General features: G+C 44.3%; 2 protein-coding genes across 2 annotated transcripts; both read left to right on the forward strand.

Annotated features, from left to right (window-relative positions):
• Positions 1–44,832: 44,832 nt before the first annotated feature.
• LOC143770435 (sialic acid-binding Ig-like lectin 13) lies at positions 44,833–180,805 on the forward strand. Its single transcript, XM_077260057.1, has 11 exons — positions 44,833–44,914; positions 99,453–99,574; positions 100,369–100,710; positions 106,608–106,901; positions 123,165–123,194; positions 133,801–134,046; positions 147,021–147,062; positions 164,851–165,102; positions 167,105–167,207; positions 170,376–170,466; positions 180,047–180,805. Exons 2-11 carry the CDS (start codon positions 99,511–99,513, stop codon positions 180,221–180,223), a joined length of 1,641 nt encoding a protein of 546 aa, XP_077116172.1. The 5' UTR covers positions 44,833–44,914; positions 99,453–99,510; the 3' UTR covers positions 180,224–180,805.
• A 41,096-nt stretch (positions 180,806–221,901) lies between these two features.
• Positions 221,902–265,134, forward strand: LOC143770436 (sialic acid-binding Ig-like lectin 13). Its single transcript, XM_077260058.1, has 11 exons — positions 221,902–222,087; positions 226,082–226,203; positions 227,982–228,323; positions 230,358–230,651; positions 232,332–232,361; positions 237,111–237,356; positions 240,206–240,247; positions 251,322–251,573; positions 261,405–261,507; positions 262,211–262,301; positions 263,357–265,134. Exons 2-11 carry the CDS (start codon positions 226,140–226,142, stop codon positions 263,531–263,533), a joined length of 1,641 nt encoding a protein of 546 aa, XP_077116173.1. The 5' UTR covers positions 221,902–222,087; positions 226,082–226,139; the 3' UTR covers positions 263,534–265,134.
• The last annotated feature ends 23,224 nt before the right edge of the window (positions 265,135–288,358 follow it).

The following is a 288,358-nucleotide window of genomic DNA, read 5'->3' on the forward strand; positions in this document are numbered from 1 at the left end:
ATATTCATTGGTCGCGGCCTCTGTCTATCATGGAAATCTAAGTCGCTGATTGGTCATGGCAAAACGCCCACGACCATTGCCACGACCAATCAGCGACGCGCACAGTCCGGAAGAAAATGGCCGCTCCTTACTCCCCGCACTCAGTGCCCGGCGACCGCATACATCCCTCTGGTCACCGCTCACACAGGGTTAATGCCGGCGGTAACGGACCGCATTATGCCACGGGTAACCAAGTTTTTACTATTGACGCAGCCTATGCAGCGTCAATAGGAAAAACATCTAATGTTAAAAATAATAAAAAAAATAAAAAATCATTACATACTCACGTTCCACTGCCTTTCCCGCTCCTCTCGATGCTCCGGCCGGTCCATGCAAGCGGCAAGTTTCGGTGGCAATGATGGTCTGGGAGAAGGACCTGCCGTGACGTCACGGTCATGTGACCGCGATACGGTCATGTGCCCGCGACGTCATCACAGGTCCTGTGTGAAAAGGACCTGCCATGATTTCACGGTCACGTGACCGCGACGTCATCACACCCTGGGACCGGAAGCAGCCACCTGCACCCTACACAGGTGACAGAACTACAACGCGCCTGCGGAAGGTGAGTATATGTTTATTTTATTTTTTTAACCTGTGACATACGTGGCTGGGCAATATACTACGTGACTGCCCAATATACTACGTGGCTGGGCAATATACTATGTGGCTCTGTGCTCTATACTACGTCACTGGGCAATATACTACGTGGCTCTGTGCTGTATACTACGTCACTAGGCAATAGACTACGTCGCTTGGCAATATGCTATGTGGCTGGCCAACATACTATGTCACTGGGCAATATACTACGTGGATGGGCAATATACTACGTGGCTGGGCAATATACTACATGGCTGTGCAATATACTACGTGGCTGGGCAATATACTATGTGGCTGGGCAATATACTACATGGCTGGGCAATATACTACGTGGCTGGGTAATATACTACGTGGACATACATATTCTAAAATACCCGATGCGTTGGAATCGGGCCACCATCTAGTGTATGTATAATAGGTTCCATGTGAGATGCATGTCCCTAATGCATCAGCCCACAGGCTGTGCCCGTGGGCAGAGGGGACAAGATATCCCCCTTCTTACCTCCCCCACCTTTGTAATTCCCACAGTAAATATCGGCAGGCTCCGGCCACCTGCGGCTATTGTAATGTATGTCTGGCCTGCCACTTTTCAATTGGCCTGCCCGCTGTATCTGTGTGATATATTCTGTGTCCTGTGAGTAAAGTGTTGCCACACTGGAAATACGTGGAGAAGCAATAATCTTTTATATGCGCCCATGTAACCAAGCAATTCCAGCCAGCGTCCTTCATTCAGACTCCAGCCAAAGCAGAGTGGACCTCCTGAAACACGAGGTGGTACTGAAAAAGGCACTCCAGCACGGTAGACCCCGTTACACCCATCCACTACAGAATACAATAGAATCTTGTCTCACTCACTTACAAAGTTCTCTGTTATGAACTGGTGGCTTAGGAGCAGCATGAGACGTGCTCTGGAGGAGGTGGTACCTGTACTGACCGCAGACCCTGAACTTAACACAACAACTAGAAGTAGCCGTGGGATGTACCTAACACGGCCTAGACACCTCGACACAGCCGGAGGACTAGATACCCCTAAAGATAGAAACAGGAAAGCTATCTTGCCTCAGAGGAAATCCCCAAAGGATAGACAGCCCCCCACAAATATTGACTGTGAGAGGAGAGGGAAATAACATACACAGAATGAAACCAGGATTTAGCAAAGGAGGCCACTTCTAGCTAAATAGAAAAGACAGGACAGAGTACTATGCGGTCAGTATTAAAATACTAGAAAATATCCACCACAGAGAATACAAAATCTCCACACCTAACCAAAGGCATGGAGGGTAAATCTGCTTCTCCAGAGCTTCCAGGTTGACTGAATAAATCCACACTGACAAAGCTGGACAAGAAAAAACATAGAAATGCACAGAACTATAAAGTCCACAGTATGTGGACTGCAAAAACAAAGCCAGCACTTATCTTTGATGATTTGGACAGAATAGCAGGAGAATCCAGGAGAGATGTGAATCCACCAAGAAACAATGGACAACTGGCACTATCTATAGGATCTAGCCAGACTAAATAGCCCAGTCAGAATTGGTAATAAGTGGAAGCACCTGATGACTACTAAAATCCAAAGGAGCAGCAGTACCACTTATAACCACCGGAGGGAGCCCAAGAGCAGAATTCACAACAGTTCTCCTCCCATAATGCAGCACTGCTATAATTCTCCTCCCTTATCTTTGTTTGCCACCCTATTCATCCTCTCCACAGTGCTGCTCAGCCCTACATCTCCTCATCTCTGTCTATCACCTTTCCTGTCCTCTCCACAGTGCTGCACCACCCTACATCTCCTCATCATCTCTGTCATCTGCGATTATGCAGCGTCAATAGGAAAAACATCTAATGTTAAAAATAATTAAAAAAAATAAAAAATCATTACATACTCACGTTCCGCCGCCTTTCCCGCTCCTCGCGATGCTCCGGCCGGTCCATGCAAGCAGCAAGTTCCGGTGGCAAGGATGGTCTGGGAGAAGGACCTGCCATAACGTCACAGTCATGTGACCGCGACATCATCACAAGTCCTGCGTGCCTGCGCGAGCAGGACCTGCCGTGACGTCACGGTCATATGACCGCGATACGGTCATGTGCCCACGACGTCATCACAGGTCCTGCGCGAAAAGGACCTGCCATGATTTCACGGTCACGTGACCACGACATCATCACACCCTGGGACCGGAAGCAGCCACCTGCACCCTACACAGGTGACAGAACTACAACGCGCCTGCGGAAGGTGAGTATATGTTTATTTATTTTTTTTAACCTGTGACATACGTGGCTGGGCAATATACTACGTGACTGCCCAATATACTACGTGGCTGGGCAATATACTATGTGGCTCTGTGCTGTATACTACGTCACTGGGCAATATACTACGTCGCTGTGCAATATACTACGTGGCTCTGTGCTGTATACTACGTCACTGGGAAATGTACTACTTCGCTAGGCAATATACTACGTCGCTTGGCAATATACTATGTGGCTGACCAACATACTACGTCACTGGGCAATATACTACGTGGCTGGGCAATATACTATGTGGCTGTGCAATATACTACGTGGCTGGGCAATATACTACGTGGCTGGGCAATATACTACGTGGCTGGGTAATATACTACGTGGACATACATATTCTAGAATACCCGATGCGTTGGAATCGGGCCACCATCTAGTGTATGTATAATAGGTTCCATGTGAGATGCATGTCCCTAATGCATCAGCCCACAGGCTGCGCCCCTGGGCAGAGGGGACAAGATATCCCCCTTCTTACCTCCCCCACCTTTGTAATTCCCACAGTAAATATCGGCAGGCTCCGGCCACCTGCGGCTATTGTAATGTATGTCTGGCCTGCCACTTTTCAATTGGCCTGCCCGCTCTACCTGTGTGATATATTCTGTGTCCTGTAAGTAAAGTGTTGTCACACTGGAAATACGTGGAGAAGCAGTAATCTTTTATATGCGCCCATGTAACCAAGCAATTCCAGCCAGCATCCTTCATTCAGACTCCAGCCAAAGCAGAGTGGACGTCCTGAAACACGAGGTGGTACTGAAAAAGGCACTCCAGCACGGTAGACCCCGTTACACCCATCCACTACAGAATACAATAGAATCTTGTCTCACTCACTTACAAAGTTCTCCTCCCATAATGCAGCACTGCTATAATTCTCCTCCCTTATCTTTGTTTGCCACCCTATTCATCCTCTCCACAGTGCTGCACAGCCCTACATCTCCTCATCTCTGTCTATCACCTGTCCTCACCTCTGTCTATCACCACCCTACATCTCCACCTCATCTCTATCACCTTTCCTGTCCTCTCCACAGTGCTGCACCACCCTACATCTCCTCATCATCTCTGTCATCTGCGATTATGCTGAAGCGCAGGCGCCACCGCCGGCACCCGCCTTCAAAAGGGTTTTTTTTTCAATGGGTACATATAATATTCATTATGCAAACTAGGGGACAGGTCAGAGGGATCAGTGACCTCTCTGCAGGCTGCATTATGAATAGCTAATCCAAGCACTGCATGAAGACCCCCCCACAGGTCAACCAGGGGCACAAGCATATCATTAACTCAAAACTGAAAATAAAGATTAAACAAGAACCACAAGACAGATTTCATCACTGGGTATCATTGTAATCAGTATAATGGCGCCAACCTGACACTGTCTGTAGTTACTGTGCACAATCCTGCTGACAGGTTCCCTTAATCCTCCTTTCCCTAGGTACTCCTCCTTCTCTCCCCTTTGTCAATCGTTTCACTGACTTCCAATTCCCGAGCCAATCCAATTTAAACTAATATCAATGGCCAAAAGACTGTCCATAATCTGTAGTCAAACATACATCACCAAGCTAATCTCCTGAACGTCCCCATACTGTATGTATTCTCTGATGCTCACAAAACCTCCTTCTCTTCTCCAAACTCATAAGTTCTTCACACAATCGTGTTGAAGACTTCTCCCAAGCATCCCCTTTCATCTGCAATTCCGAACCCAACACATCAGATTGTCTCCCACATTCGGACCCTTCAGAAGGAATCTGAAGACTCTTGTGGTCACGAAAGCTTACAGCCTGCAATGACCCTGCTGCCACCTCTCCAGCACCAGAGCTGCTGAAAACCCCCCAATCTATTGTCTCATTCTCATTACCCTGTAGACTATAAGCTCCCAAGTGGCAGTGTTCTTTCCCATCTGTAGCAGTCTGTCACTGTTAGTTTGTTTATTGTAATTTATATTTGTGGAGCGCCCCCACCGCCGCAGGGCCGAGGGGCACCCGGTACCGGGCCTCTGAGTCTCTGTTCTGGGGTTGTCACAGTGGCTAGACCCGGTCCGTGGCCCTGCTGAGGGCGTCCAGTGAAAGGTGGCGCGTGGTGGCGATGTCGTAGTGGTGCGGTGCAGGTCGCCATGAATAACGAGGACACCAGGTTGCAGTCTCTTTACCTCTTTACTGAAGGCTTCGAGTTAGCCAATCCAGAGCACTGTTAACCGGGCTGTCTGAGACCGACCGGTCCAAAGGCACATTAGGAGTTCCCCTTGACAGGTGAGAATCAGCGTCTACCTGCTAGCGCCTATGTATTGTAGTCCTTCCCTGCTGAACACCCCGGGATAGTCCTCAACTGATTCTGTCTGCCTCTGATGTTCGTTCTCTCGCTGTCCCCCAGATGATATGGCTAGGACGCACCCGTATGACGGGGTAGGCCTGGAGTTCTTCCGGGACCCTAGAGTCGCCCCTCTCCCACAGCTGCCTCCGTTGTCTGCTTAGGTGTTTTAGTGAGACAGCCAACCTATAATTGGCTGTCCTGCCGTGGTTTGAAGTATTGCTTAAAGTCTCTTACTTTCTCTGCGTTCTGGCCACCGACTGTTTGCGCCTCAGAAGGATGTTGCCTCAATCTTTCAGCACGACTCCTTCTGGTCCTATTGCCTCCTTGCTGTATTCCCGTTGCTCACTTGTGGTGTTGTTCTCTTAGGAGTCTGCCAGGATCCCATCCCTGACAGGTCCTCTCTCCAGCTCTTCCCAGTTACTTCTCCCTGTCTTGTTGTCCAACCCCCAGTTTTACCAGAGTGTGAGGAGTGGCCTACTAGATAGAACCACCCCCCCGGTGGCCGGAGTGTGAAGTGTAGTGTGTGATACCTGGTCAGGTGAACTCCCTTAGTGCAATCGGACGCAACATCACTCCCCTTAGCGGCAGAGCGACGTTACTGCAACGACCAGGACTCTGGGGCGCTGCACTCCCCCCCCGGTTAAATCCAGTACTCCCGGACAGGGAAAATAAGAACAACCATACATGTCAACAGAAAACACACAACATTTTGAAACATCATAAACAATTAACATGACAGTGCTTCCCTTTATGGGAAGTGGGGACTCTTGAACGTTGCAAAAGTTAGGTCATGCACAGTTTATGACTCTCAGTTCAGTGGTTGAAGCAGCAGGGACCCCGGGTAAACAAAGGGGTCCCCTTTTAGAAGTTTTTGGAGCAATTCACTGTCCATTACTCCATTGTCCATTTTAAAACCTGCAACAAAAATATGCACACAAACAATTGTTGGCTAAATAGCAGCCCCCACTAATACCTCCAAGTTTTGTAGCGGAGGGGAGTTTGATTCTGAGTGCTGCGCGTAGACCTTCGCAGCGCAGGGGTTGCTACTGGCCTAACAGGGCCCACTATTCTTGCTACCGCTGGTGTAATGCACTGCCTTCTAGCTACACTTCTAGTGAGTCTGGGTAGCACTGGCAAGCTGGAGCTCTCAGGGCTGCTGCTGCCAGCAACAGTGGGTACGGCAGGCTCGCCGATAACAGAGGGAGGATTTGCCAGTTCAACGGTCGGCACGGCAACTTCAGGTAGGGCTTGTTGAGGTTGTGGGGCCGGATGATCTGGTACCACCATTGTTTCTGGTGGGTTCGGCTGGTGGAACGTTAGAACAGGTACCACGATGGCCTGATTTATCTGAGTCCAGGACTGGGGAAAATCACCAAGGACAGTGTGGATCATCTTCTCCTTTTCTACAGGTGGGGAGGTTCCTGGATCCATTTCCCTCGCTCTCAGCTTATCAGGGCAGGCCTTAAGGTGGTCCCTGGATATCACCGTCGAGGTATCCCCTCCATCCTTGCTGATGAGGCAAACCTTCGTGTTGTCAAAATCGGATGGCAGGACGGTGTACGGTTCCGCTTCCCATTGGTCGTCGAGTTTGTGTAGCCTCCTCTTTCGTTTGAGTACGTGCTCACCAGGTGGCAAAGGAATTGCAGGGGCATGCTGGTTGTAGTCCCTTTCCTGTTTTTGCCTGGCCTGAGCAAGGCTTCTTTCCACGCACTCTTGTACCTTGCGGTACCTTTGCTGCCTCTCGGCATCCCAATCGGCATCCGGCGACGTATCTTTGGGGGTTAGGACCCCCATGTCCAGATCAATGGGTAACTGGCTAGACCTTCCTCACATCAGGTACGCTGGAGTGCAGTTGGTGGAATTTACTGGGATGTGATTATATATATCCACCAAGTCAGGCAACTTCGTTGGCCACAGGCTCCGTTCCTCTACGGGCAAGGTCTTTAGTAAGTCGATCACCACCTGGTTCATCTTTTCGCACATCCCATTGGTTTGGGGATGGTATGGTGTGGTTCTGATCTTCTTACACCCGTACAGTTGGCAGAACTCTTGGAACACTTCAGCTTCGAATGCTGGTCCCTGATCGGTCAGTACCTTCTCCGGGTAGCCATGGGGCCTACAAAAGTACTGCTGGAAAGCCTTGGTGGCCGTCCTGGCCGTTAGATCCTTGACAGGCACGACCACCAAAAATCTGGAGTAGTGATCCACGATGGTAAGAGCGTAGACATAGCCTGACCGGCTAGGTGTCAGCTTCACATGGTCCAGCGCGACCAGTTCGAGCGGCCGCCTGGTGATGATAGGCTGCAAGGGAGCCCGTTGGCTGCCACGGTCCCTCCTGCGTAGGCTACATGGACCGCACTCTCGACACCACTTCTCAATGGCTCCCTTCATGCCGATCCAATAGAACCTCCCTCGGAGTAGCCTCTCTAGCTTCTTCCATCCGAAGTGTCTGGCTCCATCGTGGTAGGCTCCCAGAACCATGGGCGCATCTCGCCTTGGTACTACTATCTGCCATACCAATTCGTGAGTATGTGGGTCGATGCTTCTCCGGCACAGCTTGCCATCATGGATAAACAGTTTGCTTCTCCCCTTCCACAGCTGTTGGGTCTCCTGTGGATCATCTGGGCTGGGATGCAACCCTGCCTGCATCAAGAGCTCCTTCACCCGACGGACCGCGGGGTCACCATCCTGGGTTTCCGCCCATCCATGATAGGGCAGGGGATTCAGCGTGGCATCCGGTTGGTTCTTGTGCCTGTTCTTCACATGATGGGAGTTCTGAGTGGCTTTGGGGCGATGGAATGCAGGAAGCTCCACCTCTTCAAGTGCCTCTGAGTCTTCCCCCGTTTCTGGCAAATTGGGCATTCGAGACAAGGCATCGGCATTTGCATTCTTGTGTCCTGCCCGGTACTTGATGGTGAAGTCGTAGTTGGACAGCCGGGCCATCCACCGCTGTTCCAAGGCCCCGAGTTTGGCGGTATCCAGATGCGTTAGCGGATTATTATCCGTGAAGACGGTGAATTTCGCTGAGGCCAGGTAGTGTTTGAACCTCTCTGTCACTGCCCAGACGATGGCAAGGAATTCCAGCTTAAAGGAACTGTAGTTGTCAGGGTTCCTTTCCGTGGGACGAAGTTTCCTGCTGGCGTAAGCGATTACCCTCTCCTTGCCTTTCTGGACCTGGGACAGCACGGCTCCCAATCCTACATTGCTGGCATCCGTGTACAGCACAAACGGTTGGTCGTATTCGGGATAGGCCAGTACCTCTTCTCCCATCAGCGCCGACTTTAAGCAAGTGAAGGATCCCTCCAGCCCCTCGTTCCAATCAAATGGGGTGTTCCTCCCCTTGGTCTTCTTTGATTGGCCCACCAACAGGTTTTGCAAGGGCGTGGCCTTCTTGGTGAAGTCCTTAATGAACCTCCGGTAATAGCCTACCAGCCCGAGGAACTGCCGGACTTCGTAGAGGTTGCTGGGCTTTGGCCAGTCCTGGATCACCGTGACCTTGTCGGGGTCTGGGGCCACTCCTTCAGCGCTCACCACATGGCCCAGGTACTGCACTTTTGGTTTCAGCAGATGACATTTGGACGGTTTCACCTTTAAGCCAAAGTTGGACAGGGCTTCAAACACCTCAGCCAGGTGCTTCAGATGGTCTTCGTAGATCTTAGAGAAGACAATGACATCATCCAAATACAGCAGTACGGTTTCAAAGTTCTTGTGCCCCAGGCAGCACTCCATCATCCTCTGGAATGTCCCTGGGGCATTGCACAATCCGAAGGGCATGTAGTTAAATTCGCAGAGACCCATCGGTGTCGTGAAGGCCATCTTCTCTTTGTCTGCCTCCACCACGGGAACCTGCCAGTACCCACTGGTGAGATCTAAGGTAGAGAAGTAGTTAGCAGATTTTAAAGCAGCCAGAGACTCCTCTATCCTGGGCAGTGGGTATGCATCCTTATGTGTAATGCGATTCAACTGCCTGTAATCAACACACATTCTCATTGTACCATCCTTCTTTTTGACAAGGACTAATGGAGCTGCCCAGGGGCTACAACTGTCTCTCACCACCCCAGCCTCCCTCATTTCTCGCAACATGTCCTTGGCACACTGGTAATGAGCTGGGGGTACAGGGCGATATCTGTTGTAAACACTGTGTGAGTTCTCCGTTTACTGTTGTGAACACTGTGTGAGTTCTCCGTTTTTTGTCTCCCTCTAGTAGCCTTTTTGTTATACTGCAGCTTGTGGCTGGAATCAGCAGTCTCGTCACTTGTTTGTCAGGTTTGCTATTTAAGCTCACCTGAACCATTATTCCTTGCCTGCTGTCGGTGTATTCAGTGTTTTTCTGAACTCTCCTGGCTTCACTAGTTCCTGCCTCGTCTAGAGAAGCTAAGTTTTCCTGCTAGTTTTTTGCTCATCTTAGATTTAAGATGTTCCTCTGTATATGATGAGTTTTTGTCCAGCTTGCAATATGTGATTCTCTGTTTGCTGGTAGCTCTGGGATTGCAGTGTTGCTCCCCCCGCATCGTTAGTTGGTGCGGGGGTTCTTGCAATCTCTGCGTGGATATTTTTAGGGTTTTCTACTGACTGCACAGACTCTTGCTATCCTCTGTGTATCTAGTGATTAGCGGGCCTCCTTTGCTGAATCTAATTTCATCTCTGCGTTTTGTATTTTCTCCTGAACTCACCGTTATTATTTGTGGGGGGCTTATATATCTTTGGGGGTTACTTCTCTGAGGCAAGTGAGGCTTTTGCTCTCTCTTTAGGGGTAGTCAGTTTCTCAGGCCGTGAAGAGACGTCTAGGCATTTAGGTAACGTTCCACGGCTACTTATAGTGTGTGCGGTTAGGATCAGGTTTGCGGTCAGTCCAGTTCCCACAACCCAGAGCTGGTCCTATATTTTACTTAGCTGGTCAGTTCAGTGATCCTATGCCACTAAGGATCATAACAGATATCTCTCTTTTATGGGTCGGTGATCTCCCGTGGGGATATGATGTTGGATCCCTTTCACCTGTCCAAAATCTAAGGGGTGTTTGCTGAATACCTGCTCGTACTCGTGAACCACCCTGTAGGCCCCCTGTTTCTGATGGGATGGGGTAGAGTCAGTGCCCACATGCAATTCCCGACACCAATCTTTCGAGTGTCCTGCAGAACCGTTGTTCTCCGCCACGCTTGACAGGACCAAGGTTTCAGGTGTCTGTATCACACTATTATTGACAGCGAACAGTTTGGCGAGCGTGGCATACTTGGTTAGGTGAACCTCTTCCTCCCAACAATTGAGGACACGTACGGGCACCCTCCCCTGGCAGACGTCGACCACCCCCCGGGCTGTCAGGATAGTAGGCCTATTGTCTGAATATACGGGTTCTACCAAGGCCTGGTAGTCCTTACCCCTGAGGCCTATGGCTGCCCGACACCATATTAACATTTCACTCCTGGGGGGTATCGCAATGGGGTTTGAATCACTCACAGTGACACGACCAATCTCACCACCAGTCAGCTCTACCTGCTGTCTCTGCATCAGAGCTCTGATTTCTTTTTGCAGGGCGCGTTGTTCACTGTGGCCAGCGGTTTCTGCTACCTGTTGCAACAAAACAATAACTTCTGCAAGACAATTTTCTATAACATTAGTACCGATAGTCATCATGGGATTACATTCTCGGCGATCAATATCAGCAATCACAATCCCTTGGGCTCTCAATTCCACCCGCCCCACCTTGATGGTGACCTCTTTATACCCTACTTGTGGCAACGGCTAACCATTACTGGCTATTATGGTGAAATCATCATCAGGGCCACGAGTAATATCGGTGTCCTCCCAATACCGTTAATAAAGCACGTAAGGCATAGTCATCACCTGAGAACCGGTGTCCAGCAAAGCGTTCATGGGGATACCGTCAACCACTACAGGAAGAACTGGTCGCCCTCCAATGTATTTGGCTCTCCAATGCTGCGGGCCTGACCGTCCTACTCCTGGGGGTTGGCCCTTTGCCCCAGGGGTTGCTCGTTTAAAGGACAGTACCTTGCAAGGTGGCCCACCTGATGACAGCGGCGGCAGATGGGTCGTCCGTCCCGATGGAAGCGATCGTCGTCCCGGCCTCTGGTCGGCGGAGTCCTCCTCTGTCGCATCCAAGGGACATCCTCTGGTCTGGAGGCCAGCTGGTGTTGTGAACTCTGTTTTCGGGCTCCCTCTTGTGGTCACAGGTGGTATTGTGTGAGTTTTGTTTTTGGGCTCCCCCTGGTGGCTTTGTTTGTTATCTTGCGGGTCTGTGGCTGGATCAGCTGCCTCGTTATTCACTAGGGAGGTTCCTATTTAGCTCTGCTTCACCTCCACTTGTTGCCGGCTGTCGATGTATTCAGTGCTATTCTGATTACTCCTGACTATCTTCGTTTTCTGTCTCTTCATGAGAAGCTAAGTTCTGTTTGATTATTTTTTTGCTCATCTGTCTGCAATATGATTTCTGTGTATGATGAGTTTAGTCCAGCTTGCTAATATGTGATTTCTTGCGGTTGGTAAGCTCTGGGGTACGGAGTTGCTTCCCCCGCACCGTTAGTTGGTACGGGGGCTCGAGCAATCTCTGCGTGGATATTTTGAATAGGGTTTTTCATTGACCGCACAGTTCCCTTCCTATTTTTTGCTATCTAGTGTTAGCGGGCCTCATTTGCTAAATCTATTTCATCTCTGCGTTTGTGCCTTCCCCTTAACTCACCGTTAATATTTGTGGGGGGCTTTTCTATATCTTTGGGGTCATTTCTCTGAGGCAAGTGAGGACTTACTTTCTCTCTAGGAATAGTCAGTTTCTCAGGCCGTGACGAGACGTCTAGGATTTCCAGGTAACGTTCCACGGCTACCTATAGTTGTGTGTGGATAGGATCAGGTTGCGGTCAATTCAGTTACCACTTCCCCAGAGCTAGTCTTCGGTTGAGTTTCTTAGCTAGTCAGATTTGCGATCCTTGCCACTAGGATCATAACAAGCTGGATCTTCTCCTTGGGGGCCTCCTGTAGGGACTGCACCGTCCGGGCCAGGGCAGCAACGCTCTTGGTCAGCTCCTGCATCTGGAGGCGGAGTCCTGCAGGGGAGTCGTCCTCTAGGCTCTGGGCATCGGCCTCGGCGGCGACTGGGGCATCCGACGCCACCTCCTGGTGGTATGTGAGAGCGGGACACCTGGGAGGCGCTGCACGGCTGGACTGTCGCTCCTGCAATGCCTGGATAGCTTTATCCTTGAATTGCGCAAAAGTCAGGTCTGGATTTTGCATGGCCAGGAAGTGCAATTGGCCCCGTTGGTGACTGCACAGGAGCCCCTCAATGAACCGCTCCTTCAGGAGTTTATCCTCATCCTGCATGCTGTCGGGGTCACTCTGCTTAATGGCCCGCAGTGCCTCCTGGAAATTAAGGGCATAGTCCCGTAAGCTATCCTGCGGTCTCTGTTTGCATCCATAGAAAGTCAGTTTAATTTCTGTAGCAGTGTGGGTATTGAAGGTGGCTTTAAGCTTTGCAAAAACCTGCTGTGCAGTTCCCTTATCCGCGGCGGGCCAGGACTTCACTTCTCTCAGAGCCGCCTCGAAGAGTTGGCCGATTATCATATGAACCTTCTGAGGCTCTGTCAGGGGATAGAATTCGAGCAGGCTGCAGATTCCTTCTTTAAAATCAGTTAATGTATGCGATTCCCCGGAGTATCGCGGGAGCCAGACTGCTCCGGGCAGGTACGGCATAGAGAAGGGCATTATGGCCTTTGTGGTAGCGGCAGTGTCTGACTGGCTGATGGGGGCAGCGGGCTCCGCGGCCACCGGTGGTGGTATTAGGGCCGGGGCTACGTCCGCTATGGGGACCGGAGCTGCCTCTGCGTTCACGGCTGCGACCGCCGCCTCCGCTTCCCCTGACTCAGACATGGCTGGCCCTTCCTCCCACTAACTTGCTGGAGGTCGAAGTTCCTCTTCCGGGGATGGCGCTTTACCGCGCTTTCTCGTTCCAAGCTTCTTTTTGACCGGTTCCGCCCACGAAGCTAAGGCTCCTCCCTCCGTGCGCGGCGATGGCGAATTGTGGCGGGAACTCTTGGCGCGATAACAATGCACAGTCTTTTGTTATGACCCCAATGGCAGAGGGTCTCAAAAGTACATACCAAGTCTGCAAACACAAAAAAACAGCTCATAGGGCAGTGGTAACTGGGCTGACCATATATCTAATCCTAGCACCACAAATAGCAGCAGCCGGGGAACGTGCCTACGTTGGTTCTAGACGTCTCGCGCCAGCCGGAGAACTAACTAACCCTAGAAGGGAAAAGATAGACCTTTCTTGCCTCCAGAGAAAAGATCCCAAAAGTTGGATACAAGCCCCCAACAAATAATAACGGTGAGGTAAGGAGAAAAGACAAACGTAAGAATGAACTAGATATTTAGCAAAGAGAGGCCCACTGACTAATAGCAGAATATAGTAAGATGACTTATACGGTCAGCAAAAACCCTATCAAAATTTCCATGCTGGATATTCAAGAACCCCCGAACCGTCTAACGGCCCGGGGGGAGAACACCAGCCCCCTAGAGCTTCCAGCAAAATCAGGAATCACATTTAGTACAAGCTGGACAAAAAATAAGAGCAAAGCAAATAGCCAAAAAACAAAGAAGCAGGACTTAGCTTAATTTTGCAAGATCCAGGACCAGCAGACAGGAGCAAACAGAAAGGAACTGATTACAACGATGCCAGGCACTGGACTGAGAATCCAGGAAGTTTATATAGCAACACCCCTGGACTAACGACCCAGGTGGGTGCCAAACTGAGGAAAGACAATCCCAGAGTCATATCACTAGTGACCACAAGAGGGAGCCAAAAAGGTCTAATTCACAACAGTACCCCCCCTTTAAGGAGGGGTCACCGAACCCTCACCAAGACCACCAGGGCGATCAGGATGAGCAGCGTGAAAGGCACGAACTAAATCGGCCGCATGCACATCAGAGGCAACCACCCAGGAATTATCCTCCTGACCATAGCCCTTCCACTTGACCAGATACTGAAGCCTCCGCCTGGAGAGACGAGAATCCAAGATCTTCTCCACCACGCACTCCAACTCGCCCTCAACCAACACCGGAGCAGGAGGCTCAACAGAAGGAACCACAGGTACAACGTACCGCCGCAACAAAGAGCTATGGAACACGTTGTGAATGGCAAACGACACCGGAAGATCCAAGCGAAAGGACACAGGATTAAGGATTTCCAATATCTTGTAAGGACCGATGAAGCGAGGCTTAAAGGGAACCTGTCAATACGTTTTTGGAAGATGGGATAAAAATAGCGTTAAATAGGGGCAGAGGTGGGCGTTACATTAGTGTGTTTGTTATGCGTTTATTACCCACCTAAGTTGCCGAAATACCTTTGCAAAGTCTCCGTTTTCGCCTGTCAATCAGGCTGGTCTGGTCAAAAGGGCGTCTTGTCTTCCCCCAGATTTTGCGTAGTTTTCTGTTGGTGGCGTAGTGGTGTGCGCATGCCCAAGGTCCCGAATCCTCTGCCAGGGGATTTAAAAGAGCGCGCTGTTCGTTATTTCATTGGTGATCGGTGGGCGCGGCCATCTTCCTTTGGCCGCGCGTGCGCAGAAGCGGCGCTCTGCTGGCCGCGGCTTCAGGAAAATGGCCGCCGCGATATCAATCTGCGCACGCGCGGCCAAAGGAAGATGGCCGCGCCCACCGATCACCAATGAAATAACGAACAGCGCGCTCTTTTAAATCCCCTGGCAGAGGATTCGGGACCTTGGGCATGCGCACACCACTACGCCACCAACGGAAAACTACGCAAAATCTGGGGGAAGACAAAACGCCCTTTTGACCAGACCAGCCTGATTGACAGGCGAAAACGGAGACTTTGCAAAGGTATTTTGGCAACTTAGGTGGGTAATAAACGCATAACAAACACACTAATGTAACGCCCACCTCTGCCCCTATTTAACGCTATTTTTATCCCATCTTCCAAAAACGTGGTGACAGGTTCCCTTTAAATTTAGGAGAGGAGACCTTCATAGGAACAAATCGAGAAGACAGCCATACCAAATCCCCAACACGAAGTCGGGGACCCACACCGCGGCGGCGGTTGGCAAAACGCTGAGCCTTCTCCTGTGGCAACTTCAAGTTGTCCACCACATGATTCCAGATCTGCTGCAACCTATCCACCACGGAATCCACCCCAGGACAGTCAGAAGGCTCCACATGTCCCGAGGAAAAACGAGGATGGAAACCAGAGTTGCAAAAAAAAGGCGATACCAAGGTAGCGGAAGTAGCCCGATTATTAAGGGCAAACTCAACCAACGGCAAGAAGGTCACCCAATCATCCTGATCTGCAGAAACAAAACACCTCAAATAAGCCTCCAGAGTCCGATTAGTTCGCTCCGTTTGTCCATTAGTCTGAGGATGAAAGGCAGACGAAAACGACAAATCAATGCCCATCTTAGCACAAAAGGATCGCCAGAACCTGGAAACAAACTGGGATCCTCTGTCAGACACGATATTCTCAGGAATGCCGTGTAAACGAACCACATTCTGAAAGAACAAGGGAACCAGATCGGAAGAGGAAGGCAGTTTAGGCAAAGATACCAAATGGACCATCTTGGAAAAGCGATCACATACCACCCAGATGACAGACATTCCTTGAGACACCGGAAGATCTGAAATGAAATCCATGGAAATGTGTGTCCAAGGCCTCTTCGGGACAGGCAAGGGCAAGAGCAAGCCGCTGGCACGAGAACAGCAAGGCTTAGCCCGAGCACAAGTCCCACAGGACTGCACAAATGACCGCACATCCCGTGACAAGGAAGGCCACCAAAAGGACCTAGCCACCAGATCTCTGGTGCCAAAAATTCCCGGATGCCCTGCCAACACCGAGGAATGAACCTCGGAAATGACTCTGCTGGTCCACTTATCAGGAACAAACAGTCTGTCAGGTGGACAAGAGTCAGGTCTACCAGCCTGAAATCTCTGTCAACACACGTCGCAAATCCGGAGAAATGGCTGACAAGATTACTCCCTCTTTAAGAATACCAACTGGTTCTGCGACTCCAGGAGAGTCAGGCACAAAGTTCCTTGAAAGAGCATCAGCCTTCACATTCTTTAAACCTGGTAAATACGAGACCACAAAGTCAAAACGGGAGAAAAACAATGACCAACGGGCCTGTCTAGGATTCAGGCGTTTAGCAGACTCGAGATACATCAGATTCTTGTGATCAGTCAAGACCACCACACGATGCTTAGCACCCTCGAGCCAATGACGCCACTCCTCAAATGCCCACTTCATGGCCAGCAACTCCCGATTGCCAACATCATAATTCCGCTCAGCAGGCGAAAACTTCCTAGAGAAGAAAGCACATGGTCTCATTACAGAGCAACCAGGGCCTCTCTGCGACAAAACGGCCCCTGCCCCAATCTCAGAAGCATCCACTTCAACCTGAAAGGGAAGTGAGACATCAGGCTGGCACAAAACAGGCGCTTCAACTCTTGAAAAGCTTCCACGGCTGCAGGAGCCCAGTTAGCAACATCAGAACCTTTCTTGGTCATATCCGTCAAAGGTTTAACAACGCTAGAAAAATTAGCGATAAAACGACGGTAGAAGTTAGCAAAACCCAAGAACTTCTGAAGACTCTTAACTGACGTGGGTTGAGTCCAATCATGAATAGCTCGGACCTTGACTGGGTCCATCTCCACCGCAGAAGGGGAAAAAATAAAACCCAAAAAGGGAACCTTCTGTACTCCAAAGAGACACTTTGAGCCCTTAACAAACAAAGCATTCTCACGCAAAACCTGAAACACCCTCCTGACCTGCTCTACATGCGAGTCCCAATCATCAGAAAAAAACAGAATATCATCCAGATAAACAATCATAAATTTATCCAGATACTTCCGGAAAATATCATGCATAAAGGACTGAAACACTGAAGGAGCATTAGAGAGCCCGAAAGGCATCACCAAGTACTCAAAATGACCTTCGGGCGTATTAAATGCAGTTTTCCATTCATCTCCTTGCTTAATGCGCACAAGGTTGTACGCACCACGAAGATCTATCTTGGTGAACCACTTGGCACCTTTAATCCGGGCAAACAAGTCCGACAACAGAGGCAAAGGATACTGAAATTTAACAGTGATTTTATTCAGAAGCCGATAGTCAATACAAGGTCTCAAAGATCCGTCCTTCTTGGCCACAAAAAAGAATCCCGCACCAAGAGGGGAACAGGATGGACGGATATGCCCCTTCTCCAGAGATTCCTTGATATACGAACGCATTGCGGTATGCTCAGGTACAGACAGATTAAATAATCTTCCCTTAGGAAATTTACTACCTGGAATCAAATCTATAGCGCAGTCACAGTCCCTATGAGGAGGAAGAGCACTGGAGCTGGACTCGCTGAATACATCCTGGTAATCAGACAAATACTCAGGAACTTCCGAAGGAGTAGAGGAAGCAATAGACACCGGCGGAGAATCATCATGAATTCCCTGACAGCCCCAACTTGACACAGACATTGCCTTCCAATCCAAGACTGGATTATGGGTCTGTAACCATGGCAGACCCAAAACGACCAAATCATGCATTTTATGCAGAACAAGAAAACGAATCACCTCCCGATGTTCAGGAGTCATGCACATGGTTACCTGTGTCCAAAACTGCGGTTTATTTTCCGCCAATGGCGTAGCATCAATACCTCTAAGAGGGATAGGATTTACCAACGGCTCAAGAACAAAACCACAGCGCTTGGCAAACGACAGATCCATAAGACTCAGGGCAGCACCTGAATCCACAAACGCCATAACAGGGTAGGAGGACAATGAGCAAATTAAAGTCATAGACAAAATAAATTTAGGTTGCAAATTACCAATGGCGACAGGACTAACAACCCTAGTTAGGCGTTTAGAGCATGCTGATATAACATGTGTAGAATCACCACAGTAAAAACACAACCCATTCTGACGTCTATGATTTTTCCGTTCATTTCTAGTCTGAATTCTACCACATTGCATTAAATCAGGTGTTTGTTCAGACAACACCACCAGAGGATTCGCGGCTTTGCGCTCCCGCAAACGCCGGTCAATTTGAATAGCCAGCGCCATGGAATCATTCAGACCTGTAGGAATGGAGAAACCCACCATCACATTCTTAATGGCTTCAGAATGGACATTTCTGAAATTTGCGGCCAGAGCACACTCATTCCACTGAGTAAGCACGGACCATTTCCGAAATTTTTGGAAATACACTTCAGCTTCATCCTGCCCCTGAGAAATAGCCAACAAGGCTTTTTCTGCCTGAATTTCAAGATTGGGTTCCTCGTAAAGCAATCCGAGCGCCAGAAAAAACGCATCAATATTTGCCAATGCCGGATCTCCTGGCGCTAGCGAGAAGGCCCAATCCTGAGGGTCGCCCCGTAAGAAAGAGATAACAATTTTTACTTGCTGAGCTGAATCTCCAGATGAACGGGGTCTCAGAGATAGAAACAATTTACAATTATTCCAGAAATTCCTAAACTTAAATCGGTCTCCAGAGAACAGCTCAGGAATAGGTATTTTAGGTTCAGACATTGGACTACTGGTAACAAAATCTTGTATACCCTGCACACGAGCAGCAAGCTGATCCACACTTGTAATCAAAGTCTGGACATTCATGTCTGCAGCAAGCACAAGCCACTCAGAGGTAAAGGGGAGGAAAAAAGAGAGGAAAGAAAAAAAAAACAACTCAGACTTTCCTTTCTTGTAATCCCACTTCTGCAATGCATTAAACATTCAACCTTGGCCTGGCATACTGTTATGACCCCAATGGCAGAGGGTCTCAAAAGTACATACCAAGTCTGCAAACACAAAAAAACAGCTCATAGGGCAGTGGTAACTGGGCTGACCATATATTTAATCCTAGCACCACAAATAGCAGCAGCCGGGGAACGTGCCTACGTTGGTTCTAGACGTCTCGCGCCAGCCGGAGAACTAACTAACCCTAGAAGGGAAAAGATAGACCTTTCTTGCCTCCAGAGAAAAGATCCCAAAAGTTGGATACAAGCCCCCAACAAATAATAACGGTGAGGTAAGGAGAAAAGACAAACGTAAGAATGAACTAGATATTTAGCAAAGAGAGGCCCACTGACTAATAGCAGAATATAGTAAGATGACTTATACGGTCAGCAAAAACCCTATCAAAATTTCCACGCTGGATATTCAAGAACCCCCGAACTGTCTAACGGCCCGGGGGGAGAACACCAGCCCCCTAGAGCTTCCAGCAAAATCAGGAATCACATTTAGTACAAGCTGGACAAAAAATAAGAGCAAAGCAAATAGCCAAAAAACAAAGAAGCAGGACTTAGCTTAATTTTGCAAGATCCAGGACCAGCAGACAGGAGCAAACAGAAAGGAACTGATTACAACGATGCCAGGCACTGGACTGAGAATCCAGGAAGTTTATATAGCAACACCCCTGGACTAACGACCCAGGTGGGTGCCGAACTGAGGAAAGACAATCCCAGAGTCATATCACTAGTGACCACAAGAGGGAGCCAAAAAGGTCTAATTCACAACAGTCTTTGCAATAAGTCACAGTCCAAGCACAACAAATCACAGTTCCAAGGCACACATGACCTGATTCTTCAGGCTTAAGTAGATCCTGTTCGTGACGCCAAGTTGGAGCGCCCCCACTGCCGCAGGGCCGAGGGGCACCCGGTACCGGGCCTCTGAGTCTCTGTTCTGGGGTTGTCACGGTGGCTAGACCCGGTCCGTGGCCCTGCTGAGGGCGTCCAGTGAAAGGTGGCGCGTGGTGGCGATGTCTTAGTGGTGCGGTGCAGGTCGCCGTGAATAACGAGGACACCAGGTTGCAGTCTCTTTACCTCTTTACTGAAGGCTTCGAGTTAGCCAATCCAGAGCACTGTTTTCTTATTTAATGGGTCCTTCTACCTGCAGCTCCAAGGAACCGCGATGGGCACGGCCTGTGCGCCTGCTTACGCTAATTTGTTCCTGGGGCTGTGGGAGAAGGACCTGTTCTCGTCAGATCAGGGTTCATCAATGGAGCGGGTCATTTTTTGGACCCGTTACATTGATGACATTTTCCTGATCTGGCGGGGTACCCCTTCTGAGTTACAGACCTTTTTTTCTGTTTTGAACGTTAATGATTTAAATATCCATTTAACTTATAAATTTGATTTTAATTCTATTGATTTTCTAGATGTCACTGTGAGGAGGGGTAGGGATGGTATTCTTATCGCCGATGCCTTCCGTAAGGATACAGCGGTCAATTCTGTACTGCATGCTACATCTTCCCACCCACCCCATGTGATTAATTCTGTTCCTGTAGGCCAGTTCCTCCGAATTAGGAGGATATGCTCGTCTAATGAAGATTTCGAGGTACAGGCCCGGGAAATGACGGACCGCTTCGTGGAAAGAGGCTATAGTAGGAGATGTCTAAAAAGAGCTTACAATAGAGCTAGGAACACTGGGAGACACCAACTTCTCTACTCATCTGTTACAAAGGTTGAAAGTTCACAGGTAAGATTGGTCACACAATATCACTCTCAATGGAGACACATGCTCGATGTGGTCTCTAAATATTGGCCAATTCTTTTGGCGGACCCTGTCTTAAAGCAATACTTACCATCCAAACCGTCTATTACGGCCCGTAGGTCCCAGAATTTGGGTGACCACCTAGTTAGGAGCTATTTAGCTCCTTGTCCACCTCCTTCATTATTTTCTTCATGTCCGCCCCCTCGGATTAATTCGTGGGGCTGCCAACCATGTGGTAGATGTGTGGCGTGCCCCAATATTGTCTCGGCTCGTGATTTTTCTTCTTCAGACGGCCGCTCCTTCACTATTACACAAACAATTACTTGTACAACCACAATGGTGGTGTACCATGCCTCGTGCCCGTGCAATAAAATATACGTGGGCCTCACCACACAAGCTCTTAAAGTGAGGACAAGGGAGCATGTTCGAGACATTTTAGCTGCGGCCAAAGAGGAAAACATTGAGGCCTTAAAAACCATCCCGCGCCATTTTAGAAAATTTCACTCCTGTGACCCCTCGGGTTTTGTTGTAAAGGGTATAGACCGCATTGTTACCAGCCTCCGTGGGGGCAATCTGAGTCGTCTATTGGCACAAAAAGAAGCTTTTTGGATTTGGAAACTCCGCACTGTCCATCCACAGGGTCTGAATGAGGTCCTAAGTTTTGTTCCATTTTTGCAAACCCCTTGATTCATTTTGATTGTTTTTATTGGTATCTTATCATCTAGTGTCTTTTTTATTTTAATATGTTTTTTCTTTTCTTTTTAATTAACTTTTTAGTCTCCTCACTAACACCAGCCCTAAATCTAGTGTTGGAGGAAATTATTGTATTCAGCCACTTGAATGGATTCACCATGGACTCACTTTGTATCGTTGTTACTGTGTATTTTAATTTATTGTGTTGTTCTGTTTCACAGCCCTTCCTCGCGGTTTGTTATTAATTGTTTCGTTCATGCACTTTTATGTGTATATTTGATATATTCCATATTTATGATTCATTCATCATGGTTTGCATATTTATACTATCACCTGTATTTTGATGTATGTACGATTATTTATTCTGCAATATATGCACTGCACTTTTTCTTCATCATCGGAGTTTGTGTATCAGTATGATCACACCTTCTATATATTGTATGTAGTATTTTTCTAATGTTTATAGCACAACACTTTATTTAACTTACCATGGTCACTACCGGCCTATCGCTGTTGTGCGCATGTGCGCTGTCTCCTGGCAACTGGACGCAGGCGATGGCGTCCCCTTTCCGGCTTGCTTTTCCTGGGCGCGGGTCTCCGCTCACGTGGTCTCATGCTGGCGGGGCTTCGTGTCTGGGCTGGCATGTCCGCTGACGCCCTCGCTTGCCTCTACATCCGGTGACTCGGCGTTCACATGCGCCACGGTAACACAGCGATACTGCTAGCTGAATCCCTCTGATTGGGCATGGTTCTCTATTTAAAGACTCTGGTTCTCCTAGGATGCCATCCCCCGGAAGAAGGCTTAAGCGCCGAAACGCCCGTTGGGGACGGTGGCACCTCAGGGCTCCAGAGTACTTTCAGGTATATCACTATTAGCACTCAGTCACTTTATTGTCTTGTCTGCTCATTATTTGCAAGGGTGGTGTACAGCCCCTCTGCTTTCTACTTGCTGTTCATGCTTTTTTGCACATCTGCTGGTATATTACTCTTGAGCATGCATTTTGTATCTTTAATACATACCTGATTGTTACACTGTTCTTGCCTGTGGTGCCATCTACTATTGGTTGACCGTGTCACATCCCTCTTACACGTTGTTGTATTCCTTTTGTTTTTAATATTTCAATAAACTTTTGTAATTTTACTGGTATTTATGGTGCTTTCCTTTTGTATGATTTCTCATTATCATTGGCACTTTACCTTTACTTATGCACCATTCCTTCTGTGGTTGTGGGTGCAGGCCTTGTTTATTTTGATTTACCCGTATGACGGGGTAGGCCTGGAGTTCTTCCGGGACCCTAGAGTCGCCCCTCTCGCACAGCTGCCTCCGTTGTCTGCTTAGGTGTTTTAGTGAGACAGCCAACCTATAATTGGCTGTCCTGCCGTGGTTTGAAGTATTGCTTAAAGTCTCTTACTTTCTCGGCGTTCCAGCCACCGACTGTTTGCGCCTCAGAAGGATGTTGCCTCAATCTTTCAGCACGACTCCTTCTGGTCCTATTGCCTCTTTGCTGTATTCCCGTTGCTCACTTGTGGTGTTGTTCTCTTAGGAGTCTGCCAGGATCCCATCCCTGACAGGTCCTCTCTCCAGCTCTTCCCAGTTACTTCTCCCTGTCTTGTTGTCCAACCCCCAGTTTTACCAGAGTGTGAGGAGTGGCCTACTAGATAGAACCACCCCCCCTGGTGGCCGGAGTGTGAAGTGTAGTGTGTGATACCTGGTCAGGTGAACTCCCTTAGTGCAATCGGACGCAACATCACTCCCCTTAGCGGCAGAGCGACGTTACTGCAACGACCAGGACTCTGGGGCGCTGCATTTGCATTTATGGAATCAATAGTGCTTTAAAATAAATACCAATACTAACAAAAATAATAATTATATTAATAATAATTGTCTACAGAGTGTTTTCTTTCATCTGTGACATTTTTGTTCAATGGCCATATCGATCTTTCAGTCCTTAGCAAGTTCTATCACTTTTTGAGTTTGCTTTTTCCAAAAACAATTTTAGAACCATTACACTTGTATATTGTGAACATGCTCAGGGGAATTCAATACTTTACTGTAGAAATTTTGGAGGTTCCAGAAATCTTACATTTATCCTTCACATGATGGCTTAATACTTTGCCTGAAATCCTCTTTAAAGGTCGACAGTCGGAAAATCTTTTACTCTGGTGGAATCGACCTGTAAATAAGAATCTGAAAAATATTGGTCATATGTCTTTTCTTCATTCATCATGCTGGTAACATTGTCACCTTCCAATGTGTAATGTAACACAGATGTCCAACCAAAACTCCATGTAGATGAGGTGTAACTATGATATGAAGTCAAAAAGCATTTCAGCCTCATATACACATCCAATCAAATGCTGATTTATCAGTAATGGTGAATCGGACTGGCCATGCAAAAGTATTGCTGGATTTGTCTTTGAAAGTGAATGGTGTAATGCCTTATTTCTCCTGTGGTGACAATGTGGGAAGGCATCACTTCATACTTGCTGCCAGATCTCGGATGATTTCTGAAGGTCTCAAATGCGGGATACCTTTGGATGGACTATCTTAGTAAACAATCCAGTGAAGCTGTCATGCCTCAATAAAGATTTGTCTAAAGTTGGGGGAAAAGGACAATTTCACAGATTATCCCATCTATGTAAGGGGGCCTTCCGACGTTCCTCCAACAGATGACGTTGGATGAGATAAGGGTCAGACATTGTGAAGTCACACACCCAATCCTTTTGTTCCCTCAGTAGATCAGCCGCAACCAGAGATGTCCATCATACATTAGATGGAAGTCGACCAAAGCTGCTGATTTTTGGCGGGATCGGTCATCTATATGACGAATATAGGGTCTCATGATTCATCGTGTCGGACTCGGGGAAAAGACAGATCAGGCAAATACAGTGACTGACCCTTTTGTTTTCAGGGGAGGCCAGAGGTATCCAACATCGACTTTTTCACCTCACCCCATTGGAAATGCATAAATGTTTGACAGAGACAATCGGTCATATCTATGAGGGACTCAGGAGAGCTGTCTGACAAATGTTCTACTGACAACTATCTCATGTGTATGTCCAGCTTTATTCCATGTTCCCCATAGAGAACACGTGTATGGGTATATTTATTTGCATAGCACTACGCAATGTATTGAGGAATGGATGATAATTGCTATTTGTGAGTTCTTCCAGTACAATCAATGTGGTTACAGTATCAAGTTCATGAGTTGGATTTATTTGCATCTTCTGCAATATTATCATTGACCAAAAGTCAATTCCTCTTTTGTTATCAGTGATGACAAATCAGAGTTTCCGTGCACAAAAAGGGGAACGAAGATTAAAGGGATTAAGCTGGTATCAAATATCACATTGTATATTTGGATTGTATTAATGTGATCAGCAATGGTCAATAGGTATGTAACTACAGTACCATAGTGTAGGCTTCTAGTTACAGGGACTTTGTTATTATAGAGTACTTATCACCAATATGGGGCTTCCAATTTTTTTTTCTTCTTAAAGAGTGGGCATCCCCAGACTGGTGATTTTTCTAAATATCATGTAATAGCAAAAGCGTTCAAAAGCATCTATAATGCCACCCAAATGGGCCAAACTTTCTAGCAAAAGTTTAGCTAGAAATTCAGGTTGTGGGATTCTGGCAAGTAGAGGGTGATCCCTCCACCCATCATAATTGCTCTTGCGGTAAAAGAGTGAAATCTTGAACTTTCACTGCAAGAGCAACCGCAGAAGATTGTGGAACCCAGAACTTTCCGGCAAAACTTTTTCCCTATGTGACCCTGAGTAGGTCGCGCACTGGACTCATAAGCCCACAATCATTAGGGATTTGTATTGATGAATTCCAAGTTTAAACTAAATCTTTTCCAAGATAAGAACAATAAAATTGGAGTTTTGTGGATGTAATCCACGCTGCCGAATAAAACGTAGGAACAGATATATTAAAAAATGAATAATAATGGTTTTATTCAATGTGTTTCAAAGTTCATATGAATTCTTCCTCATGACATAGCTACAAGTATCATGGATGTCCCTAGAAGTAATGGGAGACTTGGAGAAACAGAGAGCAGGATTTGGAGAAGAAATGAAGAAGAGTGATTGAGAGATTTAACGAAGACAGATCCTGGGAAAGGATGCCTAGCAGTACGGCCTTGAGTTTATATAACTCCTAAAGGTAGCGGGCCTAGACAAAACAGAGTACACTAGACAAAGAGAGTGCCCGGGCGGGAGTTCCAGAGCGTCAGTAGAAGAGGGGAAAGAAGACGTGGAGCCGCTGGCTGAGTAAAGGACTCTTGCTAGCTGAACTGTAGTGTTGAGCTGGATTGTGGTGTAGTAGTGAGGAATAGTGAAGATAGAAAACAAGAAAAGAGAGAGAAGAGAAAGGGATTCAATTTGTGTGAGGGAAATGTTATGAATTATGAAGGAGACCTTTGAGAAGATATGTACCCACTATCTACTGTATATAACCTCACCAAGTTAATGTTCAATAAAAAGTTTGTTTTGAACTGATGGTCTCCCACATTGAACTGTCAAACATCTGGTCCTAGTCAACCAGCAACATCGGACATCCTCACAGCACACGTTCACGCACCCAACCGGGAGCCATTCTTCATGTAATGTGCCAGGGCGTAAGAGACGAGAACCTCACCCACGGCTTCTGCCCCTTGCCAAGTTACACTTCCACCTATTTTCCTGCCAGTATGGTGTCTTATTGTGAATGGGTCACAATAATGGGAGAATATTCTGTCCGGTGTCCATAGGTTTCAGTGTTTTTAATGAGTGGATGTTTTATGTTTTGTATGGTCTACTTTATCATGTATTAATAAAGATGGTTTTCTAAAGATATGAGATGTGCGCTAAGAGTTTTTGATGTGTTACTTTTTCTCTTAATATCCTTAGGTTTTTTGTTTACCCATCAGTATCTCTCTGAATTTATTCAACAGTGCCAATTTTCTTCTTTTCAGTAAAGCATAGTTTTACTAACCACCCTCTGAGACCCATCCACTGACTAAACACCTTTTCCCCCCACATTTTACATGAGTTCTTGATGCCTACTGCCAAGTGTTCTGCCATTCACCGTATCCCAATCAATTCCTATCTGTTATGCTCCCGCTTGCCTCGCCGCATGTTTCTCATACTTACCACGCTGTGGCGTCCTGGCGCGTCCCTGCTCGTTCCTGGCCTTCTGCTCTTCTCGCGCGCCTGACTTCTGGTCCTCCTCGGGTGCGCGCGCACTGGGTTCGGTGGCACACGCGCACATTCATCTCGCTGATCCCGGCCACTCTCTCTGGTACACTCTGTGCTCTGGAGGACGTCCACCAGGAAGGTATTCTGCTGCCCTCCTTATCAGGCCGCCTCTTCCTCCAGGCGATGCCTGATTGTCATTTGTGTTTTCATTTGACTCTGGCTCCACATCGTCTTGTCGCTCCGTCCTCAGTCTGCTCTTATTAGCTGCCTTATTTACCTGCAGTCCTTTGTGTCTTTTCCTCGCCTCCTTCTCACCTGTTTTCCCTTTCGTTTTCCTTTTAGTTCCTGCCTACCTGTGTCTCCTGTTTGGTTTCTTACAGCCTTGCCTTCGTCGTGTCAACCAGTCTGCATCTCATATCTCTTCTGCCAGGTTCCCAGTGTCTCCTGTTACTCTCTGCTCCATGTCCCCTCCATTCCATCCTGCCTGCATCTCGTACCTCTCCCAGTGTCAGATACTCCTGCCATCCTCACCATTTATATAATCATCTCTGTCCCGCTGGCCTTCCCAGTGCTCTTTCTGATTATACCTGCATCTCCGCCCTGTCCATATTTCTGTGCTCCTGCCGTGATACTCTCTCTTCTGCACCTTTCCTTTAGGTACTAGCTGCCGCGGTAGTAGTCTCCCTTGAGCCTGCCCCGAATGCTCCCTGAATAGGGGGTGGTCCACTGGGTCCACTTGCCCTAGGAGGGTTCGCTGTTGCGGTTTAGCGGGTCCACCTTTTGGAGTTCCACCAGCGTTCTCACACCATCTTAGTGCCATTTCTAATAATGCCATCTGCTATGAAACTATATGGTGCCCTCCAACAATACCAGCCTTAGTTTCTTCCCGGCAATGCCTGCTATTGTGCCTAACATCAACAACGCTAGCCTCACTATCCATATGACAGTGACATCCATAGTGCTGTTCAACAAGATTGTGCAATAGGGTTTTATCTGGATAACAATGGCGGTCATAGAAGCATTTACGCCTGCCTGGTTAATTTGTATGAGACACAACACTAGATTGGCATAGAAGTTAAGAATCCAAACTGCTGCAGTGTCCCAGATGGGAAGTTCCAACGTGATGACAGATTGTTAGTAGAAGATGAGAATACTGCCTTGCTGGTGTAGACAGGATTAATAATTCAAACAACCATGCAGTTTACTTTCACCGCATTTCAAAGTATTCCAACTCCTTCTTCAGGAGTTCTTCTTCTTGAAGGACAAGCTGAATTTCTTCTAAACATGTTGAAAATAATTCCACATTGCTTCTATACATGGTTGTTTGAATTCTCCATCAGGTCTACACTACAGATGAGTGAAACTGAACTTCAAAGTTTGGGGTTCATAGTGGACAGTTAGTGTCCGGTCTTAAACACCAAACACAGACTTCTCCAGGGAAGTCCGTGAAAAGAGAATTTTCAAGCTCAAAAGTTTGGGTCCCTATTGTTTCAAATGGTGCTTGAGTTCTGATTCAAGTTCAGGTACAGTTTAGGTGCTCGAACCAAACTCTGGAATACATTTTGGGTTGGGTACCAGAATCCGAACTTCCATGGGGCCACTCATCCGTATTCTACTCCAGTAGTGCAGCATACTGGTCTTCCACTAACAATGATCCATAGTGCCGTAGTGCATTCAACAGTGCCACCCGACAGTGCCGGACATACATTTCCCCCTGATGCCAAGCACAGTTATACTTCACAATCACAAAATAAATTCTCTATAAATTGTAGAAGTTGACAAAATCGCCCTGTGGGACTGCTATGCTGGATATAGACATCACATCTCTGTTACTAAGAAAGTGAAATGACGATATCACAGCTGATCTTCCCCCAAACAGGTGCCGGCAGCCAAATAGTGAAAAAAACAGGCTTCCAAAAAAAAGAGGAACTAGAAGATAAACCATCTAAGAAAAGAATCATAAAAAACTGACATCAACAGAAAAGAGCAAAAATCAAGCTTCTATCAGCACGCGGATTGTCAGAATCATATTAGTCATGTATGTGTTCCTAAAAGTAAATCTCGCACAAATGCATAGCTATAGGATATGATATTACTTGCTGAAAGGAGATGCAGAAAAATCTTTGTTACATAATGCTGCCAATAAGGTGTCATTCTTTTATTCTGTGGGAGAGTTACACTGATATTTGTTACTGAAAATCGACAGCCACAAATAAGTGAAATAAATGACTTTAAAAAAGTGGTCAGTGAATTTCCTCTACCTATGACGGTCATGTTGTAGCACTCAAGAAAAACGGAGAGTAGTAACACGCCAGAAACTCAGTGAGTTTTCTCTCTTTGGACGAAGCAGTGCATTATAGCATGGATTAAGATCTTTTCTACTGAAATGCATCTTTTGTGCAAGAATATAACTACTATAATACTGCCCCTAGGTACAAGAATATAACTATAACACTGCCCCTATGTACAAGAATATAACTACTATAATACTGCTCCTATGTATAAGAATATAACTACTATAATACTGCCCCCTATGTGCAAGAATATAACTACTATAATACTGCTCTTATGTAAAAGAATATACCTACTATATTACTGCCCCTATTTATAAGAATATTCCTACTACAATACTGCCGTATTGTATATATTCTAGGTATATTCTATGTACAAGAATATACCTACTATAATACTACCCCTATGTACAAGAATATAACTACTATAATACTGCCCCTGTGTACAATAATATACTGTACCTACTATAATACAGCCCCTATGTACAGGAATATAACTACTTTAATACTGCCCCTGTGTACAAGAATATACTTACTATAATACTATTCCTATATACAAGAATATAACTACTATAATACTGCCCCTATGTACAAGAATATAACTACTATAATACTGCTCTTATGTACAAGAATGTAACTACTATAATACTGCACCTATATACAAGAGTATATCTACTATAATACTGCCCCTATGTACAAGAAAATAAGTACTATAATGCTGCCCCCCATGTACAAGAATAGAACTACTATAATACTGCTCCTATGTACAAGAATATAGCTACTATAATGCTGCCCCCATGTACAAGAATATAACTACTATAACACTGCCCCTATGTACAAGAATATAGCTACTATAATACTGCCCCCATGTACAAGAATATAACTACTATAATACTGCCCCTATGTACAAGAATATAACTACTATAGTACTGCCCCTATGTACAAGAATATAACTACAATAATACTGCTCCCTATGTACAAGAATATAACTACTATAATACTGCCCCTATGTACAATTATATAACTACTATAATACTCCTCCTATGTATAAGAATATAACTACTATAATACTGCCCCCTATGTACAAGAATATAACTACAATAATACTGCTCCCTATGTACAAGAATATAACTACTATAATACTGCCCCTATGTACAATTATATAACTACTATAATACTCCTCCTATGTATAAGAATATAACTACTATAATACTGCCCCCTATGTACAAGAATATGACTACTATAATACTGCCCCTATGTACAAGAATATAACTACTATAATACTGCCCCTATGTACAAGAATATAACTACAATAATACTGCCCCTATGTACAAGAATATAACCACTATAATACTGTCCCTAGGTACAAAAATATAGCTACTATAATACTGCCCCTATGTACAAGAATGTAACTACTATAATATTGCTCCTATGTACAAGAATATAACTACTATAATACTGCCCCTATGTACAAGAATATAACTACTATAATACTGCCCCTATGTACAGGAATATAACTACTATAATACTGCCCCTATGTACAAGAATGTAACTATTATAATACTGTCCCTATGTACAAAAATATAGCTACTATAATACTGCCCCTATGTACAAGAATGTAACTACTATAATATTGCGCCTATGTACAAGAATATAACTACTATAATACTGCCCCTATATACAAGAATATAATTACTATAATACTGCCCCTATGAACAAGAATATACCTACTATAATACTACCCCTATGTACAATAATATACTGTACCTACTATAATACAGCCCCTATGTACAAGAATATAACTACTATAATACTGCCCCTATGTACAAGAATATACCTACTATAATATTGCCCCCATGTAAAGGAATATACCTACTATATTACTGCCCCTATGTATAAGAATATACCTACTACAATGCTGCCACTATGTACAAGAATATACCTACTATAATACTACTCCTATGTACAAGAATATACCTACTATAATACTGCCACTATGTACAAGAATATACCTACTATAATACTACCCCTATGTTCAAGAATATAACTACTATCATACTGCTCCTATATACAAGAATATAACTACTATAATACTGCCCCTATGTACAAGAATATAACTACTATAATAATGCTCTTATGTAAAAGAATATACCTACTATATTACTGCCCCTATTTATAAGAATATACCTACTACAATACTGCCATATTGTATATATTCTAGGTATATTCTATGTACAAGAATATACCTACTATAATACTACCCCTATGGACAAGAATATAACTACTATAATACTGCCCGTGTGTATAATAATATACTGTAGCTACTATAATACAGCCCCTATGTACAGGAATATAACTACTTTAATACTGCCTCTATGTACAAGAATATACCTACTATAATACTACTCCTATGTACAAGAATATAACTACTATCATACTGCTCCTCTATACAATAATATAACTACTATAATACTGCCCCTATGTACAAGAATATAACTACTATAATACTGCTCTTATGTACAAGAATGTAACTACTATAATACTGCACCTGTTATGGAGCTGGTGGTTAGGTGCACCCGGAATGACCTGATGGTTAAACACAGAATCGGGACGAGCTCTGGGGAAATGGGAACTCTGCTGACCGCAAATCCTACTCCTATCAACACACACTAGAAATAGCTGTGGAGCGTGCCTGACTCTCCCTAGACGCCTCTTCACAGTCTAAGAGCTAACTACCCCTAAAGAAAGGAAACAAAGCCTCACTTGCCTCAGAGAAATTCCCCACAGGTAAAGGCAGCCCCCCACAAGTATTGACTGTGAGTTAAGAGGAAATCACAAACACAGGATGAAATAGGTTTTAGCAAAGGAGGCCAGTCTAACTAAACAGATTGAGGATAGAAAAGGGATCTTTGCGGTCAACACAAAAAACTACAAAAAACCACACAGAGTGTGCGAAAAATACCCCCGCACCGACTCACGGTGCAGTGGTGCCACTCTGCACCCCCAGAGCTTCCAGCTAGCAAAACAATATCATGATAGCAAGCTGGAATAGAAAATAGCAAATACAAAATGAACAGCAAGTGAATTAGAAGGACTTAGGTTCTGCTGGAGCAGACAGGTCATCTGCAAGATCCAAGAGAGGACTGAACCAATACTAGAACAACGACAGCTGGCAAGGACTAACGATCTGAGTGGAGTTAAATAGAGCAGCCAGTAGCCACAAACGAGGACAGCTGAGAAGGAACCTTAAGCACTAGTAGCTCCACTCACAGCCACCAGAGGGAGTCCGCAGACAGAACTCATGGAAGTACCATTCATGACCACAGGAGGGAGTTCGAGAACGAAGTTCACAACAGTACCCCCCCCTTGAGGAGGTGTCACCGAACCCTCACCAGAGCCCCCAGGCCGATCAGGACGAGCCAAATGAAAGGCACGAACTAAATCAGCAGCATGGACATCAGAGGCAACAACCCAGGAATTATCCTCCTGACCATAGCCCTTCCATTTGACCAGGTACTGAAGTTTCCGTCTCGAAATACGAGAATCCAAAATCTTTTCCACCACATACTCCAACTCCCCCTCGACCAACACCGGAGCAGGAGGATCCACGGAGGGAACCATAGGCGCCACATATCTCCGCAGCAACGACCTATGGAACACATTATGGATGGCAAAAGAAGCTGGAAGAGCCAAACGAAATGACACAGGGTTAAGAATTTCAGAAATCTTATAAGGACCAATGAAACGAGGCTTAAACTTAGGAGAAGAAACCTTCATCGGAACATAACGAGACGACAACCAAACCAAATCCCCAACACGAAGTCGGGGACCAGCACGGCGACGGCGGTTAGCGAAACGTTGAGCCTTCTCTTGGGACAAGGTCAAATTGTCCACCACATGAGTCCAAATTTGTTGCAACCTGTCCACTACAGAATCCACACCAGGACAGTCCGAAGGCTCAACCTGCCCTGAAGAAAAACGAGGATGAAAACCAGAATTACAAAAAAAAAGGTGAAACCAAAGTAGCCGAACTGGCCCGATTATTAAGGGCGAACTCAGCCAATGGCAAGAAGGTCACCCAATCATCCTGATCCGCAGAAACAAAGCATCTCAGATATGTTTCCAAAGTCTGATTGGTTCGTTCGGTTTGGCCATTTGTCTGAGGATGGAAAGCCGAAGAAAAAGACAAATCAATGCCCATCTTAGCACAAAAGGACCGCCAAAACCTCAAAACAAACTGTGAACCTCTGTCCGACACGATGTTCTCCGGAACGCCATGCAAACGAACCACATGCTGGAAAAATAATGGAACCAAATCAGAGGAGGAAGGCAACTTAGGCAAGGGTACCAAATGGACCATTTTAGAGAAGCGATCGCAGACCACCCAAATGACCGACATCCTTTGAGAAACAGGGAGATCAGAAATAAAATCCATGGAAACATGCGTCCAAGGCCTTTTCAGGACCGGCAAGGGCAAAAGCAACCCACTGGCACGAGAACAGCAGGGCTTAGCCCGAGCACAGGTCCCACATGACTGCACAAAAGAACGCACATCCCGCGACAAGGAAGGCCACCAGAAGGACCTAGCCACCAAATCTCTGGTACCAAAAATCCCAGGATGACCAGCCAACACCGAACAATGAACCTCAGAGATAACTCTATTAGTCCATCTATCAGGAACAAACAGTTTCTCTGCTGGACAACGGTCAGGTCTATCAGCCTGGAACTCCTGCAGCACCCGCCGCAAATCAGGGGAGATGGCAGATAAAATTACCCCCTCTTTGAGAGCCAGCCGGCTCAGGAACTCCAGGAGAATCAGGCACAAAACTCCTTGAAAGGGCATCAGCCTTCACATTCTTAGAACCCGGAAGGTACGAAACCACAAAATCGAAACGGGAGAAAAACAGCGACCATCGAGCCTGTCTAGGATTCAACCGCTTGGCAGACTCGAGATAAGTCAGATTCTTGTGATCCGTCAAGACCACCACGCGGTGCTTGGCTCCCTCAAGCCAATGTCGCCACTCCTCAAATGCCCACTTCATAGCCAACAACTCCCAATTGCCAACATCATAATTACACTCAGCAGGTGAAAACTTTCTAGAAAAGAAAGCACATGGCTTCATCACAGAGCCATTAGAACTTCTTTGAGACAAAACAGCCCCTGCTCCAATTTCAGAAGCATCAACCTCGACCTGAAAAGGGAGCGAAACATCTGGCTGACACAACACAGGAGCCGAAGAGAAACGACGTTTCAACTCCTGAAAAGCCTCAACGGCCGCAGAGGACCAATTCACTACATCAGCACCCTTCTTGGTCAAATCAGTCAACGGTTTAACAACACTAGAAAAATTAGCGATGAAGCGACGGTAAAAATTGGCAAAGCCCAGAAATTTCTGAAGGCTCTTCACAGATGTAGGCCAAGTCCAATCATAAATAGCCTGGACTTTAACACGATCCATCTCTATAGTAGAAGGGGAAAAAATGAAGCCCAAAAAGGAAACCTTCTGAACTCCAAAGAGACATTTAGATCCCTTCACAAACAAGGAATTAGCACGAAGGACCTGGAACACTATTCTGACCTGCTTCACATGGGACTCCCAATCATCCAAAAAGACCAAAATATCATCCAAATATACGATCATGAATCTATCCAGATACTCTTTGAAGATGTCATGCATAAAGGACTGAAACACAGAGGGAGCATTAGAAAGGCCGAATGGCATCACCAGATACTCAAAATGGCCCTCGGTCGTATTAAATGCTGTTTTCCATTCATCACCCTGTTTAATATGCACGAGATTATACGCCCCTCGAAGGTCTATCTTGGTGAACCAACTAGCCCCCTTAATCCGAGCAAATAAATCAGACAGTAGCAGCAAAGGGTACTGAAATTTGACCGTGATTTTATTAAGAAGGCGGTAATCTATACAAGGTCTCAGAGAACCACCCTTCTTGGCCACAAAAAAGAACCCTGCTCCCAATGGTGACGACGACGGGCGAATATGCCCTTTCTCCAAGGACTCCTTTATATAACTCCGCATAGCGGCGTGTTCTGGCACAGACAAATTGAAAAGTCGTCCCTTAGGGAACTTGCTACCAGGAATCAAATTAATAGCACAATCACAATCCCTATGAGGAGGTAGGGCACTAGATTTGGGCTCATCAAATACATCCTGGTAATCTGACAAAAACTCAGGGACTTCAGAAGGAGTGGAGGAAGAAATTGACAACAATGGAACATCCCCATGTACCCCTTGACAACCCCAACTGGACACCGACATTGATTTCCAATCCAATACTGGATTATGGACCTGCAGCCATGGCAAACCCAACACGACCACATCATGCAAATTATGCAACACCAAAAAGCGAATATCCTCCTGATGCGCAGGAGCCATGCACATGGTCAACTGGGTCCAGTACTGAGGCTTATTCTTGGCCAAAGGCGTAGCATCAATTCCCCTCAAAGGAATGGGATGCTGCAAGGGCTCCAAGAAAAAACCACAGCGCCTGGCAAACTCTAAGTCCATCAAATTCAGGGCAGCGCCTGAATCCACAAATGCCATAACAGAATAGGATGACAAAGAGCAAATCAGAGTAACGGACAAAAGAAATTTAGGCTGTACAGTACCAATGGTGACGGACCTAGCGAACCGCTTAGTGCGCTTAGGACAATCAGAGATAGCATGAGTGGAGTCACCACAGTAAAAACACAGCCCTTTCTGACGTCTGTGTTCTTGCCGTTCAGCTCTGGTCAAAGTCCTATCACATTGCATAGGTTCAGGCCTCTGCTCAGAGGATACCACCAAATGGTGCACAGTTTTGCGCTCATGTAAACGCCGATCGATTTGTATGGCCAAGGACATTGATTCATTCAGACCAGCAGGCGTGGGGAACCCCACCATAACATCCTTAAGGGCTTCAGAAAGACCCTTTCTGAAAATTTCTGCCAGGGCACACTCATTCCACTGAGTAAGCACAGACCACTTTCTGAACTTCGGGCAATATATCTCCGCATCATCCTGACCATGACACAAAGCCAGCAAAATTTTCTCTGCCTGATCCACAGAATTAGGTTCATCATAAAGCAATCCCAGCGCCAGAAAAAACGCATCTACATTACACAATGCAGGATCTCCTGGTGCCAGGGCGAATGACCAGTCTTGAGGGTCGCCCCGCAACAAAGAAATAATGATTCTTACTTGCTGAATAGGTTCACCAGAAGAGCGGGATTTCAGAGCAAGAAACAGTTTACAATTGTTTTTGAAATTCAGAAATTTAGATCTATCCCCAGAAAACAAATCAGGAATTGGAATTTTAGGCTCCAACATAGGATTCTGAACTACATAATCTTGAATATTTTGTACCCTTGCAGTGAGTTGATCCACACTAGAGGACAGACCTTGAATGTCCATATCTACACCTGAGTCCAGAACCACCCAGAGTTTAAGGGGAAAAGAAAGACAAAACACACTACAGAAAAAAAAAAAATGGTCTCAGAACTTCTCTTTTCCCTCTATTGAGATGCATTAACACTTTGTGGGCCAACTGTACTGTTATGGAGCTGGTGGTTAGGTGCACCCGGAATGACCTGATGGTTAAACACAGAATCGGGACGAGCTCTGGGGAAATGGGAACTCTGCTGACCGCAAATCCTACTCCTATCAACACACACTAGAAATAGCCGTGGAGCGTGCCTGACTCTCCCTAGACGCCTCTTCACAGCCTAAGAGCTAACTACCCCTAAAGAAAGGAAACAAAGCCTCACTTGCCTCAGAGAAATTCCCCAAAGGTAAAGGCAGCCCCCCACAAGTATTGACTGTGAGTTAAGAGGAAATCACAAACACAGGATGAAATAGGTTTTAGCAAAGGAGGCCAGTCTAACTAAACAGATTGAGGATAGAAAAGGGATATTTGCGGTCAACACAAAAAACTACAAAAAACCACACAGAGTGTGCGAAAAATACCCCCGCACCGACTCACGGTGCAGTGGTGCCACTCTGCACCCCCAGAGCTTCCAGCTAGCAAAACAATATCATGATAGCAAGCTGGAATAGAAAATAGCAAATACAAAATGAACAGCAAGTGAATTAGAAGGACTTAGCTTCTGCTGGAGCAGACAGGTCATCTGCAAGATCCAAGAGAGGACTGAACCAATACTAGAACAACGACAGCTGGCAAGGACTAACGATCTGAGTGGAGTTAAATAGAGCAGCCAGTAGCCACAAACGAGAACAGCTGAGAAGGAACCTTAAGCACTAGTAGCTCCACTCACAGCCACCAGAGGGAGTCCGCAGACAGAACTCGCCGAAGTTTCATTCATGACCACAGGAGGGAGTTCGAGAACGGAGTTCACAACATGCACCTATATACAAGAATATATCTACTATAATACTGCCCCTATGTACAAGAATATAAGTACTATAATGCTGCCCCCATGTACAAGAATATAACTACTATAATACTGCTCCTATGTACAAGAATATAACTACTATAATGCTGCCCCCATGTACAAGAATATAACTACTATAACACTGCCCCTATGTTCAAGAATATAGCTACTTTAATACTGCCTCTATGGACAAGAATATACATACTATAATACTACTCCTATGTAAAAGAATATAACTACTATCATACTGCTCCTCTATACAAGAATATAACTACTATAATACTGCCCCTATGTACAAGAATATAACTGCTATAGTACTGACCCTATGTACAAGAATATAACTACAATAATACTGCCCCCTATGTGCAAGAATTTAACTACTATAATACTGCCGCTATGTACAAGAATATAACTACTATAGTACTGCCTCGTATGTAAAAGAATATAACTACTATAATACTGCCTCCTATGTACAAGAATATAACTACTATAATACTTCTCCTATGTACAAGAATATAACTATAATAATACTGCCTCGTATCGTATCTACAAGAATATAACTACTATAATGCTGCTCCTATGTACAAGAATATAACTACTATAATACTGCCCCTATGTACAAGAATATAACTACTATAATACTGCCCCTATGTACAGGAACATAACTACTATAATACTGCCCCTATGTACGAGAATGCAACTACTATAATACTGCCCTTATGTACAAGAATATAACTACTATAATGCTGCCCCTATGTACAGGAATATAACTACTATAATACTGCCCCTATGTACAAGAATGCAACTACTATAATACTGTCCCTATGTACAAAAATATAGCTACTATAATACTGCCCCTATGTACAAGAATGTAACTACTATAATATTGCTCCTATGTACAAGAATATAACTACTATAATACTGCCCCTATGTACAAGAATATAACTACTATAATACTGCCCCTATGAACAAGAATATACCTACTATAATACTACCCCTACGTGCAATAATATACTGTACCTACTATAATACAGCTCCTAAGTACAAGAATATAACTACTATAATACTGCCCCTATGTACAAGAATGAAACTACTATAATATTGCTCCTATGTACAAGAATATAACTACTATAATACTGTCCCTATGTACAAAAATATAGCTACTATAATACTGCCCCTATGTACAAGAATGTAACTACTATAATATTGCTCCTATGTACAAGAATGTAACTACTATAATACTGCCCCTATGTACAAGAATATAACTACTATAATACTGCCCCTATGTACAAGAATATAACCACTATAATACTGTCCCTATGTACAAAAATATAGCTACTATAATACCGCCCCTATGTACAAGAATGAAACTACTATAATATTGCTCCTATGTACAAGAATATAACTACTATAATACTGCCCCTATGTACAAGAATATAACTACTATAATACTGCCCCTATGTACAGGAATATAACTACTATAATACTGCCCCTATGTACAAGAATGTAACTACTATAATACTGTCCCTATGTACAAAAATATAGCTACTATAATACTGCCCCTATGTACAAGAATGTAACTACTATAATATTGCTCCTATGTACAAGAATATAACTACTATAATACTGCCCCTATGTACAAGAATATAACTACTATAATACTGCCCCTATGAACAAGAATATACCTACTATAATACTACCCCTATGTGCAATAATATACTGTACCTACTATAATACAGCCCCTAAGTACAAGAATATACCTACTATAATACTACCCCTATGTACAAGAATATAACTACTATAATACTGCCCCTATGTACAAGAATATACCTACAGTAATATTGCCCCTATGTAAAGGAATATACCTACTATATTACTGCCCCTATGTATAAGAATATACCTACTACAATACTGCCACTGTGTACAAGAATATACCTACTATAATACTACCCCTATGTACAAGAATATAACTACTATAATACTGCCCCTATGTACAAGAATATACCTACTATAATATTGCCCCTATGTAAAGGAATATACCTACTATATTACTGCCCCTATGTATAAGAATATACCTACTACAATACTGCCACTATGTACAAGAATATACCTACTCTAATACTACCCCTATGTACAAGAATATAACTACTATAATACTGCCCCTATGTACAATAATATACTGTACCTACTATAATACTGCCCCTATGTACAAGAATATAACTACCATAATACTGCCCCATGTACAAGAATATACCTACTATAATACTGCCCCTATGCACAAGAATAAAACTACTATAATACTACCCCTATGTACAAGAATATAACTACTATAATACTGTCCCTATGTACAATAATATACTGCACCTACTATAATACAGCCCCTATTTACTAGAGTATAACTACTATAATGCTGCCCCTATGCTAAAGAATATACCTACTATAATACTGCTCTTATGTAAAAGAATATACCTACTGTATTACTGCCCCTATTTATAAGAATATTCCTACTACAATACTGCCGTATTGTATATATTCTAGGTATATTCTATGTAGAAGAATATACCTACTATAATACTACCCCTATGTACAAGAATATAACTACTATAATACTGCCCCTGTGTACAATAATATACTGTACCTACTATAATACAGCCCCTATGTACAGGAATATAACTACTTTAATACTGCCCCTATGTACAAGAATATACGTACAATATTACTACTCCTATGTACAAGAATATAACTACTATATTACTGCCCCTATTTATAAGAATATACCTACTACAATACTGCCGTATTGTATATATTCTAGGTATATTCTATGTACAAGAATATACCTACTATAATACTACTCCTATGTACAAGAATATAACTAATATCATACTGCTCCTATATACAAGAATATAACTAATATAATACTGCCCCTATGTACAAGAATATAACTAATATAATACTGCTCTTATGTACAAGAATGTAACTACTATAATACTGCACCTATATACAAGAGTATATCTACTATAATACTGTCCCTATGTACAAGAATATAAGTACTATAATGCTGCCCCCATGTACAAGAATATAACTACTATAATACTGCCCCTATGTACAAGAATATAACTGCAATAATACTGCTCCCTATGTACAAGAACATAACTACTATAATACTGCCCCTGTGTACAATTATATAACTACTATAACACTCCTCCTATGTATAAGACTATAACTACTATAATACTGCCCCCTATGTACAAGAATATAGCTATTATAATACTGCCCCTATGTACAAGAATATAACTACTATAATACTGCCCCTATGTACAAGAATATAACTACTATAATACTGCCCCTATGTATAAGAATATAACCACTATAATACTGTCCCTATGTACAAGAATGTAACTACTATAATATTGCTCCTATGTACAAGAATATAACCACTACAATACTGTCCTTATGTACAAAAATATAGCTACTATAATACTGCCCCTATGTACAAGAGTGTAACTACTATAATACTGCCCCTATGTACAAGAATATAACTACTATAATACTGCCCCTATGTACAGGAATATAACTACTATAATACTGCCCCTATGTACAAGACTGTAACTACTATATTACTGTCACTATGTACAAAAATATAGCTACTATAATACTGCCCCTATGTACAAGAATGTAACTACTATAATATTGCTCCTATGTACAGGAATATAACTACTATAATGCTGCCCCTATGTACAAGAATATAACTACAATAATACTGCCCCTATGAACAAGAATATACCTACTATAATACTACCCCTATGTAAAATAATATACTGTACCTACTATAATACAGCCCCTATGTACAAGAATGTAACTACTATAATACTGCCCCTATGTACAAGAATATACCTACTATATTACTGCCCCTATGTATAATAATATACCTACTACAATACTGCCACTATGTACTAGAATATACCTACTAAAATACTACCCCTATGTACAAGAATATACCTACTATAATACTGCCCCTATGTACAAGAATAAAACTACTATAATACTACCCCTATGTACAAGAATATAACTACTAAAATACAGCCCCTATGTACAAGAATATATCTACTATAATACTGCCCCTATGTTCAAGAATATACCTACTATAATACTGCTCCTATGTACAAGAATATAACTACTATCATACTGCTCCTATATACAAGAATATAACTACTATAATACTGCCCCTATGTACAAGAATATAACTACTATAATACTGCTCTTATGTAAAAGAATATACCTACTATATTACTGCCCCTATTTATAAGAATATAACTACTACAATACTGCCGTATTGTATATATTCTAGGTATATTCTATGTACAAGAATATACCTACTATAATACTACTCCTATGTACAAGAATATAACTAATATCATACTGCTCCTATATACAAGAATATAACTAATATAATACTGCCCCTATGTACAAGAATATAACTAATATAATACTGCTCTTATGTACAAGAATGTAACTACTATAATACTGCACCTATATACAAGAGTATATCTACTATAATACTGTCCCTATGTGCAAGAATATAAGTACTATAATGCTGCCCCCAATGTACAAGAATAGAACTACTATAATACTGCTCCTATGTACAAGAATATAACTACTATAATGCTGCCCCCATGTACAAGAATAGAACTACTATAATACTGCTCCTATGTACAAGAATATAACTACTATAATACTGCCCCCTATGTACAAGAATATAGCTACTATAATACTGCCCCTATGTACAAGAATATAACTACTATAATACTGCCCCTATGTATAAGAATATAACCACTATAATACTGTCCCTATGTACAAGAATGTAACTACTATAATATTGCTCCTATGTACAAGAATATAACCACTATAATACTGACCCTATGTACAAAAATATAGCTACTATAATACTGCCCCTATGTACAAGAGTGTAACTACTATAATACTGCCCCTATGTACAAGAATATAACTACTATAATACTGCCCCTATGTACAGGAATATAACTACTATAATACTGCCCCTATGTACAAGACTGTAACTACTATATTACTGTCACTATGTACAAAAATATAGCTACTATAATACTGCCCCTATGTACAAGAATGTAACTACTATAATATTGCTCCTATGTACAGGAATATAACTACTATAATGCTGCCCCTATGTACAAGAATATAACTACAATAATACTGCCCCTATGAACAAGAATATACCTACTATAATACTACCCCTATGTAAAATAATATACTGTACCTACTATAATACAGCCCCTATGTACAAGAATGTAACTACTATAATACTGCCCCTATGTACAAGAATATACCTACTATATTACTGCCCCTATATATAATAATATACCTACTACAATACTGCCACTATGTACTAGAATATACCTACTAAAATACTACCCCTATGTACAAGAATATACCTACTATAATACTGCCCCTATGTACAAGAATAAAACTACTATAATACTTCCCCTATGTACAAGAATATAACTACTAAAATACAGCCCCTATGTACAAGAATATATCTACTATAATACTGCCCCTATGTTCAAGAATATACCTACTATAATACTGCTCCTATGTGCAAGAATATAACTACTATCATACTGCTCCTATATACAAGAATATAACTACTATAATACTGCCCCTATGTACAAGAATATAACTACTATAATACTGCTCTTATGTAAAAGAATATACCTACTATATTACTGCCCCTATTTATAAGAATATAACTACTACAATACTGCCGTATTGTATATATTCTAGGTATATTCTATGTACAAGAATATACCTACTAAAATACTACCCTATGTACAAGAATATAACTACTATAATACTGCCCGTGTGTACAATAATATACTGTATCTACTATAATACAGCCCCTATGTACAGGAATATAACTACTTTAATACTGCCTCTATGTACAAGAATATAACTACTATAATACTGCTCTTATGTTCAAGAATGTAACTACTATAATACTGCACCTATATAGAAGAATATATCTACTATAATACTGCCGCTATGTACAAGAATATAAGTACTATAATGCTGCCCCCATGTACAAGAATAGAACTACTATAATACTGCTCCTATGTAAAAGAATATAACTACTATAATGCTGCCCCCATGTACAAGAATATAACTACTATAACACTGCCCCTATGTACAAGAATATAGCTACTTTAATGATGCCTCTATGTACAAGAATATACCTATTATAATACTACTCCTATGTACAAGAATATAACTACTATCATACTGCTCCTCTATACAAGAATATAACTACTATAATACTGCCCCTATGTACAAGCATCTAACTACTATAGTACTGCCCCTATGTCCAAGAATATAACTACAATAATACTGCTCCCTATGTACAAGAATATAACTACTATAGTACTGCCCCTATGTACAATTATATAACTACTATAATACTCCTCCTATGTATAAGAATATAACTACTATAATACTGCCCCCTATGTACAAGAATATAACTACTATAATACTGCCCCTATGTACAAGAATATAACTACTATAATACTGCCCCTATGTACAAGAATGTAACTACTATAATGCTGCCCCCTATGCACAAGAATATAACTACTATAATACTGCCCCTATGTACAAGAATATAACTACTATCATACTGCTCCTCTATACAAGAATATAACTACTATAATACTGCCCCTATGTACAAGAATATAACTACTATAGTACTGCCCCTATGTACAAGAATATAACTACAATAATACTGCTCCCTATGTACAAGAATATAACTACCATAATACTGCCCCTATGTACAATTATATAACTACTATAATACTCCTCCTATGTATAAGAATATAACTACTATAATACTGCCCCCTATGTACAAGAATATAACTACTATAATACTGCCCCTATGTACAAGAATATAACTACTATAATACTGCCCCTATGTACATGAATGTAACTACTGTAATGCTGCCCCCTATGTACAAGAATATAACTACTATAATACTACCCCTATGTACAAGAATATAACTACTATAATGCTGCCCCCTATGTACAAGAATATAACTACTATAATACTGCCCCTATGTACAAGAATATAACTACTATAATACTGCTCCTATGTACAAGAATATAACTACTATAATACTGCTCCCTACGTACAAGAATATAACTACTATAATACTGTTCCCTATGTACAAGAATATAACTACTATAATACTGCCCTTATGTACAAGAATATAACTACTATAATACTGCTCCTATGTACAAGAATATAACTACTATAATACTGCCCCCTATGTACAGGAATATAGCAACTATAATACTGCCCCTATGTACAAGAATATAACTGCTATAATACTGATCTTTTGTGATAGGATGATGATGGGCCATCAGTGAAAATACTGACATGCAATCTTATATGATGAGCATCACACTTAGACTTGGAACTTCTGCTTTTATATATCAGCAGGTACTGTCAGGTCATAATGTAATCAGGCAAAAATAAAACTTTTTACAGTGTTACTGAGAGCACAAGGAGGAAGCATATCGATACATGGATGTAAATGGATTGTAAGATTCCGAAGAAACACAGGTAACGAGATCTGGGTATTGGATGGTATTTATTGTGTACTGTGCTCAGTAACTTTCGATTTACTGCACTGACTCATGCTCTGTATTACATTAAATTTAGTATTTACTATTTTTATGATATACAGGTGCTTTTCACTAAATTAGAATATCATCAAAAAGTTAATTTATTTCAGTTCTAAAGCACAAAAAGTGAATCTCATATATTATATAGAGTCATTACAGAGTGATCTGTTTCATGTTTATTTCTGTTAATGTTGATGATTATGGCTTACAGCCAATGAAAACCCAAAAGTCATTATCTCAGTAAATTAAAATACTTTATAACACCAGCTTGAAAAATGATTTTAAAATCAGAAATGTTGGCCTTCTAAAATGTATGTTCAGTAAATGCCCTCAATACTTGGTCGGGGCTCCTTTTGTATCAATTACTGCATCAATGCAGCGTGGCATGGAGGTGATCAGCCTGTGGCACTGCTGAGGTGTTATGGAAGCCCAGGTTGCTTTGATAGCAGCTTTCAGCTCATTAGCATTGTTGGGTCTGGTGTCTCTCATCTTCCTCTTGACAATGCTCCATAGATTCTCTATGGGGTTATGGTCAGACGAGTTTGCTGCCAATCAAGCACAGTGATACTGTTGTTTGTAAACCAGGTATTGGTACTTTTGGCAGTGTGGACAGGGGCCAAGTCCTGCTGGAGAATGGCATTTCCATCTCCAAAAAGCTTGCCGGCAGAGGGAAGCATTTAGTGCTCTAAAATCTCCTGGTAGACGGCTGTGCTGACTTTGGTCTTGATAAAACACAGTGGACCTACACCAGCAGATGACATGGCTCCCCAAACCATCACTGATTGTGGAGACTTCACACCAGACCTCCAGCAGCTTGGATTGTGTGCCTCTCCACTCTTCCTCCAGACTCTGGACCTTGATTTCCAAATGAAATGCAAAATTTAATTTAATCTGAAAACAACACCTTGGACCACTGACAACAGTCCAGTTCTTTTTCTCCTTGGCCCAGGTAAGACGCTCCTGGCATTGTCTATTGGTCATGAGTGGCTGACACAAGGAATGTTACACTTGAAGCCCATGTCCTGGATACGTCTGTGTGTGGCGGCTCTTGAATCAATGACTCCAGCAGCAGTCCGCTCCTTGTGAATTTCCCCCCAATTTTTAAATGGACTTTTCGTAACAATCCTTACTATGCTGCGGTTATCCCGGTTGCTTGTGCACGTTTTTCTACCACACTTTTTCCTTCCACGTAACTTTCCATTAATATTCTTGGATACAGCACTCTGTGAACAGCCAGCTTCTTTAACAATGACCTTTTGTGTCTTCCCCTCTTTGTGGAGTGTGTCAATGACTGCCTTCTGGACCTCTGTCAGTCAGCAGTCTTCCCCATGATTGTGGAGCCTACTGAAACAGACTAAGGGACCTTTATAAATGCTTAGGAAGCCTTTGCAGGTGTTTTTTTGTTAATTATTCTAATTTATTGAGATAATGACTTTTGGGTTTTCATTGGCTGTAAGCCATAATCATCAACATTAACAGAAATAAACATGTGAAATAGATCACTCTGTGTGTAATGACTCTATATAATATATGAGTTTCACTTTTTGTATTGAAGAACTGAAATAAATTAACTTTTTGATGATATTCTAATTTTGTGAGAGGCATCCTTATTTTTTTTTTAAACATTTTATGTGTCACCTGCTTTAGAAATGGACTTTTCATGTTTTTTTTTGCCTCACCTGTTTTTCTTTATCAAGTTACCAGTCTCTGCACAACCCATAACAGTCTTTTGAGGACTTTATTTAATATTAGAAGTTGAAATTGAGGGTTCCTCACTGCAATACCTTACAGTACAACTGCATTATTACATGAAGATGAGGGAAGTTTTGATCATTGAGTTCCTGGTTCTGGGAATTCCACCAATTGCTAACACAAAGGGGCAAAAGTTCTCAACTGAGCACTACTCTCAGCTGAGACTGATGATATTACATAAAATTTCTGTTGAGCCCACCTCCAGTCTTTTTGGGTCAAACTTTTTTGAATACAGTTCATTACTAGTGTTGAGCGATACCTTCCGATATCGGAAAGTATCGGTATCGGAAAGTATCGGCCGTTACCGTCAAAGTATCGGATCTAATCCGATACCGATACCCGATCCCAATGCAAGTCAATGGGACGAAAATATCGGAATTAAAATAAACCCTTTCTTTCCTTGTAGGTTCATTCTACATGAAGGAAAACAACTAAGAATAATGTAGGATGTATTGGGGGAGGTGGCGGAGACATTAAAGGCACAGAGGTTTAGCCCAAACAAATAGAATAGCAGGTTTTTTTGTTTTTTTTTATGACGGTCGGCGTTAGAAAGATTTTGACTATTTTTATTTTTTTATTTTGTCAGATATTGATGTTTCACTACTTCCACGTCCTTCACCTTCTTTTTTACTTCTCCCACACTTTCTTCTTCATTATCCTCATCATCAGCTTCTTTGACATCAACTATCTTCACCTTATTCATCTTCTTCTACCTCTAATTTTTTTTTTTTACATTGTTCATATTCTTTTTATTTAACTATTATCTTTTTCATATTCAACTTCTTCATCATATTCTTATTTGTGACAGGCATTCCCGTAGTTGTTATCTATAAAAGTTTGAAGATTACACCTTCCGTTCTGCCTGTCACAAAAGAGTTACATTTGTCCGCGTTCAGTTTGGCCTGCAGCATCAGGCTTTATCCAGGGGCACCACGAAGAGGAACGGACTCACCCCCATACACTGCTTAGTCTTCTTCTGCTTATAATTTAGATAATATCTTTTGCTCTGATATTTAGTCTTATGCTTAATGTTCTTCTGCTCTTTGTTCTGCAGCCTCTTGTTCTTCTGCTTCTCGGTCTCCCATGTCGTCGTCGTCTCCAGGGTCGTCGTCTCCGGGGTCGTCGTCATCGGGGTCGTCGTCATCGGGGTCGTCTTCAGGGTCATCGTCTCCAGGGTCGTCGTCATCTCGGTGGTTGTCGTCTCTGGTGTCGTCATCATCTTAGGGGTGGTCTTCCGGGTCATCGTCTTTAGGGTCTTGAACTTGGAAATGTAGCAGAAGGTACAAGAAGGCTGAGAAAATGCAGAGAAACAGCTGATGGATCTGGAACTCGGATGGCTACCCGAAGGTCCAAGAGCCAATGGAACTACCGTGGACCAGCTGACGTTACTGGAACTCGGTTACTAAGCAGGAGGTACCCGTGCCTGAAAGCACTACCAAGGACCACCTGACGTTGGTGGAACTCGGATACCCAGAGGGAGGCACCTAAGCCAAAGGCTCTGCCCGGAACCAGCTGACGGTACTGGAACCAGGATGGGGAGCAGAAGGTACAAGAGCAAAAGACACTGCCGAGAACCAGCTGACGGTACTGGAACCCGGATGGGTAGCCGAAGGTCCAAGAGCCAATGGAACTACCGAGGACCAGCTGACGTTACTGGAACCCGGTTACTAAGCAGGAGGTACCCGTGCCTGAAAGCACTACCAAGGACCACCTGACGTTGGTGGAACTCGGATACCCAGAGGGAGGCACCTAAGCCAAAGGCTCTGCCCGGAACCAGCTGACGGTACTGGAACCAGGATGGGGAGCAGAAGGTACAAGAGCAAAAGACACTGCCGAGAACCAGCTGACGGTACTGGAACCCGGATGGGTAGTCGAAGGTCCAAGAGCCAATGGAACTACCGAGGACCAGCTGACGTTACTGGAACCCAGTTACTAAGCAGGAGGTACCCGTGCCTGAAAGCACTACCAAGGACCACCTGACATTGGTGGAACTCGGATACCCAGAGGGAGGCACCTAAGCCAAAGGCTCTGCCCGGAACCAGCTGACGGTACTGGAACCAGGATGGGGACCTATTCAAGCTTGTCTTCCTAGAGCCCCAACTGGCGGTGTTAGAGCCCAGGGTCAGCAGAAGGAGGAGCAGGGGGAGGGGAGTGTAGGCCGAAGCCTGCACTGGCGGCAGCTTTCGGTCTGTTGTGCCTGCGTGGCGGTCGCAGGACACGTTGCCGGCTACACAGCAGGGGAACAGCTGGCGGTGCTGAACCCCACTGACACATTGGCGAGGTGTTTGGCTCTGTGCAGCCAGCACTTCCGGACAGCAACTAGCGGTGTTGGAGCCCGGGCTCTGCCGGTGGAGCAGAGTGTAGGCCGAAGCCTAATTGAACCGATTTCAAAGGTAACCTTTAACCCCCCCTCAGGGGTTACAAACTAGAAGAGCCACAGCTTATGCAGCAGTAGTGCCGCACAAGTCAAAGGTTGCTCTTTTAATTTTTCTCCTTGCACACGCCGAATGAAACACGTATAACATTTAGCCCTTTATACAGTCAAACTGTGTTGGAGGCGCGAGTTCCCTTCGTAATGAGACGCAGCACAGATGTCAAGAATCCCACCTTGGTGCTGGGTGCAGCCTCCTGAGCGTTGTTATTTGCTGTACAGGAGTCTGCGCTGTCGTGTTATCCCTTGGCCTTGCGCTGTTAGCGCTGCCCATCTTCTGACATCATTTAATGTCGGCCGTTGCGGTTCGCGATGACCATGAATCCCAGCCCCGCAGTGTCTTAACATTGTTAAAACACTGCGGGGCTGGGATTCATGGCCTGGCGCAGTACATATGTTCGCCTCTCGCACTCGGGTCCTTACACCCGCTTCAGACTGTGCGGCGTCAGCTGATCCCTTATCGCATGCCACGGACATGAAGCCGCATAGTCTGAAGAAGGCGGAAGGAGATGAGGGACAGGCGAAGAAATGCACCGATCAAGCCCATCAATAACACCCTCGCAGTCCAAATAAATAAGACACCGAGGGGCGTTGTGTGGGTCAGGGCGGCCGCAGAGGCGCAGGCAGCCAAACAATGATGCCAGAAGACGGGCAGCGCTACCAAGGGGGTTGCAGCGTCTCATTACAAAGGAAAGTCACACCACCGGGACGGTTAAATGGTCACACAGAGGACACATTTCAGACGTGTTTTCAGTTCCACATGTGCGAGGAGAATACGTTTATGAGCCACCTTGCACACATGCAGCATTACCGCTGTACGAGGTGGCTGTAAAACGTACAAACGCCTGGGGGAGGGGGGACAGGTTCCCTTCAATTTCAGTTCTTGTGTCTGCGTGGCTTTTGCAGGAAACGATGCCGGCCACACAGCAGGGGAACAGCTGGCGGTGCTGGACCCCACTGACACATTGGCTGGTGTTTTTCTCTGTGCAGCTAGCAGTACCGGGCCCCAACTGGCGGTGTTAGAGCCCAGGGTCAGCAGGAGGAGGAGCAGGAGGAGGAGCAGGGGGAGGGGAGTGTAGGCCGAAGCCTGCACTGGCGGCAGCTTTGGGTCTGTTGTGCCTGCGTGGCGGTCGCAGGACACGTTGCCGGCTACACAGCAGGGGAACAGCTGCGGTGCTGAACCCCACTGACACTTTGGCTGGTGTTTTTCTCTGTGCAGCTAGCAGTACCGGGCCCCAACTGGCGGTGTTGGAGCCCGGGCTCTGCAGGGGGAGCAGAGTGTAGGCCGAAGCCTAATTGAACCAATTTTAAAGTAAACCTTTAACCCCCCCTCAGGGGTTACAAACTAGAAGAGCCACCACAGCTTATGCAGCAGTAGTGCCGCACAAGTCAAAGGTTGCTCTTTTAATTTTTCTCCTTGCACACGCTGAATGAAACACGTATAACATTTAGCCCTTTATACAGTCAAACTGTGTTGGAGGCGCGAGTTCCCTTCGTAATGAGACGCAGCACAGATGTCAAGAATCCCACCTTGGTGCTGGGTGCAGCCTCCTGAGCGTTGTTATTTGCTGTACAGGAGTCTGTGCTGTCGTGTTATCCCCTGGCCTAGCGCTGTTAGCGCTGCCCATCTTCCGACATCATGTAATGTCGGCCGTTGCGGTTCGCGATGACCATGAATCCCAGCCCCGCAGTGTCTTAACATTGTTAAAACACTGTGGGTCTGGGATTCATGGCCTGGCGCAGCACATATGTTCGCCTCTCACACTCGGGTCCTTACACCCGCTTCAGACTGTGCGGCGTCAGCTGATCCCTTATCGCATGCCACGGCCATGAAGCCGCACAGTCTGAAGAAGGCGGAAGGAGATGAGTGACAACAGGCGAAGATATGCACTGCTCATGCCCATCAATCACACCCTCGCAGTCCAAATAAATAAGACACCGAGGGGCGTTGTGTGGGTCAGGGCGGCCGCAGAGGCGCAGGCAGCCAAACAATGAGGCCAGAAGACGGGCAGCGCTACCAAGGGGGTTGCAGCGTGTCATTACAAAGGAAAGTCACACCACCGGGACGGTTAAATGGTCACACAGAGGACACATTTCAGACGTGTTTTCAGTTCCACATGTGCGAGGAGAATACGTTTATGAGCCACCTTGCACACATGCAGCATTACCGCTGTACGAGGTGGCTGTAAAACGTACAAACGCCTGGGGGAGGGGGGACAGGTTCCCTTCAATTTCAGTTCTTGTGTCTGCGTGGCTTTTGCAGGACACGATGCCGGCTACACAGCAGGGGAACAGCTGGCGGTGCTGGACCCCACTGACACATTGGCTGGTGTTTTTCTCTGTGCAGCTAGCAGTACCGGGCCCCAACTGGCGGTGTTAGAGCCCAGGGTCAGCAGGAGGAGGAGCAGGAGGAGGAGCAGGGGGAGGGGAGTGTAGGCCGAAGCCTGCACTGGCGGCAGCTTTGGGTCTGTTGTGCCTGCGTGGCGGTCGCAGGACACGTTGCCGGCTACACAGCAGGGGAACAGCTGGCGGTGCTGGACCCCACTGACACATTGGCTGGTGTTTTTCTCTGTGCAGCTAGCAGTACCGGGCCCCAACTGGCGGTGTTAGAGCCCAGGGTCAGCAGGAGGAGGAGATGGAGCAGAGTGTAGGCCGAAGCCTGCACTGGCGGCAGCTTTGGGTCTGTTGTGCCTGCGTGGCGGTCGCAGGACACGTTGCCGGCTGCACAGCAGGGGAACAGCTGGCGGTGCTGAACCCCACTGACACATTGGCTGGTGTTTTTCTCTGTGCAGCTAGCAGTACCGGGCCCCAACTGGCGGTGTTGGAGCCCAGGGTCAGCAGGGGGAGCAGAGTGTAGGCCGAAGCCTAATTGAACCAATTTCAAAGGTAACCTTTAACCCCCCCTCAGGTGTTACAAAGTAGAAGAGCCACAGCTTATGCAGCAGTAATGCTGCACAAGTCAAAGGTTGCTCTATTAATTTTGCTCCTTGCACACGCTGAAAGGAACACGTATAACATTTAGGCCCTTACACAGTCAAACTGATTTTGAGGCGTGAGTTCCCTTCGTAAAGAGACGCAGTACAGCTGGCAAAAATGCCACCTTGGTGCTTGGCGCGGCCTCCTGAGCATCTTTATTTGCTGCACAGGAGTCTGCGCTGTCGTGTTATCCCTTGGCCTTGCGCTGTTAGCGCTGCCCATCCTCTGACATCATGTAATGTCGGCCGTTGCGGTTTGCGATGACCATGAATCCCAGCCCCGCAGTGTCTTAACATTGTTAAAACACTGCGGGGCTGGGATTCATGGCCTGGTGCAGTACATATGTTCGCCTCTCGCTTGGGTTCTTACACCTGCTTCAGACTATGCGGCGTCAGCTGATCCCTTATCGCATGCCACGGCCATGAAGCCGCACAGTCCGAAGAAGGCGGAAGGAGATGAGGGACAGGCGAAGAAATGCACCGATCAAGCCCATCAATCACACCCTCGCAGTCCCAATAAATAAGACACCGAGGGGCGTTGTGTGGGGCAAGGCGGCGGCAGAGGCGCAGCCAGCCAAACAATGAGGCCAGAAGACGGGCAGCGCTACCAAGGAGCTTGTTGCGTGTCAATACAAAGGAAAATCACACCTGAGGGACGTTTTAATGGTCTCAGAGGACTCATTTTAGACGTGTTCAGTTCCCCATGGGCAAGGAGAATAAGTTTCCGAGCCACCTTGCACACATGCAGTATTACTGCTGTACAAGGTGGCTGTAAAACATAGAAACACCTGGGGGAGGGGGGACAGGTTCCCTTCAATTTCAGTTCTTGTGTCTGCGTGGCTTTTGCAGGACACGATGCCGGCTACACAGCAGGGGAACAGCTGGCGGTGCTGGACCCCACTGACACATTGGCTGGTGTTTTTCTCTGTGCAGCTAGCAGTACCGGGCCCCAACTGGCGGTGTTAGAGCCCAGGGTCAGCAGGAGGAGGAGATGGAGCAGAGTGTAGGCCGAAGCCTGCACTGGCGGCAGCTTTGGGTCTGTTGTGCCTGCGTGGCGGTCGCAGGACACGTTGCCGGCTGCACAGCAGGGGAACAGCTGGCGGTGCTGAACCCCACTGACACATTGGCTGGTGTTTTTCTCTGTGCAGCTAGCAGTACCGGGCCCCAACTGGCGGTGTTGGAGCCCAGGGTCAGCAGGAGGAGGAGAGGGAGCAGAGTGTAGGCCAAAGCCTACACTGGAGCAAGTTGAAAGGGAAACTTTAACCCCCCCCCAGGCGTTTGTAGCTGAAAGAGCCATCGTGTACAGCACTAATGCTGGAAAAGGTAAACTTAGCTCTTTTAATTATGGTCCTTGCACATGCTGAACCTAACACTTATGAAAAGTGTCCTGTTGTGAATTTGGATTCTGGGCTCCCCCGGTGGCTACTGGTGGAATTGAACTTGTGACATCATCTTCCCTGTTCACCTGTTCTGATTAGATCTGGGTGTCGCTATATAATCTGGCTTCTCTGTTAGATGCTTGCCGGTCAACAATGTTATCAGAAGCCTCTCTGTGCTTGTTCCTGCTCCCAGACATCTACTAGATAAGTTGGACATTCGTCCATGTTTTGTTTTTGTATTTTGGTTCCAGTTCACAGCTGCAGTTTCGTTACTGTGTCTGGAAAGCTCTTGTTGATCAGGAATTGCCACTCTGGTATTATGAGTTAATGCCAGAGTCCTAAAGTAATTTCTGGATGTGTTTTGTTAGGGTTTTCTACTGACCATGAAAGTATGCTTTCTGTCTTCTGCTATCTAGAAAGCGGACCTCAAATTTGCTAAAACTATTTTCCTGCTGCGTTTGTTGTTTCATCTCATATCACCGCCAATATATGTGGGGGGCTTCTGTCTCCTTTTTGGGCATTTCTCTAGAGGTGAGTCAGGTCTTATATTTCCCTCTGCTAGCATTATTTAGTTCTCCGGCCGGCGCTGGGCATATAGGGATAAAAGTAGGACATGCTACCTGGCTACTTCTAGATGATGCGGTAGGTTTAGTTCATGGTCAGTACAGTTACATCTTCCAAGAGCTTGTTCCTATTGAGGCTTATGCTAGTTCTCTGGCCATGGAGATCATGACAGTTTGACCGGCCCACTAAAGGGTTAAAATCCTTGGCTGAGAAAGGAGAGAAATAAGAAGTCTGCTGAAAATTTTTTTTTTTTTTTTTTCTCTAGTAGTTAGTGTGCTCTTAATTGGATCACTTGCCAGTCTGTCTATGCTGCAGTCTTTCTTTTTTTTCTCTCTCCTTCTAATCTTTGAATGGCTCTATGTTCACCTGTCTATAATGGATCTACAGAGTGTAACTGCAGGTTTGAATAATCTCGCCACGAAAGTACAAAGTTTGCAAGATTTTGTTGTTCATGCTCCGGTATCAGAGCCGAGAATTCCTTTGCCGGAATTCTTCTCAGGGAATAGATCTAGCTTTCAGAATTTTAGAAATAATTGTAAGTTATTTTTGTCCCTGAAATCTCGTTCTGCTGGAGACCCTGCACAGCAGGTCAGGATTGTGATTTCCTTGCTCCGCGGCGACCCTCAAGATTGGGCTTTTGCATTGGCACCAGGGGATCCTGCGTTGCGCAATGTGGATGCGTTTTTTCTGGCCTTGGGCTTGCTGTATGAGGAACCTCATTTGGAACTTCAGGCAGAAAAAACTTTGATGTCCCTATCGCAGGGGCAAGATGAAGCTGAAATTTACTGCCAAAAATTCCGTAAATGGTCTGTGCTTACTCAGTGGAATGAGTGTGCTTTGGCGGCTACTTTCAGAGAGGGTCTTTCTGATGCCATTAAGGATGTTATGGTGGGGTTCCCTGTGCCTGCAAGTCTGAATGAGTCCATGACAATGGCCATTCAGATCGATAGGCGTCTGCGGGAGCGCAAACCAGTGCACCATCTGGCGGTGTCCACTGAGAAGACGCCAGAAAACATGCAGTGTGATAGAATTCTGTCCAGAAGCGAGCGGCAGAATTTTAGACGGAAAAATGGGTTGTGTTTCTATTGTGGGGATTCTACTCATGTTATATCAGCATGCTTTAAGCGTACTAAAAAGCTTGATAAATCCGTTCCCATTGGCACTTTACAGTCTAAATTTATTTTGTCTGTGACCCTGATTTGCTCTTTGTCATCTATTACTACGGACGCCTATATCGACTCTGGCGCCGCTTTGAGTCTTATGGATTGGTCCTTTGCCAATCGTTGTGGGTATGATTTAGAGCCTTTGGAGACTCTTATTCCTCTGAAGGGGATTGACTCCACCCCATTGGCTAATAATAAACCACAATACTGGACACAAGTGACTATGTGTATTAATCCGGATCACCAGGAGACTATTCGTTTTCTGGTGCTGTATAATCTACATGATGATTTGGTGCTGGGATTGCCATGGCTGCAGTCTCACAACCCAGTCCTTGACTGGAGAGCTATGTCTGTGTTGAGCTGGGGATGTAAGGGGGCTCATGGGGATGTACCTGTGGTTTCCATTTCATCATCTATTCCCTCTGAAATCCCTGAGTTCCTGTCTGATTATCGTGACGTCTTTGAAGAACCCAAGCTGGGTTCACTACCTCCGCACCGTGAGTGCGATTGTGCTATAGATTTAATTCCGGGTAGTAAATACCCAAAGGGTCGTTTATTTAATCTGTCTGTGCCTGAACATACTGCTATGCGAGAATATATAAAGGAGTCCTTGGAAAAGGGACATATTCGTCCATCGTCATCTCCCTTAGGAGCCGGTTTTTTCTTTGTGTCAAAAAAAGACGGCTCTTTGAGACCATGTATTGATTATCGGCTTTTGAATAAAATCACGGTTAAATATCAATACCCATTGCCGTTGCTGACTGATTTGTTTGCTCGCATAAAGGGGGCCAAGTGGTTCTCTAAGATTGATCTCCGTGGGGCGTATAATTTGGTGCGGATCAGGCAGGGGGATGAGTGGAAAACCGCATTTAATACGCCCGAGGGCCACTTTGAGTATTTGGTGATGCCTTTTGGTCTTTCTAATGCCCCTTCAGTCTTCCAGTCCTTTATGCATGATATTTTCCGCGATTTTTTGGATAAATTTATGATAGTGTATCTGGATGATATTCTGATTTTTTCGGATGATTGGGACTCTCATGTCCGGCAAGTTAAGAGGGTTTTTCAGGTTTTGCGGTCTAATTCTCTGTGTGTCAAGGGTTCTAAGTGCGTTTTTGGGGTTCAGAGAATTTCCTTTTTGGGATATATTTTTTCTCCCTCTTCCATTGAGATGGATCCTGTCAAGGTTCAAGCTATTTGTGATTGGACGCAGCCCTCTTCTCTTAAAAGTCTTCAGAAATTTTTGGGCTTTGCCAACTTTTATCGTCGATTTATTTCTGGTTTTTCGGATGTCGTTAAGCCATTGACCGATTTGACTAGACAGGGTGCTGATGTTGCTAATTGGTCCCCTGATGCTGTGGAGGCCTTTCAGGAGCTTAAGCGCCGTTTTTCTTCTGCCCCTGTGTTGCGTCAGCCTGATGTGACTCTTCCTTTTCAGGTTGAGGTCGACGCTTCTGAGATCGGGGCTGGGGCAGTGTTGTCGCAGAAAAGTTCTGACTGCGCCGTGATGAGGCCTTGTGCCTTCTTTTCCCGTAAATTTTCGCCCGCTGAGCGGAATTATGATGTTGGGAATCGGGAGCTTTTGGCTATGAAGTGGGCGTTTGAGGAGTGGCGCCATTGGCTCGAGGGGGCCAGACATCAGGTGGTGGTATTGACTGACCACAAAAACTTGATCTATCTTGAGACCGCCAGGCGCCTGAATCCTAGACAGGCGCGCTGGTCATTATTTTTCTCTCGGTTTAATTTTGTGGTATCGTACCTACCGGGTTCTAAGAATGTTAAGGCGGATGCCCTTTCTAGGAGTTTTGAGCCTGATTCACCCGGTAACTCTGACCCCACAGGTATTCTTAAGGAGGGAGTTATCTTGTCAGCCGTTTCTCCAGACCTGCGGCGGGCCTTGCAGGAGTTTCAGGCGGATAGACCGGATCGTTGTCCGCCTGATAGGTTGTTTGTTCCTGATGATTGGACCAGTAGAGTCATCTCTGAGGTACATTCTTCTGCATTGGCAGGTCATCCTGGAATTTTTGGTACCAGGGATTTGGTGGCAAGATCCTTCTGGTGGCCTTCCCTGTCACGAGATGTGCGAGGCTTTGTGCAGTCTTGTGACGTTTGTGCTCGGGCCAAGCCTTGTTGTTCTCGGGCTAGTGGATTATTGTTGCCCTTGCCTATTCCTAAGAGGCCTTGGACACACATCTCGATGGATTTTATTTCAGATCTGCCTGTTTCTCAGAAGATGTCTGTCATCTGGGTGGTGTGTGACCGTTTTTCTAAGATGGTCCATTTGGTTCCCCTGCCCAAATTGCCTTCTTCTTCCGAGTTGGTGCCCCTGTTTTTTCAAAATGTTGTTCGTTTGCATGGTATTCCTGAGAATATCGTTTCTGACAGAGGAACCCAATTTGTGTCTAGATTTTGGCGGGCATTCTGTGCTAGGATGGGCATAGATTTGTCTTTTTCGTCTGCTTTTCACCCTCAGACTAATGGCCAGACCGAGCGGACTAATCAGACCCTGGAGACATATCTGAGGTGTTTTGTGTCTGCTGACCAGGATGATTGGGTTGCTTTTTTGCCATTGGCGGAGTTCGCCCTCAATAATCGGGCCAGCTCTGCCACTTTGGTGTCCCCGTTTTTCTGTAATTCGGGGTTCCACCCTCGATTTTCCTCCGGTCAGATGGAATCCTCGGATTGTCCTGGAGTGGATGCGGTGGTGGAGAGATTGCATCATATCTGGGGGCAGGTGATGGACAATTTAAAGCTGTCCCAGGAGAAGACTCAGCTTTTTGCCAACCGTCACCGTCGTGTTGGTCCTCGGCTTTGTGTTGGAGATTTGGTGTGGTTGTCTTCTCGTTTTGTCCCTATGAGGGTCTCATCTCCTAAGTTTAAGCCTCGGTTCATCGGTCCGTATAAAATATTGGAGATTCTTAACCCTGTTTCCTTCCGTTTGGACCTCCCTGCATCCTTTTCTATTCATAACGTTTTTCATCGGTCGTTATTGCGCAGGTATGAGGCACCGGTTGTGCCTTCCGTTGAGCCTCCTGCTCCGGTGTTGGTTGAGGGTGAGTTGGAGTACGTTGTGGACAAAATCCTAGACTCCCGTGTTTCCAGACGGAGACTCCAGTATCTGGTCAAGTGGAAGGGATACGGCCAGGAGGATAATTCTTGGGTCACTGCATCTGATGTTCATGCCTCTGATCTGGTTCGTGCCTTTCATAGGGCCCATCCTGATCGCCCTGGTGGTTCTGGTGAGGGTTCGGTGCCCCCTCCTTGAGGGGGGGGTACTGTTGTGAATTTGGATTCTGGGCTCCCCCGGTGGCTACTGGTGGAATTGAACTTGTGACATCATCTTCCCTGTTCACCTGTTCTGATTAGATCTGGGTGTCGCTATATAATCTGGCTTCTCTGTTAGATGCTTGCCGGTCAACAATGTTATCAGAAGCCTCTCTGTGCTTGTTCCTGCTCCCAGACATCTACTAGATAAGTTGGACATTCGTCCATGTTTTGTTTTTGTATTTTGGTTCCAGTTCACAGCTGCAGTTTCGTTACTGTGTCTGGAAAGCTCTTGTTGATCAGGAATTGCCACTCTGGTATTATGAGTTAATGCCAGAGTCCTAAAGTAATTTCTGGATGTGTTTTGTTAGGGTTTTCTACTGACCATGAAAGTATGCTTTCTGTCTTCTGCTATCTAGAAAGCGGACCTCAAATTTGCTAAAACTATTTTCCTGCTGCGTTTGTTGTTTCATCTCATATCACCGCCAATATATGTGGGGGGCTTCTGTCTCCTTTTTGGGCATTTCTCTAGAGGTGAGTCAGGTCTTATATTTCCCTCTGCTAGCATTATTTAGTTCTCCGGCCGGCGCTGGGCATATAGGGATAAAAGTAGGACATGCTACCTGGCTACTTCTAGATGATGCGGTAGGTTTAGTTCATGGTCAGTACAGTTACATCTTCCAAGAGCTTGTTCCTATTGAGGCTTATGCTAGTTCTCTGGCCATGGAGATCATGACAGTGTCCCCTCCTACCGTGATACCGTCCGGTAGGTGGAACTTTCCTTTGTGATGTGACGCAGCACAGCCGTCATTCTTACCCCCTTGGCGCCGTGCGCCGCCTCCTCAGCGTTGTTTGAATCAGTCCCGGAGCCTGCGCTGTTAGGTTAGCCCTTGGCCATGCACACATTTTGCGCTGCCCGTCTTCTGACATCATTTGGTGTCAGGCTGGCTGCGCCTGTGCGGCCGCGCTGGCCGAGATCCCGCCTCGTACTGTCTTCTGATTTAATCCCACTGGGGGCCTGAGATCTGTGGCCATGCGCAGTGCATATCCTCGCCTCTCACTCCCCTCCCTACGGCTTCTTCAGACTGTGCGGTGTCACGGCCGTGGCATGCTATTAGGGACCAGCTGACACCGCACAGTTGGAAGAAGCCGTAGGGAGATGAGTGAGAGGTGGAGGTTCAGATATGCACTGCGCATGTCCATGGATCTCAGGCCCCCAGTGGGATGAAATCAGAAGACAGTACGAGGCGGGATCTCGGCCAGCGCGGCCGCACAGGCGCAGCCAGCCTGACACCAAATGATGTCAGAAGACGGGCAGCGCAAAATGTGTGCATGGCCAAGGGCTAACCTAACAGCGCAGGCTCCGGGACTGATTCAAACAACGCTGAGGAGGCGGCGCACGGCGCCAAGGGGGTAAGAATGACGGCTGTGCTGCGTCACATCACAAAGGAAAGTTCCACCTACCGGACGGTATCACGGTAGGAGGGGACACTTTTCATAAGTGTTAGGTTCAGCATGTGCAAGGAGCACCACGAAAAGAGGCACTTTTTCCCTTTGCATCATTACTGCTGCACAAGGTGGCTCCTTCAGTAACAAACGCCTGGGGGGGGGACAGGTTCCCTTAAATTTAACTTGTTGTGCCTGCGTGGCGGTCGCAGTACACGTTGCCGTATACACAGCAGGGGAACAGCTGACGTTACTGAACCCCACTAACACATTGGCGAGGTGTTTGTCTCTGTGCGGACAGCACTTCTGGACGGCAACTAGCGGTGTTGGAGCCCAGGGACAGGTGGAGGAGGAGGAGGTGGAGGAGGTAGGAGGGATTGCAACACACACAGCAGGGGAACAGCTGACGTTACTGAACCCCAATAACAGAGGAGGGACTGTCGGGACTGCGCGTACAGCACTACCAGGCAACAACTAGCGGTGTTGGAGCCCAGGGACAGGTGGAGGAGGAGGAGGTGGAGGAGGTAGGAGGGATTGCCACACGCACAGCAGGGGAACAGCTGACGTTACTGAACCCCAATAACAGAGGAGGGACTGTCGGGACTGCGCGTACAACACTACCAGGCAACAACTAGCGGTGTTGGAGCCCAGGGACAGGTGGAGGAGGAGGAGGTGGAGGAGGTAGGAGGGATTGCCACACACACAGCAGGGGAACAGCTGACGTTACTGAACCCCAATAACAGAGGAGGGACTGTCGGGACTGCGCGTACAGCACTACCAGGCAACAACTAGCGGTGTTGGAGCCCAGGGACAGGTGGAGGAGGAGGAGGTGGAGGAGGTAGGAGGGATTGCCACACACACAGCAGGGGAACAGCTGACGTTACTGAACCCCAATAACAGAGGAGGGACTGTCGGGACTGCGCGTACAGCACTACCAGGCAACAACTAGCGGTGTTGGAGCCCAGGGACAGGTGGAGGAGGAGGAGGTGGAGGAGGTAGGAGGGATTGCCACACACACAGCAGGGGAACAGCTGACGTTACTGAACCCCAATAACAGAGGAGGGACTGTCGGGACTGCGCGTACAGCACTACCAGGCAACAACTAGCGGTGTTGGAGCCCAGGGACAGGTGGAGGAGGAGGAGGTGGAGGAGGTAGGAGGGATTGCCACACACACAGCAGGGGAACAGCTGACATTACTGAACCCCAATAACAGAGGAGGGACTGTCGGGACTGCGCGTACAGCACTACCAGGCAACAACTAGCGGTGTTGGAGCCCAGGGACAGGTGGAGGAGGAGGAGGTGGAGGAGGTAGGAGGGATTGCCACACACACAGCAGGGGAACAGCTGACGTTACTGAACCCCAATAACAGAGGAGGGTGTTGTGAATTTGGTTTCTGGGCTCCCCCGGTGGTTACTGGTGGTACTGAACTTGTGTGCTTCATCTCCTCTGTTCACCTGTTTCCATCAGGATGTGGGAGTTTCTATTTAGCCTTGCTCCTCAGTCATTTCTATGCCGGCCAACAATGTTACCAGAAGCCTTTCTGTTGCATGTTCCTGCTCCTAGACTACTATCAGCTAAGTTGGACTTGTAGTCCTAAGATTGTTTTGCATTTTTGTTCCAGTTCTCTGTTTTTGAATATTTCTGAGGCTGGAAGCTCTTGTGAGCTGAAATTGCCACTCTGGTGTCATGAGTTGATATTAGAGTCTTAAAGTAATTTCAGGATGGTGTTTTGAAAGGGTTTTCAGCTACTCTGAAGTTCCCTTTTCTGTCTTCCTACTATCTAGTAAGCGGACCTCAATTTGCTAAACCTATCTTCATACTTCGTATGTCATTTTCCTCTAAAATCACCGACAATATATGTGGGGGCTACTGTCTGCCTTTTGGGGAAAATTTCTCTAGAGGTAAGCCAGGTCTGTATTTTCCTCTGCTAGGGTCAGTCAGTCCTCCGGCTGGCGCTGGGCGTCTAGGGATAAAACGTAGGCACGCTACCCGGCCACTGTTAGTTGTGCGGTAGGTTTAGCTCACAGTCAGCTCGAGTTCCCATCTTCCAAGAGCTAGTCCTTTTGTATGCTTTACTACGGTCTCTTGCCATTGAGAACCATGACAGTTTGGCCGGCCAAGAGTTAAAATAATTGGCAGAAGAAAGGAGAGAAAAGAAGTCTGCAGAGAATTTTTTTTTTTTTTCTGAGTTTGCTCATTAGTTGATTCACTTGCATCTCTGCTTACTGCAGCCTTCGTCTCTCTCTCCTTCTAATCCTTGAATGGTTCTGATTTCACCTGATTAAAATGGATCCTCAGAGTTTAGCTACTGGTTTGGATAATCTCGCTATGAAGGTTCAAAGTTTACAGGATTTTGTAATTCATGCTCCTATATCTGAACCTAGAATTCCTTTACCTGAATTTTTCTCCAGGGATAGATCTCGCTTCCAGAATTTCAAACATAATTGTAAATTATTTTTGTCTCTGAGATCTCGCTCCGCTGGAGATCCTGCACAGCAGGTCAGGATTGTAATTTCCTTGCTCCGGGGCGACCCTCAGGATTGGGCATTTGCTTTGGCACCAGGGGATCCTGCGTTGCTCAATGTGGATGCGTTTTTCCTGGCTTTGGGGTTGCTTTATGAGGAACCTCATTTAGAGATTCAGGCTGAAAAAGCCTTGATGGCCCTGTCTCAAGGGCAAGATGAGGTTGAAATATACTGCCAAAAATTTCGTAAGTGGTCTGTGCTTACTCAGTGGAATGAGTGCGCCCTGGCGGCGAATTTCAGAGAGGGTCTCTCTGATGCCATTAAAGATGTTATGGTGGGGTTCCCTGTGCCTACAGGTCTGAATGAGTCCATGACAATGGCTATTCAGATTGATCAGCGTTTGCGGGAGCGCAAACCTGTGCACCATTTGGCGGTGTCTACTGTGAAGGCGCCAGAGATTATGCAATGTGATAGAATTCTGTCCAGAAGCGAACGACAGAATTTTAGGCGAAAAAATGGGTTATGCTTCTATTGTGGTGATTCAACTCATGTTATATCAGCATGCTCTAAACGTACTAAGAAGGTTGATAAGTCTGTTTCAATTGGCACTTTACAGTCTAAGTTTATTCTATCTGTGACCCTGATTTGCTCTTTATCGTCTATTACCGCGGACGCCTATGTCGACTCTGGCGCCGCTTTGAGTCTTATGGATTGGTCCTTTGCCAAACGCTGTGGGTTTAATTTAGAGCCTTTGGAAGTTCCTATACCTCTGAAGGGTATTGACTCCACGCCATTGGCTAGTAATAAACCACAATACTGGACACAAGTAACTATGCTTATTAATCCGGATCACCAGGAGATTATTCGCTTCCTTGTGTTGTATAATCTACATGATGTGTTGGTGCTTGGATTGCCATGGCTGCAATCTCATAACCCAGTCCTCGACTGGAAAGCAATGTCTGTGTTAAGCTGGGGATGTCAGGGGACTCATGGGGACGTACCTTTGGTTTCCATTTCGTCATCTATTCCCTCTGAGATTCCGGAATTTTTATCTGATTATCGTGACGTTTTTGAGGAGCCTAAACTTGGTTCACTACCTCCGCACAGAGATTGCGATTGTACTATAGATCTGATTCCGGGCAGTAAGTTTCCAAAGGGTCGTTTATTTAATCTATCTGTGCCTGAACATGCTGCTATGCGGGAATATATTAAGGAGTCCTTGGAAAAGGGACATATTCGTCCTTCGTCATCTCCCTTAGGAGCCGGTTTTTTCTTTGTATCTAAAAAAGATGGCTCTTTGAGGCCGTGTATTGATTATCGGCTTTTGAATAAAATCACGGTTAAATATCAGTATCCTTTGCCACTGCTTACTGATTTGTTTGCTCGAATAAAGGGGGCCAAGTGGTTCTCTAAGATTGATCTTCGTGGGGCGTATAATTTAGTGCGAATTAAGCAGGGGGATGAGTGGAAAACCGCATTTAATACGCCTGAGGGCCATTTTGAGTATTTAGTAATACCTTTTGGTCTTTCAAATGCCCCTTCAGTCTTTCAGTCTTTTATGCATGACATTTTCCGTGAATATTTGGATAAATTTATGATTGTGTATCTGGATGATATTTTGATTTTTTCGGATGACTGGGACTCTCATGTCCAACAGGTCAGGAGGGTTTTTCAGGTTTTGCGCTCTAATTCCTTGTGTGTAAAGGGTTCTAAGTGTGTTTTTGGGGTTCAAAAGATTTCGTTTTTGGGGTACATTTTTTCCCCCTCTTCCATTGAGATGGACCCTGTCAAGGTTCAGGCTATTTGTGATTGGACGCAACCCTCTTCTCTTAAGAGCCTTCAGAAGTTTTTGGGCTTTGCTAATTTTTATCGTCGATTTATAACTGGTTTTTCTGATGTTGCTAAGCCGTTGACTGATTTGACTAAGAAGGGTGCTGATGTTGCTGATTGGTCCCCTGCTGCTGTGGAGGCCTTTCGGGAGCTTAAGCGCTGCTTTTCTTCCGCCCCTGTATTGCGTCAGCCTGATGTTACTCTTCCTTTTCAGGTTGAGGTCGACGCTTCAGAAATCGGAGCTGGGGCGGTTTTGTCGCAGAAAAGTTCCGACTGCTCCGTGATGAGACCTTGCGCGTTCTTTTCTCGTAAATTTTCGCCCGCTGAGCGAAATTATGATATTGGTAATCGGGAGCTCTTGGCTATGAAGTGGGATTTTGAGGAGTGGCGTCATTGGCTTGAGGGGGCTAGACATCAGGTGGTGGTATTGACCGACCACAAGAATTTGATTTATCTTGAGTCTGCCAGGCGCCTGAATCCTAGACAGGCGCGCTGGTCGTTATTTTTCTCTCGGTTTAATTTTGTGGTTTCTTACCTACCGGGTTCTAAAAATGTGAAGGCGGATGCCCTTTCTAGGAGTTTTGAGCCTGATTCCCCTGGTAATTCTGAACCTACAGGTATCCTTAAGGATGGAGTGATATTATTTGCTGTTTCCCCAGACTTGCGACGGGTCTTGCAGGAGTTTCAGGCGGATAGACCTGATCGTTGCCCGCCTGGTAGACTGTTTGTTCCGGATGATTGGACCAGTAGAGTCATCTCGGAGGTCCATTCTTCTGCGTTAGCTGGTCATCCTGGAATCTTTGGTACCAGGGATTTGGTGGCTAGGTCCTTCTGGTGGCCTTCCCTGTCGCGAGATGTGCGAGGTTTTGTGCAGTCTTGTGATGTTTGTGCTCGGGCCAAGCCTTGTTGTTCTCGGGCTAGTGGATTGTTGTTATCTTTGCCTATTCCGAAGAGGCCTTGGACTCACATCTCCATGGATTTTATTTCTGATCTCCCTGTTTCTCAGAAGATGTCTGTCATCTGGGTGGTGTGTGACCGTTTCTCTAAGATGGTCCATTTGGTCCCCTTGCCTAAATTGCCTTCCTCATCCGAGCTGGTTCCTCTGTTTTTTCAAAATGTGGTTCGCTTGCATGGTATTCCGGAGAATATCGTTCCTGACAGGGGAACCCAATTCGTGTCTAGATTTTGGCGAGCGTTCTGGGCTAGGATGGGCATTGATTTGTCTTTTTCGTCTGCTTTCCATCCTCAGACTAATGGCCAGACCGAGCGAACTAATCAGACCTTGGAGACTTATTTGAGGTGTTTTGTGTCTGCGGATCAGGATGATTGGGTTGCCTTTTTGCCCTTGGCGGAGTTTGCCCTCAATAACCGGGCTAGTTCTGCCACCTTGGTTTCTCCTTTCTTCTGTAATTCGGGGTTTCATCCTCGTTTCTCTTCCGGTCAGGTGGAGTCTTCGGATTGTCCTGGAGTGGATGCTGTGGTGGAGAGGTTGCATCAGATTTGGGGGCATGTGGTGGACAATTTGAAGTTGTCCCAGGAGAAGACTCAGCAGTTTGCCAACCGCCGTCGTCGTGCTGGTCCTCGTCTTTGTGTTGGGGACTTGGTGTGGTTGTCTTCTCGTTTTGTCCCTATGAAGGTTTCTTCTCCTAAGTTTAAGCCTCGGTTCATCGGCCCGTACAAGATATTGGAGATTCTTAACCCTGTGTCCTTTCATTTGGACCTCCCTGCATCTTTTTCTATTCATAATGTCTTCCATCGGTCATTGTTGCGCAGGTATGAGGTACCGGTTGTGCCTTCCGTTGAGCCTCCTGCTCCGGTGTTGGTTGAGGGTGAGTTGGAGTACGTTGTCGAGAAGATCTTGGACTCCCGTGTTTCCAGACGGAGACTTCAGTATTTGGTCAAGTGGAAGGGCTACGGTCAGGAGGATAATTCTTGGGTGACAGCCTCTGATGTTCATGCCTCCGATTTGGTCCGTGCCTTTCATAGGGCTCATCCTGATCGCCCTGGTGGTTCTGGTGAGGGTTCGGTGCCCCCTCCTTGAGGAGGGGGTACTGTTGTGAATTTGGTTTCTGGGCTCCCCCGGTGGTTACTGGTGGTACTGAACTTGTGTGCTTCATCTCCTCTGTTCACCTGTTTCCATCAGGATGTGGGAGTTTCTATTTAGCCTTGCTCCTCAGTCATTTCTATGCCGGCCAACAATGTTACCAGAAGCCTTTCTGTTGCATGTTCCTGCTCCTAGACTACTATCAGCTAAGTTGGACTTGTAGTCCTAAGATTGTTTTGCATTTTTGTTCCAGTTCTCTGTTTTTGAATATTTCTGAGGCTGGAAGCTCTTGTGAGCTGAAATTGCCACTCTGGTGTCATGAGTTGATATTAGAGTCTTAAAGTAATTTCAGGATGGTGTTTTGAAAGGGTTTTCAGCTACTGTGAAGTTCCCTTTTCTGTCTTCCTACTATCTAGTAAGCGGACCTCAATTTGCTAAACCTATCTTCATACTTCGTATGTCATTTTCCTCTAAAATCACCGACAATATATGTGGGGGCTACTGTCTGCCTTTTGGGGAAAATTTCTCTAGAGGTAAGCCAGGTCTGTATTTTCCTCTGCTAGGGTCAGTCAGTCCTCCGGCTGGCGCTGGGCGTCTAGGGATAAAACGTAGGCACGCTACCCGGCCACTGTTAGTTGTGCGGTAGGTTTAGCTCACAGTCAGCTCGAGTTCCCATCTTCCAAGAGCTAGTCCTTTTGTATGCTTTACTACGGTCTCTTGCCATTGAGAACCATGACAGGAGGGACTGTCGGGACTGCGTGTACAGCACTACCAGGCAACAACTAGCGGTGTTGGAGCCCAGGGACAGGTGGAGGAGGAGGAGGTGGAGGAGGTAGGAGGGATTGCCACACACACAGCAGGGGAACAGCTGACGTTACTGAACCCCAATAACAGAGGAGGGACTGTTGACTGTGCGTACAGCACTACCAGGCAACAACTAGCGGTGTTGGAGCCCAGGGACAGGTGGAGGAGGAGGAGGTGGAGGAGGTAGGAGGGATTGCCACACACACAGCAGGGGAACAGCTGACGTTACTAAACCCCAATAACAGATGAGGGACTGTCGGGACTGCGCGTACAGCACTACCAGGCAACAACTAGCGGTGTTGGAGCCCAGGGACAGGTGGAGGAGGAGGAGGTGGAGGAGGTAGGAGGGATTGCCACACACACAGCAGGGGAACAGCTGACGTTACTGAACCCCAATAACAGAGGAGGGACTGTCGGGACTGCGCGTACAGCACTACCAGGCAACAACTAGCGGTGTTGGAGCCCAGGGACAGGTGGAGGAGGAGGAGGTGGAGGAGGTAGGAGGGATTGCCACACACACAGCAGGGGAACAGCTGACGTTACTGAACCCCAATAACAGAGGAGGGACTGTCGGGACTGCGCGTACAGCACTACCAGGCAACAACTAGCGGTGTTGGAGCCCAGGGACAGGTGGAGGAGGAGGAGGTGGAGGAGGTAGGAGGGATTGCCACACACACAGCAGGGGAACAGCTGACGTTACTGAACCCCAATAACAGAGGAGGGACTGTCGGGACTGCGCGTACAGCACTACCAGGCAACAACTAGCGGTGTTGGAGCCCAGGGACAGGTGGAGGAGGAGGAGGTGGAGGAGGTAGGAGGGATTGCCACACACACAGCAGGGGAACAGCTGACGTTACTGAACCCCAATAACAGAGGAGGGACTGTCGGGACTGCGCGTACAGCACTACCAGGCAACAACTAGCGGTGTTGGAGCCCAGGGACAGGTGGAGGAGGAGGAGGTGGAGGAGGTAGGAGGGATTGCCACACACACAGCAGGGGAACAGCTGACGTTACTGAACCCCAATAACAGAGGAGGGACTGTCGGGACTGCGCGTACAGCACTACCAGGCAACAACTAGCGGTGTTGGAGCCCAGGGACAGGTGGAGGAGGAGGAGGTGGAGGAGGTAGGAGGGATTGCCACACACACAGCAGGGGAACAGCTGACGTTACTGAACCCCAATAACAGAGGAGGGACTGTCGGGACTGCGCGTACAGCACTACCAGGCAACAACTAGCGGTGTTGGAGCCCAGGGACAGGTGGAGGAGGAGGAGGTGGAGGAGGTAGGAGGGATTGCCACACACACAGCAGGGGAACAGCTGACGTTACTGAACCCCAATAACAGAGGAGGGACTGTCGGGACTGCGCGTACAGCACTACCAGGCAACAACTAGCGATGTTGGAGCCCAGGGACAGGTGGAGGAGGAGGAGGTGGAGGAGGTAGGAGGGATTGCCACACACACAGCAGGGGAACAGCTGACGTTACTGAACCCCAATAACAGAGGAGGGACTGTTGACTGTGCGTACAGCACTACCAGGCAACAACTAGCGGTGTTGGAGCCCAGGGACAGGAGGAGAAGCAGAGGAACACAATGTAGGCCGAAGCCTGATTGGAGAAAGTCGAAAGGGAACCTTTAACCCCCCCCCAAGGCGTTTGTAGCTGAAAGCCAGCTTGTGCAGCAAAAAAGATGCAAAAGGAAAAGGTGGCTCTTTTCATGATGCTCCTTGCAAACACAGAACTAAACACTTATAAAATGTGTCCCCTGATACCGTGTGACCGTCCCGGAGGTGGGACTTTTCTTTGTAATATGACGCAGCACAGCCGTCATTCCTACCCCCTTGGCGCCGTGCCCCGGCTCCTCAGCGTTGTTTGATTCCGTCCCGGAGCCTGCGCTGTTATGTTATCCCTTGGCCAGGCACACTTAGCGCTGCCCATCTTCTGACATCATTTGGTGTCAGGCTGGCTGCGCCTGTGCGGCCGCGCTGGCCGAGAGCCCGCCTCGCAGTGTCGTCTAATGTAATCCCACCGCGGGCCTGGGATCCGTGGCCATGCGCAGTGCATATCCTCGCCTCTCACTCCCCTCCCTACGGCTTCTTAAGACTGTGCGGTGTCACGGCATGCTATTAGGGACCAGCTGACACCGCACAGTCTGAAGAAGCCGTAGGGAGATGAGTGAGAGGTGGAGGTTCAGATATGCACTGCGCATGTCCATGGATCTCAGGCCCCCAGTGGGATGAAATCAGAAGACACTGCGAGGCGGGCTCTCGGCCAGCGCGGCCGCACAGGCGCAGCCATCCTGACACCAAATGATGTCAGAAGACGGGCAGCGCTAAGTGTGCCTGGCCAAGGGATAACATAACAGCGCAGGCTCCGGGACGGAATCAAACAACGCTGAGGAGCCGGGGCACGGCGCCAAGGGGGTAGGAATGACGGCTGTGCTGCGTCATATTACGAAGGAAAGTCCCACCTCCGGGACGGTCACACGGTATCAGGGGACACATTTTATAAGTGTTAAGTTCTGCGTGTGCAAGGAGCTAAACAAAAATAGCTACCTTTTCCTTGTGCAGCATTACTGCTGTACAAGGTGGCTCTTTCAGTAACAAACGCCTTGGGGGGGGGGACAGGTTCCCTTACATTTCAGTTGTTGTGTCAGCGTGGCGGTCGCAGGACACATTGCCGGCTACACAGCTGGGGATCAGCTGACGTTACTGAAACCCAATAACACTGGGTCGTATGTTTTGACTGTGCAGACGGCACTTCTGAGCCTCAACTGGCGGTGTTGGAGCCCAGGAATTTAAGTTCGGGTGGTAGAAAGATGAACACAACAGGAGACCTGGATACTGTAGACAGTCACCTAATTATTTAATCAGGAAGAGGAGTGGCAAATTCCTGCGAGATCCAGGCCTTGTTCATTTTCAGGAAAGTAAGCCGGTCAACGTTATCAGAGGATAGTCGCATGCGACGGTCAGTTAGTACACCACCTGCAGCACTAAAGACACGTTCCGATAATACACTGGCCGCAGGGCAAGACAGCACCTCCAATGCATACTGGCTTAGCTCTGGCCATTAGTGTTGAGCATTCCGATACCGCAAGTATCGGGTATCGGCCGATACTAGCGGTATCGGAATTCCGATACCGGGATTCCGATACTTGGCGCGTATCGGATACCGGAATCGGAAGTTCAATGATTCAAAATTCAGAAATTCAGCCAATGAGAAAGATTCCAAGTGTGGGCACATCCTGTTTAGCATGGAGGGCATGAAACTACTGGCAAGGCTGTGATTGGCTGCTGAAATGATGTCATGATGCAGTTTAAAAGTCGCTGGCGCCATTTTGCGATCACTCTGCTGTGAATTCAGTTAGTGACAGGACGCTGTTTGCTGACTGAGGGACAGTTTAGAGATAGCGATTTGCTTCTTTGTGCTTTCCAAAGGCTAATTTAGCAACCGCTGTGTTCACCTACTATTCACCTTCCTTTTGCCTTGTAGCGCTGTTTTCACAGCGATCTGCAAGGTCTCTCTGTGTGTGTGTGTGAGTGCAGCCCACTCTCTAGTCTGAGTGCAGCCACATAGGCCATCCATAGCTGGTTGTATTCAGTTCAGGGAGGGTGGTTCATTGCCTCATACTGTCCTTTTTTTTTTTTTTTTTGAAGTAGTGCAGGCTGCTGCACATTTTTTCCAAAAATTCCTATTAGTGTCTTTCCACCCGTCTCCAGCTAATTTGTGGAAAAACACTACATAGGATAAAGTAGAGGAGGGTTTTTGGGCCTTGCAGCGCCGTTTACGGCTGTCTGCACGGTCTCCGTGTGACTGCAGCTCGCCCTGTAATCTGTGAGCAGCTATAGCCTGGTTGTCTCCAGCTCAGGGTTTTTCACTGCGTCATACCGCCAAATCAATTTTCTTTTTTTTCAAAGTAGTGTAGTCTGCTGCTAATTTATTTTAAAAAATCCTATTAGTGTCTTTCCACCCGTCTCCAGCTAATTTGTGGAAAAACACTACATAGGATAAAGTAGAGGAGGGTTTTTGGGCCTTGCAGCGCCGTTTACGGCTGTCTGCACGGTCTCCGTGTGACTGCAGCTCGCCCTGTAGTCTGTGAGCAGCCGTAGCCTGGTTGTCTGCAGCTCAGTGTTTTTCACTGCGTCATACCGCCAAATCAATTTTCTTTTTTTTCAAAGTAGTGTAGTCTGCTGCTAATTTATTTTAAAAAATCCTATTAGTGTCTTTCCACCCGTCTCCAGCTAATTTGTGGAAAAACACTACATAGGATAAAGTAGAGGAGGGTTTTTGGGCCTTGCAGCGCCGTTTACGGCTGTCTGCACGGTCTCCGTGTGATTGCAGCTCTATCCGTTGTCAGTTCAGCCCCCAAAAAATAAATAAATAATAAAGTTCACCAAACACACCAGTTACACACCACTTTACATTTGTGTAGGCCACATTAGCTCATATTCAAGTCTAGTCCACACTTTAGAAAATTAGTGTGTCTTATACCTGTTAGGAGGAGTTGCTCAGGAATAAGCACACAAAGCCGTTAGTACTTTTCTGCTTATCTTTATCAGTCAATCAAGATGAAGAAGGCAGTGAGTAAGGCACGTGGGCGTGGGCGTGGGCGCGGAGCAGGGAGGGGACGTGGGGATTCTGTGCCTGCTGCCGGCACCGGTGAGTCATCAGCACCCACTTTCACAAGGGAACAGTCGTTCATGCGCAGCTTTGTCGCCGAGCGCCGTACACCGCTGCTGCGTGAAGACCAAATTGAAGCCGTTGTGGGATGGATGGCAGCTAATGCATCAACTTCCATTAGTGCCACATCCTCTCAGACACAGAGCACTGGAGAGCAGCCATCTGTCTCTTCACCACCTGCAAAATTGCCCAGGCAGACAGAGATCCCAGGACAGGAGCAGTCTCTACTTCTGTTCTCTGAATCATCTCTTGGCTTGGAAACAGGGGGCCAGCCAAGCAGCATTGGAGAAATGGAAGAAGAGGCAGGGTGCAGTGATGCCCAACAGCTTTTTCTGTCTTCCTCTGAAGAGGCGGGTGGGCCAGTGGCTCCGGTCACCACCTCGCAGGCCGCATCAGCTGATGATGACACTCAGGTGCCACTTACTGGTGCGTGCTCTGCTGCTGAGACTACCCAGGAGGAGCAGTTGGGGGCAGAGGGTAGTGTAGATGATGAGGTCCTTGACCCATCTTGGCGTCAGGGACAGGAAGGTGGTGGGAGCAGCTCTGAGGAAGAGATTCCCCGTACGGCCCAAAGAGGGAGAGGGAGGGGGAAGACTGCGGATCCTGCAGCCTCCGCTTTGGCACCCGTAAGGAGCATGTCTCTTCCAAAAGTCAAAAGGGGGGCTCCCAAGACTTGCAGTGCCTGGTCCTTTTTTGACACAGTTGCAGATGACATTTGCTATGTCAGATGCAAGGTGTGTCATCAAAAAATCAAAAGAGGTCAAAAAGTCGCCAACCTCAATACCTCCAACATGTGGAAACATGTGCGCAACAGGCACCCGGCGGAGTTAGACAAACACACTGAAGAGCTAGGCCAACCAACAGCGGCAGCTACCACCTCTTCAGCTCGTGTTGCCTCTTCCTCTAGCTCACACGCAGCTGGTTCGGCTTCCTCCCAGGATCGCCGTGGAAGAACCTCTGGCCCTGTTGTCCAGAGACCCGCTGTCATTCCACCCGCAGCACCACTTTCCCAGTCAACCACACACTCCCAGCCCAGTCTACAGCCATCGGTAGTACAGGCATGGGAGAAAAGGCGGCCTTTCTCGTCAAACCACCCACGAGCACAGGCTCTGACTGCAGGCATTGCCAAACTTCTGTCACTGGAAATGCTGTCATTCAGGCTGGTGGAGACTGACAGCTTCCGTGACTTGATGTCATTGGCAGTCCCACAGTACAGTGTGCCCAGCCGCTTTTACTTCAGCAGGCAAGCCGTCCCTGCCCTGCACAAGCATGTGGAGGGACACATAAAACACGCGCTACTGAACGCCGTCAGTAGCAAGGTCCACCTCACCACCGATGCGTGGACCAGTCAACATGGACAGGGGCGATACCTTTCCCTCACTGCCCATTGGGTTAATGACGTGTCCTGCCCACTCCAAGGATTGCAGGAATCCATTCTGTACGCATTGACTCCTCCTCTTACACCAGTTCCTCAGAATCATCGCTGCAGGAGCCGTCACAGTCCACCTCCACATGGACCCGTGATGAACGTGTACCTGTTACGACTGACATGAGCACAGCCGTGGCCAAACGTCAACAGGCCGTCTTGAAATTAATTTTTTTGGGGAATCGTAGCCACACAGCGCAGGAGCTCTGGAATGCCATCAAGCAGGAGAGCGATGTGTGGTTTGAGCCAGCGAATCTCCAGCCAGGCATGGTAGTGTGTGATAATGGCCGAAATCTGGTGGCAGCCCTGGGCCTCGGCAACCTCACTCACATCCCATGTCTGGCACATGTGCTCAATTTGGTCGTGCAGAGTTTTTTGAGGGACTATCCGGATCTTGATGCACTGCTGCACAAGGTCCGCCTAGAGTGTGCTCACTTGCGGCGTTCCAGCACGGCAAAAGCGCGCATTGCGGCTCTGCAGCGCCGACACCGCCTGCCGGAACATCGCATCATATGTGACCTACCTACCAGGTGGAATTCCACGTTACATATGTTGGAGCGGTTGTGTGAGCAGCAGCAAGCTGTAATGGAGTACCAGCTGTATCAGGCGCAAAAAAGTCGCAGTCAGCGCCGTACAGACTTCACAACCACAGAGTGGGCCACTATGAAGGATGTCTGCGAGGTTTTGCGTCCCTTTGATTATTCCACGCGGATGGCGAGTGCAGATGATGCACTAGTCAGCATGACTGTCCCCCTTATCTGCCTGCTTGAAAAATCACTGCAAGCGCTAAGGGATGATGTTGTGGAAGAGGTGGAGGATGAGGATTCACCACTTCCATCATCTTCTGGACAGTCAGCGCCACGTGGTTCCTCACAAACGCGTAGGCAGGGGACAGTTTGTGAGGAGGATGAGGAGGAGTCAATGGAGGAGGAAGACATCCGTCCAGAGGAGGGAGTTCCCGAATTGTCCAGTACTCAGTGTGTACAGCGAGGGTGGGTGTCATGATCTCTGCAGGCAGAGATCATAGCAAGCCTATAGAGGGACAAGCTCTCGGAAGATGGAACTATACTGACCATGAACTAAGCCTGCCGCGCAACTAGAAATAGCCAGGTAGCATTTCCTATTTATCGCTAGATGCCCAGCTCTGGCCTAAGACCTAAATAGCTAGCAGAGGGAAATATAAGACCTGGCTCACCTCTAGAGAAATATTCCAAAGAAGACAGTAGCCCCCCACATATAATGACGGTGAGTTCAGATGAAACAACAAACGCAGCAGGAAAATAGTCTTAGCAAATTTGAGGTCCGCTTACTAGATAGCAGAAGACAGATAGTATACTTTCATGGTCAGCAGAAAAACACTAACAAAACACCATCCAGAGATTACCTTAAACTCTGGCATTAACTCATAACGCCAGAGTAGCAATCCCTGATCAACGAGAGCTTTCCAGACACAGTAACAAAACTTCAGCTGTGAACTGGAACAAATAGGCAAAACAAAACATGGACAAAAGTCCAACTTATCTAGTAGTAGTCTAGAAGCAGGAACAAGCACTGAGAGGCATCAGATAACATTGTTGACCGGCAAGAAACCACCAGAGAAATGAGCTTAAATAGCGACACCCACTACTGATGGAACCAGGTGAAACAGGAAAGAGGATGACAAGTCCAATTCCACAAGCGGCCACCGGGGGAGCCCAGAATCCAAATTCACAACAGTACCCCCCCCTCAAGGAGGGGGCACCGAACCCTCACCAGATCCACCAGGGCGACCAGGATGAGCCCTATGGAAGGCACGAACAAGATCAGAAGCATGAACATCAGATGCATTGACCCAAGAATTATCCTCCTGGCCGTAACCCTTCCAGTTGACCAGATACTGGAGTCTCCGTCTGGAAACACGAGAGTCCAAAATTTTCTCCACAACGTACTCCAACTCACCCTCAACCAACACCGGAGCAGGAGGCTCAACTGAAGGTACCACAGGTACCTCATACCTGCGCAATAACGACCGATGAAAAACGTTATGAATGGAAAAGGACGCAGGGAGGTCCAAACGGAAAGAAACAGGATTAAGAATCTCCAATATTCTATAAGGGCCGATGAACCGAGGTTTAAACTTAGGAGAAGAGACCCTCATAGGGACAAAACGAGAAGACAACCACACCAAATCTCCAACACAAAGCCGAGAACCAACACGACGATGACGGTTGGCAAAACGCTGAGTCTTCTCCTGGGACAACTTCAAATTGTCCATAACCTGCCCCCAGATGTGATGCAATCTCTCCACCACCGCATCCACTCCAGGACAATCCGAGGATTCCACCTGACCGGAGGAAAATCGAGGGTGAAACCCCGAATTACAGAAAAACGGGGACACCAAGGTGGAAGAGCTGGCCCGATTATTGAGGGCGAACTCTGCCAATGGCAAAAAAGCAACCCAATCATCCTGGTCAGCAGAGACAAAACACCTCAGATATGTCTCCAGGGTCTGATTAGTCCGCTCGGTCTGGCCATTAGTCTGAGGGTGAAAAGCAGATGAAAAAGACAAATCTATGCCCATCCTAGCACAGAATGCCCGCCAAAATCTAGACACAAATTGGGTACCTCTGTCAGAAACAATATTCTCAGGAATACCGTGCAATCGGACAACATTCTGAAAAAACAGAGGAACCAACTCAGAAGAAGAAGGCAACTTGGGCAGAGGAACCAAATGGACCATTTTAGAGAAACGGTCACAGACCACCCAGATGACAGACATCTTCTGGGAAACAGGCAGATCTGAAATAAAATCCATCGAGATGTGTGTCCAAGGCCTCTTAGGAATAGGCAAGGGCAACAGCAGTCCGCTAGCCCGAGAACTACAAGACTTGGCCCGAGCACAAACGTCACATGACTGCACAAAGACTCGCACATCTCGTGACAGGGAAGGCCACCAGAAGGATCTTGCCACCAAATCCCTGGTACCAAAAATTCCGGGATGACCTGCCAATGCAGAAGAATGTACCTCAGAGATGACTCTGCTGGTCCAATCATCCGGAACAAACAGTCTATCAGGCGGACAACGATCCGGTCTATCCGCCTGAAACTCTTGCAAGGACCGCCGCAGATCAGGAGAAACGGCCGACAAAATTACTCCCTCCCTAAGGATACCTGTGGGTTCGTCAAAGACATCTTGATAATCAGAGAGGAACTCAGGGACTTCAGAGGGAATGGACGACGAAATAGAAACCAAAGGTAAGTCCCCATGAATACCCTTACATCCCCAGCTCAACACAGACATTGCTCTCCAGTCCAAGACTGGGTTGTGAGACTGCAACCATGGCAATCCCAGTACCAAATCGTCATGTAAATTATACAGCACCAGGAAACGAATAATCTCCTGGTGATCCGGATTGATACGCATGGTTACTTGTGTCCAGTATTGTGGTTTATTATTAGCCAATGGGGTGGAGTCAATCCCCTTCAGAGGAATAAGAGTCTCCAAAGGCTCTAAATCAAAACCACAACGATTGGCAAAGGACCAATCCATAAGACTCAGAGCGGCGCCAGAGTCAACATAGGCGTCCGTGGCAATGGATGACAAAGAGCAAATCAGGGTTACAGACAAAATAAACTTAGACTGAATGGTGCCAATGGAAACAGACTTATCAAGCTTCTTTGTACGCCTAGAGCATGCTGATATAACATGAGTAGAATCCCCACAATAGAAACACAATCCATTCTTCCGTCTAAAATTCTGTCGCTCGCTCCTGGACAGAATTCTATCACACTGCATACTTTCTGGCGTCTTTTCCATAGACACCGCCAGATGGTGCACCGGTTTGCGCTCCCGCAGACGCCTATCAATCTGAATAGCCATTGTCATGGACTCATTCAGACCTGCAGGCACAGGGAACCCCACCATAACATCCTTAACGGCATCAGAGAGACCTTCTCTGAAAGTTGCCGCCAAGGCGCACTCATTCCACTGAGTAAGCACAGACCATTTACGGAATTTTTGGCAGAAAACTTCAGCTTCGTCTTGCCCCTGAGATAGTGCCATCAAAGTTTTTTCTGCCTGAAGTTCCAAATGAGGTTCCTCATAAAGCAAGCCCAAGGCCAGAAAAAACGCATCCACATCGCGTAACGCAGGATCCCCTGCTGGCAATGAGAAGGCCCAATCTTGAGGGTCACCCCTGAGCAAGGAAATCACAATCCTAACCTGCTGAGCAGGGTCTCCAGCTGAACGAGACTTCAGGGACAAATAAAGCTTACAATTATTTCGGAAATTCTGGAAGCTAGCTCTATTCCCTGTGAAGAACTCCGGCAAAGGAATTCTCGGCTCAGATACCGGAGCATGTACCACAAAATCTTGTAAATTTTGTACTTTCGTGATGAGATTATTCAAACCCGCAGTTACACTCTGGAGATCCATTATTGTCAGGTGCACACAGAGCCATACAGAGATTAGGAGGAGAGAGAGAAAAAAGACTGCAGCAAGGCAGACTGGAGGAAAAAAAAAAAAAATTCCAGCAGACTTCTTATAACTCTCCTTTCTCAACCTGGGTCTTTAACACTTTATTGTCCGGTCAAACTGTCATGATCTCTGCAGGCAGAGATCATAGCAAGCCTATAGAGGGACAAGCTCTCGGAAGATGGAACTATACTGACCATGAACTAAGCCTGCCGCGCAACTAGAAATAGCCAGGTAGCATTTCCTATTTATCGCTAGATGCCCAGCTCTGGCCTAAGACCTAAATAGCTAGCAGAGGGAAATATAAGACCTGGCTCACCTCTAGAGAAATATTCCAAAGAAGACAGTAGCCCCCCACATATAATGACGGTGAGTTCAGATGAAACAACAAACGCAGCAGGAAAATAGTCTTAGCAAATTTGAGGTCCGCTTACTAGATAGCAGAAGACAGATAGTATACTTTCATGGTCAGCAGAAAAACACTAACAAAACACCATCCAGAGATTACCTTAAACTCTGGCATTAACTCATAACGCCAGAGTAGCAATCCCTGATCAACGAGAGCTTTCCAGACACAGTAACAAAACTTCAGCTGTGAACTGGAACAAATAGGCAAAACAAAACATGGACAAAAGTCCAACTTATCTAGTAGTAGTCTAGAAGCAGGAACAAGCACTGAGAGGCATCAGATAACATTGTTGACCGGCAAGAAACCACCAGAGAAATGAGCTTAAATAGCGACACCCACTACTGATGGAACCAGGTGAAACAGGAAAGAGGATGACAAGTCCAATTCCACAAGCGGCCACCGGGGGAGCCCAGAATCCAAATTCACAACAGGTGGGGTGATGACGAGCGGGCAGAGATCACGCCTCCAGCTGGGGACAGCGTTTCTTGGGCAGTTGGCAGTCTGCAGCACATGGTGGATTACATGCTGCAGTGCCTGAGAAACGACCGCCGCATCGACCACATTCTCAACATGTCTGATTATTGGGTGTTCACCCTCCTCGATCCTCGCTACCGGGACAACGTAGAAAGCCTCATCACACCGTTGAACCGGGAGCGAAAAATGCGGGAGTACCAAGACACACTGGTCAGTTCCATCATCTTCTCCATTCCAACTGAGAGAAGTGCTGCTAGTGCATTCCAAAGCAGCTCAGTGCGTCCAGGCAGTGGTGGAGGCTCTGCACAAAGAGGGAGCAGAAGCAGTGCCTCTGCCCAAGGCAAGACCAGTATGGCCGAACTGTGGCACAGTTTTCTGTGCCCGCCACAAAAGTCTACACCATCACAGACGGCTCCAGTCAGCAGGAGGCAACGGTTCCGTCAGATGGTGACAGACTACATGTCTTGCCCTCTTGCTGTACTCCCAGACGGCTCTTCCCCTTTCAAGTTTTGGGTCTCAAAGCTGGATACATGGCCAGAGCTAAGCCAGTATGCATTGGAGGTGCTGTCTTGCCCTGCGGCCAGTGTATTATCGGAACGTGTCTTTAGTGCTGCAGGTGGTGTACTAACTGACAGTCGCATGCGACTATCCTCCGATAACGTTGACCGGCTTACTTTCCTGAAAATGAACAAGGCCTGGATCTCGCAGGAATTTGCCACTCCTCCTCCTGATTAAATAATTAGGTCACTGTATACGTTATCCAGGTCTCCTGTTGTGTTCATCTTTCTACCACCTGAACTTAAATTCCTGGGCTCCAACACCGCCAGTTGAGGCTCAGATGTGCCGTCTGCACAGTCAAAACATACGACCCAGTGTTATTGGGTTTCAGTAACGTCAGCTGATCCCCAGCTGTGTAGCCGGCAATGTGTCATGCGACCGCCACGCTGACACAACAACTGAAATGTAAGGGAATCTGTCCCCCCCCCCCCCAAGGCGTTTGTTACTGAAAGAGCCACCTTGTGCAGCAGTAATGCTGCACAAGGAAAAAGGTAGCTATTTTGGTTTTGCTCCTTGCACACGCAAAACTTAACACTTATAAAATGTGTCCACTGATACCGTAAAACCGTCCCGGAGGTGGGACTTTCCTTCGTAATATGACGCAGCACAGCCGTCATTCCTACCCCCCCGGCGCCGCGCCCCGGCTCCTCAGCGTTGTTTGATTCCGTCCCGGAGCCTGCGCTGTTATGTTATCCCGTGGCCAGGCACACTTAGCGCTGCCCGTCTTCTGGCATCATTTGGTGTCAGGCTGGCTGCGCCTGTGCGGCCACGCTGGCCGAGAGCCCGCCTCGCAGTGTCTTCTGATTTAATCCCACTGGGGGCCTGAGATCTATGGACATGCGCAGTGCATATCTGAACCTCCACCTCTCACTCATCTCCCTATGGCTTCTTCAGACTGTTCGGTGTCAGCTGGTCCCTAATAGCATGCCACGGCCGTGACACCGCACAGTCTGAAAAAGAAGCCGTAGGGAGGGGAGTGAGAGGCGAGGATATGCACTACGCATGGCCATGGATCCCAGGCCCCCAGTGGGATTACATCAGAAGACACTGCGAGGCGGGCTCTCGGCCAGCGCGGCCGCACAGGCGCAGCCAGCCTGACACCAAATGATGTCAGAAGATGGGCAGCGCTAAGTGTGCCTGGCCACGGGATAACATAACAGCGCAGGCTCCGGGACGGAATCAAACAACGCTGAGGAGCCGGGGCACGGCGGCGGGGGGGTAGTAATGATGGCTGTGCTGCGTCATATTACGAAGGAAAGTCCCACCTCCGGGACGGTTTCACGGCTTCAGGGGACACATTTTAAAAGTGTTTAGTTCTGTGTTTGCAAGGAGCATGATGAAAAGAGCCACCTTTTCCTTTTGCATCTTTTGTGCTGCACAAGCTGGCTCTTTCAGCTACAAACGCCTTGGGGGGGGGGGTTAAAGGTTCCCTTTCGACTTTCTCAGGCTTCGGCCTACATTGTGTTCCTCTGCTTTTCCACCTGCCCCTGGGCTCCAACACCGCTAGTTGCCGTCCAGAAGTGCTGTACGCACAGTCAACAGTCGCTCCTCTGTTATTGGGGTTCAGTAACGTCAGCTGTTCCCCTGCTGTGTGTGTGGCAATCCCTCCTACCTCCTCCAACCTCCTCCAACCTCCTCCTCCTCCACCTGTCCCTGGGCTCCAACACCGCCAGTTGCCATCCAGAAGTGCTGTACGCACAGTCAACAGTCCCTCCTCTGTTATTGGGGTTCAGTAACGTCAGCTGTTCCCCTGCTGTGTGTGTGGCAATCCCTCCTACCTCCTCCTACCTCCTCCAACCTCCTCCTCCTCCACCTGTCCCTGGGCTCCAACACCGCCAGTTGCCGTCCAGAAGTGCTGTACGCACAGTCAACAGTCCCTCCTCTGTTATTGGGGTTCAGTAACGTCAGCTGTTCCCCTGCTGTGTGTGTGGCAATCCCTCCTACCTCCTCCAACCTCCTCCAACCTCCTCCTCCTCCACCTGTCCCTGGGCTCCAACACCGCCAGTTGCCGTCCAGAAGTGCTGTACGCACAGTCAACAGTCCCTCCTCTGTTATTGGGGTTCAGTAACGTCAGCTGTTCCCCTGCTGTGTGTGTGGCAATCCCTCCTACCTCCTCCAACCTCCTCCTCCTCCACCTGTCCCTGGGCTCCAACACCGCCAGTTGCCGTCCAGAAGTGCTGTACGCACAGTCAACAGTCCCTCCTCTGTTATTGGGGTTCAGTAACGTCAGCTGTTCCCCTGCTGTGTGTGTGGCAATCCCTCCTACCTCCTCCAACCTCCTCCTCCTCCACCTGTCCCTGGGCTCCAACACCGCCAGTTGCCGTCCAGAAGTGCTGTACGCACAGTCAACAGTCCCTCCTCTGTTATTGGGGTTCAGTAACGTCAGCTGTTCCCCTGCTGTGTGTGTGGCAATCCCTCCTACCTCCTCCTACCTCCTCCAACCTCCTCCTCCTCCACCTGTCCCTGGGCTCCAACACCGCCAGTTGCCGTCCAGAAGTGCTGTACGCACAGTCAACAGTCCCTCCTCTGTTATTGGGGTTCAGTAACGTCAGCTGTTCCCCTGCTGTGTGTGTGGCAATCCCTCCTACCTCCTCCAACCTCCTCCTCCTCCACCTGTCCCTGGGCTCCAACACCGCCAGTTGCCGTCCAGAAGTGCTGTACGCACAGTCAACAGTCCCTCCTCTGTTATTGGGGTTCAGTAACGTCAGCTGTTCCCCTGCTGTGTGTGTGGCAATCCCTCCTACCTCCTCCTACCTCCTCCAACCTCCTCCTCCTCCACCTGTCCCTGGGCTCCAACACCGCCAGTTGCCGTCCAGAAGTGCTGTACGCACAGTCAACAGTCCCTCCTCTGTTATTGGGGTTCAGTAACGTCAGCTGTTCCCCTGCTGTGTGTGTGGCAATCCCTCCTACCTCCTCCTACCTCCTCCAACCTCCTCCTCCTCCACCTGTCCCTGGGCTCCAACACCGCCAGTTGCCGTCCAGAAGTGCTGTACGCACAGTCAACAGTCCCTCCTCTGTTATTGGGGTTCAGTAACGTCAGCTGTTCCCCTGCTGTGTGTGTGGCAATCCCTCCTACCTCCTCCAACCTCCTCCTCCTCCACCTGTCCCTGGGCTCCAACACCGCCAGTTGCCGTCCAGAAGTGCTGTACGCACAGTCAACAGTCCCTCCTCTGTTATTGGGGTTCAGTAACGTCAGCTGTTCCCCTGCTGTGTGTGTGGCAATCCCTCCTACCTCCTCCTACCTCCTCCAACCTCCTCCTCCTCCACCTGTCCCTGGGCTCCAACACCGCCAGTTGCCGTCCAGAAGTGCTGTACGCACAGTCAACAGTCCCTCCTCTGTTATTGGGGTTCAGTAACGTCAGCTGTTCCCCTGCTGTGTGTGTGGCAATCCCTCCTACCTCCTCCAACCTCCTCCTCCTCCACCTGTCCCTGGGCTCCAACACCGCCAGTTGCCGTCCAGAAGTGCTGTACGCACAGTCAACAGTCCCTCCTCTGTTATTGGGGTTCAGTAACGTCAGCTGTTCCCCTGCTGTGTGTGTGGCAATCCCTCCTACCTCCTCCAACCTCCTCCTCCTCCACCTGTCCCTGGGCTCCAACACCGCCAGTTGCCGTCCAGAAGTGCTGTACGCACAGTCAACAGTCCCTCCTCTGTTATTGGGGTTCAGTAACGTCAGCTGTTCCCCTGCTGTGTGTGTGGCAATCCCTCCTACCTCCTCCTACCTCCTCCAACCTCCTCCTCCTCCACCTGTCCCTGGGCTCCAACACCGCCAGTTGCCGTCCAGAAGTGCTGTACGCACAGTCAACAGTCCCTCCTCTGTTATTGGGGTTCAGTAACGTCAGCTGTTCCCCTGCTGTGTGTGTGGCAATCCCTCCTACCTCCTCCAACCTCCTCCTCCTCCACCTGTCCCTGGGCTCCAACACCGCCAGTTGCCGTCCAGAAGTGCTGTACGCACAGTCAACAGTCCCTCCTCTGTTATTGGGGTTCAGTAACGTCAGCTGTTCCCCTGCTGTGTGTGTGGCAATCCCTCCTACCTCCTCCAACCTCCTCCTCCTCCACCTGTCCCTGGGCTCCAACACCGCCAGTTGCCGTCCAGAAGTGCTGTACGCACAGTCAACAGTCCCTCCTCTGTTATTGGGGTTCAGTAACGTCAGCTGTTCCCCTGCTGTGTGTGTGGCAATCCCTCCTACCTCCTCCAACCTCCTCCAACCTCCTCCTCCTCCACCTGTCCCTGGGCTCCAACACCGCTAGTTGCCGTCCAGAAGTGCTGTACGCACAGAGCCAAACACCTCGCCAATGTGTTAGTGGGGTTCAGCACCGCCAGCTGTTCCCCTGCTGTGTATACGGCAACGCGTACTGCGACCGCCACGCAGACACAACAAGTTAAATGTAAGGGAACCTGACCCCCCCCCCCCCCCCCCAGGCGTTTGTTACTGAAGGAGCCACCTTGTGCAGCAGTAATGATGCAAAGGGAAAAAGTGCCTCTTTTCGTGATGCTCCTTGCACATGCTGAACCAAACACTTATGAAATGTGTCCCCACACAGCGTTAAACCGTCCGGTAGGTGGAACTTTCCTTTGTCGTGTGACGCAGCACAGCCATCATTTTTACCCCCTTGGCGCCGTGCGCCCCCTCCTCAGCGTTGTTTGAATCTGTCCCGGAGCCTGCGCTGTTAGGTTAGCCCTTGGCCATGCACACATGTTGCGCTGCCCGTCTTCTGACCTCATTTGGTGTCAGGCTGGCTGCGCCTGTGCGGGTGCTCTGGCCGAGATCCCGCCTCGCAGTGTCGTCTAATGTAATCCCAGGCCTGTGATCCGTGCCCGTGCGCAGTGCATATCCTCTCCTCTCACTCCCCTCCCTACGGCTTCTTCAGACTGTGCGATGTCAGCTGGTCCCTAATAGCATGCCACGGCCGTGACACCGCACAGTCTGAAAAAGCCGTAGGGAGGGGAGTGAGAGGAGAGGATATGCACTGCGCATGGGCACGGATCACAGGCCCGCGGTGGGATTACATTAGACGACACTGCGAGGCGGGATCTCGGCCAGCGCACCCGCACAGGCGCAGCCAGCCTGACACCAAATGAGGTCAGAAGACGGGCAGCGCAACATGTGTGCATGGCCAAGGGCTAACCTAACAGCGCAGGCTCCGGGACAGATTCAAACAACGCTGAGGAGGCGGCGCACGGCGCCAAGGGGGTAAAAATGATGGCTGTGCTGCGTCACACGACAAAGGAAAGTTCCACCTACCGGACGGTTTAACGCTGTGAGGAGACACATTTCAAAAATGTTAGGTTCCGCATGTACAAGGACCATAATTAAAAGTGCTAAGTTTACCTTTTCCAGCATTAGTGCTGTACACAATGGCTCTTTCAGCTACAAACGCCTGGGGGGGGGGGGGTTAAAGGTTTCCTTTCAACTTGCTCGAGTGCAGGCTTCGGCCTACACTCCGCTCCCCCTGCTCCTCCTGCTGACCCTGGGCTCTAACACCGCCAGTTTTTGCCCAGATGTGCTAGCTGCACAGAGAAAAACACCAGCCAATGTGTCAGTGGGGTTCAGCACCGCCAGCTGTTCCCCTGCTGTGTAGCCGGCAACGTGTCCTGCGACCGCCACGCAGACACAAGAACTGAAATTGAAGGGAACCTGTCCCCCCTCCCCCAGGTGTTTCTATGTTTTACAGCTACCTTGAACAGCAGTAATGCTGCATGTGTTCAAGGTGGCTCAGAAACTTATTCTCCTTGCCCATGTTGAAGTGAACACGTCTAAAATGTGTCCTCTGTGACCATTAAAACGTCCCTCAGGTGTGATTTGACTTTGTATTGACACACGCAACAAGCTCCTTGGTAACGCTGCCCGTCTTCTGGCATCATTGTTTGGCTGGCTGCGCCTCTGCGGCCGCCCTGACCCACACAACGCCCCTCGTTGTCTTATTTAATGGGACTGCGAGGGTGTGATTGATGGGCAGGATCAGTGCATCAGTTCGCCTGTCCCTCCTCTCCTTCCGCCTTCTTCGGACTGTGCGGCTTCATGGCCGTGGCATGCGATAAGGGATCAGATGACGCCGCACAGTCTGAAGCGGGTGTAAGGACCCGAGTGTGAGAGGCGAACATATGTGCTGCGCCAGGCCCTGAATCCCAGCCCCGCAGTGTTTTAACAATGTTAAGACACTGCGGGGCTGGGATTCATGGGCATCGCGAACCGCACCGGCCGACATTACATGATGCCAGAAGATGGGCAGCGCTAACGGCGCTAGGCCAGGGGATAACACGACAGCGCAGACTCCTGTACAGCAAATAACAACGCTCGGGAGGCTGCACCCAGCACCAAGGTGGGATTCTTGACACCTGTGCTGCGTCTCATTACAAAGGGAACTCTCGCCTCCATTACACAGTTTGACTGTATAAAGGGCTAAATGTTATACGTGTTCCATTCAGCGTGTGCAAGGAGAAAAATTACAAGAGCAACCTTTGACTTGCGCAGCACTGCTGCTGCATAAGCTGTGGCTCTTCTACTTTGTAACCCCTGAGGGGGGGTTAAAGGTGACTTTTGAAATCGGTTCAATTAGGCTTCGGCCTACACTCTGCTCCACCTACAGAGCCCGGGCTCCAACAACGCTAGTTGCTGTCCGGAAGTGCTGGCTGCACAGAGCCAAACACCTCGCCAATGTGTCAGTGGGGTCCAGCACCGCCAGCTGTTCCCCTGCTGTGTAGCCGGCAACGTGTCCTGCAAAAGCCACGCAGACACAACACACCCAAAGCTGCCGCCTGTGCAGGCTTCGGCCTACACTCCCCTCCCCCTGCTCCTCCTCCTCCTGCTCCTCCTCCTGCTGTCCCTGGGCTCTAACACACCGCCAGTTGGGGCCCAGATGTGCTAGCTGCACAGAGAAAAACACCAGCCAATGTGTCAGTGGGGTCCAGCACCGCCAGCTGTTCCCCTGCTGTGCAGCCGGCAACGTGTCCTGCAAAAGCCACGCAGACACAAGAACTGAAATTGAAGGGAACCTGTCCCCCCTCCCCCAGGCGTTTTTACGTTATCCAGCCACCTTGTACAGCGGTAATGCTGCATGTGTGCAAGGTGGCTCAGAAACGTATTCTCCTCGCACATGTGGAACTGAAAACACGTCTGAAATGTGTCCTCTGTGTGACCATTTAACCGTCCCGGTGGTGTGACTTTCCTTTGTAATGACACGCTGCAACCCCCTTGGTAGCGCTGCCCGTCTTCTGGCATCATTGTTTGGCTGGCTGCGCCTCTGCGGCCGCCCTGACCCACACAACGCCCCTCGGTGTCTTATTTATTGGGACTGCGAGGGTGTGATTGATGGGCAGGATCAGTGCATCAGTTCGCCTGTCCCTCCTCTCCTTCCGCCTTCTTCGGACTGTGCGGCTTCATGGCCGTGGCATGCGATAAGGGATCAGATGACGCCGCACAGTCTGAAGCGGGTGTAAGGACCCGAGTGTGAGAGGCGAACATATGTGCTGCGCCAGGCCCTGAATCCCAGCCCCGCAGTGTTTTAACAATGTTAAGACACTGCGGGGCTGGGATTCATGGGCATCGCGAACCGCACCGGCCGACATTACATGATGCCAGAAGATGGGCAGCGCTAACGGCGCTAGGCCAGGGGATAACACGACAGCGCAGACTCCTGTACAGCAAATAACAACGCTCGGGAGGCTGCACCCAGCACCAAGGTGGGATTCTTGACACCTGTGCTGCGTCTCATTACAAAGGGAACTCTCGCCTCCATTACACAGTTTGACTGTATAAAGGGCTAAATGTTATACGTGTTCCATTCAGCGTGTGCAAGGAGAAAAATTACAAGAGCAACCTTTGACTTGCGCAGCACTGCTGCTGCATAAGCTGTGGCTCTTCTACTTTGTAACCCCTGAGGGGGGGTTAAAGGTGACTTTTGAAATCGGTTCAATTAGGCTTCGGCCTACACTCTGCTCCACCTGCAGAGCCCGGGCTCCAACAACGCTAGTTGCTGTCCGGAAGTGCTGGCTGCACAGAGCCAAACACCTCGCCAATGTGTCAGTGGGGTCCAGCACCGCCAGCTGTTCCCCTGCTGTGTAGCCGGCAACGTGTCCTGCAAAAGCCACGCAGACACAACACACCCAAAGCTGCCGCCTGTGCAGGCTTCGGCCTACACTCCCCTCCCCCTGCTCCTCCTCCTGCTGTCCCTGGGCTCTAACACACCGCCAGTTGGGGCCCTAGGAAGACAAGCTTGAATAGATCCCCATCCGGGTTCCAGTACCGTCAGCTGGTTCTCGGCAGTGTCTTTTGCTCTTGTACCTTCTGCTCCCCATCCTGGTTCCAGTACCGTCAGCTGGTTCCGGGCAGAGCCTTTGGCTTAGGTGCCTCCCTCTGGGTATCCGAGTTCCACCAACGTCAGGTGGTCCTTGGTAGTGCTTTCAGGCACGGGTACCTCCTGCTTAGTAACCGGGTTCCAGTAACGTCAGCTGGTCCTCGGTAGTTCCATTGGCTCTTGGACCTTCGGCTACCCATCCGGGTTCCAGTACCGTCAGCTGGTTCTCGGCAGTGTCTTTTGCTCTTGTACCTTCTGCTCCCCATCCTGGTTCCAGTACCGTCAGCTGGTTCCGGGCAAAGCCTTTGGCTTAGGTGCCTCCCTCTGGGTATCCGAGTTCCACCAACGTCAGGTGGTCCTTGGTAGTGCTTTCAGGCACGGGTACCTCCTGCTTAGTAACCGGGTTCCAGTAACGTCAGCTGGTCCTCGGTAGTTCCATTGGCTCTTGGACCTTCGGGTAGCCATCCGAGTTCCAGTTCCATCAGCTGTTTCTCGGCATTTTCTCAGCCTTCTTGTACCTTCTGCTACATTTCCAAGTTCAAGACCCGAAAGACGATGACCCGGAAGACCACCCCTAAGATGATGACGACACCAGAGACGACAACCACCGAGATGACGACGACCCTGGAGACGATGACCCTGAAGACGACCCCGATGACGACGACCCCGATGACGACGACCCCGATGACGACGACCCTGGAGATGACGACCCTGGAGATGACGACGACAACCTGGAAGACCGAGAAGCAGAAGAACAAGAGGCTGCAGAACAAAGAGCAGAAGAACATTAAGCATAAGACTAAATATCAGAGCAAAAGATATTATCTAAATTATAAGCAGAAGAAGACTAAGCAGTGTATGGGGGTGAGTCCGTTCCTCCTCGTGGTGCCCCTGGATAAAGCCTGATGCTGCAGGCCAAACTGAACGCGGACAAATGTAACTGTTTTGTGACAGGCAGAACGGAAGGTGTAATCTTCAAACTTTTATAGATAACAACTACGGGAATGCCTGTCACAAATAAGAATATGATGAAGAAGTTGAATATAAAAAAGATAATAGTTAAATAAAAAGAATATGAACAATGTAAAAAAATATATATATATATACGTAGAAAAGAAGAAGATGAATAAGGTGAAGAAGTTGATGTCACAGAAGCTGATGATGAGGATAATGAAGAAGAAAGTGTGGGAGAAGTAAAAAATAGGGTGAAGGGCGTGGAAGTAGTGAAACATCAATATTTGACAAAATAAATAAAAAATTAACATAGTCAAATTCTTTCTAACGCCGAACGTCATAAAAAAATTAAAAATACTGCTATTCTATTTGATTGGGATAAACCCCTGTGCCTTTAATGTCTCCGCCACCTCCCCCAATACATCCTACATTATTCTTAGTTGTTTTCCTTCATGTAGAATTAACCTACAAGGAAAGAAAGGGTTTATTTTAATTCCGATATTTTCGTCCCATTGACTTGCATTGGGATCGGGTATCGGTATCGGATTGGATTCCGATACTGTGACGGTATCGGCCGATACTTTCCGATACCGATACTTTCCGATATCGGAAAGTATCGCTCAACACTACTGGCCATGTATCCAGCTTTGAGACCCAAAACTTGAAAGGGGAAGAGCCATCTGGGAGTACAGCAAGAGGGCAAGACATGTAGTCTGTCACCATCTGACGGAACCGTTGCCTCCTGCTGACTGGAGCCGTCTGTGATGGTGTAGACTTTTGTGGCGGGCACAGAAAACTGTGCCACAGTTGGGCCATACTGGTCTTGCCTTGGGCAGAGGCACTGCTTCTGCTCCCTCTTTGTGCAGAGCCTCCACCACTGCCTGGACGCACTGAGCTGCTTTGGAATGCACTAGCAGCACTTCTCTCACTTGGAATGGAGAAGATGATGGAATTCACCAGTGTGTCTTGGTACTCCCGCATTTTTCGCTCCCGGTTCAACAGTGTGATGAGGCTTTCTACGTTGTCCCGGTAGCGAGGATCGAGGAGGGTGAACACCCAATAATCAGACATGTTGAGAATGTGGGCGATGCGGCGGTCGTTTCTCAGGCACTGCAGCATGTAATCCACCATGTGCTGCAGACTGCCAACTGCCCAAGAAACGCTGTCCCCTGCTGGAGGCGTGATCTCTGCCCGCTCGTCATCACCCCACCCTCGCTGTACACACTGACTACTGGACAATTGTGTAACTCCCTCCTCTGGATGGATGTCTTCCTCCTCCATTGACTCCTCCTCATCCTCCTCACAAACTGTCCCCTGCCTACGCGTTTGTGAGGAACCACGTGGCCCTGACTGTCCAGAAGATGATGGAAATGCTGAATCCTCATCCTCCACCTCTTCCACAACATCATCCCTTAGCGCTTGCAGTGATTTTTCAAGCAGGCAGATAAGGGGGACAGTCATGCTGACTAGTGCATCATCTGCACTCGCCATCCGCGTGGAATAATCAAAGGGACGCAAAACCTGGCAGACGTCATTCATAGTGGCCCACTCTGTGGTTGTGAAGTCTGTACGGCGCTGAGTGCGACTTCTTTGCGCCTGAAGCAGCTGGTACTCCATTACAGCTTGCTGCTGCTCACACAACCGCTCCAACATATGTAACGTGGAATTCCACCTGGTAGGTAGGTCACATATGATGCGATCTTCCGGCAGGCGGTGTCGGCGCTGCAGAGCCGCAATGCGCGCTTTTGCCGTGCTGGAACGCCGCAAGTGAGCACACTCTAGGCGGACCTTGTGCAGCAGTGCATCAAGATCCGGATAGTCCCTCAGAAAACTCTGCACGACCAAATTGAGCACATGTGCCAGACATGGGATGTGAGTGAGGTTGCCGAGGCCCAGAGCTGCCACCAGATTTCGGCCATTATCACACACTACCATGCCTGGCTGGAGATTCGCTGGCACAAACCACACATCGCTCTCCTGCTTGATGGCATTCCAGAGCTCCTGCCCTGTGTGGCTTCGATTCCCCAAAGAAATTAATTTCAAGACGGCCTGTTGACGTTTGGCCACGGCTGTGCTCATGTCGGTCGTAACAGGTACACGTTCATCACAGGTCCATGTGGAGGTGGACTGTGACGGCTCCTGCAGCGATGATTCTGAGGAACTGGTGTAGGAGGAGGAGTCAATGCGTACAGAATGGATTCCTGCAATCCTTGGAGTGGGCAGGACACGTCCTGCGCCACTCGCACGGTCTGTACCCGGCTCAACGACATTAACCCAATGGGCAGTGAGGGAAAGGTATCGCCCCTGTCCATGGTGACTGGTCCACGCATCGGTGGTGAGGTGGACCTTGCTACTGACGGCGTTCAGTAGCGCGTGTTTTATGTGTCCCTCCACATGCTTGTGCAGGGCAGGGACGGCTTGCCTGCTGAAGTAAAAGCGGCTGGGCACATTGTACTGGGGGACTGCCAATGACATCAAGTCACGGAAGCTGTCAGTCTCCACCAGCCTGAATGACAGCATTTCCAGTGACAGAAGTTTGGCAATGCCTGCAGTCAGAGCCTGTGCTCGTGGGTGGTTTGACGAGAAAGGCCGCCTTTTCTCCCATGCCTGTACTACCGATGGCTGTAGACTGGGCTGGGAGCGTGTGGATGACTGGGAAAGTGGTGCTGCGGGTGGAATTACAGCGGGTCTCTGGACAACAGGGCCAGAGGTTCTTCCACGGCGATCCTGGGAGGAAGCCGAACCAGCTGCGTGTGAGCTGGAGGAAGAGGCAACACGAGCTGAAGAGGTGGTAGCTGCCGCTGTTGGTTGGCCTAGCTCTTCAGTGTGTTTTTCTAACAACGCCGCGTGCCTGTTGCGCACATGTTTCCACATGTTGGAGGTATTGAGGCTGCTGACATTTCGACCTCTTTTGACTTTCTGATGACACACCTTGCATTTGACATAGCAAATGTCATCTGCAACTGTGTCAAAAAAGGCCCAGGCACTGCAAGTCTTGGGAGCGCCCTTTTTGGCTTTTGGAAGAGACATGCTCCTAACGGGTGCCAAAGCGGAGGCTGCAGGATCCGCAGTCTTCCCCCTCCCTCTCCCTCTTTGGGCCGTACGGGGAATCTCTTCCTCAGAGCTGCTCCCACCACCTTCCTGTCCCTCACGCCAAGATGGGTCAAGGACCTCATCATCTACACTACCCTCTGCCCCCAACTGCTCCTCCTGGGTAGTCTCAGCAGCAGAGCACTCACCAGTAAGTGGCACCTGAGTGTCATCATCAGCGGATGCGGCCTGCGATGTGGTGACCGGAGCCACTGGCCCACCCGCCTCTTCAGAGGAAGAGAGAAAAAGCTGTTGGGCATCACTGCACCCTGCCTCTTCTTCCATTTCTCCAATGCTGCTTGGCTGGCCCCCTGTTTCCGAGCCAAGAGATTCAGAGAACAGAAGTAGAGACGGCTCCTGTCCTGGGCTCTCTGTCTGCCTGGGCAATTTGGCAGGTGGTGAAGAGACAGATGGCTGCTCTCCAGTGCTCTGTGTCTGAGAGGATGTGGCACTAATTGAAGTTGATGCATTAGCTGCCATCCATCCGACAACGGCTTCAATTTGGTCTTCACGCAGCAGCGGTGTACGGCGCTCTGCGACAAAGCTGCGCATGAATGACTGTTCCCTTGTGAAAGTGGGTGCTGATGAGTCACCGGTGCCCGCAGCGGGCACAGAATCCCCACGTCCCCTCCCTGCTCCGCGCCCACACCCACGTGCCTTACTCACTGCCTTCTTCATCTTGGGTGACTGATAAAGATAAGCAGAAAAGTACTAACGGCTTTGTGTGCTTATTCCTGAACAACTCCTCCTAACAGGTATAAGAAACACTAATTTTCTAAAGTGTGGACTAGACTTTAATATGAGCTAATGTGGCCTACAGAAATGTAAAGTGGTGTCACTGGTGTGTTTGGTGAACTTTATTATTTATTTATTTTTTGGGGGCTGAACTGACAACAGAGAGAGCTGCAGTCACACGGAGACCGTGCAGACAGCCGTAAACGGCGCTGCAAGGCCCAAAAACCCTCCTCTACGTTATCCTATGTAGTGTTTTTCCACAAGTTAGCTGGAGACGGGTGGAAAGACACTAATAGGAATTTTTTGAAAAAATGTGCAGCAGCCTGCACTACTTAAAACAAAATGAAAATTGATTTGGCGGTATGACGCAGTGAAGAACCCTGAGCTGGAGACAACCAGGCTATGGCTGCTCACAGACTACAGGGCGAGCTGCAGTCACACGGAGACCGTGCAGACAGCCGTAAACGGCGCTGCAAGGCCCAAAAACCCTCCTCTACGTTATCCTATGTAGTGTTTTTCCACAAATTAGCTGGAGACGGGTGGAAAGACACTAATAGGAATTTTTTGAAAAAATGTGCAGCAGCCTGCACTACTTAAAACAAAATGAAAATTGATTTTGCGGTATGACGCAGTGAACAACCCTGAGCTGGAGACAACCAGGCTATGGCTGCTCACAGACTACAGGGCGAGCTGCAGTCACACGGAGACCGTGCAGACAGCCGTAAACGGCGCTGCAAGGCCCAAAAACCCTCCTCTACGTTATCCTATGTAGTGTTTTTCCACAAATTAGCTGGAGACGGGTGGAAAGACACTAATAGGATTTTTTGTTAAAACTTAGCAGCAGACTACACTACTTGGAAAAAAAAAAAAAAAAGAACAGTATGAGGCAATGAACCACCCTCCCTGAACTGAATACAACCAGCAATGGATGGCCTATGTGGCTGCACTCAGACTAGAGAGTGGGCTGCACTCACACACACACACACACACACACAGACCTTGCAGATCGCTGTGAAAACAGCGCTACAAGGCAAAAGCAAGGTGAATAGTAGGTGAACACAGCGGTTGCTAAATTAGCCTTTGGAAAGCACAAAGAAGCAAATCGCTATCTCTAAACTGGCCCTCAGTCAGCAAACTGCGTCCTGTCACTAACTGAATTCACAGCAGAGTGATCGCAAAATGGCGCCAGCGACTTTTAAACTGCATCATGACATCATTTCAGCAGCCAATCACAGCCTTGCCAGTAGTTTCATGCCCTCCATGCTGAACAGGATGTGCCCACACTTGAAATCATTCTCATTGGCTGAATTTGTGCATTTTGAATCTGGGAACTTCCGATTCCGGTATCCGATACGCGGCAAGTATCGGAATCCCGGTATCGGAATTCCGATACCGCAAGTATCGGCCGATACCCGATACTTGCGGTATCGGAATGCTCAACACTATTCATTACTGATTCACTTTCCCCTATTCATGACTAGGTGCACTTTTTTATGTAAATGCGATTTTAAGTGCTTTATGCGATGCTAGAACAAGCTGTGAGGCTGGGTAGTCAAGAGGTCCAAGGTCAAAAGCCAGGAGAAATCCCAACACTTACAATCTCGGCTGGTATCAGTGAGGTTATTAGTGGTCATCTGAGGAATGTTCTGCAGTGTGAATGCACTTAGTCAAATCATCAAGATCCACTGCTGGCAGCTTCCATTGTAATCAACGACCAATGACGTCCCCAATGTCCTCGTTGGGAGACAAGTCTGGAGATGCTGTAGCCATGGGAGCACTTTTTAGCCATGCAGGCTGCTGACAATAGAACCAGTAACATGCAGTCTGGTGTCATGTTGAACAATGTCTCCTGGGACACTTTGGTCACACCACTAGTTCTAGAATTGTAACTCCAAGCTTTTACTATAATTGGAATGAAGACTAGAAGGTCCGCTACCTTACACTATGCAACTCATCACGATAATCCCAGGATTAGGTGGGATGTTCCCTCGTGTAGGTATTCCATCGGGCTTCACATCACCGTTGTCTAAAGCTATCATGGCTAAGGTCAAGATGGCAAAGGAGCCTTGAATGGAGGTCTATCTTCTTCAGCATTGAGTCCCACTTTTGTCTTAGATGCAATGATAGCCAAAGATTGGTCTGGAGACCATGTGGCCAATGCCATGAAGAGGACTTCATGAGTTTTTGATGATAAAATTGCTATTTCACAGACAATGCAAATAATTTGGAAGCAGCATTGATACTTGGCAGAAGTGAATATACTACATGTGTCTGTTCCCTTGAGGTCCATTTGCTGCCACCAATTGCCATTATGATCTCCTCGCTTAAATTAGAGCACAACTCCGGTGTTTTTTTATCAGTGATGGAGTGGCGTTTTAAATTAAAACACGCTACCCCTGGTCATACACTCTCTCTTAGGTGCCTTCAAAAGCTTTTTTAGTGCCACTCCAGTCCCACTACATCATCTTGTGAGCGTAGCTTCTGATTGGCCAGAAGTCAGAAGATACATCACAAGAGCACAATGCAAGTCTATGAGAGACACAATGGGGCTTTCACAGAGTTGCATTGAAACATGACCTTCGCGCAGCTCCATGAAACACTGGAGCTGCAGGAAGGTCATTTTTCATCAGAGACTGACTAAAGCGGGGGCTAAAATGGAAGAAACCACCATAAGGCGAGTATGAGACAGGGGACAGGACACTTACATTTAAGGCACCACTCCAGCGGTGGAGTGGTGCTTTAAGTTGGTGATTTTTGAGGTGCAATGGTACCATTTTGTATTGCATTGCAAAGGAGTACATTTCACAAACAAAGGGAGAAATAGTTTTTTCCCTGCAACCGCAGTGTATACAATTTATTCAGTAGTGGCATATATTTATGGTATGTCTTCATAAGTACAGTTAATTCAATTCTGGTATATCTTTATGTGAGAGGTTAAATTTTAACTGTTAAAATTATGCTCTTAGGTAGGGATTAGGCAGTATTCACACAGGCAATTCAGTTTGATTCAAACATGCAGTTTTTATTGCTTTCATAAAACTCCAATATGCAAATTGCCTCTTCAGAGAAAAAGAGGACTTAACTCTATAGCGCCACCTATTGGAAGTAGCGATCCTATAAGTCACAATCAACCCTTTAACGAGTCTTGCAATATGACTTAGGATAAAAGGCAAATCAGTATCTCAATTCGCAGACACGGTGTTTCGGGCTGTTGGCCCTCATCAGTGCGAAGAATGAGAACTGATTTGGCTAGGTGAGAGGCTCAGGACTGAAGTCTAAGGGTTATCGTTTCTCCTTGTGGAGAGTGACATACCAGCTCTGGCTTGTCAAGGTAGGGAGGCTTATTCGCCTTGCAATGTTCCTCTGGGAAATTAAATATGCAAATTGCCTCTTCAGAGAAAAAGAGGACTAAAGGCCCCGTCTCACTAAGCGATTTACCAACGATCACGACCAGCGATACGACCTGGCCGTGATCGTTGGTAAGTCGCTGTGTGGTCGCTGGGGAGCTGTCACACAGACCGCTCTCTCCAGCGACCAACGATCAGGGGAACGACTTCGGCATCGTTGAAACTGTCTTCAACGATGCCGAAGTCCCCCTGCAGCACCCGGGTAACCAGGGTAAACATCGGGTTACTAAGCGCAGGGCCGCGCTTAGTAACCCGATGTTTACCCTGGTTACCAAAAAAAACAAACAGTACATACTCGCCTTCTGATGTCCGTCAGGTCCCTTGCCGTCTGCTTCCTGCTCTGACTGAGCCGCCGTACACTGAGAGCAGAGCGCAGCGGTGACGTCACTGCTGTGCTCTCACTTCTCACTGTACGGCCGGCAGTCAGTGAGAGCAGGAAGCAGACGGCAAGGGACCTGACGGACATCAGATGGTGAGTATGTACTGTTTGTTTTTTTTTACATTTACGCTGGTAACCAGGGTAAACATCGGGTTACTAAGCGCGGCCCTGCGCTTAGTAACCCGATGTTTACCCTGGTTACCAGTGAAGACATCGCTGGATCCGTGTCACACACACCGATTCAGCGATGTCAGCGGGGCCTCAACGACCAAGAAAAGGTCCAGGCCATTCCGACACGACCAGCGATCTCGCAGCAGGGGCCTGATCGCTGGTACGTGTCACACATAGCGAGATCGCTATGGAGGTCGCTGTTGCGTCACAAAACTTGTGACTCAGCAGCGATCTCGCTAGCGATCTCGCTATGTGAGACGGGGTCTTTAAACTCTATAAAACTCCAAAGGATTCTAAAACAAAAACAGCCTCTTCAGCCTCATTCAGCATGCAGGTTAAGAATGCTACTATCCCAAACTGACATCGGGCATAAGAGTACGCCGATGTCAGAGTGAGTCGGCATGACAACCCAAGGTCTCCTGGAGACCTATATGGCTGACCGTGCCAGTTTGCTGTGACCAGTGGTCGGTGCTGATAGCAAGTCAGCAATTCTACTACAATTCTACTACATAGAGGCAATCTGATCATCGACTCTATGTAGCAGAGACAATCTGGTTATGGCAGCTTCTAGCCTCCTATGGAGACTATTGAAGCATGTCAAAAGTAAAAAAAATGTTTTTAAAAATATAAAAAAAATAAAAGTTCACATCACCCCCCCTTTCACCTCATTCAATATAAAACAATAAAAATAAAATCAAACCTACAAGTATTTGGCATTAAAAATATTACCAAATAGTCCTTACATATCTCAAGTTATGGCACTTCTAGATTAAATACTACCACTTGCGGACTTATATTACATTGGCCGCATGAAGAGACCCATATCAATAAATTTAAAATCAATTCTTTATTTGACACAACAAAATAAAACACATTTTTAACAAGACCAAACAAAAACAGACAAAGTGTCCAAGGAATGGATAAGAACGGTCCTGCCCTAAATATATTCTCAATATACAATCCAAATTAAATCTATATAGATCTCACCGCCCTAGATGATGTAAATTAATGATATTCCTTTGTCAATCCAAATATATTACATATAAAGGGCAATATTTTTACATCCAAAGCATCCCGGTATAGCACTATCTACCACACATGTTTCCACTGGATACCCATCTTAATGCGTTAATCTAATACTGCCTAGAGCATGTATTCTACACATTGTATAAAGCAGAGGGAAGTGTGGCTATAGCATTGCCAATTACTGAGATTACTTACAGACTAAATATACCCACAAGAGGCGGTGATATAGGGACAGAGCCGACCGATCCTTCCACGTTTGCCCCGACGCGCGTTTCGCCCGTAAGCTTCTTCCGGGGGCGTCCCCGGATTGCCAAAGGAATATCATTAATTTACATCATCTAGGGCGGTGAGATCTATATAGATTTAATTTAGATTGTATATTGAGAATATATTTAGGGCAGGACCGTTCTTATCCCTTCCTTGGACACTTTGTCTGTTTTTGTTTGGTCTTGTTAAAAATGTGTTTTATTTTGTTGTGTCAAATAAAGAATTGATTTTAAATTTATTGATATGGGTCTCTTCATGCGGCCAATGTAATATAAGTCAGCAAGTGGTAGTAGTAAGTATTTGGTATTGTCACATTCAGAATCGCCTGATCTATCAATATAATAGGACTAACCTGATCGCTAAACGGCGTAGCGAGAAAAAAGTAAAAACGCCAAAATTATGTTTCTTTGGTCGCCTTAAATAAAGAACCGTATGCACTATCTAGTGAGGGTGCTCGGGTAGGGTCCCACACCATTAACAGTAAAAATAAACCCGGCACTCAACTTAGGGTGAATTTCATAGGATTTAATAAAGAAACGTTTCGGCCTATCTGGCCTTCTTCAGTCAACGTGTAGCCTAGAAGGCTAGAAGAGAATGGGGCAATAAGTATTGCCACTGGTATAAATCCTGTAATGTCACTACAAGCGAACTTGCTGCATCCGGCTCAATAGTGTGAAGTTTGAGTAACCTTAGAAGGAGAGAGCGGTGTGTGAGCAGGTCCAGGCGACGCGGTATCCACCGCTTGAGCCGGATGCAGCAAGTTCGCTTGTAGTGACATTACAGGATTTATACCAGTGGCAATACTTATTGCCCCATTCTCTTCTAGCCTTCTAGGCTACACGTTGACTGAAGAAGGCCAGATAGGCCGAAACGTTTCTTTATTAAATCCTATGAAATTCACCCTAAGTTGAGTGCCGTCTTTGGTCGCCTTGACATTTCATTAAAATGCAATAATGGGCGATCAAAAGAATGTATCTGCACCAAAATGATATCATTAAAAACAACAGCTCGGCACGCAAAAAATAAGCCCTCAACCGACCCCAGATCATGAAAAATGGAGACGGTACGAGTATCGGAAAATGGCACAATTTTATTTTTTTTTAACAAAGTTTGGATTTTTTTTTCACCACTTAGCTAAAAAAATAATGTATACATGTTAGGTGTCTATGAACTCATAATGACCTGGAGAATCATAATGGCAGGTCAGTTTTAGCATTTAGTGAACCTAGCAAAAAAGTCAAACAAAAAACTAGTTTGGAATTGCACTTTTTTTGCAATTTCACTGCACTTGGAATTTTTATTCCTGTTTTCTATTACATGACATGGTAAAACCAATGGTGTCGTTCAAAAGAACAACTCATCCTGCAAAAAACAAGCCCTCATATGGCCATATTGATGGAAAAGTAAAAAAGTTATGGCTCTGGGAAGAATGGGGGCGAAAAATGGAAACACAAAATCGAAAAAAACTGCTGGGGTGAAGGGATTAACCCCATATCTGCAGGTTAATATTGTTTTTCTGTTGACAGGTTCCTATTAACTTAGTAAAGGACAGTATTAGATTTTTTTTGTGTGGAATTCTTTTTTTTTTTGGGGGGGGGGGGGGGTTGGAGGGTTTGGGGGTGGGTCACGTGAAGTTTAGCATCAAGCAGTAGAGAGGCTAGAATCAACGCTTCCCAAATAATCATTTGTAGTTTGTAGGTAAATCTGGCAGTAACAGTTTTCCTTCAGCGCAGTGGAAAGTATTAAATTCCCCTGCAGTGCCTCCGCAGGAGAAATGAAGCATTACATGCCGGCCAATTAAATGAATCATAATCCATGTTCCGGGTCCTCCAATGGGAAAGACACTTTTGTAGCTGTTTTCTGTTCTATTAATCCCTAAATCGACACCTTGTTACATACTTGTTTCTTTGTGTACTGACCACCCATGGGAAATATTGAACAGGGCAGATGATTGGAGGAAACCTTTGTCTTTTGGCATTGTTTTTATTCTATAATTCCTTTTTTGTATAATGAGTTACATTTCTATATTTTGTTGCAGTGACCTTGTGCTCGATGGAGCCGCAGTGAATCACAACTAAACAAGACTGGATGTCAGGATGATGTTGGTCAGTCATGTGTATTGTTGGGTTTTCACCTTCCTGCTATTACAGATATTTTCTTGTAAGTATTACATGAGCCAAGATATTATATATTGCTCCATTTATAATTCCGCTGTAGTGCCTTGTGACATACCGCTATGTGTTTTCTGTTAAAATCCCCTACAATATCTACATATGTAAATATCAAGTATCAAACAAGAAGCAACTGGATTTTGTGCCTACAACAGCTCCTAGGAAAAGCTTGAGGGTGAGGATATCAAATGGCAGGAGGAAAGGTTTTTGCAGGTTGCAGGGTAGATGAACAGTTCCCAAGTCCATTTTGGACTTTTGCGCTCATAAATCCTGACTTTCTTAGAAACTTTTTTGGGGTTGACCCATGGCAAGAATGGTACAATGTCATGGAGTTTAATTTCCCCATGATAAGACGTAGCATCTGTGGAAGTTTGGCCACAATCACCACTCATAAAGGTCTGCACATTATGCAGGGGGGTCAGTTATGTCAGGACCCCGATACCTTATGCGGCACCAAATCGAGAAAAAAATTACCTGAAAAAAAAACACAATGTGGTCAAAATAGATATGTAGATGTTCTATCCCAGTACCTCTCTGGTAGTGCCCACAACTGAAGATTACCGTAATTGCCACCTTTCGTTCTGGGTTTAGTAAATCCCATCCATTTTAGTATTTTCTTTACTTGTTTGCAAAAATTCAGGACTTTTCTGGTAAATTCAGAACTGTTGGCAACTATGGTGGACAATGTGATGTGGGGTATTAGATTTTGCCCCCAGGACCCTAATAATTAACCCCTTACCTTTATATTCTACATAGCTGATCATATATATTTTTTCTCTACAGACATTGGCTGTAATAAAGAAGATTATACCATAACTACACAGAATGTGATGGCACAAGTTGGACTCTGCGTATACATCCCATGTACATTTACCATAGACCGTAATAAAGAAATAGGCCCATCGGACAAAGGATTCTGGAAAATAAATGACCGTTCAGAAGGGATTGTGGCCTCTACTGACAACCCATCAGGACGAATGTTCTTTACTGGAAATATCTCCGATAGAGACTGTTCCCTTTTAATTAACGATGTTCTACAAAGTGATCAAAACATTCATTTTTTCAGATTTGAAGGAAAGGTTATGTTCAATTATAAAACTAATATGTCGAGCCTGACTGTAACAGGTAAATTACAGAATCCGGTTGTTAAATGATGATTCATAGGTGAATTGTTCATTGATCTGTCTCTTATGTGTATTATGAAGTCACCTATAATTAGGTTTACCGGCAGTCCTATGGAAAACCAATGATAATGGCCAACTAATAGACACATCCGAATCATTGTATCCCTTTACATAAAATGTGATGAGCCAGATTTGTAAAACTCATTTATCACCATCGTAATATAATGTAGATATCATGGAGAATATTAAAGGGAACCTGCCAGCAGGATTGTGCATAGGAAGAAATTTCCTCATCCAAGATGGCGGCGCCGGCACCTGCACAATAGCAGGTGATCAATGATAGCCGCTATTATGCAAGAACCGGCAGCACCATCTTGGAAGAGGATTTTTTTTCTCTAGCAAGATGGCACTGCCGACACCTTTGACGTAGCAGCTACAAGATCACTGATAACGGCCAGTGCTCAGGCTGCAGCGCAGGCACGACCACCACCGGCCCCTGCCTGCTGAAGGGTTTTTTTTTTTCATCAGATAAATGTAATATTAATTATGTAAACTAGGGGCAGGTCAGAGGGATCAGTGACCTGTCAGCAGGCTGCATTATAAATACCTAATCAGAGCACCACATGAAGACCCCCACAGTCTGCCCTGGAGCACGGGCATATCATTAACTCAAAACAGAAAATAAAGATCAAACAAGAACTACAAGACAGATTTCATCACCAGGTATCAGTGTAATCAGTATAACGGCTCCGACCGGACACTGTGTGTAGGTTACTGTACCCAATCCTGCTGACAGGATCCCTTTAAGAAGTTGAAGGATAATTCACTGGTCAACAGCATTTTTGGTGCCAAAGATATTTCATCGAATTTAGGGTAACTTTGGGGTGCTGATTCTGAATATGTCATCAGTTTTGCCAGATTGGCTCAAGTTTTTGAGATTTTTCGTAAAATGTGTCAAAAAAAGACGTAATTTGCTACACGCGCATTAACTTTATTGAAATAACAGTCATCATGATGATTTTTTTGCTCTCTCCACACCATTGGAACACCAAATTTGAAGCTTTTTCTTTGTCCTTTGCTCCATTTTCGTAATAATTCGATACATGCTTTGCACACTATGTCTTGGTCCCCAAGCATAACCCCAAAATAGGCAAAATACACTTTTTTTACGAAGTCTGTTATGTTTCTTCTATGTTTTGGCAGTGTGTATTCACCACAAATGTAACAGAATGAGTCTGGATCGTTAAGACAACTTCTTCTTGATGAGTTCATGCTTTTCACTGGAAAACAGACAACAACATAAAGTTAGTGCAAAAATCAAGCTATGAACAAACTTTTAGAACACTAATTAACACAAAACTATATTGAGAACTGCTCAGTTCAAGTACTAATCCAAAGAAATTAATGAGATGATGCGTCGCATTTACCAACAAGTGCTATAAATAAGATACCAAAAATCTCAAAAACTTGAGCCAATCTGGCAAAACTGATAGCATATTCAGAATCAGCACCCCAAAAATACCCCAAATTCATTAAAATATTTTGGACACCAGAAAAAAAAAAATTTTTGTTGACCTGTGATAAGCAGAGAAAGTGGCAGGACTGCATTACTGTTGTTTTGGGTCATGATCACATCTGCGTTGTTCATTTAAATTGTTGGGTTCCATTGTAGAAGCAGAACAATCAAAATGATGGTGGACACCAACAGAAGAAAAAGTTCTGTAGGCCCAATTGTTTCTTCTATTCTAAAAAACTGGCACAAAATAGAACCTCGACTGACCCCAGAATAATCAATGGGGTCCTGCTACTTCCATTTGTATCAGTTATGCAAAGTATTACATTGGCTTGTAAAATCAGTTTGTCGGTACATGTAGTAGTGGCGATTTGGGAGGTAGTAATAGTAGTAGTGAGGGTAGTGGTAGTAGGAGCAACAGCATTGGTAGTAGTTGTAGTATTTGTGCTAGTAGTAGTAGTAAAGTACACATAGTAATAGTGGTAGGTATAGGAGTAGACAGAAATGCAAGTAGTAGTGGCAATATAAGGGGTAGTAATAGTAGTAGCTGTATGAGTAACACTATTGGTAGTAGTAGATGTAGAATTGGTAGTACTAGTAGTAAAGTACACTTAGTAATAGTGGTATGTATAGTAGTAGTCATAAATGCATTTGGTAGTGACAATATAAGGGGTAGTAAGAGTAGTAGTAGTTTGGGTAGTAGATGTAGCAGTAACAGTATTGATAGTAGTAGATGTAGCATTGGTAGTACAAGTAGTAAAGTACACAGAGTAATAGTGGTAGGTATAGTAGTAGTCATAAATGCATTTGGTAGTGACAATATAGGTGGTAGTAATAGTAGTAGTCGTGGGGTTAGTAGCTGTAGGAGTAACTGTAAGGTAGTAGTAGCTGTAGTATTGGTGATAGTAGTAGTGCTAGTAGTAATAAAGTACATGTAGTAATAGTGGTAGGAATACTAGTAGTCATAAGTACATGTATTAGTGGCAATATAAGAGGTAGTAATAGGAAAGAGTTTGAGTGCAGTGCAGAAGCAATTGTAGGAGTAATGGTTGTAGTATTAGTAGAGTACAAGTAGTGGTGATAGTAGTAATAGTGGTAGTAGTAGCTGTAGTAGAGGGTACTATGTAGTTATGGATGAGTATAAGCAGCAGTGTAGTAGTTGCCGGACAGGCGGTTGGAGCAGCCATAAAATAGTTATAATAATAGAGCTGTAATACTGTAGTATTAATACTACTAGTAACATAAACATAAGGATGAATGACCTTGGGGAGATCAAAACATCCAACACTGCGGAGACACCATCACGTTTTTCTCAACGCAGTGATCCAGAACACTGCCCCCATCCCTTATGGGAAATATGCAAATGCATGTAGAAAAGCCGCGGAGACACCATCACATGTTTCTCAACGCAAGCAATGAATAGCCAGGTCTTTCACCGGGAAGGAACAACCACGGGAAGGGCAGCATCCAATAAAGGAAAACCACCTATGCCAAAACATGGTATCCATCCACAGACAGCTGTTTCGGGGTATTTGGGGAGATCAAAACATCCAACACCACGGAGACACCATCACATGTTTCTCAACGCAGTGATTCAGATCACTGCCCCCATCCCATACCATGTTTTGGCATGGGTGGTTTTCCTTTATTGGATGCTGCCCTTCCCGTGGTTGTTCCTTCCCGGTGAAAGACCTGGCTATTCATTGCTTGCATTGAGAAACATGTGATGGTTAGTGTTGAGCGATACCTTCCGATACTTGAAAGTATCGGTATCAGATTGTATCGGCCGATATCTGAAAAATATCGGATATCGCCGATACCGATACCCGATACCAATACAAGTCAATGGGACACAAGTATCGGAAGGTATCCTGGATGGTTCCCAGGGTCTGAAGGAGAGGAAACTCTCCTTCAGGCCCTGGGATCCATATTCATGTGTAAAATAAAGAATAAAAATAAAAAATAGGGATATACTCACCCTCTGACGCGCCCTGGTTGTAACCGCTGCAACCGGCAGCCTCCGTTCCTAAGAATGAGCGAGTGAAGGACCTTCGAGGACGTCGCAGCTTGTGATTGGTCGCATGAGCGGTCACATGAGCGGTCACGTGACCAATCAAAAGCCGCGACGTCATTGAAGGTCCTTGACTCCCTGCATTCTTAGGAACGGAGGCTGACGCTTGGACGGTGAGAGCCGGGGCCGCCGGAGGGGTGAGTATATCCATATTTTTTATTTTTATTCTTTATTTTTTACATGAATATGGATCCCAGGGCCTGAAGGAGAGTCTCCTCTCCTCCAGACCCTGGGAACCATACACTGGGAACTTCCGATTCCGATTTCCGATATCACAAAAATATCGGAACTCGGTATCGGAATTCCGATACCACAAATATCGTCCGATACCCGATACTTGCGGTATCGGAATGCTCAACACTAGTGATGGTGTCTCTTCGGCTTTTCTACATGCATTTGCATATTTCCCATAAGGGATGGGGGCAGTGTTCTGGATCACTGCGTTGAGAAACACGTGATGGTGTCTCCGCGGTGTTGACTGTTTTGATCTCCCCGAGGTCATTCATCCTTATGTTTATAGTCTTTTTACTAGGCACTGCTCCTAATAGCCAGTTTTCTACTCCACACTGATGAGGGGCAAATACCCCGAAACAGCTGTCTGTGGATGGATACCATGTTTTGGCATAGGCGGTTTTCCTTTATTGGATGCTGCCCTTCCCGTTGTTGTTCATTCCCGGTGAAAGACCTGGCTATTCATTGCTTGCATTGAGAAACATGTGATGGTGTCTCCGCAGCTTTTCTACTTGCATTTGCATATTTCCCATAAGGGATGGGGGCAGTGTTCTGGATCACTGCGTTGAGAAACACGTGATGGTGTCTCCACGGTGTTGGAAGTTTTGATCTCCCCGAGGTCATTCATCCTTATGCTTAGAGCCTTTTCACTAGGCACTGCTCCTAATAGCCAGTTTCCTACTCCACACTGATGAGGGGCAAATACCCTGAAACAGCTGTCTGTGGATGGATACCATGTTTTGGCATAGGTGGTTTTCCTTTATTGGATGCTGCCCTTCCTGTGGTTGTTCCTTCCCGGTGAAAGACCTGGCTATTCATTGCTTGCGTTGAAAACATGTGATGGTGTATCCGCGGCTTATCTACATACCACTGGTAACAGTCATATTTACATATCAGGCAAGGGAAATCCTCTATGTAATATCTGTTTACAGCCAGATGTACTTATGTAGTAATGGCGGTAGTTTGGCCGGGGAGAACCATTAGTATCACTAGAGTAGTTGTGGTGTTGCTGAGTTAGTAAAGTAATAGTAGTGCTAACAGTCATAGTCCGGGTGCTGCAGTATTGGTGCTAGTATTACTACCTATGGTACTAATGGAAAGAGTATAGTGCAGTTGTGCAGTTGTTGGGATGGTAGTTTGCTAGTTTCATGAGTACTAATAGTAGTAACAGCAATCATAGTACAGATGTAATAGTAAGAGTATTTCTGGTAGTAAAATAGTAGTAGTGCTACTAGTCACAGTTAGTAAGTTGTAGTCCTGTAAGGGCTCACTCACACAGCAGTTTTTATGGACTAGTCCTGTTTTCACCAATGTTATTTGTGAGGCAGTTCACGGGTACAGAATTTTTTGAGGACCGAGGTCACGGATGTCTTTCCGATCTTGATCGAAGTGCTGTCCGTTTTTCATAGACTGATCATCAGCCAATCATCTTGACATTGCCTCCAACGAACACTTTCACTAACTCTTATTAGCTAACTTAACCAGGAAGTGGTTCCTTTTTACTGGCTGTAACCCGTCCCACTGTGAGCTAGACCAAACACTAAACTCTGTCTGTCCCTGCAATCTGTTGCTGGACAGAGCTAATCTTTCACCTACATTCTAGCACACAGCTTGCACTACTAGCCAACATTAATACCATATTAACAATACTTAGATTATATCTTACTCCATTATCATTATCTCACTGCAGTTACCATCTTGTATCCTAAATCTTACTCTGTGTTCTACCTATACTTACTCTGCACTGTACGTTATGTTCACAGTACTTGTACATCAGGAGCATTACCTAAACACTATGCATTACTGCACATTATATTCTTAGAAATGCATAACATAGTTCACACTTCACATACCACAATACATGTGCAAAAACGCATGACACTATTAACTTTACACGATTCTTGTTTCAGGAGCAGGAACATGACAGTCTCTGTCACATCGTTACACTAGTACCAGTAAAGTCCGGTATCAGCAGCGCCATTTTTTGCCCCTTAGATACATTACTAGTGAGGCAGTGCTACCACTTTATTTAATGGCAAATTCCAATGACTTACGGTAACACCTTTTCTCCATTTCTTCTTAGATTTAACAGACAAACCTGAGATCTCTGTGGGGACGTTGGAGGCCAATAAAGAAGCCAATGTCACCTGTAAAAGTCCTGGTGTCTGCGCTGGGAAGGCTCCTGACTTCACATGGACCAGTCAACATGGAGTATCATCGAATTATAACAATTCTTACCCAAATCGCACCAGCATTCACTTCTCTATCTTCACCTTCACACCTGCAAGGATCGACAATGGGAAAACACTGGGGTGTAAGGTCACCTTCCCGTCTAGCAAAGCGGTCACACAAGAGACCATCACACTAAATGTCGAGTGTAAGTCTCCATACAAGGTTTTACTCCAGTGTCATCTTTGGTAACGTAAACTTACTCTAAGGCCGGGATCAAACATGCGAGAAACACAGGCCAAGTCTCACATGTTAATTTCCGGCACTGCACCTGGCATCGGGAGCGTGCGGCTGCATGTATTGCTATGCAGCCGCAAGCTCCGCTCCTGAGAGCCGGCGACAGTGCCGGGTTTTAACATGCGAGACTTGCCTGTATTTCTCGCATGTGTGATCCTGGCCTAATAAAGAGCATCAGTCCTATGTATAGTGGAAAGGGAAACACAATTCAAAATGTACTTTAATTGCACTCGGTGTTGTTAAAGGCAATGTGTCATCAGAAGAAGACAGCTTAAAACTTTCTTAAGTTCATTCCATTAAGAAAAGGGTTTTTTTTTACATTGCAACCTGTCTTATAAATTAGGAATTTTGCAGTTTGTGCAAGATCACTGTAAACAGAGAGGGAGAGGTGAGCTGTGACATCAACTATTGTGAATGGTAGATCCTGTGTTATCTACTGTATACAGAGGTGTTACCAGTCATTGTAAGAATTCTGCATTCAGGACCTGAAATTACGTTACGGCTTGCTGTGATTGGTCGCGTCGCGGTCACATGGACGGCACGCAACCAATCACAAGCCGTGACGTAATTTTAAAATGCGCGTGTTTCCTGCCTCCCGTGACGTCACGGCTTGTGATTGGTCACGTCGCCCATGTGACCGCGACGCGACCAATCACAAGCCGGAACGTAATTTTAAAATCCTCAATGCCTAGAATTCGGCATTCAGGACCTGAAAATTACGTCACGGCTTACTGTGATTGGTCGCGTCGCGGCCACATGGGCGGCACGCGACCAATCACAAGCCGTGACGTCACGGAAGGAAGGAAACACGCGCATTTTAAGCAAAGAACGCTGCCGGTTCCCTCGGTGAGGTCCAGGCTGCGTCGGAGAGGTGAGTATAGCAATATTTTTTATTTTAATTCTTTATTTTACACATTAATGTTGTTTCGATACCGATACCCAATACCACAAAAGTATCGGATCTCGGTATCGGAATTCCGATACCCGCAAGTATCGACCGATACCCGATACTTGCGGTATCGGAATGCTCAACACTAATTGTACCCATAAATAAATATTTTTATAAATCCCGCCCTATAAAACTGTCACACTAGTTAACGCCTTGGGTGAACAGTAGTGTTGAGCGATACCGTCCGATACTTGAAAGTATCGGTATCGGAAAGTATCGGCCGATACCAGCAAAGTATCGGATCTGATCCGATACCGATACCCGATACCAATACAAGTCAATGGGACTCAAGTATCGGAAGGTATTCCTGATGGTTCCCAGGGTCTGAAGGAGAGGAAACTCTCCTTCAGGCTCTGGGATCCATATTAATGTGTAAAATAAAGAATTAAAATAAAAAATATTGATATACTCACCTCTCCGACGCAGCCTGGACCTTACCGCTGTGAACCGGCAGCCTTCTTTGCTTAAAATGAGCGCGTTTAGGGCCTTCCATGACGTCACGGCTTCTGATTGGTCGCGTGCCGCTCATGTGACCGCCACACGACCAATCAGAAGCCGTGACGTCATCCCTCAGGTCCTAAATTCCTAGAAGGGAATTTAGGACCTGAGGGATGACGTCGCAGCTTGTGATTGGTCGCGTGGCGGTCACATGAGCGGCACGCGACCAATCAGAAGCCGTGACGTCATGGGAGGTGCTGAACGCGCTCATTTTAAGCAAAGCAAGCTGCCGGTTACTACCAGGGCGCGTCAGAGGGTGAGTATATCCCTATTTTTTATTTTAATTCTTTATTTTCTACATGGATATGGATCCCAGGGCCTGAAGGAGAGTTTCCTCTCTTTCAGACCCTGGGAACCATACACTGGGAACTTCCAATTCCGATTCCCGGTACCACAAAAGTATCGGATCTCGGTATCGGAATTCCGATACCGCAAGTATCGGCCGATACCCGATACTTGCGGTATCGGAATGCTCAACACTAGTGAACAGTGAACACCGTAAAAAATAAACAAAAAATGATGCATTAACACCATACCGCTGAACAAAAAGTGGAGTACAACGTGATCAAAAAGATGAATGTAAATATAAATGGTATAGCTAAAAACGTCATCTTGTCCTGCTCAAAATAAGCCACCATACAGCTCCATCAGCGGAAAAATAAAAAAAGGTTATCAATTTCAGAGGAAAGTGCTGCAAAAATAATTATTTTACTACAAAATAGTTTTCATTGTGTAAATGTGCCAAAACATAAAAAATATATAAATGGGGTATCGCTGTAATCATACTGACCCGAAGAATAAAACTGCCTTAGCAATTTTACCACACGTGGAATGGCATAAAAAGAACAACAATTTCTTGAATTGCTTGTTTTCGTTCATTCTGCCTCCCAAAAATTGTAATAGAAAGCGATCAAAAAATGTCATGTGCCCAAAAATAGTAAAAATATAAATTTAAACTCGTCCCGCAAAAACAAACTTTCAAATGACTCTGTCAGCCTAAATATGGAAAAATTACAGCTCTCAAATATGGAGATGCAAAAACTAGTTTCTGCAATAAAAAGCATCTTTTAGTGTGCAACAGCAACCAAAGAAGAAGAAAATCTATATAAGTTTGGTATTGCTTTAATCGCACCAATCCGAAGAATAAAGTCGCCTAATCACTTACACATGTAACAGTGTAAAAAATAAATATAACATAATTCTTTACCTGCTGTTGATTTGTTCATTCTGCCTCCCAAAGATCGTAGTATGGCTCGGCTCACATTTATCCTGTGTCCTGTGCTGACTGCTGACCCTGAGATTTTCATGCCAATCTCTGAAATGTGTATTTCAGACGGAGCCCCCAGCAGACAATTCTCTATAATGAGGCAGATGGAAGCACTGTGGACACTGTCTGGCCTATGATCCATCGGTGTACATCTTTTTTCATGTGCATAACAGTGCCGTTGGCACAGTTTTGTGCATCTCTAAAAGAAAGGTTAAAGCTGAACAGAGGTCAGACGAAGTGTCATGGTTCCCAATGGCAAGGGAACGTCAGAGAACTTAAATAACAGACTAGCTCTTGGGTGATGGAATCTCGAGCTGACCGTGAGCTAAACCTACCACACAACTAACAGTGGCCGGGTGACGTACCTACGTTTTATCCCTAGACGCCCAGCGCCAGCCGGAGAACTAACTAACCCTAATAGAGGAAAAAACAGACCTGGCTTACCTCTAGGGAAATTCCCCCAAAAAGGAGACAGAAGCCCCCCACATATATTGACGGTGAGTTCAGAGGAAAAGACATACGCAGTATGAAGGTAGGTTCAGCAAAGCGAGGTCCGCTTACTAGATAGTAAGAAGATACAATAGGGAACTTCACGGTCAGCTGAAAACCCTATTAAAATACCATCCAGAAATTACTTTAAGACTCATGTGTCAACTCATGACACCGGAGTGGTAATTTCGGCCCACAAGAGCTTCCAGCTACAGAAACATAACATAACTGTGAACTGGAACAAAAATGCAAACAAACTTAGGACTAAGAGTCCAACTTAGCTGATAGTAGTCTAGAAGCAGGAACATGCAACAGAAAGGCTCTGGTTACATTGATGGCCGGCACTAGAATAACTGAGCAGCAAGGCTAAATAGGATACTCCCATATCCTGATGGAAACAGGTGAACAGAGAAAGCGAAGCACACAAGTCCAGTATCACCAGTGACCACCGGGGGAGCCCAAAAACCAAATTCACAACAGTACCCCCCCCTCAAGGAGGGGGCACCGAACCCTCACAAGAACCACCAGGGCGATCAGGATGAGCCCTATGAAAGGCACGGACCAAATCAGAGGCATGAACATCAGAGGCTGTCACCCAAGAATTATCCTCCTGACCGTAGCCCTTCCACTTGACCAGATACTGAAATTTCCGTCTGGAAACACGGGAGTCCAAGATCTTCTCCACAACGTACTCCAATTCACCCTCAACCAACACCGGAGCGGGAGGCTCAACGGAAGGCACAACCGGTACCTCATACCTGCGCAATAATGACCGATGGAAGACATTATGGATAGAAAAAGATGCCGGGAGGTCCAATCGAAAGGACACAGGGTTAAGAATCTCCAAAATCTTATACGGGCCGATGAACCGAGGCTTAAACTTAGGAGAAGAAACCCTCATAGGGACAAAACGAGAAGACAACCACACCAAGTCCCCAACACGAAGACGAGGACCAACACGACGACGGCGGAGAGCAAAATGCCGAGTCTTCTCCTGGGACAACTCCAAATTGTCCACCACCTGTCCCCAAATCCGATGCAACCTATCCACCACAGTATCCACTCCAGGACAATCCGAAGACTCCACCTGACCAGAAGAAAAGCGAGGATGAAACCCCGAATTGCAAAAGAAAGGAGAAACCAAAGTGGCAGAACTAGCCCGATTATTGAGGGCAAACTCCGCCAACGGCAAAAAGGCAACCCAGTCATCCTGATCCGCAGACACAAAACACCTCAAATAAGTCTCCAAGGTCTGATTAGTTCGCTCAGTCTGGCCATTAGTCTGAGGATGGAACGCAGACGAAAAAGACAAATCAATGCCCATCCTAGCACAGAACGCCCGCCAAAATCTAGACACGAACTGGGTCCACCTGTCAGAAACGATATTCTCCGGAATACCATGCAAGCGAACCACATTTTGAAAAAACAGAGGAACCAGCTCGGAAGAGGACGGCAACTTAGGCAAGGGCACCAAATGAACCATCTTTGAAAAACGGTCGCACACCACCCAGATGACAGACATTTTCTGAGAAACAGGGAGATCAGAAATAAAATCCATAGAGATGTGAGTCCAAGGCCTCTTTGGAATAGGCAAAGATAACAACAATCCACTAGCCCGAGAACAACAAGGTTTGGCCCGAGCACAAACATCACAAGACTGCACAAAAACTCGTACATCTCGAGACAGAGAAGGCCACCAGAAGGACCTAGCCACCAAATCCCTGGTACCAAAGATCCCGGGATGACCTGCCAACGCAGAAGAATGAACCTCCGAGATGACTCTACTGGTCCAATCATCAGGAACAAACAGTCTACCAGGCGGGCAACGATCAGGTCTATCCGCCTGAAACTCCTGCAAAGCCCGTCGCAGGTCTGGGGAAACAGCAGATAATATCACCCCATCCTTAAGGATACCTGTAGGTTCAGAATCACCAGGGAAATCAGGCTCAAAACTCCTAGAAAGGGCATCCGCCTTCACATTTTTAGAACCTGGTAAGTATGAGACCACAAAATTAAACCGAGAGAAAAACAACGACCAGCGCGCCTGTCTAGGATTCAGGCGCCTGGCAGACTCAAGATAAATCAAATTCTTGTGATCGGTCAATACCACCACCTGATGTCTAGCCCCCTCAAGCCAATGACGCCACTCCTCAAAAGCCCACTTCATAGCCAAAAGCTCCCGATTACCAATATCATAATTTCGCTCGGCGGGCGAAAATTTTCGAGAAAAGAACGCACAAGGTCTCATCACGGAACAATCGGAACTTTTCTGCGACAAGACCGCCCCAGCTCCGATATCGGAAGCATCGACCTCAACCTGAAATGGAAGAGTAACATCAGGCTGACGCAACACAGGGGCGGAAGAAAAGCGGCGCTTAAGCTCCTGAAAGGCCTCCACAGCAGCAGGGGACCAATCAGCAACATCAGCACCCTTTTTGGTCAAATCAGTCAAAGGTTTAGCAACATCAGAAAAACCAGTTATAAATCGACGATAAAAATTAGCAAAGCCCAAAAATTTCTGAAGGCTCTTAAGCGAAGAAGGTTGCGTCCAATCACAAATAGCCCGAACCTTGACAGGATCCATCTCAATGGAAGAGGGGGAAAAAATGTACCCCAAAAAAGAAATCTTTTGAACCCCAAAAATACACTTAGAACCCTTCACACACAAGGAATTAGCCCGCAAAACCTGAAAAACCCTCCTGACCTGTTGGACATGAGAATCCCAGTCATCCGAAAAAATCAAAATATCATCCAGATACACGATCATGAATTTATCCAAATATTCCCGGAAAATGTCATGCATAAAGGACTGAAAGACTGAAGGGGCATTTGAAAGACCAAAAGGCATTACTAAATACTCAAAATGGCCCTCGGGCGTATTAAATGCGGTTTTCCACTCATCCCCCTGCTTAATTCGCACCAAATTATACGCCCCACGGAGATCAATCTTAGAGAACCACTTAGCCCCTTTTATTCGAGCAAACAAATCAGTCAGCAGTGGCAGAGGATACTGATATCTGACTGTAATTTTATTCAAGAGTCGATAATCAATACACGGCCTCAAAGAGCCATCTTTTTTAGATACAAAGAAAAAACCGGCTCCTAAGGGAGATGAAGAAGGACGAATATGTCCCTTTTCCAGGGACTCCTTAATATATTCTCGCATAGCAGCATGTTCAGGTACAGATAGATTAAATAAACGACCATTTGGAAATTTACTGCCCGGAATCAGATCTATGGTACAATCGCAATCTCTGTGAGGAGGTAGTGAACCAAGCTTAGGCTCCTCAAAAACATCACGATAATCAGATAAAAATTCCGGAATCTCAGAGGGAATAGATGACGAAATGGAAACCAAAGGTACGTCCCCATGAGCCCCCTGACATCCCCAGCTTAACACAGACATTGCTTTCCAGTCAAGAACTGGGTTATGAGATTGTAACCATGGCAATCCGAGCACCAAAACATCATGTAGATTGTACAACACAAGGAAGCGAATCGTCTCCTGATGGTCTGGATTCATACGCATAGTCACTTGTGTCCAGTATTGTGGTTTATTACTAGCCAATGGTGTAGAGTCAATACCCTTCAGAGGTATAGGAACTTCCAGAGGCTCTAGATCAAACCCACAGCGCCTGGCAAAGGACCAATCCATGAGACTCAAAGCGGCGCCAGAGTCGACATAGGCATCCGCGGTAATTGACGATAATGAACAAATCAAGGTCACAGACAAAATAAACTTAGACTGTAAAGTGCCAATTGAAATAGACTTATCAACCTTTTTTGTACGTTTAGAGCATGCTGATATAACATGAGTTGAATCACCACAATAGAAGCACAACCCATTTTTTCGCCTAAAATTCTGCCGTTCGCTTCTGGACAGAATTCTATCACATTGCATATTTTCTGGAGCCTTCTCAGAAGACACCGCCAAATGGTGCACAGGTTTGCGCTCCCGCAAACGCCGATCAATCTGAATAGCCATTGTCATGGACTCATTCAGACCTGTAGGTGCAGGGAACCCCACCATAACATCTTTAATGGCATCAGAGAGACCCTCTCTGAAATTCGCCGCCAGGGCGCACTCATTCCACTGAGTAAGCACAGACCATTTACGAAATTTTTGGCAGTATATTTCAGCTTCATCTTGCCCTTGAGATAGGGCCATCAAGGTTTTTTCAGCCTGAATCTCTAAATTAGGTTCATAAAGCAACCCCAAAGCCAGAAAAAACGCATCCACATTGAGCAACGCAGGATCCCCGGGTACCAATGCAAATGCCCAATCCTGAGGGTCACCCCGCAGCAAGGAAATTACTATCCTAACCTGCTGTGCGGGATCTCCAGCGGAGCGATATCTCAGGGAAAGAAATAATTTACAATTATATTTGAAATTCAGGAAACGAGATCTATCCCCGGAGAAAAATTCTGGTATAGGAATTCTAGGTTCAGATATAGGAGCATGAATAACAAAATCCTGTAAATTTTGAACCTTCGTGGCAAGATTATTCAAACCTGTAGCCAAACTCTGAGGATCCATTTTAATCAGGTGAGATCAGAGCCATTCAAGGATTAGAAGGAGAGAGAGAGGCAAAGGCTGCAATTAGAGCAGAAATGCAACTGAGTCAACTATAGAGCAAGCTCAGAAGAATGCTTTAATCGCACCAATCCGAAGAATAAAGTCGCCTAATCACTTACACATGTAACAGTGTAAAAAATAAATATAACATAATTCTTTACCTGCTGTTGATTTGTTCATTCTGCCTCCCAAAGATCGTAGTATGGCTCGGCTCACATTTATCCTGTGTCCTGTGCTGACTGCTGACCCTGAGATTTTCATGCCAATCTCTGAAATGTGTATTTCAGACGGAACCCCCAGCAGACAATTCTCTATAATGAGGCAGATGGAAGCACTGTGGACACTGTCTGGCCTATGATCCATCGGTGTACATCTTTTTTCATGTGCATAACAGTGCCGTTGGCACAGTTTTGTGCATCTATAAAAGAAAGGTTAAAGCTGAACAAAGGTCAGACGAAGTGTCATGGTTCCCAATGGCAAGGGAACGTCAGAGAACTTAAATAACAGACTAGCTCTTGGGTGATGGAATCTCGAGCTGACCGTGAGCTAAACCTACCACACAACTAACAGTGGCCGGGTGACGTACCTACGTTTTATCCCTAGACGCCCAGCGCCAGCCGGAGAACTAACTAACCCTAATAGAGGAAAAAACAGACCTGGCTTACCTCTAGGGAAATTCCCCCAAAAAGGAGACAGAAGCCCCCCACATATATTGACGGTGAGTTCAGAGGAAAAGACATACGCAGTATGAAGGTAGGTTCAGCAAAGCGAGGTCCGCTTACTAGATAGTAAGAAGATACAATAAGGAACTTCACGGTCAGCTGAAAACCCTATTAAAATACCATCCAGAAATTACTTTAAGACTCATGTGTCAACTCATGACACCGGAGTGGTAATTTCGGCCCACAAGAGCTTCCAGCTACAGAAACATAACATAACTGTGAACTGGAACAAAAATGCAAACAAACTTAGGACTAAGAGTCCAACTTAGCTGATAGTAGTCTAGAAGCAGGAACATGCAACAGAAAGGCTCTGGTTACATTGATGGCCGGCACTAGAATAACTGAGCAGCAAGGCTAAATAGGATACTCCCATATCCTGATGGAAACAGGTGAACAGAGAAAGTGAAGCACACAAGTCCAGTACCACCAGTGACCACCGGGGGAGCCCAAAAACCAAATTCACAACAACGAAGTAAGTCTGCTGCCTTATTATAGTGAATGGATCCTTTTGGTTTTTCTTCTGAATTAAGTCACTTTGAGATTTAAATGGAAACACCAATATAAGTGCTCAACATAGAGCACTGGATAAATATGATCCAAATTGCTATGTAAAAGGTTCCAAATCAATCCACAGAAAAAGCAAGTCCCCACTTAGGACCGTCATCTATCATTGGAAATATAGGGGCTTCTATGGCAGTAAAATGGCTTTGGAAAAGCACTGTGGCTCCTCACCCCCCCCAAAAAAAAGAATTCTGTGCTGCCAAATCCAGATGCCCCCTCCCATCTGAGCCCCACATTGTGTGTAGCCACATTTAGTGTCCACATGTTTGACATTTCTGTAGCATTGAGAGCCCACCTAATTTTTGGGTGCTTATATCCAGAAGCACAACCTGGGCATAACGTACTGGTCTTTACAACGTAGTGGTCACTACAATGGCAGTTTGCAATTTTCACTCACCAAATATCCACTGCTGCTTGTTTCTGGAAAACACTCATTGAAATAAAATCATCACTACATCTGTAGGTAAATTCTTAAAGGGGTATGATTTCCAAAATGGGATGAATTAAATAGGTATTCTGCTCTTCTAGCACTTAGGGACTCTGTATATGGAGTCTGCAAACTATTCTAGGGAAATTTGCGCTCCAGTAGCTAAATAGCGCTCCATCTCTCCCGAGTTTCGCTGCACAGCTAAGCATTTCTGAACAGTCACATATGGGGTATTTCCACGTGCAGGAGAAATTGTTGGATACATTTTGGTGCTATAATTTTCCCTGTCTGAAAATGTAAGATCTATGGCTAAAACAAAATTTTGGTGATCAAAAATGTAACTTTTTTTCACTGCCCATGGTATAAAATTCTGTGATGCACCCATGGCGTCAACATGATCACTGCACCCCTAGATGAATTCATTGAGAGGTGTAGCTTGTAAAATGCGGTCACTTATGGAACGTTCCACTGTTCTGACACCTCTGGGGCTGTCTCGGTAGGTCATGGCACCTGCAAACTATAAAAGTAAAATCTGCACTATAATATGGAGCTCCTTCCCTTCTGAGCTTTGCATTGTGCCTCTAAAGTATTTCCCTATTACATGTAGGGTATGGGCGCACTCAGGAAAAAATAATTTCAACAAGCAAAGGTCCATTTTTCCCTATTAGCCCTTAGAAAATGTAAAAACTTGGGCTAAAACGACATTTTAGTGGTAAAAATGTAATTTATTCTTTCTTCACCGCCCAATGGTATAAAATCTGTGAGACACGTATGGAGTCAATATGATCCCTGTACCCCTAGATTAATTCATTGGGGCATGTAGTTTGTAAAATGAGGTCACAAATGGGGAGGTTAATGCTGTTCTGGCACTTCAGGGTCTCTGCAAATGTAACATGGCACCCTCAATCCATTCCAGTAAATTCTGAACTCCAATATGTCGCTGTACTCAGGATAAATTGCACAATAAATTTTGGGCTCAATTTTATCCTGCCATTAGTGTTGAGCATTCCGATACCGCAAGTATCGGGTATCAGCCGATACTTGCGGTATCGGAATTCCGATACCGAGATCTGATACTTTTGTGGTATCGGGAATCGGTATCGGATCCATATTACTGTGTAAAATAAAGAAATAAAATGAAAAATATTGATATACTCACCTGTCCGGAGGCCCCTGGAAATCACCGCTGGTAACCGGCAGCCTTCTTTGCTTAAAATGAGCGCGTTCAGGGCCTTCCATGACGTCACGGCTTCTGATTGGTCGCGTGCCGCTCATGTGCCCGCCACGCGACCAATCACAAGCCGTGACGTCATTCTCAGGTCCTAAATTCCTAGAATTAGGAATTTAGGACCTGAGAATTACGTCACGGCTTGTGATTGGTCGCGTGGCGGTCACATGAGCGGCACGCGACCAATCAGAAGCCGTGACGTCATGGAAGGCCCTGAACGCGCTCATTTTAAGCAAAGAAGGCTGCCGGTTACCAGCGGTGATGTCCAGGGGCCTCCGGACAGGTGAGTATATCAATATTTTTTATTTTAATTCTTTATTTTACACAGTAATATGGATCCCAGGGCCTGAAGGAGAGTTTCCTCGCCTTCAGACCCTGGGAACCATTAGGATACCTTCTGATACTTGGTGTCCCATTGACTTGTATTGGTATCGGGTATCGGTATCAGCGATATCCAATACTTTTCGGGTATCGGCCGATACTATCCGATACCGATACTTTCAAGTATCGGACGGTATCGCTCAACACTACCTGCCATCCTTGTGAAAATGAAGAAAAATGGGGCTAAAATAACATATTTTCTTCATTTTCACAGATCAAAATTCTGTGAAGCACCTGGGGGTTCAAGGTGCTCCCCACTTATCTAGATACATTCATTAAGGAGTCTAGTTTCAAAAATGGGGTCAGTTGTAGGGATTTTCACTGTTTAGGCACATCAGGGCCTCTCCAAACGTTACATGACACTCGCAAATTCTGAGTTCCAAAACGTAATTCCTTCCCTTTCAAGCCCTGCTGTGCACCAAAACAGTCGTTTTCAGCCACATGTGAGGTATCGGCATACTCAAGAGAAATTGGAAAAAAATATTAGGGGTCCATTTCCTCCTGTTACTCTTGTGAAATAAAAAAATTGAACATTTTTGTGGAAAATTTTTTATTTTTTTTTGTTTTACGTCTCAATGTTATAAATTTCTATGCAGCACCTTGGAGTTCAAGGTGCTCACCACACTTTTAGATAAGTTCATTTGTTACGCACGGAGGTAGTGAACGTGTTTCGTGGACCCGCTGTGCCACAGACCATACCTACCCTGGAGGGGTGTTACTAAGCAGCTACCGTGGTGTTCTCCAGATAGCAGATGGGACGGCCACAGGGACAGGTTCAGACCGTGCCGACAAGACAGTTACAGAGATAGGTTAGACACATAAGTCTCGGGAAACAGTTCAAGTACTGCCAAACTGGTCACAGGAACAAGGGCTAACTATTCAGGACGAACGGGAAACAGGATATGGGAAACATTAACAGACTAAGGACGGGGGACTTAACAATATACAGTTGCAAACACTAAACCACCTACCAGTAACTATAGGGGGTGCTCTTGCTCAGTCACCTCCCCATTGGGGAGGATGTCTTATATACAAGCTATTGGCTCGGAGACACGTTGCACGTTCACACATCAACTAAATGCCTCCCAGCTGTTAGCTGGGGAAATTTTACCATGTTCGCACACTGCTCCTTTAAGAACAGGGGAGCGCACGCATGTGCACACTAGGCACACTGCCAGAACACAGTGCAGTCTGCAAAGAGTAGAAGGTAGAAGCAGCACGCAAGGACCACACCGGGGCTCGGGCATGGAGTAAGCCATCGTCCCCACATAGAAGGAAGAGGGGAACCATGTGGAGGTGCCGGTGGATGCTACATTCTTGATGGATCTAGTTTCCAAAGTGGGTTTACTTGTGGGAAGTTTCCACCGTTAAGGCACATATGGGTCTCTCCAAACAGAACATGGTGTCCACTAATGATTCCAGCAAATTTTGCTTTCCAGCACTGCCCTGCACCCAAACTGTAGTTTTCCACGACATATCCACATATCACCATACCTAGGAGAAATTGCACAACAAACTGTGGTGTAATTTCCCCTGTAAGGCTTGTTTCACACTTGCGTTTTGATCTGCAGCGTTTTTAAAAAAAACGCATGTGGTGAAAAAACGCATGTAAACGTGGCCAAACGCCGCGTTTTTTTGACGCATGCGTTTTTGCGGCAAAAAAAAAATCGCGGCAAAACGCGTTTGCGTTTTTGAAACGCATGCTGAGAAGTGTGTGACAGCTGCCAATCATCAAAATCAACTAGAAAACACACTATTAATATAATTAGCTAGGGTTAGGGTTAGGGTTAGGGTTAGGATCCCTAGGGTTAGGGTTAGGGGTAGCTTTTTATTAGAATGTCCTGGTCACCAGGTCACTGATAAGCCACCCCCCACCATCAAGGTGATAAAGGGATCCAAACCCTAACCCTAACCATAACCCTAACCCTAACCCTACCCCTAACCCTAACACTACCCCTAACCCTAACCATAACCTTTGGGATCCTAACCCTAACCCTAACCCTACCCCTAACCCTAACCATAACCCTTGGGATCCAAACCCTAACCCTAACCCTACCCCTAACCCTAACCCTACCCCTAACCATAACCCTAGGGATCCTAACCCTAACCCTAAGGGATAGCATCCTAACCCTAACCCTAAGGGATAGGGTTAGGATCCCTAGGGCTAGGGTTAGGGTTAGTATTCCTAGGGTTACTAGGGATCCTAACCCTAACCGTTACCCTAGGGATCCTAACCCTTACCTTAACCCTAACCCTAAGAGTTAGGATCCTAACCCTAACCCTAAGGTTTAGGGTTAGGGTTAGGATCCCTAGGGTTAGGGTTAGGGTTAGGATCCCTAGGGTTACTAGGGATCCTAACCTTAGGGTTAGGGTTAGGGTTTGGATCCCTATGGTTAGGGTTAGGGTTAGGATTTTCTTGTTTTTTTTGTGTTTCCTTGTATTTTTCTATAAAAACGCATGCGTTTTTAATGCAAACAAACGCATGTGCTTAAAAACGCATGCGTTTACATAGACAGCAATGCATTTTTTTGCCGCAAAAAAATGCATGCGTTTTTTCGCGGCAAAAAAAGCAGCTAGAAATTACTACAGGTTGCATTTCTGCAAATGAACGCACGCGTCAAAAAACGCATGCGTTGCCGAAAACGCGTCAAAACGCATGCGAAAAAACGCATGCGTTTTTAATGTTAAGTATAGGAAAAATAGGAAAAAAAACGCATGCTTTTTTTGCATTTTTTAGCGCTAAAACACAGCTTACAAAAACGCAAGTGTGAAACCAGCCTTATCCTTGTGAAAATTAAAAAAATTGTTGCTAAATTAACATTTTTCTGGCAAAATTTTGATTCTTTATTTTTACATCTCAACATTATAAACTTCTGTGAAGCACCTGGGGTTCCAAGGTGCTCACCACATATCTAGATACATTCCTTGAGGGGTATAGTTTCCAAAATGGCATCACTTGCTGGGGATGTCCACTGTTTAGGCAATTTTTTTTATATTTTCTCCCACTATAAAAGAAAAAAATTACTGATATAAAAATGGCATTAAAATGAGAACCAACATGTCATGACTAGTGTTGAGCGATACCGTCCGATACTTGAAAGTATCGGTATCGGAAAGTATCGGCCGATACCGGCAAAGTATCGGATCCAATCCGATACCGATACCCGATACCAATACAAGTCAATGGGACTCAAGTATCGGACGGTATTCCTGATGGTTCCCAGGGTCTGAAGGAGAGGAAACTCTCCTTCAGGCCCTGGGATCCATATTAATGTGTAAAAGAAAGAATTAAAATAAAAAATATTGCTATACTCACCTCTCCGACGCAGCCTGCACCTTACCGAGGGAAGCGGCAGCGTTCTTTGTTTAAAATTCGCGCTTTTCTTTCCTTACGTGAAGTCCCGGCTTGTGATTGGTCGCATGCCGCCCATGTGGCGGCGACGCAACCAATCACAGCAAGCCGTGACGTAATTTCAGTCATTCAGTATTTTAAAATTACGCTCCGGCTTTGTGATTGGTTGCGTCGCAGTCACATGGGCGACGCAACCAATCACAGCAAGCCGTGACGTAATTTCAGGTCCTTAAGGATTTTAAAATTATGTCCCGGCTTTGTGATTGGTTGCGTCGCAGTCACATGGGCGACGCAACCAATCACAAGCCGTGACGTCACGGGAGGCTGGACACGCACACATTTTAAAATGGGCGCGTGTCCAGCCTCCCGTGACGTCCCGGCTTGTGATTGGTTGCGGCGCGGTCAACCAATCACAAGCCGGGAGGCTGGACACGCGCGCATTTTAAAATGGGCGCGTGTCCAGCCTCCTGTGACGTCCCGGCTTGTGATTGGTTGCGGCGCGGTCAACCAATCACAAGCCGGGAGGCTGGACACGCGCGCATTTTAAAATGGCTTCCCGGCTTGTGATTGGTTGACCGCGCCGCAACCAATCACAAGCCGGGACGTCACGGGAGGCTGGACACGCGCCCATTTTAAAATGCGCGCGTGTCCAGCCTCCCGGCTTGTGATTGGTTGACCGCGCCGCAACCAATCACAAGCCGGGACGTCACGGGAGGCTGGACACGCGCCCATTTTAAAATGCGCGCGTGTCCAGCCTCCCGTGACGTCACGGCTTGTGATTGCTTGCGGCGCGGTCAACCAATCACAAGCCGGGAAGCCATTTTAAAATGCGCGCGTGTCCAGCCTCCCGGCTTGTGATTGGTTGACCGCGCCGCAACTAATCACAAGCCGGGACGTCACGGGAGGCTGGACACGCGCCCATTTTAAAATGCGCGCGTGTCCAGCCTCCCGTGACATCACGGCTTGTGATTGGTTGCGTCGCCCATGTGACTGCGACGCAACCAATCACAAAGCCGGGACGTAATTTTAAAATCCTTAAGGACCTGAAATTACGTCACGGCTTGCTGTGATTGGTTGCGTCGCCCATGTGACTGCGACGCAACCAATCACAAAGCCGGAGCGTAATTTTAAAATACTGAATGACCTGAAATTACGTCACGGCTTGCTGTGATTGGTTGCGTCGCCGCCACATGGGCGGCATGCGACCAATCACAAGCCGGGACTTCACGTAAGGAAAGAAAAGCGCGAATTTTAAACAAAGAACGCTGCCGCTTCCCTCGGTAAGGTGCAGGCTGCGTCGGAGAGGTGAGTATAGCAATATTTTTTATTTTAATTCTCTCTTTTACACATTTTTACATTAATGTTGTTTCGATACCGATACCCGATACCACAAAAGTATCGGATCTCGGTATCGGAATTCCGATACCCGCAAGTATCGGCCGATACCCGATACTTGCGGTATCGGAATGCTCAACACTAGTCATGACTCATGACAAAAAGAGACAATAATTATTTGAATAAGCAAATGACAAAAATATGTAGATGTCTTAAAAAATATTGGGATAAGAAAAAGTTAAATGTTTCTGGTTATGCATGATGGAAAATATTCATTAATCAACTGGTGAAACAATAGGCGATACTATTTTTTTTAACAATGTGTAATGATGTAAACGATAATTTTTTTTCCAATCTTACAAAAATATTTTCATGTTTTTCAATTGCAGACCCTCCCAATGTGACCATCACCACTAAAGGTAACAACATTTTACACTAATATACAGTATGTGGTCATATCAAGATCAATAGTAATTTGTGTGTGTTGTAGAGGGGATATTTTATCCTATATGTTCCATCCTAGAACGGCCTTCCTCTGTATTCCAGGTGGATAGTTTATGTATAAAATGAACTTAAAAGAGGACCTTTCACCAAATTTTGTGTTTGTCCACACTCAGGTCTGCTGTGCTCCAGCACATCAACATTCTGCAATGAGTAAAGCAGACTGTTAGTCAATTCATGTCTCACATTGAGCCTGTTCTATGCTATTGTGCGGGAGTGTTCTTCTTTCTCCAGTGAGCCTGCTGCCTGCTTATGATTGGTCAGCATAAAAAAGTGGAAGAAGTACACGCCCCCAGTGAAATCTCTCTGGTAAATTGTCTACACTCAGGTCTGCTGCGCTCCAGCACATCAACATTCTGCAATGAGTAAAGCAGACTGTTAGTCAATTTATGTCTCACATTGAGCATGTTCTGTGCTATTGTAGGGGAGTGTTCTTTCTCTAGTGAGCTACTGCCTTCTTATGATTGGTTTGCATCAAAAAGATGAAGAAGTACATGCCCCCAGTGAAATCTCTCTGGTAATGCCTACTTAGACTTTAAAAAGTTACCTGTTTAAATATTAAATACCTTGATTGCTAATATCTCTGCAACCGAGAATTATAATACAAAGAAAAAAATATCTCATTCCACTTTGGTGAAAGGTTTTATTTAAACCATTGTGTACTTAAACATTTCCCCTGTAGTGCCTCCAGGGCTGCCAACTTGACTTTTTATTTTTTCTAGACAGTTTATGAAAAAAATCACAATATTTTTTATGGACACTTTGGAAAACCATAATAAATCATTATGAATATAAGTTATACATGTCTGCAACCTATAATTCTGATATAAAGACATTGTCTTCATTGTAATTATCATCACTTTACAATTCATAGTGAATATAGTCTGTATAAGTTTCTTCACATTTAACAAAATCAATATTTTTTTTACGGTTAATCTTGCACTATTATTACAGACCATTGCAGTCTTTGTTGTTATTCCTGTACGCACAGGTTTTATCTACAGTAAGATCTAATATGTAGTAACCTATTAGATCTTATTATGTAGCCTTATTATAAAGCCTGTGTGTACAGGAATAACAACAAAGACTGCAATGTAATTTAAAGTCTGTAATAATAGAGCAAGATTAACAGTAAGCGCAAGATTAAGCTTCATTATCTCATAATTATAAGCATTTGCTTCAAAGTCAGCTCTGCTATTCTGCTGGACCTTTAGTACTCATTGTTGTATCATTGTTGTCTTGGCCCATCGGAGAATCTTGAGGTATTCTGATGAGCCAATTTTACTTATATATTATTTGATATATTGTAAAATAGCATGGAATTCTTTATTTGGGTGCCTACAGTTCCTTGCCTCTAAATTCCCTAGGATTTTTATTTTCAACTTGTTTATCTAAATATATTCACTAAATACCTATAGGGGTACTTTTACTGCCATCATGTTGTGCTTTTAATAAAGTTGTATCCTTGCTTACTATTCCTTTTGGCTACTCATATCCCAAAATAAGTGGTCAAAAATTTCCAACTTTGAAAAATGAAGAAAAAAGAAATAAAAAATATATACCGTATTTTTCCGACCATAAGACGCACTTTTTTCCTCCAAATTTGGGAGGAAAGTGTGGGTGCGTCTTATGGTAGGGATGTAGCATGTGGGGAGGGGGGCAGCAGCAAGTGGGATCCCACTGTTATCCCACTTCAGGAGGCAGAAAAATGTCCCTGCTGCCTGGAATCAGTGCTGGGGAAACCACCTGGTCCCGATGATTAAGTGCAGTGAATATTCATTAGCTGCTTCCCCACCCACCTATCAGCTGAGTGGTGAGCTGGGAGCAGCAAATGAATACTTCACTTAAGCAGGGACACACATGGTTTCCTCAGTGCTGGATTCCTGCAGCAGCTGGGGAGATCTGTGTGTCCGGGGGAGGAGGAGGCAGCAGCAGCAGGGGCCAGGGGAGAGGAGATCGCTGCATACCTGCCTGGGCTGAATGCTGAGAGCTGTGCACAAGGAGGACCTGTGTGATGTCAGAAGTGGGCGTGCTGGAGCATCACATGGCAGCACAGAGCCCTCCCTCTTCTTGACATCATCACAGATCCTTCAGACTCCCCAATAGAATCTGCAGGCTTCCTCTTATAAGCTGCGCTGTGGAAAGGCAATAGGAGGGAGGGCTCTGTGTGTGCAGTCATGGGATGCTTTTACCTCACCACAGTGGCTGGCTGGCTGACACAATTAGGAGGTTAGTCTACAAAACACAATAAAGCACTCTGCCACTCCTTTGGTGAACTATAACTCCCAGCATGTCATAGGATCTGCAGGCCATGCTGGGAGTTATAGTTCTCTGTTATGAACTGGTGGTTTAGGAGCAACATGGGACGTGCTCTGGAGGAGGTGGTACCTGTACTGACCGCAGTTACTGAGCTTAACACAACACTAGAAGTAGCCGTGGGATGTTCCTGTCACTCCCTAGACACCTCGTCACAGCCGGAGGACTAACTACCCCTAAAGATAGAAACAGGAAAGCTATCTTGCCTCAGAGAAAATTCCCAAAGGAAGACAGCCCCCCACAAATATTGACTGTGAGTGGAGAGGGAAATGACATATGCAGAATGAAACCAGGATGTAGCAAAGGAGGCCAATCTAGCTAGCTAGATAGAACAGGACAGAATACTGTGCGGTCAGTATTAAAAAACTAGAAAAATCCACCACAGAGTTTACAAAAATCTCCACACCTGACTAAAGGTGTGGAGGGTAAATCTGCTTCCCAGAGCTTCCAGCTTAACTGAATAAAATCCATGCTGACAAGCTGGACTAGAAAAAACATAGAAAGTGCAGAATGATGTCCACAACAAGTGGACTGCAAAAGAACAAATCAAGGACTTATCTTTGCTGAACTGGTCAGAATATCAGGGAAATCCAAGAGAGATGTGAATCCAACCAGGAACCATTGACAACTGGCACTGGCTGAAGGATAGAGCCAGGATAAATAGCCGAGCCAGAATAGACGATCAGTGGAAGCAGCTGCTGACTGCTAAATCCAAGAAGCAGCAGTTCCACTTAAAACCACCGGAGGGAGCCCAAGAGCAGAACTCACAAAAGTGCCACTTACAACCACCGGAGGGAGCCCAAGAGCGGAATTCACAACAGTACCCCCCCCCTTGAGGAGGGGTCACCGAACCCTCACCAGAGCCCCCCAGGCCGATCAGGACGAGCCAAATGAAAGGCACGAACCAAATCGGCGGCATGGACATCGGAGGCAACAACCCAAGAATTATTCTCCTGGCCATAACCCTTCCACTTGACAAGATACTGAAGCCTCCGCCTCGAAAAACGAGAATCCAAAATTTTCTCCACCACATATTCCAACTCCCACTCAACCAACACCGGGGCAGGAGGATCAACCTAGGGAACAACGGGCACCACATATCTCCGCAACAAAGATCTATGGAAAACATTATGGATGGCAAAAGAGGCTGGAAGGGCCAAACGAAAAGACATCGGATTGATAATCTCAGAAATCTTATAAGGACCAATAAACCGAGGCTTGAACTTAGGGGAAGAAACCTTCATAGGAACATGACGAAAAGATAACCAGACTAAATCCCCCACCCGAAGCTGGGACCAACACACCGACGGTGGTTAGCAAAACGTCGAGCCTTTTCCTGAGACAACGTCAAATTGTCTACCACATGAGTCCAAATCTGCTGTAACCTGTCCACCACAGAATCCACACCAGGACAATCAGAAGGCTCAACCTGCCCCGAAGAAAAACGAGGATGAAAACCAAAATTACAAATGAAAGGCGAAACCAAAGCAGCCGAACTAGCCCGATTATTAAGGGCAAACTCGGCCAACGGCAAGAAAGCCACCCAATCACCCTGATCAGCAGACACAAAGCATCTCAAATAGGTTTCCAAGGTCTGATTAGTTCGCTCAGTTGGGCCATTTGTCTGAGGATGAAACGCCGAAGAAAAAGACAAATCAATGCCCATCCTAGCACAAAAGGCCCGCCAAAACCTAGAAACAAACTGGGAACCTCTGTCAGACACAATATTCTCTGGAATGCCATGCAAACGAACCACATGCTGAAAAAACAATGGAACCAAATCAGAGGAGGAAGGCAATTTAGGCAAAGGTACCAAATGGACCATTTTAGAGAACCGGTCACAAACCACCCAGATAACAGACATCTTCTGGGAAACAGGAAGATCCGAAATAAAATCCATGGAAATATGCGTCCAGGGCCTCTCAGGGACCGGCAAAGGCAAAAGCAACCCACTAGCGCGGGAACAGCAAGGCTTGGCCCGGGCACAAGTCCCACAGGACTGCACAAAAGAGTGCACATCCCGCGACAAAGAAGGCCACCAAAAGGACCTAGCAACCAAATGTCTGGTACCAAAAATCCCAGGATGACCAGCCAACACTGAACAATGAACCTCAGAAATTACCTTACTAGTCCATCTATCAGGAACAAACAGCTTCCCCACTGGACAGCGGTCAGGTTTATCAGCCTGAAATTCCTGAAGCACCCGCCGTAAATCAGGGGAGATGGCAGAAAGAATCACCCCTTCTTTAAGAATGCCAACCGGCTCAGGGACTCCAGGAGAATAAGGCAAAAAACTCCTAGAGAGGGCATCAGCCTTAACATTCTTAGATCCCGGAAGATACGAGACCACAAAATCAAAATGGGAGAAAAACAGGGACCATCGAGCCTGTCTAGGGTTCAGCCGCTTGGCCGACTCGAGGTAAATCAGATTCTTATGATCGGTCAAGACCACAACGCGGTGCTTGGCTCCCTCAAGCCAATGTCGCCACTCCTCAAATGCCCACTTCATAGCCAACAACTCCCGATTGCCAACGTCATAATTGCGCTCCGCAGGCGAAAACTTTCTGGAAAAAAAGGCACACGGTTTCATCAAAGAACCATCAGAATTCCTCTGAGACAAAACGGCCCCTGCCCCAATCTCAGAAGCGTCAACCTCAACCTGAAAAGGAAGAGAAACATCTGGCTGACGCAACACAGGGGCAGAAGTAAATCGGCGTTTAAGCTCCTGAAAGGCCTCAACAGCCGCAGAGGACCAATTAGTCACATCAGCGCCTTTCTTCGTCGAATCGGTCAGGGGCTTAACCACACTGGAAAAGTTGGCAATGAAACGGCGATAAAAATTAGCAAAGCCCAAAAATTTCTGAAGGCTCTTCACCGATGTGGGTTGAATCCAGTCATGAATGGCTTGGACCTTAACAGGATCCATTTCTATAGACGAGGGAGAAAAAATAAAACCCAAAAAAGAGACCTTCTGAACTCCAAATAGGCACTTAGACCCCTTCACAAATAACGCATTATCACGAAGGATCTGGAATACCATCCTGACCTGCTTCACATGAGACTCCCAATCATCGGAAAAAATCAAAATATCATCCAAATACACAATCATGAATTTATCAAGATAATTGCGGAAAATATCATGCATGAAGGACTGAAATACAGAAGGAGCATTAGAAAGCCCAAAAGGCATCACAAGGTATTCAAAATGGCCTTCGGGCATATTAAATGCAGTTTTCCATCCGTCACCCTGTTTAATACGAACAAGATTATATGCCCCTCGAAGGTCAATCTTAGTAAACCAACTAGCCCCCTTAATCCAAGCAAACAAATCAGAGAGAAAAGGTAAAGGGTATTGGAATTTGACCGTGATCTTATTAAGAAGGCGATAATCAATACAGGGTCTCAAGGAGCCATCCTTCTTGGCAACAAAAAAGAATGCTGCTCCCAATGGTGACGAAGACGGCCGAATATGCCCCTTCTCCAAAGACTCCTTGACATAACTCCGCATGGCGGCATGCTCTGGCACAGTCAGATTGAAAAGTCGGCCCTTAGGGAACTTACAGCCAGGAATCAAGTTAATAGCACAATCACAGTCCCTATGTGGAGGAAGGGAACTGGACTTCGGCTCATCAAATACATCCTGGAAATCCGACAAAAGCTCTGGGACTTCAGAAGAGGGGGAAGAGGAAATTGACATCAAAAGAACGTCACTATGTACCCATTGATAACCCCAACTAGTCACAGACATAGATTTCCAATCCAGCACCGGATTATGTTCCTGTAACCATGGAAAACCCAGTACAACAACATCATGCAAGTTATGCAACACCAGAAAACGGCAATCTTCCTGATGCGCTGGAGCCATGCACATGGTCAGCTGAGTCCAATACTGAGGTTTATTCTTGGCCAACGGTGTAGCATCAATGCCCCTCAAAGGAATAGGGCTCTGCAAAGGCTGCAAGGAAAAACCACAGCACCTGGCGAATTCCAAGTCCATTAAGTTCAGGGCAGTGCCTGAATCCACAAATGCCATGACAGAAAAGGACGATAATGAGCAAATCAGGGTCACAGATAAGAGAAATTTAGGCTGTACAGTACTGATGGTAACAGACCTAGTGACCCTCTTAGTACGCTTAGGGCAATCAGAAATAACATGAGCAGAATCACCACAGTAAAAACACAGCCTATTCTGACGTCTGAATCCCTGCCGTTCTGCTCTAGTCAAAATCCTATCACATTGCATAGGCTCAGGACTCTGCTCAGAGGACACTGCCATATGGTGCACAACTTTGCGCTCGCGCAGGCGCCGATCAATCTGAATGGCTAGAGACATAGATTCGCTCAAACCAGCAGGCATGGGGAACCCCACCATAACATCTTTAAGGGCTTCAGAAAGACCCTTTCTGAAAATTGCTGCCAGAGCATCCTCATTCCATTTAGTGAGCACAGACCATTTTCTAAATTTCTGGCAGTATAATTCTGCCGCTTCCTGACCCTGACATAGGGCCAACAAGGTTTTTTCTGCATGATCCACAGAATAAGGTTCGTCATACAATAATCCGAGCGCTTGAAAAAATGCTTCTACATTAAGCAATGCCGGATCCCCTGATTCAAGGGAGAATGCCCAGTCCTGAGGGTCACCACGCAGCAGAGAGATGACAATTTTAACCTGCTGAATGGGATCACCAGAGGAACGGGGTTTCAAAGCAAAAAACAATTTGCCGTTATTTTTAAAGTTCAAAAATTTGGATCTGTCCCCAAAAAACAAATCAGGAGTAGGAATTTTAGGCTCTAAAGCCGGAGTCTGGACAACATAATCTTGGATACTCTGTACTCTTGCAGCAAGTTGATCCAAACGAGAAAACAAACCCTGAACATCCATGCCAGCGCCAAAATCCTGAACCACCCAGAGATTAAGAGGAAAAAAAAGACAAAACAGACTGCAAAAAAAAAAAATGGCTCAGAACTTTTTCTTCCTTCTTTTGAGATGCATTTAATTCATTTTTGGCCAGTTGTACTGTTATGAACTGGTGGTTTAGGAGCAACATGGGACGTGCTCTGGAGGAGGTGGTACCTGTACTGACCGCAGTTACTGAGCTTAACACAACACTAGAAGTAGCCGTGGGATGTTCCTGTCACTCCCTAGACACCTCGTCACAGCCAGAGGACTAACTACCCCTAATGATAGAAACAGGAAAGCTATCTTGCCTCAGAGAAAATTCCCAAAGGAAGACAGCCCCCACAAATATTGACTGTGAGTGGAGAGGGAAATGACATATGCAGAATGAAACCAGGATGTAGCAAAGGAGGCCAATCTAGCTAGATAGATAGAACAGGACAGAATACTGTGCGGTCAATATTAAAAAACAAGAAAAATCCACCACAGAGTTGGTGTGGTGGGTAAATCTGCTTCCCAGAGCTTCCAGCTTAACTGAATAAATCCATGCTGACAAGCTGGACTAGAAAAAACATAGAAAGTGCAGAACGATAAGTCCACAACAAGTGGACTGCAAAAGAACAAAGCAAGGACTTATCTTTGCTGAACTGGTCAGAATATCAGGGAAATCCAAGAGAGATATGAATCCAACCAGGAACCATTGACAACTGGCACTGGCTGAAGGATAGAGCCAGGATAAATAGCCGAGCCAGAATAGACAATCAGTGGAAGCAACTGCTGACTGCTAAATCCAAGAAGCAGCAGTTCCACTTAAAACCACCGGAGGGAGCCCAAGAGCAGAACTCACAAAGTGCCACTTACAACCACCGGAGGGAGCCCAAGAGCGGAATACACAACAGTTCTCCCATGGGATTTTAAAGCAGCACTCCAGTGTTATTTTGCAGTGCTGGAGTGGTGCTTTCAATATAAGCCCTGTGCCCCCATTCTTATACTCACCCTCCAGCATCTTCATATAGTACTTCACAGACACCACACTGGTTCCGCAGCTTCCAAATTAATAACATACTATTATATATAATAACACCACATATAATAGTATGTTATTAAATATTTTACCACATTTTTTTTCTCTATTTTCCACCTCTAAAACCTGGGCGCGCCTTATAGTCCGGTGCGTCTTATAGTCCGAAAAATACGGTATATAGAAAAGCAATGGTTTTGAAGGGAATTGCAAACTGTTGAGTGCTTTGCTATCATGTCACTAGAATTTGTTAGAATCTTGCATTTTTAAACAAATTCATGTAAAGGTGTCATTATTTTTGTTAGAACTTTGTAAATGACCATCTTATTAATCAGTGTTGGACTGGTCTACTAGATGATCAAATAATGAAGATTAACTCTTTTCTTTATGAGACAAATGAGCTGATAATGGACCAGATGGCTTATTTATAGGGTTTCTTTCTTTTTTTTGATGGGAGGAGACTAGTGATGAGCGAGTGTATTCAGTACTCGAGTTTTCTGAGCATGCTCGTGTGGTCTCAGAGTATCTTGGGCGTGCTTGGAGATTATGTTTGAATCATCGCAGCTGCAAGATTTGCAGCTGCTAGACAGCCTGAATACATGTGAGGATTGTTGTGAATTCCGCTCTTGGGCTCCCTCCGGTGGTTGTAAGTGGCACTTTTGTGAGTTCTGCTCTTGGGCTCCCTCTGGTGGTATTAAGTGCTACGGCTGCTCCTTGGATTTAGCAGTCTGCAGCTGCTTCCACTGATCGTCTATTCTGGCTCGGCTATATAGCCTGGCTCTATCCTTCAGCCAGTGCCAGTTGTCAATGGTTCCTGCTTGGATTCACGTCTCTACTTGGATTTCCCTGATATTCTGACCAGTTCAGCAAAGATAAGTCCTTGCTTGTTCTTTTGCTGTCCACATATTGTGGACTTAATCGTTCTGCACATTCTATGTTTTTTCTTGTCCAGCTTGTCACTATGGATTTATTCAGTTGAGCTGGAAGCTCTGGGTAGCAGATTTACCCTCCACACCTTTAGTCAGGTGTGGAGATTTTTGTAAACTCTGTGGTGGATTATTCTAGTTTTTAATACTGACTGCACAGTATTCTGTCCTGTTCTATCTATCTAGCTAGTATTGGCCTCCTTTGCTACATCCTGGTTTCATTCTGCGTATGTCATTTCCCTCTCCACTCACAGTCAATATTTGTGGGGGCTGCCTATCCTTTGGGAATTTTCTCTGAGGCAAGATAGCTTTCCTGTTTCCATCTTTAGGGGTAGTTAGTCATCCGGCTGTGAGGAGGTGTCTAGGGAGTGACAGGAACATCCCACGGCTACTTCTAGTGTTGTGCTAAGCTCAGGAACTGCGGTTAGTACAGGTACCACCTCCTCCAGAGCTCGTCCCATGTTGCTCCTAAACCACCAGTTCATAACAGGGGATTGCCTGTTTGTTAGGTGCCCAAAATGCTCTGAGAATACCCGAACATGCTCGGAAAACCTGAGTACACTCACTCATCATTAGAGGGGACTTATTAGTCATTGGTGATGGTATGTCAATCATTTGTTCCTACAATGAAGGTGAATCTGGATGACTTTTGAAATGTGAATTTAACTATGATGAATCTGAGACAGCCAGTGAAAATTACAGATTACAGAACAATTTTTTTTTTCATGGGTAGTGTAGGGATTCAAGCTTTCTAGCAGCAGTGAGGGGTACACACAGCGGTTCTAGTGCAAAACAGTCTTAGGTATTTTATCTCTCATAAACTTCAAAAATAAAGAAAGTGGCTTTTCTTCAGCCAAAAGAAAGCATTCAATAAAATAATAAAACCTGTCATTTCTTAGGGTAGGCACCATAAAATTACACAGTTTTACTTTTCCGGTAAATCAGCACTGCAACAGCTTTAGGCATGGTCTGTCCACCATTAGAGCTTTCACTCCAGTACAACTACATCCAACACTCGTGAGCCAACTTAACTGCCTTTTTTAAGACCAGCAAGACTCGGACTGAATATTATGGGATCAACCATTCCCACCCAGGCTCTTTGGTCATTCTCTTTGGTTAATGAAGCCTCCAATTCCAGGATTTATATCACCGATGCCTGCCACCTCAGTGATCTACACCTTCTGTCCAGTACTGCTCCTTTACAGGAGCTACTAACAAAGAAGAGTCTAATAAACACATGACTAAAGGGATTTAATACTGAATCTAATTCTTGCTTTGATTTAAAATACTACATCAAAATGACTTGTGTGTTACATTCCATCACATCTTTCTCCTATTTGTGTCATTTTGTTTGTTTCTTTTAGGTGGTGTTAGAGATAATACTTTTATAGTCAAAGAAGGAGACAGCACACAGATGAACTGCACAGTGGACAGCAACCCTACAGCTGAAATTACTTGGCTTGTGGAAAATGAGAAAAAAGAAGAAAGTAATGGACAATGGCTTATCTACAATCTTACCAATATTAGTCTTAGTGATGCCGGGAAATACTTGTGTAAGGGAAAGAATAACCTTGGGAGCTTCGAAAAAGACATCAATATAATTGTTCATTGTGAGTAGACCGCAAAGACCTAAGGATAAGTAATTATCTTGACTTATTTAACTTAAGCTTAAAAAGGTTTTCTATTAATATTTTGATGAATGATCCTTTGGATTGGCAATTGGTATCAGATCTTTGGGATAAAAACTACCGGTAACTCTTGCAACAACAGGATGTAAACCGTGAACAGAGTGTAACACCTCTGCTTCAATACACTGTTTGGATGACTCTCCTGACTCCTCCTTCTAATTATAATAAATCACTCTTCTGATTTCACATTCTAATTATAATAAATGACTATGACCACACCCTCTTATAATAATAATAGATTATTCTGCTGACTCCACCCACTAGTAATAACCCTAGATGATTCTTCTGACTCCACCTTCTAACAATAATAATAGATGACTCCTCTGAATCCACCCTCTAATAATAATATATGTCTCTTCTGACTCCACCCCCTCATAAAAACACATGACTCTTATGATCAAAACTTCTAATAATAATAAATTACTCTGCTGTCTCTAGTATCTAGTAATAATATGCAACTCTGCTCTGATGACCCCACACTCTAGGAATAATATTCTGCTGACCCCAACCCTAGATAATTATAGAATATTCTGCTGACTCCTATAATAAATTACTCTGCTGACTCCACCCCTTAGGAATAATATGTTACTCTTCTAATCTCAAACTCTAATTATAGTAACTGACTCTGCTGACTCCATCCTCTAGAAGCAATATACAACTCTGCTCTGTTGACCCCACACTCTAGGAATAATATTCTGCTGACCCCAACCCTTGATAATTATAGATTATTCTGCTGACTCCACTCTATTATAATAATAAATTACTCTGCTGTTTCCACCCCTTAGGAATAATACGTTACTCTTCTAATCCCAAACTCTAATTATAATAACGGACTCTGCGGACTCCATCCTCTAGAAGCAATAGACAACTCTGCTCTGTTGACCCCACACTTTAGTAATAATAGATACATCTGATTGTATTGACTTGAAATGATACAAGATGACTCTGCTGATTCACACTCTAATTAAAATAAGACATGACACTGCTTACTTTGTCCCAGTCTATACAGTAAAGCAGAATAATGAGCTGCAGAAACAAATGTCAAGTTACATTGTTTTCTTCTTTTGCCAGCGTAAAAAATGAACAATTAAGATTTTTTTTTTAATATGAACATATAAAAAAAAAACCAGCCTGAATTAAATATTTAATTTTCTGATTCTTTATTTCTTCATCATTCATCCCTTTAAAATATATATAGGAAAGGCTCCTTGTTAAGTGGCAGACAAGGTCAGACATGAGCAAATGTGTTCGGATAAGGTGTTATAAGACTATCTTTGTTTACCCCTTTCACCATTAACCCCTTCCCGACATGCGCCGTACTAGTACTGCGCTGCCGGCACTGCATTACTGACAGCCGCAGTACTAGTACGGCGCCCCGATCACCGCGGTCTCACGCTGAGCGCCGCGGTGATCGGGTGCGGGTGTCAGCTGTATATGACAGCTGACACCCCGCAGCAATGCCCAGGCATTTAACCCCTCTGATGCCGCTGTCAATAGTGACAGCGGCATAGAGGGGGATCTGTCATGATCTCTGCAGGCAGAGATCATAGCAAGCCTATAGAGGGACAAGCTCTCGGAAGATGGAACTATACTGACCATGAACTAAGCCTGCCGCGCAACTAGAAATAGCCAGGTAGCATTTCCTATTTATCGCTAGATGCCCAGCTCTGGCCTAAGACCTAAATAGCTAGCAGAGGGAAATATAAGACCTGGCTCACCTCTAGAGAAATATTCCAAAGAAGACAGTAGCCCCCCACATATAATGACGGTGAGTTCAGATGAAACAACAAACGCAGCAGGAAAATAGTCTTAGCAAATTTGAGGTCCGCTTACTAGATAGCAGAAGACAGATAGTATACTTTCATGGTCAGCAGAAAAACACTAACAAAACACCATCCAGAGATTACCTTAAACTCTGGCATTAACTCATAACGCCAGAGTAGCAATCCCTGATCAACGAGAGCTTTCCAGACACAGTAACAAAACTTCAGCTGTGAACTGGAACAAATAGGCAAAACAAAACATGGACAAAAGTCCAACTTATCTAGTAGTAGTCTAGAAGCAGGAACAAGCACTGAGAGGCATCAGATAACATTGTTGACCGGCAAGAAACCACCAGAGAAATGAGCTTAAATAGCGACACCCACTACTGATGGAACCAGGTGAAACAGGAAAGAGGATGACAAGTCCAATTCCACAAGCGGCCACCGGGGGAGCCCAGAATCCAAATTCACAACAGTACCCCCCCCTCAAGGAGGGGGCACCGAACCCTCACCAGATCCACCAGGGCGACCAGGATGAGCCCTATGGAAGGCACGAACAAGATCAGAAGCATGAACATCAGATGCATTGACCCAAGAATTATCCTCCTGGCCGTAACCCTTCCAGTTGACCAGATACTGGAGTCTCCGTCTGGAAACACGAGAGTCCAAAATTTTCTCCACAACGTACTCCAACTCACCCTCAACCAACACCGGAGCAGGAGGCTCAACTGAAGGTACCACAGGTACCTCATACCTGCGCAATAACGACCGATGAAAAACGTTATGAATGGAAAAGGACGCAGGGAGGTCCAAACGGAAAGAAACAGGATTAAGAATCTCCAATATTCTATAAGGGCCGATGAACCGAGGTTTAAACTTAGGAGAAGAGACCCTCATAGGGACAAAACGAGAAGACAACCACACCAAATCTCCAACACAAAGCCGAGAACCAACACGACGATGACGGTTGGCAAAACGCTGAGTCTTCTCCTGGGACAACTTCAAATTGTCCATAACCTGCCCCCAAATGTGATGCAATCTCTCCACCACCGCATCCACTCCAGGACAATCCGAGGATTCCACCTGACCGGAGGAAAATCGAGGGTGAAACCCCGAATTACAGAAAAACGGGGACACCAAGGTGGAAGAGCTGGCCCGATTATTGAGGGCGAACTCTGCCAATGGCAAAAAAGCAACCCAATCATCCTGGTCAGCAGAGACAAAACACCTCAGATATGTCTCCAGGGTCTGATTAGTCCGCTCGGTCTGGCCATTAGTCTGAGGGTGAAAAGCAGATGAAAAAGACAAATCTATGCCCATCCTAGCACAGAATGCCCGCCAAAATCTAGACACAAATTGGGTACCTCTGTCAGAAACAATATTCTCAGGAATACCGTGCAATCGGACAACATTCTGAAAAAACAGAGGAACCAACTCAGAAGAAGAAGGCAACTTGGGCAGAGGAACCAAATGGACCATTTTAGAGAAACGGTCACAGACCACCCAGATGACAGACATCTTCTGGGAAACAGGCAGATCTGAAATAAAATCCATCGAGATGTGTGTCCAAGGCCTCTTAGGAATAGGCAAGGGCAACAGCAGTCCGCTAGCCCGAGAACTACAAGACTTGGCCCGAGCACAAACGTCACATGACTGCACAAAGACTCGCACATCTCGTGACAGGGAAGGCCACCAGAAGGATCTTGCCACCAAATCCCTGGTACCAAAAATTCCGGGATGACCTGCCAATGCAGAAGAATGTACCTCAGAGATGACTCTGCTGGTCCAATCATCCGGAACAAACAGTCTATCAGGCGGACAACGATCCGGTCTATCCGCCTGAAACTCTTGCAAGGACCGCCGCAGATCAGGAGAAACGGCCGACAAAATTACTCCCTCCCTAAGGATACCTGTGGGTTCAGAATTACCAGGAGAGTCCGGGTCAAAACTCCTAGAAAGGGCATCTGCCTTAACATTCTTAGAACCCGGTAGGTATGACACCACAAAATTAAAGCGAGAAAAAAATAAAGACCAGCGCGCCTGTCTAGGATTCAGGCGTCTGGCAGTCTCAAGATAAATCAAATTTTTGTGGTCAGTCAATACCACCACCTGATGCCTAGCCCCCTCGAGCCAATGGCGCCACTCCTCAAACGCCCACTTCATGGCCAAAAGCTCCCGATTCCCAACATCATAATTCCGCTCTGCGGGCGAAAATTTGCGAGAAAAGAAGGCACAAGGCCTAATGACGGAGCAGTCGGAACCTTTCTGCGACAACACTGCCCCAGCTCCGATCTCCGAAGCGTCAACCTCAACCTGAAAAGGCAGATTCACATCAGGCTGACGCAACACAGGGGCAGAGGCAAAACGGCGCTTAAGCTCCTGAAAGGCCTCTACAGCATGAGGGGACCAATTAGCAACATCAGCGCCTTGTCTGGTCAAATCAGTCAGTGGTTTAACGACATCCGAAAAACCAGCAATAAATCGGCGGTAAAAGTTGGCAAAGCCCAAAAATCTCTGAAGACCCTTAAGAGAGGAGGGCTGAGTCCAGTCACAAATAGCTTGCACCTTGACGGGATCCATCTCAATGGAAGAGGGAGAAAAAATATACCCCAAAAAGGAAATTTTCTGGACCCCAAAAACGCACTTAGACCCCTTCACACATAAAGAATTAGACCGCAGAACCTGAAAAACTCTCCTGACCTGCTGGACATGAGAGTCCCAGTCATCAGAAAAAATCAGAATATCATCCAGATATATTATCATAAATTTATCCAGAAAATCGCGGAAAATATCATGCATAAAAGACTGGAAAACTGAAGGGGCATTAGAAAGACCAAAAGGCATGACCAAATACTCAAAGTGGCCCTCGGGCGTATTAAATGCGGTCTTCCACTCATCCCCCTGCCTGATCCGCACCAAATTATACGCCCCACGAAGATCAATTTTAGAGAACCACTTAGCACCCTCTATACGAGCAAACAAATCAGTAAGCAATGGCAATGGGTATTGATACTTAACAGTGATCTTATTCAGAAGCCGATAATCAATACATGGTCTCAAAGAGCCGTCTTTTTTTGAGACAAAGAAAAACCCAGCTCCCAAGGGAGAAGAAGATGGACGAATATGTCCCTTTTCCAAAGACTCCTTTATATATTCCCGCATAGCAGCATGTTCCGGCACAGACAGATTAAACAAACGACCCTTGGGATATTTACAACCCGGTATCAAATCTATGGCACAATCGCACTCACGGTGCGGAGGTAACGACCCAAGCTTGGGTTCGTCAAAGACATCTTGATAATCAGAGAGGAACTCAGGGACTTCAGAGGGAATGGACGACGAAATAGAAACCAAAGGTAAGTCCCCATGAATACCCTTACATCCCCAGCTCAACACAGACATTGCTCTCCAGTCCAAGACTGGGTTGTGAGACTGCAACCATGGCAATCCCAGTACCAAATCGTCATGTAAATTATACAGCACCAGGAAACGAATAATCTCCTGGTGATCCGGATTGATACGCATGGTTACTTGTGTCCAGTATTGTGGTTTATTATTAGCCAATGGGGTGGAGTCAATCCCCTTCAGAGGAATAAGAGTCTCCAAAGGCTCTAAATCAAAACCACAACGATTGGCAAAGGACCAATCCATAAGACTCAGAGCGGCGCCAGAGTCAACATAGGCGTCCGTGGCAATGGATGACAAAGAGCAAATCAGGGTTACAGACAAAATAAACTTAGACTGAATGGTGCCAATGGAAACAGACTTATCAAGCTTCTTTGTACGCCTAGAGCATGCTGATATAACATGAGTAGAATCCCCACAATAGAAACACAATCCATTCTTCCGTCTAAAATTCTGTCGCTCGCTCCTGGACAGAATTCCATCACACTGTATACTTTCTGGCGTCTTTTCCATAGACACCGCCAGATGGTGCACCGGTTTGCGCTCCCGCAGACGCCTATCAATCTGAATAGCCATTGTCATGGACTCATTCAGACCTGCAGGCACAGGGAACCCCACCATAACATCCTTAACGGCATCAGAGAGACCTTCTCTGAAAGTTGCCGCCAAGGCGCACTCATTCCACTGAGTAAGCACAGACCATTTACGGAATTTTTGGCAGAAAACTTCAGCTTCGTCTTGCCCCTGAGATAGTGCCATCAAAGTTTTTTCTGCCTGAAGTTCCAAATGAGGTTCCTCATAAAGCAAGCCCAAGGCCAGAAAAAACGCATCCACATCGCGTAACGCAGGATCCCCTGCTGGCAATGAGAAGGCCCAATCTTGAGGGTCACCCCTGAGCAAGGAAATCACAATCCTAACCTGCTGAGCAGGGTCTCCAGCTGAACGAGACTTCAGGGACAAATAAAGCTTACAATTATTTCGGAAATTCTGGAAGCTAGCTCTATTCCCTGTGAAGAACTCCGGCAAAGGAATTCTCGGCTCAGATACCGGAGCATGTACCACAAAATCTTGTAAATTTTGTACTTTCGTGATGAGATTATTCAAACCCGTAGTTACACTCTGGAGATCCATTATTGTCAGGTGCACACAGAACCATACAGAGATTAGGAGGAGAGAGAGAAAAAAGACTGCAGCAAGGCAGACTGGAGGAAAAAAAAAAAAATTCCAGCAGACTTCTTATAACTCTCCTTTCTCAACCTGGGTCTTTAACACTTTATCGGCCGGTCAAACTGTCATGATCTCTGCAGGCAGAGATCATAGCAAGCCTATAGAGGGACAAGCTCTCGGAAGATGGAACTATACTGACCATGAACTAAGCCTGCCGCGCAACTAGAAATAGCCAGGTAGCATTTCCTATTTATCGCTAGATGCCCAGCTCTGGCCTAAGACCTAAATAGCTAGCAGAGGGAAATATAAGACCTGGCTCACCTCTAGAGAAATATTCCAAAGAAGACAGTAGCCCCCCACATATAATGACGGTGAGTTCAGATGAAACAACAAACGCAGCAGGAAAATAGTCTTAGCAAATTTGAGGTCCGCTTACTAGATAGCAGAAGACAGATAGTATACTTTCATGGTCAGCAGAAAAACACTAACAAAACACCATCCAGAGATTACCTTAAACTCTGGCATTAACTCATAACGCCAGAGTAGCAATCCCTGATCAACGAGAGCTTTCCAGACACAGTAACAAAACTTCAGCTGTGAACTGGAACAAATAGGCAAAACAAAACATGGACAAAAGTCCAACTTATCTAGTAGTAGTCTAGAAGCAGGAACAAGCACTGAGAGGCATCAGATAACATTGTTGACCGGCAAGAAACCACCAGAGAAATGAGCTTAAATAGCGACACCCACTACTGATGGAACCAGGTGAAACAGGAAAGAGGATGACAAGTCCAATTCCACAAGCGGCCACCGGGGGAGCCCAGAATCCAAATTCACAACAGGGATCGCGCAGGGACGGGGGCTCCCTGCGCTCTCCCACCGGAGCAGCGCGATAAGATCGCGCTGCTCCGGTGACCTGGAAGGAGTCCCCGGATCCAAGATGGCCGCGGGACTCCTTCCGGGTCATGAGATGACCCTGCTTGCCGGCGTCTGCTGAGAATTCCTCATTGCAGGCGCCGGCAAGCCTCTGCAATGTGCCTGTCAGATCGATGATCTGACAGAGTGCTGTGCACACTGTCAGATCACCGATCTGTGATGTCCCCTCCTGGGACAAAGTAAAAAAGTAAAAAAAAAATTTTTCCACATGTGTAAAAAAAAAAAAAAAAAATTCCTAAATAAAGAAAAAAAAAAAAATTCCCATAAATACATTTCTTTATCCAAATAAAAAAAAAATCACATAATAAAAGTACACATATTTAGTATTGCCGCGTCCGTAACGACCCCACCTATAAAACTATATCACTAGTTAACCCCTTCAGTGAACACCGTAAAAAAAAAAAAAAAAAAACGAGGCAAAAAACAATGCTTTATTCTCATACCGCCAAACAAAAAGTAGAATAACACGCGATCAAAAAGACGGATATAAATAAGCATGGTACCGCTGAAAACGTCATCTTGTCCCGCAAAAAAAAAGCTGCCATACAGCATCATCAGCAGAAAAATAAAAAAGTTATAGCTCTCAGAATAAAGCGATGCAAAAACAATTATTTTTTTATATAAAATAGTTTTTATTGTGTAAAAGCGCCAAAACATAAAAAAATTACATAAATGAGGTATCGCTGTAATAGAACTGACCCGAAGAATAAAACTGCTTTATCCTTTTTACCAAACGCGGAACGGTATAAACGCCCCCCCTAAAAGAATTTCAGGAATTGCTGATTTTTGTTCATTCTGCCTCCCAAAAATCAGAATAAAAAGCGATCAAAAAATGTCATGTACCCGAAAATGGTACCAATAAAAACTTCAACTCGTTCCGCAAAAAACAAGATCTCATATGACTCTGTGGACCAAAATATGGAAAAATTATAGCTCTCAAAATGTGGTGATGCAAAAACTATTTTTTGCAATAAAAAGCGTCTTTTAGTGTGTGATGGCTGCCAACCATAAAAATCCACCCAAAAAATGCTATAAAAGTAAATCAAATCCCCCTTCATCACCCCGTTAGTTACGGAAAAATAATACAATTTAAAAAAATATATTTATTTCCATTTTCCCGTTAGGCTACTTTCACACTAGCGTCGGTACGGGGCCGTCGCACTGCGTCGGCCCGACATACCGACGCATACTGTGCAAGCGCCGCACAACGGGGGCAGCGGATGCTGTTTTTCCACGCATCCGCTGCCCCATTGTGAGGTGCGGGGAGGTGGGGGCGGAGTTCCAGCCGCGCATGCGCAGTTGGAAATGGTGGACCGTCGGCACAAAAAAAGTTACATGTAACGTTTTTTGCTGCCGGCGGTCCGCCACAACACGACGCAACCGTCGCACGACGCTTGCGACGTGTGTCAATATGTCGCTAATGTTAGTCTATGGGGAAAAAACGCATCCTGCAGATGACTTTGCAGGATGCGTTTTTTCGCCAAAACGACGCATTGCGACGTATGCAAAAAAAAGCTAGTGTGAAAGTAGCGCTAGGGTTAGGACTAGGGTTAGGGTTAGGGTTGGAGTTAGGGCTAGGGTTAGGGCTGGGGTTAGGGTTGGGGTTTAGGTTTCAGTTAGAATTGGGGAGTTTTCACTGTTTAGGCACATCAGGGGCTCTCCAAACGCGACATGGCGTCCGATCTCAACACGTTTGTTTGCGTTAAAAACGCATGCGTTTTTATAGAAAAAAAAACAGAACACACACTGAAAAGTCACCCACCACCATCAAGGTGATAAAGGAATCCAAACCCTAACCCTACCCCTAAACTCACCCCTAACCGTTTAATGAACATTTTCTGACATAGTGCCACGTATTTCAGTGCCACGTATTTCAGTGCCACGATATTTCAGTGCCACGTCTTTCAGTGCCACGATATTTCAGTGCCACGTATTTCAGTGCCACGATATTTCAGTGCCACGATTTTTCAGTGCCACGATATTTCAGTGCCACGTATTTCAGTGCCACGATATTTCAGTGCCACGTATTTCAGTGCCACGTATTTCAGTGCCACGTATTTCAGTGCCACGTCTTTCAGTGCCACGATATTTCAGTGCCACGTATTTAAGTGCCACGATATTTCAGTGAAATACGTGGCACTGAAATATCGTGGCATTTACATGAAATACGTGGCAATTATATACGTGGCACTTATATACGTGGCACTTATATATGTGGCGCTTATATACGTGGCCACTGAAATATCGTGGCACTTATATACGTGGCACTTATATACGTGGCACTTATATACGTGGCCACTGAAATATCGTGGCACTTATATACGTATATACGTATATACGTATATAAACGTATTTCAGTGCCACGTATTTCAGTGCCACGTATTTCAGGTTAGGGGTAGGGTTAGGGTTTTTTGTTTTTTTCTCGTTTTCTTGTGTTTTTCTATAAAAACGCATGCGTCTAAAAAACGCATGCGTTTTACTGCGTTTACATGCATTATTTCACACAAACGTTTTTTTAAAAAACGCATGCAGATAAAAACGCAAGTGTGAAACCAGCCTTACCCTTGGGAAAATAAAAACGTGGGGGCTAAAATATAATTTTCGTGGAAAAAAATATATTTTTTATTTTCGCGGCTCTGCGTTATAAACTGTAGTGAAACACTTGGGGGTTCAAAGTTCTCACAACACATCTAGATAAGTTCCGTGGGGGGTCTAGTTTCCCATATGGGGTCACTTGTGGAGGGTTTCTACTGTTTAGGTACATCAGGGGCTCTGCAAATGCAACATGATACCTGCAGACCAATCCATCTAAGTCTGCATTTCAAACGGCGCTCCTTCCCTTCCGAGCTCTGCTGTGCGCACAAACAGTGGTTCCCCCCCATATATGGGGTATCAGCGTACTCAGGACAAATTGGACAACAACTTTTGTTGTCCAATTTCTCCTGTTACCCTTGGGAAAATAAAAACGTGGGGGCTAAAATATAATTTTCGTGGAAAAAAAAATATTTTTTATTTTCACGGCTCTGCGTTATAAACTGTAGTGAAACACTTGTTGGTTCAAAGTTCTCACAACACATCTAGATAAGTTCCATGGGGGGTCTAGTTTCCAATATGGGGTCACTTGTGGGGGGTTTCTACTGTTTAGGTACATCAGGGGCTCTGCAAATGCAACATGACACCTGCAGACCAATCCGTCTGCATTTCAAACGGCGCTCCTTCCCTTCCGAGCTCTGCCGTGCACCCAAACAGTGGTTCCCCCCAATGTATGGGGTATCAGCGTACTCAGGACAAATTGGACAATAACTTTTGTGGTCCAATTTCTCCTGTTACCTTTGGGGAAAAAAATTGCGGGCTAAAACATCATTTAGTGGAAAGAAAAAATGATTTTTTAATTTTCATAGCGCAACATTCTAAACTTTAGTGAAACAATTGGGGGTTAAAAGTGCTCACCACACATCTAGATAAGTTCCTTAGGGGGTCTTCTTTCCAAAATGGTGTCACTTGTGGGGGTTTCCACTGTTTAGGCACGTCAGGGGCTCTCCAAACACGACATGGGTTCCGATCTCAATTCCAGCCAATTTTGCATTGAAAAGTCAAATGGCACTCCTTCTCTTCCGAGCTCAGCCATGCGCCCAAACAGTGGTTTATCCCCATATATGAAGTATCAGCGTACTCAGGACAAATTGCACAACAACTTGTGGGGTCCAATTTATCCTGCTACCCTTGGGAAAATAAAAAATTTGGGGCAAAAAGATCATTTTTTGTGAAAATTAATATTAATTTTTTTTTACGGCTCTACATTATAAACTTCTGTGAAGCACTTGGAGGTTCAAAGTGCTCACCACACATTTAGATTAGTTCCTTAGAGGGTCTACTTTCCAAAATGGTGTCACTTGTGGGGGTTTCCACTGTTTAGGCACGTCAGGGGCTCTCCAAACATGACATGGGTTCCGATCTCAATTCCAGCCAATTTTGCATTGAAAAGTCAAATGGCGCTCCTTCCCTTCCGAGCTCTGCCATGCGCCCAAACAGTGGTTTATCCCCATATATGAAGTATCAGCGTACTCAGGACAAATTGAACAACAACTTTTGGGGTCCAATTTATCCTGCTACCCTTGGGAAAATAAAAAATTTGGTGCAAAAAGATCATTTTTTGTGAAAATTAATATTAATTTTTTTTTACGGCTCTACATTATAAACTTCTGTGAAGCACTTGGAGGTTCAAAGTGCTCACCACACATCTAGATTAGTTCCTTAGAGGGTCTACTTTCCAAAATGGTGTCACTTGTGGGGGTTTTCACTGTTTAGGCACGTCAGGGGCTCTCCAAACATGACATGGGTTCCGATCTCAATTCCAGCCAATTTTGCATTGAAAAGTCAAATGGCGCTCCTTCCCTTCTGAGCTCTGCCATGCGCCCAAACAGTGGTTTATCCCCATATATGAAGTATCAGCGTACTCAGGACAAATTGCACAACAACTTTTTTGGTCCAATTTATCCTGCTACCCTTGGGAAAATAAAAAATTTGGTGCAAAAAGATCATTTTTTGTGAAAATTAATATTAATTTTTTTTTACGGCTCTACATTATAAACTTCTGTGAAGCACTTGGAGGTTCAAAGTGCTCACCACACATCTAGATTAGTTCCTTAGAGGGTCTACTTTCCAAAATGGTGTCACTTGTGGGGGTTTCCACTGTTTAGGCACGTCAGGGGCTCTCCAAACATGACATGGGTTCCGATCTCAATTCCAGCCAATTTTGCATTGAAAAGTCAAATGGCGCTCCTTCCCTTCCGAGCTCTGCCATGTGCCCAATCAATAGTTTACCCCAACATGTCGAGTATCGGCGTACTCAGGACAAATTGTACAACAACTTTTTTGGTCCAATTTCTCCTGTTACCCTTGGTAAAATAAAACAAATTGGATCTGAAGTAAAAATTTTGTGAAAAAAAAGTTAAATGTTCAATTTTTTTTAAACATTCCAAAAATTCCTGTGAAGCACCTGAAGGGTTAATAAACTTTTTGAAGGTGGTTTTGAGTACCTTGAGGGGTGCAGTTTTTAGAATGGTGTCACTTTTGGGCATTTTCTGTCATATAGACCCCTCAAAGTCACTTCAAGTGTGAGGTGGTCCGTAAAAAAAATGGTTTTGCAAATTTTGTTGCAAAAATGAGAAATCGCTGGTCAACTTTTAACCCTTATAACTCCCTAAAAAAAAAAATTATGTTTCCAAAATTGTGCTGATGTAAAGCAGACATGTGGGAAATGTTGTTATTAACTGTATTATGTGATATAACTCTCTAATTTAAGGGCATAAAAACGAAAAATTTGAAAATTGCGAAATTTTCATAATTTTCGACAAATTTTTGTTTTTTTCACAAATAAATGCAAGTCATATCGAAGAAGTTTTACCACTATCATAAAGTACAATATGTCACGAGAAAACAATCTCAGAATCACCAGGATCCGTTGAAGCGTTTCAGAGTTATGACCTCATAAAGTGACAGTGGTCAGAATTGTAAAAATTGGCCGTGTCAGTTAGGTGAAAACAGGCTTCGGGGTGAAGGGGTTAATGTAACTGTATGAATCTATATTTATGAAAATATTTATAAGATGTTTTTTTTTTTCAGATCCCCCAAGAACACCTAATATAAACTGTGTAACGACTGAAGGTATAAAGATGTCTTTCCTTGTTTTATGTTGTATTTCTACCTATATACAAATAGAAAATGCAAAACACTGGGCTAGAAGTGTACACCTCTAGGCAATGCCCTACATTAGTTTTATCTTATAGATTATTTTTGTGATTGATTAGTTTCACGTTGTAGATTATATTTGTGCTGCATTTATTTATTTACTGCAGTTTTTGCGATGGAGATTATTTTTGAATTGGAGATTATTTTTGTATTCTAAAATATAATTCTATGCAGATTTTTTTTATTTTTGGTGATTTCTGTAGTTTTATTAGGCACCAAAAGTAACACTTTACTATATGATATTAACATTTATAAATTATCACATGTTAACTGCTTCATTAATTACTTGTTTTTTTTAACTGCAGATTTGCTTTTTTATATACATTTATCTTTTATATTGTGTATGTTATAGATTATTTCTGTGCTGCAGATATTTTTTTTTTACTTTTGTGCTGTAGAATATTATTTGTAAAATGAATTATTTTACATTATGTTTGCATTTTTGATTAAGCTGTAGATTATATTTGTATAATAGGTTACTTTCATATTGTAGATTGTTTTTATGTTGCAGCTTTCTTTTATGTATTGAACGAGCTTTGTGTCTATTTTTATGTTCTACAGTAGGGTTGAGCGACTTTCATTTTTTTAAGATCGAGTAGGGTTTTGGGAAACCCGATTTTGTCCAGAGTCGAGTCGAGTGCAGTCGGCCGATTATCGCTAAAAGTCGGGGATCGACCGAAACACGAAACCCAATGCAAGTCAATGGGGAAGCATAGTCGGCAGTGAGTGGAGGCCAGGAAAACACCTACAGTGCCCATTTTAATGCCAAAAACATCCATTCTTGTTTCTGAAGCTTGCCAATCGTAATTAACTTTATAATAATAGTTGGGCATAGGGAATTGGGGGTCATTTGGCAAAAGTTGTGGGGGGAGTAGGGCTGGCTCAATTTTTTCGTGGGCCCAGGAAATGCGGACTACGTCACGGCGGTGTTGCAGGGAAAGGTAAGTATTTAAACGTTGCAAGTGCTGTGATCCTGAGCAAGCAGGGGGGGGCCCACTCGTTCGCATTGGCACTGGCACAGGGCCCCTCAAAGTACGGCGGTGTGTTTGCATGGCGGGGGCGCCTCCCACCAGCAGCGACACTTTTGCGTACTCTGAGGGGCCCTGTGCCAGTGACGTCGCCAACGAGTATGCCCCCCCCACCTGATGAAGGAACCTGCACTTTCATCTGCACCTTCCTCTTTGTCCCTGTGTAAGGTGGTATAACATGCGAGAAGGGGAACCTTACTTTCAGCAGGGTCAGATTCTGGCTGTGTAGAGTACAAGGGGAATGTAGTGGTCTAGGTCAATGTACCAGCAGACTCATTTAGCAGTGGCTGGGCAATGGGCAGGATGAGGAGGAAACAGATATAGGGCCAAAGAATAAAGTAGGCTAAATGCAGTTCAAAATTGGTAACAGGACTAAACAGGCGGCATTGCTTTGTTCAGTGGAGTAGCAAACCCAAGAGCAGCAGACACTGTTTCAAGGGCCTAACCACACTAGTAGGCCAAATGCAGTTTAATATCTGATAGTATAGGGCGAAAGGCAGAATGTGGAAGCTCAGCTTTGTTCAGTTGAGGACAACACCAGGGAGGGGCAGAAGCCGTTAGTAGGCCCTAACCACCATTTTGTTTTTTCAAAACCACTTAATGAGAGCCGGAAGGTTGAAGCTCAGCTTTATTTAGTTGTGGGCAACACCAGGGAGGGGCAGAAGCCGTTAGTAGGCCCTATCCACCATTTTGTTTTTTCAAAACCACTTAATGAGAGCCGGAAGGTTGAAGCTCAGCTTTATTTAGTTGTGGGCAACACCAGGGAGGGGCAGAAGCCGTTAGTAGGCCCTAACCACCATTTTGTTTTTTCAAAACCACTTAATGAGAGCCGGAAGGTTGAAGCTCAGCTTTATTTAGTTGTGGGCAACACCAGGGAGGGGCAGAAGCCGTTAGTAGGCCCTATCCACCATTTTGTTTTTTCAAAACCACTTAATGAGAGCCGGAAGGTTGAAGCTCAGCTTTATTTAGTTGTGGGCAACACCAGGGAGGGGCAGAAGCCGTTAGTAGGCCCTATCCACCATTTTGTTTTTTCAAAACCACTTAATGAGAGCCGGAAGGTTGAAGCTCAGCTTTATTTAGTTGAGGGCAACACCAGGGAGGGGCAGAAGTCGTTAGTAGGCCCTATCCACCATTTTGTTTTTTCAAAACCACTTAATGAGAGCCGGAAGGTTGAAGCTCAGCTTTATTTAGTTGAGGGCAACACCAGGGAGGGGCAGAAGCCGTTAGTAGGCCCTATCCACCATTTTGTTTTTTCAAAACCACTTAATGAGAGCCGGAAGGTTGAAGCTCAGCTTTATTTAGTTGTGGGCAACACCAGGGAGGGGCAGAAGCCGTTAGTAGGCCCTATCCACCATTTTGTTTTTTCAAAACCACTTAATGAGAGCCGGAAGGTTGAAGCTCAGCTTTATTTAGTTGAGGGCAACACCAGGGAGGGGCAGAAGCCGTTAGTAGGCCCTATCCACCATTTTGTTTTTTCAAAACCACTTAATGAGAGCCGGAAGGTTGAAGCTCAGCTTTATTTAGTTGTGGGCAACACCAGGGAGGGGCAGAAGCCGTTAGTAGGCCCTATCCACCATTTTGTTTTTTCAAAACCACTTAATGAGAGCTGGAAGGTTGAAGCTCAGCTTTATTTAGTTGAGGGCAACACCAGGGAGGGGCAGAAGTCGTTAGTAGGCCCTATCCACCATTTTGTTTTTTCAAAACCACTTAATGAGAGCCGGAAGGTTGAAGCTCAGCTTTATTTAGTTGAGGGCAACACCAGGGAGGGGCAGAAGCCGTTAGTAGGCCCTATCCACCATTTTGTTTTTTCAAAACCACTTAATGAGAGCCGGAAGGTTGAAGCTCAGCTTTATTTAGTTGTGGGCAACACCAGGGAGGGGCAGAAGCCGTTAGTAGGCCCTATCCACCATTTTGTTTTTTCAAAACCACTTAATGAGAGCCGGAAGGTTGAAGCTCAGCTTTATTTAGTTGAGGGCAACACCAGGGAGGGGCAGAAGTCGTTAGTAGGCCCTATCCACCATTTTGTTTTTTCAAAACCACTTAATGAGAGCCGGAAGGTTGAAGCTCAGCTTTATTTAGTTGAGGGCAACACCAGGGAGGGGCAGAAGCCGTTAGTAGGCCCTATCCACCATTTTGTTTTTTCAAAACCACTTAATGAGAGCCGGAAGGTTGAAGCTCAGCTTTATTTAGTTGTGGGCAACACCAGGGAGGGGCAGAAGCCGTTAGTAGGCCCTATCCACCATTTTGTTTTTTCAAAACCACTTAATGAGAGCCGGAAGGTTGAAGCTCAGCTTTATTTAGTTGAGGGCAACACCAGGGAGGGGCAGAAGCCGTTAGTAGGCCCTATCCACCATTTTGTTTTTTCAAAACCACTTAATGAGAGCCGGAAGGTTGAAGCTCAGCTTTATTTAGTTGTGGGCAACACCAGGGAGGGGCAGAAGCCGTTAGTAGGCCCTATCCACCATTTTGTTTTTTCAAAACCACTTAATGAGAGCCGGAAGGTTGAAGCTCAGCTTTATTTAGTTGAGGGCAACACCAGGGAGGGGCAGAAGTCGTTAGTAGGCCCTATCCACCATTTTGTTTTTTCAAAACCACTTAATGAGAGCCGGAAGGTTGAAGCTCAGCTTTATTTAGTTGAGGGCAACACCAGGGAGGGGCAGAAGCCGTTAGTAGGCCCTATCCACCATTTTGTTTTTTCAAAACCACTTAATGAGAGCCGGAAGGTTGAAGCTCAGCTTTATTTAGTTGTGGGCAACACCAGGGAGGGGCAGAAGCCGTTAGTAGGCCCTATCCACCATTTTGTTTTTTCAAAACCACTTAATGAGAGCCGGAAGGTTGAAGCTCAGCTTTATTTAGTTGAGGGCAACACCAGGGAGGGGCAGAAGTCGTTAGTAGGCCCTATCCACCATTTTGTTTTTTCAAAACCACTTAATGAGAGCCGGAAGGTTGAAGCTCAGCTTTATTTAGTTGAGGGCAACACCAGGGAGGGGCAGAAGTCGTTAGTAGGCCCTATCCACCATTTTGTTTTTTCAAAACCACTTAATGAGAGCCGGAAGGTTGAAGCTCAGCTTTATTTAGTTGAGGGCAACACCAGGGAGGGGCAGAAGCCGTTAGTAGGCCCTATCCACCATTTTGTTTTTTCAAAACCACTTAATGAGAGCCGGAAGGTTGAAGCTCAGCTTTATTTAGTTGTGGGCAACACCAGGGAGGGGCAGAAGCCGTTAGTAGGCCCTATCCACCATTTTGTTTTTTCAAAACCACTTAATGAGAGCCGGAAGGTTGAAGCTCAGCTTTATTTAGTTGAGGGCAACACCAGGGAGGGGCAGAAGCCGTTAGTAGGCCCTATCCACCATTTTGTTTTTTCAAAACCACTTAATGAGAGCCGGAAGGTTGAAGCTCAGCTTTATTTAGTTGTGGGCAACACCAGGGAGGGGCAGAAGCCGTTAGTAGGCCCTATCCACCATTTTGTTTTTTCAAAACCACTTAATGAGAGCCGGAAGGTTGAAGCTCAGCTTTATTTAGTTGAGGGCAACACCAGGGAGGGGCAGAAGTCGTTAGTAGGCCCTATCCACCATTTTGTTTTTTCAAAACCACTTAATGAGAGCCGGAAGGTTGAAGCTCAGCTTTATTTAGTTGAGGGCAACACCAGGGAGGGGCAGAAGCCGTTAGTAGGCCCTATCCACCATTTTGTTTTTTCAAAACCACTTAATGAGAGCCGGAAGGTTGAAGCTCAGCTTTATTTAGTTGTGGGCAACACCAGGGAGGGGCAGAAGCCGTTAGTAGGCCCTATCCACCATTTTGTTTTTTCAAAACCACTTAATGAGAGCCGGAAGGTTGAAGCTCAGCTTTATTTAGTTGAGGGCAACACCAGGGAGGGGCAGAAGCCGTTAGTAGGCCCTATCCACCATTTTGTTTTTTCAAAACCACTTAATGAGAGCCGGAAGGTTGAAGCTCAGCTTTATTTAGTTGTGGGCAACACCAGGGAGGGGCAGAAGCCGTTAGTAGGCCCTATCCACCATTTTGTTTTTTCAAAACCACTTAATGAGAGCCGGAAGGTTGAAGCTCAGCTTTATTTAGTTGAGGGCAACACCAGGGAGGGGCAGAAGTCGTTAGTAGGCCCTATCCACCATTTTGTTTTTTCAAAACCACTTAATGAGAGCCGGAAGGTTGAAGCTCAGCTTTATTTAGTTGAGGGCAACACCAGGGAGGGGCAGAAGCCGTTAGTAGGCCCTATCCACCATTTTGTTTTTTCAAAACCACTTAATGAGAGCCGGAAGGTTGAAGCTCAGCTTTATTTAGTTGAGGGCAACACCAGGGAGGGGCAGAAGCCGTTAGTAGGCCCTATCCACCATTTTGTTTTTTCAAAACCACTTAATGAGAGCCGGAAGGTTGAAGCTCAGCTTTATTTAGTTGAGGGCAACACCAGGGAGGGGAAGAAGCCGTTAGTAGGCCCTATCCACCATTTTGTTTTTTCAAAACCACTTAATGATAGCCGGAAGGTTGAAGCTCAGCTTTATTTAGTTGAGGGCAACACCAGGGAGGGGAAGAAGCCGTTAGTAGGCCCTATCCACCATTTTGTTTTTTCAAAACCACTTAATGAGAGCCGGAAGGTTGAAGCTCAGCTTTATTTAGTTGTGGGCAACACCAGGGAGGGGCAGAAGCCGTTAGTAGGCCGTAACCAAAGTTGAAGGCCAAATGCAGTTTAATTTCTGATACTATAGGCCGAAAGCCAGAAGGTGGAAGCTCCGATTTAGACAGTGGAGGACAATTTGAATTATGGACTGCAGACATACTTAGTAGGCTGTCCTCTGTGGACCATGCATCCAACACATTAACCCATTGTGCCGTAATGGACACGTAATCTTCCGTGGCCATGCCTACAGGTCCATGCGTCTGTTGTCAGGTGCACCTTTGTACTCACAGATTGCCAGAGTGCATGGACAATGCGGTCTTCTACAAGCTGGTGGAGGGTTGGGATGGCTTTTCTCGCAAAAGAAGTGTCGACTGGTTAGCTTGTAGCGTGGTACAGCGTAGTCCATCATGGCCTTATTAATAGTAAATAAAATATATAACTAGGCTCTATGAACTTTTAAATAGGTTCCAGGGGTACACGGGCAGCATTGGTGTGGTCAGTGGAGGAGTATTGCAAGTAGGGGCCGCAGACAGGCTCACAAAGGCCTAAAATAACAAACAGTAGGCAGTCATGGCAGTTTGAAATCGGTTACATGGATACACAGGCAGGCACTCCAGGCAGCATTGTGGTCAGTGGAGGAGTATTGCAAGTAGGGGCCGCAGACAGGCTCACAAAGGCCTAAAATAACAAACAGTAGGCAGTCATGGCAGTTTGAAATCGGTTACATGGATACACAGGCAGGCACTCCAGGCAGCATTGTGGTCAGTGGAGGAGTATTGCAAGTAGGGGCCGCAGACAGGCTCACAAAGGCCTAAAATAACAAACAGTAGGCAGTCATGGCAGTTTGAAATCGGTTACATGGATACACGGGCAGGCAGCTTGGTGGTGAGTGGAGGAGTATTTAAAGTAGGGACCGCAGACAGGCTTCAAAGGCCTAACATAATAAAATGGGCTGGCTGTAGGCACTTTATAATTGGTTCCAGGGGTACACGGGCAGCAGTGGTCTGGTCAGTGGAGGACTAGTGGAAGGAGGGAGCGCAGAAAGGCTTCAAAGGCCTAAAATAACAAACAATAGGCTCATGGCAGTTTTACAGCGGTTACATGGATACACGGGCAGGCAGCTTGGTGGTGAGTGGAGGAGTATTTAAAGTATGGACCGCAGACAGGCTTCGAAGGCCTAACACAATAAAATGGGCTGGCTGTAGGCACTTTAAAATTGGTTCCAGGGGTACACGGGCAGCAGTGGTCTGGTCAGTGGAGGACTAGTGGAAGGAGGGACCGCAGAAAGGCTTCAAAGGCCTAAAATAACAAACAATAGGCTCATGGCAGTTTTACAGCGGTTACATGGATACACGGGCAGGCAGCTTGGTGGTGAGTGGAGGAGTATTTAAAGTATGGACCGCAGACAGGCTTCGAAGGCCTAACACAATAAAATGGGCTGGCTGTAGGCACTTTAAAATTGGTTCCAGGGGTACACGGGCAGCAGTGGTCTGGTCAGTGGAGGCCTAGTGGAAGGAGGGACCGCAGACAGGCTTCGAAGGCCTAACACAATAAAATGGGCTGGCTGTAGGCACTTTAAAATTGGTTCCAGGGGTACACGGGCAGCAGTGGTCTGGTCAGTGGAGGACTAGTGGAAGGAGGGAGCGCAGAAAGGCTTCAAAGGCCTAAAATAACAAACAATAGGCTCATGGCAGTTTTACAGCGGTTACATGGATACACGGGCAGGCAGCTTGGTGCTGAGTGGAGGAGTAGTGCAAGGAGTGTCTGTCCCAGTACTCCCAAAATATAAATAGATGTTAATGTCTCGCAAAACAACCAAAACAAAAAAAAAGGTGGCATACTTAGGTACAGGGGTGGGCTCATCTGCTGTGTTTCTGACATAGTAATTTGGCAGTAACTATTTAATGGTGCCAATATAGGACACAGACACAGACTACTTTAAGTTGCATCATAGATGTCTACAAATTTGTATTGTCAGTGCCAGACATTGAATGATGTCAGCGAATAGACTAAAGATTGGTGGAGCTGTGCGACATAATTTTGCACGTGGTAGAGCCCAGTTTGAGCTGGGGTAGGGGGGAACTCTCTTGAGGCCGGCGGGACCGCCCCAGGGCCACTCATGTTACAACGGTGTGTCTGACGTTGGGTGCGCACCACCACCGCCAGAGACACTACATTGTACTATGAGGGACCCAGTAGCAATGCCGTCAACCAAAAGCGAGCACACCCACCTCTTCAGACAAACAGCAGTCTCACGGGTGCTTGCGCCAAGTCGCGATACCACGGCCCCGTGTGGGGAGTTTGGCCATTTAGGGAGGTGTAAACATGTCGTATGCTGTACAATCTGCAGCAGCAAATTAGACATTAGAAAAGTAATTCACAGGCAAGAGCTTTTCATAGGAAAGCTAGGTGTCGGCCGGGCAAGGTGGGGCAAAAGATTTTGAAATCCAGTTGTGGTTCATTTTAATGAATGTTAGATCGTCAACATTTTGGGTAGCCAGACGAGTCCTTTTTTCGGTTAATATTGACCCTGCAGCACTGAATACTCTTTCTGATAGGACACTTGCTGCCGGGCAAGCAAGCTCCTGCAATGCATATTCTGCCAATTCTGGCCAGGTGTCTAATTTGGAGGCCCAGTAATCAAATGGGAATGACGGTTGAGGGAGAACATCGATAAGGGATGAAAAATAGTTAGTAACCATACTGGACAAATGTTGTCTCCTGTCACTTTCAATTGATGCAGCAGTACCTGTCCTGTCTGCGGTCATAGCAAAATCACTCCACAACCTGGTCAGAAAACCCCTCTGTCCAACGCCACTTCTGATGTGTGCACCCCTAACACTCCTAGTCTGCTGCCCCCTGGAGCTCGTGTGAGAACGATCACGTGCGCTGTGTGCTGGGAATGCCTGAAGCAAACGGTCAACAAGAGTTGATTGTTTGGTTGCTAATATTAGTTCCAAGTTCTCATGTGGCATAATATTTTGCAATTTGCCTTTATAGCGTGGATCAAGGAGGCAGGCCAACCAGTAATCGTCATCGTTCATCATTTTCGTAATGCGTGTGTCCCTTTTTAGGATACGTAAGGCATAATCCGCCATGTGGGCCAAAGTTCCAGTTGTCAAATCTCCGGTTGTGATTGGTTGAGGGGCAGTTGCAGGCAAATCTACGTCACTTGTGTCCCTCAAAAAACCAGAACCCGGCCGTGACACGCAACCAATTTCCTGTGCCCCCGTGAAAGTTTCCGCATTAAAAATATACTCATCCCCATCATCCTCCTCGTCCTCCACCTCCTCTTCGCCCGCTACCTCGTCCTGTACACTGCCCTGACCAGACAATGGCTGACTGTCATCAAGGCTTCCCTCTTCCTCTGGTGCAGACGCCTGCTCCTTTATGTGCGTCAAACTTTGCATCAGCAGACGCATTAGGGGGATGCTCATGCTTATTACGGCGTTGTCTGCACTAACCAGCCGTGTGCATTCCTCAAAACACTGAAGGACTTGACACATGTCTTGTATCTTCGACCACTGCACACCTGACAACTCCATGTCTGCCATCCTACTGCCTGCCCGTGTATCCTCCCACAAATAAATAACAGCACGCCTCTGTTCGCACAGTCTCTGAAGCATGTGCAGTGTTGAGTTCCACCTTGTTGCAACGTCTATGATTAGGCGATGCTGGGGAAGGTTCAAAGACCGCTGATAGGTCTGCATACGGCTGGCGTGTACAGGCGAACGTCGGATATGTGAGCAAAGTGCACGCACTTTGAGGAGCAGGTCGGAGAACCCAGGATAAGTTTTCAATAAGCACTGCACCACCAGGTTTAAGGTGTGAGCCAGGCAAGGAATGTGTTTCAGTTGGGAAAGGGAGATGGCAGCCATGAAATTCCTTCCGTTATCACTCACTACCTTGCCTGCCTCAAGATCTACTGTGCCCAGCCACGACTGCGTTTCTTGTTGCAAGAACTCGGACAGAACTTCCGCGGTGTGTCTGTTGTCGCCCAAACACTTCATAGCCAATACAGCCTGCTGACGCTTGGCAGTAGCTGGCCCATAATGGGACAACTGGTGTGCAACAGTGTCATCTGCCGATGGAGTGGTTGGCCGACTGCGTTCTGTGGAAGAGCTGTAGCTTCTGCAGGAGGACGAGGAGGAGGAGGAGGGGGTGCGAACGCCTACAGCCAACTGTTTCCTAGACCGTGGGCTAGGCACAACTGTCCCTAAATTGATGTCGCCTGTGGACCCTGCATCCACCACATTCACCCAGTGTGCCGTGATGGACACATAACGTCCCTGGCCATGCCTACTGGTCCATGCATCTGTAGTCAGGTGCACCTTTGTACTCACAGATTGCCTAAGTGCATGGACGATGCGCTGTTTAACATGCTGGTGCAGGGCTGGGATGGCTTTTCTGGAAAAAAAGTGTCGACTAGGTAGCTCGTATCGTGGTTCAGCGTACTCCATCAGGGCTTTAAAAGCTTCGCTTTCAACTAAACGGTAGGGCATCATCTCTAACGAGATTAGTCTAGCTATGTGGGCGTTAAAACCCTGTGTACGCGGATGCGAGGATAAGTACTTCCTTTTTCTAACCAGAGTCTCATGTAGGGTGAGCTGGACTGGAGAGCAGGAGATCGTGGAACTTTCGGGTGTGCCGGTGTACATGGCAGACTGAGAGACGGTTGGAGACGGTATTGTTTCCGCCGGTGCCCTAGATGCAATATTTCCTCCTACTAAACTGGTGATTCCCTGACCCTGACTGCTTTTGGCTGGCAAAGAAACCTGCACAGATACTGCCGGTGGTGCGGAAAATGGTGGCCTTACAGTGACGGAAGGGATGTTGCGTTGCTGACTAGCTTCATTGGCCGAGGGTGCTACAACCTTAAGGGACGTTTGGTAGTTAGTCCAGGCTTGAAAATGCATGGTGGTTAAGTGTCTATGCATGCAACTAGTATTTAGACTTTTCAGATTCTGACCTCTGCTTAAGCTAGTTGAACATTTTTGACAGATGACTTTGCGCTGATCAGTTGGATGTTGTTTAAAAAAATGCCAGACTGCACTCTTCCTAGACTCGGATCCCTTTTCAGGGATTGCAGACTGAGCTTTAACCGGATGGCCACGCTGTCCTCCAACAGGTTTTGGCTTTGACACGCGTTTTGGGCCAGATACGGGCCCGGCAGATGGAACCTGTTGCGATGTTGATGCCTGCTGCGGCCCCTCCTCCACCTCCGCTTCTGAACTACTGCCGCCTGCACCCTGTTCCCCCAATGGCTGCCAATCGGGGTCAATAACTGGGTCATCTATTACCTCCTCTTCGAGCTCGTGTGCAACTTCGTCTGTGTCACTGTGTCGGTCGGTGGTATAGCGTTCGTGGCGGGGCAACATAGTCTCATCAGGGTCTGATTGTGGATCTGTACCCTGAGAGGGCAATGTGGTGGTCTGAGTCAAAGGAGCAGCATAGTACTCTGGCTGTGGCTGTGCATCAGTGCACTCCATGTCAGAATCTACTTGTAATGGGCATGGCCTGTTAAATGTTTCACTTTCTAAGCCAGGGACGGTATGTGTAAAGAGCTCCATGGAGTGACCCGTTGTGTCGCCTGCTGCATCCTTCTCTCTTGTTGTAGTTTTTGCTGAGGAGGACAAGGAAGCGACTTGTCCCTGACCGTGAACATCCACAAGCGACGCGCTGCTTTTACATTTACCAGTTTCGGAAGAGGAGGCAAAAGAGCTAGAGGCTGAGTCTGCAATGTAAGCCAAAACTTGCTGTTGCTGCTCCGCCTTTAAAAGCGGTTTTCCTACTCCCAGAAAAGAGAGCGTTCGAGGCCTTGTGTAGCCTGACGACGAAACTGGCTCCACAACTCCAGACTTAGGTGGAATATTTTTATCCCCACGACCACCTGATGCTCCACTACCACTACCATCATTACCAGCTGACAATGAACGCCCACGACGACCTCTTGCACCAGACTTCCTCATTGTTTAAAAATCGTAACCAAACTAACTTTATTTGTTGCTGTCAAACAACTTACACGGTGAGCTATAACTTCAGTATGATTTCAATATCCCTTAACAGGTTGGTGAGACCACAAGGAAAATCAGGCACAATGTTACACACTCTGTTTTCTGTGACACCAAATCACAGAGATGACACACACGCAGGACTGTCACTCAAGCACTAATGTCAATATTAATCTCCCACCTAATTTATTTTTTTTTTTTTCTCTGTGAGACTTTAGAAACCAAATAATATTAAAAAAAAAAAAAAAAACCAAGGCTTTCTATGGCCCACTGAATGAGAGGGACAGAGGTGGCACACCCAGGAGTCAAGACTGGCACACAAGCTGAAATGGCAATATTACTCTCCCACTGTTTTTTTATGTATTTTTTTTTTATTTTCAGGGAGACTTTAGAAACCAAATAATATTAAAAAAAAAAAAAAAACCAAGGCTTTCTATGGCCCACTGAATGAGAGGGACAGAGGTGGCACACCCAGGAGTCAAGACTGGCACACAAGCTGAAATGGCAATATTACTCTCCCACTGTTTTTTTATGTATTTTTTTTTTTATTTTCAGGGAGACTTTAGAAACCAAATAATATTAAAAAAAAAAAAAAACAAGGCTTTCTATGGCCCACTGAATGAGAGGGACAGAGGTGGCACACCCAGGAGTCAAGACTGGCACACAAGCTGAAATGGCAATATTACTCTCCCACTGTTTTTTTATGTATTTTTTTTTTTATTTTCAGGGAGACTTTAGAAACCAAATAATATTTAAAAAAAAACAAAAAAACAAGGCTTTCTATGGCCCACTGAATGAGAGGGACAGAGGTGGCACACCCAGGAGTCAAGACTGGCACACAAGCTGAAATGGCAATATTACTCTCCCACTGTTTTTTTATGTATTTTTTTTTTTATTTTCAGGGAGACTTTAGAAACCAAATAATATTAAAAAAAAACAAAAAAACAAGGCTTTCTATGGCCCACTGAATGAGAGGGACAGAGGTGGCACACCCAGGAGTCAAGACTGGCACACAAGCTGAAATGGCAATATTACTCTCCCACTGTTTTTTTATGTATTTTTTTTTTTATTTTCAGGGAGACTTTAGAAACCAAATAATATTAAAAAAAAAACAAAAAAACAAGGCTTTCTATGGCCCACTGAATGAGAGGGACAGAGGTGGCACACCCAGGAGTCAAGACTGGCACACAAGCTGAAAGGGCAATATTACTCTCCCACTGTTTTTTTATGTTTTTTTTTTTTTTATTTTCAGGGAGACTTTAGAAACCAAATAATATTAAAAAAAAAACAAAAAAACAAGGCTTTCTATGGCCCACTGAATGAGAGGGACAGAGGTGGCACACCCAGGAGTCAAGACTGGCACACAAGCTGAAATGGCAATATTACTCTCCCACTGTTTTTTTATGTATTTTTTTTTTTATTTTCAGGGAGACTTTAGAAACCAAATAATATTAAAAAAAAAAAAAAACAAGGCTTTCTATGGCCCACTGAATGAGAGGGACAGAGGTGGCACACCCAGGAGTCAAGACTGGCACACAAGCTGAAATGGCAATATTACTCTCCCACTGTTTTTTTATGTATTTTTTTTTTATTTTCAGGGAGACTTTAGAAACCAAATAATATTAAAAAAAAACAAAAAAACAAGGCTTTCTATGGCCCACTGAATGAGAGGGACAGAGGTGGCACACCCAGGAGTCAAGACTGGCACACAAGCTGAAATGGCAATATTACTCTCCCACTGTTTTTTTATGTATTTTTTTTTTTATTTTCAGGGAGACTTTAGAAACCAAATAATATTAAAAAAAAAAACAAAAAAACAAGGCTTTCTATGGCCCACTGAATGAGAGGGACAGAGGTGGCACACCCAGGAGTCAAGACTGGCACACAAGCTGAAAGGGCAATATTACTCTCCCACTGTTTTTTTATGTTTTTTTTTTTTTTATTTTCAGGGAGACTTTAGAAACCAAATAATATTAAAAAAAAAAAAAAAACAAGGCTTTCTATGGCCCACTGAATGAGAGGGACAGAGGTGGCACACCCAGGAGTCAAGACTGGCACACAAGCTGAAAGGGCAATATTACTCTCCCACTGTTTTTTTAGGTATTTTTTTTGTTTCAGGGAGACTTTAGAAACCAAATAATATTTAAAAAAAATAAATAAATAAATAGGCTTTCTATAGCCCACTGAATGAGAGATAGCACACACAGCAGTGGCACACAAGCCCTGACTGAGGCCAATATTTTTCTCCCACTGATTGATGTAGTGTTTTTGTGTTGAGGTAGATTTTAGAACACAAATGAAGGAAAAAATAAATAGGCTTTCTATGGCCCACTCAGTGAGAGATGGCACACACAGGGATGGCACTGTAGCAGAAATGCCAATCTTAATCTCCCACAAAAAAAAAAAAAAAAAAACAGGGACTGTCCTACAATTACTATCTCCCCTGCAGTAATCTCAGCCAGGTATGGCAGGCAGCAATAGGAGTGGACTGATGCACAAATTAAATAAAAAGTGTGGACAAACAAAAAAGATAGCTGTGCAGAAAGGAAGGAACAAGAGGATATGTGCTTTGATAAAAGCAGTTGGTTTCCACAGTGGCGTACACACAGGAATACAGCTATCAGGGAGCCTTCTAGGGCAGCCCAATGAGCTACAGCGCTGAGGGGAAAAAAAAAAAAAAATAGCTTCCACTGTCCCTGCACACCGAAGGTGGTGTTGGACAGTGGAAATCGCTGCAGCACAAGCGGTTTGGTGGTTAGTGGACCCTGCCTAACGCTCTCCCTGCTTCTGACGAAGCGGCAGCAACCTGTCCCTAAGCTCAGATCAGCAGCAGTAAGATGGCGGTCGGCGGGAACGCCCCTTTATAGCCCCTGTGACGCCGCAGACAGCAAGCCAATCACTGCAATGCCCTTCTCTAAGATGGTGGGGACCAGGACCTATGTCATCACGCTGCCCACACTCTGCGTTCACCTTCATTGGCTGAGAAATGGCGCTTTTCGCGTCATTGAAACGCGACTTTGGCGCGAAAGTCGCGTACCGCATGGCCGACAAGCACAGGGGTCGGATCGGGTTTCATGAGACGCCGACTTAGCCAAAAGTCGGCGACTTTTGAAAATGATCGACCCGTTTCGCTCAACCCTATTCTACAGTATATTATTTTTGTGATTTTAGAACATTTTGTGCTATAATTTATTTTTTGTGCTGTAGATAATTTATTTTAGATTATTTTTGCGCTATATATTACTTTTGTGTTTTCGATTATTTTTGTGCTCAAAATTGGTTTTGTATTTTTGGTTATTTTGCGGGGGTTTAGTTTAGAGTTTCAAAGATTTTTTTTCAATTTTACTCATGCAAATTCGTTGGTTGTTTTAGATGATATGTTGTAGATTGGTTTTGTGCTATTAGTCATTTTTCTTTTGTAGGTTAGATTAGAATTTAAGATTATTTTTCTGCTGTAGATTAATATTTTATCTATCTTAATTGTGTTCTATAGTTTAATTTTTTGTGTTGATTATTTTTTTTTATTTTTCTCAGATGTAAATTTGTTTTTTGTTTTAGATATTTTTTGTGCTAGAAATGTGTTTTGTATTAAGCATTTTTTTATCTGTAGTTTTGTGTAATACTTAATTTTTCTGCTGTATATTAGTTTTATATACATATTAATATTGTACTATAGGTTAGTTTCATGGTTTAGATTATTTTTATGTTGTAGGTTAATATACTATATATCAATTTTGTGCAATAAATTCATTTTTTGTTTTAGATTTTTTCAGCCGTAAATTAGTTTTTTTTATATCAGCCATTCTTGGTCTGTAAGTTAGTTTTTTGTTAAGGTAGTTTTGTATAATACAAAATTTCTCTGCTGTAGATTATTTTTGTATACATATTAATATTGTATTATAGGTTAATTTTGTGGTTTAGATTATTTTGGCTTGTAGATTAGTTTTTGAGTTAGACAATTTTTGTGCTATAGATAAATTGTGTTGTAGAATTTTTTTATGTTGTACATTAGCTTTATAGTTAGATTATTTTTGTTTTGTAGATTACTTTTGTGATTGAGATTAGTTTTGTGCTGTAGATTAGTTTTTGCATTTTTTGACTATTTTTGTATAGCAGATTAATTTTGTGTTGTAAATCAAGTTTGATTTGTATGTATAGGATTTTACGCTGTAAACCAGAATTTGTAATTTAGACTATTTTTGTGCTGTAGATTTTGGAATTCGATTATTTTTATGCTTTAGAATATTTTTCTGGTTTACTTTTTTGTGTTGTTGGTTAATTTTTATGTTAAATTATTTTATGCTGTACATTTTTATTATATTTTAGGTATTTATTTCTCTGTAGATTTGTTTTCTGCTATAACTTATTTTTGGGATATAGAATAATTTTTGCGTTTCAGAGTATTTTAAGCAGAAGATTAATTTTGTGGAGCAATTTAGTTTTTGGATTTAGATTATTTTGTGGTTTATTTTTTGTGTTGTAGTATAGTTTTGTATTTTAAAATAATATTTGATCTGTACTTTTGTATTTTAAATTATTTTTGTGAAGTTGATAAATTTAATGTTTTAGATTAGTTTTGTAGTTATGTGCTATAGATTTTATAGATTAGTTTTGCATGTTTTGTGCCATAGATTAGTTTGTATTTAAACTATCTTTTTTGCTATAGATTAGATTTTTCATGTAGATAATTTTGTGTTGTTGATACATTTTATTAAATTATATTTTGTGCTGCAAATTTCTTTTTGGTGTTAATTACTTTTGTATTTTAAAATTTGTTGTGCTGTAGATTAGTTTAGTGCCATTGATAATTTTTATACTGTGGATTATTTTTGGGCTGTAAGTTTTTATTTTTGCTTTTCCTTCTATTTTTTATCATAATAAATGTATTTTTAACAGTGGTTGTTTAACTGTTTTATAAAAAAGATGTTTATCATTGGAAGTTTTAAAGACCATAGACTTTATTTACAAAAATTCATAAAATGCTGCTACTGAAAATTGAGTTTTGGGCTATGGTTTTTGTATAGTTATCTTTTCAATGGCTGAGATGTGTTTTGAGTCTCTCAAAGTCTTGGATCTTTGACATATTTTCTTGGTAAAATTTATTTCTGCTCATTTTATTTGTACCTCTACGTAGTAGTATGCTGCCCATGTTTAAAGGGACTCTGTCACCTGAATTTGGTGGGCTCTGTTTACGGTCCAATGGGCGGTGTTTTCTCTTCTTTCATGCACCCTTCTTTTCCCGCTGGCCACAAAATTGTCTTGAATTTGATTAGGTTTCCTCTGTAGTACATGCATGCGCAATTCAATCTCGCCTTGCGCACACACAGTATGCTTTGCCCAACTGTGGGCAAAGCCAAAAAGCATTAGTGCACATGTGCCGGCGCACTATGTCCCGGAACACAGCAAAATATTTCCGGGACATAGTGTGCCGGCGCATGTGCACTAATGCTTTTCGGCTTTGCCTGCAGTTGGGCAAAGCATACTGTGCGTGCGCAAGGCGAGATTGCATTGTGCATGCGTGTACTACAGAGGAAACCTAATCAAATTCAAGACAATATTGCGGCCAGTGGGAAAGGAAGGGGTGCATAAAAGAACAGAAAACACCGCCCATTGGACCGTAGACAGAGCCTGCCAAATTCAGGTGACAGAGTCCCTTTAAGATGGTCGTTTCAAAGGAGGAAATGATTAAGTAAGAGCATAGCTATAGGGATTTCAGAGGTAACAGTCACATCTAAGTCCTATGCTAAGGAGAAAAAATGCCTGTTTGCTACATATGAAGACATGATTGCTAAAAATGGTGGCGATCGGGTTGTTACAGTTTTTGCACTGGTTTAAAGTGATACCTTTTTTTACAGGACTAGGAATCCTAAAGATCGAATCTTCTGATAAGGTTCCTGACCTTTTGCTATATTCCAGACTTCCTCACTATTCACATACTATGTTTAACTACATATCTTATTTTTAATTAGATAACGACGAAATAGAAAAAATGTCAAAAATGACTAATTGCATTTTTCTTTATTTAATCACAGATTGTAGAATAGGTGAGGAGCACATGATATACATCATGGAAGACACCACTTTAACTTTAGCCTGCACCACAAAAAGCCTTCCGGAAGCTTCATTGACCTGGATACTGCCTGGTTCAAATAATACTAAGTATTCCGTAGCCCAAGGTCATCTCTCCTTTAACAAAGTATCTCTCAGTGATGAAGGACAGTTCACTTGTGTGGCCAGTAATATCTATGGGATGTCCAATTTCTCCATCATCATGAAGGTGACCCGTAAGTAAATAGAGAGAAATTTATGATGTCATAATACTTTGGTCCAGCTAGTTTGTTTTGTTATATTGACTACCAATATATATAATACTTCCATCTGGTCTCTTTTTGGTGGTTTTTGGCTACACTATAAACCTACAAATAGAAGAGTCGTTGTAGTAAAGCTAATTATCCTATATTATCAGTCAAAAGGAGATGTGGACCCAGTGGGTCAGCCAATGGATTTGGCATAGGAAACAAATTCAGGGTATTTCTCAATCATTACCCAAGAAGTAGTGTCAATTAGTGACATCTGATATGTCAAGAAGTTGAAGTTTCAGATTAAAAAAAGGACAGGAGTTATAGTCATGCAGATGATGGCTAGAGGCTTGCTGGGTTTTGTTGAACAGGATGACATCAGAACATGCAACATACAAGTGCAGAAAGTGAAAAACAAAACCCAGGTTGTAACTGTATCAAGCTGGAAAATATAAGGAGGAAGAAAGAAGGAGAAGACAGAAGCTGTTTCTAACCACTTCTGTCTTCTTTCCCATCCTACATAATACTCAATGAGCTCTTTGTAGTGAACAGAGTAAAGTCACTGATTACTTTGTATTTGGCGATTATTATGATTGTGGTTATATATAGATTTAACGGGGTGTTGTTAGAGATGATTGGATTGAATTGATTTGAATCAAATTTATATTTAATTTTAGGAGATTTGCTGGACCCGGCAAATGAGATTAGATTTGTACAAATTACATGGAAAAGCCCACATCTATTCTTAACAAAGAAAATGATTGCATGAGCCAGTGAAGGCTTACATGACCTCAAGGGAGGCTGTGCAGACTTCCCCGTTAAATCACATGGTATAGCGCAGCCAATCAGTAAGGACAATCATGTATCTCGAAAGCAAACCAATCAAGATCTTTCATTCTAAAGATTGGTGGAGCCATACTCCCAGTGATCAAGAATGGATGTGCCCCGTTAAATGACAAATTCAGTTTTTCTTTATCTGTATATTGATGTCTTTAAAAAAAAATCTAAAAGCTTTTATTGTTTTGCTACTATTAGAGTATTGTTATATAAGAGGAGGACAACGGGAGTATATATAGAAAAGTAACAATTTTATTGAGAAACACAATTAAAAACACACAAGGGGAGAAAGCCGCTAGGATAGCAGCGAAACGTGCGTCGGGGGTGACGCTCAGTCCAGGGATCCTCATGTGGGTAAGATTGTGCTTGTGCTCTGGGAGGTGGATTTTCTGACGCCGCATGGCTTGTTACTCTTGCTGCTCCTCCTGGCACTCTCCATGTTAGTCTCCATTGTGGATCAGGTTCTTGTATTGGTACCTTTTCTAACTTCATAGTTGCACAGACTTATATGTATTACTGCGGATATAGGGTGGTCATTGGGAACTGGGTCCACTTGGTATGATTACATGGAGTTACCGCACATCTTCTCTTTATACATTCCAATGGTTGGTTGTTAATATGGGATATAATATGGATTCCTGGTACATTCATTTGGTGTCTTTTAAATGTGTATGTTTTTAATTGTGTTTCTCAATAAAATTGTTACTTTTCTATATATACTCCCGTTGTCCTCCTCTTATATAAGTTCATATTGGGAGTTATACGTACAGGGGTGGGGACATTGTTCCTGACCACCTGTTTTATTATGAGTCTGGGTGTGGGTGGAATGCTATTAGAGTATTGTAAATATCATTAAAAATCCTCAAAATGTTTGGATAAAAGAAAATCATTATCATTTAAGGACAATTTTCTTTTTCTTAAATTTGTAATCCAATGTAAAATGATTTCCAGGATATTTGCAGGTATGATTTAAACATGGTAGGTTCTAACGTTCCTCTTTGTTCCTGAATCTTTTTATCCAACACTATCATAATGAAAGAGAAAATGATGAGACTTTAGGAAAAAAAATCAAATGTCTTACGAGTTACAATACCAAAAGCGGTCATTTCTGGAAACAATACTGTACCTAATGATTTATTTTTTTTCCCAGCTCAACCAAGAAGCGACACTGGAATAATCACTGCCATCAGCTGTGTAGTTGTCATTGTGTTTTTGCTCATTGGAGGCGTCTTAGTCGTGCACTTTTTCAGGAAGTAAGTTTCTTATAATGTTGTTTATGTAAATTTGGTGACATTGCATTAATATTGGTACCAGTCAAAATTTGTTGTTATTAAAGGAGTTATCGAGGGCTAGAAACAAAATCTGCACCACTTACGCCAGCGACCAATATGTGGTATTGCAGCCTATCCCCATCTAAGTAGATGGAGTTGAGTTAATATACTAGATTCAGCCCATGTACAAGAGTGGCGCTGTTTTAGGAAAACGTTTTCTCATCAAAACTAGTTATTCAACCTGCAAGAGGAGGCCAGTAGCAAAATTCAGAATGGGTCCACTATGCCTGCAACCTCAAACAAGTGTCTTTCGTCAAGTTTAAATCCTTCGTTCTATTTTCTGTTGCTAAATTTGAGTATATCTCGATGGCATAATTCATTCACCGGGGTTCTCAATGACACCATCATTAATTATTTTCTGCAAGTGGAAGTCACTATATGGGTACATTTCCACTGGCGAGGAAAACGGACGAGTGCAATCCGATAAAAAATCGGATTGCACTCGGACCAATGTTATTCAATAGGTGTCTTTTCATTTGCGATTTTTTTCTCGGCCGAAATCGGACTGAGAAAAAAATCGCAGCTTGCTGCGATTTGCTGCGAGTCTCGGACGAGACTCGCCAATGCAAGTCAATGGGTGCGAGAAAAAAATCGCACAGCACTCGCACCATGCGAGTTCTGTCCGATTTTTACGCACCGGTGTCCTTTGAAAAGCCGGCAATTCAGCGCGGTGTACAGTAAAATCACACTGACAGGTTAGAATAGAGTAGATATATACACATAGAATGTGTATATATACATATATATATGTCAGTGAGACACCTATATATGTATATTTATATTTAATGCAGCGCTAGATAGCATAAAAGCCGCTAATTCAATTGCCGGCTTTTGCTCTCTCCTTCACAAACCCGACATGATATGAGACATGGTTTACATACAGTAAACCATCTCATATCCCTTTTTTTTTGCATATTCCACACTACTAATGTTAGTAGTGTGTATGTGCAAAATTTGGCCGCTGTAGCTGCTCAAATAAAGGGTTAAATGGCGGAAAAAATTGGCGTGGGCTCCCGCGCAATTTTCTCCGCCAGAGTGGTAAAGCCAGTGACTGAGGGCAGATATTAATAGCCAGGAGAGGGTCCATGGTTATTGGCCCCCCCCCTGGCTACAAACATCTGCCCCCAGCCACCCCAGAAAAGGCACACCTGGAAGATGCGCCTATTCTGGCACTTGGCCACTCTCTTCCCACTCCCGTGTAGCGGTGGGATATGGGGTAATGAAGGGTTAATGCCACCTTGCTATTGTAAGGTGACATTAAGCCAGATTAATAATGGAGAGGCGTCAATTATGACACCTATCCATTATTAATCCAATTGTTTGAAAGGGTTAAAAAACACACAAACACATGATTTAAAAGTATTTTAATGAAAGAAACACAGCGGTTGTTTTAATATTTTATTGCTCTCTCAATCCATTTGCAGACCCTCGCTTGGCAAAACAATAAACACACAAGATACATACCTTCTGCTGACCCGTCACGTCCCACGAAGTAATCCATCTGAAGGGGTTAAAATAATTTACAAGCAGGAGCCCTGCAAATGCAGCTGTGTGCTCGTGCTTGTAATTCCCCGGCGAATGAAGGAAATGTAGGTCATTGACCTACATTTCCTTCAGTCGCGGTGATGCGCCCCCTGGTGGATGTCCTCATATGACCTGGAGCGTGGGAAAAAGTTCCCAGGCTGCAGTTCATGAGAACATCCAGCAGGGGCACATCACCGCAACTGAATGTAAGGACAGATCCAGCTTTCCTTTCAGCACCCGGGGATTACAGGCACGAGCGAGTGGTTTATCGCAGCTCGTGCCTGTAATATTAGTTAACCCCTTCAGATGGATTACCTCGTGGGACCTGACAGTTCATCAGAGAGGGTATGTATATTGTGCATTTATTGTTTTGCCAAGCGAGGGTGTTGCTGATGGATTGAGAGAGCAATAAAATACTAAAACAACCTGTTTGTTTCTTTCATTAAAATACTTTTAAATCATGTGTGTGTGTGTTTTTTAACCCTTTCAAACAATTGGATTAATAATGGATAGGTGTCATAATTGACGCCTCTCCATTATTAATCTGGCTTAATGTCACCTTACAATAGCAAGGTGACATTAACCCTTCATTACCCCATATCCCACCGCTACAGGGGAGTGGGAAGAGAGTGGCCAAGTGCCAGAATAGGCGCATCTTCCAGATGTGCCTTTTCTGGGGTGGCTGGGGGCAGATGTTTATAGCCAGGGGGGGCCAATAACCATGGACCCTCTCCTGCTATTAATATCTGCCCTCAGTCACTGGCTTTACCACTCTGGCGGAGAAAATTGCGCGGGAGCCCACGCCAATTTTTTCTGCCATTTAACCCTTTATTTGAGCAGCTACAGCGGCCAAATTTTGCACATACACACTACTAACATTAGTAGTGTGGAATATGCAAAAAAAAGGGGATATGAGATGGTTTACTGTATGTAAACCATGTCTCATATCATGTCGGGTTTGTGAAGGAGAAGGAAAAAGCCGGCAATTGAATTAGCGGCTTTTATGCTATCTAGCGCTGCATTAAATATAAATATACATATATAGGTGTCTCACTGACATATATATATGTATATACACACATTCTATGTGCATATATCTACTCTATTCTAACCTGTCAGTGTGATTTTACTGTACACGGCGCTGATTTGCCGGCTTTTCAAAGGACACTGGTGCGTAAAAATCGGACAGCAATACGGATGTCATACTGATGTCATACGGATGATGCGATTAAAAATCGCATTGCACTCGCATTGCACTCGCATGACACTCGCATGACAATCGCATACGTTACATCCGTTTTTTCGGTCCAGATTACGGACCGATTTGTCTCTCGGCAGTGGAAATGTACCTATGGAAGATGTTGGTGATAGATGCGAAAAGAGTAAATTGTGATCCCAAAATCAGTTTTTTTGTTCATTGTAAGAATATAGAAGAGAATTGCCGTCATCTTCCAGCTGTTCTTTCTGATTTGCAGATCCATGTCTAAAAATGTGAAAAATATTGATGACCCTGAAAAATTAGTTCAATTTAAGTTCATCATATTAAAGTCCTTGCATTTTATTTAGAAAAAAGCTGTCGAAGAAATCAGAAGACAAGAAAGAGATGAATGCTGATGACTCCAGCGTAATCTATGCCACTTCTGATGTGCACATTTATGTAAGTAGACCTGATGGCTGATAAAATATTATGGAACTAAAGAAGTTCTCAAAAAATATTTACGGGATGACCAGCAGATATTATGAAGGGCACCTTACAATGCTCTGTCCGAGATGTGGCCATTCTGATGAGTAATATGGCACCTTTGTTCTCAAGATCAGGTGGGATTACAAAATCTTTTACAGGTTTTTCTCTAAAGGTATGTTCCTGCAATCAATATTTCATGAGTTTTTGACATTTGAGAATTTCAGCACCATTTCTCCACCTATTATGTAAGTTAGCTTAATTGTGTTTTTTCATTGCATTTTTGTGTGCATTTGTTAGGCGCTGGGATTCTCCTACTGCATGAGATGGATCCCAAGCCTTGTCTCCCTCTGCGGTCTCCCATTATTCTTCGACCACAGTGGAGCCTGCTCAGCAGAGATGTCGGTCTCAGTGTCTTGCTCAGACTCGTGCTGTTCATCTAGTTACTGTTGGCTCTCTAGTTACAGCTATAGTAAGTAGCAATCAGCGGCAGCGAGCAGACGTTCCTGGGTCTAATTTCTGAAATCACTCCACTGAGCATGTTTGTGAGGCAAACTCTCATTGGTGGTCGGCCGTCAGCTGCTAAGGTCCTGTGGCAGCTCCGGATTGGTCCGCGAGCAAGGTCCTGTCTGAATGGCACAAACTATGAAAGGATCTTTGGTGTGCCCGTCGGTACGCTAAGATCATTTACGTTACATGCATGTGTGGAACTCAACAGTAGTGTGGGCTTGTTTGCGTGTGCTCAGGGCAGGCGTATAGCTTTTAGAATTCCGACTTCTCTAGAAAGGAGTTTGTGTGTGTGCTCAGGGCGGGCGTATATCCTCTAGAATTCCAGCTCTTCCGGAGAGGAGTTTGTGTGAGTGCATACACTGTGACTGTGTCCACTACCTGTTCCCTTGCCCCTTTGAGGGTAGCGGTCTCCTGTGAAGTAACAGGGAATTTCACATAGCACCTTTTCCACCAGCGTGGCATCTAGCTGTGCCATACTATTTCTACCCCTCTGTGAAGCTAACAGAGGTGGGTAATTACTTTCGGTTCACACAGGGTGACATTTAACCCTGTGTGCTTTCTAGATCACGTGCCGCACGCTTCCGCCATTGTTCACTAGCTGCGGTATTACATCTCTGCATGGTGGACCCCAGGTTGCGTTCGCACTTTATTTTTTTTATATTTAGTGCGATCCGCCAACCCTAACAGTGTTTTTGTCTCTGTTTGGTGCTTTAATCCCTTTACCCCATGCCTGTTTCCACCTTCATGACTAGGCCAAATTTTAAATATCTGACCATTGTCACTTTATGTGGTCATAACTCTGAAATGCTTCAATGGATCACACTGATCATATTGTACTCCATGATAATGGTAAAACATTTTTGATAAGACTTGCATTTATTTAAATAAAAATCAAAAATTTGGAGAAAATGTTTATGCCCACGTTCACATGTTCAGTATTTGGTCAGTATTTTACATCATTATTTGGAAACCAGTATCAGGAGTGGAACAATCAGTGGAAAAGTGTAATATACTGTTTGGGCTCATGGTAGACCTCGGAAGGGAAGGAGCAGCGTTTGACTTTTAGAGCGCAAAATTGTCTGGAATCGAGAGCGGATGTTATGTTGCATTTGGAGAGCCCCTTATGTACCTAAACAGTGCAAACCCCCCATAAGTGACCCCATTTTGGAAACAAGACTCCTCAAGGAACATATCTAGATTTGAGGAGAGCACCTTTAAACCCACAGGTGCTTCACAGAAATTTATAGCGTTGAGCTATGAAAAATAAATCACAGGTTTTCCTCAAAAATGTTCTTTTACTCCTATTTTTTATTTTCACAAGGGCAACAGGAGAAAATGCACAATCCAATATTTGTGCAATTTCTCCTGAGTGCGCCAATACACTATTTGTGGTCGAAAACTACTTTTGAGGCACAGTGCAAAACTCAGAAGGGAAAATGTGCCATTTTGGAGTTTAGATTTTGCTCTAAAGGTTTGAGGGTGCTATGTCACATTCACTTGCAAATAACGAAATGGCTGCATGGGAAGAAAAATCAATCTTTAGTGATCAAAATCCATTCAAACACAGCATTAAATGGTTCAGACATATTGGCTATGTATTGTTTATATGGTCAGGCACATAGGACAAAATTGACAGTTTTCTGAGTATCATAATCTAAATACATTTCATTTGCATTTTACGCATGAACATCACGTATCACAAATTATTTTTTTGGGTTTTTTGGATGTGAACCTATGAGGGATCATTGACAGTGGTCTAGTCAGCATCGCACAATACAGAAAACCATCTGAATCACGTATTTCAAAGAAATACTGATGTTAGTGCCCAACGCAGAGCACAGGATAAATGTGGACAGAGCAATTCTGTGATTTTTGGGAAGCAGAATGAACAAATCAACAGCAGATCAAGAACTGGGTTTATTTACTTATAAAAATGAAGACACTGGCGCTCCTAACTACAATTAAAGATTTGGGGGGGGGGAAAGGGCAATCCTTTGTGTAGAATGCTGCTGGTGAATGCCACAGGTTCTGTGTGCACCTGTCAAAATAAATGGTGGGTTACTAGTAGGAATAATGTTCACATGGGCTGTCTACAATAGGGTAAGAATGTGGCAATAAATATGGGTTCAAAGACACTTACAATTTGTTATCATTGGAAAGAATACGGGTAAACTCCGGATCCTGTTTGGTGCCCATTGCAGGTGGCGTTTAGGTTATTAGTGCCAATGTGGGTTCCGTGCTACCTGTAGATACTTCAGATGCTTGGGAATATCCATTCCTGTGTAGTCTTACGGTTCCCCCTGAGGGATAAATTTACACCTTTTTAAGTTATGATTTCACTAGTCCATATAAAACCTAGAACTGTGGATTTAGGTGTACTCACTCCTGATGGGCGTTTAGAGTACTGATGGTCATCAGCTGGTAGAAGGCACTTAGAGCAAGGTTTATGTCCTGTGCAATTAAATTTGGGAGAGTCGTCTCCCTGATAGAGTAAATGTGCCGATTTATCATACAAGTCAACATGCACACATGATTATAGTGCCGTATAATTAGTACTCACTGATTCCCGGTGCTGCAGGGTTTGGAAATTGTGCAGCTAGTGAGCGGGTCACCGCTGTGATTTGTAAGGTGAACTGCGAAGGATGCTGTGGCGAGAGCCGCAGGACCGCGAAAGCCTCGCGTTCCCCGGCCGGAAGTAATGCCGAGGTAGCGGTCAGAGGGGGTGGGTGGAGCTGAGGGTGACGTCACCGAGCTACGTAGGACAGGTGTACTGCGGACAGCCAACCAACGTGTTTCAAGGGCTCTGGCCCTCTTTGTCTGACGAGTTAGTGGACAGAGGGGGTGGGTGGAGCTGAGGGTGACGTCACCGAGCTATGCAGGACAAGTGTACTGCGGACAGCCAACCAACGCATTTCAAGGGCTCTGGCCCTCTTCATCTGACGAAGAGGGCCAGAGCCCTTGAAACGCGTTGGTTGGCTGTCCGCAGTACACCTGTCCTAAGTAGCTCGGTGACTTCACCCTCAGCTCCACCCACCCTCTCCAACCGCTACCTCGGCGTTGCTTCTGGCCGGGGCACACGAGGCTTTCACGGTCCTGCGGCTCTCTCCGCAGCTTCCTTCACAGTTCACCTCACAAATCACAGCGGTGACCCACTCGCTATCTGCACGATTTCCAAACCCTGCAGCACGGGGAATCAGTGAGTACTAATTATACGGCACTATAATCATGTGTGCATGTTGACTTGTATGATAAATCGGCACATTTACTCTATCAGGGAGACGACTAATCCAAATTTAATTGCACAGGACATAAACCCTGCTCTAAGCGCCTTCTACCAGCTGATGACCATCAGCACTCTAACCGCCCATCAGGAGTGAGTACACCTAAATCCACAGTTCTAGGTTTTATATAGACTAGTGAAATCATAACTTAAAAAGGTGTAAATTTATCCCTCAGGGGGAACTGTAAGACTACACGGGAACGGATATTCCCAAGCATCTGAAGTATCTGCAGGTAGCACAGAACCCACATTGGCACTAATACCCTAAATGCCACCTGCAATGGGCACCAAACAGGATCTGGAGTTTACCCGTATTCTTTCCAATGATAACAAATTGTAAGGGTTTTATTTACTTTTTACGTTGTTCCTCATGTTGTATCGGTGTGATTATAGCGATACCAGATTTATGTTTTTTTATGTTTGGCTGCAATCACACATTAAAAGATGCTCTTTTTTTGTAAAAGCTATTTTGACAGCTATACATTTTCTATATTTCCGCTGACAGTTATGCGAGGACTTGTTTTTTACGGGGAAAATTGACGTTTTTATCGGTACTATTTTCGGGCTCATGATATTTTTCTATTACTTTCTGTTCTGATTTTTGAGAGTCAGAATGAACAATAAAGAGCAATTCAGGAACTGTTTTTATGCTGTTTTGCGTATGTTAAAATTGATAAGGGAGCTTTATTCTTCAGGCCAGTATGATTACAGTGATACCACATTTATATATTTTTCTTAATATTTTGCAGCTTTTAAACAATAAAAACTATTTTATACAAAAAACAATTATTTTTGCATCGCTTTATTTTAAGAGCTATAACTTTTATATTTTTCTGCTGACAGAGCTGTATGGTGGCTTGCTTATTTGGGGGACAAGATGATGTTTTTAGAGATACCATTTTTAGTTACATTTGTTTTTTATTGCGGTTTATTTCACTTTTTGTTCTGCGTTACGATGAAAAAGCAAATTTTTTTTGCCTTGTTTTTTATTTATTTTTTACGATGTTCACTGAAGGAGTAAACTAGTGGAACAGTTTTATAGGTTGGGTCGTTCTGGACCCAGCAATACCAAATATGTGCTTTTTTTTCTTTAATTCAGAAAAATATCTTTTAATGAGTACAATATATTTGTAATTATTGTTTTATTTTTTGTGATCTATTTTTTTTTATACTTTTACAATTTTTTTTTACTTTTAATTTAGTCCCACTGTGGGACTTTCCCATTCAGCACTCTGATGGCAGTTATAAAGCATAGCAGCACAGGACAGAGCAGAGTGCAAACTAAATATAAGAGGGCAATGAAAAGAATAAATACTCGCACTGCTGCTTTTTGCGATCACCTAACGGCGTGCCACGATGCGCTGTACCAGCTCCTATTCCCACTACTCAATGCATGGGCTTATGGGGTGCTTCAACCAAAAGATATACATATGACCAAAGTAAAAAAGAAAAAATGGTCAGCACTCACCATTCCCGATGCTTAAAAAGTCTTTATTAGAACATGGACACGGACAGGGAGAGCATGGTGTCCAGGGATGACAGCTGTTTCGCGCTACATGCGCTTCCACAGATCCCGATGTAGCGCGAAACAGCTGTCATCCCTGGACACCATGCTCTCCCTGTCCGTGTCCATGTTCTAATAAAGACTTTTTAAGCATCGGGAATGGTGAGTGCTAAATATAAGAGGGAAAGTGTGTGAAAAAAGGAAAGATCCCAGAGTGAGTTAAACAAACCACGGAACACAAAATAAATAAAATGCATACTGTTAGATAATGTGCTACGACTATCTAATAAGGAAAAGAAAATAGGAGCTGAGTAAAAACAGAAACAGCGAAGAGTTAAACTCTATCTGGAATTTCACTGACTGTCTTTAAACTACAACAGAATATCTGTACATTCAAAATGAGTCTATCACCAGCAGGAAATGCAAGCAGGGGGAAAGAATATAAAGAATATAAAGCTGCACCCAAAAGGTGATAGGGCAGACAAATGAAAACATTTGTGTTATGCTAAACAGCCAGAATAACAGAACCTAAACACTTGGAGAAAAGGTGTGTCTGCTGTGGCTCGGCGGACAGAGAAACTGACCACAAAACACTGGCTCAAGGGTTTGAACCCAGTAGAATGACACCTCCTTATTTTTTCTCAACAGGTGCCCACTTTCATTTCTATTATTTTCAAATAATGTCCGTAATGCTTTTTTCACTCCCTTGCTGATTCTCTTCTCTCTCTTCTCAATTCTCTTATCTTCTCTTCTCTCTCATCTGTTTTCTTCTCTCTTTTCTCTTTTCTTCCAACCATTCTCTTCTCTTCTCTCCTCATCTTCCTTTATCCATGGTTTCACAATTTGCACTGGGAGCACCCATGCTTTGGAATAGGCTCACCCTTGGTTCTACTTTTAACAAGTTTAAATAGTTCCAGAAACTTTTAGTAGATACCACTCGTAGTTTGTTGCGTGTTTACAAGAACCCCCTATAAGAGATATTTTGACAAAAGAGACATTTACACTTCATAAAATATGACATAAATGTCTTATAGTTGAGACTCCCACCTATCATTTATTAGAATAGGGGTCTCATGACCTTTTTTTAGCAATTTAAGCCAGTGGTCACAAATGAGAGATAAATATGGAAAGGGCTACTGGCATATGTCTGTACCTCACTTCATTGAAATCTCAGGGAACTGTACAAATTGCAATAAATGTGGAGTGGTTTTATTTTGCTTGAGTAGTCTAATAAAGTAGTTTTGGAGACATAATTTAGACCACTTCCAAATAGAAATACATGATGTTAGATTTCGAGAGTAGCCTGCGCTTAACACTAAACCAGAAACGCAACTGGCGAGTCTACCTAGAATTTTCAGGTTTCCGCTGATGAACCAAAAACAGTCTAGATTAATTACCATCTTAAGCAATTTTTCCTAATGCTTGGGAGAGCACTTAAAGAAGTTGACCAACACTAAGCAAATTATACCGTAGTCAACACATTTGGAGCTGTCAATCAAGAGCCAACAAGAAGGAGTTTTTCAGACCTTAATGCAGAAACTGGAGAGCATTGCAGCATTTAGGGAAGATCCTTAAAACACTTGCTGAAAAAAAAAGCTTGATTTCTCCATTAATTGTTCAAGAAGAAGAGTGCAAGAGGCTATAAATAAATAGGTCTCTATGTGTCTGTCACAACCGACACAGGTAAGTACAGCAGATGACAGAACAAACACCAACAATAGATGGAAAACTGGTGAGGATGGCCCTAACAGCAGGGAGCGAGGGATGGGGAACCTCCTAACCACAGCCTGTGCCTATCTCTAAGCTCCCCTAAGGTCCTACATGGGTCCTTCCACCTGCCACCATCACGTGCCTAGTCCCTAGCTGACACCTCACTAGCCTCATCACTGCAGAAGGTATAAACCCAGGGGGTAGTGACAAGCAAGAAACAGATAAGGAAGGGGAACAAGAAACTTAGCTCCAGCCACCGCTGCCAATCTCCACACAGCAGAGGACCTGGAATCAGGAAACCGAACTCCACAGACATAGCAGATAAACCGCTGGCACCAGAGACCTCAAAACTCCACGTCTGGTCTTCATAAAAAAACTCTATTACCAACAGTCAGCTGATGCATCATGTGACAATTTAAAGGCTGGAGGGAGTGGTCACCACCCACATCAGCTGACCAGCAACAAAACAACTGCCAGCAAGGAAACTGACATTAACCCTTGCTGGCCCAAAAAGGGAAAAAGCCACATTTAAATTATAGCAGAGCCAGAGCTGCCACGAAACCAAAAATGAATCATGACAGTGTTTTATTTATCTCTATCAACAGTGTTGTAGGGTCAAAACCAATGACAAATTTTCCTTTAAAGAAGTTAGTCGCAATTGGTCCACTCATTTGGTTATGATTCTTATGGGGGGTACGAATTATTAATACAGAGTCACTCATTCTACTGCTCCTTCAACCTAAGGAAGAGATGTTCCCAGTGCTTACATTCATACAGTTATATGAAAAAGTTTGGGCACCCCTATTAATCTTAAGCTTAATGTTTTATAAAAATTGTTTTTTTTGCAACAGCTATTTCAGTTTCATATATTTAATAACTTTTGGACACAGTAATGTTTCTGCCTTGAAATGAGGTTTATTGTACTAACAGATAATGTGCAATCTGCATTCAAACAAAATTTGACAGGTGCATAAGTATGGGCACCTCACCAGAAAAGTGACATTAATATTTAGTAGATCCTCCTTTTGCAAAAATAACAGCCTCTAGTCACTTCCTGTAGCTTTTAATGAGTTCCTGGATCCTGGATGAAGGTATTTTTGACCATTCCTCTTTACAAAACAATTCCAGTTCAGTTAAGTTTGATGGTCGCTGAGCATGGACAGCCCTCTTCAAATGATCCCACAGATGTTCAATGATATTCAGGTCTGGGGACTGGGATGGCCATTCCAGAACAGTGTAATTGTTCCTCTGCATGAATGCCTGAGTAGATTTGGAGCGGTGTTTTGGATCATTGTCTTGCTGAAAGATCCATCCCCTGCGTAACTTCAACTTTGTCACTGATTCATGAACATTATTGTCAAGTATCTGCTGATACTGAGAGGAATCCATGCGTCACTCAACTTTAACAAGATTCCCGGTGCCGGCATTGGCCACACAGCCCAAAAGCATGATGGAACGTCCACCAAATTTTACTGTGGGTAGCAAGTGTTTTTCATGGAATGCTGTGTTTTTTGGCCACCATACATAACGCCTGTTTGTATGACCAAACAACTCAATCTTGGTTTCATCAGTCCACGGGACCTTTTTCCAAAAAGAAATTGGCTTCTCCAAATGTGCTTTTGCATACCTCAGCCGACTCTGTTTGTGGCATGCTTGCAGAAATGTCTTCTTTCGCATCACTCTCCCATACAGCTTCTCCTTGTGCAAAGTGTGTTGTATAGTTGACCGATGCACAGTGACACCATCTGCAGCAAGTTGATGCTGCAGCTCTCTGGAGGTGGTCTGAGGATTGTCCTTGACTGATCTTACCATTCTTCTTCTCTGCCTTTCTGATGTTTTTCTTGGCCTGCCACTTCTGGCCTTAACAAGAACTGTACCTGTGTTCTTCCATTTCCTTACTATGTTCCTCACAGTGGAAATTAACAGCTTAAATCTCTGAGACAGCTTTTTGTATCCTTCCCCTGAACAACTATGTTGAATAATCTTTGTTTTCAGATCATTTGACAGTGGTTTTGAGGAGCCCATGATGCCTCTCTTCAGAGGAGATTCAAACAGGAGAACAGCTTGCAAGTGGCCACTTTAAGTAGCTTTTCTCATGATTGCGTACACCTGGCTATGAAGTTCAACGCTCAATGAGGTTATAAAACCAAAAAAAGTGCTTTAGTAAGTCAGTAAAAAGTAGGTGGGAGTATTTAAAACAAGAAAATGATAAGGGTGCCCATACTTATGCACCTGTCAAATTTTGTTTGAATGCAGATTGCACATTTTCTGTTAGTACAATAAACCTCATTTCAAGGCAGAAACATTACGGTGTCCAACAGTTATTAGATATATGAAACTGAAATAGCTGTTGCAAAAAAAAAACAATTTTTATAAAACATTAAGCTTAAGATTAATAGGGGTGCCCAAACTTTTTCATATAACTGTATGTCCTAAAGTCCTCATAAAATCTTAGTGGGTTTATGGTTCTTATACCGGAACCATATCAATGGTAGATGTTAAATGGACCGTTTTATGACTAATTTTTTTATTATATCTTGTTTTTATTGTAGGGATACCAAAGCAACGATAATGAAGCCAACTCAGTCTATTCAGAACCAAAGGACAACAACTCCTCCGTATATATGAACGTTGAGGACATACATTATGCCACCATTGATTTTTCAAAGCTGAAACCTAGAAATGCTCCAAAAAACATTGAAATTGAATTTGCAGAAATAAAAATGTAGCATTTACACAAGTCAGAATACCAAAAACTGAGGGGCCGTCTACACAAAGAGTAAATTGGCCTCAACTAATTTGGTGATACATTTAAGCCGATATGTCTGAAATGCCGATATGTTTTCAACAGCTGGCATGTGCGCACAATCGGCGCGAGCGGAATCCAGATCTGCCCACGCCCATTAACTAGTTAAATGCTACTGTCTAGCACTCCCGGCCGTGCGGCCGGAAATACTCGCACCGCTGACCCCCCATCACATGATCGGGGGTCATCGGTGCGTTGCCATCACAACCAGAGGTCTATTGAAGACCTCTATGGTTGTTCATGGCAGATTGCTATGAGCGCCACCCTGTGGTCAGCGCTCATAGCAAGCCTGTAATTCTGCTGCATAGAGGTGATCTGTGCATCACCTCTATGTAGCAGAGGCGATCGAGTAGTGCATGCTTCCAGCCTCCCATGGAGACTATTGAAGCATGCCAACATTTTTAAAAAAGTGTTTAAAAATATAAAAAAAATTTAAAAGTTCTGCATTTGACACTGTGGACCACTCCCTTCTGCTGCAAATCCTCTCATCTCTTGGCATCACAGACTTGGCCCTTTCCTGGATCTCGTCATATCTGACAGACCGGACATTATTATTATTATTATTTATTGTTATAGCGCCATTTATTCCATGGCGCTTTACATGTGAGGAGGGGTATACATAATAAAAACAAGTACAATAATGTTGAACAATACAGGTCATGATGACTAATACAGGAGGAGAGAGGACCCTGCCCGCGAAGGCTCACAATCTACAAGGGATGGGTGAGAATACAGTAGGTGAGGGTAGAGCTGGTCATGCAGCGGTTTGGTTGATCGGTGGTTACTGCAGGTTGTAGGCTTGTCGGAAGAGGTGAGTCTTCAGATTCTTTTTGAAGATTTTGATGGTAGGCGAGAGTCTGATGTGTTGTGGTAGAGGGTTCCAGAGTAGGGGTGATACGCGAGAGAAATCTTGTATACGATTGTGGGAAGAGGAGATAAGAGGGGAGTAGAGAAGGAGATCTTGTGAGGATCGGAGGTTGCGTGTAGGTAAGTTCCGGGAGACGAGGTCACAGATGTATGGAGGAGAATGGTTGTGGATGGCTTTGTACGTCATGGTTAGGGTTTTGTACTGGAGTCTCTGGGTAATGGGGAGCCAGTGAAGGGGTTGACAGAGGGGAGAGGCAGGGGAATAGCGGGGGGACAGGTGGATTAGTCGGGCAGCAGAGTTTAGAATAGATTGGAGGGGTGCGAGAGTGTTCGAGGGGAGGCCATAGAGCAGGAGGTTGCAGTAGTCAAGGCGAGAGATGATGAGGGCATGGACTAGGGTTTTTGCAGATTCTTGGTTGAGGAATGAACGGATTCGTGAAATATTTTTGAGTTGAAGTCGGCAGGAAGTGGAAAGGGCTTGGATATGTGGTTTGAAGGAGAGATCAGCATCAAGGATTACCCCGAGGCAGCGAGCTTGTGGGACTGGGGAGAGTGGGCAGCCATTTACTGTAATGGATAGGTTCGTTGGGGGGGTCACGTGAGATGGGGGAAAGATGATGAATTCTGTTTTGTCCATGTTAAGTTTGAGAAATCTAGCGGAGAAGAAGGATGAAATAGTGGACAGACATTGAGGGATTCTGGTTAGTAGGGAGGTGATATCTGGTCCAGAGATGTAGATCTGTGTGTCGTCAGCATAGAGGTGATACTGAAAGCCATGAGATTCTATGAGCTGTCCCAGGCCAAAGGTGTAAATGGAGAAGAGCAGGGGCCCAAGGACTGAACCTTGTGGGACTCCGACAGATAGGGGGCGAGGTGATGAGGTGGTGTGTGAGTGGGAGACGCTGAATGTCCGGTCTGTTAGGTATGATGAGATCCAGGATAGGGCCAAGTCTGTGATGCCGAGGGATGAGAGGGTCTGTAATAATAGGGAATGGTCCACTGTGTCAAAGGCAGCCGACAGGTCGAGGAGGAGGAGAACAGAGTAGTGTCGCTTGCTCTTGGCGGTTAAGAGGTCATTGGTGACCTTAGTTAGGGCAGTTTCAGTGGAATGGTGTGACCGGAAGCCAGATTGTAAGCGGTCAAAGAGGGAGCAAGAAGAGAGATGGGAGGACAGTTCAAGGTAGACGTGTTGTTCCAGTAGTTTTGAGGCATAGGGGAGAAGTGATATAGAGCGATAGCTAGATACAGAGGATGGGTCAAGAGAGGGCTTTTTGAGGATAGGTGTGATGGAGGCATGTTTAAAGCTTGAGGGGAAAACACCAGTTGTTAGTGATAGGTTGAAGAGATGGGTTAGGGTTGGGATGAAGATTGTGGTGAGGTTTGGGATGAGGTGGGATGGGATCGGGTCAAGTGCACAGGTGGTGAGATGTGATCTTGAGAGTAGAGTGGCGAGTTGATCTTCTGTAATGGTGGAGAAGTTGGTTTTGGAGGTGGACGGTAGGGAAGTTGGGAGGAAGGGCTCTGGGGCTTGTTGTCCAAAACTGTCTCTGATGTTATCAATCTTCTGCTTGAAGAATGAGGCAAAATCTTCAGCAGAGATAAGTGGGGAGGGAGAAGGTGCTGGGGGACGGAGGAGAGAATTGAAGGTGTTGAATAACTGTTTAGGGTTGTGAGACAGGGAGGATATGAGAGATGAGAAGTAGGTTTGTTTAGTTCAGTGTCTCCCTCCCCCACACTACCTCCTCACCTCGCCCCTTGTCAGTCGGTGTTCCTCAAAGCTCTGTTCTAGGACCCCTACTCTTCTCCATCTACACCTTCGGTCTGGGACAGCTCATAGAACCCCACAGTTTGCAGTACCATCTCTATGCCGACGACATGCAGATCTACCTATCCAGACCTGACCTCACCTCCTTACTTACCAAAATCCCGCACTGTCTGTCTGCTATTTCAGCCTTCTTTTCTGCTCGCTTTCTACAACTGAACATGGACAAAACAGAATTCATCATCTTTCCCCCATATCACTCTACCCCTCCACCAGACCTATCCATCAATGTCAATGGCTGCTCACTTTCCCCAGTCCCACACGCCTGGTGCCTCAGGGTGATCCTTGACTCTGCCCTCTCTTTCAAGCCTCATATCCAAGCCCTTGCCTCCTCCTGCCACCTTAAACTCAAAAACATTTCCCGGATCCGCGTATTCCTTGACCGCGACACTGCAAAAACACTAGTGCATGCCCTTATCATCTCCCGCCTCGACTACTGCAACCTCCTACTCTCTGGACTCCCCTCTAGCACTCTGGCACCACTCCAATCCATCCTACACTCTGCTGCCCGACTAATCCACCTATCTCCCCGCTATTCTCCAGCCTCTCCCCTATGCCAAGCCCTTCACTGGCTTCCTATCACCCAAAGACTCCAGTTCAAAACCCTCACAATGACCTACAAAGCCATCCACAACCTATCTCCTCCATACGTCTGTGACATGATCTCCCGGTATCTACCAACATGCAACCTCTGATCCTCTCAAGACCTCCTTCTCTACTCCCCTCTCATCTCTTACCACAACCGCATCCAAGACTTCTCCCGTGCTTCTCCCATACTCTGGAACTCTCTACCCCAACACATCAGACTCTCGCCTACCATAGAAACCTTCAAAAAGAACCTGAAGACTCACCTCTTCCGACAAGCCTACAGCCTGCAGTGATCCTGAACCTACTGAACCGCCGCACAACCAGCTCTACCCTCTCCTAGTGTATCATCACCCATCCCCTGCAGACTGTGAGCCCTCGCGGGCAGGGTCCTCCCTCCTTATGTACCCGTGTGCCTTGTTTTTTGCTCATGTTTAATGTATTTGTCTATATTTGCCCCGTATTTCACATGTAAAGTGCCATGGAATAAATGGCGCTATAAAAATGTATAATAATAAAATAATAAAATCACCCCCCTTTAGCCCCAATCAAAATAAACAGTAAAAAAAAATCAAACCTACACATATTTGGTATCACTGCGTTCAGAATCGCCCGATCTATCAATAATAAAAAAGGATTAACTTGATCGCTAAATGGCATAGCGAGAACAAATCAAAATGCCAAAATTACGTTTTTTTTGGTCGCCGCGACATTGAATTAAAATGCAATAACGGGCGATCAGAAGAACATACCTGCACCAAAATGGTATATTAAAAAACGAACGCTCAACGCACAAAAAATAAGCCCTCACCCGACCCGAGATCACGAAAAATGGAGACGCTACCGGTATCGGAATATTGCGCAATTCTTTTTTTTTTTTAGCAAATTTTGGAATTTTTTTTACCACTTAGATAAAAGAGAACTTAGACATGTTTGGTGTCTATGAACTCGAAATGCCCTGGAGAATCATAAAGGCAGGTCAGTTTTAGCATTTAGTGAACCTAGCAAAAAAGCCAAACAAAAAACAAGAGTGGGATTGCACTTTTTTCCAATTTCATTGCACATGGAATTTTTTTCCCGTTTTCTGTTACACGACATGGTAAAACCAATGGTGTCGTTCAAAAGTACATCTCGTCCCACAAACAATAAGCCCCTACATGGCCATATTGACGTAAAAATAAAAAAGTTATGGCTCTGGGAAGAAAGGGAGTGAAAAGCGAAAACGAAAAAAGCTCTGGGGGTGAAGGGGTTAAGGAAACACAATTGTGATGTCAGTCACAGATCATCTTAATTACCGCACAACAGACAATGGACATGTAAGTATTATTTGAGGGAAAGAAACACTTTTATTTTAGTTTATTTCAGTAGGTCACCTGTTATAGGCCTTCACCTGCTTCTACATACAAATCAGCTACTTGTGGCTGTTAAGAATGAAACTCTATTTATTATTCTTTTGATGAATTTTATTTCTATTTTTAATTGACTCCCTAAAGAAACAGTGTAAATAACGATCTAATACAAAAAGAACAATTTTAATCTATCACAATACACAATAAAAAATTTATATTTTGTATACATTTATTATCGTTCTCTATAAATAAAAGTAGAGGTTCTCTTTAGTGCCCTATTATTCACTGTGAAAAAAAATAATCTACATAAAAAGTTCAATCACAGTCTGCTTTATTCTCAAGTGATGATTAATGCAATATACACAGCTACTCCAACAGCAGAATAGCGAGAGCAGCTCTGGAGTATAATACAGGATATAACTCAGGATCAGTAATGTATGTACACAGTGACTGCACTAGCAGAATAGTGAGAGCAGCTCTGGGGTATAATACAGGAGGTAACTCAGGATCAGTAATGTAATGTATGTACACAGTGACTGCACCAGCAGAATAGTGAGTGCAGCTCTGGGGTATAATACAGGATGTAACTCAGCATCAGTAATGTAATGTATGTACACAGTGACTGCACCAGCAGAATAGTGAGAGCAGCTCTGGAGTATAATAGAGGATGTAACTCAGGATCAGTAATGTAATGTATGTACACAGTGACTGCACCAGCAGAATACTGAGTGCAGCTCTGGGGTATAATACAGGATGTAACTCAGGATCAGTAATGTAATGTATGTACACAGTGACTGCACCAGCAGAATAGTGAGTGCAGCTCTGGAGTATAATACAGGATGTAACTCCGTATCAGTAAAGTAATGTATGTACACAATGACTGCACCATCAGAATAGTGAGTGCAGCTCTGGAGTATAATACAGGATGTAACTCAGGATCAGTAATGTAATGTATGTACACAGTGACTGCACCAGCAGAATACTGAGTGCAGCTCTGGGGTATAATACAGGAGGTAACTCAGGATCAGTAATGTAATGTATGTACACAGTGACTGCACCAGCAGAATAGTGAGTGCAGCTCTGGAGTATAATACAGGATGTAACTCAGCATGAGTAATGTAATGTATGTACACAGTGACTGCACCAGCAGAATACTGAGTGCAGCTCTGGGGTATAATACAGGATGTAACTCAGCATCAGTAATGTACTGTATGTACACAGTGACTGCACCAGCAGAATAGTGAGAGCAGCTCTGGGGTATAATACAGGATATAACTCAGGATTAGTTATGTAATGTATGTACACAGTGACTGCACCAGCAGAATAGTGAGTGCAGCTCTGGAGTATAATACAGGATGTAACTCAGGATCAGTAAAGTAATGTATGTACACAATGACTGCACCATCAGAATAGTGAGTGCAGCTCTGGAGTATAATACAGGATGTAACTCAGGATCAGTAATGTAATGTATGTACACAGTGACTGCACCAGCAGAATACTGAGTGCAGCTCTGGGGTATAATACAGGATGTAACTCAGGATCAGTAACGTAATGTACTGTATGTACACAGTGACTGCACCAGCAGAATAGTGAGTGCAGCTCTGGGGTATAATACAGGAGGTAACTCAGGATCAGTAATGTAATGTATGTACACAGTGACTGCACCAGCAGAATAGTGAGTGCAGCTCTGGGGTATAATACAGGATGTAACTCAGGCTCAGTAATGTAATGTATGTACACAGTGACTGCACCAGCAGAATAGTGAGTGCAGCTCTGGGGTATAATACAGGATGTAATTCAGGATCAGTAATGTAATGTATGTACACAGTGACTGCACCAGCAGACTAGTGAGTGCAGCTCTGGGGTATAATACAGGAGGTAACTCAGGATCAGTAATGTAATGTATGTACACAGTGACTGCACCAGCAGAATAGTGAGAGCAGCTCTGGAGTATAATACAGGATGTAACTCAGGATCAGTAATGTGTGTACACAGTGACTCCACCAGCAGAATAGTGAGAGCAGCTCTGGGGTATAATACAGGATGTAACTCAGGATCAGTAATGTAATGTATGTATGCAGCGCGCCCCCACACCGCCGCAGGGCCGAGGGGTACCCGGAGCCGGGCCTCTAGGTCTCAGTCCTGGGGTTGTCACGGTGGCTAGACCCGGTCCGTGGCCCTGTCCGTCAGTGGGGGACGTCCGGTGAAATAGGTGGTGATAACGGTGGTGTAGCGGTGCAGTTGTGGGGTGCAGGTCGCGGTAAATAACGAGGACACCAGGTTGCAGTCTCTTTACCTCTTTACTGAAGATCTCTGAGTCCTCAGTCCAGAATACGGTTCACCAGGCTGCGCAAGTCCGGCCGGTCCAATGGCACCTCCAGAGTTCTCTTCACAGGTGGAAATCAGTGCCTTCCTTCTTAGCGCTGTGTGTTGTAGTCCTTCCCTGCTGTGCTCACGGAAAGTACCCCACAACTGTTGTGTCTGTTTCTTAAGTTCCCTCACAACTCGATTAGATGTTCCTCTCTTATTCCATCCCTCCCTGTTATTCAGGTTGGAACGGCACCCGTTTGTCAGGTAGGCCTGGAGTTCTTCCGGGACCCTAGTGACGCCCCTCTCCCGCAATTGCCCCCCAAGACTTCATAGGTGATATGTGGTAGACAGCCCGCCTGAGACTGACTGTCCTGCCGCTGTTTGGAGTATGGCTTAAAGCTGTATATTATTCCACTCCCTCGGCGTTCCGGCCACCGGTAATGCGCCTCAGCAAGGTGCTGCCTCTTTCAACAAAACCCCTGCTGGTATTCTCCGTCTGCTTGATCTCGTTTCTCACTCAGCACAATCTATCTCGCTTCTAATCCTTTCTTAGGGCACCGCCGCTATTCTGAGCAGGCACGGTCCCGTTGCGTTCTTTCAATGCCAAGCCTCTGCCAGGATCCCACCCCTGGCAGAGACCCTACTGTCTCTTCCTCCACAACACCCTCTCTCACTAGGTGTTGCTTCGTTCAATCCAGTCAGCGTTTACCCTAACTTCCTGCCTGACCCCCAGTTTACCCACTATGGTGGGGAGTGGCCTAATGAATAGCACCCTTAGCTCCCCCCGGAGGCCCTGCTGTGAAACATATTGGTGACTGTGATACCTGATTGGAGGAACTCCTTCAGTGCCATCGAACGCACCATGGCTCCCCTTAGTGGCGGAGCCACAGTACTGCAACGACCAGGACTCTGGGGCGCTGCACTCCCCCCTGGTTAAACACAGTACTCCGGGACTGGGAAGAAAAACAACAATACAGATTAGCAAAAAGACATACAATTTTGTTGAGTGCAAAACGATAAGTATACTTGAACAGGCTTCCCTTTATGGGAGGTGAGGACACTTTAACGTTACAAACATAGTCAACATTGTAAATTTCAGGCTATACATAACTCCTGCTACCCAACCGGGTATTCTACTCAGTGCAAATGCTGGAACAATAAATTAACATTGCCTTTAAGAAACATACACTCTTAGTTTATCAAAGGCCTTCCTATAATCACATTACAGGGCAAAGTAACTCTTCATTCTCCTACTTTTGAACCTGCAGGACCGCCTGTCCCTATGGCACCAGACCTACTGCCTCTCCTTTCTTTTACAGGACCGCCCCGTTCAGCCAGAGCCTACTGCCTTTCTCTACTATACATAGTATAGACATAACATTCCTTTCAGTTTGAGAACATGGAGCCCACTCTGCCTGGCTCCTATAAGGACTCACTCACTAACCCCTACGGGTCTACTTTCTGTCCTTAGTAACGAACTAACTTTCTATGGGGACGCAGGGTTTACCTTCTATCCTCACCTTCATTATTACTTTCTTACGTTTCTATCCATGCAGAACTCTAGTCTACCTCAACAGGCTTTCTGCATCTTTCCTTTTGAAGAACATTATTCAAGCTTCACATTTCAAACATATTAAACACATATAACTTTTCATGTAAAACGGTTACATTTCTTGCAAAGCATCATCATGACATTACTGTTCCAAAACAGTATCACTTTCAGGTTCAATTCTAACCTCCCCTTTAAGAGGAGATCAAGTCTTTCTGAGGTAGCTCTTCTTCTCAGCCTACCAGTCCATGCAAAGGCTCCGGAATGGTATCTTCGCAAAATGTCTTTAAACTAAAACCAGTAGGAAGCACCTTTAAGAAGGTGCAAACTATTTACAGGAAAGTTTGAATCATGCACAGTCCATGATTACTGCAGTTCGTGTAACTTTGTGCAAAACTTCTGGAAAACGACAATAGTGACCCCGGGTCAACAAAGGGGTCACCTTTTAAAGTTTACCCTGAACGGGTTTAGCAGCAACAGGAACAAAAGAACAAACAGTAACTATTTTACAAATAAGAAAGTACAGTAGAATCTTACTGTGGTGAAGCGGAAGGTGGCCTCTTATCCGGTCTCACCAGGCCAACAGATCGCACCGGTGAGCCAGGACGCCGTTCCGGTCCCAGCAGTGATAAAATCCCTCGCCGGGAGGTCCTCCTTACTGGCAGACGCACACGTCCCTCCGGGGCACGGCAAGGCTGGGCTTCTCGGGGTTCCGCGGGGCCGGGCTCTGCTGCTTTCCCCACCGAATCAGCTCCTTCTGGTGTTCCGGCAGCAGCCTGGAGGGCAATGCATCGCTGCACGCCCCGCGCCATCCAGCCAGCCTCTCCCGTAGCCCTCCTCCAACGAGTGTAGGTGACGGCATCACCTGGCTCCAGATCGCGAGCGATCCTCCCGCTGCAAGGCTCCACCTCCTCCCGGTCTACGCGGACCTGTATCGGCTCCCCGATCTCTTGGATTACTCCCCTTCCGCACTGGGGATTAAAGGCCACCACCACACCCCAGTGTGATGGCGGGATCTCCGGAGCACTAACTAGGTCGACCGGTTCTGTAGGATGGGGCCGGCTCCGCCATGCTGCTATCAGACGCCGTAAGTGCTCAGCATCCGGCATGATTTTCAGGCCCGGTGCGGGTAGCGTACCTTCCGCCGCGGCCGGGTAAGCAGCAACAGGAGACAACTTGATCTCGGTGGGCTGGCCCACCCGGGTGAGGGCACGGGCATCAGCCTTCAGGCGGCGGGCCAGCTGTCGGGCCTCGGCTGCAGCCACACATTCTTCGGACAGTGGCACAGGGGGTCGGCCCAACAGTGGCTCGGTGAGGGTCAGACCCCGCAGCGTTGGCGTTTCAGAGCCTGTCCCAGCTTGTGCGGCCTCGGACTGGGCCGGGTCAGCTCCGCGCTGTGCTCCTGGTGCCGCCATTTCTTGTTCTTTTCCCGCGTCTTCTTCCCGCGGTCTCTTCCGTGGGCGGCCCCGTCCCCATGGTCTCCACCCTCCGGCCAGGATCAGGAGGCGGACCTCAGCTGTTGACGGGCACGTCCTCAACACACAGAAATATTTAGACTGGGCGGCCATTGCTGTTCGCGCTCTCCAACTTGTCTACGCCCACTCCACGCCCCTCTTCTCTTCCTGCGCTCTCCTCAGCGCTGCAATGGCGGCGGATTTTGGCGGCAAATGGCACAACACACAGTCTTTTCAATAAAGTACGGTTCAAGTACAGTAAATCACAGTCTCTAGGCACACATGACCTGATTCTTCAGGCTTAAATAGATCCTGTTCGTGACGCCAAGTCTGCGGCGCGCCCCCACACCGCCGCAGGGCCGAGGGGTACCCGGAGCCGGGCCTCTAGGTCTCAGTCCTGGGGTTGTCACGGTGGCTAGACCCGGTCCGTGGCCCTGTCCGTCAGTGGGGGACGTCCGGTGAAATAGGTGGTGATAACGGTGGTGTAGCGGTGCAGTTGTGGGGTGCAGGTCGCGGTAAATAACGAGGACACCAGGTTGCAGTCTCTTTACCTCTTTACTGGAGATCTCTGAGTCCTCAGTCCAGAATACGGTTCACCAGGCTGCGCAAGTCCGGCCGGTCCAATGGCACCTCCAGAGTTCTCTTCACAGGTGGAAATCAGTGCCTTCCTTCTTAGCGCTGTGTGTTGTAGTCCTTCCCTGCTGTGCTCACGGAAAGTACCCCACAACTGTTGTGTCTGTTTCTTAAGTTCCCTCACAACTCGATTAGATGTTCCTCTCTTATTCCATCCCTCCCTGTTATTCAGGTTGGAACGGCACCCGTTTGTCAGGTAGGCCTGGAGTTCTTCCGGGACCCTAGTGACGCCCCTCTCCCGCAATTGCCCCCCAAGACTTCATAGGTGATATGTGGTAGACAGCCCGCCTGAGACTGACTGTCCTGCCGCTGTTTGGAGTATGGCTTAAAGCTGTATATTATTCCACTCCCTCGGCGTTCCGGCCACCGGTAATGCGCCTCAGCAAGGTGCTGCCTCTTTCAACAAAACCCCTGCTGGTATTCTCCGTCTGCTTGATCTCGTTTCTCACTCAGCACAATCTATCTTGCTTCTAATCCTTTCTTAGGGCACCGCCGCTATTCTGAGCAGGCACGGTCCCGTTGCGTTCTTTCAATGCCAAGCCTCTGCCAGGATCCCACCCCTGGCAGAGACCCTACTGTCTCTTCCTCCACAACACCCTCTCTCACTAGGTGTTGCTTCGTTCAATCCAGTCAGCGTTTACCCTAACTTCCTGCCTGACCCCCAGTTTACCCACTATGGTGGGGAGTGGCCTAATGAATAGCACCCTTAGCTCCCCCCGGAGGCCCTGCTGTGAAACATATTGGTGACTGTGATACCTGATTGGAGGAACTCCTTCAGTGCCATCGAACGCACCATGGCTCCCCTTAGTGGCGGAGCCACAGTACTGCAACGACCAGGACTCTGGGGCGCTGCATGTACACAGTGACTGCACCAGCAGAATAGTGAGAGCAGCTCTGGAGTATAATACAGGATGTAACTCAGGATCAGTAATGTGTGTACACAGTGACTCCACCAGCAGAATAGTGAGAGCAGCTCTGGGGTATAATACAGGATGTAACTCAGGATCAGTAATGTGTGTACACAGTGACTCCACCAGCAGAATAGTGAGAGCAGCTCTGGGGTATAATACAGGATGTAACTCAGGATCAGTAATGTAATGTATGTACACAGTGACTGCACCAGCAGAATAGTGAGAGCAGCTCTGGAGTATAATACAGGATGTAACTCAGGATCAGTAATGTGTGTACACAGTGACTCCACCAGCAGAATAGTGAGAGCAGCTCTGGGGTATAATACAGGATGTAACTCAGGATCAGTAATGTGTGTACACAGTGACTCCACCAGCAGAATAGTGAGAGCAGCTCTGGGGTATAATACAGGATGTAACTCAGGATCAGTAATGTAATGTATGTACACAGTGACTGCACCAGCAGAATAGTGAGAGCAGCTCTGGAGTATAATACAGGATGTAACTCAGGATCAGTAATGTGTGTACACAGTGACTCCACCAGCAGAATAGTGAGAGCAGCTCTGGGGTATAATACAGGATGTAACTCAGGATCAGTAATGTAATGTATGTACACAGTGACTGCACCAGCAGAATAGTGAGTGCAGATCTGGGGTATAATACAGGATGTAACCCAGGATCAGTAATGTAATGTATGTACACAGTGACTGCACCAGCAGAATAGTGAGTGCAGCTCTGGAGTGTCATACAGGAAGAGGCGGAGCCTGCTTGCCGTGTGCTCTGTGTGCTGCCTAGAGAGAGCTCCTGTGAAGGGAGGTAAAGTTTTTCATCCAGGACTTTTTGTCTGCCCCCTTCCTAGGAAAGAAGGCTCATTTTGGGACTTGCCTCCGGGGCTGGGCCCCCAGCTCCCACCTCCCGGTCCAAGCCGGCGGGGGTGGGAGGACTCCAACTCTGGCTAGGGCCACAAGATCTGGCCAAGGATCAGGCAAGGGATCCAGTATGAAGACCCGTAGGACCCCTGAGGCCGCGGCGGCTCCTTCCCCCGGAGGTAGGCCTAGTACGAGCAGGGGTGCTGCAGCGGTGCCCCTTGGTTGGGGTACCAAGGCGGATAGAGAATCCGCCGTGGGCTATGGTTCACGCATCCATGCGCACCTCTGCGAGTATGAGGACGCCTCAAGGAAGCTAAAATCCCTCTGGGGGGAGTTGAGGGTAGCTAAGGAGAGGTCTGACAGGGCCTCCGGCAATAAGAAGGCCGAGCTATCCGCCACGGTCAAGAAGATAAAAAAATCCATACAAGACCTGGAAAGCCGGAGGTGTGAGATCCTGGATGGCAGCGGGCCCTTCCGTGAAAAGCTGGAGAACGATGACCGGTTCAGAACCATGACCGGTGGGGCTCCGGAGGGGTCACGGAGCTCCGGCCAGGTGGTGGAGGAGGATGATGAGGAAGATGAATGCGAGGAGGAGGTCGCACCCTACCCACCGCCTGGTGGCCTGGTAAGAGATCTCCAGGCGTCGCATAGCCAGATAGCCCCCGAGCAGGTGGCTCTCCCGTCAGATTCTGGCCCTTCAGGGGACAGCGAGAGCGAGGGGGAGGATGAGGATGGTGGTAGTAGCAGCGAGGGGGGCTGCTTCGTCATGCAGCAGATCCGGCAGATCGAGTCCCCGGTCCGTTTTAACCAGCTGAGGTTCGGGGATGAGATCTGTGAGGATGAGGCAACCAGGAGGGGGATGAAGAGAAAGGCAAAGAAAAGTAAGAAGAAGAAAACATCTACTGTGGAGAAATATGTGTATGTCCCCCTCTCTGGGGCCCCTCAATCCCGCTGTGCGGTACCCGCTACCCACCCCGGCTCTTGCTCTGTTGTGGGTCCGCAGCGAGGGAGCGGGGAGATTACAGGCCATGACACGCAGGGCGCTGCCTCTGTTTGTGGTAACGGAGGGGGTAGTGATGTGTCTGATATGGAGCATGGTGTGGAAGGTGGCCCAGAGGTGGGCAAGAGAGTGGCAGCCGGGACCGCATCTCCGGCGGTGAGCGCTGGGGTGTCTGGTTCCCCCACTTACGGATCCGATAAAGCTGGATTGCTTCTGGGGACCCAGGCACCTAGTAAAGTAAAGGGGGCGGGGCCAGAGCTGCAGAACTGGCTCATAAAAAGAAAATGGTGGGGGCTCCCCTGGCGGGGTCTGCGGTGAAGTCGGGGCCTCCTGCATTGGTGCATCCACCGCTGGTGGATGCTGAGGGGGAGTGGCCTAGCCTGGGGCCGGCTGCTGGAGTTGCTGTGGCCAGGCTGTTTGTGGCCCAGGGTGTGGTGATGGGGGGCGCTGTGCCTCAGGGGACTAGTACCGCCGGGGGGATTCCTGGGGGTGGATACAGCTCTGGGTCGGCTCTGGGGGTCCCGCTGCGGCTGGTCTCAGGGGGCGTGGCCTCCTCGGCACCCGCTGCCCATGTAGGAGCAGCTTTGGATAGCTGTGCTGTGCGGCTGGAGGCTGGGGGCGTGGCTTCCCAAGGAAAAGAAAAAAAAATGTTCTTAGCTACTGTCAGCAATGGAGCAGGGACTGCAGCTGCAGCAGACAGCAGCAAGGGCGCCTGCCTTGCGGGGTCCCCTGAGTCTGGGGGCTTACCTGCGGTGGGGGCTCCGGTGACAAGGCAGGATGGAGCTGGAGGCGGGTCTGCACCTGGCTTCCTACCTGCCAGTGAAAGAGGAGGCTCTGCGCCTGCTGTGGTGCAAAGTCAGGCTGTGCTGCTTAAGTCATATGGCAGCGCGACACTTAAAGGGACACAAGCGCTGTGTGTGCCAAACCCCCCAGCAGGGAAGATGCCACCAGTAGGTGGCGGTAGCAGAGGGGAAACAAAACCTGTTAATACCCAAAAGGTGAGGCAAAATAATACTGACCCCAGTGTGCATGTGAGTGAGAGTGGGGTGACTGATGGAGTGGATGAGGAGGGTGCGGGTATGGAAGTGTCTATGGTTGAGGATGCGAGTGGCAGTGTGTCTAAGGTGGCAAGTGTGAGTACGGTGTCTGATGGTAGTGGGAGAAGGGGGGAGGGGGCCGGTCCATCTGCCCCCCCAGCCACAGGTTCTCTGAGTTATTCAGGGGTGGTGGCTGGAGCCTCAGGGTCTAGTCAGGGGGTTTCCTCGCCTCTGGACCTCAGGGATAGCGTCTTGCGGTGCTGTTTCCTGGAGGCCCTCAAAAAGGGAGAACGGACGATCGAAGTAGAGGGAAGAGTGGTGGACTTGGCCTTTTGGCTGGATAGACACGGCCAGGCTGCCTTCCAAGATAAAAGGGAAGGGGAAATGGTTTGGTCCCTCCCGACAGCCGGGCAGGGGGTGGCCAGGCGGAATGTGGTCCGTCTTCGGTGGAGGGGCAGTGAAGCGTGCCCGCCAAGGGCGAGGGTTGTGGAGCTTCTTCTGAAGATGGACTTCAGGGCGACTCATCCGTTTGGCACCTCCTTCTTCGATGTCAGTTTTGTTCGGCCAGAGGGCTTGGAGCTTTTCTGGTCGAATTTCGAACTGGCAAAGGGGGAGCCCAGATGGCGAGACTTTGCCGTGCAGGCGGTGTCTCGCCAAAATAGTGTAAATTGGGTGACCGTTCTGACAAGTAATGAGTCACTCTCTGGGGTCGACATAATGACGTGGCTTTCCCGTTATGGGGAAGTCACCGAGGTCCCTAAAAAAAATAGGGACGAGTTTGGCATTTGGTCAGGGGGCTGGACCTTCATGGTATAGTTGAAGGTTTCAGGAGGTACGGTCACCCACATCCCCTCCTCAGCATTTCTGGGGAGGGACAGAATCCAGATCTTCTACCAGGGGCAACCGAAGTCTGCCACAGGTGCGGTGATCCCCGCCACTTCAGCGCAGGCTGCAAGGTGCAGAAATGTGCCTTGTGTGGCGGGGTAGGCCATCTTGCCGCGGCCTGTGGTGACATTAGGTGTCACCTGTGTGGTGACCTAGGTCACCCGTATAGCCGCTGCCCCCGTTCCTTTTCCAGCACCATCTCTGGCCCGGCAGGGGGGAGCCAAGGGGGGGTCCCCGGTGGTGCAACTTCTGCTAGGGCTGAGGGTGGAGGCGTGAGGGGAGCTGAGGGGTCAGTGAGGAAAGGCGAGGCTGGTACATCTGCCCACCAGTGGCAACAGGTGAGGAGCCGTAAGGGCAGGGGGCAGGATAAGCCTCAGGCAACTGGGGTGATGACTGCCCCCACCCTGGAGGTGGCAGCCAAAGCCTCTGAGGCCCTGGGGGAAAAGGCGGTGAGCGAGGAGATCCGGAGGATGGAGAGGGAGGAGTTGGCTGCTTCTGATAACTCTTCCCAGTATGAAAGTCTGGATGAAGAGGTGGTGGAGCAGCCTAAAAAAAGGGTGACAATCGTACCGGTAAGAGTCGGAAGAAGAGGAAAAACAAGGCTAAAAAATCTAAGCCCCCCCCTGGCCACTAGGGTGCCTACGGAAGGGCTCACCGACTCCCCTCTGATCCCTCTCACCAATCGGTTCCAAGCTCTCGATGACTCTGCTGTGTCGGAGGTCGGGGGTGAGGGGACGGACGCAACATCTGGGGTGCCTTCGGGGAGTGGTGAGGTCTGTCCTCCGGGAATTCACACTCCTCTGGAGGGGGGACTACCTCGGGGTCCAGGGGCAAGGAATCTATTTCTGGGAAGTCCAGTGCTTTAAAGGAGGATATGGACACCTCGGTGTCTTCAAAGAGGAGGGGTGAGTCGGGCTCCTCCTCAGAGGGGGAGAGGAAATCAGGGGGTATGGTTAAAAAACAGGCCATCTAACTCAATCACCCATGATGGCGGAACCTACCCCGTTGACTCTGGCGTCGATTAATGTCGCCAGGATAAAGTCAGATACGGCTAGATTTACGACCTTCGATTTTTTCACCCGGGTTGAGGCTGATATTTTATTTTTGCAGGAGACCAGACTAACGGACCTGGGGTCCATCTACAAAGCAAAGAGGGAATGGAGGAGTGGGCCCTCATACTGGTCTCTTGCGGCCGAGCCGTATAGCGGGGTAGCGGTCCTTTTTAAGACCGCGGAGGTGGAATGCAGATGGGTGATCGAGGTAGAAATGGGGAGATGTTTGGTCCTTGACGTCTTCATGAGGGGACAGGAGCTTCGGCTCATCAATATCTATGGCCCGCAATCTAAGTGGGACCGTAAATGTCTCTTTCTGAGGATCAAGCCCTATCTTTTTACGAGCCGGCAGGTGGTCTTCGGTGGGGATTTTAATACCGTAACCAGACTCCGTGATAGGGGAGGCCCCGGAGACCAGCTGGCTTATGATAGCGTAGCCTTGAATAGCATAGTAAGCGAAGCTCGCCTGGTGGATGTCCACATCCGGCACACCCCAGGTCACGGGGGTTTCACCTTTTTTAGGGATAGCAGTAGGTCTAGGATAGATAGGTTTTTTTTAAAGGAGGAAGCCGTCTCTTCTGCAGTGTCCGCTGTTGAGATGGAGTTCTCCGATCACTGTTTCATTTTCTTTACTTTGAATGTTACAGAGACCCCCCGGACGGGGAGAGGCCTATGGAAGCTGAATTTGTCCCTTCTGGAAGAGGCGGAAGTAAGACAGTCCTTTGAGGAATCTCTGCAGAGCCAGGTACCTCTCTTGGGTCTTTGTAGCAGTAAGTCTGAGTGGTGGGAGATCTTCAAAAGAAGGGTCGCAAGGTTCTTCCGTCAGCTCTCAAGCCTCAGGGGCCTGAACAGGTACCGCCTGTATCGGGAGCTGGGGAGGAAACTCGAGCAGCTTGTCTCGACTGGAGGGGACCGAGAGGAAATCTCCAGGGTGAAGACCTTGCTCAAGGGGTGCCAATATGATAGGCATACATCCTTGGTTTTTGAGAGGGATTTCGGGAGGTACCGCTCGCCTGACCCTTACAGAAACTGCAGGTTGTCAGTGAATTGTAAGATGGTGAGAGGACTGATTGACAGTACGGGGTCCCTGAACAGATCCAAATCAGGGATCCTGGAGGTGGTCAGATCCTTCTACTTGCACCTCTTGGGGAGGAGGGGTCCTGATCAGGATGAGATGTCTGCTTTCCTGACTGAAACCATCCCTGAGCCAGGGGATGACCCCTCTCTTCATGTTTTGGCAGAAGCAATCAGGGAAGAGGAAGTGATACGGGTGATTGATGGGCTCCGGCCCAAAAAGTTACCTGGTCCGGATGGCTTTACATCCGAGTTCTACAAGACTTTTAGGGACTCTTTGGTCCCCCTCTTGACTGAGGTGTTTAATGAGTGCCTCTCCTCGGACATTCTGCCCAGTTCAATGAGGAAGTCAGCCCTGATTATCCTGTCAAAGGGTAAAGACTCATCCCGTATTGAGAATTGGCGTCCCATAGCGCTTCTCAATACGGACCGAAAGGTTCTGGCAAAGGTGCTTTTTAATCGGCTGGTGCAGTTTGCGCCCCGGCTCCTTTCGGGGGCCCAGCACTGCTCTGTTCCAGGCCGCAGTACATTTAGTGCTGTGCTCGGTGTCCAGGAGGCAGTGGAGCAGGGCAGGGCAGGTCACTGGAAGGGATACTTGCTGTCCTTAGACCAGGCGAAGGCCTTTGACCGGGTTAACCATGAGTACCTCTGGTCCGTCCTTCTGAGGTATGGTCTGCCTGGGAGGTTTGTTGATTGGTTGAGAGTTTTATACAATGGGGCAGAGACTTTTCCGCTCGTGAACGGTTGGGTCGGACACCCTTTTGAGGTGAGGTCTGGTGTCCGCCAGGGCTGTCCTCTGAGCCCACTGTTATACGTGTTTGTGATCGACCCCCTTTTAAGGAGGGTGGAGCGTGGACCATTGGTGGGAGTCGGGATGGACCAGGTGGAGCCAGAGGCCGCCTTGAGGGTAGTGGCATACGCTGACGATGTTTCCCTTTTTGTATCCTCGAGAGAGGAGGCAGATTGGGTGATGTCTGAGGTTGAACGCTACTCGGTGGCATCCGGGTCCATGATCAACCGGGACAAGTGTGAGAGTCTCTGGCTGGGAGGGGGACACCCTCCCGGACACCCTTCCAGGGCCTCAGGCCACAGCAAAAATATTAGGCATCAGTTTCGGCCCGGGGGAATATCCCCAGCAAAACTGGGAGGGCAGACTTAAGATTGCCGCCCAGAAGGTGGATCAGTGGAAGGGTTGGTCTTTGACCCTAAGGGAAAGGCTTAGTCTTGCCAAGGGCTATTTGCTTCCTTTGCTAATATATTTGGGCAGCATTTGCATCTTGCCAGAGCCTCTTTGGACACGGGTCTACAGCCTATTTTTCCAATTATTATGGGGAAATAGGCTGAACCTAATCAGGAGGGAGGTCACGTACCGCACGAGGAGACTGGGAGGGTTGGGTATGGTCAACCCAGTGGTGTTTCTAGTAAACACCTTTCTTAAGGCAAACATCACCAACCTCTGGTTAGAGAGGGCTCCACTGTGGGTATTCTCCTGTAGGGGGTGGTTTCGGCCTTTCTTCCAGGAATGGGAGACAGGAGGGCAGGTTAAGGACCTTCGTACACCTCATGGGCTTCTCCGGCTTATGCTACCCCGGTTCTGAAGGTGATCCGTTGGTGGGGTCTGGGAGTGTGGGAGATCAGGACCATGTCGAGAAGGTTTCTTGACAATAGGGTCCTGTTGACCCACTTTCAGAAGCCCCTGGCGCTCAGGGATTGCCCAAGCCGGGATCTGGAGGTGGGGCTCGGGTTATTGAACTCTAAGCGGATCCCCTTGAAGTTTTGGGACTTGGCTTGGCGCTGCTTCCATGGGAAGCTGTATGTGAGGGACAACCTGAAGTGCAGATGCTCTGATGACCGGGATTGTCCCCGCGAGGAGTGTGGCGGTATGCTTGAAAGCATGGAGCATTTCCTGCTTCGGTGTCCCTTTAATACAGAAGGTCTACAGCAGGGTGGGTGCTTCCATTGGCTGGCCCAGGCTGGCAGGCCTTTCCTATGCGGAGTGGGCCTAAGGGGCATTCAGGTCCCTTGGTGGCCGAGATTGGGGCACTGTTTTCTTAGTTAGTTTAGTAACTAGGTTCCACACATGTGTCTAGTGTCTACTCAGCGGAAAGTCCTCCCCAGGGAAGAGGTGATTAGGAACATCCTGGGTGACCTGGCAAAAGTGCGCTTGCTGGAGTTTGAGAGGCTGGGTGCAGGGAGGGCCTCTCTTCTTTGGAGGGGGTTTCTCCTTTAATGTGCCCTAGGGAGAGTTGAGTTCTGTGTGCCTGTGATAGGGTTGAGTTAGTCTTATTTATCTTTTCATCTTTATTTTGTAGGGTCAGATAGATGTGTAGGGACAGGGAGGGACAGATAGGGACAGTCTTTAGGGACAGATAGTTAGTATTAGGTTAGTAGTGAGGGTCAGTGAGGGACAGGTAGGGGCAGGTAGGGAGAGATTGGTAGGGCTATAGGGACAGGATTTTCTCTTTTGTGTTGTTAGGGAGGGTCAGGGTGATGTGCGGGAGATTAGGGTGAGAGCCTTTATGGTCTCCAGTTCCTGGTGGTGGGCTGTAACCCTCACTTACAGATTTTTGTTTTGTAATTGGTAACCCGGGTATAGGGCTTGCAAGCATTGAACTTGGGCCTGTTCTTTGGTCATGATTATGGTGTGTACTGGTTATTATTATGTTGTATTGATATATGTTATTATAAGGCTGTATATACAGTGGGGCAAAAAAGTATTTAGTCATTCAGCAATAGTGCAAGTTCCACCACTTAAAAAGATGAGAGGCGTCTGTAATTTACATCATAGGTAGACCTCAACTAAGGGAGACAAACTGAGAAAAAAAAATCCAGAAAATCACATTGTGTGTTTTTTTATCATTTTATTTGCATATTATGGTGGAAAATAAGTATTTGGTCAGAAACAAAATTTCATCTCAATACTTTGTAATATATCCTTTGTTGGCAATGACAGAGGTCAAACGTTTTCTGTAAGTCTTCACAAGGTTGCCACACACTGTTGTTGGTATGTTGGCCCATTCCTCCATGCAGATCTCCTCTAGAGCAGTGATGTTTTTGGCTTTTCGCTTGGCAACACGGACTTTCAACTCCCTCCAAAGGTTTTCTATAGGGTTGAGATCTGGAGACTGGCTAGGCCACTCCAGGACCTTGAAATGCTTCTTACGAAGCCACTCCTTCGTTGCCCTGATGGTGTGCTTTGGATCATTGTCATGTTGAAAGACCCAGCCACGTTTCATCTTCAATGCCCTTGCTGATGGAAGGAGGTTTGCACTCAAAATCTCACGATACATGGCCCCATTCATTCTTTCATGTACCCGGATCAGTCGTCCTGGCCCCTTTGCAGAGAAACAGCCCCAAAGCATGATGTTTCCACCACCATGCTTTACAGTAGGTATGGTGTTTGATGGATGCAACTCAGTATTCTTTTTCCTCCAAACACGACAAGTTGTGTTTCTACCAAACAGTTCCAGTTTGGTTTCATCAGACCATAGGATATTCTCCCAAAACTCCTCTGGATCATCCAAATGCTCTCTAGCAAACTTCAGACGGGCCCGGACATGTACTGGCTTAAGCAGTGGGACACGTCTGGCACTGCAGGATCTGAGTCCATGGTGGCGTAGTGTGTTACTTATGGTAGGCCTTGTTACATTGGTCCCAGCTCTCTGCAGTTCATTCACTAGGTCCCCCCGCGTGGTTCTGGGATTTTTGCTCACCGTTCTTGTGATCATTCTGACCCCACGGGGTGGGATTTTGCGTGGAGCCCCAGATCGAGGGAGATTATCAGTGGTCTTGAATGTCTTCCATTTTCTAATTTTTGCTCCCACTGTTGATTTCTTCACTCCAAGCTGGTTGGCTATTGCAGATTCAGTCTTCCCAGCCTGGTGCAGGGCTACAATTTTGTTTCTGGTGTCCTTTGACAGCTCTTTGGTCTTCACCATAGTGGAGTTTGGAGTCAGACTGTTTGAGGGTGTGCACAGGTGTCTTTTTATACTGATAACAAGCTTAAACAGGTGCCATTACTACAGGTAATGAGTGGAGGAAAGAGGAGACTCTTAAAGAAGAAGTTACAGGTCTGTTAGAGCCAGAAATCTTGATTGTTTGTTTCTGACCAAATACTTATTTTCCACCATAATATGCAAATAAAATGATAAAAAAACAGACAATGTGATTTTCTGGATTTTTTTTTCTCAGTTTGTCTCCCATAGTTGAGGTCTACCTATGATGTAAATTACAGACGCCTCTCATCTTTTTAAGTGGTGGAACTTGCACTATTGCTGAATGACTAAATACTTTTTTGCCCCACTGTATATGTTACATGTGTACTATGATGCGTTTAAGGGGGATTTAGTTTAGGTGGGGTGGGGGGTTTCTTGGGGGGTGGGGGATGGGTTTTGGAGAATGGACGTCCGGCGGGATGCCAAGAAGAAAAAAAAAAAAAAAAAAGGCCATAAACTTTTATGGACCTTGCTGTGTATTAAAGGCCACAAACTTTCGTGGGACCTGGTGTGATAGGCCACAAACTCTCGTGGGACCTGGTGTGATAGGCCACAAACTTTCTTGGGACCTTTGGGGGAATGGTGGTGGTTTAGTTTAGGAGGAAAAAAAAAAAAAAAAAAAATATATATATATATATATATATATATATATATATATATATATATATATATATATATAAAATAAAAAAAATATATAAAAATATATGATTACGTTTCGGCCAGGTGGCCTATTTACTTTCTTTAGGGCAGATGGCCGACTTTTTCTTTATTTTTCTAGGGATTAATGCATGGGTATGTGTGTATGAGGGGAAAAAGGAACAAAGGAGGGGAAAAAAAAGGATATAGCTTGAGGTCTCTTCCTTTGCTGGGGGGGTATTAATGAAATGGAGGAACATTTTGTTTGTATAAATCTGCTGGACATTGGACTTTTGGGGATTGTGAATAATTTGTTTTGTTATTGAGTTTGTCTGTAAGCTTTGTTTTGTACTTTTATAATAAAAGAGATACAGGATGTAACTCAGGATCAGTAATGTAATGTATGTACACAGTGTCTGCACCAGCAGAATAGTGAGTGCAGCTCTGGGGTATAATACAGGATGTAACTCAGGATCAGTATTGTAATGTATGTACACAGTGACTGCACCAGCAGAATAGTGAGTGCAGCTCTGGGATATAATACAGGATGTAACTCAGGATCAGTAATGTAATGTATGTACACAGTGACTGCACCAGCAGAATAGTGAGTGCAGCTCTGGAGTATAATACATGATGTAACTCAGGATCAGTAATGTAATGTGTGTACACAGTAACTCAACCAGCAGAATAGTGAGAGCAGCTCTGGAGTATAATACAGGATGTAACTCAGGATCAGTAATGTAATGTATGTACACAGTGACTGCACCAGCAGCATAGTGAGTGCAGCTCTGTGGTATAATACAGGATGTAACTCAGGATCAGTAATGTAATGTATGTACACAGTGACTGCACCAGCAGAATAGTGAGTGCAGCTCTGGGGTATAATACAGGATGTAACTCAGGATCAGTAATGTAATGTATGTACACAGTGACTGCACCAGGAGAATAGCGAGTGCAGCTCTGGGGTTTAATACAGGATGTAACTCAGGATCAGTAATGTAATGAATGTACACAGTGACTGCACCAGCAGAATAGTGAGTGCAGCTCTGAGTGCAGCAAGATAAGTAATGTATGTACACAGTGACTGCACCAGCAGAATAGTGAGTGCAGCTCTGGGGTATAATACAGGATGTAACTCAGGATCAGTAATGTAATGTACTCTATGTTCACAGTGACTGCACCAGCAGAATAGTGAGTGCAGCACTGGAGTATAATACAGGATGTAGCTCAGGATCAGTAATGTAATGTATGTACACAGTGACTGCACCAGCAGAATAGTGAGTGCAGCACTGGAGTATAATACAGGAGGTAATAATTTATCCCAGGTCAAATAGGCCCAGGGCACAGGGATGTATTGTTATGACAAATGTCAGAAAGGGGTTAAAAGTCGGTTCTGGCAACATATTAAGATGCCCAATGCTGCAATTGTACCACACATGCGTGAAAGAACAAATTGTGGGTATAAGATGTCAAGCTGCCAAAACCCCAGTTCTAGCAGTGATCTCACCAAGGTCACCACAGTTTATTGGTCTGACTCACACTGTAGTGAGCTGGGAACGCAGCCTCAGTGACCTGTTGTAACATTGATGCTGTCACCGCTAGCCACTGACTCTGTGCTCGCAGTGGCTCATTTTCCTTTGGTTTTCAGCCCGAGCAATCGCATCTTGGCACAGTCTAGGTTGAAGACCAATAATTATTAAAGACATGAATTACAGAAGGGGACTGTATGTCAGACAGGTGAGGGATGTTATTTTTTATCTTTAGTTTTTTTTACAGGAGATTGGGGCTTCAATGGAATGGGCAATAGGTACCGTAAGTATTTTTGTTGTTTAATATTTTCAGGGGTTTTTTTACAGGGTACCGGTTAGTGAAGATCTGAGGTTGTGAGTTGTAATAAACACCTAGGCAGGTAGATGCAACTATTTTTTATTCCTTACGGCCATGGTTTTTCAATAACTCCGGGTTTATGGCCAAAATATAATGTCCCCAGTTCACAAGATCCCCTCCCTGGAGCTGCTAGTGCCACTGCCCCCATACCAGGCGATACTCACTATCTCCCAACTTTTGGTTGGCCCACAGATTTCATATCTCCTGCCAGTATAATTTGCAGTCACACTCCACGCTCCTCCAAATGCATTGAGGAAAGTTGATGATATTTGGTATGATCAGTCCTTGGAGGCTAGAAGAGCTATTTAGCTGGAACCAAGAACGATCAGTCCACGGCTGCCTTTAGCTTCTTATACTTTTATTTCTTAAATCTTAGTAGAGTCCTGCATTGGTAAATGGAGAATTAGGTATGTCTAGAAGTAGAAGAGTGAGAAGAAAAATGGCGGGAGCACCATACAAAAACAACATCATGCAATGCTATGCTCATCTTTAGTGTCTCCGGAGAAGTTGACTGGCAGGAAAAACACTTCTGTTGAATTTGACTGACCAAAACATTGCAGTTGGGTCACCGTTACATTTCACTTAACCACAGCAGCGTATTGTGAAGCCTAAGGCAAACCTGAAGAAAGATACCTGTTGCGCGTGCAAACCACAAGCTTTAGAGGCTGTCTTTTCACAATAAAACCTTTGTCTTTGAAAGGGAATGATGTAATGCCTTATTTCTTCTGTGGTGACAATGTGAAGGAATTACTTCATACTTTCTGCCAGATCTCGGATGATTGCTGAAGGACTCAACAGCAGGATACTTTGCGATTGTCTAAAGTGAATATTCCATGGAAGCTGTCATGCCTCAATAAAGATTTGTCTAAAGTTGGGGGGAAAAGGATAATTTCATAGACTATCCTATCTACGTAAGAGGGCTTTCCAACGTTCCTCCAACAGATGACGTTGGGTGAGATAAGGAGCAGTCAGTGTGAAGTCACACACCCAATCATTTTGTTCTCCAGGTAGATAAGCCACTAACAGAGATGTCCATCATATATTAGATGGAAGTCGGGCAAAACTGCTGATTTTGGTGGGATAGGTCATCCACATGGTGCGTATTGGGTCTCATGACTCATTGTGTCAGGAAAGAGACAGATCGGGCAGATACAATTTCAGTGACCGACCCTTTTGTTTTCAGGGGAGGCTAGAGGTATCCAACATCGACTTTCTCACCTCATCCCATTGAAAACACAAATGTTTGACTGAGCCAATCAATCATGTCTATGAGAGAGTCAGGGAGAGCTGTCTGACAAATGTTCAACTGACAGATATCTCATGTGTATGCCCAGGTTTACTCCATGTTCCCCATAGAGAACACGTGTATATTTATATGGGTATATTTACATAGGACTACAGAATGCATTGAGGAATGGATGATAATTGCTATTCATGAGTACTTCCAGTACAATCAATGTGGTTACAGTATGAATATATCAGTTGGATTTATTTGCATCTTTTGTAATATTATCCTTTTCCACCATAATTTGCAAAATAAATCTTGCCAAATCAGACAAGGTGATTTTCTGGATTTGTTTTCTCATTTTGACTCTCATAGTTGTGGTCTACCTATGATGTCAAATACAGGCCTCTCATCTTTTTAAGTGGGAGAACTTGCACAATTGGTGGCTGACTAAGTACTTTATTCTCCATTGTATATTGATAAATTCCAAGATATAGTGAATCTTTTTTCAAGAATTCGACAGATAAGTTTGCTGCAAAAGATTGCTGGAAGCCACCACTAAAGGGAACTTTTGTTAGTACATTGTGAGGGGTTGACCCACTCAACTGCTTCCAAAGGTAGACACAGGAACGCTTCTTGTGGTAAAACACCTGCTGGATAGTGTTGAGCGATACCGTCCGATACTTGAAAGTATCGGTATCGGAAAGTATCGGCCGATACCGACAAAGTATCGGATCCAATCCGATACCGATACCCGATACCAATACAAGTCAATGGGACTCAAGTATCAGATGGTATCCCTGATGGTTCCCAGGGTCTGAAGGAGAGGAAACTCTCCTTCAGGCCCTGGGATCCATATTCATGTGTAAAAGAAAGAATTAAAATAAAAAATATTGCTATACTCACCTCTCCGACAAAACCACAAAAGTATCGGATCTCGGTATCGGAATTACGATACCCGCAAGTATCGGCCGATACCCGATACTTGCGGTATCGGAATGCTCAACACTACTGCTGGATTATTATGGAACAGCATAGACCATAGCAGGGTTCAGCAAAGTAAACATGGCCTTTCTGGCATAACAGCGAAACAAGAAGATAACGTATAGCAAACCACATATGTCTGAGAGGTTTGCCTGCTCAGACACCACGTGTCTTCAGCTCCACCTGGAGTCTCTCCTCTCCAAACCACAACACAGAAAAAAAACAGTGGCTGTACATTTAACATCCCAGCCACACCCTTGAGGTGGAGATTTAGTGAGTAGGCGTCTCATCCATCTCTTACCTACTCACCTACAAACCTGTCCCATAACATGACTGATTAACTTCTTCAGCACCTAGCATGCTGGAGAGGTTTCTAGATCACGGAAGAAAGCAATCTTCGTGACACATATCTCCTCTACTTCTTCTCCCTCTATCATACATGCGCTCAGATAGGGTAACATGGAAGACTGGACAGATCCACATTTGGTATTAGTAAAATTGATTATAAAAAGTTGTCAAACATGGTGCAAATTAGTAAGTGATAGATCTTGTATCAGGCATCCCACAGTAACTCTTGAGACATTCTTTGAAAGTTTCATTATTTCCTTTCCTTCCTCCGTAACTTCCTTCTTATGTTTCATTATTGTTAGATTTTATTTTTTGAGAGCGTACAGTGCTCAATTATTATATGACTTCCTTTCTTATCTGATTTTTCTCTTTTTTACAATGTAAATTTATGACCGCAAGTTCCTCATCTTCTCAATTCCTCCAGATAAAGACTATATGCTAACTTTCCATTGTGTGGACTGTCCATTGGCTCGTTGCTGTAACTTGATCTTATTTTCAGTTTGGCCTGAGCCTGTTCCCTCCACACAATGTGCACCAGTACGTGTACCCTCCACATGATGGCCAGTTGTACTTGTACCCTGCACATGATGGGCATCTGTACCAGTACCCTCCATATAATGGGCAGCTGTAGCCTCAATATAATGGAAAGGTATTCCTTTACTCTACATATGAAGTGAACCTGTACCTCTACCCTCCAAACAAAAGGCAGATGTACCTGTAGTGATGGAGAGCTGTACCTATACCCTACAAACTAAGGGCACCTTTCACATGATGGTCACCTGTAGCTTTACTTTCCACATGATAGTGAACTGTATCTGTAGCCTGCATATAATGGGTACCTGTACCCTCTATATGATGGCCTGCTGTACCTGTAGCCTCTACATGATGGGCACCTGTACCTGTAGCCTCTACATGATTGGCATTTGTACCTTTACTTTTCACACGACAGTGCGCTGTTTCTGTAGCCTCCAAATGATGGGCAGCTGAACCAGTAGTAGCCTTTACACGAGGGTCAGCTGTACCTGTAGCCTCCATGTGATGGACACCTGTACCTGTATCCTCCACATGACGGACACCTGTACCTGTATCCTCCACATGATGGATACCGTACCTTTACTTTTCACATGATAGTGAGCTGTATCTGTAGCTTCCACATGATGGACACCTGTACTTGTAGCCTCTACATGATGGGCATCTGTACCTGTACTTTTCACATGATAGTCAGCTGTATCAGTAGCCTCTACATGATGGGCAGCTGTACCTGTAGCCACCATATGATGTGCAGCTGTACTTATAGCCTTAACATGATGGGAAGCTGTACCTGTAGCCTCCACGTGATGGGCAGTTGAACCTATAGCCTTAAGGTTCCAGATGATAGTCAACTGTGCTTGTAGCCATCACATAATTGGCATCTATATCTTTACCCTTCAAATGATGGACAGCTGTAACCGTACCCTCCACATAATGAGCATCTGTACTTAAACTCTACCAATTGTATGTGGCTCTATACAGCATGTATGGCTAAAATGGTCATCTTTAGCAGGATGTATGGGGCTTTGTGTCTTGCACTATAAAGAAAACAAGGGGCCAGAATTTGGGCAACTATGGTTGGCAGTATAAAAGGGCATTAAAACTGCATTGAAGGGATATCAAGGCCAGCATTATAGCAGATGGCAAAAATAGAGAATTCGGTGGAAGGAATGGGAGCAACTGTATCTGGCATAACAGAAGGCATCTATCATGCCTCGGAATTAGATCCAGCAGTCCTGTGCTATTCTGTCAGCATCTCTCTCCGCTGAGCTATAGCAGATTCTGTCATTGTCAACCTGTTGATTACCTTTTGCTCTTCATCTATTCCTTTCGGAGAGCAGATGTTTTCCATTTGCCATCTAGCTTGTCCTATCACACTGCAGGTTCTTCTATGTAAACCTCCCCTTACCTGTGTTCTCTGCTGGTGATAGTTTTCATATAGATGTTCAGACATTCTGTCCCAGTCAGGGAAATTCCCGCTACGGGTTTTCTCTCTGCTTTTTCTGTAATTTTCTCTGCACCTATCTTCTGTTGTTTGTTAGGACGTAGGTGGCATATTATCTAAGAGTACTTACTTTATACTTTACTTTATATTTCTTGTTTTTTTTCTACCCCCTTTGGGATCTTTCCTTTTACATCATACCTTTTACTTTTGCAGATAATTCTGCCCTCCTCTTCTTTAGGAGGAATGTGAAGCAACTCGAAGGCCTTTTAGGCAGTTTAGGTCTGAGTTGCCATCTCCTACTCTAATCAGGAGCCAGGCATGATGAGAACTGAAAATATCCCTCATGTTACCTGTCATCATTTTTTTCTCCTGGTGTAGGAAGCGGTAGGTAGGTGCTGAGAAGTGCTCTTCCAGTGGCTCTCAGCATGGACGATCGCATCTTGGCACTGTCCAGGTTGAAAACTGTTTGTCCCCCAGACATGGATTACAGCGTGGGCCAGAACGACCGATGGGTGAGGGATATAGTTGTTTTTTATTTTGTTTTATTACAGGAGATGAGGTTGTCTCGGGGTCCTTCTCCGGTATCACACAATCAACAGAGCAAGAGAATAGTGAGCAACTCCAAGACCTATATTTAGGCAAAAATATGAAAGGTCCATATACGATCCACCACACAAAGGATAAAATAGTCCAGAACAAAAATGCAGTTCAGTAACAGGATAAAAGTCCAACAATCCAGCAGACAGAGGATAGTATAGTCCATATACTCATCTTTCTCTCCAAGATGCTGTGAACACATCATTCCACACAGGACTGATCTGTGTCTCACCTCCCTGATATTTTGTAGTCTCCCTCCTCATTCAGAGGTCAGGAGGGGGAAGGTCTCAGGGGCTCATTGTTTCAACAAGCTAGGTCAACATGTCATTAGCATATTAGCAAAGAATACTGTGCTGTGGGGGCTGATATCAGATGGCAGCAACAGCCATTCATCAATTAGCAAATAACTCCTACAAGAGAACATGAAAGAGAACATGAAAATAAGTAAAATAGAAATATACACAAAAATGATACCCACATAACATATCACACCATCACAACCTCTCCCCCCTCATAATAAGTGAGCACCCTATGAGGTCTACACAGACCTCTGGCCTGCTCACTTTAGTCCACATTGCTCAATAGTTTATAGTTCCTTGTACAGTGGCAGGGGTTGCAATAATCATGAGCACTTGTCCATAAAGGCTTTATGGTCATACCAGGTTTTTTGACTGGACTGGGCCGTTCGCTGATGTTCATTAGCCAAGGTAGCTGGGCGAGACAGTCTCTGAACTCTAGAACGTAGGGAATGATGGGCGTTCCGGTATCTGCGATATCTTCCTCCAATTGTTCTTTCAGAAGAATGAGAGGCCCACGGAACTTCTGCTCCCACAAAATGACTTTGTAACTCCCCAATGTCATTTCCAAGGAGGATATCTGCAGGAAGTCCTCCCATAACTCCAATCCAACACAGTTTTTCTCAAAAACCATAATCCAAATGTACCAAAGCTCACTATATATATTTGCGGACACCCCCCGCCAGGACAATAGGAATTCCCGGGCCCTGGTGAATTGCCTCAGGTCAAACCACATGGGGGTCAACGACAGTCAGGAATTCCCCCGTGTCTCTAAATCCTGACACTTTGTATCAATCAATTAAGACATCCTGCAGGTGGCAATGCCATTGCTCTGTATTTCTGATGGACAAAGGCCGGAGTCTGAACACTACAGGAGGGGTATCTATTGTGCCGTGTTCGGTGGTCCACTTGGTGGGGGTAGTGGTAGCTCTTCCTCAGGTGGGATGGAGTGCACAAATGCACTGGACAAGGAGGGGCTGTGTGGGGCTCCCACCGAATCCTTGAGGGACAGCCAGACTGCAAATGTCCAGGTTGCCCACACCCATAACATCTCCTCTCTGTGATACCCCCAGGTCGTGGTTGGAAGGTCTCAGGGGCTCATTCTTTCAACAAGCTAGGTCAACATGTCATTAGCATATTAGGCATATTAGCAAACAATACAGTGCTGTGGGGGCTGATATCAGATAGCAGCAACAGCCATTCTTCAATTAGCAAATAACTCCTTCTCCAAGAGAAATATGAAAACATGAAAATAAGTAAAATAGAAATATACACAAAAATGATACCCACATAGCATATCACACCATCACAAGGGCTGCAGTGGAATAAGGTATTAGGTGAGTATAACTATGTTTGTTATTTATAAATATCAATGGGAAAGTGTGTTTTGTTTTATTTCAAATAAAAGACTTTAGTCTGGCGGTGTGTTTATTTACAATATAACTATAGGATTAGGAATGGATTGGTGTCTTATAGACTCTTCTCCATTACTAAGCCATGGGCATTACTAAGCCATGTCACCTGACAATACAAAAATTAACCCTACTTGCTCTCTATGCTATCTCATAGGTGTTCGTTGTTCCCACTATATATGGTTCATTATCTTAGTACATTTAAATTTAGGTCTCCCATCTACTGAAGTACATACACTGTGTTTTGGAGCCCTAGATCCCTAGTGTAACAAAAGTGCCTTCAACTGTGCTCCATAAACAAAGCTTTCAATACTGTCCCCCCAAAAATGTCAACCATATGCTCAGTGCCATAGTATATCCATAGTTACTTCAACTGTGCCTCTCAACAATGGTAGATGCATTGTTTTCCTGGCAATCCCATGCATTTTGTAACCCAGTGCCATGAAACGTGCCCCCAACAATGCCTGCCACACTGCTGTCCCTTACAATGATTGCTATACTGTAACCACAGTGTCTTCAACAGCATACCCCATCCATGCCAGCCACAGTTCTTCTTGATGCCAAGCAGTGATAATTTATAATAAGACAATTCTCTATAAATTGCCAAATGAGACAAATAAAGACTTCACATTCCTGGTACCAGAGAAGTGAAATGATGATATCACAGCTTATCTTCTAAAATAAACAGGTGCCACCAGCCAAACCGAACAAAAGCAATTTTGCCAAAAAAGGGGAACTAGAAGATAAACCATCTAAGAATAGCAGTAAGAAAAATAGAATCAAATATTGACATTAAGAGACAGGAGCAGAAATCAAGCTTCTGTCAGCATAGGGATTGAAAGAATTACTTTCGTCATGTATGTATTCCTGAAAAGTAAATCCCAAGAAAACCCATATCTATAGGCTATGATATTACATGTGCATTATTTTTTATTATTATTAATTATTATCATAGCACCATTTATTCCATGGCGCTTAACAATAATACTGCCCCTAAGTACAAGAACATAACTGCTATAATACTGCCTCTATGCACAAGAATATAACTACTATATGTATAATACAGGTCCTTCTCAAAAAATTAGCATATAGTGTTAAATTTCATTATTTACCATAATGTAATGATTACAATTAAACTTTCATATATTATAGATTCATTATCCACCAACTGAAATTTGTCAGGTCTTTTATTGTTTTAATACTGATGATTTTGGCATACAACTCCTGATAACCCAAAAAACCTGTCTCAATAAATTAGCATATCAAGAAAAGGTTCTCTAAATGACCTATTACCCTAATCTTCTGAATCAACTAATTAACTCTAAACACATGCAAAAGATACCTGAGGCTTTTAAAAACTCCCTGCCTGGTTCATTACTCAAAACCCCCATCATGGGTAAGACTAGCGACCTGACAGATGTCAAGAAGGCCATCATTGACACCCTTAAGCAAGAGGGTAAGACCCAGAAAGAAATTTCTCAACAAATAGGCTGTTCCCAGAGTGCTGTATCAAGGCACCTCAATGGTATGTCTGTTGGAAGGAAACAATGTGGCAGAAAACGCTGTACAACGAGAAGAGGTGACTGGACCCTGAGGAAGATTGTGGAGAAGGACCGATTCCAGACCTTGGGGAACCTGAGGAAGCAGTGGACTGAGTCTGGTGTGTTATATAGAAAGGAGAACCAAGAGTTTACTAAATATAGCCATTTATTGCATCAAAAGATTTAATACATAGTAAAAATGGATATTAAACATCAAATACAAATTATGTGAACTACCCAGGTGAGTATAACTGACCGAAAGTCCACAGCGGGTAACCAATTATACCTAAACAGGCTATTACATAAGATTGGTGAATAGTAGCAGCTTAATATGGTATTCCTCAAGGCAGACTATAACACTGCAGCTCAATGCTCATTACCTAAACCGCCCACCTTACTACTCTGTTTATATTAGATACACCAGCCTGTTTACATGTAAAGAATAATGGTAATAATTACCCATTCGTTGGTTTCCAACTCCTGTAAGGACCCCGATCACCCCAACGCGCGTTTCGCGTGCTTATGACAGCCTCGCTTCCTCAGGGGGCGTGGCTAGATCTCAATCTCAGTCCCTTTAAATACAAAGCTGTTCCGGTCATGTGGCTCCATAACAACCTATCCCTGCCCAATTACAGTGCGCATGAACTAGTTTAAGCGTCCTGTAACCATGGGGACCCGGGATTAAATCCCCATTACTGTGCAAAGGTAATATATTGTGCTAGTGTTGTAGTGAGATCGGCGTCATACCGCCATGATAGTCCAGGACATATGGCCGCCGTAAGTGTGTAAATATAGAATATATCACTCCGATGCTGCCCCTGCACTGTTCTTACATCATTATGCTACGTCTGTCCACATGATGTAGCCCAGCCCACCAGGCCTAATGGCCTGCGCTGGTCTTGCATCATTGTGCTCCGTCTGTCCACACAGTGTGGCTCCGCCTACCAGGTCACATGAGCGGGCCGGCGCCAGGCCAACATCACGCCCCCAGAAAGACGGAAACCACACAATGCAGAGAGAACAGCAGCAGATGAATATGCTGACAAAGTGCTAGTAAGTGCTTGTAATCAAAAAGAACGTGCTGAGTGCTGGTTATCACATATCACAATAGTAATCAAACAACAGCGAATAGATATAATCAAAAAGTGCTAAGTGCTAGTTCTCACATATCACAATGGTAAACAAACAACAGCAGATTTAATCAAAAGTGCTAATTAGTGCTTATGGAAACAATGCCAAATAGTGCTCATACATGCCAAATATTGCTTATCTTAATTATAGATTAACATGACCAGTCTAATAATACTATAACAGTATATAATGCTAAAACAGTGCTTACTTATTATGCATAAAATGGTGAAAAAATATTTATAAGAGTACTATCAGTAATATATCCATAAAATTGAAATAAAAAAGAAGAAATTGAATGCATTTAGAATATAATCATGAGAAGATTCTTTATAAGTACAAGTATTCGATCAAGGCACAACAATCACCATTTACTATTTTCTATCACATGACCAACATGATGGCCCCATATCCCACACATCCCTATCAGATTCTTTTTGTTCAGGGTGATACCATCTTCGTTGTTTTCTCTCAGTACCAGTGGCGTGCCTCTTGGTGTACTTGTTTCATAGACATGATTCATTCACCGTGCATCAATCACAACTAATAAAAAATATGAATAATAAACAACAAAATTAACAATAGATATACAATTAAAAGCACATAAACCGAGACAAGATTAAAATCTGGATGGAGATTAGTGGAAAAGGCAATTTATAATGAAGAGGGGGGAAAAAAAAGAAAAAGAAAACGAAGAAAAAGGGGGATGCCAACAGAGACTACAGAAAGGATGAGAAGCCATGTGTCTCATTCAGCCCTTTAGGAGTAAGAGTTCCCAGGGTGGTGATCCACCTACATTCCCTCTGTGCTAATAGGCGGTGTATATCACCTCCTCTAATCCCACATTGAATATGTTCAATACCCCTAACACGGAGCACCCCAGGGTTACATTTATGGTATTCTTTAAAATGGCGCGGAATAGTTTTTAGTTTTAAGACATCCTTTTCTGTTTCTGCCGCCATAATGTCCCTGACGTGCTCTCGTGTACGGGTACCCAGACGTCTTGATGTTAACCCGATGTAGATTTTGGGGCAACTGCATACTGCATAGTAAATTACTTGAGTCGTATTACACGTTATATGATGTTTTATACGGTAGTTCTTTCCTTCCACTGACTCAAATTCAGATGTTCGACTAATGTTTTTACATGAGATGCAGTTTCCACACGGGAAACATCCCATCGGTGGGCCTCTTGAGCCAAAGTTATTTCCTGGGATAGAGGGAACATAGTGACTGGATACCAAAATATCCTTGAGATTTTTACTCCTTCTAGACGTCATCATTGGACGATCGTTCAGGAGCTTAGATAGTGTTGAATCGGTCTTAAGTATACCCCAGTGCTTCTGGAGGCACTCCCTCATAGTGGTCCATTCCGCATTAAATGTGGATATAAACCGAATTACACTGTCCTGTTCTGATTTTTCCCTAATCTGAGGATATAACAGGGCCTCACGTGTTTGAGATTTGGCTTTCAGATACCCTTTCTTGATACATCGGTTACTGTAGCCCCTAGAACTAAATCTCTCACGGAGGTCTTGGGCTTGTTTCTCAAATTTGAGTTCGGAGGAACAGATCCTTCTCATCCTGAGGTGCTGCCCAACCGGGATGGCTCTAATCGTGCTGGCTGGATGACCTGACTCTGCATGTAGCAGGGAATTAACAGAGGTGGACTTCCTGTAGACATCAGTCTGCAGGTATCGGTTTTCATCAACCTCAATTTTGACATCCAGGAAGTCCACCTCTGATTTACTCATTTGGTATGCCCTCCCCAGTAAGAGGGAGGTTTTTGGCGGCGGGGGCGCCCAGGCCGCAGACCATGTGCAGTGCTGGCTGAGATACATTGATGACCTGTTTATAATTTGGCAGGGGTCCGAAAATGAGCTGCAGGAATTCATGCAGGACCTAAATTGTAACAGGTTCAACATTAAATTGACATACCAAATGAGTAAATCAGAGGTGGACTTCCTGGATGTCAAAATTGAGGTTGATGAAAACCGATACCTGCAGACTGATGTCTACAGGAAGTCCACCTCTGTTAATTCCCTGCTACATGCAGAGTCAGGTCATCCAGCCAGCACGATTAGAGCCATCCCGGTTGGGCAGCACCTCAGGATGAGAAGGATCTGTTCCTCCGAACTCAAATTTGAGAAACAAGCCCAAGACCTCCGTGAGAGATTTAGTTCTAGGGGCTACAGTAACCGATGTATCAAGAAAGGGTATCTGAAAGCCAAATCTCAAACACGTGAGGCCCTGTTATATCCTCAGATTAGGGAAAAATCAGAACAGGACAGTGTAATTCGGTTTATATCCACATTTAATGCGGAATGGACCACTATGAGGGAGTGCCTCCAGAAGCACTGGGGTATACTTAAGACCGATTCAACACTATCTAAGCTCCTGAACGATCGTCCAATGATGACGTCTAGAAGGAGTAAAAATCTCAAGGATATTTTGGTATCCAGTCACTATGTTCCCTCTATCCCAGGAAATAACTTTGGCTCAAGAGGCCCACCGATGGGATGTTTCCCGTGTGGAAACTGCATCTCATGTAAAAACATTAGTCGAACATCTGAATTTGAGTCAGTGGAAGGAAAGAACTACCGTATAAAACATCATATAACGTGTAATACGACTCAAGTAATTTACTATGCAGTATGCAGTTGCCCCAAAATCTACATCGGGTTAACATCAAGACGTCTGGGTACCCGTACACGAGAGCACGTCAGGGACATTATGGCGGCAGAAACAGAAAAGGATGTCTTAAAACTAAAAACTATTCCGCGCCATTTTAAAGAATACCATAAATGTAACCCTGGGGTGCTCCGTGTTAGGGGTATTGAACATATTCAATGTGGGATTAGAGGAGGTGATATACACCGCCTATTAGCACAGAGGGAATGTAGGTGGATCACCACCCTGGGAACTCTTACTCCTAAAGGGCTGAATGAGACACATGGCTTCTCATCCTTTCTGTAGTCTCTGTTGGCATCCCCCTTTTTCTTCGTTTTCTTTTTCTTTTTTTTCCCCCCTCTTCATTATAAATTGCCTTTTCCACTAATCTCCATCCAGATTTTAATCTTGTCTCGGTTTATGTGCTTTTAATTGTATATCTATTGTTAATTTTGTTGTTTATTATTCATATTTTTTATTAGTTGTGATTGATGCACGGTGAATGAATCATGTCTATGAAACAAGTACACCAAGAGGCACGCCACTGGTACTGAGAGAAAACAACGAAGATGGTATCACCCTGAACAAAAAGAATCTGATAGGGATGTGTGGGATATGGGGCCATCATGTTGGTCATGTGATAGAAAATAGTAAATGGTGATTGTTGTGCCTTGATCGAATACTTGTACTTATAAAGAATCTTCTCATGATTATATTCTAAATGCATTCAATTTCTTCTTTTTTATTTCAATTTTATGGATATATTACTGATAGTACTCTTATAAATATTTTTTCACCATTTTATGCATAATAAGTAAGCACTGTTTTAGCATTATATACTGTTATAGTATTATTAGACTGGTCATGTTAATCTATAATTAAGATAAGCAATATTTGGCATGTATGAGCACTATTTGGCATTGTTTCCATAAGCACTAATTAGCACTTTTGATTAAATCTGCTGTTGTTTGTTTACCATTGTGATATGTGAGAACTAGCACTTAGCACTTTTTGATTATATCTATTCGCTGTTGTTTGATTACTATTGTGATATGTGATAACCAGCACTCAGCACGTTCTTTTTGATTACAAGCACTTACTAGCACTTTGTCAGCATATTCATCTGCTGCTGTTCTCTCTGCATTGTGTGGTTTCCGTCTTTCTGGGGGCGTGATGTTGGCCTGGCGCCGGCCCGCTCATGTGACCTGGTAGGCGGAGCCACACTGTGTGGACAGACGGAGCACAATGATGCAAGACCAGCGCAGGCCATTAGGCCTGGTGGGCTGGGCTACATCATGTGGACAGACGTAGCATAATGATGTAAGAACAGTGCAGGGGCAGCATCGGAGTGATATATTCTATATTTACACACTTACGGCGGCCATATGTCCTGGACTATCATGGCGGTATGACGCCGATCTCACTACAACACTAGCACAATATATTACCTTTGCACAGTAATGGGGATTTAATCCCGGGTCCCCATGGTTACAGGACGCTTAAACTAGTTCATGCGCACTGTAATTGGGCAGGGATAGGTTGTTATGGAGCCACATGACCGGAACAGCTTTGTATTTAAAGGGACTGAGATTGAGATCTAGCCACGCCCCCTGAGGAAGCGAGGCTGTCATAAGCACGCGAAACGCGCGTTGGGGTGATCGGGGTCCTTACAGGAGTTGGAAACCAACGAATGGGTAATTATTACCATTATTCTTTACATGTAAACAGGCTGGTGTATCTAATATAAACAGAGTAGTAAGGTGGGCGGTTTAGGTAATGAGCATTGAGCTGCAGTGTTATAGTCTGCCTTGAGGAATACCATATTAAGCTGCTACTATTCACCAATCTTATGTAATAGCCTGTTTAGGTATAATTGGTTACCCGCTGTGGACTTTCGGTCAGTTATACTCACCTGGGTAGTTCACATAATTTGTATTTGATGTTTAATATCCATTTTTACTATGTATTAAATCTTTTGATGCAATAAATGGCTATATTTAGTAAACTCTTGGTTCTCCTTTCTATATAACTTGCGTATGAGTGATTCTAAATAGTTGGATGTGTTTACTTTACTGGTACTGTTCTAATGAGTCTGGTGTGTGCAGGAAATGGGCTACAGGTGCCGCATTCCCCAGGTAAAGCCACTTTTGAACCATAAACAGCGGCAGAAGCGCCTGACCTGGGCTACAGAGAAGCAGCACTGGACTGTTGCTAAGTGGTCCCAAGTACTTTTTTCTGATGAAAGCAAATTTTGCATGTCATTCGGAAATCAAGGTGCCAGAGTCTGGAGGAAGACTGGGGAGAAGGAAATGCCAAAATGCCTGAAGTCCAGTGTCAAGTACCCACAGTCAGTGATGGTGTGGGGTGCCATGTCAGCTGCTGGTGTTGGTCCACTGTGTTTCATCAAGGGCAGGGTCAATGCAGCTAGCTATCAGGAGATTTTGGAGCACTTCATGCTTCCATCGGCTGAAATGCTTGATGGAGATGAAGATTTAATTTTTCAGCATGACCTGGCACCTGCTCACAGTGCCAAAACCACTGGTAAATGGTTTACTGACCATGGTATTACTGTGCTCAATTGGCCTGCCAACTCTCCTGACCTGAACCCCATAGAGAATATGTGGGATATTGTGAAGAGAAAGTTGAGAGACGCAAGACCCAACACTCTGGATGAGCTTAAGGCCGCTATTGAAGCATCCTGGGCCTCCATAACATCTTAGCAGTGTCACAGGCTGATTGCCTCCATGCCACGCCGCATTGAAGCAGTCATTTCTGCCAAAGGATTCCCGACCAAGTATTGAGGGCATAACTTAACATTATTATTTGTTGTTTTTTTTGTTTGTTATTCAAAAACACTTTTATTTGATTGGTCGGGTGAAATATGCTAATTTATTGAGACAGGTTTTTTGGTTTATCAGGAGTTGTAGGCCAAAATCATCAGTATTAAAACAATAAAAGACCTGACAAATTTCAGTTGGTGGATAATGAATCTATAATATATGAAAGTTTAATTGTAATCATTACATTATGGTAAATAATGAAATTTAACACTATATGCTAATTTTTTGAGAAGGACCTGTACTGCTCCTATGTACAAGAATATAACTACTATAATACTGCCCCTATGTACAAGAATATAACTACTATAATACTACCCCTATGTAAAAGAATATAACTACTATAATACTGCTCCTATATACAAGAATATAACAACTATAATACTGCCCCTATGTACAAGACTAGAACTACTATAATACTGCCCCTATGTACAAGAATATAACTACAATAATACCGCTCCTATGTGCAAGAATATAACTACTATAATACTGTCCCTATGTACAAGAATATAACTACTATAATACTGCCTCTATGCACAAGAATATAACTACTATAATACTTCTCCTATGTACAAGGATATAACTACCTTGATACCGCTCCTATGTACAAGAATATAACTACTATAATACTGCTCCTATGTACAAGAGTATAACTACTATAATACTGCCCCCTATGTACAAGAATATAACTACTATAATACGGCTCCTATGTACAAGAATATAACTACTATAATACTGCTCCTATGTACAAGAATATAACTACCATAATACTTCTCCTATGTACAAGAATATAACTACTATAATACTGCTCCTATGTACAAGAATATAACTACTATAATACTGCCCCTATGTACAAGAATATAACTGCTATAATACTGCCCCTATGTACAAGAATATAAATACTATCATAATAATAATCTTTATATAGCGCTAACATATTCCGCAGCACTTTACAGTTTGCACACATTATCATCGCTGTCCCCGATAGGGCTCACTATCTAAATTCCCTATCAGTATGTCTTCGGAATGTGGAAGGAAACCCACGCAAACACGGAAAGAACATACAAACACTTTGCAGATGTTGTCCTTGGTGGTATTAGAGCCCAGGACTCCAGCGCTACAGGGCTGCTGTGCTAACCACTGTGCCACCATGCTGCCCATAGCTATATTACTGATCCTATGTACAAGAATATAACTACTATAATACTGTCGCTATGTACAAGAATATAACTACTATAATACTGTCCCTATGTACAAGAATATAACTACTATAATACTTCTCCTATGTACAAGGATATAACTACCATGATACCGCTCCTATGTACAAGAATATAACTACTAAAATACTGCTCCTATGTGCAAGAATATAACTAATATAATACTGCTCCTATGTACAAGAATATAACTACTATAATACTGCTCCTATGTACAAGAATATAGCTACTATAATACTGCTCCTATGTACAAGAATATAACTACCATAATACTTCTCCTATGTACAAGAATATAACTGCTATAATACTGCTCCTATGTCCCTAATATAACTACTATTGTATAATACTGCTCCTTTGTACAAGAATATAACTACTATAATACTGCCCCCTATGTACAAGAATATAGCTACTATAATACTGCTCCTATGTACAAGAATATAACTACTATAATACTGCTCCTATATATAAGAATATAATTACTATAATACTGCCCCTATGTACAAATATATAACTACTATAATACTGCCCCTATGTACAAGAATATAACTACTATAATACTGCTCCTATGTACAAGAATATAACTACTATAATACTGCTCCTATGTGCAAGAATATAACTACTATAATACTGCTCCTATGTACAAGAATATAGCTACTATAATACTGCTCCTATGTACAAGAATATAACTACCATAATACTTCTCCTATGTACAAGAATATAACTGCTATAATACTGCTCCTATGTCCCTAATATAACTACTATTGTATAATACTGCTCCTTTGTACAAGAATATAACTACTATAATACTGCCCCCTATGTACAAGAATATAGCTACTATAATACTGCTCCTATGTACAAGAATATAACTACTATAATACTGCTCCTATATATAAGAATATAACTACTATAATACTGCCCCTATGTACAAGAATATAACTACTATAATACTGCCCCTATGTACAAATATATAACTACTATAATACTGCCCCTATGTACAAGAATATAACTACTATAATACTGCTCCTATGTACAAGAATATAACTACTATAATACTGCCCCCTATGTACAAGAATATAACTACTATAATACTGCCCCTATGTGCAAGAATATAACTACTATAATACTGCTCCTATGTACAAGAATATAACTACTATAATACTGCTCCTATGTGCAAGAATATAACTACTATAATACTGCTCCTATGTGCAAGAATATAACTACTATAATACTGCCCCTATGTGCAAGAATATAACTACTATAATACTGCTCCTATGTACAAGATTATAACTACTATAATACTGCTCCTATGTGCAAGAATATAACTACTATAATACTTACCTCTATACTGTATGTAGGAATATAATTTTTTATTTTGAAAACTTTGGTATAAGACTGGATTAGCTGTATAAGGATTATATTGATTTGCTGTGTAAGCAGAAAAAAGGGCCAGAAGGGAAAACACTGAAATTTAAGCTTAGACGTTGAGCAACAGATTAAGACATAGAACTTCTGCTTTTGTATCTCGTTACATACTGTGTGCATATAATTTAATCAGAGGTAACACTTTCAGCAGTATTACTGAGAGCAGGCGGAGAAAGCACAGCGACATAAGGACTTCTATGAAGACTACAACTCAGAAGACATACAGGTATTTAGGATACTAATTACTATGCAACACATGGACTGTGGTGGTTATCTTCGGACTTACTCTACATTTGTGCCCAGTATGGCATACCTAAGCATTTCTTGTCTTTTTTGCACATTTTTTAGAATATTTTTAGAGCATTTTTACATCTTTTTTAAATTTTTTGGAAAATTTCCAGCATTTTCTGAATTGTACTGCTTGTGGATTTTTTTCTTTTTCTTTTAGTAATTGTTTTTCACAATTTTTCCTCTCTTTTTTTTGCATGCCATTAAAAACCCTGCTGTTCTGTTTAGATTTCACATACACTTGTGTTGTACCAAATAAAGTAAACAAAAATTAAAAAAAAAAAAAATTCCCACAGAGAGTACCCCCCTAATGATGAAAAGTCAGGGAGCCTCAAGTCTCAGAATCACACGCTGAATTTTTATAACATTATAGAATTTCAAAAACGGTCATTTTTGACCTAACATAACAGCAGGGTTAAAGTAGATTATTGACTTTGTCACAGTGCAGAAGCCCATTTTGTAGAGTGGTCTCCTACTTTTCGAATCTACTCCGAGTTGAACTTTTTTTTATATAGTGTACCATTAAAAACAGAACTAAAATATACACAATCTTCAAAGGTGATGCAAATGTTTTGGTTGGGTTTCGGAACTTCTTGTAACATCAAGTAAGTAGTTTCTTTTTCTAGAATTTCCTGGTGGGCAGTATTAGTGTCAGTTCAGTACACGTGAGCCTTTATTGCATTATTTCCGAGCTTCCTGCTTGGCTGCATGTGAATCAGAAGTTTCAACATATCATGTAACAAGTAAATTTACAAACCAGTTTTGTTTGCCGACTTACCAGTCTCCGCACAACCCATAACATTCCTTAAAGGATTTAATTGATTATTATAAGTGCAAAGTAATTGTTCCTCGTTATGATTTCTTAAAGTAAAACTGTACTTCTATATGGAGACATCTGAAAAGTTTAATTAGTGGCATCTGGATTCTGGGAAACCCATCGATTTCTACCAACAAGAGTAAAAGTGCTCGGTTAAGCTCTACTCTCCACCGAGAATGAAGACATCTACATAGATTTTCTCTTGGGCTCATCTCCAGTATTGGAGAAAAGGATCACTCTATGGGTGCAGTCAGATGGCCATATAAATCGGAAGGGGATCAGAACAAAATGCACGGACTGGTCAGTCCAAGAATTGCCGTCCGATCTCAGTCTGATTTATACAGGAGTCTGACTGCGCCCTATTGAGGAGAGTCTCAGCACCCCACAGACCCAGGGATAAAATACATTATTTATTTTTTTCAACCAATTCAAGCCTAGACCAGTTTCAATTGTTCTTAACCATGCACATTTTTATTTTTTCAGAACTTTTCTTGTTGTTCGATTTTTCAAATATTATTTGTTTTTACCATCATGACGCATCATTTTTCAATAGTAAATTAAAAAAATATATATTAGGGAAAATTGTAAAAAAAGTAAATATGTGCTTGTGGTTCAATTTTTTTTAAGGGCACGATTATTATTCTGTGTGTCTATTCCTATATTGTCACAGTCATTATTATACGCAGTAGGAGATATGTTTTTTTTGTGGAACTTTGGGAGGTATTTTACCGTGAAATAAAAAAAAAATATATATATTATATTATATTATATATATATAAATATATATATATATAGCTGATTTCCCCTGTAACTTGCCCTGATGTATTATCCCCAGTTACAGGGCTTCTAATCTGCCTCTTTTTCAGGCAGAATCCACCTGAAAAAGCTCTAAAAAGAATCACTACAAGGGATATACATCATGCATCATTTTAACCACTATGAAACTACAAATACACAATGTTTCTGGTGGCTTTTCTTGGAAGCCATCTCTGTGTCATGTATGGAATTTAAGAAAAAATAATAAAAGCCATCGCAAAAGATATCAGTAAAGACATGTTAGAAAATAAAACTCTGGCGTTTCCCTAAAACGTCTCCTGCATCGAACAGACGTTGTGTGCACATCCCCCTAGACAAACTGCACCCACAGTGCTCAATGAGAACATTAGACAAAGTAATGCTTTGATACCCTATTTTTCAATCACATCCTATTGTTAGTGAGTTGGCATTTTTCCTGGTGTTTTTCCTCGTAGGCTTCCCTATAAGACTTTAAAAGTAGCAGGAAGAAAACAAGTATAAAATATGCTAAAAGCAAAAAAAATCACCAAAAACAACATAAAAAATGTAAAACCTGTTGGTGTTTTATAATATATTTTTTCATGCATTTTAACATTTAAGAAAAAAGACTGTATAAGACCTTGATGAAGCGCTTGGCAGTGTGAAACGGCCGTTGCTCTTTTTCCTGTTTCTCTGTATCCTCCACCCGGTATGGAATAAAGGAATAACTTTTTATCTACAGGGTGAGTGCACGTTTTTTCTCTGCTCCTATTTTGGCTATTGCCTGTCCCCTGTGCACCATATGTCACTATGTTATGACTTACTGATAACTTAAACGGTGATATTTATCTCCATATCTTACTCCATCAATCTGATTGTAATTACTAGTAATACCACCCTATCCTTTTTTCATTTGTTTGCTCAGAAACTTATTATACTCGTGGCACGAGGCTGTAGCTGTGGGTGACGTACTTGTTTCTGGTGCTCTCAGGCACGTTACATGAAGTGGTCTTGTGCTACGATGGGTGCTAGGCCCATGCAGGCCACATGTAACCGATGTTGCTGGTTTGCCAGGACCAGATGTTTCACAGTTCAGTTAGGAAGGCCACCAGTCAAAAATTAAGTTTTTACTGAATGGGAACTTGGTAGGGAATATACACAAGAGACAGCTGGTGCAAAGTCTTATGAAAGTTTCCTTTACAGCTCAAAGAATTTTCCACACAGTTTCCTTCCTTCTTTTCTCTATATTCACCTTTCCTCTTCACTCCTTCTACTTGTCCTCTATCTCCTCTGTTTCTCACCACTTCACCACAACCCAGCTTGACTCGACAGTCTTATTTAGCAAGAGTCATTTACTCGATCTGAGGTTCCACATCTTCGTTCCCCTCAGGGTGCCAATATGGTCTGTCCTTATCTCTTCTTCTACTAACGCTCTGGAACTCCTGCCTCGGACATTCTACTCATCTAATGTACTCAGTCCTATCTAAGCCCGCTACCTTCAAGAGTTATAAACTCTGGACTTTGCGTCTAGGTGTTCTCTCCCAGGACCTGTCTCTGGGAAATCAATCTGTCTCTCAGTCACTTTTGCTCTGGATCTCGCTATATCTTCCCTTTGGTCTCCACTCACTTTAGACACCCCAGAAGGTGGCACTTAAATTAGACTGCAAGTGCACTGGGGATTGAAGGTGCACTTGCAGTCCACAGATCCTCTTATTTATTTCCCATACCTGTACTGCCCCAGCTGCTTGAATGGCAATGGAGACAGAAGCTGTTGTCTGTGACATTATCTGTGCCTGACTCCACTGCCAATTGAGCAGCCGGGGAAGAGCAGGGGAGAGGATAACTGATGAGGAGATGTTAACGGCTAGTGCACTTTTAATGCTGTGCCGCTGGTCCAAACTGTGCTGCTATTAGAGGTAGATCTGTCTCTGCAGCATCAGAGGAGAGCAATCTGGTCAACTTCAGGGCAGCACTCACAAGCTGTATGGCAAATTGCCTGCAAACACATACATACATTCTTGCCTAGGAACTGGCCACCACTCTGACTGCATAGGTGGCTGGTAACCTTGGAAACATGCGGTAAGCTTCAACATTGATCATTTGAAGGTTTTGAGAACTGAGAGGATACTTACATAAAAACTTTGCAATTGTATCCATTTAATAGAAACAACCCGTTTAATAATGAAACATCTGGTTGTTGTGCCATCTTTGGTCCTTATTTGGGACTTCCTATGGGTGCAGTATAACACAAGTGGATGGTAGGGGGTAATGACTTTCTAATATTGTTTTTTCTATATTGCGTCTATTTTATTATGAGTTGCATTTCTATATTTTGTTGCAGTGACCTTGTGTTCGATGGAGCCGCAGTGAATCACGACTAAACAAGACTGGATGTCAGGATGATGTTGGTCAGTCATGTGAATTGTTGGGTTCTTACCTTCCTGCTATTACAGATGTTTTCTTGTAAGTATTACATAAGCCAAGATATTATATATTGCTCCACTTATAATTCTGCTGTAATACCTTGTGACATACCGCTATGTGTTTTCTGTTGAAATCCCTTACCATGTCTAGAAATGTGAAAAATACCATTGATGGGTAATTATTTGCTTGTTTATGGTGCAGGTCATGTATAAATACATGAAACTGTCATACACCTTTTCAGTTGAAAGTGTCATATTCCTGCACTTACATTTCTCCTTTCTCTGTCCTCGGGTTCCCAGTTAATGTTTGGAAAAGTTCTAAGTTAACAGTAAATAGGAGATGGGTAGGCGAGGTAGGAGAGGTAGGAGGGAGATGCAGCTGCAGTTTCTCCATCATAGAGTGGAGGCAGTCAGCAGGGAAAGATATCTAACCATAGCACGTCTCTGATATCACACATGAAGGAGCCTGCCCATTCAGCAATGTGGAGAGACAAGATTTGCATTTACAGAACACAACAAAAGGAAGGAAAAAAACAAACAAATCTGCAGATATGATCAGTAGAACAAAGGGTAATTATTGCTTACAGGACTCAAAGACCCTGCACATTTACACAGCGCCACCTAAGCAGATGTGGTTGTGTATAGTACTGCAGCTCAGCTCATTGAAGTCAGCAGAGCTGAGCTGTAGTAACTGACATAGCCCCGTGGATGGATTTTTCTGTGTCATTATTGCATTTACTGCTCATTTTTTCTGTTAATTATTGGAGGTTCCAAACAAATGACCTCATATTATTATAAGGAGTCTGGTCTGAGATTTCTAATAGGGATCAAAATATGGTTATTTGTCAGTAAAGACAGAAGATCACATGGACCTTAGAAATGTTGTCCACTACTTTATCATTGATGACCTATCCTTATGAGAGGTCATCAATGTCTGATTGGCCGGGGTCCGACACCTGGCACCCCCATTGATTAGCTATTATTGGTGTTGGTGGCCGCCGGCCTGAAGTACTCATTTGTGGAGCTAGTCATCATAGATCATCAATGTCTGATCGGCCGGGGTCCGACACCTGGAACCCCCATTGATCAGCTATTATTGGTGTTGGTGGCAGCCGGCCAGGAGTACTCACTTGTAGAGCTGGCTATCTTCTGATTTTGGCCACCGCAGGGTACTGAACATCTGTCTCCTATTGATTTTAATAGGAGACGGATGTGCAGTACCATGTGGCGGACACTACCAGAAGATGGCCAGCTGCACAAACGAGTACTTCCGGCTGGTGGCCACCAACACCGACACCAATAATAACTGATCGGCAGGGGTGCTGGGCAGGTCTGGCTCTAGGTTTTTGTGGATCCCGGGTGAAAGAGTCTTAGTGGGCCCCTTTAACACATACCGTAACACGTAAAATAGAAAAAAAGGGGTTTGGTGCCATGTTAGACAATTGAAAAAATAATGCTCTACAAGATAATCTTGTAGGTATGATACCCTTTAATGGCTAACAAAAATATTAAAAAGTATCATAACTACCAGAGAGCATTATATAAAATAGAAACATACAACATCCTCCTTTGACCAATCCTGACCAATTTTGGTGAGGGATTTATTAACTCTCTCTGTTTTCAAAATCGGTGAATGCCAAAATTTCCCCCAAAAAATTCAGGCTAGCCCTGGCAAATTCAAGACTGTTGGTCACAATGGAGGACAAAAAGGCAACGACTGTGTAATAGTTGTGCGTGCAGATTTTGTACAAGGGACAATGTCGCCTCCTTCCATAGTATTGTAGATAGTTGATCACGTGTCACTTTTTGTTTCCGCAGATGTTGGCTGTAAGGCTGAAGACTATACTATAAATGCGCCCTCTGTGACGGCACAAGATGGACTCTGCGCATATATTTCATGTACATTTACCAAACCCAGTGATGTATCTATAGAGAAATGTATTTGGTTCAGGATTAACCCAACCAAACAAATTGTGGCTTCAACTAAAAACAACCCATCAAGTCGAATTTTTTTCACTGGAGATGTCAACAAAGGAGACTGTTCCCTAATGATCAATGATGTTGAGAAAAGCGACGAATCAAATTATCTGTTCAGAATGGAAGCTGTTACGTCCGGAGATAGCTACAATTATGAGCCTACACCCAAGGTAACGGTGACAGGTAAGTGGAAGAAACTGCAATTACTGAATATTCATAAATGTATGGCTGGTCGGATATTGAACGTGTTTCACACCCTGTTCAGGGCAACGCAACCAATTCAGCAACGCACATGCAACCGGCTTTACGTGAATAGAAGTAGAGATGTGGGTGACATAAGAGAAATCACAGACCAAAGGGCAGGATTTCCAGGTTGGCTGGTGGCACCAAGGATGGTCGAGATCCACCCATTGAGTCGCCCATCCATGATTTGCATTCATTTTTTTTCCAGTTTGTCAATATACAATGACAATATAATTACATATATATGAGGCTGGTTAGATGGCTAGTAAAGGGGGAAACTGGTTTAAAGGGGGAAACTGGTAGGGGGTGGGAGATGACAGCTGCAGTCAATCAGTGTCCACTGATTGGTTGCGGCCATCACATGCTGTTCTCCACCAGCAGTCTGGTTGGGGATACTGCTACAATAGGGTAGGAGGGCAGCTCTTGGGGAAATGAATACAGCTCCTTTTTTTTTCTTTTTTGTTATATTCCACCTTGACCCAATGAGCTATACTATGAATATTTTAGAAGCCCCCTTTAAATCACAGCATAAGGATGTAACAGAGCTGAATTCTTTATTAAATGATCTGTTATCAGGATTTTGTCACGTAACCTGAGCCCAGCATGATGTAGAGACAGAGATCCTGATTGCAGTGATGTGTCACTTACTGGGCTGCTTGCTGCAGTTTTGATAAAATCACTGTTTTATCAGCAGGAAATTATCATTAGACAACTAGTAAACCTGCTGTCAGGTTGTCCTCCATATTCTTTAGCTATGTATAACCCCGCCCGCCCAACACTGATTGGCAACTTTCTGTGTACACTGCACATAAGCAGAAAGCTGCCAATCAGTGGTGTGGGGTGGGGTTATGCAGAGCTCAGCATTTAGAGAACTGCTAAATTTGAAGCAGATAAAGCTGTGACTTTTCCAAGACTACAGCAAGTAGCCTAGTAAGTGACACAATTAGGGTCTCTGTCTCTATATTGTGCTGCTATCTGATGGTTAGTAGAAGTAGTTATAGTGTAAAAGTAATTGTAGTATTAGTAAAGTGCAACATAGTAGTGGTGTATATGTAGTAGTAATAGTAGCAGTAGTGGTGGTGGTGGACTACATGTAGTAGTATTGTACATGCACTAGTAGTACTTGTATTAATAGTAACTAATAGGAAGCTGATTACAGCTTGCTCTGGTCCAAGATGACGCTCACAGCAATTATGTTCTCATCTAACAGATGCAAATACAATTGAGTGCTCGGAGGGAGTGATGGCCTGGACGCAGGCAGAGAGAGGGGTGACTGACACTGCTCCCCTGTGTGTTCGCATCCCAATCGCCAATGTGCTGAATGCCTGTGGCCGGAGGAAGGTACCAGGCGGCCGCAGGCATTCAGCCATGTCACTTCGCTAAAGTGCGCTCCCTCAGGTAGGCAGGATGTAGCGCTCTAGGCAAGTGCCTACCCCTCTTCCTGGCCTTAGGTAGTAGTAGTATTGTACATGCATTAGCAGTAGTAGTATAGTACATGTAGTAGCTGTAATATTAAAATACATGCTATAACTGAAGTAGTACAGACATACTGGCGTCATGGTAGTATTAATACTAGTAGTAACACTAATGTTTTTTGTGTCCCAAATTTCACAAATCTTTTTTTTTTTTTATTTAACTCCTTTTTTACAGTTTATACAGACCAGGTGCTGATCCGTATATTCTTAGTAGTTGTCTTCATTGGGTTAGTAGCAGTAGAGCTGTTGCAGTAGTAATGTCAGAGTCTTAGCAGAGATCTAGTAGGCACAGACTTACTCATGTGCAGCCACAAGGACCCGTGGGCTCGCCGAGTCCGTCACAGCTGTGATCTACTTTCTCCCCATATAGATTCTCCTTTTTGGTATGGGGAAAAAAGCCCCCTGTGCTTCTCTCCGCTCAGCAGTTTTCATATGTAGTTGATTATTATCTGTGCACCCAAATCCAATGACTTAACATCTTTTCTCCAATTCTTTTTAGACTTAACAGACAAACCTGAGATCTCTGTGGGGACTTTGGAGGCCGGTAAAGAAGCCAATGTCACCTGTAAAAGTCCTGGTGTCTGCGCTGGGACGGCTCCTGGCTTCACATGGACTGGACAACATGGAGTATCATCGAATTATAGCAATTCCTATTCAAATCGCACCAGCATTTACTTCTCTAACTTCACCTTCACGCCTGCAAGGATCGACAATGGGAAATCACTGGAGTGTAAGGTCACCTTCCCGTCTAGCAAAGCTGTCACACAAGAAACCATCACACTAAATGTCACGTGTAAGTCTCCGTACAAGGTTTTACTCCAGTGTCATCATTGGTAACTTAAACGTACTCTAAAAAAGAGCATCAGTCCTATGTATAGTGAATTATTTTACTAAAAGTCTCTTACAAGCCTCAACTGAAGTCCGTGCCAGGCGTAACTACCAGAATACATAGGAAATAGCTCCCTCTGCTGGTTAACATCAGCATAACATGTAGTAAAGCATAAGAACAGGGGGAGTTATACCACTTACCATGCACAGTCAACATCTGAACAGGTCAGAGTGAGCCTCCGATAGCTTCTGTGTTGCAGTTTCTATTGCTGGCTGCAGAATGAGATAACAGAGTTTTTTTGTGCTCCTGTCAGCTGACTTATGATCAGAAAGTTTTGCCCAATTTTTCTGTGGTTATACATATTCCAAGAGAACCTCAGACAAAGGAAGGTAAGAGTTTTAAAGCTTTCCTTTCAGAAAGAGCTCACTGACAGATCCTCAGTTAACTCATTCTGCAGCCAGCAATAGACAGTATAACAGAAATACTATAAAATTCTAACAGTGCAATTATTTTATGGAACCTAATTGCAAAAAAATGCTTCAGCCAAAAATATGTGCACATAGGTTTAAAAAACAAATTGCACAAAAAAGTTGTCAACAATTATCCATTAACTACTCACGGACTACCCTATATCTTAGAACATTGGTCCAGTCCGCATATTACTCTGTAAGGATGTTGTAGAATGTCCTTGATTATTCAGGAGGAGTAGGGAGACGGTAAAAATAATTGTAACTGAAAAGGCGACACATTTCCATCTATATTTTAGAGGCACTTTGTGTTTTTAAAGGCAATGTGTCATCAGAAAATTATCAAACAGTTGAAAAGGGTTTTATATTACGGTAATTGCATTCGTTAAAAAAGGTTGAGAATTTTTTTTTATTATATTACAATATGTATTAAAAATAAGAAATCTTGCAAAAGTGGACACTTGGGATAGTTTAGACTCATTCTGCCAAAGAAATTCACATGCACATTAGCAGCAATAGACTGACTATCTTTTGAATTGAAGCATCTAATGAGCATGTGCAAACATCTATGTGAAGGGAGGGGGAGGAGGTGAGCTGTGACACTGCCTTCGTGCATGGTGAATCCAGTGTTATTAGTTATGTCTAGAGTTGTTACCTGTCATTGTGATCCTACGTCTGCTGATAAGAAGCCTTGTTGCAGTCCCAGTGGCCAAATTGAGAAAAAAATATATAAAAGTCTAGTTTAAAAAAAAACACACATACGAAACCTGATTTAATTAATTTTCATTTGATAAATTTCCTTTTAAAAAATGGGAAAAATGCCCAAAAATATATATTTACATTTAATGTTTTAGTTTAACATTTTTAATTTTTTTTCCCACTAATAATGTTGATATAGTCCTATGTATTAGTAAAGGTCACATGCAGGATATCATTATAGACCATAACACGAGAAGCATGACATAAAAATTAGGTGGAAAATAGTTTGGTCTTAAATTTGTTAAACAATAGCTTATTTTCTTATAAAACATCCCCTTTTCCAATGTATAACAATGTAATAAAAGGTTGAACTTGATGTACTTGAGTCTATTTTTCAACCTATGTATCTAACTATGTAAAATAATCTTATTTTTATCCAATCTAACATTGAATTTTATTTTCATTATTTTTCTTGCAGTCCCTCCAGATGTGAACATCACCATTAAAGGTAACAATATACTACACTAATATGCATGGTGATATCAAGAAAAATAATAATATTTTTTTTGGGGGGATATCGTATCCTAAAGATAACATCCTGGTATGACCCTCCTCTTGAACCACAATACAACTTAAGGCAGGCTGTAATACTATATTTCCCCTGTTTTGGCCGATTCAGGGAAACTATCTTGATTGTAGCTACTTTCCCTGTTAAATGTCAAACGAAAAGTATTTCAAGTGGGGACAACAAGTCTCTATCCTGGGCCCCATGGTTATTCAACATTTTTATAAATGATCTAAATAAGGGAACTGAAAGAAAACTATTCAAATTTGCAGACGATGCAAACTAGGAGGGATAGCTAACACTAAAGCAGACAGAGAAAGGATTCAGAAGGATCTAGGTAAGCTTGAACAATGGGCAGAGACTAATAGAGTGGTGTTTAATGGAAAAATGCAAGATTGGATATCTGGGAAATAAAAATGAAAATTACACCTACAGAATGGGAGGAATTGAACTAAGCAACAGCACATGTGAAAAAGACATGGATATACTAATAGAATGGTGTTTAACAGGGAGAAATGCAAGATTCTTCATCTCAAGAAAAATAAAAATAACATCTACAGAATGGGAGGAACAGAAATAGGCAACAGCACGTGGGAAAAAAACTTGGGTATACTAATAGATCATAGACTGCACATGAGTCAACAGTGTGATGCACCAGAAAAAAGACAAACACAGTTCTAGGATGTATTAAGAGAAGCATAGAGTCCAGATCACGTGAAGTAATTATCCCCCTCTACTCCTCCTTGGTCAGGCCTCATCTGGAATACTGTGTCCAGTTCTAGGCTCCACATTTTAAAAAAGACATTGAAAAACTGGAGCAAGTGCAGAGAAGAGCGACCAGGATGGTGAGAGAACTGCAAAGTATGTCCTATGAGGAATGGTTAAAGGATCTGGGAATGTTTAGCTGCAAAAAACAAGGTTAAGGGGAGACTTAATAGCTGTCCACAAATATTTTAGGGGCTGTCACAGTGTAGAGGGACCATCATTATTCTCATTTGCACATGGAAACACGAGAAGCAATGGAATGAAACTGAAAGGGAGAAAATACAGATTAGATATTAGAAAAAACTTTTTGATAGTGAGGGTGATCATTGAGTAGAACAGGCGACCACGAGAGGTGGTGAGTTCTCCTTCAATGGAAGTCTTCAAAGAGAGGCTGGACAGACACCTATCTGAGATGGTTAGTGACTCCTGCATTTGGAACGCCTGCCAGGGCTGTGGGGTACTCAGTACTGGGTCCGGTACTTAAAGGGACACTGTCACGTGAATTTGGAGGGAACAATCTTTAGCCATAGGGGCGGGGTTTTCGGGTGTTTGATTCACCCTTTCCTTACCCGCTGGCTGCATGCTTGCTGCAATATGGGATTGAAGTTCATTCTCTGTCCTCCGTAGTACATGCCTGCACAAGGCAATTCCAGTCTTACACAGGCGTGTACTATGGAGGACAGAGAATGAACTTCAATCCCATATTGCAGCCAGCATGCAGCCAGCGGGTAAGGAAAGGGTGAATCAAACACCCGAAAACCCCGCCCCTATGGCTAAAGATTGTTCCCTCCAAATTCAGGTGACAGTGTCCCTTTAAAGGGGATGTCACAATGGTGGTGACCTGGTCTGTGGCCCTGGGTGCCCATGTTAAAGGGAATGTTCTTAAAGGGGTTTTGAATAAAGTTTGTGTTCGTGACGCCACCTGTGGTATTCGGTCAGATGGATGCTGCTTAAAGGGGTCCTCTGGGGTGATGTTATGGCAGCTAAGATGGTATAACTTCCCACAGGTGAAGTTGGGTCGCCAGGGCTCCCAGTGTGTAGGTGAAGATGGTGGGTGGTGCGGTAAGAAACGGAGGACACAGGTTTGCAGTCTCTTTACCTGGTTTACTGAAGGCTTTAGGCAACCGCATTCCAGGGCACCAGATCACAGGTACAGGTAGGATCCGGCCGGCTTAAAAGCAAGTTCAGAATCCCCTTTACCAGGTGGAGTTAGAAGCCTTCCTACTAGCGCTGTGGGGTAGTCCCTTGCTGCCTGTGGCTTCTATCAAGGTCCTCACAGTTCTCTCTGTCCTCCTTTAAGGTGGGACACAAACCTGTATGACAGGTGACCTAAGCCTTTCCATAGGGTCTCTATCACGACCCATGCTCTATGTGCCACTGTGTCTCCTGGGTATTAGGGCAGACAGGTTACGTGTAGTCCAGCTGTCCTGACGGTTTTTGCTGTGCCTTCTACAGTCCGACACAACCTCAGTCTTCCAGCTACTGGAATCTGCGCTCTACAGGGAGGTAGCCCAAATGCTGCTGTCCTCCCCAGGTATCACTCTCCTGCGCTTCGCTCTCCTGCACGCTCACTACATTCCAACCCTTCAGGTTATCTACCTTTCTTGGAGCTGCAGCTCACACATGGCTGCACAGCCCCACTCTCTGCTCTCAGTCCTCTCTCCTCCACTGTCTCTCCAGACTGATCTAACTGCTCCTCCAGAACAGCATACTTAAAGATGGGGAAGCTCCCCTGAATCCGGGTTCAGAGCTCCCCCTTCTGGCCTGGATTCAGAATGTGCTGCATGCAGGTGCGTACCTGGTAAAGGGAATCCTCTTTGCCTCCAAGCATGATATCTCCCTCCCCAAAAGGAAGGCAACATCACTTTAATAACCGGTTACCTGGGGTGTTACACATTGAGCAGGGGGTTGCACACGATGAACCAGGATGTCATTTCAACTCTAATATTCCAATATTCTAAGAACAATCTCTCAGGATCCTTCAGGTCTATGGGGCTATATGCAGCTGTTCAGAATATGTATCAGGAGGACCACATTGAGCTTTTTCACCTTCAGGCCTTCCTAAAAAGTTCATTTTATAACTTTTACTATAAATAGTAGGAAGTCATGCTCTCAGGTAGACATTAGGCAGGTAGCAGTCATTTAGGCAATGCCATTCAGTCCAAACGTGCATTTTTATTGTTTTCATAGAACTCCAAGAGATTCAAAACCAAAAAAAGGCTCTTCTGGACACAAAGGTATAAGAGGAAATAAACAGTTCAGTCAACAGACACATACATGTCAGTGCAGGCCCACCCAAGCAGGTCACAGTCCTTTCTCCTTGGGCCAGCTTTATTCAAATAAGAGGTACGATCCTACCAGTCTCAGAATCCCCTTCAGCCCGAGCTCCAGCCACATCCAGCGCCAAACAAAAGTGTTCAACTCCATGCGCAGTTCACATTGAACAGGCTGCAGCTACCACATGTTTCTATGCAACACACAGACTGCTCAGCTTTTCTAACTGACACATGCAGTCTACATTCTCTGGGATGTCTCTTTCAAAGTTATAGCTCACATTTTGGCTGGTCACTCGCCAGCTTCAGCACACTTGACTCTGCTCAACATTCAGCAGAATGACACACTCCCAGCGAACACAGGACCTGGATCTTAGTCAAAGCTGGCCAGGTGCATTTAATTAAGCACTGCTAGGTTTTAACTCAGTCCTCCCTGGCTTTGCTACAATATATAGATCTAATAACTAATGTTTTCCATTTTAATAGACTGAACCATATTCTTATCTTGGACAATTTATCCCCATATCTTTCCAAACAGTGTTGGACTGAAGCTCCTTAGACCTGCAAGAAGAAATGATTATAAGGGACCACCCTCCTCTTTAATTTGTAGTCTTTGAGCACTGTATACACATGACATCTCTGCAATAAGATCTAAAAGGTGATTACTGAATATATAAAAATATACAGTGTATATATATATATATATATATATATATATATATATATATATATATATGTATGTACAGGTTCTCTGAGAATTCTCAAGTATTCTAATGGGTCAACTTGACTATGTCTGGACATATTAAAGAAAGTGTGAAAGTTCTTAATTTGTGTCCCTCTAGATCCTTGCCTCTCGATTGTGTAGGACATATATTCTCAACTTTTGTATCCTAATATGTTCTGTAAATATCTATATGGGTGCTCTTACTGTCATTATGCTGTGTTTTTATTTAAGTTGTATCCTTTTTCACCTTTCCTCTTAGCTAGATATGTCTCTAAAAAAGTGGCACAAAATGTCCAACTTTGAAAAATGATAACAAGTAATGAAAAATAAAAACTAATTTTGTGATACTCCGGTGGGAGAAGTTTATGTTGTCTGCACATAGATACATAACAATCAGCGGTTGTGGTGTGAATTGCAACCTGTTGACTGCTTGTCATTAGAATTTGTGAGAAATTGGCATCCTTAACTAATTCATAGAAAGGAGGCATTGTTTATTGTTAGAAGTTTGTAAATGACCATCTTATTAATCAGTGTTGGACTGGGCTACTAGATGATCAAATAATGAAGACAAATTCCTCTTTTTATGGCACAAATGGGCTGATAATTGACTAGATGACTTATTTGTGGGGTTTCCTTCTTTTTGTGGAAACTTATAAGACTTTAGTGATGATATGCCAAACATTTGTGTCTACAATGAAAATGTTGCCGGTACGTCAGTCCAACAATGATACGATTTTCAAATCAATTTTTTACAGAAAAAATGTGTTTTTTTGTTCATGGGGAGAAACTCACAAAGAAGAGTCCAATAAACAGTGATCAAAGGGAATTGATAGTAGTAGTGAGTCTACTTTTTTGCATCAAAATGGCTCGTTTGACACCCTCCATCACCTCTTTCTCCTATTTGTGACATCAATTGTTTCTTTTTTTTAGGTGGTGTTAGAGATAATACTTTTACAGTTAAAGAAGGAGACAGTGCACAGATGAACTGCACAGTGGACTGTAACCCTATAGCTGAAATTACTTGGTTTGTGGGAAATGAGAAAAAAGAAGCATTGAATGGACAATGGCTTACCTACAACCTTACCAATATTAGTCTTAGTGATGCTGGAAAATACTCTTGTACCGGAAAGAATAACCTTGGAATCTCCAAAAAAAACATTGATTTAATTGTTTATTGTGAGTAGACCTCCAAGATCAAAGAGATAATTAACTTTTTGGACTTATTTAATTTAAGCTTAAGGGGTTTATGGTTGACCAATCCTTTGGGTTAGTCATCAAAATCAGGTCAGTGGGAGACCAACTACCAGCACTGATCGGCTGCTAGCAGAGCTGGCAATGTCTGGATGTGAACAGTATAGTGTGTAACAACATTGTTTATTTAGATCATTCTGCTGACCCCAACCTCTAATAATAATAATAATAATAATAGACGATTTTGTTGACTCTACCTTCTGAAAATAATAATACTAGATCACTCTGGTGACTCCACCCTGTAGTAATAATATATGACTCTGCTAATCCTACCCATTATAATAAAGGACTCCACCCTATAGTAATAATATATGACTCTGCTGATCCTACCCATTATAATAAATGACTCCACCCTCTAGTAATACCACACAACTCTGCTCTGATGACCCCACATTCTAGTAATAATAGAATTTTCTCCTGTATCCACGTCTAATAATAATAATAGATGACTCTAATAACATTGCTTTGTAATGATATAAGATGACTACTGAGTTACTCTCTAATCAAAATATGACATGACTCTGCTGACTTTGTCCAAGTCCACACAGTAAAGCAAATTAATTAACTGCAGAAAAAAGGGCCCCAGGATGCAGGATCCCGGGCCCCGCCGCGGCCATGTGAAATTTTCCATTTTTCAGAGTCAACCTGTTGAGTTACTCTCTAATCAAAATAAGACATTGTTAGGGTTTGCGGAACGCACCGAATATATTTATTGATGTGATTGGTGCGTTCGCAACCCGGGATCCACCGTGCAGGAAATATCCTGCCGCTAAGTAAATGGCGGCACTATATGGCGGTATTAACCAGCTCTGTTAACTTCACAGAGCGGCTGAGAAAGCAAAGCTCTGTGCCCTGTTAACTCTCACAGAGACACAGGCTAACTACCCAGAAGAGAGCAGTCAGTGGTCATGCATGCACACAAAACTCCTCGCCGGAGGTGCCAGCATTCTAGGAGCTTATTTCAGCCGGGTCCCTGAATACTCTCATACACATTCTCCTCACCGGAGGTGCCAGCATTCACGCATATGACCACAGTGGCGCAAAGCATGTAACTTTAGAAGATACTAGCGCATGGCCGTGCGGCCATGCGAGCCTTAAATAGTTGCAGCACGTACAGGACCTTAAAGAAGAGGACCAATGAGAGATTGCTACTGAGTCTGCGTACCTACAGGACCTTCCTAGAAAGACCAATAGATTTGGCTGCAGTACCTGAGCATGTGACCCTCGATCTCCACTGAGAGATCTTACCCTGGGCATGCTCAGTGTGTGCAAAGCAGGACTTAGTCCCAGAAAAGCCTGTTCGCCGTAGATCAGTGCAGGGTACAATAGCAGAGCCTGGAGAGGCAGCAAAAACCCTTTGCACTGAATCAGACTCAGTGAGACGCTGGGACCGACATCTCCGCTGAGCAGGCTCCACTGCGGCCGATGGAGAATGTGAGACCGCAGCAGACACGGATCGAGATTCCCCCTGTGCAGCTGAGGAAACGCGACTCCTAACAGACATGACTCTGCTGACTTTGTCCCAGTCCACACAGTAAAGCAAAATACTGAACTGAAGAAAAAAAGTCAAACTACATTTTGTTCTCCTTTTAGCAGTGTAAAATTTTTACTATTTTTGGATTTTTTCTTTATGGACAGGCATATAAAAAACAACCAAAAATAGTTAGATATGTCATTTTCTGGTAGCATATTGCTTTATTATTCATTGCTTTAAAATATGTATGGGAAAGGCTTCTTGTTAAGTGACAAGGTGAGGTATGTGCAAATGAGAAAATGCAGTTATTTGCCTATTTTTACTGATCGCTTTGGGCGCTACTCAATGGTAGTGTTGAGCATTCCGATACCGCAAGTATCGGGTATCGGCCGATACTTGCGGGTATCGGAATTCCGATACCGAGATCCGATACTTTTGTGGTATCGGGTATCGGTATCGAAACAACATTAATGTGTAAAAGAAAGAATTAAAATAAAAAATATTGCTATACTCACCTCTCCGACGCAGCCTGCACCTTACCGAGGGAACCGGCAGCGTTCTTTGCTTAAAATGCGCGCTTTTCCTTCCTTCCGTGACGTCACGGCTTCTGATTGGTCGCGTGCCGCCCATGTGACCGCGATGCGACCAATCACAAAGCCGGAACGTAATTTTAAAATCCTGAAGGACCTGAAATTACGTCACGGCTTGCTGTGATTGGTCGCGTCGCGGCCACATGGGCGGCGCGTGACCAATCACAAGCCGGGACTTCACGTAAGGAAGTTAAAGCGCGAATTTTAAGCAAACAACGCTGCCGGTTCCCTCGGTAAGGTGCAGGCTGCGTCGGAGAGGTGAGTATAGCAATATTTTTTATTTTAATTCTTTATTTTACACATTAATATGGTTCCCAGGGCCTGAAGGAGAGTTTCCTCTCCTTCAGACCCTGGGAACCATCAGGAATACCGTCCGATACATGAGTCCCATTGACTTGTATTGGTATCGGGTATCGGTATCGGATTAGATCCGATACTTTGCCGGTATCGGCCGATACTTTCTGATACCGATACTTTCAAGTATCGGACGGTATCGCTCAACACTACTCAATGGTCAAGAGGGTAAATCACTGCATGATTCAATTATAGAGGAGTTAAATTTGTTTGGAATAATAGAGTAAATCACATCAACCCTTTTGAACAAACACGCTGACTATGAGAGTGTTTTTTTTTTACGTTTCCCACAATTCATGTAACTGTATGAATCTATATTTATGAAAATATTTATAAAATGTTTTATTTTTTTCCAGATGCTCCAAGAACGCCCAATATAAAGTGTGTAATGACTGAAGGTATAATGATGACTTTCCTTGTAGTTCTACCTATACACAAATCGAAAATACAAATTATTGCTCTAGATATTTCTACCTCTAAGTAGTGCTGTACATTAGTTTTATGTTACAGATTATTTCTGTGATTGATTAGTTTTATGTTGTGCAGTATTTTTGTGCTGGAGATTATTTTTGTATTCTAAAATATGTTCTGCAGATTTTTCATTTTTGGTAATTACTGTAGTTTTATTCTACATTTAATGAAAAATTCACTATATGATATTAACATTTGAAAATTATCAAATGTTAATTGCTTCATTAATTACTTGGATATTTCTCTATTTTTTTTGGTGTTTTAAAATGTATTTGTCTTTTATATTATATATGTGTTATAGATTATCTCACTGCTCCAGATTCATTTTGTATTTTAGATTATTTTTGTATTATAGGTAACTGTTTTCGCAGTGAATTGTTTTTGTGTTTTTTACTATTTTACGTTTCATTTTTTTTGTTAAATTATTTAGAATTTTTTCAGAGATGTAAATTACCGTATATACTCGAGTATAAGCCAAGATTTTCAGCCCAAAAAAATGGGCTGAAAGTGCCCCTCTTGGCTTATACTCGAGTCATGGAGGGCGGGGGGGGGTCGGCAGGTGAGGGGGAGCGACGCCTGTCAAATACTCACCTACTCCCGGCGCTCCTGACACGGTCCCTGCAAGTCCCACGGTGTTTGGCGCGGCAGCTTCAAGTTCTTCCCCTCTTCAGTGGTCACGTGGTACCACTCATTAAAGTTATGAATATGGACTCCACACCCATAGGGGTGGAGCCGCATATTCATTACTGTAATGAGCGGTACCATGTGACCGCTCACTACAGGAAGAAGCTGCCGCGCCGTACACCGTGGGACATGCAGGGATCGCATCAGGAGCGCCGGGAGGAGGTGAGTATATTTACCTTCCCTCGTTCCACCGGCGCTCCATCTTCCCGTCCTCTTGCTGTGACTGTTCAGGTCAGAGGGTGCGATGATGTATTAGTGTGCGCACTGTTATGTTGGGCTGGTGGTTAGGAGCACTAGAAATGACCAGATGAGCAAACTAGCAATACAGGACGAGCTCTGGGAAGTGGGAGCTCTGCTGACCGCAACCCCTAATCCTATCACAACAACTAGAAATAGCCGTGGAGCGTTCCTGACTCTGCCTAGACGCCTCTTCACAGCCTAAGAGCTAACTACCCCTAAAGACAGAAAATACAGCCTACCTTGCCTCACAGAAATTCCCCAAAGAAATAGGCAGCCCCCACATATATTGACTGTGAGTTAAGATGGAAGTCACAAACACAGGAATGAAATAGGTTTCAGCATAGGAGGCCAGACTTAACTAAACAGACTGAAGATAGAAAAGGTATCTTTGCGGTCAGCATAAAAAACTAACAAAAAACCACGCAGAGTGTGCAAAAGAAACCACCGCACCGACTCACTGCGCGGTGGTGCCACTCTGCATCCCAGAGCTTCCAGCTAACAAGATAAAATCATAATAGTAAGCTGGACAAAAACACAATGGTAACAAATAAGCTAGCAGGGACTTAGCTTTTGCTGAAGTAGACAGGTCATCTGAAAGATCCAAGAGAACTTAACCAGTACTAGGACATTGACAGCTGGCATCAAGTAACGATCTGAGTGGAGTTAAATAGAGCAGCCAGCCAAGGCCTGAACGAGATCAGCTGGAGAAAGAATCTCAGAACCAGGAGCTCCACTCACAGCCACCAGAGGGAGTCCATGAACAGAACTCGCCGAAGTACCATTCACAACCACAGGAGGGAGCTCAAGGACAGAATTCACAACAGCGCACCGCCCTCTGCCTGAACAGTCAGTGCGGAGAGACGGGACACTGAAGAGCAGCGGGAAGCGACGAGAGGTGAGTATGTCATTTTTTTTAGTGCAGCAGCAGCATTACATGAGGCACAATGCTGTATGGAGCGTCTATGGGGCCATAAAGAACTGCATGGAGCATTATATGGGGCATTATATGGGTCCATAACTGCATGGAGCATTATATGGGGCATCTATGGGGCCATAACTGCATGGAGCATTATATGGGACCATAACTGCATGGAGCATTATATGGGGCATCTATGGGGCCATAATTGCATGGAGCATTATATGGGGCATTATATGGGGCCATAACTGCATGGAGCATTATATGGGGCATATGGGGCCATAACTGCATGGAGCAATATATGGGGCCATAACTGCATGGAGCATTATATGGGGCCATAACTGCATGGAACATTATATGGGGCATCTTATGGTGCCATAATGAACTGCATGGAGCATTATATGGGGCATCTTATGGGGCCATAACTGCATGGAGCATTATATGGGGCATCTATGGGGCCATAACTGCATGGAGCATTATATGGGGCCATAACTGCATGGAGCATTATATGGGCCATCTATGGGGCCATAATTGCATGGAGCATTATATGGGGCATTATATGGGGCCATAACTGCATGGAGCATTATATGGGGCATCTATGGGGCCATAACTGCATGGAGCATTATATGGGCCATAACTGCATGGAGCATTATATGGGGCCATAACTGCATGGAGCATTATATGGGGCATCTTATGGGGCCATAATGAACTGCATGGAGCATTATATGGGGCCATAACTGCATGGAGCATTATATGGGGCATCTTATGGGGCCATAATGAACTGCATGGAGCATTATATGGGGCATCTTATGGGGCCATAAAGAACTGCATGGAGCATTATATGGGGCATCTTATGGGGCCATAAAGAACTGCATGGAACATTATATGGGGCATACAGTTGTGGCCAAAAGTATTGACACCCCTGCAATTCTGTCAGATAATACTCAGTTTCTTCCTGAAAATGATTGCAAACACAAATTCTTTGGTATTATTATCTTCATTTAATTTGTCTTAAATGAAAAAACACAAAAGAGAATGAAGCAAAAAGCAAAACATTGATCATTTCACACAAAACTACAAAAATGGGCCAGACAAAAGTATTGGCACCCTCAGCCTAATACTTGGTTGCACAACCTTTAGCCAAAATAACTGCGACCAACCGCTTCCGGTAACCATCAATGAGTTTCTTACAATGCTCTGCTGGAATTTTAGACCATTCTTCTTTGGCAAACTGCTCTAGGTCCCTGATATTTGAAGGGTGCCTTCTCCAAACTGCCATTTTTAGATCTCTCCACAGGTGTTCTATGGGATTCAGGTCTGGACTCATTGCTGGCCACCTTAGAAGTCTCCAGTGCTTTCTCTCAAACCGTTTTCTAGTGCTTTTTGAAGTGTGTTTTGGGTCATTGTCCTGCTGGAAGACCCATGACTTCTGAGGGAGACCCAGCTTTCTCACACTGGGCCCTACATTATGCTGCAAAATTTGTTGGTAGTCTTCAGACTTCATAATGCCATGCACACGGTCAAGCAGTCCAGTGCCAGAGGCAGCAAAGCAACCCCAAAACATCAGGGAACCTCCGCCATGTTTGACTGTAGGGACCGAGTTCTTTTCTTTGAATGCCTCTTTTTTCTCCTGTAAACTCTATGTTGATGCCTTTGCCCAAAAAGCTCTACTTTTGTCTCATCTGACCAGAGAACATTCTTCCAAAACGTTTTAGACTTTTTCAGGTAAGTTTTGGCAAACTCCAGCCTGGCTTTTTTATGTCTCGGGGTAAGAAGTGGGGTCTTCCTGGGTCTCCTACCATACAGTCCCTTTTCATTCAGAAGCCAACGGATAGTACGGGTTGACACTGTTGTACCCTCAGACTGCAGGGCAGCTTGAACTTGTTTGGATGTTAGTTGAGGTTCTTTATCCAACATCTGCACAATCTTGCATTGAAATCTCTTGTCAATTTTTCTTTTCCGTCCACATCTAGGGAGGTTAGCCACAGTGCCATGGGCTTTAAACTTCTTGATGACACTGCGCACGGTAGACACAGAAACATTCAGGTCTTTGGAGATGGACTTGTAGCCTTGAGATTGCTCATGCTTCCTCACAATTTGGTTTCTCAAGTCCTCAGACAGTTCTTTGGTCTTCTTTCTTTTCTCCATGCTCAATGTGGTACACACAAGGACACAGTCCAGAGGTTAAGTCAACTTTAATCCATGTCAACTGGCTGCAAGTGTGATTGTTATTGCCAATACCTGTTAGGTGCCACAGGCAAGTTACAGGTGCTGTTAATCACACAAATTAGAGAAGCATCACATGATTTTTCGAACAGTGCCAATACTTTTGTCCACCCCTTTTTCATGTTTGGTGTGGAATTATATCCAATTTGGCTTTAGGGCGATTCTTTTTGTGTTTTTTCATTTAAGACAAATTAAATGAAGATAATAATACCAAAGAATTTGTGTTTGCAATCATTTTCAGGAAGAAACTGAGTATTATCTGACAGAATTGCAGGGGTGTCAATACTTTTGGCCACAACTGTATTTGTATATGGTGCGTCTTATGGGGCCATAATGAACAGTATGGAGCATTATATGGGGCTCCTGATTCAATATGGATATTCAAAAACACTTAACCTACTGATGTCTCAATTAATTTTACTTTTATTGGTATCTATTTTTATTTTTGATATTTACCGGTAGCTGCTGCATTTTCCACCCTAGGTTTGTACTCGAGTCAATAAGTTTTCCCAGTTTTTTGTTGCAAAATTAGGGGGGTCGTCTTATACTCGGGTCGGCTTATACTCGAGAATATACGGTAGTTTTTATTTTGTAATTTTTTTTGTGCTGCAAATTAGTTTTGTGTTAAGGTAGTTTTGTATAATACTTAATTTTTCTGTTGAAGGTTAGTTTTGTATATATATTATTTTTGTGCTGCAGTTTCCTTTTAAGATTACAATTATTTTATGCTTATTTTGTGCTTTAGATTATTTTTATGCTAAAGATTAAATATGGGGTATATTTTTTTGTGTTGTAGAATAATTATGTACAGTATTTTAAAATTAGAGTTGATCTCTAGTTTTGTGTTTTAAATTATTTTTGTGCAGATGATAAATGTAGTTGTTTTGGATTATTTGTGTGCTGTAGTTTAATTTTGTGCTATAGACTTTCTTGAGCTATTAACCCCTTAAGCCCCAAGGGTGGTTTGCACGTTTATGACCGGGCCAATTTTTACAATTCTGACCACTGTCCCTTTATGAGGCTATAACTCTGGAACGCTTCAATGGATCTTGGCGATTCTGACACTGTTTTCTCATGAGATATTGTACTTCATGTTAGTGGTAAAATTTATTCGATATAGCGTTTATTTGTGAAAAAAATGGAAATTTGGCGAAAATTTTGAAAATTTTGCAATTTTCCAACTTTGAATTTTTATGCCCTTAAATCACTGAGATATGTCAAGCAAAATACTTAATAAGTAACATTTTTTTTTTGTTAGGGAGTTATAAAGGTTAAAAGTTGACCAGAAATTTCTCATTTTTACAACACCATTTTTTTTAGGGACCACCTCTCTTTTGAAGTCATTTTGAGGCGTCTATATGATAGAAAATACCCAAGTGTGACACCATTCTAAATACTGCACCCCTCAAGGTGCTCAAAACCACATTCAAAAAGTTTATTAACCCTTCAGGTGTTTCACAGGAATTTTTGGAATGTTTAAATAAAAATGAACATTTAACTTTTTTCACACAAAATTTATTTCAGCTCCAATTTGTTTTATTTTACCAAGGGTAACAGGAGAAAATGGACCACAAAAGTTGTTGTACACTTTGTCCTGAGTACGCTGATACCCCATATGTGGGGTTAAACCACTGTTTGGGCGCATGGCAGAGCTCAGAAGGAAAGGAGCGCAGTTTGACTTTTCAATGCAAAATTGACTGGAATTGAGATGGGACGCCATGTTGCGTTTGGAGAGCCCCTGATGTGCCTAAACATTGAAACCCCCCACAAGTGACAACATTTTGGAAAGTAGACCCCCTAAGGTACTTATCTAGATGTGTGGTGAGCACTTTGACCCACCAAGTGCTTCACAGAAGTTTATAATGCAGAGCTGTAAAAATAAAAAATCATATTTTTTCACAAAAATAATATTTTTGCCCCCAATTTTTTATTTTCCCAAGGGTAAGAGAAGAAATTGGACCCTAAAAATTGTTGTGCAATTTGTCCTGAGTACGCTGATACCCGATATGTGGGTGTAAACCATTGTTTGGGCGCATGGCAGAGCTCGGATGGGAAGGAGCGCCATTTTACTTTTCAATGCAAAATTGACTGGAATTGAGATGGGACGCCATGTTGCGTTTGGAGAGCCCCTGATGTGCTTAAACATTGAAACCCCCACAAGTGACACCATTTTGGAAAGTAGACACTTTAAGGAACTTATCTAGATGTGTGGTGAGCACTTTGACCCAACAAGTGCTTCACAGAAGTTTATAGTGCAGAGCCGTAAAAATAAAAAAATCATATTTTTTCACAAAAATGATCTTTTCACCCCCAATTTTTTATTTTTCCAAGGGTAAGAGAAGAAATTAGACCTCAACAGTTGTTGTGCAATTTGTTCTGAGTACGACGATACCCCATATGTTGGGGTAAACCACTGTTTGGGCGCATAGCAGAGCTCGGAAGGGAAGGAGCGCCATTTTACTTTTCAATGCAAAATTGACTGGAATTAAGATGGGACGTCATGTTGCGTTTGGAGAGCCCCTGATGTGCCTAAACATTAAGATCCCCCACAAGTGACACCATTTTGGAAAGTAGACCACCTAAGGAACTTATCTAGATGTGTTTTGAGAGCTTTGAACCCCCAAGTGTTTCACTACAGTTTATAACGCACAGCCGTGAAAATAAAAATTCTTTTTTTTTCACAAAAATGAATTTTAGTCCCCAGTTTTGTGTTTTCACAAGGGTAACAGGATAAATTGGACCCGAAAAGTTGTCCAATTTGTCCTGAGTACGCTGATACCCAATATGTGGGGGGGAACCACTGTTTGGGCGCATGGCAGAGCTCGGAAGGGAAGGAGCGCCACTTGGAATGCAGACTTAGATGGATTGGTCTGCAGGCGTCACGTTGCATTTGCAGAGCCCCTGATGTACCCAAACAGTAGAAACCCCCCACAAGTGACCCCATATTGGAAACTAGACCTTCCAAGGAACTTATCTAGATGTGTTGTGAGAACTATGATCCCCCAAGTGTTTCACTACAGTTTATAATGCAGAGCCGTGAAAATAAAAATTCTTTTTTTTTTTCACAAAAATTATTTTTTAGCCCCCAGTTTTGTATTTTCACAAGGGTAACAGGATAAATTGGACCCGAAAAGTTGTTGTCCAATTTGTCCTGAGTACGCTGATACCCCATATGTGGGGGGAACCACTGTTTGGGCGCATGGCAGAGCTCGGAAGGGAAGGAGTGCCATTTGGAAAGCAGACTTAGATGGATTGGTCTGCTGGCATCACATTGCATTTGCAGAGCCCCTGATGTACCCAAACAGTAGAAACCCCCCACAAGTGACCCCATATTGGAAACTAGACCTCCCAAGGAACTTATCTAGATGTGTTGTGAGAACTTTGAACCCCCAAGTGTTTCACTACAGTTTATAATGCAGAGCCGTGAAAATAAAAATTCTTTTTTTTCCCACAAAAAAGATTTTAGCCCCCCAAATTTTTATTTTACCAAGGATAACAAGAGAACTTGGACCTCAAAAGTTGTTGTCCAATTTGTCCAGAGTACGCTGATACCCTATATGTTGGGGTAAACCCCTGTTTGGGCGCACGGGAGAGCTCGGAATGGAAGGAGCACTGTTTTACTTTTTCAATGCAGAATTGGCTGGAATTGAGATCGGATGCCATGTCGCATTTGGAGAGCCCCTGATGTGCCTGAACAGTGGAAACTCCCCAATTTTACTTGAAACCCTAATCCAACACACCCCTAACCCTAGTCCCAATGGTAACCCTAACTACACCCCTAACCCTGACACACCCCTAATTCTAATCCCAACCCTAATCCCAACCGTAAAAGTAATCCAAACCCTAACCCTAACTTTAGCCCCAATCCTAACCCTAACTTTAGACGCAATCCTAACTCTAACTTTAGCCCCAACCCTAACCCTAACTTTAGCCCCAACCCTAACCCTAAATTTAGCTCCAACCCTAACCCTAACTTTAGCTCCAACTCTAACCCTAGCCCTAACCCTAGCCCTAACCCTAACCCTAGCCCTAATCCTAACCCTAGCCCTAACCCCAGCCCTAACCCTAACCCTATCCCTAACCCTAGCCCTAACTCTAACCCTAGCCCTAACCCTAACCCTAGCCCTAATGGAAATAAATACATTTTTGTAATTTTATTATTTTTCCCTAACTAAGGGGATGATGAAGGGGGGTTTGATTTACTTTTATAGCATTTTTTATATCGGATTTTTATGATTGGCAGCTGTCACACACTAAAAGACGCTTTTTATAGCAAAAAAGTTTTTGCGTCTCCACATTTTGAGACCTATAATTTTTCCATATTTTGGTCCACAGAGTCATGTGAGGTCTTGTTTTTAGTGGGACGAGTTGTCGTTTTTATTGGTAACATTTTCGGACACGTGACAGTTTTTGATCACTTTTTATTCCGATTTTTGTGAGGCAGAATGACCAAAAACCAGCTATTCATGAATTTGATCGCGTGTTAGTCCACTTTTTGTTTGGCGGTATGATAATAAAGCGTTGTTTTTTGGCTCGTTTTTTTTTTTTTCCTACGGTGTTCACTGAAGGGGTTTACTAGTGGGACAGTTTTATAGTTGGGGCGTTATGGACGCGGCGATACTAAATATGTGTACTTTTATTGTTTTATTGCTTTTTTTTAGATAAAGAAATGTATTTATGGGAATAATATATATTTTCTTTTTTTAGGAATTTTTTTTTTTTTTTTTTTACACGTGGAATTTTTTTTTTTGTACTTTTTTACTTTGTCCCAGGGGGGGAAATCACAGATCGCCGATCTGACAGTTTGCACAGCACTCTGTCAGATCGGCGATTTGACATACAGCAGTGCAGGCTTACCAGAGCCTAGTCTGCACCCGGAAGTACTCCCTGCAGTACCCAGATGCAGCCCCGCGGCCATTTTGGATCCGGGGACTGCAGGGAGGAGACGCTCGGTACAAGGTGAGTACACCACCTTGTACCGATCATCTCAGGGAAGCATGCAGGGAGCCCCCTCCCTGCGCGATGCTTCCCTGTATCGCCGGTACACTGCGATCATGTTTGATCGCAGTGTGCCGGGGGTTAATGTGCCGGGGGCGGTCCGTGACCACTCCTGGCACATAGTGCCGGATGTCAGCTGCGATAGCCAGCTGACACCCGGCCGCGATCGGCCGCGCTCACGGGGAGAGCATATGACGTACTATCCCGTCATTGGGAATTAAGTCCCAGGTCAGCTTGATGGGATAGTACGTCATATGGGATTAAGGGGTTAATTCATTTTGCATTTTACATTTTTGTGCTGTAGATGCATTTTGTATTTCTATTATTTCTATGATTTAGATTAGATTTGTGGTTTGAATAATTTTATATTGCTAATGCATTTTATTTAAATTGCTTTTTGGGCTATTTTTATGATCTGAATTATTTTTGAATTTTAGATTGTTTTGTGACACAGTTAATTTTTATACTGGAGATTATTTTTGTGCTGTAAGTTTTTATTTTTGCTTTACCTTGTATTTTTGGCAGTACTAATGTCATTTTAGCAGTTGTTGTTTAACTGTTTCATAAAAATATGTTTAGCAGTTTAGTTTAAAAGACCATAAACTTTATTTGCTAAAATTTGTAAAATGTTGAGTTATTGAAAACTGAGCTCTAGCCTTCGGTCTATATTTTTTTAGTGGTTAAAATGTTTTTCGAGTCTCTCAAAAGCTTGACTCTTTGGCATAGCTTCTTGTTTGACTTTATTTCTGCTCATGTAATTTATACCCCCACGTAACATTATGTTGCTTGTGCTAAAACTGGTATTTTCAAAGGAGGAAATGATGAAGTAAGGGTATAGCTATAGGGACTGCAAAGGTAACAGTCGCCCCTAGGTGAAATGCTAAAGAGCCCCTTTTGCTAAAGGCCTGTTTGCCCCATGAGTATTATAAATGGTTTCACCGTGCTAGTAGTCCCCCTGATGACGCCGCTAGGTTGGTGAAACATGTTGGGGAGGACACTGGTGCTAAAATTTGTTGTCCTATTCTGCCAATATGTATTAGCATACCAGATGCTAAACACTTTCTAAATATATTATATTTGCTTCTATGTGCACATCATATCATCCTCAACTGCAAACACGTGCAAAAATGAATGCAAATGCATGCTAACGCAGCATTTTTTTAATCCGCATCAGCTTACGCATGACGGCAAAAAAACGCAGCATTTGCATGCGTTTTTGCATGCGTTTGCGCTTTTTATGTGCATGCGTTCGATATTTCCAGGAGGGCGTGTCTCAAAACAGTCCGAAGTACACAAGCGCATCGAACGCATGCGTACGCATGTCCTTGCGTATGCATGCGTTCCCACAGACAGTAATTTTTTTTAGCGCACTCATCCGCATGCGCATGCCTGCGCATATTTGACTGATTTTTGACGCTTCCAAAAATGCAACATGTTGCGTTTGCCACGCCCACCGCACACCGTGAAAAAATGCATGCGTACGCAAAAGCATGCAAACGCATACAAACGCATGTCCATGCGTATACCATGTTAAAGATAGGTACGCATGATGCATGTGGATGTATGCGGATCAGACGCAAATGTGAAAACAGCCTAAAATAGCTGCAGACTTCTGAGACAGATTAGGGACAAAACGTTTTATACCCTTTGTATGTTCTTTATTTTAATTAATAGAAATATAAGTTACATTTTATTGTCTTCTAGTAAGGGTTTACTGTATATGGGATTCTCCCCAATTTGGAAATTAACCTAATTGTAGAATCATCTGATAAGGTTCCTGACCTGGTGCTATATTCCAGACTTTCTCACTCTTAACCTACTATTTCCAACTAAAAAACTTATTTTTAATAAAACAACGACAAGGCAGTAGGAATAAAAAATAGCAAAAATGTCAAAAATGACTGATTGCACGTTGATTTTTCTTTATTTAATCACAGATTGTAGCATATTTGAGGAGCACATGGTCAAAATCAAGGAAGATACCACTTCAACTTTAGTCTGCACCGCAAAAAGCCTCCCGGAAGCTTCATTGTCCTGGATACCGCCTGGATCAAATAATACTAAGTATTCCGTTGCTCACGGTTTTCTCACCTTTAACAAAGTAGCTCTCAGTGATGAAGAACAGTTCACTTGTGTGGCCAGAAATATTTATGGGACATCTAATTCCTCCGTCATCATCAAAGTGACCCGTAAGTAAGGAGAAAGAAATTCTATGATGTCAGGATACTGTTGACCAGTGTAGATTTAAATTGTTCTATAAATCGGCTACAATGTTTTGTTATATGTCACCAATTATAATAATTCTTCCATTTTTGTCTTTTTTATGGTCTCTGGCTCTTCGTGAAACCTAAACCTAAAAATGTACGAGTCATGGTCGTAAACCCAATTCATCTGTAATATCAGCTAAAAGGAGATACAGTTATATGAAAAAGTTTGGGCACCCCTATTAATGTTAAGCTTAATGTTTTATAAAAATTGTTTTTTTCTGCAACAGCTATTTCAGTTTCATATATCTAATAACTGTTGGACACATGTTGTGAAATTGGATTCTGGGCTCCCCCGGTGGCCACTTGTGGAATTGTACTTGTGTGCATCATCCCCTCTGTTCACCTGCTCCTATCAGGATGTGGGAGTCGCTATATAACCTTGCTCCTCTGTCAGTTTCATGCCAGTCAACAATGTAATCAGAAGCCTTCTGTGCATGTTCCTGCTACCAGACAACTCCTAGCTAAGTTGGACTTTTGTCCTTGTGTGTTTTTGCATTTTGTTCCTGTTCACAGCTGCTGTTTCGTTACTGTGTCTGGAAAGCTCTTGTGAGCGGAAATTGCCACTCTGGTGTTATGAGTTAATGCTAGAGTCTTAAAGTAATTTCTGGATGGTGTTTTGATAGGGTTTTCTGCTGACCATGAAAGTGCCCTTTCTGTCTTCATGCTATCTAGTAAGCGGACCTCGATTTTGCTAAACCTATTTTCATACTACGTTTGTCATTTCATCTAAAATCACCGCCAATATATGTGGGGGCCTCTGTCTGCCTTTTGGGAAATTTCTCTAGAGGTGAGCCAGGACTGTCTTTTCCTCTGCTAGGATTAGGTAGTTCTCCGGCTGGCGCTGGGCATCTAGGGATAAAAAACGTAGGCATGCTACCCGGCCACTTCTAGTTGTGCGGCAGGTTTAGTTCATGGTCAGTATAGTTTCCATCTTCCAAGAGCTAGTTCTCATATATGCTGGGCTATGTTCTCTCGCCATTGAGAATCATGACAGTTTGACCGGCCCAAAAAAGGGTTAAATTACTGGCTGAGAAAGGAGAGAAAAAAAAGAAGTCTGCTACAATTTTTTTTTTTTTTTCCTCTAGTTCTGAGTGTGCTCTTAATTGAATCACTTGCTAGTTTGCCTATGCTGCAGCCTTCCTCTCTTTCTCTCCTTCTAATCCTTGAATGGCTCTGTGTTCACCTGTTTCAAATGGATCTTCAGAGTGTAGCTACAGGTTTGAATAATCTCGCCACAAAGGTACAAAATTTGCAAGATTTTGTTGTTCATGCACCTATGTCTGAGCCTAGAATTCCTTTGCCTGAATTCTTCTCGGGGAATAGATCTCACTTTCAAAATTTTAAAAATAATTGCAAATTGTTTTTGTCCCTGAAGTCTCGCTCTGCCGGAGACCCTGCACAGCAGGTCAGGATTGTAATTTCCTTGCTCCGGGGCGACCCTCAGGACTGGGCTTTTGCATTGGCACCAGGGGATCCTGCGTTGCTCAATGTGGATGCGTTTTTTCTGGCCTTGGGGTTGCTTTATGAGGAACCTCATTTAGAGCTTCAGGCGGAAAAGGCCTTGATGTCCTTGTCTCAGGGGCAAGATGAAGCTGAAATATACTGCCAAAAATTCCGCAAATGGTCTGTGCTTACTCAGTGGAATGAGTGCGCCCTGGCGGCGATTTTCAGAGAAGGTCTCTCTGATGCCATTAAGGATGTTATGGTGGGGTTCCCTGTGCCTGCGAGTCTGAATGAGTCCATGACGATGGCTATTCAGATCGATAGGCGTCTGCGGGAGCGCAAACCTGTGCACCATTTGGCGGTGTCTACTGAGAAAACGCCAGAAAATATGCAATGTGATAGAATTCTGTCCAGAAGCGAGCGGCAGAATTTTAGACGAAAAAATGGGTTGTGCTTCTATTGTGGTGATTCAACTCATGTTATATCAGCATGCTTTAAGCGTACTAAGAAGCCTGACAAGTCTGTTTCAATTAGCACTTTACAGTCTAAGTTTATTCTATCTGTGACCCTGATTTGTTCTTTGTCATCTATTACCGCGGACGCCTATGTCGACTCTGGCGCTGCTTTGAGTCTTATGGATTGGTCCTTTGCCAAACGCTGTGGGTATGATTTGGAGCCATTGGAGGCTCCGATACCTCTGAAAGGGATTGACTCCACCCCATTGGCTAGTAATAAACCACAATACTGGACACAAGTGACTATGCGTGTTAATCCGGATCACCAGGAGGTTATTCGCTTTCTGGTGCTGTATAATCTACATGATGTTTTGGTGCTGGGATTGCCATGGCTGCAATCTCATAACCCAGTCCTCGACTGGAGAGCTATGTCTGTGTTAAGCTGGGGATGTAAAGGAACTCATGGGGACGTACCTTTGGTTTCCATTTCATCATCTATTCCCTCTGAGATTCCTGAATTCTTGTCTGACTTTCGTGACGTTTTTGAAGAACCCAAGGTTGGTTCACTACCTCCGCACCGGGAGTGCGATTGTGCCATAGACTTGATCCCGGGTAGTAAATACCCTAAGGGTCGTTTATTTAATCTGTCTGTGCCTGAACACGCGGCTATGCGAGAATATATAAAGGAGTCCTTGGAAAAGGGACATATTCGTCCTTCGTCATCTCCCTTAGGAGCCGGTTTTTTCTTTGTGTCTAAGAAAGACGGCTCTTTGAGGCCGTGTATTGATTATCGACTTTTGAATAAAATCACGGTTAAATATCAATATCCGTTACCACTGCTTACTGATTTGTTTGCTCGTATAAAGGGGGCCAAGTGGTTCTCTAAGATTGATCTCCGTGGGGCGTATAATTTGGTGCGAATCAAGCAGGGGGATGAGTGGAAAACCGCATTTAATACGCCCGAGGGCCATTTTGAGTATTTGGTGATGCCTTTTGGTCTTTCAAATGCCCCTTCAGTCTTCCAGTCCTTTATGCATGACATTTTCCGCGATTATTTGGATAAATTTATGATTGTGTATCTGGATGATATTCTGATTTTTTCGGATGACTGGGACTCTCATGTCCAGCAGGTCAGGAGGGTTTTTCAGGTTTTGCGGTCTAATTCCTTGTGTGTGAAGGGTTCTAAGTGTGTTTTTGGGGTTCAAAAGATTTCCTTCTTGGGATACATTTTTTCCCCCTCTTCCATCGAGATGGATCCTGTCAAGGTTCAGGCTATTGGTGATTGGACGCAACCCTCTTCTCTTAAGAGTCTTCAGAAATTTTTGGGCTTTGCTAACTTTTATCGTCGATTTATTGCTGGTTTTTCTGATGTTGTAAAACCATTGACTGATTTGACTAAGAAGGGTGCTGATGTTGCTGATTGGTCCCCTGATGCTGTGGAGGCCTTTCGGGAGCTCAAGCGCCGCTTTTCTTCCGCCCCAGTGTTGCGTCAGCCTGATGTTGCTCTTCCTTTTCAGGTTGAGGTCGACGCTTCTGAAATCAGAGCTGGGGCGGTGTTGTCGCAGAGAAGTTCCGACTGCTCCGTGATGAGACCTTGTGCCTTTTTTTCCCGTAAATTTTCGCCCGCCGAGCGGAATTATGATATTGGGAATCGGGAGCTTTTGGCCATGAAGTGGGCTTTTGAGGAGTGGCGTCACTGGCTTGAGGGGGCCAGACATCAGGTGGTGGTATTGACTGACCACAAAAATTTAATTTACCTTGAGTCTGCCAGGCGCCTGAATCCTAGACAGGCGCGCTGGTCGTTGTTTTTCTCTCGGTTTAATTTTGTGGTGTCTTACCTACCGGGTTCTAAGAATGTTAAGGCGGATGCCCTTTCTAGGAGTTTTGAGCCTGACTCCCCTGGTAATTCTGAGCCCACAGGTATCCTTAAAGATGGAGTGATATTGTCTGCCGTTTCTCCAGACCTGCGGCGGGCCTTGCAGGAGTTTCAGGCGGATAGACCTGATCGTTGCCCACCTGGTAGACTGTTTGTTCCTGATGATTGGACCAGTAGAGTCATCTCTGAGGTTCATTCTTCTGCGTTGGCAGGTCATCCTGGAATCTTTGGTACCAGGGATTTGGTGGCAAGGTCCTTCTGGTGGCCTTCCCTGTCACGAGATGTGCGAGGCTTTGTGCAGTCTTGTGACGTTTGTGCTCGGGCCAAGCCTTGTTGTTCTCGGGCTAGTGGATTGTTGTTACCCTTGCCTATCCCGAAGAGGCCTTGGACGCACATCTCGATGGATTTTATTTCGGATCTGCCTGTTTCTCAGAAGATGTCTGTCATCTGGGTGGTGTGTGACCGTTTCTCTAAGATGGTCCATCTGGTTCCCTTGCCTAAGTTGCCTTCTTCTTCCGAGTTGGTTCCTCTGTTTTTTCAAAATGTTGTTCGTTTGCATGGTATTCCGGAGAATATCGTTTCTGACAGAGGGACCCAATTCGTGTCTAGATTTTGGCGGGCATTCTGTGCTAGGATGGGCATAGATTTGTCTTTTTCGTCTGCTTTCCATCCTCAGACTAATGGCCAGACCGAGCGGACTAATCAGACCTTGGAGACATATTTGAGGTGTTTTGTGTCTGCGGATCAGGATGATTGGGTTGCTTTTTTGCCTTTGGCGGAGTTCGCCCTTAATAATCGGGCCAGCTCTGCCACCTTGGTGTCCCCGTTTTTCTGTAATTCGGGGTTTCATCCTCGATTTTCCTCCGGTCAAGTGGAATCTTCGGATTGTCCTGGAGTGGATGCTGTGGTGGAGAGGTTGCATCAGATTTGGGGGCAGGTGGTGGACAATTTGAAGTTGTCCCAGGAGAAGACTCAGCTTTTTGCCAACCGCCGTCGTCGTGTTGGTCCTCGGCTTTGTGTTGGGGACTTGGTGTGGTTGTCTTCTCGTTTTGTCCCTATGAGGGTTTCTTCTCCTAAGTTTAAGCCTCGGTTCATCGGCCCGTACAAGATATTGGAGATTCTTAACCCTGTGTCCTTCCGTTTGGACCTCCCTGCATCCTTTTCGATTCATAATGTTTTTCATCGGTCATTGTTGCGCAGGTATGAGGTACCGGCTGTGCCTTCCGTTGAGCCTCCTGCTCCGGTGTTGGTTGAGGGTGAGTTGGAGTACGTTGTGGAAAAGATCTTAGACTCTCGTGTTTCCAGACGGAAACTCCAGTATCTGGTCAAATGGAAGGGATACGGTCAGGAGGATAATTCTTGGGTCACTGCCTCTGATGTTCATGCCTCCGATCTTGTCCGTGCCTTTCATAGGGCTCATCCTGATCGCCCTGGTGGTTCTGGTGAGGGTTCGGTGCCCCCTCCTTGAGGGGGGGGTACTGTTGTGAAATTGGATTCTGGGCTCCCCCGGTGGCCACTTGTGGAATTGTACTTGTGTGCATCATCCCCTCTGTTCACCTGCTCCTATCAGGATGTGGGAGTCGCTATATAACCTTGCTCCTCTGTCAGTTTCATGCCGGTCAACAATGTAATCAGAAGCCTTCTGTGCATGTTCCTGCTACCAGACAACTCCTAGCTAAGTTGGACTTTTGTCCTTGTGTGTTTTTGCATTTTGTTCCTGTTCACAGCTGCTGTTTCGTTACTGTGTCTGGAAAGCTCTTGTGAGCGGAAATTGCCACTCTGGTGTTATGAGTTAATGCTAGAGTCTTAAAGTAATTTCTGGATGGTGTTTTGATAGGGTTTTCTGCTGACCATGAAAGTGCCCTTTCTGTCTTCATGCTATCTAGTAAGCGGACCTCGATTTTGCTAAACCTATTTTCATACTACGTTTGTCATTTCATCTAAAATCACCGCCAATATATGTGGGGGCCTCTGTCTGCCTTTTGGGAAATTTCTCTAGAGGTGAGCCAGGACTGTCTTTTCCTCTGCTAGGATTAGGTAGTTCTCCGGCTGGCGCTGGGCATCTAGGGATAAAAAACGTAGGCATGCTACCCGGCCACTTCTAGTTGTGCGGCAGGTTTAGTTCATGGTCAGTATAGTTTCCATCTTCCAAGAGCTAGTTCTCATATATGCTGGGCTATGTTCTCTCGCCATTGAGAATCATGACAGACACAGTAATGTTTCTGCCTTGACATGAGGTTTATTGTACTAACAGAAAATGTGCAATCTGCATTCAAACAAAATTTGACAGGTGCATAAGTATGGGCACCCTTATCATTTTCTTGTTTTAAATACTCCTACCTACTTTTTACTGACTTACTAAAGCACTTTTTTTTTGTTTTGTAACCTCATTGAGCTTTGAACTTCATAGCCAGGTGTATGCAATCATGAGAAAAGCTACTTAAAGTGGCCACTTGCAAGTTGTTCTCCTGTTGAATCTCCTCTGAAGAGTGGCATCATGGGCTCCTCAAAACAACTGTCAAATGATCTGAAAACAAAGATTATTCAACATAGTTGTTCAGGGGAAGGATACAAAAAGCTGTCTCAGAGATTTAACCTGTCAATTTCCACTGTGAAGAACATAGTAAGGAAATGGAAGAACACAGTACAGTTCTTGTTAAGGCCAGAAGTGGCAGGCCAAGAAAAACATCAGATAGGCAGAGAAGAATGGTGAGATCAGTCAAGGACAATCCTCAGACCACCTCCAGAGAGCTGCAGCAACAATTTGCTGCAGATGGTGTCACTGTGCATCGGTCAACTATACAACACACTTTGCACAAGGAGAAGCTGTATGGGAGAGTGATGCGAAACAAGCCGTTTCTGCAAGCACGCCACAAACAGAGTCAGCTGAGGTATGCAAAAGCACATTTGGAGAAGCCAATTTCTTTTTGGAAGAAGGTCCTGTGGACTGATGAAACCAAGATTGAGTTGTTTGGTCATACAAAAAGGCGTTATGCATGGCGGCAAAAAAACAGCATTCCAAGAAAAACACTTGCTACCCACAGTGAAATTTGGTGGAGGTTCCATCATGCTTTGGGGCTGTGTGGCACCGGGAATCTTGTTAAAGTTGAGGGACGCATGGATTCCTCTCAGTATTAGCAGATTCTTGACAATAATGTACAAAGTTGAAGTTACGCAGGGGATGGATCTTTCAGCAAGACAATGATCCAAAACACCACTTCAAATCTACTCAGGCATTCATGCAGAGGAACAATTACACTGTTCTGGAATGGCCATCCCAGTCCCCAGACCTGAATATCATTGAACATCTGTGGGATCATTTGAAGAGGGCTGTCCATGCTCGGTGACCATCAAACTTAACTGAACTGGAATTGTTTTGTAAAGAGGAATGGTCAAAAATACCTTCATCCAGGATCCAGGAACTCATTAAAAGCTACAGGAATCGACTAGAGGCTGTTATTTTTGCAAAAGGAGGATCTACTAAATATTAATGTCACTTTTCTGGTGAGGTGCCCATACTTATGCACCTGTCAAATTTTGTTTGAATGCAAATTGCACATTTTCTGTTAGTACAATAAACCTCATTTCAAGGCAGAAACATTACTGTGTCCAACAGTTATTAGATACATGAAACTGAAATAGCTGTTGCAAAAAAACCTATTTTTATAAAACATTAAGCTTAAGATTAATAGGGGTGCCCAAACTTTTTCATATAACTGTATGGACCCTCTGGGTCAGCCAATGGATTTAGCATAGCGAAACTTCAGTGAATCTCCCAAGAGATAGTGTCAATTAGCAACCTTTGACGTGTAGAAAAGTTGAAGTTTCTGATTCAAAACGATGGACAAGAATTATAGTCTGACGGATCATGTGTATAGGCTTGACGGGTTTTGTTGAACAGGGTGACATCAGCACATACAATATACAAGTGGACAAAGTGAAAAACACAACCCAGGTTGTAATTTTATCTAGCTGGAACACATATGGAAAAGGAAAGAAAGAGCAGGTAACTGAAAGCCAAGACAGAAACGTTTTCTAACCACTTCTGTCTTCTTTCCCATCCTACTCAATTTAGCTCTATTTTGTGAAAAGACTAAAGCCACTGACTCTTTTGTACTTGGTGATTATTATGATTGTGATTATAAATAGATTTTAAAGGGGTGTTGGTAGATATGATTGAATTGATTTGAATCGAATTTATGATTAATTTTAGGAAATTTGTCGGACCTGGCAAATTCAAACAATTTCCGATTTAGATTTACACGAATGAAATGAAAATGCCCACTGCCATTTTTCACAAAGAAAAAGATTGCATGAGCAAGTGAATGCTCATGTGACCTGAAGTGAGGCCGTAAAGATTTCCCCTAATGACCTGAAGCTGTCACATCATTTAATATAGCACAGCCAATCAGTTGGGACTATCATATACAGCAAAAAAGCCAAGGCAGAGAGTGCAGCAGATATTTTTGCAGTGAATATGAAATATAGTGAGAGGATGTGACAGCTCACCACTTAGCGATAGAGATAAGGAGAGGAAGCCATATAACATTGAATAAACATTACCGATAATGTATGAACGCACAGCTGTCACAATTCCACCTTTTCGTGTGTCCGAACGCAGTCAACTGCTGTCTGCCGTTCAATCTAGAGCAGTGGTGTGCCGAGCTGTCAGTATTTGATGGAAAGCTCAGCTGCCTAGTTGGATGTTGGGGCATGCTGAGCTATCAGTGTATTGAATGACAGTTTAGCTATCCAATCGTCATTAGGGTTTTGGCTTAGCTTCATCCAGGTGTCTCTTTTTCGGGTAATTACCTGGTTACCTTCAGCTGTCTGACCCCAGATTAATGCCAATTGTAGCTTCTTGCTCACTGGTGTATGTTTGACTTGTTGCTCTGTGCTCTGATCTACTGCTGCCTGACCTTGGACCTTGTTCTTACCATCCATTTGTCTTGACCATTTGCTTGATCCGCTACCTGCCTGATATTTTCACCCCTGGAACGTGATCTGACTATTCTTTTGTATCATCCCTCTGTCTATGATGTACCCTCCTATATTTGACCCCTGGACCCGTGACCTGACTATTCTTTTGTATAATCCTTCTCCCTATGATGTGCACTCTTGGCTTTTGACCTCGGACCTTTTTGATCACCCAGACTCGTGATTTGTCCATGAGTAGAGACAAGTGTCACAACAAAAGTGACAAAAAGCTAAAGTCCTTTTACCCATAGCAATATATGATGAGGTCACTGGGATATTATTAAGACTGTTTGGGTATTCAAGAGCTTGGAATGGAATGGATACAGTTATTTTAGACCTCAGAGTATTATATATGGGTTTTCAGGGCTACTGAAGTCTTTGCCATACTCGAGATTCAAAGAAAATAGATTAGTTGCAATTTTTTTGGAAATATTTGCCAAAGCTGGCAAATTCAAATTTAGAAAAATTTGTTCATCTATAGTTATTATATTTTTCGACTATAGTTGTAGTAACATTTTGATAATTGGGTGTTTGACTGTTGGAATTCTTACTGATCTCGAAAACAAACTGATCAAATCTTTCATTCTAAAGATTGGTGGAGCCAAACCTCCAGTGATCAGGAATGGACGTGCTGATAACTTAACAAAAATATTAAAAAATTCTATTTGTTTTACTAATATTAGATAATTGAAAATATAATTTTCTAAAATCCTCAGAATATTGAAATAAAAAAGGCATCATTTAGGTACAATTTTCTTTTTCTAAAATTTGTATTCCAATGTAAAATGATTTCCAGTATTATTTGCAGGTATGATTTTAACATGGTAGGTTCTAACGTTCCTCTCTTTGTTGCTGATTTTTTTTTGTCCACCACAATGATGGATAATGAGAAAGTGATGAGACTTTAGGAAAAAAAAAAATCAAGAGTCTTACAAGTTACAATACCAAAAGCAGCCGTTTCTGGAAACAATACTGTACCTAATGATTTATATTTTTTCCCAGCTCAACCAAGAAACGACACTGGGATAGTCACTGCCATCAGCTGTGTAGTTGTCATTGTGTTGTTGGTCATTGCAGGCGCCTTGGTCGTGTATTATTTCAGAAAGTAAGTGTCTCATAATTTACGATACTGGGATTTTGTTTGTGTATATTTGATAGTATTACATTATTATTGGTAACCCCCAGAAGACTGTCATTACTAAAGATGTAGCAAATCAGAAAAACTATACTACATTTCTAATAGAAGGTATTTGCGAAAATTATTATTATTATTTCACCTACCACATATTGGGATCTTGGAGATGGGAATACCCATTTAAATTAATATTCCAGACTCAGCCTATGGACAGGAGTGGCGCTGTTTTTGAAAAATGTTTTCTCATCAAACCTAGTTAATCAACCTACAAGTACGAAATCATTGCAAAAATCAGAATGGATCCACTATGACTGAACATTCTAGTAAATGTATTTTGTAAAGTTTACGTCAGCCATTCTATTTTATTTGCTGCTAAATTTGAGCATATCTCGATGGGGTAACTCATTCACCAAGACTCCCAATGACACCATCATCAATTATCTTCTGTGAGTGGGAATCACTATATGGAATATGTTGATGATAGAATGCAAAAGAAATAAACCATGATCCCAACATCAGTTTTCTTTTCATCGCAAGAAGATGGAAGAGAATCTTCCAGCTGTTCCACTCTTTATTTTTTAGATCCATGCTTGAAAACCGGAAAATAATCTTGATGACCCCTTAAAATTGGTTCACTTTATGATAGTTTCATATGGCCTTATATTGTCTTCAGGAAAAAGCTGTCAAAGAAATCAGAAGACAAGAAAGAGATGAATGTTGATGACTCCAGCGTTATCTATGCCAACTCGGAAGTGCACATTTATGTAAGTAGACCTCATGGCTGATAATATATTATGGAACCATATAAATAAAGAAGTTCTCAAAAAATATTTATGGAATGACCATCAGATATTATTATTTATTATTAATAAACACATCAAGTCTAAATAAAATCTCCAGTATACAACCTCTTCTACTGAACTGTCCTAGTCTGCCTAACTGTAATTTGTCACATTGACTACCACAACCATCTCCTACAAGGTCTCCAACAAACTAGAGTACTATATATTACAGTATAACTCAGATAGACTCATTCAAAGCTCTTCATCTCAAGTCCCATTTCATTGTCTTCACACTGGATTCTGATAACTTAAGCCAGTTCTGAAGTGCACATTTATGTAGGTAGACCTGATGGCTGATAATATGTTATGGAACCATTTTGTTCAAGAAGTTCTCAAAAAACTGTTTATGGAATGGCCATAAGATATTGTGACAATCATCTTTTAATATTCTGTCAAGATATGTCCACTCTGAAGAGGAATGGGGCACATTCATTCTGAAGATCAGTAGAGTTTACAAATTCTTTGACAGGGTTTTCTCTAAAAATGTTCCTGCTTGTCTCCTCCTCACTATGTTCCATGCAAATCTTCCTAGTCTAGGATTAGATGGGCTGATGTAATAGTAACTTTACATTTGCTGCAATATATTTATAGTTCTGGTGTCTGAGGGAATAAATAATCTTTGTCCTGATGGTTTGCTTGGCTATTTATTGTCCGTCTTTACTTAAAACATCAAGTCAACGTAACATTTCCAGAATGCGACCTCTTCTAGTGAACTATCCTAATCTACCCAACTGTAATTTATCACCTTGATTATTCCGACCTTTTCCTACAAGGTCTCCAACAAGCTAGACTACCATTTACAGAATATACCAGAATGACTCCTCCAAAGGTCTTCATCTCCTTCATTAACCTAAAGAAGTACTCAATTTGTTTCTTCTAAAGGGGTTTCCTGGTTCTTCACCAGGAACCATATCAATGATAGATGTTGAATGGAGAAGCTTATGACTAATTTTATTTAAATCTTGTTTTTATTGTAGGGAAACCAAACCAAAGAGACTGGGACCAACTTAGTCTATTCAGAACCAGAGGACAACAACACCTCTGAATATATGAACGTTGATGACATACATTATGCCACCATTGATTTTTCAAAGCTGAAACCTACAAATGCTCCAAAAAACATTGAAATTGAATATGCAGAAATAAAAAAGTAGCATTTACACAAGAGGGAATGCCAAAAACTGAGGGTCCGTCTACACGAAGAGTGAATTGGCCCCAACTAATTTGGTGATGCATTTAAGCCGATCTGTCTGAAACTAATTGTGATGTCACAGCAGCTTATCTAAGAGATCTACAGTCACGATGTCACAATATATCACCGGACCAAAACTTGTGATGTCACAGCAGCCTACCTAAGTGATCTACAATCGTGATGTCACAGAATGTGACTGGAGTAACAGTTGTGATGTCACAGCAGGTTATGTAAGATATCTACAGCTATGAGGTCACAGAATGTCACCGGACTAAAGCTTCTGATGTCACCACAGCTTACCTAAATAATCTGAAATCATGATGTCACTTAACACAAACTAATTTGTGATGTCACAGCAGGTTATCTAAGAGATCTACATTCGTGATGTCACAAAATGTCACCGGACCAAAATTTATGATGTCTCGGCAACCTACCTAAGTGATCTGTAGTCAAGATGTCACAGAATGTGACTGGACGTAAACTTTCGATTTCACAGCAGCCTACCTAAGTGATTTACTGCAGGGATGTCACAGAATGTCGCTGGATGTAAACACTTTTGTGATGTTAGTGTGGGTTAACTAAGAGATCTACGGTCATGATGTTGCAGAATGTGGCTGGAGTAAAAGTTATGATGTCATCACCGCCTACCTAAATAATCTACAGTTATGTCACAGAATGTAAGTGGACATAGACTCACAGCAGGTTATCCAAGAGATCTACAGCTATGATGTCACAGAATGTCACCTGACTAAAACTTGTGATGTCACTGAATTCTATATTTTGGGAACTTCTGATGGCTCAACAACTTAGCTGATGGAAACACGTTGATGATGTCACAGCGCATTACCTGTCTGAAATCCATGTGCAATGTCACAGCTGTTTACCTAACCTGAAGCAACTCGTGATGTCATAGAATATGACACTTGTTTAATTAAAACAAATTAGTAGTGACACATTGACCTATTGGAAACTCTTGTAATGTTATAGTAGTTAAAGGAAACACAATTGTGATGTCACAGTCACACATCATCTTAATTATGGCACAATAGAAGATGGAAATTTAGATGTGATCTAATAGAGGAAAGGAAACATTTTTATTTTAGTAGGACACATATGTAGATTTTCATATCTGCTTCTACATATAAAATAGCTACCTGTGGCTGTTAAAGAAGCACTACTTCTCCTCATCTTTGTCCTCCTCCTTCTCCTCCTCATCGTCCTCATCCTCATCTTCCACCTCCTTCCATCAATTTTTTTATCCTCTTATTATATTGCAGTCATCATATTATACAGCACTGTGTACTTACAATTGCTCATTTTGCCTTTCTACCCAGATAATTCTTCTCTTTTCTTAGCTCTTTGTAGAATCTTGTGCATGCAAATATTATTCCCCTTTTCAACCCCTGACTTAGCTGCTCTTTCCTCCCCCTGCCAGGGACTTTTGCAGTGACTCATGACTCATGCAGCGAAAATTGACCTCCTGTTTCTACATAGAGCTTAGAAGCATTCATCTCTTCAGTTTTTAATCATGTGATGTCATAAACCTATTGGAAAAGATAATTATCTGGGTAGAAAGGAAAAATGAGCAATTGTAAGTACACAGAGCTTTACAATATGATGATTGCAATATATTAGGAGAAAGCAAATTTTGATGGGACGAGGAGGAGGAGGGCTTCGTTAATAATGAAGCTATATTTTTTATTATTATTATTATTATATTTATGTTAATTGACTCCCTATAGAAACAATGCAAATAATGATCTAATACACAAAGAAAGATTCTAATCTATCACAATCTAAAATAAAAAGTATTCTGTATTAATTTATTTTCGGTCTCTGTAAATAAAAGCGAATGTTATCTTTAGAGCCCTAATATTCACTACATAAAATGTTGAATCACAGTCTGCTTTATACTCAAATGATGACTAATCTCTAGAGCTTGGGGTTATACTTGACACAGATCTTTCACTTGACTTCTGTAATTCACTACTAATCGGAATATTTTCCCCTCTACAATGTATCCTGAATGCAGCAGCCAGACTCATTTCTGTTCAGCCACTACACAGATGCCCCCTCCCTGTTCCAGTCATTACACTTGTTAACCATCCACCACCGAATACAATAGAATCTTATCAAACTCACCCACAAAGCTCTCTTTATTACTGTGCTACCCTGCATCTCCTTCCTCTGCTCTGTTTATCACCCTATTCATCGTCTCCACTGTGCTACACCACCCTACTTCTTCTTCTCCTCATCTCCACCTACCACCCTACCGGTATTCTCCACCCTGTTAATCTTCTAAAACTAACATTTTACATAATCCGAAAGTCACACTCCCATCTCTAAGACTTTTCTTGTGCTCCTCCAATTCTCTGTAATGCATTACCCCAGACAATTCGGTTAATTCCCAGTGTCCTATTTTTAAGTATGCCCTAAAATTACATCTTTTTAATTATGCCTATCATATTGCCTCACTAATATAACTGTTCTCAGTTCTCCCTTTAAACATTTTTTATCATAATCTGTTCCTTTCGATCAACTATTTTTTACAAATGCCATGCACTCAATAGCACTTTGTATCTGGACATATATAGATACGGGCTGTTGATTGGTTAATACAGCTTTACATGAATACCGTAATTAATTTTATAGTATGGCTGAACCATATTATCGCCGACTTAACCACAAAATGTCAGATGCTGAAATATATTAAAACATCACTTTTATTTAAGATTTGTTAAAAAGAGAATACTAAACAAACAATAATATTATATGGTGGACAAAAATGGTTGAACCATGCACTAAAAAGAACTAAAAAGAACTTTTTACTTTTGCATTTTGTCTATATAGTGGGGAAAATAAGTATTGGATACACTGCTCATTTTGCAAGTTTTCCCACCTACAAAGAATAGAGAGGTCTGTAATTTTTATTGTAGGTACACTTCAACTGTGAGAGACAGACTGTAAAAATATAAAAACAGAAAATCACATTGCATGGTTTTTAAATAATTAAATTGCATTTTATTGCATGAAATAAGTATTTGATCACCGACCAACCAGCTGGAATTTTGGCTCTCACGGTCCTGTTAGATTTTCTTTAAGAAGCCTCCTACTCTGCACTCATTACCTTTATTAATTGCACCTGTTTGAACTTGTTACCCATATAAAAGACAAATGTCCACACACTCAATCACACTCCAATCTCTCCATCATGGCCAAGACCAAAGAGTTGTCTAAGTACACCAGGGACAAAATTGTAGACCTGCACAATGCTGAGATGGGCTACAAGACAATAGGCAAGCAGCATGGCAAGAAAGCAATAACTGTTGGTACAATTATTAGAAAATGGAAGAAACACAGGATGTCAGTCTTCCTTGGTCTGGGTCTCCATGCAAGGTCTCGCCTTGTGGGGTAAGGATGATTCTGAGACAAATCAGGAATCAGCCCAGAACTACATGGAAGGGGATCTGAACAGAGATTGGACCACAGTCTCAAACATCACCATTAGTAGCACACTACACTGTCATGGATTAAAATCCTGCAGGGCACACACAGTCCCTCTGCTAACACCAGCACATGTCCAGGTCTGCTTGAAGTTCGCCAGTGAACATTTGGATGATCCAGAGGAGACATGGGAGAAGGTCATATGGTCAGATGAGACTAAACTAGAACTTTTTGGTATCAACTCCACTTGCTGTGTTTGGGGGAAGAAGAAAGATAAGTACAACTCCAAGAACATTGTCCCAACCGTGAAGCATGGTGGGAGAAACATTTTACTTTATGGGTGCTTCTCTGCAAAGGGAGCAGAACAACTGCACCATATTGAAGGGAGGATGGATGGGGCCATGTATGGGAAGATTTTGCCCAACAATCTACTTCCCTCACTGAGCGCATTGAAGATGGGTCGTGGCTTGGTATTCCAGCATGACAATGATCTGAAACACACAGTCAGGGCAGCCAAGGAGTGGCTCCACAAGAAACATTTAAAGGTCCTGGAGTGGCCTATCCAGTCTCCAGACCTGAACCCAATTAAACATTTTTGGTGGGAGCTGAAACTCTCACTTCTGTAATTGCAAACAAAGGTTTCTGCACCAAATATTACATTCTGTTTTTCTATTGTATCAAATACTTATTTCATGCAATAAAATGCAAATGAATTATGTAAAAATCATACAATGTGATTTCTGTTTTTTTATTTTTAGCTTCTGTCTCTCACAGGTGAAGTGTACTTACACTAAAAATTACAGACCTCTACATTCTTTGTAGGTGGGAAAACTTGCAATATCGGCAGTGTATCAGATACTTATTTTTCCCACTGTCGATGGTAGGTTCTTGCCATCAAAGCCCTCGCTTAATTTACTTGGATTGTGTTACTTTGTGCTGTCTGAAGATATGTGTACTGTTCATGCACCTTCTGAATTGGTGTGCTGCAGAATATGTTGGTGCTCTAGAAATAAAATTATTATTATAAGCCAACGTCTTCATGAGACCTTGTGTAACCTTCACTCTGGTGAATATCATGACTTGTACTGTCAGTAGAGCCAATGTTCCGCTTTTCATATTTTGAAGGTACTCAACCCTTCATTTTTATCACCTAGCCACAAGGCAAGTAATTGGTGGAATGTCTAACCATTGTGATCCCACCAAACTATATAAAGGCCGGTCTGTCTCTCATTCCTCCTTGTATGTTTTTGACTGATATTACGTTTTTAAAACATGTATTTGATGGAGCAATAATTGTGAAATTCTTTGTGGTTATTATCATTAGCAAAATTGCCGGTCACAAGGGAAATATTGTAATTCCTTCATTGTACTTCTGCATTTATCTTACTTAGAACCATCCAGTTCCTGCATAGATTCAGTAGAGATTAGACATGATTAATGTCCTAAAGATCCAAAAAGAAAGACAAAGCCCAACATATTGTCCATAACAATGAAAGTTAGGCATTAAAAAGGGAATCATAAGAGGATAACCCAAGGTAAGAAAACAATTCTCCAAGACCAGGAGCGGAGCGGGAGGGATTGGTGGGACATGTTATGGATGCTAAATCCTTTCTCGAGATGATGAAAATCCAACATATGACTGTTTAATGGCTGGAATCCTGCTGATGTCCATAATGGATGTCCCTGTTTCCGGGAGAGGGGTAGTTGTACATACAAAAATTGTTTCTCCTTGTAGTAGATAGGAGACCACTAATTAAATTCTTTGCTACCCATGTTTTCCTAGTCTTTTGCCATGAAAGAGACCTGTCAATCATTTGGAGTGGTGGAGCAAAAAGCCAGCCATTTTCGGCACAATATTGGTGGTTTAGGCAGCATGAATTGACTAATAGGTTCTATTGAAGTCATATTTATATGATAATATCACTCGCACAAACGAGAAGGAGACCTGAATTGTTTGTTCTCCTGATCTGTCTTAGTAATCACATATATGATCCTCCAACACTCCAAAGACATACCGAATGGGAATTTACATTGTGAGGCCCTGGCGAGACAGTGATGATGATGTATGTAAAGCGCCCTGGAATTAATGGTGCTTTTTAAGAGAATACAATAATAAAAAAAAATACAAAATTCTTGAGCAAATTTTTAACTTAACACTGTGCCTTTCTTCTGTTGTTCCTCCCAAAAATGTATAGATAACTGGGCATCAACTGAATTGATTTTATTGGAATAATGTTACTAAAATAGACATCTGAAGAGTTTTTACATAGTACAAAACAGCATATCAGTGTTTTATTTAGTTTAGCTTACATGTCCTATACATTTTACCACAGACCTTAAACTATGCAATTACAGAGCAGAAGAATTTGCATTTTCCTGGACTATTTGGCTGTAATTTTAATTACATCTCAGCTATGGAAAAGTAAGTATGATCTTTCATCTTTTATTAGTGGGTTAACCTCTTCCCAACATCACATGCTGTTTGTGTGTGCATGTATCAAGCGGGCGCAGGAGCTGGGCCCGCGCTCTTCCCAACAGATGGCAACTAAAATAAAGCCTGTATCTGTCTGTAACAGCAGCAACTAGAGTTTGCTCCAGTTGCTGCTGTTTAACCCTTTAAATACCTCTTTCAATCTCTGACAGAGGCATTTAATGCTCTCAGTCACAGAGATGCTCAGTTTCAGCACCTATCGCCCTCTTCCCTATGAGCAAGTATTGTATTCCTCAGCACACTCTTTTTCATTTTTGCTTTCACCCTTTTGCATTTCTCTCCCATTTTCCAACAGCGCCAACTTTTTTATTTTTACATCTACATAGCCATATAACAATAAGTTTTCGTTTGGAACACGTCATTCATTTTACCATGTAAAGTACTGAAAAATCTGAAAAAAATTTAGTGATGTGAAATGGTGGAAAAACAAATCTGCCATTGGTTTTGAGATTTTATTTTTATGACATTTATTGTGCAGCAAATATGACATGATTATACAGTTCAATATGACTACAGCATCACCAAATCTATACTTTTTTTTTCATTTTATGGCTTTTAACCCCTTCACCCCAAAGCCTGTTTTCACCTAAGTGACACGGCCAAATTTTACAATTCTGACCACTGTCACTTTATGAGGTCATAACTCTGAAACGCTTCAACGGATCCTGGTGATTCTGAGATTGTTTTCTCATGACATATTGTACTTTATGATAGTGGTAAAACTTCTTCGATATGACTTGCATTTATTTGTGAAAAAAACAGAAATTTGTCGAAAATTATGAAAATTTAGCAATTTTCAAATTTTTCGTTTTTATGCCCTTAAATTAGAGAGTTGTATCACATAATATAGTTAATAAACAACATTTCCCACATGTCTGCTTTACATAAGCACAATTTTGGAAACACAATTTTTTTTTGTTAGGGAGTTATAAGGGTTAAAAGTTGACCAGCGATTTCTCATTTTTGCAACAAAATTTGCAAAACCATTTTTTTTATGGACCACCTCACACTTGAAGTGACTTTGAGGGGTCTATATGACAGAAAATGCCCCCCTCAAGGTACTCAAAACCACATTCAAAAAGTTTATTAACCCTTCAAGTGCTTCACAGGAATTTTTGGAATGTTTAAAAAAAATTGAACATTTAACTTTGTTTTCACAAAATTTTTATTCAGATCCAATTTGTTTTATTTTACCAAGGGTAACAGGAGAAATTGGACCAAAAAAGGTGTTGTACAATTTGTCCAGAGTACGCCGATACCCCACATATTGGGGTAAACCATTGATTGGGCACATGGCAGAGCTCGGAAGGGAAGGAGCGCCATTTGACTTTTCAATGCAAAATTGGCTGGAATTGAGATCGGAACCCATGTCGTGTTTGGAGAGCCCCTGACGTGCCCAAACAGTGGAAACCCCCACAAGTGACACCATTTTGGAAAATAGACCCTCTAAGGAACTAATCTAGATGTGTGGTGAGCACTTTGAACCTCCAAGTGCTTCACAGAAGTTTATAATGTAGAGCCGTAAAAAAAACATTAATATTAATTTTCACAAAAAATGATCTTTTTGCCCCAAATTTTTTATTTTCCCAAGGGTAGCAGGATAAATTGGACCCCAAAAGTTGTTGTGCAATTTGTCCTGAGTACGCTGATACTTCATATATGGGGATAAATCACTGTTTGGGCGCATGGCAGAGCTCGGAAGGGAAGGAGCGCCATTTGACTTTTCAATGCAAAATTGGCTGGAATTGAGATCGGAACCCATGTCGTGTTTGGAGAGCCCCTGACGTGCCTAAACAGTGGAGACCCCCACAACTGACACCATTTTGGAAAGAAGACCCCCTAAGGAACTTATATAGATGTGTGGTGAGCACTTTTAACCCCCAGTTGTTTCACTAAAGTTTAGAATGTAGCGCTGTGAAAATTAAAAAATCATTTTTTCTTTCCACAAAATGATGTTTTAGCCCGCAATTTTTTTTCCCCAAGGGTAACAGGAGAAATTGGACCACAAAAGTTATTGTCCAATTTGTCCTGAGTACGCTGATACCCCATACATTGGGGGGAACCACTGTTTGGGCGCACGACAGAGCTCGGAAGGGAAGGAGCACCGTTTGAAATGCAGACTTAGATGGATTGGTCTGCAGGTGTCATGTTGCATTTGCAGAGCCCCTGATGTACCTAAACAGTAGAAACCCCCCACAAGTGACCCCATATTGGAAACTAGACCCCCCCACGGAACTTATCTAGATGTGTTGTGAGAACTTTGAACCAACAAGTGTTTCACTACTGTTTATCACGCAGAGCCGTGAAAATAAAAAATATTTTTTTTCCACGAAAATTATATTTTAGCCCCCACGTTTTTATTTTCCCAAGGGTAACAGGAGAAATTGGACAACAAAGTTGTTGTCCAATTTGTCCTGAGTACGCTGATACCCCATATATGGGGGGGAACCACTGTGCGCACGGCAGAGCTCGGAAGGGAAGGAGCGCCGTTTGAAATGCAGACTTAGATGGATTGGTCTGCAGGTGTCATGTTGCATTTGCAGAGCCCCTGATGTACCTAAACAGTAGAAACCCCCCACAAGTGACCCCATATTGGAAACTAGACCCCCCACGGAACTTATCTAAATGTGTTGTGAGAACTTTGAACCCCCAAGTGCTTCACTACAGTTTATAACGCAGAGCCGCGAAAATAAAAAATATATTTTTTTCCACGAAAATTATATTTTAGCCCCCATGTTTTTATTTTCCCAAGGGTAAGGCTGGTTTCACACTTGCGTTTTTATCTGCATGCGTTTTTTAAAAAAACGCATGTGTGAAAAAACGCATGTAAACGCGGTAAAACGCATGCGTTTTTTAGACGCATGCGTTTTTATAGAAAAACACAGGAAAACAAGAAAAAAACAAAAAACCCTAACCCTACCCCTAACTCTACCCCTAACCCTACCCCTACCCCTAACCCTAACCCTACCCCTAACCCAAACCTGAAATACGTGGCACTGAAATACGTGGCACTGAAATACGTTTATATACGTATATACATATATAAGTGCCACGATATTTCAGTGGCCACATATATAAGTGGCACGTATTTAAGTGGCACGTATTTAAGTGCCACGTATTTAAGTGCCACGTATTTAAGTGCCACGTATATAAGTGCCAAGTATTGAAATACGTGGCACTGAAATATCGTGGCACTGAAAGACGTGGCACTGAAATACGTGGCACTGAAATATCGTGGCACTGAAATACGTGTCACTGAAATACGTGGCACTGAAATACGTGGCACTATGACTGTCAGAAAATGTTCATTAAACGGTTAGGGGGTGAGTTTAGGGGTAGGGTTAGGGTTAGGGTTAGGGTTTGGATCCCTTTATCACCTTGATGGTGGTGGGTGATTTTCCAGTGTGTGTTCTGGTTTTTTTCTATAAAAACGCATGCGTTTTTAACGCAAACAAACGCATTGAGATCGGACGCCATGTCGCGTTTGGAGAGCCCCTGATGTACCTAAACAGTGAAAACTCCCCAATTCTAACTGAAACCCTAACCCCAACCCTAACCCCAGCCCTAACCCTAGCCCTAACCCCAACCCTAACCCTAGTCCTAACCCTAGCGCTACTTTCACACTTTTTTTGCATACGTCGCAATGCGTCGTTTTGGTGAAAAAACTCATCCTGCAAAGTCATCTGCAGGATGCGTTTTTTCCCCATAGACTAACATTAGCGACGTATTGACACACGTCGCAAGCGTCGTGCGACGGTTGCGTCGTGCGACGGTTGCGTCGTGTTGTGGTGGACCGCCGGCAGCAAAAAACGTTACATGTAACTTTTTTTGTGCTGATGGTCCACCATTTCCGACCGCGCATGCGCGGCTGGAACTCCGCCCCCACCTCCCCGCACCTCACAATAGGGCAGCGGATGCGTGGAAAAACAGCATCCACTGCCCCTGTTGTGCGGCGCTTGCACAGTATGCGTCGGTATGTCGGGCCGACGCAGCGCGACGGCCCCGTACTGACGCTAGTGTGAAAGTAGCCTAATGGGAAAATGGAAATAAATATATTTTTTTTACATTTTATTATTTTTCCCTAACTAAGGGGGTGATGAAGGAGGATTTGATTTACTTTTATAGCGTTTTTTGGGCGGATTTTTATGGTTGGCAGCCATCACACACTAAAAGACGCTTTTTATTGCAAAAAATAGTTTTTGCATCACCACATTTTGAGAGCTATAATTTTTCCATATTTTGGTCCACAGAGTCATGTGAAATCTTGTTTTTTGCGGGACGAGTTGACGTTTTTATTGGTACCATTTTCGGGCACATGACATTTTTTGATCGCTTTTTATTCCGATTTTTGGGAGGCGGAATGAACAAAAACCAGCAATTCCTGAAATTCTTTTAGGGGGGGCGTTTATACCGTTCCGCGTTTGGTAAAAAGGATAAAGCAGTTTTATTCTTCGGGTCAGTACGATTACAGCGATACCTCATTTATGTAATTTTTTTATGTTTTGGCGCTTTTACACAATAAAAACTATTTTATATAAAAAAATAATTGTTTTTGCATCGCTTTATTCTGAGGACTATAACTTTTTTATTTTTCTGCTGATGATGCTGTATGGCGGCTTTTTTTTTGCGGGACAAGATGACGTTTTCAGCGGTACCATGGTTATTTATATCCGTCTTTTTGATCGCGTGTTATTCCACTTTTTGTTTGGCAGTATGAGAATAAAGCGTTGTTTTTTGCCTCGTTTTTTTTTTTTTTTACGCTGTTCACTGAAGGGGTTAACTAGTGATATAGTTTTATAGGTGGGGTCGTTACGGACGTGGCGATACTAAATATGTGTACTTTTATTGTGTGATTTTTTTTATTTAGATAAAGAAATGTATTTATGGGAATATTTTTTTTTAGGAATTTTTTTTTTTTTTACACATGTGGAAAAAATTTTTTTTTACTTTTTTACTTTGTCCCAGGGGGGGACATCACAGATCGGTGATCTGACAGTGTGCACAGCACTCTGTCAGATCATCGATCTGACAGGCACATTGCAGAGGCTTGCCGGCGCCTGCTATGAGGAATTCTCAGCAGACGCCGGCAAGCAGGGTCATCTCATGACCCGGAAGGAGTCCCGTGGCCATCTTGGATCCGGGGACTCCTTCCAGGTCACCGGAGCAGCGCGATCTCATCGCGTTGCTCCGGTGGGAGAGCGCAGGGAGCCCCCGTCCCTGCGCGATCCCCCTCTATGCCGCTGTCACTATTGACAGCGGCATCAGAGGGGTTAAATGCCCGCGATCGGCGACAGCGCCGATCGTGGGCATTGCTGCGGGGTGTCAGCTGTCATATACAGCTGACACCCGCACCCGATCACCGCGGCGCTCAGCGCGAGATCGCGGTGATCAGGGCGCCGTACTAGTACTGCGGCTGGCACTAATGCAATGCCGGCAGCGCCGTACTAGTACGGCGCATGGCACGAAGGGGTTAACAAAAATTCTGAATTTTCAAAAAACTGTATTGGTTTGTTGTGTCCCCCTTTTCTGAGAACCATAGCTCTCTTTATTTTTCTATCTTGTATTTTGCAGGGAAAATTGCAATTTTTATCAGCATCAATTTAGATACATATGATGTCGTTAGTTTTTTATTACATTATTTTTGGGAGTTTCTGTGACCAAAAAAGTAGTAATTTTGATTTCTTTATTCTTACAGTGCTTACTGTATAGGTTCAATAATTTTACACTGTGGTTATAGAGAGCGCGAGTCAATTTCCAGGTCCCGGTCCATTGGCCACGTCAGTGATCTCTGCCGTATGGGAGCCCAGAGAACCACTTCATAACTGTGAGCATCCGTGACTCTTCTATTGACTAGCTAGCCTGGCATAATGACAATGGCTTTGATTCAGGTTGACTCATCAAAAGAGGGGCTGAGGATGCCGACAGTTAGGAGGCAGTTTACAAAGTTCCCTACAGGCAGCCACAGATTACTGAGATGGCCATTGGACTGTGACCTGCAAATCGATTTACATAATTTCTAGTTTTGACAGATCGGACCCTTATGAACTCAACAATGCGAAATGCTCTTATTTTTTTCTTTATTTTATTCAGTAGGCCTCTTTCCGCCAAGCTCATTTTATTTTCACCTCATTGCAGGGGAGATGCTTAGATGGTGGGCAACATAATAGTTCCCTGGATCCAAACACTAAAAGGTTGCAGTCTACTGGTATCTACTGTATATTGAATGACTTCACCTCTTGAGCTCATTTGATATGCCTTCCTTTGGCCTGTGATGAATATATGTCCCAGGTCGTTAACAGGTTACTATAAGCAGGACCACCTTAGGGTCTTTCGTGCAGCTTTGACTAAGGTGTGGTAACCAGTTGTCCATACTGGACGCCTTAAGCTACAATCAAAGTTGTAAGTGCTACAAAGTGTGATGGTTAGAGTCTATGAAGAGGCATCCAACTTTGAAGTTAGTCACCCTCTTCAATCTTCATCAGCTCTATAGTTATGAATGACCTTTGTCTGGCAAAACAGCCTACATGAACATCTTTTGTGGTGTCATCATCTAATACAGTAAGAGCAACACCCTTGAGACAATGGTCTACCAAATTGAAGTATATGCACCAAGAGATGCCATAACACTGTGAGTCCAATATTATAAGCGATATAGAACATCGCAGCTTATAATATATAGACATAAAGCACAGTAACGTTTTCTCGTTAGTGCATTGTCATACAACATTTTAACTTTGTACTTATGATGACAATCTAATACAAACATTAAAATTGTCCAAAACTTTTAATAATGGCTTTTGTTTTGTTTTTTTATAATACAGGTACAGACAGTCGAAATCCTCTTGATTTTAAAATACACATAGATCCAGTTGTGCGTGTACAAAGAGGTCTATGTGCTTATATTCCTTGTACATTTACTGTACCTACAACCATAAGGCTGAGTAGAGACACCAATGGATTGTGGTATAGATTGGGCACAGATGTTGGCCTCCGTGTGGCTTCTCGAGAAAATTCTAACTATTACTCAAATGGACGTGTCAGTCTTATTGGAAATGTGACCAGAGGAGACTGCTCTTTGTACATAAAAGAACCATGGAGTGAAGAGGAAGGTACATATGTTTTCAGAATTGAAGATATTCAGATGCAATTCACCTACACAGACATCCAACCTTATGTGCACGTAATGGGTGAGTGTAACCTTAATCCTGTGTTGTGAAATAAAGGCTATGCCATCATGGCCGATAATGCACCAACTTCGAAATGTAGTCAGTAACTTGGGGGATATGGTGGAGTCAACTCTTCATCTTAGATGCATACTCCAGAGGCTGAAGACTGTAGAGATTCATAAGCTAATTTGGAAGGGATTCATAGACATGGCAAAAGTCAACAATTCAATCACCAAAAATTTTGATCTGGGCAAATCTGAACTTTTTTTGCTCAAATTTTTTACTAGAGTTCTACTGAATCTTTAGATTAAATAAGACTCATATAATAATCATTATGACATGGCCCAAAGAGGACCTGTTACCAGATTTCACAATACAAACTATCATTCATAGATCTCATTGCTCTGATAAGACAGGTGAACTGCTTTTATATTTAGCAAGTAATGGCTGCATAATCCCCAATTTCCCACCTGAAAATGAGCATCTAACTGGACATTTTAACCCCTTCTCGACAAATGACGTATAGTAACATCATATGTCGGTTCCCTGACTTTGATGTGAGCCTGCAAATCGGGCCTCTAACTGAGGAGGGTGTAGTGAAGCACCACTTGTGACTGTTAACATGTTAAATGCCACTTTCAATCTCTGACAGTGGTATTTAACATGCATTGATAGGGGTGCGCATCTTACTATGCACCCATAAGTGCGCCCGTGATGTAATCGTGGGGTGCCGATGGGTTGACATGACAACATTGCAATAAAATGCAATAAGAGGCTATCAAAACATTGTATCTACCCCAAAATGGTATCAGTAGAAACATCAGCTCAGGGTGCAAAAAATAAGCCCTCACCCAGCCCAAATCCCAAAAATTTAAAATGTAATGGGTTTCCGAAAACGGAACAAGCATAATTTTTTTCCAAATTGTTTTCTACCACTTAAGAAAAAAAAACTATACTTGTTTGTTGTCTGCATAATGGTACTGACCTGAAGAATCATATATTGCAAGGTCAGTTTTACTGATATGGTGAACATGGAAAATAAATAAAAAAAACTATTTTGAATTTGTACTTTTTTGCAATTTTGCCGTGCTTGGAATTTTATACCCGCTTTCTAGGGTATCACATATTAAAATAAATGGTGTCATTCACAACTACAATTTGTTTTGCAAAAAAAGCAAACCACCATATGGCTGTGTGGATGCAAAAATAAAATAGTTATAGATTTTGAAAAAAAGGAGGGAAAAACGAAAGCGATAAAATGGAAATTGGCCGTGGCATGAAGGGGTTGATGGAGGAAGACTTAAAAAAAAGATTTAACAGTCATTGCTCTTGGAAAGCAGCAGCAAAAAACATAAAGGAAGGAAAGAAAGAAAAATGGTTGCACACCAGTGGTCGGTGCTGAAATGGTATGGTAGAGATATCAAGGATATTGATTTAGACTTGGTCTAAATTATTATCTTGGTGGAAGTAGGCAGCTGGGCCCAGCAATGCTGTAAATTTGACAACAATGTGATATAGTTACTGTAGACTTCGTAGTGCTGCCCTTCATTTTTGAAAAACAGGGAACCCCCCAAAAATGTATGGAGATTAACACCATTGGGCCTGTTCTGTTGCTTTTTTGTAGAGCTCACAGATAAACCTACAATCTCTTCTACAAGGCTGGTGGATGGGAAGGAGGTGACGATGACTTGTACAAGTCCTGGTAGATGCCGGAATATAGCACAGCCACGTATATCATGGGATGGAGCCATGGCTGGTACAAGACAGATGGACTATATTATTACCTTTAAAGATGGCACCAGGACCTTCCACTCCAACATCACATTCACACCAAGAAAGTCACAGAACAATTCCCCATTATTGTGTAGAGCGACTTTCAATCAAGGCTTGTCCACAGTGGAGAAGCAAACCCTGAATGTCGAATGTAAGTCATACTCATCACATATCATCATATCATCCATAATGCCAGAGCTGGAGATCATTGTTTGTTTCAAGTGATCGATGGAGATCCATTTTCAATAAAGTTTCCAGATATTTTTGCTAAGAATTCTTTTGTTTATTTTTTCCTAGATTCTCCATCTGCGGATATAACCATTGAAGGTAAATTATTGCTGTAAAATCTGTTTAAAAAGTTGAAGATAGAGGCATGTCCATCTAGTAAAGCCCCAATAAAATAACAGGAATGTATTACTGCCGACATACAGTCCTAGAAGTTGGGTGACAACCCCTGGAAGAAAAGTATTATAGGACTTTTTTGTACTCACATTGTCCTGATAATCTAAGGAATAGTAGAAAAATTCAGTAGTTGTCTAAAGAAGCAATGATGATAATGTTCAGGAAATGCCAGCAATGTCTGTCTGTCCAAGCTGGACTCTATAACGGGTCCTGTGAACCAGGGCTTTAAAGTTGGTAAAAGAAACCTCCAACTTCAACTCCGACTGCTCAATTTCCCTGACTCCGACTCCATGACTCCGATTCCACAGCACTGCCTCACTACTGAGCATGTACATAAAGTGCAGCACAGATTCATCTTGACAAAACGCCAAGATACTTAGATCAGGAACAGAACAGACATTTATAGGACATTTCATAACTTTCACAAATTCCTATAAAGTTTTTTTACAGCACACCCTGCATTGAACTACTATACCCAATCTGTTATATATTTTAGGAGTTGGAGTCAGTCCATTTTATTCCGACTCCACCAAAATGGACATCTACTCTGACTCCACAGCCTTGCTATGCATGGTGCCTGGAATGGAAAGGTGGGCGCTCATGGCTATGACTCTCTCTATTCATGTGTACGGGAGATCTGAAAATTGTAGAGCATGGCTGATAAATGTGGATATTGAACTGAGCGCTATGGAATTTCCAGTTCTCCCAAATAAATAAATCGAGTGATCTGAACATGTGCGGCCAACTTTGTATTCCTTGAAACATGCGCTGAGGTCCCATTCTCAAGATAGATGTGAGTCTCAGCAAACACTTATGACAAATCTTTTGGATATGAGCTAGATGTACAAGGTAGAAAAAAGACTTTAAATGGTAAAAGTTGTTTCAACAAATATTCAATAAATCAATGATACAAGCAAATAGAAGAAGCTTATGCAATTCATCTATTCATATATCTTTATCACTTAGGTGTTGATTCCAATGATATAACCACTGTGATTGTGGAGGACGGAGATACTGTAACTCTTCGGTGCATTGTAGACAGTAACCCGAATGCTTCCGTCACTTGGTATAAGGAAGACATGGTTGTTCATCGCAACATACGTAACCAGACTGTCACCATTCAACTCATCAACATTACCAAAAGTGATGCTGGGAGATATCAGTGTTCTGCAAAGAATGAACATGGGGTCACATACATAAACATTGAAATTATACATCAAGGTAAGTATAAAATATTCAATTTGTACATACTGAGCTTGTAAAAAAGTCAGTTTTGGATGTGTGGCCTTCAATAATTAAAGGGTTGTCAGATTTTCTCTTCAGGGGCACACAGCTGTTTTCTGCATATTGGTGGGCAAGGCTGGTGGTCCTCTCTTGACTTGCGCGATAGACACAACACTGGCTTTGTCACACCACTGGTCTAAGCAATGCACTCGCTGATTCTGCAACCAAGGACATCTTTGCATTTGCTGCAGCGGAGGAGCATAATTGCACTGCAGATGACCAGAACTTTGCAGTTTTACTTGTTAGTGAACTTGAGAATAACTCTTTCTTTCAGTATCCTACTGAATAATGAAGCACCGACTCACTCATGCGCAGCAAAGAAATAAACAGAAATGAGGTTTAACCCCTTAGTGACAGAGCCAATTTGGTACTTAATGACCAGGCCAATTTTTACAATTCTGACCACTGTCACTTTATGAGGTTATAACTCTGGAACGCTTCAACGGATCCTGCTGATTCTGAGATTGTTTTTTCGTGACATATTGTACTTCATGTTAGTCATAACATTTCTTCGATATTACTTGCGATTATTTATGAAAAAATGGAAATATGGCAAAAAAATTAAAAATTTAGCAATTTTCAAAATTTGGATTTTTATGCCCTTAAATCAGAGAGATATGTCACAAAAAATAGTTCATAAATAACATTTCCCACATGTCTACTTTACATCAGCACAATTTTGGAACCAAAATTTTTTTTTTGTTAGGGAGTTATAAGGGTTAAAATTTGACCAGCAATTTCTCATTTTTACAACACCATTTTTTTTTAAGGGACCACATCACATTTGAAGTCATTTTGAGGGGTCAATATGATAGAAAATAACCAAGTGTGACACCATTCTAAAAACTGCACCCCTCAAGGTGCTCAAAACCACATTCAAGAAATTTATTAACCCTTTACGTGCTTCACAGGAACTGAAACAATGTGGAAGGCAAAAATGAACATTTAACTTTTTTTTGCAAACATTTTGCTTCAGAACCATTTTTTTTTATTTTCACAAGTGTAAAAACAGAAATTTAACCATAAATGTTGTTGTGCAATTTCTCTTGAATACGCCGATACCCCATATGTGGGGGTAAACCACTGTTTGGGTGCACCGCAGAGCTTGGAAGAGAAGGAGCGCCGTTTGACTTTTTCAATGCCGAATTGGCTGGAATTGAGATCGGATGCCACGTTTAGAGAGCCCCTGATGTGCCTAAACAGTGGAAACCCCTCACAAGTGACCCCATTTTGGAAACTAGACCCCTTAAGAAACTTAACTAGATGTGTGGTGAGCACTTTGAGCCCCCAAGTGCTTCACAGAAGTTTATAAAGTAGAGCCGTGAAAATAAAAAATCGCATTTGTTTACACAAAAATGATCTTTTCGCCCACAAATTCTTATTTTCACAAGGGTAACAGGAGAAATTAGACCACAAAAGTTGTTGTGCAATTTCTCCTGAGTATGTTGATACCCCATATGTGGGGGTAAACCACTGTTTGGGCGCACCGCAGAGCTTGGAAGAGAAGGAGTGCCGTTTTACTTTTTCAATGTAGAATTGGCTGGAATTGAGATTGGACGCCATGTCGCATTTGGAGAGCCCCTGATGTGCCTAAACAGTAGAAGCCCCCCACAAGTGACCCCATTTTGAAAACTAGACCCCTTAAGGAACTTAACTAGATGTGTGGTGAGCACTTTAAACCCCCAGGTGCTTCTCAGAAGTTTATAACGTAGAGCCGTGAAAATAAAAAATCGCATTTTTTCTATAAAAATGATCTTTTTGCCCCAAAATATTTATTTTCACAAGGGTAACAGGAGAAATTAGACCACAAAAGTTGTTGTGCAATTTCTCCTGAGTACATCAATACCCCATATGTGGGGGTAAACCACTGTTTGGGCGCACTGCAGAGCTTGGAAGAGAAGGAGTGCCGTTTTACTTTTTCGATGTAGAATTGGCTGGAATTGAGATTGGACACCATGTCGCGTTTGGAGAGCCCCTGATGTGCCTAAACAGTAGAAACCCCCCACAAGTGACCCCATTTTGGAAACTAGACCACTTAAGGAACTTATCTAGATGTGCGGTGAGCACTTTAAACCCCCAAGTTCTTCACAGAAATTTATAAAGTAGAGCCGTGAAAATAAAAAATCCTTTTTTTTTCCTCAAAAATGATTTTTTAGCCTGCAATTTTTTATTTTCTCAAGGGTAACAGGAGAAATTGGACCCCAAAATGTATTGTGCAATTTATGCTGAGTAGGCTGATACCCCATATGTTGGGGTAAACCACTGTTTGGGCGCATGGCAGAGCTCGGAAGGGAAGGAGCGCCGTTTTGGAATGCAGACTTTGATAGAATGGTCTGCGGGCGTTATGTTGCATTTGCAGAGCCCTTGATGTACCTAAACAGTAGAAACCCCCCACAAGTGACCCCATTTTGGAAACTAGACCCCCCAAGGAACTTATCTAGATGTGTGGTGAGAACTTTGAATGCCCATCTGCTTCACAGAAGTTTATAATGCAGAGTCGTGAAAATAAAAAATATTTTTTTTTCCACAAAAAAGATTTTTTAGCCCCCAAGTTTTTATTTTCACAAGGGAACAAGAGAAATTAGACCCCAAGAGTTGTTGTCCAATTTGTCCGGAGTACACTGATACCCCATGTGTGGGGGGGGACCACTGTTTGGGTGCACGGCAGAGCTCGGAAGGGAAGGAACCCCATTTTGGAATGCAGACTTTGATAGAATGGTCTGCGGGCATTATGTTGCGTTTGCAGAGACCCTGATGTACCTAAACAGTAGAAACCCCCCACAAGTGACCCCATTTTGGAAACTAGAGCCCCCAAGGAACTTATCTAGATGTGTGGTGAGAACTTTGAATGCCCAAGTGCTTCACATACGTTTATAATGCAGAGTTGTGAAAATAAAAAATATTTTTTTTTTCCACAAAAAATTATTTTTAGCCCCCAAGTTTTTATTTTCACAAGGGTATCAGGAGAAATTGGACCCCAAAAGTTGTTGTCCAATTTATCCCGAGTACGCTGATGCCCCATATGTGGGGGTAAACCACTGTTTGGGTGCATGGCAGAGCTCGGAAGGGAGGGAGCACCATTTGACTTTTTGAGCGCAAAATTGGCTGTGGCGTTTAGAGACCCCCTGATGTACCTAAACAGTGGAAACCCCCCAAATCTAACTCCAACCCTAACCCCACCACACCCCTAAGGCTTCTTTCACACTTCAGTTGTTTAGTGTCAGTCAGCTCCGACATAGTGACGGATCCGTCACAATTGTTGAGAAAACGGTATTAACGGATCCGTTTTTTTGACGGATCCGTTACTTGGGGGTTGTCTGGGAAAAGTATCTACTTTTTGGAGCATGCGCAATTGAAAAAGCGGATTGGGGCGACGGATCCGCCGAAATGACGGTAACAACGGATCCGTCGCCCTTAGGCGGCCATTCTATGGAATGACGAACGCGACGGATCCGTCGCGAACCGCCATTTCGGCGCAGACAAAAAACGTTACAATGGCCGTCAATGTCTAGATGACGTCCGCCAAATCTCGACGGATCCGTCACATGGCGGATGGAACGGACGACCATCCGCCACAATCCGTCGCTAATGCATGTCTATGGGAAAATAGCGGAATCGCCAAAAAAAATGGCGGATCCGCTATTTGATGAAAATGGCCGTTTCAGACTGACGCCAAAAGACTGAAGTGTGAAAGAGGCCTAACCCTAATGCCAACCCGATCCATAATCCTAGTCACAACCCTAAGCTTAGATAATCGCAACCCTAACCTCAAAACAACCATAACCCTAATCAGAACCCCTGAATCCAACACACCCCTAATCCTAATCTCAACCCTAACCTCAAACCTAACCCTAATCCCAAAACACCCCTAATCCCAACCCTACCCTTAACCCTAATCCCAAACCTAACTGTAATCCCAAACGTAACCCTAATGCCAACCCTAATCCAAACCCTAATCCCAACCCTAACCCTAACTTTAGCCGCAACCCTAGTCCTAACTTTAGCCCCAACTCTAACTATAGCCCTAACTTTAGCCCCAACCCTAACCTTAACCCTAAATTTAGCCCCAGCCCTAACCCTAAATTTAGCCCCAACCCTAACCCTAAATTTAGCTCCAACCCTAACCCTAAATTTAGCCCTAACCCTAACCCTAGCCCTAACCCTAACCCTAACCCTAACCCTAACCCTAGCCCTAACCCTAACCCTAACCCTAGCCCTAACCCTAACCCTAATTTTAGCCCCAACTCTTCTCTCCTGCCGGCCGGCAGATGGCAGCAGAGAGCGGGCGCACTGCGCATGCGCCCGCCATTTTCTTTCTATAGGAAGAAGCCGGCCGGCAGGAGAAGACACAGGAGGACCCAGGGACACCGGTAAGTATGATAGGGTCCCCGAATCCCCCTATTTCTCTGTCCTCTGATGTGCGATCACATCAGAGGACAGAGAATTACACATCACTTTTTTTTTTTTTTTTCTGCGGTTGCCGGTAAACACTTAATTACCGGCGATCGCAAAACAGGGGTCGGTAAAAACCGACCCCGATCATGTTCTTTGGGGTCTCGGCTACCCCCAGCAGCCGAGACCCCAAAGATCTCCCAGGTGCCGGCCGGCGGGCGCACTGCGCGTGCGCCCGCCATTTTTAAGATGGCGGCGCCCATGGGGAACCACGAGGAGCACCGGGGGAGACAGGTGAGTATCGGGGGGGGCATCGGGGGCGACCAGGGACCCCATTTCTCTGTCCTCTGATGTGCGATCACATCGGAGGACAGAGAAATTAAATGGGAAATCGCGTTTTGTTTTTTTTTTTGCGATCGCCGGTAAACGGTTAATTACCGGCGATCGCAACTCGGGGGGGTGATGTCATTCTCAGGCCCTAAACTCCTCATTCTAGGAATTTAGGACCTGAGAATGACATCGCGGCTTGTGATTGGTCGCGTGGCGGTCACATGAGCGGCACGCGACCAATCAGAAGCCGTGACGTCATGGAAGGCCCTAAACACGCTCATTTTAAGCAAAGAAGGCTGCCGGTTACCAGCGGTGATGTCCAGGGGCCTCCGGAGAGGTGAGTATATCAATATTTTTTATTTTAATTCTTTATTTTACACAGTAATATGGATCCCAGGGCCTGAAGGAGAGTTTCCTCTCCTTCAGACCCTGGGAACCATCAGGATACCTTCCGATACTTGGTGTCCCATTGACTTGTATTGGTATCGGGTATCGGTATCGGCGATATCCGATACTTTTCGGGTATCGGCCGATACTATCCGATACCGATACTTTCAAGTATCGGACGGTATCGCTCAACACTACTTGTCAGTTACACAGTATTTAGTCTCAGAACCTGTCAGTTACACACAATATTTAGACTCAGAACTTGTCAGTTACACACAATATTTAGTCTCTGTTTAGTCTCAGAACTTGTTAGTTACACACAATATTTGGTCTCAGAACTTCTCCGTTACACACAGTATTTAGTCTCAGAACTTCTCAGTTACACACAGTATTTACAGTCAGAACTTCTCAGTTACAGACAGTATTTAGACTCAGAACTTGTCAGTTACACACAGTATTTAGTCTCAGAACTTGTCAGTTACAGACAGTATTTAGACTCAGAACTTGTCAGTTACACACAGTATTTAGTCTCAAAACTTGTCAGTTACACACCATATTTAGTCTCAGAACTTATCAGTTACACACAATATTTAGTCCCAGAACTTGTCAGTTACACACAATGTTTAGTCTCAGAACTTATCAGTTACACACAGTATTTAGTCTCAGAACTTGTCAGTTACACACAGTATTTAGTCTCAGAACTTGTCAGTTACACGCTATTTCTTGTAACTGGATCTACTGTTTATGATGAATTTATGAAATTTCTCAGCACTAGATCATTAGGCTGCTCTTTGCTTCTCAAGGGGATCTGATAAAATTCCCTTGCCAATTCTCTACAAAGGCTCACATTTTAGCCATTGAGCTATATGACTTTCTTCTAAGCGCTAACAAATAGGACTTTGCAAATATTTTATTCAATGCAAACCTATTTTTGCCTTACCAGACTCTGAGGTGTTTATGAAACCCAGATCATAATATCTTTTGTGAGAAAAAAAAAATCTTCATCTTGCCGCTCACCTTTCCTGCCACCACAGCTTGTCATCCAGTCTTCTGTGCGGATTCCTCAATTCTCTCTTCTGCTTCTTACAGAGAGTGAAGATAAAAAAGGGGACATCACTTGTCTTAGAGATCTCAAAAAAAATTGCATAGGTAGCTACATGGAAGATGGTAAATGGAAGTGGTGTCATTATTTTTTCGTGCCTTTAGTAGCCCTCGACAAATCAAAAGAATGTTGGCCGACGTGCTATGCTCATCACACAAAAAGTTGTATTTGTGAGAATCCAAATATTTCACAAAATTTGAGCAAAATTTATCTAGCTTCAAACCGAAAGACAAAGGTTTACAACCCTATGACTATGATTTGAGTTGAATAATTCCCATTTTAATCTGTTGTATCAATATTTATTTACATGCAGATAAAGGATCCAGAGATTCATTTCTAAACAGTTATGGACACATTATCCTTCCAACAACGATTGGCGCGATTTGTCTTCTACTTCTTGTACTGCTTGTGTTTGCTTGTTGGAGGTAATGCTCGCAAGTACTCAATAATTAATAATGACTCAATTCCTACATCTTTTATCTGTCTAATGTCTGGTTTATAAAACCGATTTTTAAACACCCAAATGATGCACTATGGGTTAGTCTGGTACGGGTTTCTTTTTTGTAACCTCAATCAACTAGAGCAGAGACCATCTGCAAAGAGCATCTTTCACAACACCACCCGGACCTGCTCCAGCAGCGTCTTAGTTTTTAACAGGCTCTCTGCTTGTGGCTCTAGTGATGTAGGAGATGTCCCAATGAATGGCTCTGGGTAGCACACACTGTACTGGTGTTGCTTGGACCTGTCATTCCACCCAGGTTGACAAAGGGTTTGGGGTGCTGTCTAGAACCCCAGTTGGAGCAATTAGCTTCCTGCTGTGGCCCTTGCATTGGCACCACACCTATATTAAACTCCTAGTATTCTGCTGCAAATGGACAGATATTGTGCTCATTTATGGACAGTGCAGGTGTTGGGGTGGTGAGAATGGCGTTCCATTCCTCTAACATCCCCTGGTAGTTAAATGCATGAAAATGTATATTACATGTGTGTTACAGTAATGTATTTGAGTTATCCTTCTGAGGCTGCAGATTCCTGTTGGTAGTGTAGACAGAGTTAACTGTAAAGCTGGTCCAGGATGGGGAGGAGAATTGTGGGTTAGTGGCTGGAATAGGAAGTTCAGTTAGTAAGTACGGACTAGGAAAGGAATAAGGACATCCCTCTGGTCAAAGTGCTCTTCACCGGAGTACAGTATGTGTGTGGAAGAGGAGAACATATAAGCAGACAGACAGAGAAGGAAAACAACTAGAGGAAGGAGCTTGAATGGTGGCCATGGAATAAGTCTAGGAGGCGAGTTGGGGAAGGGAACTTTGTTTCAGCAACTTTGTGAGAGTCCCTACGGGTCTCCGGGAATGGAAATTGCCAGTCAAGTGTTGGGAGCTGTGGATCTTAGAAGAGACAAGTTAGCAAGGCTGAGGGCACATGCAGTAAAGGAGTTAGCCAGCAGTTCTTCATTTAGGTGGTTCCTAAAAGTGGGCTGAAGATAGAGAAAAAAGGAACGAGCAGCTAATGTGTCATAGCTGTCTAGGAAGCTTGAAAGTCCCTAACTCTGCAAGTGAAAAGTTTAATCAACTATGTAGCTGAAATTTTTTTTTGAAGACATGCCAATGTACCGTAACTCAAAGAAAGATGTCTACACCTTCTGGTATCTGACCCTGGCCTACTCTCAGACTTCAATTTTGTCTACTGTTTTTGTACAGTTTTGCCCCTCCTGGTGTTACACTAGCTTTGTTGGACCATGATTGCTCCTCCTGCCAGCAGCCACTTTGTGAATACAACCCAGGTGGCCCCTTAGTAAGTCCAGATCCCTGAATAGAGGATAAATCAGAAAGGCTGGTGTTTCTCTGGGATCTGTTTGATGGATTGGCTTACCCAAGCCTGTCTCAAGTAACCTTTTGGGTTTAGGATTCTGACAGACATAACATAGTAAATTTAATCCAGAGGACCCAGCTTCTCCAATAGTAACATAAACAGCTCAATAAATTTGCTGTGCACAGTGTAATATTTCATTTTCCCTTG

This window comes from Ranitomeya variabilis, chromosome 4, assembly GCF_051348905.1.
Source record: "Ranitomeya variabilis isolate aRanVar5 chromosome 4, aRanVar5.hap1, whole genome shotgun sequence".
NCBI classification, from domain to species: Eukaryota; Metazoa; Chordata; class Amphibia; order Anura; family Dendrobatidae; genus Ranitomeya; species Ranitomeya variabilis.

What these genes read in the sequence shown, in the direction of transcription:
- LOC143770435 (XM_077260057.1), top strand. Translation starts at nt 99,511, where the DNA reads ATGATGTTGGTCAGTCATGTGTATTGTTGGGTTTTCACCTTCCTGCTA. An exon ending in GCTATTACAGATATTTTCTT is followed by an intron (nt 99,575 to 100,368) that starts GTAAGTATTACA and finishes TTTTCTCTACAG; the next exon opens with ACATTGGCTGTAATAAAGAA. An exon ending in CTTCTGATGTGCACATTTAT is followed by an intron (nt 170,467 to 180,046) that starts GTAAGTAGACCT and finishes TTTTTATTGTAG; the next exon opens with GGATACCAAAGCAACGATAA.
- LOC143770436 (XM_077260058.1), top strand. Translation starts at nt 226,140, where the DNA reads ATGATGTTGGTCAGTCATGTGAATTGTTGGGTTCTTACCTTCCTGCTA. An exon ending in CATCACACTAAATGTCACGT is followed by an intron (nt 230,652 to 232,331) that starts GTAAGTCTCCGT and finishes TTTTTCTTGCAG; the next exon opens with TCCCTCCAGATGTGAACATC. An exon ending in AAAGTGTGTAATGACTGAAG is followed by an intron (nt 240,248 to 251,321) that starts GTATAATGATGA and finishes ATTTAATCACAG; the next exon opens with ATTGTAGCATATTTGAGGAG.